Below are 243,401 nucleotides of genomic sequence, written 5' to 3'. Positions count from 1 at the left end.
CCAGCCTCTGGCTAGCACCCCAGCAAGCCGTCTGGCAGTTCTTGAAATCCTGGCCTGGTTTGGGACACCTGCCCAGATGCTGTCATCCCTCCTCACTCCCTGCACGTCCTCCCTCCCCTGTCAGGGCCCCGTGCTCCTTGGTTCTGGGAGAGCCCTAAGGGGCAGGGGCTGCACGCTGCCCACTGGGAGCCCCCCCGCCCTGGCTTCTGCCTGGCGCCTATCGGTCCTGTTTATGGTGATGGATACGAATGTGCTGGAACGAAGGGCTCAAGAACCAGTCAGGCAACAGCACCCAGAGGTTCCCAAGGTAGCCAGTCTCTGGTTTACTGACATCATGCATCCGTGCTGAACACACGAGTGGGTGTTCAAGCAGAGTGAAAAGGACGGTTGGGGGGCTGGAGGACCCCCTGCAGAGGCCCATGGCTCAGGTTCTAGTTTAAAATACCAAGAGCATGGGGCGCCTGGGTGGCTCAGTCGTTAAGCTCTGCCTTCAGCTCCGGTCATGATCCCAGGGTCCTGGGATCGAGTCCTGCATTGGGCTCCCTGCTCAGGGGGAAGCCTGCTTCCTCTCTCACACTCCCCCTGCTTGTGTTCCCTCTCTCGCTGTGTCTCTCTCTGTCACATAAATAAATAAAATCTTTTAAAAAAATTTAAAAATAAAAAATAAAATGCCAAGAGCAGTTCTGGACACAGACACATTTGCCCGTGAGCTCAGGGCATGGGAAACAGGGTCATGGCCGGTGGCACACGTAGACGCCCTTGTATAAAAGATGATTCATCATGATAAAGCTGCCTCCCTGCTGTTGCTCGTTAAAACCGATTTTCAGGGTACGGCTTGCTCATGGTGGGAGCCCAGGGAGGATCCCCCGCCAAGGAAGACGCCTCGGCCGGCTTGCTGTCTCCCACGGGGGCGGTGGTGCTGGTACCAAGTTTTCTTAAAGCGAGGCCTCCCCAGCCCCCCAGGATGGGGTGCAGCCCCAGGGGCACATTGCTCAAGCAGCCACGGTGAGGGACAGTGGACGCAAGTGTCCGCATCCTCACATCTGCCCTGGCAGACCCAGCCCCCGTGTGCCCCCCGCAGGTCTGTAACTTTTCTCAGTTATCCCGGGATCAAAGGTCTGGCCCCGTCAGCCGCCAGCTCTCCTGCCCCGCTCTGGTTCTCAGGGTGGGGAGGGTGCGGCCTGACTCTCCGCCGCCCCTGGCTCGTCTGGCAGGGGTCTCCCATGCCCCGGGTGGGCCCGGCCCCCCCAGCCTGGGGCAATAGCAGGACAGCCTGCCAGAGTGGGCGGCTCACGTTCACTCTCAGCCGTGAAATGCCCCCGGCCGTGGCCTCCCCCCACGTCCTGCCTGCCGTCACTCTGTGCGCACTCATGTGGGCTCTTGGGGGCCCCGGCCCCCAGCAGGCCAGTCCACCCAGATGTCCTCTGCGAGCCCCATGGGCAGCCGCACGGTCCAGGCCCCCCCCCGCCCCCGGAGCCCGTAAATGCCGCCGGAGAGAGCAGAAGGGACTTTGCAGGTGTCACGAAGTTAAGGACCTTGGGGTGGAGAGGCTGTCCAGGATTACGTGGCCGGGCCCTCTCTGTTGTCACAGGGGTCTTTACAAGAGGGGGGCAGAGGACGAAGGCCGTGTGATGCGGGGAGCAGAGAGAAGCTGCCAGACAGGGGCCCACTGACAGCTCAGTGGGAACTGGTGTGGGGATGAGGTGGGGGGCCAGGGTGCCAGGTCCTGAGCCCCGTGCATGCACACTCGTGTGTGTGTGTGCGCACACGCGTGTGTAAGGTACTCACGTACATATTAGCTAAGTTCAGATATGACAGGAGGTGGGATCACATGCAGGCTTTGGATGCACAGATACTCTGCCCACAAGGGGCTAGAACACGTCTACCAGAATCTGGGGGTTTTCCCACCTTTGGCAGGGCGCTGTGGCCTTTCATTCATTTATTCACCCAGTCAATCAGTCAACAAATATCTCTGGAACACTCCTTACTCTGATTTGCCGTCGGTCCCCTCCTCTGAGCTCTGTAACCCTCCCCCAGGCCACGATGTCCACCCACTGGCAGGGCTCCCCACTGCAGGGCAGCCCCGGCTGCTCAGGTGGGAACCACCCCATGGCAAGGGAAGGCTCCTCTCGAGGTGTTTCCCAGACGCGCCCCCAGCGCGGGGGAGAATCCCCTGGGGGTTGGGCAGGCCCCACCTCCGAGAGTCGGAACCACCTGGTCCAGGCAGGGGATTCCCTAGTGATTCTCAGAGTTTAGGAGACACCGCGTTTCCACCTGTGCACACAACTACCTGGGACGGATTAGACGCAGAGCAGAATGCGCAGCTCAGGGAGGGGGGGCGGACTCTGCATTCCCAGCCAGCTCCCGGGTGGGCCACGCCCGAGCATCGAGGCACCGCAGGACCCTCCTCCCTCACCATCTCCACCGCTCCCTGTGCCGACCAACTGCTTTCTGCTGAGCCCTTCCTGGGAGCAGGGAACATCCTAAGGGCTTTGCATACTATGTCTTGTTTGACGAGTACTAGCTCCGTTTACAAACGGGGAAACTGAGGCATAGGGCACTTAGGGACTTGCCAAGGGGTAGAGTGCGCTCAGAACGTGCAGAGCCGGAGTGTGCACCCGGGCAGTCTGACACTGGCGCCCACGCTCAGAACAGCAAAGCGGGAAAGGACTAACATTTTCTGCGCGACTGCTGGGTGTCAGAGGGGTGCCCTGTCCTGTCAGTGCCCTCAACTTACAGAAGAGGGAACCGAGGCACGGGAGCTTACAAACTGGCCCGAGTCGTCAGTGGGCTCTGAGAGGCAGGGCTGGGGTCAGCGTCGTCGTGGGATCTCTGTAGCCATCTACATGTGCGCAGCCTCTGAGCAGAGCCCGGGCCGGGGCCCCTTGGGGACCCGGTCCTCCACCTGCCCGCTCGCCCCTGCCCAGCCGTGAGCCAGCCCCGTGTTATCTGCCCGTGGCCGTCACAACAAATAGCACGAGCTGGCTCGCTTGGAACAACAGAAATGTCCTCCCTTGCAGTCCTGGAGGCTGCAGGCCTGAGACCAATGTACGCGGGGCTGCACCCTGTCTGTCGGCTCCAGGGGAGGATCCTTCCCGGCCTCTTCCAACTTCTGGTGGCTCTGGGTGTTCCTTGGCATGCGGCTGTCCCACTCCCATCCCTGCCTCCGTTGTCACGTGGCCTTCTGCTCTGCGTCTGTCTGTCTCTTCTCCTCTTCTTAAAAGGACCCCAGCCCTACTGGATCCTGCATGATCTCATTTTAACTAATGAGGTCTGCAAAGACCCTGTCTCCAAAGGGGGCTGCGCTCTGAGGGTCCAGGTGGATGGAAAGTTCAGGGGGATGCTATTCAGCCCAGGATAAGACAGCTTCCCTGTCTTCCCAGCCTCGTCCTTCCCCGCCAGCCATAGGCCATGCTCTTCCATTGTTCTGCACATTTGCTGATGCTCTTCCCTCTGTCCCAATTCCACTGCTTGTTTATTTACTCCCAGAAAACTCCTACGCATCCTTCAAAACCCAAATCAGTTCCCATCTTCTCTGTGAACCTTTCTCTGACTGTCCCCAAGGGAGTTGGAGTTTCCTCTGCTTCTGCAACCTTTTATGCCACCCCCGTCCCAGCTGTCACCTGCTTGCATAGTAAATGAGTCATTTGGCCCCCTTTCCCCTCCTCCAGGCTATGAATCCCTGAAGGGCAGGGACTCTCACTTCCTCACGGGGGCCCAGCACGGAGCTAGCCCATACTAAAGACCCGCTAAATGTTTGTCGAGCAGTAATTCCATGTGGTGACTGACCAAGAAGTTCCAGGTTAATGTACTCGTTGGAATGACCATCAGAAATAGGAATTAGGGCCCTCATGGGGAAACCAAGACTGACGGGGTTTAAGAATCCGACAAAGAGAGCAAGACGCAGAGCACATTGATGTTGTCTGAATCCAAATAGCTCACGTTCTTTGTCCAACACCTGAATCCGCTTCCCGGGGCTGCTGGAACAAAGCACCACAAACCGGGGGCTCAAACCAACAGAAATGTGTTCTCTCCCGGTCCCGGAGGCCACAGGCCTGAAATCCAGATGTCTTGCAGGGCCGAGCTTCTCTAAAGGCCCTAGGTGACAATCCTTCTTGGTCTCTTCCAGCTCCTGGTGGCTCCCACTGTTCCTGGCCTCGTGGCCGCGTCACTCCTGTCTCTGCCTCCACTTTGCACGGCCTCATCTGTCCTTCCTCTGAGTGTCTCATGCGGACGCTGACCCTGGACTTAGAACCTACCCAGGTAATTCCAGCTGCAAAGCCCCTTTTGCCAAATAAGGTTGCATTTCCAGGCTCTCTGAGGTTAGGATGTGGACAGCTCTTTTGGGGAGTCAGCTTTCAACTCGTGACATATACCTATAGCCCCTGAATTTATGATTGAATTTGTTTCGTTTCTATGCAGTAGATTTCATTTTAACCCAATTCAGTTCTGTCAGCGTCGATTACACACCTGCCATGGCCCAGGCCTGACAGACCTCCAGACATGAGCCATGTGGGCCCCTCCCCGTGAATGGTCCCCCCGCTAACGAGGGGGGCTTGCAGGAGGGGGCAGCTGACTCCCCTTGTCCTGTGACGGGGGGGGGGGGCGGCTTGCCAGAAAAGGTGACTCTTGAGACCAGTCATGTGGCTGAGGAGGAACAGCAAGGGACCAGACTGTCCAGGGCCCAGCGTCGCAAAGGACCCGGGTGGCGGGTCCTGGCAGAGCCCGGCCAGCCTCCAGGGGAGGCTGTTGAAGGAGGTGGTAGGTGCCCCGGTCATGGAGGGCCCCCTGGGGTGCTGGGAGCTGGGCTCTGTGAAGTGGACCGAGTACCCCCAGGGTCCGCCCGACTCACAGGCTTTGCCCAGCAATATTCAGTTATGTGTCACCTCCTACAGGGAGACGTCCTGGTTGTCCAGACTCACTTAAGTGCCCTCATGGCCTTTTAGTGAATCCCTGAGGGTCTGAGAGGAATAGAAAGGAGGAAAAGGGCCTCAGACCCTGAGGCTGGGACCCTGGGTGTTTTATCTGTCTCTTGACTCTGCCGGAAGCTCCCTGAGGATATGCTGCATCTGGTCCTTCTGTCCCAATGCCCCCCATCAGGCCGACTCATGGTGAGAGTTCAGTGAATGAATGAGTGGATGAACACCTCTGCAGCTATTGGCATGTGTTCCAGTCAAGGGTCCCCTCCTGTGCTGGGGGCTGGTGGTGGGGTGCTGAGCTGGGAGGCAGCGTGCTGGGGAGGCTTGGAGCATGAGGCTGCCTTGTGGCCTCAGGAAGCTGACCCGCATCCGCCAAGGCTCACCCAGCACCTGCTGAGATCCTGTGAGCATCAGAGGTCTCGGGTGTGACCTTCTGTCTGGACGGCCCCCCTTGGATGGCCTAGTGAGGGACACTCCTCCCCATCCCGGGACCGTTCCCCGCGGAGCTCGTGAAGGGGCACACAGCCCCTAGGGCCCTCTGTCTGTCGGCCCCAGGAGGGCAAGGCCAGGTGTCCTTTAGCAACACACCTACACACAGGTGCACACAGAGGGACAGCACCTCACTCACCCAGAGAACTGCACCTGTGTGGGATAGGCTACAAACCAGAGTTTGCCAAAAAGAAAGAACGCGAGAGATTCTGGGTCTGACAGACCCAGATACCGCAGGCTGGTGACCTTGCTTGTGGCCTCCCAGCTCCTCACAGAAAAACCTTGATACTCTTGAGGCCCGAGTGCCGTGAACATGGCCGTGGGGCTCCCAGTCTTCAACAGCTGCGGAGCGGTGATGGTGACCGTGTCTGGAGTTTTCTTTATCCACAGGCAGGACCCTGAGCTCTCCCGTGTTCATTCCCATTCATTCCTCCCACAGCCTCAGGAAGCACAGAATTTTGTTATCATCCCTATTCGAGAGAGAGACGAGGAAACAGAAGCACAGAGAGGTTAATTCATTTGCCTGAGGTCGCATCGCTAATAAATAGCAGCACTGAGATTTGAGCCCAGGCCCCTGGCCCCAGAGCCTACACTTTGACCTCCCGGAGCTGGTGCTGTCGATGCTCAGGAGGCTGGTCTGAGAGCAGCGAGACCCGCTAGGGAAGCTGGGGAACAGAAAAGCTATAAAGAGAAGACAAGAGCTCAAAAGGCTGGCGGTGTGGGGCTTTTTAGTGGAAGGACATCTACGCACGGGGATCGCCTTCCTTCTTCTCCCGCTCCCTCCCGGTGGTCCTGACTTCCCCCTCCCCCAGGTCCGTGCAGCAGAGAGCCTCTTCTTTCCTTTCCAGCCAGGCAGCCAGGAACAGTCTCTGGCCCTCCTGTGGTCCAGACGTGACGCAGCCTGGAGGGTGGGCTCCCCGCAGTGGCAGTTCAGCTGGCACCCCCGGCCCCATCCGCAAGCAAGGCTCGGGGGGCCTCCTGTCCTATTAGAGATGCCAAGGAGGGTGCACCTAGCAAAACAGCGGGTCGGCGCTTGTTGAGTGGGTACGCGCCAGTTAGCCGGACTCCTCGGTCCCAGGGAGGCCCACCGTGTACAGCTGACCACTCTCCGGCCGCGCAGCACCTGCAGCCCCACGGGGGGCCTGGAGGCTTTGCCAAATATGGTTGGGCTTGCTGGGATGGGGTGAGCTGGACCATTGGGCCTTTTTGCTTCTTCTGCCACCTGTTGGGTCGCTGTGAAATCCGTCAACTAAGCGTCTGCAAAGAGCTTTACCGACACCTAGGGCAACAATCATTTCAAGCCAGAATGCTACCTGTCTGTGTTCCAAAGCCACCCTGAGGTCGACAGACACGCCAAGACACTGCCAGGGTGCCTGTGGGGTTTGGAAGCTCCCTGGAACGTGGGCCAAGAGCAGAGCTGGGTGTTGGCCCCCCTTCCGTGCAGAGTTGGGGCATTTTGTAACGTAATGTAAAAAAGTTACCGAATGAAGAGGTTTAGCCAAGGTTAAGAGTCAGGACTGTGGAGCCAGGCTGCCCGGGGCCCCGTGATGCCCCTTATTCCCCGGCTGATGGCAGCTAGATAATTTCCGTGTGCTTCAGTTCTTCTCCGTAAGACAGAGTTGATGCTTCGTCCTTGTTGGTTGTCAGAGAATCCCATGAGCTCGTCTTAAATTAGGGGTTGAATGAAAGATTAAATCAGCTAGATGTTGTGATGCACACAGAACAAAGAGCACCACGTTGGAAGACATGCCACCCACGAGCTGCTGAACACATCCTGTGGTGGAGGGGGGACTGCTCGCTGGGGTGACCCCCACACCTTCTTCCCCAGGACTTGGTCATCCCCGGTTTGGACCCCTCTGCCGGCCCTGCTTGTCCCCCTGGGAGGGAAGATCCTGGCTCTCTGTAGGGAGGATTTTGCTTCGAAGCTCACAGAAGTGGGCTGAGCCCTTTGCACACGGCTAGAGCCCAAATGCCAAGTTTGTGGGTTACAGCCCCTGTTGATTGTCTGTGAGGAAATAACACAGGGGATGCCACCCAGGGCAGAGGCAGGTCTGGCTGGGGACCACAGGACTGGCAGACGCACGTGCAGGAACATGGATGCTGAGCAGTGTGGGGGTAAGCTTCCGACAGGGGCTGCCCCCCCACCCACATACCCTGAGCACCCCGAACCTTCCAGCTCTGTACGCCTGTCCCCTTCTCCATGACAGTTTTCCCAGATCCTGTCCACTCCCCTTGGCATGAAGAAAAGAGCCAAAGGGACATGGGTTCAAAACCCGCTTTCACTGCTTGCTGCTGTGTGACCTTGACCAAGTTACTTACCCTCTCTGGACAACTTCATCCTCAAAGCGGGGATCATGATGCTTCCCAAAAATGAGCTCTGAGGAGATTCCGTGAGGTCAGCGAGGACACGGACTGTTGGTTCCTCCTCAGAAATGCTCTGCCTCCTCAGACCTCCCATCCTCTTCGCCTGGGTGGGCCGCCTCCGCCTCAGACCACAGCTAACGGTGTGCGGGCTGCACACCCCCCCGCAGCTGAGGTCCCCGAGTCAGAATCCAGCTGGCCTCGTCCGCCTGTGCCCAAAGCACCCCACAGTGCCCAGCAAATGCTCGCCGATCAAGTCCTTGCCACCAGGGACTTGCACACCTGTCAGCGTGCCCCCCACCGCACGTGGCTTTTAGAATCCTTCGACCAGAAGCAGTGAATGTCTTTAGACTTGGCTCGTGGGCAGAGATGGAAAGAGTGAGAGAAACCTCCCGTGTGGAGGGTCAGGTGTGGGTGTGGGGGAGGCTGCGGATTACGGGGGGTCCGGGGCTGGGGGCTGGGCAGCTGCTGCGTGAACACCGCGTGGGTGGGGGCGGGGGCGGGGGGCGGGGGGGGAGAGCACGGGGTCACCAGTCCAGCACCCCACACGCCATGACACCACTTAGGAGCCGGTGGGCTGAACCCCCGCATCCTCGGAATGCTGCCTTATTTGGCAAAAGGGTCCTTGCAGATGGGATTAAGTTAAGGATCTCCAGGCGAGATAATCCTGGGTTATCCAGGTGGATCCTAAATCCAGGAACAAGTGTCGTCGTGGGAGGGAGACCTCGGGGAGAAGGAGGCAGAGCTTGAGTAGGAGGAGCAGGGAGGACCCCCTCCCCTGGAGCTTTTGGAGGGAGCACGGCCCCACTGACACCCCGACTCTGGGCCCTGGGCCCCCAGACTGTGAGAGAATCGATCCCTGTCCTTAAGCCCCCGCACCCTGTGGTGTTTGTTCCTGCAGCCACGGGAAGCCAGTCCCTGAGCTTTGTGCCACCGCATGGACCCCTAACTCTTACAGGTTTCGGCTTCCCTCCCTTGCAAATAGCACCGAATTTACACAATTATCTTAAGGATTAACCAAAGTATTTAGGCTGAATCATATTAAGTTGCTGTTTTTACAAGTCAGAAATAATTGGATGTTGGCGACATCATTTGAGTCAACCTGCTGATCTGTGCAAAGCGCTTGGAACGGCGTCCGGCACGCAGCAAGTGCTCAGCAAATGTGCGGACACACCCTCAGGGCAAGAAGAGATTACTAGTCAACTGGGGCTGGCAGCGCCCATGTCTTGGGGTGGAGTGGCATTCATGCTGGGCTCTGAGGGACGGCGAGGAGCTCATACAAAAATGGGGCTGCTGGGGGGACACGTGCAGGAGGTGGGGCGGGAGGGAGACTGTGGCTCTGGCAGGGGCTGGTAGAGGACAGAGGCAGCTCACCTGGGCAGAGGGGTGCAGGGGTGATGTGTGCGCCTGCGGAATACAAGCCCTCTGCACCTGCCCAGCCCCCAAAGGGAACCACTCCTCCATCTTGTCACCAGCATGATTTTCCTAGGACACCTGCTCACACCCCTCACTGGGGCACGGGACCCCTGGAGAAAGCTAAGACCTCTTTAGCCCAGTGTATGAGTTTCCTGGGGCTGCTATAACAAATGACCCCAAACTGGGGGGCTTAAAATCACAGAAATTAGTTTTCCTATAATTCTGGAGGTCAGAAATCCAAACCCAGTGTCAATGGGTCAAACTCGAGGTGTCAGCAGGACTGTGCTCCATCTGGAGGCTCCAGGGGAGTCATTCCTTGGCTGGGTGGCCCCTCCCTCCATCCGCAGAAGCAGAAGCTTCCTGCCTTCAGTGTCAAATCCCCTTCAGCCTCCCTCTTCAAAGGACACTTGAAATCACAGCTAGAGTCTGCTTGCATAACCTAGGATAATCGTCCCCCTCAGGAGCCTTGGTGTAATCCTATCTGCATGTCCCCTTGCCATAGACAGTGACAGGTACAGGTTCCAGCGATCTGGACCAGAACGCCAGGGGGCCTTTATTCAGCTGACCAGAGCTGCCATTCCAGGTCCCTCCTGCTTTGGCCCCTGCCCCCCTCTGCAGCTTCTGCTCCTCACCTTCCCACCTGCTCTACCTGCTCAGAAGGGCCAGTGACCTCCTTCTTCTGGAATGCTCTCCCTGCCCCCTGTGGAGCTTCCCTGGCTGCCCCTCCCTGGTGCCCCCAAAGCAGTGCATCTGCACCCCTCACTCACAGCATCCGAATCCCCCCAAGTCGGTTCGAGACCACTGTGGGAGGGACACATCATAAACAAGCACGTGACCTTGAAGGTAGGAGGTTGGAAAGAAAGGGACAGGTCAGGTGAGAGGAGCTGGAGGTGCTGAGAGTGCCCAGAACAAACACGGGTCAGGGGCAGGAGAAGTGCTTTCCGATGGTCGATCTGAAAACTTGGAGCTAGTGTCGACCGAGGTCTCACTATGTCCCAGCCACATGACGGTTCCAGTGTAGCCCTCATAATGTCCCTAAGAGGGAGAAACTGTGATCAGGTCCACTTTGTAGATGAGGACACAAAGGCCCAGAGAGTTTGAGTAATTTCCGCAAGGTCGCACAGCTAGCGACCTAGGGCAGTCTGGCTCCAGCGACAGGCATTGCCTGGTACGATGTTACAGAGAAGAGGGCATTTGGGTAGCCTGGAGCTCCAGGGCACAGACCCAGGCAGAAGCCAGAGCTCAGCAGAGGGGAGTGCCCAGGGAAGTGGCTGCTGGAGTGACAGTGTGGCTTCTCCACGCCCCCCACCCCAGCCGTGTGCTCACTGTTGGTGCGCAGTAACTATTATTGCCCATGACTAGCATAGTTGCCAACAGTAGGAGAAATGACATGACGAGTGAGCTCAATCCCCAGTGGGACCCATACTCAAGCAGCCAGGGTCATCCCCTAGGAAGGAGCACAACCAGAGGTCACTTAGGGAGCCCTTCCAACTCAAGGATCCCCAACTTTGTAGGATGTACGCAGAGACACCAGCAAGCACTGAGCTCAGGGGAGCATTACTGCGTTTTAGGAGGAGAAGGGAAGGTCTGGCGGCTGGAGCATTATTGGTTGGGGGAGAGAGAGAGAAGCTTCTAGACCAGACTGACCAAGAAAAAAGAAAGAAGACGTATTATCAGTATGCAGAATGAAAGATGGGATGACAGACAGTAATAGACGACATGGACCAACTGTTCAAGATCTACAAACTACCAACTCATGTACTAAGAACCTGAATAGTCTTATATTTATTACAGACTTTCAATGTTTAAAATGTGGAACAAAGAAAATTCCAGGCCCACATGGCTTCATTGGCTTGTTTTACTTAACACGTAAGGATGAAACAACTATTCTGCAAGAAAACTGAAGAAGGAAAACACTTTCCAACTCATTTTATAGGATCAGCATACCTAATACAAAAACCAGACATTACAAGTTAAAAACAGAAAACAAAAAGTTACAGACCAAGATCTCTCATGGACATAGTTGTAAACATCAGCAAAACATTAGCAAATCAACTCCAGTAATACATAAAATGAATAATACTGTATTATGACCAAGTGGGGTTATCTGGGGAATTCAAGGAAGGCTCAGCATTTGAAAACGGATCACTTATAACCCACCATGTTAAAGACTAAAGAAGAAAAGCTACAAGATCACATCAACAGTTGGAGAAAAAGCATTTGGTAAAGAGCAGTATCTATTCATGATAAAAAATAAAATAAAAAAGCCCCAAACCAAAGACTGTTAGCAAACTAGGATAGAATAGAACTTCCTTAATTGGGAAAAAAGATATGTTCAAAAATCCTACAGCTAACTCACACTTAATGGTAGAAAAATGAATGCTTTCCATGTTCAGAATGGGAAAAACGCAAAGATAAATACACTCACCACTTCTATTCAACATCATAATGGAAGTCCTAGACAGTACAATAAGGTGAGAGAAAGAAACAAAGGGTATATAGATTAGGAAGGAAGAAATAAAACTATCACTGTTTACATATGACATAGAAAAAGCTTCTAGTGGGGCACCTGGTTGGCTCAGTCGTTAGGTGTTGCCTTTGGCTCAGGTCATGGTCCCAGGGTCCTGGGATCGAGCCCCGCTCGGGCTCCCTGCTCAGCGGGAAGCCTGCTTCTCCCTCTCCCACTCCCCCTGCTGTGTTCCCTCTCTCGCTGTCTCTCTCTGTCAAATAAATAAATAAAATCTTTTTAAAAAATTTAAAAAAAGGAAAAAGCTTCTAGAAATAACAAACATAGCAAGGCCACAGGATATAGGGGCATATTCAAAATTCAATCATATTTTTCTATGTACTAAAAATAAACTCTTTGACACTAAAATTTTTTAAATGGTGCTATTTACAACTCCTCTCCCCCAAAATAAATAATTAGGTATTAACGTAACAAAATATGTGCATGACCTGTATGTTAAAATTGCAAAAACAGTAGTGAAAGAAACCAAAGAATATCTAAATAAGTGGAAAGATATACTGTATTCATGGATTGGAAGAATCAATACTGTTAAGATGCCAATTCCCTCCAAATTGATACATAATGCATCCCAATCAATCTGCGCAGGATTTTTTTGTAGTTATTAACAAGCCGATTTAAAATGTATATGGAAAAAGAAAAAAAATCCTATGGAAAAGCAAAGGAACAAAAATAGCCCAAACAACTTTGAAATAGAAGAACCAAGCTGAAGGCTGACACTACCTGATTTAAAGACTGAAAACAATCAAAATATTGTAATCAAAATATTGTGGTATTGGTGAAAGGATAGGCACATAGTTCAGTGGAACAGAATAAATTTCAGAAGTAAGTCCATAAATATATGGTCCCTTGATTTTTGTTTCTGGTAAATGCCTCATTGAGATATAATTCCCATACCATACAATTTACCCATTTAATTTTTTAAAAAGATTTATTATTTATTTTAGAGAGAGAGCAGGAGGGGCAGAGCGGGGAGGAGAGAGAATCTCAAGCAAACTCTGAGCTGAACATGGAGCAGGATGCGGGGCTCGATCTCATGACTTTGAGATCACGACCCAAGCCAAAACCAAGAGTCAGACGCCCAACCGACTGCGCCTTCCAGACACCCCCAATGTACCCACTGAAAGCATAGTACAATTCAGTGTTTTTTAGTACCTTCTCAGAGTTGTGCAGCCATCACCATAATCAGTTTTAGAACATTTTCATCACCCCCAAAAGAAACTCTGTACTCTGGCCATCATCCTGTCTCCCCCTTAACCCACGCCTTAGGCAACCACTAATCTACAAATCTCTATAGATTGTGCCTCCCACTCTCTAAACTCAGGAGGGACTGTTGCCTGGGACAGGGTGGGGGCAGCACTGGCTTTGGGGCAGGCCGTCCCTGGGGGGGCGACCCTCGGCCCCTCTTCTGTGCAATGGGCTGTCGTGAAGTTTCACGAGAAAAAGTGCCCCAGACACAGGATTTGTGATCTAGCAAACCCCAAACAGACAACAGATGGAGGAAGCACGTTTCCCCTGACCCGGAGGAGTCCTGACATTAGCACCGAGAACACTGTAACATGCTAAGGGTTTCTTTTTTTCAAAGATTTTGTTTATTTATTTGACAGAGAGACACAGCGAGAGAGGGAACACAAGCAGGGGGAGTGGGAGAGGGAGAAGCAGGCTTCCCGCCGAGCAGGGAGCCCGATGCGGGGCTCGATCCCAGGACCCCGGGATCATGACCCAAGCCGAAGGCAGATGCTCAACGGCTGAGCCACCCAGGCGCCCCCATGCTAAGGGTTTCTGTTCTGGCTGGAAGATTCCCTGGCCTGAGCCATCCAGGGTTCCTGGCTAAAAGGTGACCCAATTATTAATGAACGCTGCAGAGATGAAAGCGAAGACATAATCCACCCCTGAATGGATTCGGAAGGAGCAGATAATGGGACAATAAAATTAATCTTGTAGAAAAACACAATTAGCTGTATCGTTTATAAATCTCCTCTCCTTCTACGTGGGGTGAAGTGGGGAGCTACGAAACCTGAGCTGTTGGCAGCCCGGCCTCCATTCCACATGGACGGATATGTCTTTTGCTAGGAAAAGATTTCCATTTCACATTCAAGGGGCATTGTTAGAGGTTCAAAAACAATCTCCGGAAGCCAAGATGACCCAGAGAACAGAATGAACGCGGTGGCCTTCCATCCGCCCAGCCGGATTTCTTGTCTATTTCAAGTCACTCCCGTGCAACATGCAGTATGTCCCACAAAGGCTCCGTGCTGGGCCTCGAGGGCTTATGAGCAAGTCCCCGATCACGGGCACCCCCGAGACGCAGGCCCAGCCCCAGCTGTGCAACCTTGAGCAAGCACTCCACCCCGGCAAGCCTCAGTTTCCTCACGGGTAACATGCAGCACATAAGGGTGCCTCCCTCATTCCCAGGGCTGGGGGAGGGGATTAGATGAAAGTCTGCAGAGCCCCCCCCGCAACCAGCTCGGGGCAGGAGCCGGAAGCTGGGTGACCCCCATAGCGGGAGCATGTGCTGTATACCACGTGCTGTTAGCTGCAAAAGACAGGAAGGCTTCTCACTGGGGTCTCCTGGTGACCCTCACTTCTCAGAGGCAGGAACTGGGGCTCAGAGAAGGCAAATGACTCACTCGTCGCTGGAAAGTGACCAGATCCAGGTCGGAACCCTGCCTGGCCTGTCTGGCTTGGAGGCTACAGCTTTTTATGCTTCATTGCTCTATGGGACAGTTATGAGCTGAATTACGTGTCCCCAAATTTCATGGGCCCAAGCCCCAACCCCCAGGACCTCAGAATGTGACTGCTTGGAGACGGGGTTTTTAAAGAGGTGATTAGTTACAATGAGGTCATCTGGGTGGACCCTGAGCCAGTACGACAGGTGCCCTTACAACAAAAGGAGATCAGGACACCAACACGCACAGGGACGACCACGTGAGGACACGGGGAGAAGATGATCGTCTGCTGCCAAGGAGAGAAGCCTCACAAGGAACCAGCGCTGCCCACGCCTGGATCTCAGACTCCCAGCCTCCAGGCCCGGGAGGAGACCCATTTGTGGTGTTTAAGCCACCAGGTCTGGGGTGCTTTGTCACGGTGGCCGAGCAGAAGAGCTTGCGCGCCCTAGGGACGGGGGCTGAGTCGGCCTGGGGAGCTATGGTCGGTCCGCAGAAGCACGCCTCGGGCTGACCTGGCACTTTAGTCAGGAGGGAGGGCTGCTTCCGACCCGCTCCTCGTCTCTTTGTCTGTCCATCTTGCCCTCGGGTGCAGACTGACTTCCTTTGGAGCTTTTATTCTCTCGATCCAGTGCTATCCAACCCTGGAAACTGCCCAGCCCTGCCAGGAGACTCTAAGAGCCCCTCACCCTCTTCTTGTGGGTGTGCAAGACACACACACACACGCACAAATGCAATACACGTGTGTGCACAGTTCCCGTGTGTGTGCACACGGACACCCAGGCACACACAATGCCCACACATGCTCACACGCACACGCGCGGCCACAGCGTCACACCGCTGGCCCCACGGTGGCAGGGAGGGGGCTCCGTGGGGGTGTCAGCCCCGCTGCCGCTTGCACACTCCGGTTCCCCACCTGTGAAGGGCTCTGACCACCGCCCCTCCTGCATATGCTCGCGGCAGGGACGTGCTCAAAGCAGCGGACATCGGTCAGGTCTTAGCACAGAGCCTGCCCCGTGGGTGCTGGAAAATGTTAGCAGCCAGTCCTGTTGTGCCTCAGAGTCCTGCTGAACCCGCCCTCCCTGTCATTCTGCCCCGTCCCCAACTGCTCATGCTCTAGCCATTTTATGACCTGACCGGTTTTGGGTTTTGTTGTTGGTGGTTTTTTTTTTTTTTGATACCTAACTCATATACCATAAAACGTACCATTCACTGGTTTTTAATATCTTCATGGAGCAACGCAACCAGCACCCCTGTCTAATTCTAGAATATTACTGTCACTGATGAAAGAAACCCCACGTCTGCTGGTGGTCACCCCCATTCTCCCCCCACCCCCAACCCCTGGCAACCACGAATCTGCTTTTTGTCTGCATGCACGGACAGTTCATATCCGTGGAAGCATACGGCCTGTGGTCTTCTGTGGCCGACTTCCTCCACCCAGCAGAATGTCGTTGAGGTCCAGCCACAGTGCAGCCTGCGTCCACACATCCCTCCTTTCCATGGCCAGACCACACTTGGTGGCATGGACGGCCCACGTATTGTGTATCCCTCTGTCAGTTGGTGGGCATTTGGGTTGTTTCACACTTTGGCTTCTACGACCGATGTTTTTAGAACATCGTGTGCCCCTGTTTGGGTGAACATGCTCTGGGCGCATATCTAGGAGGGAACGGCCGGATCCAATGATAAATCTGTGTGTGACCTTCTGGGGAAAAGCACGCTGGTTTCCACGGTGGCCGCACCATAGGACACTCCCACTGGCCATGGGTGAGCGTTCCAAGTTCCTCACCTCCCTGCCAACACTCGTCATTGTCCTTTGGTGCTGGGGGTGGTCCCCACCACTCTCGCCGGTCTCCTGTGTCACCCCCTCTCTCCCCACTGCCTTGGCCCCTCCCCCCCTTCCGCGAGCCCTGGGGTGCCACTGCGGCTTTCTGATTTCAGGGCTCACTTCCTCGGGACCGCAGGCTTCCCAGGGGCCCCCGATGAGCTTCTTGTGTTTGCCTCAAGTACCAGCAAAGGCTTCTGAGCTGCTGGGTCACCCGGGGGGCAGGCCCAGACCATTGCGTGGCCCAGGGATGTGCTCATTCCTCTGTCTGTCCCTCAGTTTCCCCACCTGTAAAATGAGGTATCAGGTTAGATTAGGGTCTCAAACTCAAGTGCCTGCAGGTGCTGAGCAGGTTAGGTGGCCCAGGCGAATGAAGCGGAAGCTCCTCTAAGGCAGGGATGAGGCAGATAGGCGGCGCGGGGGTGGGTGGCCATTATCATTAGGTGGCTGGTTTTGCCATTTGGGAATATCTTTGTTGTTAGACCACTCAGGTTTTCAAAAGAAAGTAGGAAATCTGAATGTTTTGTGAAATCTCCCTGCTTTCCAATAAAAGTAATTTTTTAAAAAAGATTTTATTATTTATTCGAGAGACGGAGAGAGCATGAGCAGGGGCCAAGAATTTGCACATCCAGCAAGTCCCCAGGTGAGGCTGATGCCACTGGTCTGGGGAGCCCACTCTGGAAACCACAGCCCTGGGCTAACGCTCTCTAGAGTCCACTCCAGCTCGGAAATGCAGGTTCAGGATTCTAAAACCCAAAGTGCAGGTGCTCCCCTCGAGAGGAAGAGGCATCAGGTCCGGGACAGGGTGTGGACGAGAGTTAGCAAGTGCCAGGGACGACCACCCAGCAGAGACCGGCAGTACCAAGCACCTTCACTCTACTGAGCTTCAGTTATGGAAATTCATGCCTGGGAAATGCTTTGAAACTCTGAGGGGCTATTTTAAAACTGCATCTGATGTCAACATATTCAGTAGATTAAGACATAAAGCTTAAAAGTATTGGGTCAGCCCTTTGGGCTGTAGAGTTTCTGTCTGAGTTTCCTAGGGCTGTCATCATAAATGATGAGCCTTTCTCTCCTGACCTTCAAGGTCTTCTGGCTGGACGAAGAATGAAATTGACGGGGGTGCAGATTACCAGGAGGGAAAAGCAAAGTTTAACGACATGTGTGCGGAGGCCCGATAATAAAATTGAGACCTAAAGAAATGACCACGCAGGCAGTTTTTATACTTTCTAGGCAAAGAGACGATACTTCGGTAAGATGCTGACAGGACACAGAAAACTTCAGCTTGGGAGCTTCCTTTAGTGAGGAATTCTAAACAGAATTTGGGCCAGGGTGGTAAGGTAGTAAGAAGTGATCAGGTTTGTTTCTACAGCTTTCCCGGCTCGAAGTGTCCCATCTCTGGTGGTTAGGATGTTTCTATCCCTCCTGCTGCAGGGAGGGTAATTTTCATGGGGGAGATTTATTCCTGCTTTCAGGGGACACAGGGGGTCTGAGTGTCCTTACACTCGCTGTCTCTTACGTAACTTTTGTTTAAAATAATCAACGTTGGGGCGTCTGGGTGGCTCGGTCAGTTGAGCATCTGACTCTTGATCTCAGCTCGGGTCTTGATCTCACGGTCGTGGGCTCGAGCCCGCATTGGGCTCCATGCTGGGCATGGCGCCTACTTTAAAAAATAATAATAACCAATGCCAAAGCAGTACATTTTGGGGTGGCCTGCCCACAAATTGGGGGGCTTAAAACAATGGAAACCTATTCTCTCCGAGCTCTGGAGGTCAGAGGTCCAAAATCCAGCTGTGCCTGCCCTGCCCCCCACCCCAGCTGTAGGGCAGGATCTGTGGTGTGATTCTCTCCCAGTTTCCAGGGCTGGTGGCACTCCCGTGTTCCTTGGCTTGTAACCATCACCTGGCCTTCCCCTCTGTGTCTCCCTGTGTCCTCTGCTCTTCGTAGGACACCATAGAATTGCCCACCCTAAATCCAGGACAATTTCATCCCAAGATCCTCAACCAATTGTATCTGCAACGACCCTATTTCCAAATGAGGTCACATTCTGAGGGGCCAGGACATGAAGTTTTAGGGGACACATCAACCCACTACAGTCTCCTTATTCTTCTTTTCTGATGTCATTCTAATAAATGGGGCAATTTGGATTCTTTGCTCACAGCAAGTACTGGGGATGGGGTGAGCAGTGGGGATGGTCACGGGCAGTCCCCTGGCAGGGCTGGAGGACATAGATCTCCCCAAAGCAGAATCATCACTGACCAAGCCCAGTGCGAGGGCTCCCAGCTCTGTACAGAGAGCTGACCTGATTCTTCAAGAAGAGAGAAGATTCTTTACAACGTCCTCTGCTTCAGAAGGCAAGGGCAACGTGCCTTGCATTGTAGAATAAACGGGGGTCCAAAATGAGGACGATTGGACCTCGAGAGATAAAATTTCAATCTTTTAGAAAATCCACTCACAAGGAACCCACTCTCCTTCCCCAGCTGGATGGGAGAAACAGGGGAGCCTGCCCAACAGAGAAAGGTTATAAATTATAGATGTTTAAAAAAAGAAAAAAGGCGTGCCACGGCCAGAAGGTCTGGGTCAGTGCAGAGCATGTGGCCCTGCCGTGTGCTAATCCCACTCAGCCGCCACGACCCAAGCCCAGCCCAGCTGCGGAGTGGAGACGTCGCGGACGGAAAAGCCCCATGAGGTCATCGCCAAGCTGCCTGCAATGCAGCTCAGCCTTGCACTGTACTGTCTCCAACACACTCCGGGGAGCCTGTGAATTTTAGACACTCTCTCAGGGACCCTGGCTCTGCAGAGCGTGGAATGAATTGCACTCATCCATCTGTGGGCTTTTAAAAAATTCAATAATTAATTCAAGCGTACAGTGGTGTTATTAGAATTTGGCCTTTCTGTGGTTCTTTACTTTGGCCTAGTGCTTTTATAATCATTCACCAGCTAAATAATTCAGTCCAAGTTATGGCTACACGCTGGAAAGCTGGTGCATGAGCCGGTGCTGGCGATCATGGAATGCTCCGGAACAGAGCAGGAGAAGAGCCGGATGAAACGATGGGGGCCCCCGGACTTTATTCCCCAGGTCAAGTGCAGTGCCTTGACCTCCACATGTCCTTGATCATTTTGGCTCTGATTCGCCCCGGGCCATGCTTTCCATGTTGACTGTGACCAATGAGACGGGGACTTCTAAACTGGAGTGGGGGAGTAAGTTAGCATTCGAGCCCAATCCCCTCATTTTGTGGAAGGGGAAACTGAGGCCCCAGGAGGGCCCCTGGTCTGCCCAAGGCCACGCCACTAGCATGACCCACCTGCCAATGATTAAGGGAGTGACAGTGGCATGAATAGAGGCCCTGGGGGTAATATTCAGGTTTAGGGAATTCCACCCCCCACCCCCATTTTGGGGCCTAAGTGGACCGTGGATCTGAGAAGGGGAAACCAGAGGCGTAGCCAGGTCCTCGGGGCCCCTGGCGCCAGCGTGGGGCAGGGCTGGGCTTTGGGCAGAGGGAGAGGTTGCGTTTTTGTCTGAAGTCTGCACCCGACTAAGTTCTTGAAGCGTCTGGTTGTCTCCCCTCTTCTGCCAGTGAGTCTTCCAAGCATTTTCTTGACAACCATGTCACCTAAGCCTCTGGGGCCTGGCCTAAAAGAAGAGGAGCGCCCCCCCCGCCGCCCCGAGGTGGTTGGAGGGCACCGAGAGACAGAGCTCAGAAAGCACCTGTGAGCATTCACTGCACGTGGGCGATTGCTCATAGGGTCATTTCTACCTGTTGGGATGGTTCCTTAAGCTGTAAAATGGGTATAACCATACCTGCCCCTTCCCCTCAGAATCTGTGAAGCTCAGAAGGAAAAAAAGAACATGGCAGAGCGAGTCCTTCATGCTCATCACGTAATTCTTCATCCTGGAGGAGGCTCAGGGAGGGCTGTCTTCCCAGCGGCTCCAGGGAGGATCCAGGCGGGAGCAAGAATGTTCTCCCTTCGAGTTTCTATCTGTCAAGGCACAAGGGGGTCGCTGGTGGAGGCTAAAGGGATCATCTGAGGGGGATTTGAGTCAAGGGGATTGTTTGCTGAGGGGCGGCCAGGCGTGGGGAGTGGCCGAGTGGGTCGTGAAGACTATATACACAAAACAACAAACAAAACTCAAAAACTCCCCAAATCTAAAACACACACACACACACACACAGTTCTGTTTAAATATATAATGAGTCACCAGATGACGATGAGCCCCATAGGACTATTTACTCAGTTTCTCCAAGGACAAAGAAACAAAAATGTCATTCATTCATTTCTTAACCATTTCCTGAGTACTTGGTATGTGTTAAGTGCCGGGGATGGAGTACAAAGGTAAACAAAACACTAAAGCCACTAGGAACTGGATTTACGATTTTGTCTGTACCTTATGTATTTTTAAATAAGGTTTGGAGCTTTCCAGAAATGAGCATTTGCAGCAAGGTTAAATCTAGGAGGGAGAATGTCACGGTGATATCGTGGGCAACCCTGCCTTGGGCTTGAATTAGACCATGAATTTTCTTAGTACACACTCGAGCTCGGCTTTACAAACCTGACATTTAAACGTCTGAATCTACTGTGAATGTAAAATGAATGGATGCCTATTCAGTTTTACGTACAGTTTCCGAGTCGTTGCTGTACGCCAGGCTCTGTTGTAGTCTCGGGGGACGTAGAAATGAAGATTAAGTTGTTCCTCCAGCATTTGCTCACAATTCAGGAAAAGGTCTAAATACCCGAACCCAGCGGGAGAGAAGCCTAGACAAGGGCCAGGTGGGGCTCAAAGAGGAGCTGACATTGGGTCTGGGCTTTGAAGGGTGAGGATGAGTTTGTGAAATGGACAGGGGATGGGCAACACGTTCCCGGCCAAGGAGACAGCATTGGCCCAGGCCTGGAGGCAGGTGCTTTGGGAACGGGGAGGTGGGTGTGGCTGGAGTGTAGGGTTCAAGGACAGACAGGGAGGACTGCCCAGGTGGGCCGACTCTCGCCATCCCAGAAAGATCCAGAAGTCCCATTTCTCTCCCTAGTCCACGTCAGTGTACCGGCCTACTCAGAATTAAGGATGGGGCAGAGAAACGTGAAACCATCAGAAAGAAGGGTGTGTACCAAATAGGCAAGTCCAGAGAAAGTAATTAGGTAGTTCTCAAATTTCTCACCACCACCAAAAAAAAAAAGGTGATAGACATGTTAACTAACTTTATTGTAGAAATAACTTCACAATCTATATGTATATGGAATCATCATGTTGTACACCTTAACTGACACACTTTTGTGTCAGTAAAGCTGGGGAAAATTTTAAGAAAGAAAGGGTCTTGGCACTGACAGAAAAAGAAAGTAGATTTGTAGTTGCTGGGGGCTGGGGGGCGGGGAGTATTGGGGGGGGCTGATAATGGGGACAGGGTTTCTTTTTGGAGCAATAGAAATGTTCCGGAATTAACGGTGATGGTTGTGCAACCTTGTGAATATACTAAAAACCCCAACGACGTGTACGCTCTAAAATGGTGAAATTTGTGGTGTGTGTATTACTTCTCAACTAAAAAACAAAACAAAACATGTGCGTGAAGCATGTCTGGCATGGACATGGTCGGGCTGTGGAACAACAGACAGGACCCTCCTGCCTCCTCCCTGCAGCCGCCGCAGCGGGCGGCCCTCGCCTGTGCCAGGGGTCAGGCTGCTTGCGGGGAAGCTGCAGGGCGAGCCTCACCCCAGCCCGGGCTCCGCTCTGCCGGGCGCTCCACGGCCTGGGACCAGGCATTTCCTTCCCTGAACTGCCGAGAGGCTCACCAGAACGCTGGGGAGAGTCTCCTCTGTCCCTCTGAGCAGTAATCCTGTGCCCACAACGAGCACCTAGCACCTCATCCTGACTCCACGTCAGCCCCCAGGAATCGAGATCGAGGGGGACCGAGTAGCAAGTAGCGCTCAAAGCCGTGGCCACAGCCAAAGTAGGTGCTGTCGTTTAAAAACATGCAACAGCTCATTTGATTCTTCCAGCACCACTGTGATGGAGGTATTACTACGATCTTCATTTTATGGATGGGGAAACTGAGGCCCAGAGAAGTTAAGCAACTTGTCTAAAGTCACACAGCAAGGAAGTGGGAGAGGCAGGACTGGAAATCAGGCTATCACATTGCCCCCAGCCCCCACCCCACTGCCATGCAGTCTGGACTTGAACCCCTGGGCAAGGGCATCACTGAGAGGCTTGAACTTGGAAGTGGCACCCTGCCTACAGGAGGGAGGACGGGGTGGGGGTTGCGGCCACTGTCCAAGAGGTGGCGGGTGTGTTTCCCGGGTCCTTCAGAGAGTCGTTCAGAAAAACCAAATACTTGATAAAAATCCTGCGAGGGGGTCTCCAGGTCCGGGTGATCTGACTGTGCGTACGCTTTACAACACCTTCTATCTGTCCCAGAAACACCCTCAGGGTTCAGCCTGGCCCACTTCTGTGACTCTGGCCTCTCCAGGCTGATCTCTCGCCCAGACCCTGCCTGCCCCTCCCAGAGCCGCCTGGGGCTCCTGAGCTCCCCGAACCGCTGACCCCCTCCACCGCAGACTCAGTGCCCCGGGGAACCCAGCGGCAGCCCCCCAAGACGTCCGTGCACAACCCCCAGGACCTGTGAACGTGTCTCAGATCATGAGATTAAGGCTCTTGAGAGGAGAACCTAATCCTGGGCCATCGAGCGGGCCCCAAACCAGCGAGCAGCGCCCTCATGGGAGACGCACAGGGAAGAGGGGGAGGTGGTGTGACCATCGAGGTGGAGAGACTGGCCGGGCCACAAGCCCAGGGACCCCCGGGGCCGCCGAGGCTGGAGAAGGCAGGACCGTTGTCCCCTGCAGCCTCTGCAGGGAGCATGGCCCTGTTGACACCTGGGTTTCGGAACTCTGGCCTCCAGAACTGAGAAACTGCATGTTTTACACCCTCAGTTTGTGGTTGTGCGGGCGGCCAGGAAACTGACCAAGTGCCTTGCACATTGCTTTCCTACCTGTGCTCCCTCTGCCCTCCCTGGGGATGTCCCACTTTGTCCTCAGCCTCCTGGAAGTGGCCCCTCTGGTGGGTCCACTGCTCCACCTAAACACTCATCCCTAAGCTTCCGCCGGGTGCGCTGCGGGCTTGCGCACCCGCATTCCCCGCGTCCTTCCCTGGGCCAGGTGCCTTTCGGACACCCACACACACTGAAACCGCAAAGTCCCCGTGAAAAGCCAGGACAGCACAAAAAAGCAAGCAGGCAGCGCCGACTGTCCACTGCTGTTTCTCTCTGACCACGGGTCCTTCTCGGCCCTGTCCTCCTCGGTTCACAGAGCCTTTGAGGGCAGGAGGGGTACACATGGGGTCCAGGACGGCTTGCCCTGCAGCTCCGTGTGGGATTCCAGCCACAGTGTGTGTGTGTGTGTGTGTGTGTGTGTGTGTGTGTGTGTGTGTGTGTGGCCTGTGCTGGGGTGGGTAAAATGCTGGCCCCTGAGACGGGGACAAAGCCACTTCCTCCCAGAAGCACAGAGGGTTTCTCCTGACCCGTGAGCTTAGACCAGGGACTAACCCAGGCTGGCACTTGAGCAGATTCTAACGACCCTTCCTCACCTGCTGCAGGAAGTGTCCAAGGGCCGGCGGGGAGGCTCCTGGGCTTCCACAGAAGAAACCTGGCACACACACACATGCAGTATCACTGCCTCCCTGCTGTGGTTTAAAGGCCTTTGCTGGAAAGATGCGGGCGGCCAGGGCCAGGGCCTGTGGCAGGGGCCAGCTCCCGGGACACCTGCCTGGCCCGGGCTGGCCAGGGGTACTGTCTGCCAAGATCCTGGGTCCTGCCAGGCTGCCCTGCGGTCAGAGGCCCACCTGCACCCTGCTGGGAAGCTGGGGCAAGTGTAGGAATCCAGTGACCTCATGTGTCAAGGGCGTGGGGCCCTCCTGGGGATTTGGAATTGGGGCCACCCAGGGCCAGGTTCCTGGGCTGGGCTGCTGGCTCAAGGCCCAGGCGGGCACTGGCTACTCCCCTATCTCGGTGTCCCCCCTGCGGTTCTGGGGGAGAGGAGGCACGTTCTGGTGGTTCTCTGTTGGCAGCCTCAGCCTTCAGCCGTGCAACTGGGGTGTGGAAGTAGGACTTCGGGCACCCCTACTCTGTGTCCGAGCAGGGCCCGAAAAAGACAGGGGTCTGCAAGGTAGCAATTCCCCAGCAGCGGCCTGCCTCCAGCGCCTGGTCTTGCTCCCACGCCACGCGTGGTGTCTCATCTGGGCAGTCCTGCAGCCGGGCTGGCTCCAGGTCCGCAAAACGACGCCGTAATCTGGGCAGCTGCGACAGCGGCTGGAACCCCCCGCCCTTCATCCCCCCCCCCTCCCGCGACCTGGATGCTCCAGGCTGCGGCTGCAGTGAGGGGACCCCTGCTTCCTCTTCCGAACAGACCAGCGAAGCCCTGCCCTCTCCCTCCAACGCGGCGCAGCGCGCCAAGCGCTCCCTCCGCCCTGAATACCCAACCCTCCGGCTGCCCCGGGGCGTCCTCCCAGTCCGGGCGCCGTGCCCCGCTCAGGGGAGGGCTCCCCCCACGTCCCGAAACCTTCCCCCTCCATTCGCATCCGCGCCCCCTACCCGCGGGCACGCCTGCTTTCCGGGGCCCCCTCCCCAGCCCAGCCGCGCGCCACGGGCCCGCTCCGGGGGACCGCTCCATCCCTCGGCTCGCCCCCTTCCCGCCGCGAGTCGCCGCGCGCCCCCGCCCGCGTTCCCGGGGCGCCCCCCCAGCCCCCGCCCCCACTGGCCGCCGCCGCCGCGAGCCTCGGGTCCGGGCGCGCCCCCCGCAGCCGGGGCGGGCGCGGGTCCCCGGGGAGCGCTCCTTTGTGCGGCCCCGCGCGCTGCGTCAGGGCGGAGTTGCCGCCGCCGCCACACGCGCGCACTCTCCCGCGCACGGGCGGCCCCGGGGGCGGCGGGAAGGGAGGCGGCGAGCGGGAGGAGGGAGCGGCCGCGAGCCCATTCGCTCGGCTCCCCCGCCCGGCCCCGCGCGGCGCCGCCTCCGCCATTGCTGCGCGCGGGAGCGGCCGACGCGGAGGCTCGCTGCGCGCTCGGAGCCAGACCTGCGAGCCGGCGTGGGTGAGTGCGGCCCGCGGGCCCCAGCCGTCCGCCCCGGGGCGGGGACCACGGCCGCCCGGCGCCCCGGTGGGGGGGTGTGGGGGAGGGGGCGCTCCGCGCGGGTCCCGGCTCCGGGACGGGGCGCACCCCCTCCCCGGCCGCGGTGCGCCCCTGAGCCCGGCGCTCGGGTCCCGCGGCGGGGCGGGGTGGGGGGGGCCTGGGACATTCACCCCCCTCCCCCCCGCCCCAGTCCCGGGCGGCGACCGCCGCGTCCTCCCGACCCCTCCTCCCCGGAGGCCAAGCGGGGGCCGGCGAGCTCGCGGTGACTCCCGCCCGGCCCTCCCTCGCAGGCGGCAGCCTCGGGTCTCCCGGAACGATGGTGAAGTTGGGGAACAATTTCGCGGAGAAGGGCGCCAAGCAGCCGCTGCTGGAGGATGGCTTCGACACCATCCCCCTGATGACGCCCCTCGATGTCAATCAGCTGCAGTTCCCGCCCCCGGACAAGGTGAGAGCCCCCCCGGCACCCCCGCGCTGCCGGGTGCGCACCCCAAGTCTCGGGCGGCGGCCGCAACAAAAGAGACGCGCGGCGTGCGCTGGGGATGGGAAGTGGGGGCGAGCTCGGGCGGCGGGAGGAAGGCCCCCCCGGGAGGACAGCGTGCCCGCGCGGGATTCCGGATCGGGAGACAGCTCGGTCCTGACAAGGGAGCGCAGTCGGGGGAAGTCCCTTCTCGATTTTCCTGGGAGTCCTGTCCGAGAGAGGTCCCTGGCTCCACCGCGGCAGCCCCCCAGCCCTGCTCCTCCCCGCCCCTGCCCCGCGGTAGCAGGGGCTGTGGGTCGGGGGAGAGACTTGGGGCGCGGCTGCTCGGTGTGCCCGCCCAGGTGATGCGGTTTCAGCCCGGTTCGCCCCGCGGCGGTGGGGAGGCCCCTCTCCTCGGCCGGATGGACCCTCGTTGAGGGGCTGCTTCCCGTCCTCACCCTCCCCGCCTGCCCCTCCCAGGCTGGCTGTAAGATGCGGCAGGGTGTCGCTTCTGACTGGGAGCTTCCTTCCTCTCTTTGTTCCTTTTGTGAAATCTTGAAGTAAGTGCTCAGCTCGCTGGGTATTAGTGTAACTGGGGACAACCATTCATCATCCTTTCTCCAAAGCGGGTTTTTCTTTTCTGAATTTAGAGTCCCTTTTCTTTTTTCTTTTTTCTTTTTTCTTTTTTAAAGATTTTATTTATTTATTTGAGAGAGAGAGAATGAGATAGAGCATGAGAGGGAAGAGGGTCAGAGGGAGAAGCAGGCTCCCCGCCGAGCAGGGAGCCCGATGTGGGACTCGATCCCCGATCCCGGGACTCCAGGATCACGACCTGAGCCGAAGGCAGTCGCCCAACCAACTGAGCCACCCAGGCGCCCCTAGAGTCCCTTTTCTTGAGTACAGTATCCAATCAAGTAGTTTCTGTACGTGGAGGATAATCTTTTCAAGAGTTAACTTTTAAAAAGGTAAATGCGATGCTTTAAAGTCTCGACAATTGTATTGCAGAACTCAGACCTAAAATACTATACACAGCATCCCTCCTGACCATCTTGCTGCCGCCTTAAAAACCACCCCGGCCGCGAGTAAGCTCATTCTAGTCCCGAAGTGCGTTTACATTTATTGTCTCATTCAGCCCTGGCGAGGACGTTCTGACTCAGGTCTTTGTCTTTTATTCCGGCATGTTGGTGACTGCTGACCACCGGATGGGGATGGGGGCATATCTATGCAGCGATGGGTCCTTCCCTTCTGGAAGATTCCTTTATTCCCATGTGGATCCTTTGACCTACTCAGCCCTCTAGAGTGGTTTCCATCCCCCCAAGTCCGTTGTCTGTGTTGTGGGTGGGGGGCGGGGGGCAGGGGCAGGAGCGTCGGCCGGCAGCAGGTGTTTCGGTTCAGGAAGAGCATCGGCTTGGGCACACCAGTGCACCCAGGCCACGTGGGGCCACTTTGGGGGCACCGAGGGTCCGAGGAGGCTTGGGGGGAGGGGTGGGGCAGGGCTGCCTCCGCTGGCGCATCCCCTTCACCTTCACCGTCTGGGCCGGTGGACTTGCTGGGCTAGCTCGGTCGGGGGCGGGGGGCTGCCCCCACTTCCCCTCCCGCCTCAGCCCAAGAGTGGTGGCGGTCTGTGCCAGGAACGCTGTGTCCCAAGGCAGCACCTCCGTCAGGTGACTCCCTGCGCTCAGCCTGAGCCTCCTCCTTTGTCCTCAGTCTGTTCCGTTCCAGAATTGTCCGGCACACAGTTGGCTTATAGCAGGGAGGGGGATTTCAGGCAGGGGTGAAATTCTGGCCAACCAGTTGGGCATTTAGAAGTAGTCTAGGTAGGTCTGAAAGGTAATGAGTCTCCCATCCCTGGGAATATTCAAACAAAGGGAGGGAACTGGCAGGGATGGGCTGGACCAGTGGTTGGGTTGGAAGATTTCTGAGGTCACAGATGAGGAGACTGAGTCTCAGAGAGTTCACGGGATGGGTCCAAGGTCACACGGCCGAAGGCCACAACCCCCCCCCCCCCCCCCCCCAGTGCAGAAGCTTCTGGCATGGGCCACACGTTCCATCCTGCTTGGGACGCGACCTCTCATGTAACCGAACAAGAGCGCCGTGTGGGTCACAGGCAGGGTTCGGGGAGGTGATGTCGCCTGTCCCAGGTGCCGTGGCTGCTGGGGTCAGGTACCCCGTCGGGGTCGTACGTGGTGCTCAGAGTATGTACCGAGTGCCGCAGTTCGGCAGTGACAGTGGTCGTGGGGCTCGCAGCAAGGCCCGGGCTGCTCTCACCTGACATCTGTCCATTAACTTTACTGATAGTGGCCCCGTTTTACAGATGTGGAGATAGAGGGTCTAGTCCAAGGTCACCGAGCGTGTTAGTGGCAGAGGCAGGTGAATCCAGGCCCGGAGCATATTGACCGGGTTCCCACCGCGCCGAGCGTTGTACGGATTCCCCCCTCCTCCCTGCAGCCGGCTGAGATAGGCCCTGTTCCCATTTCACAGGCCAGGACGCTGAGGTTCCAAGTGGCCAGGCAGGTGCTCAAGGTCACACAGCGAGTCAGGGACAGTTGGGATTTGAGGACAGTAGGGTGATGCACACATGCTGCCTCCAGAGCCGGGGGAGGGCACCCACAGTCACAGTAGGCATATCCGCCCTCTCGGCGTCCGGGAGCTGCGTGCACGGAAGGGACCGAAGGAGGGAAGGCACGAGTCTGATCACAGTTCTGTGGCCCTTGGATCACTTGTCGGTGGCGGCTGGCATGGGCCGCTCTCTCTCCCGGGGCTGGCTCCAGGTCACAGCTCAGTCCGAGAGCCCCTCCGGAGGCCCACGCGGGGCCCACCGTCCTGACTCGCTGCGTTCTGTGAGGTCTGCCCTGGGGCCCACGGTCACGGAGAGCACCGGGTGCGAACCTCTCTCTCTCTCTCTCTCGGCGGGGAGGGGGGAGAGTGTGGGGGTGGCTGGTGCTCTGCAGTCCAGCTGCTGCTTCCTGGCTCCTGGAGGCAGCGGGGGGGAGCGGGGACTGGAGGTGGGCAACCCCGTGTGCGGCGCGGACAGTGCAGTACACGGTCCCTGGCTTCAGGCGAGAGGAGGAAAGGGCTGTGAGCCTCGGAGGGAGGAGGCTGGACGGGGCTCATCGGGAGCTGCTGGGGATGCAGGGAAGGGTGTTTCCGGGGCAGAGTGGGGCAGGTGCCTGGGTGGAGAAACTCTCCCACTCCGCAGTTGAGAGCAGAGGGGAAGAGGAGCAGGGAGACCCTCTGGGGGCCATTGCAGGGGCAGGAGAGGGAGAGGAGGGTGGGGTCGGGGCTGAGAGATGCGAGATGCATTTCCTTGAAGGCCTGCTCCTTCCTGATCCGCCTCGCCTCTCCCCTCGCTCTATCCACGGCGGAAACCGAGCGCACTCCCTGGCCACCGTGTCGGGGGTTAGCCCCGGCACCCATTGGCTGGGTGGCCTTTGGCCGACGAGCTTCACTTCTCTGGCCCGGAGTTACCGTCTTTCCCTCCGGGGGCTGCTCTCAGGATTATTCACGGGCCACTTCTCTGAAAGTCCTGGCACCAAGATGTCCCACAAATGGTGGCTGTTCGCATTCTTTTTGTGACACACTTGTGGGCGAAACGGTGACTCGTCCTCGCCAGGCAGGTGTGTCCGCGCACATCTGGCCGCTCTGCTGACGCTTTGCTTCCCTGTTTCCCGGACAAGGTGGTTGTGAAAACGAAGACCGAGTACGAGCCTGACCGCAAGAAAGGCAAAGCGCGCCCTCCCAAGATAGCGGAGTTCACCGTCAGCATCACCGAGGGGGTCACCGAGAGATTCAAGGTGAGCAGCCCTGGGCGGGGAAGATGCTGCTTTCGTGTCCAGGGCGTGGGGGCGGGGGGCACCAAGCTGGCCCCTGGAGTGACGGGAACAGGACCCACCCCAGCTGTGCAAAACCCACCCCGTGCCTTTGCACATTTCTTCTTTATTTCCTTCATCTTCCAAAACGACCACACATAACTTGGCGGGGGGGGGGGGTTGTGTTTAAAAAATGTTTAATTTTAATTTATTATTTTTTAAAATTCCGGCACGATGAGCATACAGTGTTATGTGAGTTTTGGGTGCACAGATATTTGAACGGTTCTGTCCATTTCCTGGTGCTCGCCCCGGTAAGTGCGCTCTTCATCCCCTTCGCCGACTTCACCCCTCCGCCCGTCCCCCCTCTCCTGGACAGCCACCCGGTTTGTTCTCTAGAGTTAAGAGTCTCACTTAGTTTTAATAACAGGGAAAACCCACCCCCAAAACTTTCTTTTAGACAACGGTTACAGCCAGGTGAACAGTCACTTACCAGACTTTAAGATCCTCACCTCACGGTTCCAGGAAGGAAGCAGGCTCACACAAAGCTAAGGCGGCCTACTTACTACCTGCAAGACCCGGTTCTGGGCCTCCTCCTTGTTCCAGCTGAGCTCAGGGAGCCTCCCCAGAGGTCAGGACTATCTGGACAACCCATCTTGCAGACGGGGATGTTGAGGTGTAGAGAAGTCACGGCCGTGCAGGCTCCAGAGGCCTGTGCTTGGCCTTCACCCTTCAGCAGCCCTGGCGTGATGTGGAGGTGCGGGGCTTGGAGGGCCAGTGTGCCCTGTGCCCGGGCCCCTGGGAGCGCTCCCTCGTGGTGGGGGGAGGTCTTGCTCTGGATGGCTCTCCAGGGAGGAAGAGCTGCTGAAAGGGGCAGGGTTCCAGCCAGGCCAGGGGTGGAGCTGTCCCCAACGTCGGGCGGCCTTGGAGGGTGGAGACAGCTGCATTGGTTGAGCAAGTCAGGATGCTGATCTTCTGGAAACTTGTTCTTTGAGAAACGCGAGAGACGAGAAAACGGGGGCCCTCACCCAGATTCAAAGGGGTGATTTGAGAGACCTTGCAGAGTGGCCGTGGGTGGCCTCCCTGGTGGCTCCGTGTGGCTGTGTGAGCAGCTTGCGGCTGTCTGGGTGCACAGATGCTTGGACCCCCAATCCCTGCAGTCCCCCAAAGCACCTGGGCATTCAGTGTCCCGTTCATGTCACGAAAACCCTGGGGACTGGTTACTAGCTGCAAGCGAAGCTCCCAGAGCTGAGGTGGCTTCGTGGGCCAAGTAGGGAAGCCCAGGATGTGCCGTGACTCTGAATCCCTCCTTGGCATCGCTCCAACCTGCCCCACGGGCTGGAGAAACACGGTGCAGGGCCTGCCGGGCCGGTGGACCCCTCCAAGCTGCGATCTTTCGTGTCTGCGGGGTGTTCACCCATGTGATTTATCTGCCCCAAGAGGCAGGTACGTCTGGTAGAACCCACTTTCTAGTGGCAGGATTGAGGTGCAGAGAGTCCTGCGTCTGGGGTTCCTGCTGATGGTATGAGGGTGGTGTATGGGCTGAGATGCTCCTCGGGTGGCTCCTGGCTGGGCAGTCTGTACGTGTCATTAAGTTCACGGCCAGGACCGGACCGGATTGACCCAAAATCAATCCTTCTTCCGCTCTGGCCAGCCGGCTTCGCGTGCGTCTTCTCTGCGGCTGCTTGGATGACCTGCACTCCCCGCGCCCTGGGGATGGCCTCCTGGCTGAGGCAGAAGTGACCTCAATTTCAAGGTCATCCTAGCCGTCATTCTGATGGCTGACACTGTCTGGGTTTCTTATGTCTGATTTGACCTTTGCCCTTCTCAGCCCTGGCATTTTAGGTCCCCCCAGAGTGGGGTGCTACCCTTCATCCTTTGGGGTCCGTCGTGTGCCAGGCTCTGTCCCCCAGCTCCGGTGTCCTTCGTTCGTGTTTTTCCCGCACGCTCACCTGTTACGGGTCCCCAGGGCCCCTGCTGAAGGCATGGGTGACGCACATTGGCCACCAAGGCTCTCGGCAGCGTCGGTGTGGTTACCTGGCTCCAGGTGCCCAGAAGCCGAGGGCTCAGAAGATCTGAGCCCGTCCCTGTGGACGGGGCTGTGGTGGCAGAACCCTGCCTCGTCTCTGCCCCCACCTTGTGGGGGATGTCCAAGAAGGTGCTGTATACAGTAGGTGCTCAGTAGGGCACTGCATCGCAGTGAGCCCATTCCCTAGTCTTATACCGAAACCGTTTGGGCACGTTCATATGCTTAGCCTCCGTGGCCTCCTTAGGGTTCACAACCACGCTGAAGGGGGCGGCACGGAGGCTTTGGAGTCCCAGGTGGTCTCGGGGGCCTGGGCGGCTTCTGACTGGTCCGAGCCTCCGAGGCCAGTGCCTTTCCACCCCCGCTCCCCTGGCCTGCCACACACACCTCCGCACAGGCCCGCCTTCCAGCTCCTTCCAGGGCCAGCTCAGCCACCAGCTCCTCCACGAAGCCTCCGGGGACTGACCTCACCCTCCTGGGGCCTCCGCTGTCCTTTGTTAGGAGCAGTAACAGGATGAAAACCGGGAGCGCTCCCACGAGCCAGACTCCAGGTCAAGCTCGTGAGACTTCTCGGCTCACTTAATCCTTGTAAAAACCTCGTGAAGTGTGCCCTGTCGTCCCCATTGCACAATGGGGGGGAAACTGAGGCAGAGAGCTTGGCCCTGGGCAGCCTGCACCTGGCTGTGACACCCGAGGTGATGTGGCTTCCCCCCCGGGGAACATGTTTACACGGGCAGCTCTGCACTCCAGGCAGCCCACGTTGCTGCTTTTTCCATTTTTTTTTAGAGATTTTATTTATTTATCTTAGAGAGGGGGTGGGACGGAAAGAGAGCATTCCAAGCAGATTCTGTACTGAGCATGGAGCCTGACCTGGGAGCTCGATCTCACAACCTGAGCCAAAATCAGGAGTCGCCCGCTCAACCGACTGAGCCCCCCAGTGGCCCCTGGACTATTGTGCGTCTAGGAATCCTTTGCCTTTGTTGATCTGAAGCCCCTCCTGGTAACCTCTGCCCGGGGCCCTCCATCTGTCCCCTGAGCCACACAGAACACAAGTCACCCTCCTTCCCAGCAGCCGTGTACTTGAGTCTTCTCCGGGGGAAGTAAGCCTCACTTTGGTCTCTTCCTTCATGTCACAGCATCCGGGCTCCCCTGTGAGGGGCTCAGGCTTCTCTTCAGGTGTGACCAGGCGTCCTGGCAAGGTCCAGTGGGGCGGCCTCTCTGCCAGCCAGGATAAGAGCCTGTCCTCTCTGGGGCCGTCCAGACACCCCCAGCTCGATGAGTCACTGGGTGACTAGCCGTGCTGCTGACCTGGAGTATGTGGTGACTTGGGGAGACTTCCAGGGTCTGCCTGGGGGACCCTCGCTTGTCGAAGAAGGCAGCTCCCAATAGAGCGCTCTCTCTAGGCCACGGGTGGGTGTAAGCCCTTTCCAGGTGTTAACTCAGCAGTTCCCACCGGACGGGCAGACGACCCCCAAGGTCACAGTCAGTGGCAGAGCGAGACCTGAACCAAGTGGCCTGGGCCACTTGACTGGGAGGCCAGTGGGCCAGACTCACACAGCTGAACGCCCCGCGTTCGGTGGGCACATCAGGCTTTTGTGCCGACACCCTTCTGGGCAGGGAAGGAGATGTACCCGGTTCCCCATGCACCTGTGTGAGAGGCGGCCCCAGAGCACCGTTCCTCTAAGTGTGGGACCGCTAGCACTGAAATCACCAGAAGTTTGATTTTTAACCGAGGGACCCAAGACCCTGGGAACACGCACTGTGATGAGCTCTCCAGGTGATATACTGAGTTTGGGGCCCTTTGTGGATGGAGGTGCATCCTAGCGCAGGGGCAGGGGCAGGGCAGGCTCAGGAGAGCTGAGGCCTTTGGAAACGCCAAGGGCGTTCACCCTTCTGGAATGTTCTCCCAGCCTTTTATTGCCCAATTCTGTGTCTGACATCTTTGAATGGAACACCCAATAGGGCATGTTTGTCCTGTGTGGCGGCAGCCGGCTGAGGGCTGGGGAGCAAACCTGTGACGGGAGGCGGGGGGTGGAGGGAAGATCTGCCTCCCCCGGGGCCGCACTGGGGGCTCCGTCACAGCTTTGGTCTGGCCAGAACCTCTTCCGGGCGGCTTCCGTGTGGTGCCCAGCCTGGCCGTTCCTCGGCCCTTCTCATGTCCGTGCGTGAACTGTAGGGATGAAACCGTGTCTTTCTGGCTGTTGAATCAACAAGTAAATAACGCGTCCCCCTTTGTCTCTAATTTGTGCACTTCAGGAGCAAGGAGCTGGCTGCTTTGCATCTCCTCTTTATATACCTTTGGATGGCATCCTTGAGACGAGATGTCTTTTTGGATGTTACTTTATGGTTATCGCTCAGGGATGAATCTCTTGGCTCCGAGGTTGCTAGGCTGGTTGCTAAGTAACCGCTGATGGGGAGAGGGTTTTGTAAGACTCCGCCACACTGGGATTGCTGGATGAATCACCCAGCAGCGGCCAGAAGCCGAGGCTTCCGAAGAGGTTAGTATCAACGAGGAAAAAGTGCTCGTTTAATTAATTGGAGGTGGATTTATGCTGAGAATCAACACAGGCTGAGATGTTTCTCAAACTAAGTAAACCTAAACACTCTTCCAGTGGCGCGGTCCCGCTCCCCTCCCCCAGGGCAGAGCGGAGGACCCCAGGGGTGCGGCTGGGGCTGCTGCTAAGGGTGCCCTCCCATCACAGAAGCTGGAGGGGCCGTAATTAGGCAGATTAAAGGAAGGTTCCATCAGGTTCTGCTTTGTGGCTGCCCTGATGGAGAGCTGTTGAAGTGTCCGAGATCCACCCACCTTCTCTCTGGGAGTTATAAGGGTTCGGGTGAGCAAACCACACGCCCTCCGCCTGGTGCCACGGTGCCCTCAGGGCTCTGGGAGGGTCTGAGCACCTTTCGTGGTCCGCACGGAGCTGGGAGGATGTCCTGGAAGGAGAGTTTGTCTGAATGGCCCCTGGTGTGGGCAGTCGGGGCTGCCGCGGGGGTGTCCCTTAGCATCCTGTCACAAACGATTCTGTGGGCGGTTTGTATCTTTTTCTCACATCCTTAATGACCTTGAGCTTCCTGTGCACCCGTCTGTTTTCCACCCTCTCCAGTAATCCCCCGGTGCGTTTCAAGATGCACTTGTTAAATATTTATGAACGGCAACACCATTTCCTTGGCATTCGGCAGCGGGGGCGGTCTTCGTGCATGGCACTAGGGACCCGAGGACGGCCTGCGGGCACCCCCATAGCCATCCACTCACCACCCTGCCGGCCTCGGTCGCCAGGTTCTGCGGTCGCAGAGCCCACGGATTTCTGGCCCAGCTGTAGAGTGGGGCCTCATCCAGAATCCAGTAATAAGTGGGTTGAGTCATCTTGGGAGAAGGGGTGTCTGTGTGTTCACTTTTTTGTGGGTTAGCTAAAATATTTAGTGTTGCACATGCTTGAAGATGTCAGGATTCATCCTGTTTCTCCAGGTTTTTTTTCCACTGCATTACTCAGCAGAAAACACATTTCCTTTCCCCTCCCCCTGCAGGGGGGGAGGGCAGAGGGAGCGGAGGAGGAATGAGGAGGACTAACCTAGCCATCGACCCAGTGCATGCTCAGGCTCCGAGCCGCACGAGTGTTGGTCCTTTCCGTGTTGGTAATAGTCCTGAAGGTTGATATTGCTGGCTCGACTTTGGAGGTGTGGAATTAAGGTTAGAGAGGTTAAGGAGCGGACTCCGGGTCGGCCAGCTAACCAGGGGTGGAAGCAGGATTCAGACCCACATCCTCCTGACACCCCAAAGCCCACCGAGCTCTGTCTTCCACACCAGCCGTTGCGCAGGCCCCGTGGGATAGCTCTTCCCTGCTTCAGACGTCCCGCCAAGCAGTGACCCCCCCCTGCCCAGAGGCCCCCGGCAGGAGGGGAAGCCCCAAGCCAGGAGGAGCAGAAGACCACAAGCAGACTCAAATGCTGCTCGAGCCTCTTGTCTGTAAAGTGGGGGTGTTGTCAGATCCCCCTCGGCACGGAGAGAATTAGCGTGTGGACCAGGGCCTTGTAAGCTGAGTGGCTGTGTACTTCGTGGCCCGGACTGGGACACTCTGGAGAGGGACAGTGGACACTGCGCATTTGGGATGCGAGGGCAGTCACCACCAGCCAGGACTGTCCTAATAAGCGTCTAGGAGAAATGGTCCCCTCCTTATAAACTCCTTATATAGTTCCCCCCCCCCGGCCCCGCACTGCCCCCCGCCCCCAGGTCCATATTCTATTTGCCATCCATTCCTGGCTGTTCTTTCCAGAAAACGTCCCTCTTGCCCCCGGGGCAGGACTGCTGGGGCTCGGACTCCCCGTCTCGCCAGGACCCCTGCCCGCCCCCCACCTGTGCCTCCCATTCCTCACCTGTCTTGTCTCTCTCCCTTGCCCAGTTTTCCTTAGTGTGATACAATATACATCATATACAGTTCAGCATTTTAAAGTGTTCAACTCAGTGACATTTAGTCCCTCTGCGGTGTCATCCAACCCTCACCACTGTCGAGTTCCAGACCATTTCATCCCCCCAAGAAGAGACCCCTTACCCATCAGCGGTCACCCCATTTCCTCCTCCCGCCAACCCCCCAGCGCTACCCACCCCTCCAACACCGGTCATTCTCGGCCTCTAACTATAGGCAGCCTAGTGGGGGCGCAGCGGTGTCTCATCGTGGTTTTGATTTGCGTTGCCCTGGTGCCTGATGACGTGGGTGATCTGTCCCTGTGCCCCATTGGCCATCTGTGTGTCTTTGGAGAGATGTCTCTTCCAGTCCTTTCCCATCTTTAATCGGGTTGTTTTTGTGTTGTTCAGTTGGACTCTGGATACGACGTCCTTGTCACATACATCGTTTGCAGATCCTAGCTGCCGGTCGGTGGGCTGCCTTTTCAGTTTTCTGCTCGTGTTCTTTGCACACAGTTTTTAAATTTTGAAGTACAATTTATTTTTCTCCTTCATTTCTTGGGTGTTTGATGGCAGATCTAAGACACTGCTGCCAAGTCCAAGATCACGAAGATTTGCCTCTTTTGTTTTGTTCTGAGAGTTTTATGGCTTGGCTTTTATATTTAGTGTTTATTCCATTTTGAGTTAATTTTCATATCTGGCGTGAGGTAAGTGTCGAGCTCCTTCTGCGTGTAGATAGCCGGTTGTCCCAGCACCATCTGTTGGAGAGACTTCTTGCCCCGTTGAATGGTCTAGGCAACTTGATGAAAAACAAAAAACAGTCGATCATGGACATTGGGGGTTTTATTTCTGGATTCTGTCCTATTCCACTTACATGGTGATTCTTAAGCCAGTACCACACCGTTTTAATTATCGTAGCTTTGCACTAAGTTTTGAAATTGGGAACGATGAATCCTTTGACCTATTCTTTGTTTCCAAGATGCCTTTGGCTCTTCGGGATCCCTTGCAATTCCATTTCTGCAAAAGAAGGCTGTTGGGATTCTGCTAGGGATTGCACTGAGTCTGCGGATCACTCTGGAAGTATTCTCATCTTCACAATATGAAGTCTTGCACTCTGTGAACACAGGATGTCTTTCCATTTATTTGGGTCTCTTCTCATCTCCCCTAGCAACGTTTTCTAGTTCGCAGCGTTCGAGGCCCTTCCCTCTTTGCTGGAGGCCGTGAGCTCCAGCCGTACCAGCTCTACCTGACACCGTGGCCCGTGCCACACGGGGTCTTGTGACCATCAGGCTGCAGCTAGTGCCAGGATCTCGGGACGTGCGTGTTCTCCTCCTTCCTTTGAAATCCCAGTGTTTCTGAGGTCTTGGTGTTTGATGTGTTAATAAATAAGCGTATATATGGAAACCCTGCCCTGAGCTCTCCCCTGAGCCTTGCTGCTCTCGCACCCTGTGCCTTCCAGGCCACCAGCCCCGGCAGCGGGGTCCGGGCCACCACACGCCACCGTGGAGCACAGTGGCCGGGGGACTTGCGGAGCGTACAGCCCCTGCGTGGTTCCCGGTGTCTCCTGCTTCAGAGCCCTGCTTTCTCTCCCGCGCCCGTCACACACACACGTCAGTCGGTGGCACACATGTCCTCCAGCCGACGGGCAGCGCCTCCGCGGGCCATGAGAAATGGGGACTTGTCACCAAGGGGCAGCTGCCTCCCGAGTCCTGCAGTGCCCAGGAGCTGCCTGGCTTCCTGCTTCTTGATGGGGCGCACAAGGACCCATGTCAGCTGGCTCGTGTCACCTCCCACAGGACACGTGATGCTCCAGCCGCACTAGCTGGACGCACCGTATTCCTTGACGCCTCCGGGCTTTGGCATAGCCTTCTTCCTCGGGAGACACCCCTCCCACCCTTCCTGCCCCGACGAGCGGCTCCTCCTTCAAGACCCAGACGCCCCCCCCAAACCCAAGCCCTGGCCAGCGCAGAAGAGGGTCCGCCAGCACCCCACCCAGCCCCATGGAGGAGCTGTGACGAGTCAACACCTTGCAGCAGAGACCAGGCCTGATGCTCTGCGGCCAAGACACGCCAAGGTGGCCACTGTCTTGTCTGGAGGATGTCCACCGGCCACTGGGGAGTCCACAGAGGGAAGAAGGCAGGGCCCCGGGCCCAGAGGCACTTTTGGCTTTTCTGTCTTTGTGGGCCCCTTCCCCCTTAAAAAAAAAAGAAGGCGGAAGAAGAAAGGACGTTATCTTTTGACATCCAGACTGGATTCATGATTATTATATAATTATTTCCAGTTTTTCAACAAAATTAAAAACCATTTTCATGGGTTGCTGAGAGCATCACAGGCCCCAGCACTGGGCCTCGTGTGCCCAGTAGAGGCAGGGGCCCTGCGTCCAAGGAAGTGCCCTTCTCCAGCCCAGGGCCCCCACCCCCACCCCCTGCCTCTGTCCCTGGCCTCTGGGCCCACCGCCGCCCCCGGAAGCACAGGTGGGGGCAGGCCCTGGCTGTGAACCCAGGCTCTCCAGGCCTCCAGGAGCCCGCGGAGGGCAGAGCAGGCCTGGGTCCCGCCTCCTTCCTGGGCGCGATCGTTGGCTTCCTAAAAGCCAGACAGACTGGCACCCCTGCAAACTGAATTTATGTTCCATTTGATGCGGGGACGCTCTGGGTTGGCTCCAGGTACCCGAGGGCGGCTCGGTGTAAGTGCTCACAGAGAGGATGGAGCTGGGCGGCCTGCCAACTGGATCCATTCCCTCTTCCCCTCCCTCTCTCCCTCCCTCCCTCCCTCCCTCAGGGGGCACTGGGGAGATGGGCTCCAGAGGAGACAAACTAGCTCCGTGGGGCATCTGTAACCAAGTACCACCAACTGGGTGGCTCAGAACGACACACATTCATGCTGTTACAGTTCTGGGGCTTCCGAAGCCTTGAATCAGTGTCACTGGGCGACGTCCAGGTTTTGGCAGGTGCTCCTCTGAGGGCTCCACTGGAGGATCCGTGTCCTGGCCCTTCTGAGCTTCCAGAGCCAGTGTCCCCACACTCCTTGGCTTGTGGCCCCTTCCTCCACCTGCAGCCCAGCGTCCTCCAGTCTCCACTCTGTCTCCTCTGCCTCTCCTGTGAGGACCCCTGGGATTTCACTTGGGCCCACCTGGATAATCCAGGAGACCTTCCCCATCTCTAGACCTGGATTTAATCCATCTGCAGAGTCGCTTTTTGCGTATGAGGCGACGTGCACGGGTTCCCGGGGTTAGGACCCGGATGTCTTTAGGGGACACCGCTCAGCCGACCCAGCTCGCTTGCCTTGCGCTGGTCACCCGCGTTGGCTGAGCCTCAGTGTCCCCGAGGGTAAAATGCAGTCAGGAGGATCGCCTTCGGGTGCTGTCACGAGGAGTACGTGAGCTGCCTGCCGCAGGACAGACCAGGCTGGAAGTCTCTGGAGCTACTCTTAGCAGGGTATTTTGGCATAAGTGGGCCAAGGCTGGGGCGGGAGCTCAGTAGCCCCCAGGCTCCAGGAATTCCGTGCCGAAGGGGATCCTCTGTTTACCCCGCGGTCCTCAGCTCCGGTTGTGTACAGAAAGCGTCTGCAAAGTTGTAAGTAATCCCGGGGCCAGCATTCTGCTGCCGGGGCTCTGGGTGGGGTCCCCTTGTTGGGGTCCTTGGGGGCTCCTGTGATTCTCACACACAGCCAGGCTGGACCCTGTGCGTTCAGGCTGGGTCACCGCTCGTGGCTCTTCTTGCGGGCACCCCTGGGCTCTTAGCGCCACCTGGGTGTCTTGTGGGCGCGACTTGAGGGTGCTGTCTTTTCAGGGACTGGGCCTCCATCACCTCTAAAGGAAGGTGCTGAACATGGGGGTCTCCGAGCATCCTCAGGCTCCAGGGCTGACACTGTGCGGGAATGGGCTTCCCCCCGTGTAGCGAGGGCTCACTCTGCGCCCCTGGGTGCCCAGCATGGGTCTCCTGGACTCCCCGCTGTAACCTCGGGTGCTGGGCTGGCATGCCCCTTTCCCGGCAGAGAGGGACCCCGAAGTCAGGGGCGGATGCTTGTTCCAGAGCTGCTGTGTGTGGGGGCCGAGCAGGCCTGGGAAACCAGGGCTCTTGACACGTGTTGGGCAGTGAGTGGCCAGTTTGTCCTTCCAGTCAGAGTATTTTGGAATTGGCTGAAAAATGGGGCCGCTGGTGGTGGGGGCTCTCCAGGATGCTTCTACTCAGGCCGTGTCGACGTTAGAGAAAGCCTGAAGAATGCTCCTGAGAAAGAGGTATGTTTGGTTAGGTAATTTCACACTTTTTTTTCTGGAATATTCTTAGTTGTCTCATGGGAGAGGGGGAGGTTTGTGAAACTCTCCAAGTTGGGACACACTTCGATTTCACTTGAAACACTGGGAAACAGTCCGTGCATGCACTGTTAGTGTTGGGAGAGGCGAGGGTGTTCCAGAGCCTTCCTGGAGGCAGCGGGCCTGGCCAGGGCGTTGAAGGGCGAGGAGGAGGGAAGGTGGTGCAGTCTGGCATGCTGGGGAACGACAGGGATGATAGCAGACAGAGAACACCCGTGGAGGAGGCAAACCAGCGTGAGCCCCCCTAAAAGGGCTCTGGCTGTTGGGGCTGCATGAGTTCGCTCGGGGTCGTCGTAACCCAGTGCACCACTGGGGCCTTCAGCAGAAACAGACAGTCTCGCGGTTCCGGAGGTCAGAAGCCCCATCCAGGTGTGGGTGGGCAGGGCTGGGCTCTCTCTAAACCTGCAGGGGAGTCCTTCCTTGCCTCTCCCTAGTTTCTGGTGGCAGCTGGTGACCCTGGCATTCCTTGGTTCAGCCCTCCATCTTCACGAGGTTCTCCCCGTGTGTGGGTCTCTGTGTCCAAATTTCCCCTTTTTATAAGGACCCAGTCGCATTGGATTAGGGCCCACCCTGATGACCTCAATTTAATCACATCTGCAAAGACCCTATTTCCAAATAAGGTCACATTCAAAGGGACCAAGGTGCAAGGCTTCCATATTTTGGGGGTGGGGAGAAACAATTTAACCCATAACGGGCCTGGCACGTGAGGCTGGCATCTCTTCAAACCCTTGATCCCTGGTCATTCTCCTGATGAACGTGTATGAGCACGAGGCTTTTCTCCTTCTCCAGAGATGACACAGGCAGGTGATCTGCTTAGGCACACAGTTGGCAGGTGGCAGAGCTGGGATCCAATCGGGGATCTTTCTGGAAAGGCCCATGGCGCTCTCCTCAGGCCATAACCACAGGGGTGCACTCTGCCACACGGTGAATAGGAAACCCACATTTCTCTTCCTACCACGGGGCACTTCCCGGGTCTGTGCAGACTCTGGGCCCAGGAGAGGCTCAGGGTTTGCAGAGGTGTGTGTGTGGTGGGAGGGGGGAAATGGGGACAGCCTGCAGGGGAAGATTTTGCCACACCAGGCACCTCCCCCTCCTGACTGTCTGTGGATGTCTTTCTTTGCCCCTCTCCCTTGATATTGCAGCAACTGTTACGGTCTTTTTTCTTGGTTCTGTGAGCTCTTCGGTCATCGGGCCCGGGGAATCCCGGAGGAAAGGCCCAGGCCAGGTTCCAGGAGGAGGGCCCCAGAGAAAGTGGTTCCTGGCAGCCCCGCCGAGAGATGGGGCTTATTTTTAAACCTAAACAGATGGGGCGCTGGGAACCAAACACAGGCGTGGCTTCCAAATTCAAGGGACAGGTTTAAGAATGCCCTAGGATGTGAGATTGTGTGTGCGTGCGTGTGTGTTTTAGTTGAGGATTGTTTGACATGCACCGTTATGGTAATTTCAACTGTGTAACACAAACACTCACTATAAAAATTGGATTGTTTTTTTGCTATTGAGTTGTAGCAGTTCCTTATGTATTTTGGACCTTAACCCTAGCAGATACATATGACTTGTAAATATTTTCTCCCACTCGGGAGGCCGGGTTTTCCATTTTGTTGATGGCTTCCTTTGCTGTCCCACTTTTAGTTTGATGTCCCACTTGTCTATTTGTGCATGTGTTGCCTTTGTTCTTGGTGTCAGATTTAAAAAGTCATCGCCAAGACCGATGTCAAGGACCTTAACTCTGTTTTCTTCTAGGCATTATTTTATAGTTTCAGGTCCTATGTTTAAGTTTTTAATTGCTTTTGAGTTAGATTTTGTATATAGTGTAAGAAGGTGGTCCAGTTTTCCCAGTACCAGTTACTGAAGAGACTGTCCTTTCCCCAATGCATATTCTTGGCTCCTCTGTCATAAATTAATGGACAGTGTATGTGTAGGTTCGTGTCTGGGGTCTGTATTCTAATTTTATGTCAGTACCATACTGTTTTGATTGCTTCTGTTTTGTAATATCGTTTGAAATCAGGGAACACGATACCTCCACATTTGTTCTTCTTTCTCAAGATTGCTTTGGCTATTTGGGGTGTTTTGTGGTTCCATACAAATTTGAGGATTGTTTTGTTTCTGTGGAAAATGCCATTGGAATTTCGATAGGGATTACATTCTATCTGTAGATTGCTTTGGGCAGAATGGACATTTAAACAATATTAATTCTTTCAAACCATGAACACGGAATATCTTTCCATTATTTGTGTCATCTTCAAGTTTTCTTATCAGTGTCTTAGAGTTTTCAGCGTACAGGTCTTTCACCTCCTTGGTTAAACCTGCTCATAGATATTCTTTTAGATGCAATTACAGATGGGATTGGTTTTTTTTTTTTATAGATTTAAGAGAGAGCATAGAGTGAGAGAGCATGAGCAGGGGGAGTGGGAGAGGGAGAAGCAGGCTTCCCGCGGAGCAGGGAGCCTGACACGGGGCTCGAGCCCAGGACCCTGGGATCATGACCTGAGCCGAAGGCAGACACTTAACCGACGGAGCCACCCAGGCATCCCATATGGGACTGTTTTCTTACTTTCTCTTTTTGATGGTTTGCTCTTATGTATAGAAACACTGCATATTTTTGTGTATTGATTTTGTGTCCTACAACTTTATCGAGTTTGTTGATTGGGTCTGAGTTATTTGGTGGAATCTTTAGGGTTTTCTATATGTAATATCATGTCATCCCGCAAATAGTGACAGTTTTACTTCTTCCTTTCCAATGTGGATGCCTTTTCTTTTTCTTAACGCTCTGGCTTGGACTTCAGTATATGCTGAATAGAAGTGGCGTGAGTGGGCATCCTGGTCTTGTTCCGATCTTAAGAGGGAAAGCTTTCAGCTTTTCACCATTACGATGTTAGCTGTGGGCTCGTCCTAGATGGCCTTTATTACGCTGAAGCATGTTCCCTCTATACCCACTGTGTTGAGAGTTATCATAAATGGATGTTGAATTTTATCAGATGCTTTTCTGGCATCTCTTGAAGGTGATCACGTGTTTTATCCTTCATTTTATTCATGTGACGAATCACATTGATTTGCGGCTGTTGAACCATCCTTGCATCCCTGGAATGAATCCCATTTGTTTATGGTGTATGATCCTTTTAATGTATTATTGAATTCAGCTTGCTAATATTTCACCGAGCAGATAATAGTCTAACAGGGCTTCTTAACCCACTGCGTGGCAGGGGCCTCTTTTTGGCATGTTTTCAAATGCCTAAAATAAAGTACAAAGGGTTATGAGGCACGTGGGCTGGCTCAGTCTGTTAAACGTCCTACTCTTGGTCTCAGCTCAGGTCTTGATCTCGGGATCGTGAGTTCAGGCCCGTTGTTGGTGGAGCGCACTTGAAAAAAAAATACAAACGGTTCTGAAGGAAACCAGTTACATTAGATACAGCTCTTCCCACAGACCACCCTGGGTGAGGCAGCCTTGCTGCTCTGGGCGGTGCAGAGCCCCTGAAGCTTGCTGCCCCAGGGGCCGCGAGCGGGTAGCTGGGTCCTCAGCAGGCAGATTTGGGGTGAGTCTGGGGAGGCGGCTGGGGTAGGACAGGGCGGCGGGCGTGAGGGAGGCTGCGTGGCCTGGGTGGGAGCCCCGCTCTGCATCTGCCAGCCGTGTGACCCGAGTGAGGGCGGGAGCGATGGGGGCTGACACCTGCGGCAACAAGGGCAAATGCTTCCTTCCTGGTGTGCACCGTGCCCGGGCGCGATCGTCAGTCGGGCTGCCAGTCGTCGGCCCTCCCCCAGCCCTGGGAGCTGGGTCCTCCTGTAGCCACTGGCAGGCAGGGGCCTGACCCAGAGGAGCTGAGCCGCTCGCGCAGAGCTGCCCATCCCAGGTGTCGGCCCCAGCGAGGCTGCCGCTCGCGTTGGGAAGCGCGAGGGTCCCAGCTGCTGCGTCTGTGGCCACGTGGCCATGTGGCACTGGGGCTGCCACCCCCTGGCCTGTCCTGCACACTTGACCTCCTTCAGCTCCGTGCTCAGCCGCCCCTGCCGTCCCCCCGGGATGTCTGGGGTCTGTGGTGCTGGTCTTGCCGTAGCCGCCACCGGAACCCCGTGGTGCCTTTCCTGTGGGCACTTTGGGCCCCAAAGTATCGGTGACTTTATCCAGTGTCCGTGTGTCGGGCATGGGCTCCATCTGCAGTATAGACCGTCCAGGCAGACTGCAGTTTCTCTGGCCCTAGAGCGGGTGACGCCTTGATGGTCCAGGTGAGGGTGTCCCCAGGTCACAGGAAGGGAAAAGGGGGGTGGAGGACAGAGATGGTGAGGGGCACGGGTGGGACTTAGGGACGGGGAGGAAGGGCCTCATGGGGGGTGACGCAGAGGCTTCTTGCGTGCCTGGGGCCTCAGGAACAGGTGTCGCCCCGACCCAGCGAGTGTGAGCTGGGGAGGGGTGGGCGTGCGAGAAGGGAGCGTGTGGGTGTGAGGGCCGCCCGGAGTGGGCCAGAAAGGGACAGTGCTCCAGGGGGGGCCGGCCCGAGCCCAGCAGGCCGCGTGCTTCGCTTCCCAGTGGCCCAGCGCTGGCCCCAGCCGGGGCTCCCCACCGTCCCCCACAGGCCTGGGGAGGACCCTGCAGACTGGTGATGAAGAGCCTGGGCAACGGAGTCCCTGGCATTCTCTGCGGGCGTCTGCCCAGTTCCTGCCGCCCTCGTACCCCCCACAGCACCTGCGAGGTGGGGAAGTGTCGCCTTGGCGGGTGCGGGGGCCGAGGGCCAGAGAGGCGTGCCTGAGGTGGGTGGAGGGGGACGCATGGGGTGGGCGTCTGTCCGTCTGTGCCCCTGGGGAGCATTCCTCACACGCATACTGTCATGGGGCCCAGCGCCGCTCTGGTCTTTCACAGGTGGAGAGCATGTCCAGTAACGGAGGCCGCGCGGGATCGGGGGACGCGCGCCCAGGGGTCCCAGGCCAGGGCTCGGGGCTCGCCCCCAGCCTCTTCTGCAGCCCCAGGAAGTGGCGGAGTTCCGCCCGGGCTTGGCAGAGGAAGGAGCTGGTGGGGCGCCCGGGAGGGCCGGGGCTGGGGGACTCGCTGACCTTGATGGAGCCCCTGCCCCGTGCCGGGACCCAGGGCCCCACGGCCTCTGAATCCGCCCCCCTTCAGGAGCCTGAAAGCTGTGTCTGCTCACGGGGTGGGGAGGTGGGGAAGACTCACACCCCCCGACCTGGGCTGCAGAGCCTTTGCACGGCCGTTTAGCCTCCGGCCATGCCCTGCCCCTGCCGGAGGGGGCGCCCCCAGCAGCCAAGCGAGCACCCTCGTTCTGTCCCCCGCGCTCCGCAGCCCCCGGCCGTGCCCGCTGTCCTGTCCCGCACCCGCCCGCACGTGTCTCCTGAGCACGCACTATGTGCCGCCGGCTCGGCGTACAGCAGTGACCGTGGGGACTGCCGTCTGGCAGGAGACTTGAGGGCAGAGGTGACAGGGGCCCCGGAGACTCTGGCCTTCCCGCTTCGCTGGTCCCGGCCCAGCGGCAGGGCAGGTGCCCCGGGAGCGGGAGACATCTGAACGGCTGACGAGCAGGTGGCTGGTGCGTCTCCGCGGTCACTGGCAGCAGGCGGAAAGGCAGCCCACAGGCCGGCTCCACTGTGTGTCCCAGTGTCCATGATGCTCGATCGTGCCTGTACCCCCAGCTCCCCACACAGGGCCATTTACAACAGAGAGAGCTTGTGGACGTGGTGAGAAGGTTGTCCCGCTGAGCGCTTGTCCCCGAAGCCTCCCGGGGCTCCGCTGGGGCTCCGACCACAGACGGGCTCTGCATCCGCCTGGCTGGCTGGCTGCCCCCCGCGCCCTCCACGCCGGCCTTCGCAGCCCCCCTGACGGGCCCAACTCTGCCCACAGGTGTCCGTGCTGGTCCTCTTCGCCCTGGCCTTCCTCACCTGCGTCGTCTTCCTGGTCGTCTACAAGGTGTACAAGTATGACCGTGCCTGCCCCGATGGGTTCGTCCTCAAGGTAAGGCGCCCCAGGAGGGGCCCAGGGCTCTGGCCAGGCCCCCCGCCCCCCAGGGGACCGTTGCGGGAGGGAGGGGGGAGAAGGCGAGGCGGCCCAGTAGCAAGGCGGCTCCTGGGAACTGACCTAACCCGGGGGAGCAGAGACCCAGAGGGAGGAAGGGCTTGCGCGAGGGGGGCTGGGGGCAGGGCTGGGCACATGCCCCCCACGGCTGCCCCTCGGCTGGGCTCTCCGCGCGCGTGCAGATGCGTGCTTTGCTCGGACGCCTCCACGTTCCAGAAGGCCTGCAAGTGGCACCCAAGCAGACCCGGGGAACAAGAGGACTAAGTGAAGACCAAAAAAGGACGAGGCGATGAGGGGGAAGAGGTGAAGCACGAGGAAGTAAAACGGACTCGCCGTGGACCTGCTCCCATTTCCCCCGCACTCGGGATCTGGGCCCCACATTCGGTTCCGAACTCCCCGCAGCCAGGGTGAAGAGGGGAAAGGATCATTGGCAGGATCTGGGGTTGCAGAAATTAAAGCAGGAGAAGCCCACACCGAGCGCACACGCGGACGGGCTTGGTTTGTCAGCTGCCACCCGGTGACTTTGCTTTGGGGTTTGGTGATGCGAGGGACACAGGACCCTCGCACGAGTTAGCAGGCAAAGCCAGAGTTCAGGGTGCCTTCCAGCCCTCCCGCTGCGCAGCGGGTACGTGTGTGGGCCTGCCGTGTGGCCGCGGCGGTCGCTGTTACTCCGGCCAGGACCCGTCGGCTGAAGAGCCCCGCCTTCGGGACGCTCCCTGCTATTCTCAAAAGAAACGTGAAGTCAGTCGTACGCTGAGTTAGGCTATAAGCCCTGGAAAGCAGGAGAGCAAGGCAGGTTCTAGAAGGACGGTCATGTTTGAGCAACGCTCATAGGAGCCCAGTGAGGGAGCTGTGCGGGGACCTGGGGGACACCCCTTGTCTTCACGAACCCGTCCACCCCCCCGACGGGCTGGGAGAGGTTATGGTCTGCTTGGAAGCTCAGGAGGCACCATGGTTTAAAGGAGGCCAACCCAGAGGGCCTGGGGGCTTCGAGGAGGGGAGGGCTGCCCTTGACCAAGCAAGCGCATTCGCTGACGCTGGAGGCCGGCAGGGCCAACCCAGGCTCGGGAAGCAGCAGCGCCGCGGGTGACCGCAGGGCGGGGCAGGTCTGGTCAGCCTGGAGGACTGGGGGCAGTTGGACGTGAGCCAGACTCTGCAGACGTCACGGGCCAGGCGACGGCCCCCGGGTGAGGGGAAGTGATGGGACGGCCACTCGGTGGCCCCGGGAGGCTGGAGGTTTGGTGCGATGGCCCAGGAGGCTGCTATAGGGAGCCTGGGGAGAGACAAGGGTCTGGCCTGCTCAGGGTGCTGGAGACGGAGAGAGGACACCCACGTGACTGGGGGGGGGGATGCAGGGGAGGAAGATGCAGGGGAGGACCTGGTCCAGAGCCCGGTGACGCAGAGGGGCTGATGTCATGGAGAGGAAGCAAAGCAGACGCAGGAGCGGTGCCCTGATGGGAACTGGGTGTGCAGAGGACAGCTTCCTGGGGACTGGACAGACTGCTCACAAACCACTGGGGCCAGCAGCTCCATCAGGAGGACCCAGGGTTTGCTTCCGGGCTCATTCTCTGGGCCGGGGCAAGCTGCCTGCGTGGAGGAGGGGGCCAGGCTAAAACTACCCGGCCTGCAAGGCCAATTCTGCTAGAAAACCTGGTCCGGGCAGGTGGAGTCCGAGGGAGGAAGCCCTTGCAGGGCAGAGGGCAGCTCTCTGTGTTCAGAAGGCTCACGGCTGAGCCTGGGGCCCAGCCAGCCTTGGGAATTTGGAGTCCAGTGATCTTCTGGGGAATTTGGAGTCCAGTGATCTTCTGTAGCTACGTCTCTTGGGACGTCGGCATTTTCCGCTGGCCTTTCCGTCTAATTGGGGGCAGGTGGCCTCCCTGGGAACCATGGCTGGGAGGACTGGGGAGCTCCCAGTCTGTGCCTAAAAGCCCTTGGCTAAAGCTGGAGGTGGGGAAGGTGTGGTGCATGCCCAAGCCCCCTCCCTCCCTCCTTTGTGCACTGTGCTTGTGCAGGTCACACGCAGACCCCGACAGCTTAGAGGCTTTTACACTAGGATTTGTGAATGCTCCTAAAAGCCTTCTGGGTAGATACTGTCAGATCCCCATTTTACCCGTGGGAAGAGGCAGTACAGACGCGACCGTCATTGTGTCCAAGGTCACGCCTGCGCTTTGACCGAGCATTTAGCACGTACGTATGAAGTGCCGCTGTGCTGTCCCCGGCTGGGTGCTGGGCTCCCAGCGCCGGACAGGAGTCAAGGCCCTACCCTTGGGGCCTGTGTTCTAGTGGAGGAGACAAGTGGCAGGCACACAGGCAGATGCCCAGATGGTGTGGACACTGCCGAGTGCCAGGCAGAGAAGAAACCAGGGTGACTGTGAGAGCCTGGGGTCACCTCCTCCGGGTCATTTGGGGGTGCAAACTGAATGAGGAGTCAGTTTAGCCAGCGGGTGGTCTGGGCATGCATGGACTGAGGACCCAGACTGGGCTGGGGTCCTGCTGACCCCCAGAGCCAGAGAGGGGCCCCGTGGGAAGGGCGGATGGGCCCAGGTGCCACAGAGGTCCTGGCGTGAGCCCGAGGGCAGGCGTGCGCCTGTGCCTGCGCCGTGGGTGGGGGGGGCGCGGGCCGCCCCGACCGGGAGTGTCACCGGGGGATTTAGGAGGGCAGGTATGGGCTGGGGAGGATGCGACGTTTCTGCCTTTGTCCTGAAACCATGCAGTAGTTACAGGAGTCTTATGGAAAGGTTTTAAATGTGATGGGAAATTGCCCAAAGCCCATGTCTTTTGACATTTGGGTACTCCTCGCAGACTGTCAGCAGGCACACGCCTTCTCCCCGGGGATCTCGTGTGCCAGGCGCACTCAGTAGCGCTGGCCGCGGGCCAGGGGCTGCCGGGAACCCGCCTGCCTGGGCTACCCCCCCGGGCCCCGAGGGAGCGAGGGGCGGAGAGGTCTGGTGACCTCCGCACACTGGCCCGCAGAGGGGCGCGGGGCTGTGATTTCTGGCCTGAGAGCGGCGGGGTCAGACCTCCCTGGGAGCCCCGGCCCCACGCTCCCCCCGGAACTGGGGTTCCCGCCCACCACCAGCCCACCGCGGCGCCGCCCCGGCACGTTCCTCCCCAGCCCGTGTGTGGGCAGCGGAAGAACTGTCTGTCGTCCCCGGCCCGGCTCGCAGAGGGCAGGGGAGGGACCCCGTCGGGTCTGGAGGCTCCCACTGCCCAGCGCCTTGCAGGACCCTGTGCGCGAGCCGAGGAGGGCAGGACGGAGCGGAGGGCAGGTGGCCGCGCCGGCGGGGTGGGGGGTGGCTGGCTTGCTGGACGGGGGCTGTGGCTTCCTGCCGCCCAGACGTGGCAGGGTGTCAGCTGCTGATGAGACGCGCGCGTCCCCTGGGTGGTGCCCCTGCGGCTTCCGATCTTTCCTGCGCGCTGTGTGAGCGTGGACACGCCGTGGCTTCTTACCTGACTGTTGTGCTTGGCAGCCCTGGGGCCTGGCACGGGGCTGGCACGAACGGCTTCTGAACGTGCCGGGCAGCCCACCCGTGGGAGAGCCGCTCCCTGGCCACGCCTGGTCACTTCACGCTGACACTCCCGCGGCCGGTATCCTGGGAGGACCCTCCGGGGTGGGGGGACCTCCATCGTGAGGCCTCCACGTCGGAGCGCACGGGAGCTTTTCCGTGACTGGGGTGTCATGCCTGTGTCTCGCCACACGTCACGTGCTCAGCCCTGTGGCCCTGCTTTTGACCCCAGGCAGGCGCCAGGCTACGTGGACCTGCGCGCTGGGGAGGCCTCCGGTTCAGAGGAGGACAACAGTCTGTGGCCCGAGAGGATGTTGCGTAGGCCGTGGCGCTCACCTGGTCTGGGTCACAGCAGCCCTGCCCGGCAGGCCTCGCAACCCCCCCCCCCCCCGCCGGACAGCCCCCCGCCCCGGGCACTGCCGGAGGAGCACCGCGGCCCCAGCCTGCGAGGGCACTGGAGGCTGGGCTGGTCGCGCGTGCCGGGAACCAAGAGCTGCGCCGGGCCCACTCGCTGGCTGGATGCGAGCCTGTCAGTGCCCTGGGAAAACACTGGTTCGGCCCCAGGGGCCCCGGGGCGGGGCCTACTGCCTCTGCTTCTCACTGTCCTGTGTTTGAGTGGGTCATCTGTTGGTGGCTTTGCACGGTGACACTGGGGGGGGGGGTTCTGGGCGCTCCCACCGGGAGGCCCAGACTGGAGAGTTACCTCCCCTCCCTGGGTCTCCCTGGCCCCATCTATAAAAGCAGACTGCTGGAAGCTTCCTTACAGCGAGAGAATGTGCGTGGAAAGCACTTGGCAAACTGTCAGGGACGAAGAGAAGGTCAGGAGGAGAACGGCAGTGTGGGAGGCAAAACCCCAGTCCCTTTTTCTTCTGCCAGGAAGTGGCAGGTGGGCTTAGAATCTACAGGAAGACCTCAAGGAGCAGCCCCCCTGACCCGCCTTTAGCTTTCAGAGATTGAGCAAAAAAAGCTGGGCCCGGGCGGGGCGAGGCTCCCGGAGGCGGTTCCCGGCCGCATCCCGGGCTGGCCCTGAGGTCTCCCAGCGCCCACGTCCACGGCGCAGCAGCCGTGGCCAGCCATCCTAGCGGTGGCCCGAGGTGCCCAGAGATGCGGTCCTCAGAGGTCCCGTCACATTGTCCACATGGTGCCTGCCCCAGGCAGGTAAGTGGACACCCTGAGCGGCTGGGTTTCTTGCTAAGCCCCGGGAGTTGGTCAGAGTGCCCTGGGCGGCGCTCGGGCTACAGGTCCCGGCTTTGCGTGTACCAGCAGGGTGACCACAGCCGAGACAGACGGCACTCGGTGTGCCGAGCCTCAGGATCACCTGGGCTGTTGAAGCATACAGATCGCTCCCACACGGATGTGCCGAGTCAGACCCCTCGGGTGGGCGGAGAATCTGGGCTGTGACCCTCTTCCTGGTGGCCGTGGAGGTGGCCGAGGCCAGGCACCGGTCTTAGCTGCGGTCTCCCTTTGCTGTCTGATGGTGAGCCCGGCTTTGGTTGCTCAGACACAGGAAGCGGGGCTTCCACGAGATGGAAGGGCGACCTCTGTCCCGTTAAGGCTCCCGCGGGAAGGCGGCGGGGCTCTGTGAGGTCACCCTGGAGCCCCGATTCTGTCTTCTGCTGCCCTGCCAGCCCCCAGGGTATATCACCCTTCCCTGCGCAGTCAGCCAGCCGGGGAAGGGCTGCGGGAGAGAGTGGACAGACCTCCACTCCTGTCCCACCGGCCAGAAGTTAGCCCCACGGCCTCTCCCGGCTGCTGGGAGCGCTGGGCGCCAGGTGCCCGCCTAGCCCTGGGGGCTGGCTGGGGGAGCCGATCGCGGCCGCGCCCACCTCCCCTGTGGGCTTGCTGAGCCCCGCAGCTATTGTGTGCGCTGGCCACGTCAGCTGTGGGGGGGCAGTGGCTTAGGTTGGCTCCTGAATAAGGAAAGGCAGCCTGGGGTGTAGGGTCTCAACTGTTTGCGGTCCTAGACCTTTTGCGAGCTGATGAGAGCTATGGGCTGGTCTCCCCCGGCCCTCATCTCCCCAGGGTTCTGTGGCCTGTAGGGACAGAGCCTCTTCCTTCGTGGACAGCTGCCTGGGAGAGCGCCCCCCCCCAAACATGCTGTCTGGGGTCCTTGGGGACGTCCTGCTGCTCTCTGGGTCACAAGGTCACACTGCTCCCTAATAGGACCTGTAGGCCTTGTGTGACTGCCTCTCTGACCCAGGCCACCCTTCCCAGCGTGTTCCCCATGCTGCTGCCTGCGAGGCCGGCCTGCCCTGCCTCTGGGCCCCCCATGACCCCCCCCCCGGATAAGGCCTACTACAAACCTAGCTCCCAGGAGGCCTTTCTGACTTGGTTTCTGGTAGATGTAAAATGACAACTAGCGTAAGCTCTTCAGTGAAGCAGGAAGGCCACCGTCCTGTTACACACACGCCCCCCGAGCACCGCTGTTGGAGAGGTCGGCCCTGTCATGACATAAATCGCTGTCGGGTGGTCCCTGGGCTGTGCCGAGGCCAGGACCCATGCCCGCTTTTGCTCATTTGTGTATTTCTCCTCTCGGCCCCGGGAAGGTGCTCAGTAAACATCTGGAAGGGGGTTACCTGGAAACCCTGGAGACCCACACTGGCATCCCTCCAGCCTCGGTGCACGCACCTCAGGGGCCTTTTCTATCTTTCAGAACACCCAGTGCATTCCAGAAGGCTTGGAGAGCTACTACGCGGAGCAAGACTCCAGCGCCCGGGAGAAATTCTACACCGTCATCAACCACTACAACCTGGCCAAGCAGAGCATCACACGCTCGGTCTCACCCTGGATGTCCGTTCTGTCGGAAGAGAAGCTGTCCGAGCAGGAGACCGAAGCCGCCGAGAAGTCGGCCCAGTGAGGTGGGCAGGTTCCTTACGATGTGTCACTTGAAGGTAACAAAGGGACTCGGAGGGACGTTTCATTAAATATAATTCCCGATAATTTAGAGGTCGCTCATTTATGGTGCAACTGCTTGTTTGCTGATGCCGCTTTGCAAATAAACCTTGCTGCCAGCCGCCTGCGGGCCCAAGTGCATCTCAGCACTGCTTAAAGAGCTCTGACACCACTTTCCGTGATAAGGAGTCTTAATTTAGCTACTTTACTGGGACTTACTGGATGGTATCAAAAAATAAATTTACACCAGATACGCAAGGGGTTTGGATTCAGATAATGCATTTTGTGGACTTTGTTTACCACGCCCCCACCCTCGCTGTCTGCAGTCCTTACTCCACAGCCATATTTAGAGGGAGCCCCACTTTGCTAAGAGCAAGCTGTACTTCAGAATTTCTTCCAACCTCCAATCAGGCGGCAACAGTGCCGTCTCCAGGACGCATGGTAGTGAGCGGTGTAGAGAAGGAAGGAAATAGGGCAAGCGCGCTTTCCCCGTGCTCATCCCTAAGTTGCAAGTGTCCCGCAGCCAGGCACACTTGGGGGGCTCTGTTCCACGCCCCCACACACCGGAGTTGGCATCTTGGTGCAGAGAGCACCCTTGTTTCGCTCCAGTGCATGCAGACCGTGTCCCAGCATGTGAGGTGAGGGGCTATGGAAAGCGAGGTCCCTGGGCCACGGGCTCCAGGACTGTGTCAGAAGCCCTGTAGGTAGTCCGTCTGCTCTGTGATGTGTTGAATAGGAACGAAACCCCTTTGGTCTTTATGTGCTCTTCTGTTATGAATAAATTCGCACCAACAGCCCTGTTAGCCCTGTTAGCCCCTAAGTTAGTTTTCAAAAACTTATTTGTGTTGGAAAAGTGAAAATGTAATTGCTGGGGAACCAAGACTAATTTTTATTTTGTGAACCAGAACTCCTTTGATGTAAGAAGCAGGCAGGAAAGGCTGGGCGGGGCTGGTGTGGCAACTTGCAAACCCACTGATGACATTTCAATTCACAATCTTTGTAAGAAAATGCTATTTCAACCTGAATCTTGACATTAAAGTATATGTTTACAAAATTGCCAGTTAGATAAGTGTATAAGACGATTAAATAGAAAAAAGACATATGCAGACCTTTTCTTCCATGTTATTTGAATGTGTTGTTTCTGGTGGACATGTCAAAAGTTTCACTGTTTTTTAGTAGATCAAAAATAAATGACAACTAGTGCAAGATCTGTTGCAAACAAGCCTGGTGGCCACGGCCGACTCCGTTACTGCTTCCTAAACCCGATTTTATTATCAAGGGTGTTCTGAAACCATGACCGTGGGCTCAGGGAAGGGGAGCGTGCCTGAGCTGCATGCAGCGAAGGCCGCGAGGACGCACGGCGAGCAGGGACCGTACATCTGTGAGCGCGGCCAGGCCCGTGGACATGCCCCACTGAGGTGACACACCCCTCTGTGCGTCTAGTAGACATTTTATTGATGTAAATTCACTCGCAGGTAACTTCTGACACTTTGACTGGGCACGCAAGGAACACAGACTCGTACCGCACACGGGGGAGCCATCCGCACGCACATGGGGGTGCGGCCCCGCGAACACCTGCGTGCTTTCTGCACAGACGTGGCTCCAGAAGTCTTGGGCTCCCCACTGCAAACAGGCGCTCCTGTTTCCTCGACGGTCAGGCGCACAGTCCAGGAGCCGCAGGCCAGGTTCCTGCTCTGGACAAAAGCTCCTTGGGCCCCAGGGGCCCCTTGCCAAGTGGCCAGAGTCTGTCCCCACACTTCTGCCCCACCCGGCAGGCAGGCGTCCGCTGCACATCTCTGCTCAGACCCGCTGACAGGACACGAAGGAGCTCTAGTTGCATTTATTACATTAACAGGGCAAAGGGGCGTTCTCTAGAATACGGTGACTATCACAGGGCTCAGGCAGATAAGACGCCACAGGAAACAAAGAAATGATCATTGTTGTGAAGTTACTAGCCAGCGCTCTTCCCGAAGCCACCAGAAGGCCAAGGCAGGAGCCTCCCTGAGCCCGGCCTCCAGGCAGCCCCTCCACATGGTCTCCGGTGCAGCCGGAACCGGAACCGCCCCCACCCCCACCCCCCACCTTGCGTCAGTTTCGCTACACAGGCCCCTTTCCCTTTGTGTTCCTTATTTTCTTTCTCAGCTACCAAATGGGCTTAAACCACAGGTGTGGGTGTCCCTTCGTGAGAGTGTCCATCTGTCCCAGCCCCCTTCCCCCCAACGGCTCATGATACAATCTGCTCGCAGCCCCGCTCCGCTGCTGGAGACCCTCAAGGGCGCGCCGTCTGCCAGGAGCAGCGGGGACAGGCTAGCCGTCGTACCAGTCCAGGAAGAGCAGGGAGAAGGAGCACATCACCAGGAAGAAGAGGACCCACACGCGGAAGCCGGCGTTGTTTTTAATGGCCTGGGGCGGGGGGGGGGGGGGGCAGTAGCTCAGGGATTTGCGTCACCAGGGATTTTTGCTTTCAGAAGCACTCTCCCTCCACTGGGCTGTAGGTGCACTGCTGGGCCTTTGCTTACCGTAGTCACTCGGCAGGACCACAGAGTGGGTTTAGAATCCATCAGCAAAAAGGTATTTCCCTTACCCGCTGGCCCTCACTCAGAGATCCTGCGCCTTTCTCCCAAGAAACACCCAGAAATGGCCCACGCGTGTCCCAGGGTTAAAGCCACACACCCGACCGGCCACGGTCCCCCAACAGTACAGTGGCAGTGGTGGCCCATCAACCCAGCCCAAGCCCCACGCTCAGAGGACAGAGTCCGCTCGACAGAGCCCACTGTGGTGGCCCCCAAAAAACAGGGACCAGGGCCCTGGCCCTCGGGGTGGGGCAGGGGCGCTCAGCAAGCTTCTCCAGCAGCGCCCACCCCTGGACTGAGGGAGCTGGTCCGGCCCTTGCCAACAGTGACCTCATGCGCCTCAAGTGGCTCCTCTGGAGGCCGGTGAGTCACAGCTCTTGGTAACGGCGGGGGCCCAGGGTTTGGTGGGGGTGGAAATGGGACCGTCCGGCGCCATCAGGTGGGGAGCCCTGGGGGCTGGGCTCCAGCAAGGCGGTCAGGCCGCCCCGACTCGGTGCCACACTGGGGAGGCCTGGGGGGCCCAAAAGTTCTCACCTCTCTGATGTCTTCATTACCCTCCTTGATATTCTCGGTTGCCCCGACAACTAACTGGTGAATGCTGTCGATCTCGGCTTCCTGGGGAAGGAGAGTGACAGGTAGACCCAATCTCTGTCTCCTTCCCCAAGCGTACAGACATCAGAAGCCACCAGCTGCCACTTAACGAAGGGCCGGGACTTTACAAATATGAGCCCGTGAGTCCTCATGGTGCCCCGAGGGGTAGGCAGCAGCCCCGTTTTGCAAAAGGGAAACTTAGGGTTCAGAGAAGTTCGGTAACTTGCCCGAAGTCACAGAGCAACCAGGCAGCAGGACCAGGACTAGAACCCAGGGCCTGTGCCCCCTTCCACCCCCAGCTGCGACCTGCGGTGCCACGCGCCGGGCAGGAAGGGACGAACACGAGAGCTGCCGACTACACGGTAGCCACCACAGGCCAGGGCCTCCCCCTCTGGTCTCTACTCTTTCTGACGTCCAGAGACGTAAGCTTCCACACACGTGTGCTTTAAAACACATGCTAGAGAAGAAAGGGCTAAAATGTACACACATTGGCTCCCACGTACTGAGAGGCTGCCCTGAGCCAGGCGGGGGCCTGGTACCTCTAGGCCAGCTCTGAGCGCGAGGCAGGGGACACCCGACCCGTGCCGTGGAGGGCACCCCGGGTCGGAGGCAGCCCGTCTGACCCTGCTGGCCTCTGAGCGCTCCTCCCAGGCGCAGCTGCCTCTAGAAACAAGGCGTGTGCCCTGACACGGACCGCTGGCCTTGCTGGTTTAGGTTTAGGTGCTAAGTGAAGAGTTCCTTCAGTGTGCTATTAAAAAGGACAGCCCTACGAGCCTGAACTCGCAAACTGTTCGGCCTCGTGGCTGTGAGGTTTAGGGCAGGTTTTGTGAGTGGGGTATCTTAAGCCAACTAGCCCAGTTTCACACAACGGAGCCAAATGATTCTGTCTTTGAAACCCTTCCACGGTCTGCGGATGCGCCAAACAATCAGGTCTGTAACAGTTTTGCCAGTTACTGGCTAGAGGAATTTTAGCGGGGGAGGCAGGTACAAGTAACATGAAAATCCTCTCACGGGAACAATCCTGTCTGCTGTGTGGACGTGACAGCTGAGGGCACGGACCTGGCGTTCGGAGAGGGCCGAGTCTGGGCTCGTAAAGGTCGGCTGAGAAGCTACCACCAGCAGGCGTTGTGCCGGATGCTTCCTGTGGGTTATCTCTGAGCCTTACAACGGCCCTGCAAGGGTCACTCCACTTTACAGACGGGCAAACCGTAGCTGGGAGGCCACCCTGGTTACCCGAGGGCATCCAGAACGAAGATCTACCTGACTCCTCTCACCACGTGTCCCACTGCACGCTCGCGGTGAGCACTCGGTCTGGCCTGGGCCGGCCAGTGGGTCCAGAGCAGAGAGCTCCCCGCCACGCACAGCGGCGGCACCAGGGGGACGAGAGGCCCTCCCCCGAGGAGCCCTCTGAGTGCCCACTGGCCAAGGCACACGGCTCTGGGTGCTCGGCTGCAGAGATCAGGCAACCTCTCGGGAAATACCCGGACTTCACAGTATATTCTTTTAAGCCAGAACTTTAAACGATAATTTTTTTTCTTTCTTACCTGTTGTAAAACCTTCTCTGTGAATATCTCTTGGAGTCTGGAAATTTCAACCACTCTCCCTTCGATTTGCCTTCATTAAAAAAGAAAAAAAAGTCACAGACAACCATTAGTACTTGGTAGTCCTAACAAGAATGCTACACATTTCTAAAGGGACCGTCTAAGTGAGAAATGGAGGGGACACCACCACAGCCTCCAGAGAGGGAGGGGGCGCCATGTCGGGCTCAGGAAAGGAGATAGACATTTTACTTCCTGACTCTCCGTTGAAGTCTCTCAGCTTGGGGGCGTGTACCACAATTTAGAAACCTGCCCTCCCCTCTCAGCTGACCCACTGTGCCCCTGCCTTGGAGTCCGCACCCCTGGTTACAAAAGACAGTCTTCTAGAAGGCCTGTACCCAATCTAGTAACCACAGTAACATGGTGGGGATTCAAAAGAAACCACCAGAATGTGCTGACAACTCAACTTTGTTACTGCTCAGTAGGTTGAAGGAGAGCATATTTGTCACTCAAACCGACTTCCTGTTGAAAGGAAAAACTATGATTCCATCTGAAAAATATGTCTGGGTTCAGCAACCAAGTGTCTGAGCTTCTCCCTGTTTCAGGGCCAGCAAGGGCGCCCCCGGGGGTGGGCTGGGGGCTGGAGTAGGTCTAGAAATGGGGACGGCTGAGCTCCCAGCCCAGGAGGCCGCTCTTAAGGGCAGGAGGCGGCCACTCCTCCCAGAGCTTCTAGGCGCGGGAAGGGAGAGCGAAGCGGATGGGGCCAGGGACGATGAGGGCGGAGTCTCAGGGCAAGGACCAGGAGGCCCACAGAAGAAGGGCGAAGGCCACAGAAGAGCACGGGAGCTGTCAGAGGGAAACTCCTGCAGGCGGAATCCCCAGGGCTCTGTGGGTACAGCGCCAGGATGCGTTTTCTTTTGGGATGAGCCCACAATGCAGCGGCAGGGTTTCTGTGCCCTGCAAAATCCCAGGCCTCCCGTTCGGATGGTTCAAACGTTCTCCGGGAAACAGGCCCCAAGCGCTTCCCCTAGAGGGCCGGCCAGCGATGGTTCACATGGGCGAACACAGCCACTTGCCTTTGGTGCTGCCGACCCCTTTGCTGCGGGAGCAGAGAGACCCTGGCAGAGCCAAGTGCAGGAGGCTGCCCCGGCCAGCGGTTCTTCACGAGGCCCCCATCTCACTGGGGAGTCATGAGGTGCAAACAGCCCCCACATGGGGCACTCAGTATCTGGTGCAATTTGCAGTCACTGGGAGCAGCACGTGGGGGGGGGGACCTCCCACGGGCCCACAAGCTGAGGGGAGTCAATAAAGTTGGGCAGCTGCCTCGACCCCCGAATGGCTCAAGGTGTGGGGGGGTGCTTGTGGCCAGGGCCACAAGTGGATGCCGGGGCCCCAAAGTTAGTCAAGTTCCCAGTTTCTGGGAAAGCTATCACATAGGCCATCAGCCCAGAGAAACCACATACACACCTCACTTCATCAAACAGGCTGTTCATTTCACCAATTAGGCGCTGGTTTTCTTGTTCAAACTGCAAGGAAAGAAACACATTAAGGATGATGTCATACTCAAAACAACACAGCCAAAGGCAAGCATCTAGCAAGGCGTCTGCACAGAGATCTTTGATCTGCCCGCTAAGGATCGCCACTGAGTCCCTCTTTCCGGCATCAGCATGACAACATCCCTGTGGCTAGACCTGTCCCCGCCTGCAAGCCGCCCTGATGCTCGCGAAGGTGAGCCACGGAGGCGCGGGCGCCCTGTCATCCTGCCCCTGCTCCCTTCCGGCTCCCACGGGCCTGAGCTGCTGGCCTCTGGGCCCGTCCGTTTTAAGTGGAGCAGTGAGGCCCAGCAGCTTAGCTGGGAGCCACGCTTGGCCAGCCCACCACCACAGGAGCAGGGGTCTGGGGTCCAGAGGAGCTGTCCTGCCAGGGCTCAGGCTGGAGACCAGGCTTCAGGACTCGGTCTGGGTGAGATGCCACCCTGACACGGGGGAGCTCGCCAGAGCCCAGGTGACTGTGGAGCAGACAGCTGCTCTCCCGGCCCTTCTTGCCGACTTGACCCTGGCCCAACAAAAGGATGGCGTGTCTGAAGCTTCGCCATGGTGTGGGGCCAGATGATATCCTCCCCCCAACCTACAGGACCAAGGACCCTTCCTTCGCATGCCCACTCAACCCACAACTCCTCGCCCATGTCCCACAGACCCAGCTCCAAGGCCACCTCCTCCGTGACCTATGTTGGGCCCCTGAGCTTGAAGCTGTTTCTAATTTTTCTAACCTTGGCCTAGCACCTTCCGAACATCTCTTAGGAGATCTTAGGCCCTGTCATAAGCATGTCCCAAATGCCCCGTGTGACTAGGAGCTGGCTGAGGGTGGGAACCATGTCAAACCCGACTTGGAAAGGACCGCACGCCCATTCTTCCTTTCACATCTGTTAAAGCTGCAGCTATGTCCACAGCTACTTTTGGAGACACTGTCCGTGCCAGGCGCTGCATGGGGAGCAAATGGAAGCAAGCTCTCGCCATCCGGAGGATTTGCCATCCGACTGAAGATCCGGCTACCCCTTGCCCAGTAAAACAGCAGAGGGAAGAGAAAATGCTTATGGAAGTCACAACGGTCACCAAGGCCGTGCTGAGCATGTCACATGCAGGGACCCACGGTCTCCCTGCCGCCCCATCTGGCTCCCACTTCACGGGGAGGGAAGGAGCTGTGCTCGCTCACCTCTGCACCTGCCCACCCTGCTCCCTTTGCTACACCTCCTCACCCCTCCCTGCGTTTCCCCGTCCTCCCCTTGTGCTTCGCTCACTCTCACTCACTGGACACGGTGGGGGGGGGGGGTCATTTCCTCCTCTCATGTCCCTCCAGCCCTCCATGTGGGTGCCTTCCGTCCTGTCGCCACACCCTTGCTGCACCCATTCCTTCCCTGGCACCTAAGCTCTGCCCTCATCGTCTTTCAGTCTCTTCCAGTCTGTCCCCCAGTCCTCGGTCAGAGCAATCTAAGATGCTGGTCACATCACACCGCACCACACCGGCCCCGTCCCGTGGCCCTGCAGATCAGCGCAGAGATGCGGCCTTCTCCTGGAGCTTGCTGCCCACCCTCAGCACAGGCTAGCTGAGAGCTGATGGGAGTTCCCCAGCTGGTCCCTCGAAAGCCAGCCCAGCACCTTCCTAGTGACCAGACACATCAGGCAGAATTCATCACCTTCCTCCATCTCCTCTTGTAAAAAGCTCCTCTGCACTTGGCCCATCGCTACATTTCTTGCCCCTACTGGGGCATCTTCCCTCCTGGGGTGGGCCCTTCCCCTCTGGCGCCCCCATCGCAGGGCAGGGCCTGACACGCTCCAGGGCACCAGTCCCCAGCCCTGCTGCTTGTCCAAACACAAAGACACCTCCACTCCGAGACCCCAGACCCACTGGGTCAGAAGACTGGGGTTGGGGGGGCGAGCACAGCTTGCAGAGGGGCAGATATGCTGGGGAAGCGTCTGAAGGGCCGCCCCAGCCCCCGGCGGTGGGCTGCCTTGCTGGCTGCCCCCACGGTACCCAGACGGCCCTTCTCATTATACATGGAGCAGGCTGTTTAAGGGAATAAAAACTTCACTTTTGAGTTTGAAGGTATCGGCTCTGTTAACAGTTACTTAAGAGACCAGTATTTGGGGCGCCTGGGTGGCTCAGTCATTGAGCGTCTGCCTTCGGCTCGGGTCGTGACCCCAGGGTCCTGGGATCAAGCCCCACATCGGGCTCCCTGCTCTTCGGGAAGCCTGCTTCTCCCTCTCCCACTCCCCCTGCTTGTGTTCCCTCTCTCGCTCTGTCAAATAAATAAAATCTTAAAAAAAAAAAAAAAAAAGAGTCCAGTATTTAAGGAAAATTACAATTACTTAGCATGTAGGTACTAATTTACTTTCAAGAATTCTCCCAGGTACTACTCAGGGTTTCATGTACTTATTTTTGCAGGGGGCATTTTCTCATTTTTCTAACGACAAAATATGGCCCTGTCCTTTTAAGTCCTCAGCCCTTTATGCTTTTTAAACTGTTCCTAAGCAAGATTAAGTAGGGGTGTGAGGTGGTTTATTATTACTGGAATGTCCCCTGGGAACAAAGCTCTCTGTTTCCTCCCCAAGTCCAGGGCACGTGGCCCCCGCCGCACCTCCTTTAAGGCCTCCAGGTAACTGTTACTTCTGCAGGACTCCTGTCAGCAGCGATCAGGAGTGGGACCGGATTCTGGCCCTGACTTCCTTTCAACCCCTGGGTTCTTAAAGCCACCGAGAAGTACCCAGTCCCTGGAGGAAGTGAGAGAAACAAATGCCTCAAGGGATCAAGCAGCCATAGGGCTGAGGAGAGAGCTTTGCCGAGGCCAAGACCTTCAGGGAAAGAGGCCTCCATTTGGGGGTGGGAGTTACAATGACACCGTGTTTCCAGAAACAACAAAACCTATTTCCCACAGCCAAGTGCAAGGTAGTCACTTCATAGACCTGGCAGGGCTCAGGTAGATCGGGTACTGGCCAGGCTGCTGACAACATTCACTTGCACCAGATCTCAGGGTGGTTTCCGATGCTGTCGCGGTGGCAAACCCGAATACCTCACGTCTCATCTGCTGATAAGACAGGGAGCGACAAATGCTGGCTGGCAGGGGCAGGCGGTGGACTGCTTGGGACTTCAGTGAGCCAGCCCCTGTGGCCTCGCAGCAACTCCCTGGATAACCCTGGACCAGTCACTGGCTTCTGTCTGGACAGTCATGTGACAGGGCTTCCTTGTAAACAGGGGTGGTGAGGATGCAGGGGTGGTGAGGATGCGAGGGTGGGGAGGAATGGCTCCTCTACTTTCTAAGCTGTATGCCCTTGGGCAAATAACTTTCCTGTGCCTCTGTCTTTGTCACTGGGATGATAATAGTACTTAATTAGCAGCTGTTAAGAGGAAGATGTGCTAATACATGTAAGTTGCTTACAAAATGCATGGCACACAGGAAGCCCTCACTAAGTGCTCATTGTTATTATTAATCTCTCTGGGAGTGAGATTCCAGATACGCAAAATGAGTCATGAAATGCTCTGAAGGCCCCTTCCACCTCTCTGGTTTCAAACTTTAGAGGGCCGCTGTGTCTCCAGGTCATCTCACTCTCCCCAGCATGAGAAACGCTCACACAACATCTGTCCCCCACAGGGACGGGGACGTCACAAGGTGCAGGGCCTGGGCTCCACGGTCAGCACCAAGGACAGGGGTACCCACAAGGCCCCAGGAAGGCAAACCCGCCTGGTCTAAGATACACGTCACCCATCTCTGTGAGGCACTGGAAAGGGGGACGTGCGGCCTGCATGATGGGTAAGGTGGACAAGAAGGGCCCGAGAGGCATGAGAGTAGCCAGACTGTCTTTGTGGGCCTCCTGCCATGGCTCCTTCCACTCCATACTGTTTGCTCTCAGCACAGACACGATGCCCCCAGCAGCCTCCCCCTGACCCCTCAACCACAGTGGTAGGCACCACATTTAAAGGTCTAGGCCTTGGGAGCTCTCCATAAAATGGGGCCTGCAACAGTCCCCACCACATGGGGCGGCACACATAATAAACGTGGAAGTGCTCAGAGCAGTACTTGGCATGTGGTGTGTGTTACATGCGTGTTAGGCAGTATTATTTAACTGCTTTATTCCATTTAGAAGTCAGTTAGACTTCCAAATAGGGGGCCCCAAAAGGGTTTATAATCTGGTTTAAAGGATGCAAATCCACATTGTGAATACATTGTTACAGAAATCCTTTTCTAATCTAATCCTTTTTACTATAGTTTTAAAAAGAAAATCACTCGTACAAAGGCCTTTGAGTATAAAATGAGGCCAGAAGAGGTTATTTGCGTTGCAAAGACGCAAGAGCAGCTAACTGAACCGAAGACTATGAACCCACAGGGGCTCAGCCTAGAAAGCAGTCTGCCCCCCTGGCCCAGGACCTCTCAGGAGTCTTCAGATGTGATTTATCTGTGCCCAACAGCTTCATCCTCATGGCTCTGTGACCCTCCCCTCCCTCCTCACACCTCTGCCCCCGTGAACCTGAAACCTCCCCAGGGTGTGGACCTCAGCTCTCAGCTGTGTGGTGCCCTGATTCTACCAACAACTCTTGCCATGAGCGTGGCCACAGATCGAAAGCCTTGCCAGCCAGGCACCTGGGGCTTCCAGGGGCTACCACAGGGGACAGGGGCTAGGGACAGCTTCCATGTAGGTTTAAGAACAGAAGTCATAGGGCGCCTGGGTGGCTCAGTCGTTAAGCGTCTGCCTTCGGCTCAGGTCATGATCCCAGGGTCCTGGGATCGAGTCCCACATCGGGTTCCCTCCTCGGCGGGAAGCCTGCTCTCCCTCTCCCACTCCTGCTGCTTGTGTTCCTGCTCTCGCTATCTCTGTCTCTGTCAAATAAATAAATAAAATCTTTTAAAAAAAAAAAAAGAACAGAAGTCATAAGCACATCTTTAAAAATTATGCTAAGGAATACATCAATACATGCAGGTGGTTTCACTTGAGGCAAGTGAAATGAATGCAGGCTTAGAAAAGGAGGTATTTTCTCTATGTAACATCAGAAAACAATTTGGTTTCACTCAGCCTGACCACAAAACATCTGCTTATATTAACGCAAACGTTAATATACCTGCATCATGGGTTATAAATGGAAATTTACTGTGCAAATCATGTAACACTCTGCAACCATTTTGGAACATGTAACAACTGCTCCTATGGGTGAAATAATGAATTAAATTGATATTAGAGAGCTTAACTCATTATTTCACCCTGAGGAAAAATTCCAAAACAATGATTATGAATTATGACCAAAATCTGCTGCAACCCTTTCCAATTTAAAACCAATAGTGCCCTGCTTCTTTCTCTTCATGTTTAGGGTTGAGCCTGTTAAGTAAGATTTGGGTTGGCCAGACTGTTAGATATGGAACTTAGCTATCATTTCCAATTAAGAGAGAGGTTAACTGAACATTAAATAGGCGGCCATCAAAGTTCTGAACATCATATCCCTCTGCCCAATCCACTTGCAGGAACACAATACAAATTAGGGAGGTCTTGCCGGTTCCGATGGCCTCAGTCACCAGTACTGGGAACCCGAAATAACTAGCATTATTGGGAATGGTCAGTAGCATGTTTACAGTGACTCAGGACGGGACCAGGAAGTGGAAGCACGGGGCATCAGCAGTCATCATGCACAGAAAAGCTTAATGACGGGAATCTTTATTCCTCCTCTGCATTGGCTAAATCCCGTTCCGGAGATGTGCCGTGAGTGCGGATGTGCACGGGGGCTGACACCGGCCGAGCAGCTCCCATGGGCCCTGCGCGCTGCTGGGTACTCTTCCACAAGCTACTGCATTCCCAGCAGTTCTGTGGGGTGGTGATTCTTGCCACACGCAAGTTCACTGAAGCTAATTTTCCTGCCCCAAATTACACAGACAGTAAGTGATACAAAGAGGATTTGTAACCGACTCTGTCGAGTCCCTGAGCCCACGCACTTTCATCATCTCTCACTGGGATGGGGCATCAGTAGATTACAGACATCCTGGCTGCCAGCCTTCCTCTGGTCCACCCCAGCATGCGTCTAGAGGCTTCTAAAGGTCATGCATTGGCAAAGGTTAACAAACTTCTGCTGCTCACCACTACCCACAGGAGAAAGGCAAACTTCTCTGGCAAACAACTGACTCTTATTCTAGCTACCTCACTTATGAAGTGTATAAAAGGAAAGAAAAAAGCCTTAAACAGAAGGTAAATTCTGCTTATGTACAAATCATTCAAGAGACAGAGCTATGCATATTTTTTCTCCAGCAAAGAAATGCGGTCCTGTTACATTATTTGGGGGAACATGAAATCATTATTTTCATTAATAAAATTCTGTACAAACTGAAGAGAAACTGAGATTTTAAGAAACTTCCGCCATCATCTGGCTATAAAAGAAGGGAGTATGATCTAACTGTCCTTCACTTTCATTGGCTGGCTCCCCTGCCTCAGCCTGCCTCTCTGCGGAGCATCCCCAGGGTGATGTCCTTTGCCTCGCTCCTCTCTCCCCGGGATGAACTGTTTCAAACATCAGCAGTAGGATGCCTCCCATATTCACGTCTCTAGCCTGAGCCTCGAATCCCACTGCCCACCAGACACTTCCGATGGATGTCCCAGAGGCGCCCCAAACACACACCTGTCTAAAATGAAATTCGGCATCCCCTGCCCCACCCAGCCTGCTCTCCCTTCTGACTGCCAGCACTTTTTCCCAAGTCAGAAAACTCCAGGCTCCTCCTCCCAGTCCAGTCCAGTCCACTACCCTGCACCTCTCTCATCTCTGCCTCCACAGCTGTGCCCTGACCGACCCCTCGTCACCTCCCGACTACCTGGAATCCACACTGCAGTCTTTCCTTAGCCACCCTCCACATTCGAGGCTTCTGGCTCCCACGTCTGCTGGGCCTGGGGGGCACGGAGCACCTACTCAAAGTCAGAGGGTGCATCCTGGAACCTGGGAGAATCTGGAGGAAGGCAGGGGCCTGGCAAGCCACTTAAAGTTGACTTATTAGTTACTTAACTAAGAATTACTTTTGCCCGTAAAAAACAAAGACAGCTCTGCTGGTTTTTCCAAAACATATACCACAGGCTCTGAGGGTGTCCCCAAAGCAAGTCCTAGGCAAGTCACAGCTAATAGGACTATCACCGCAACCAGTTTTGTGCTTCTAAGGGGCTGATTTTAAAGAGGAACCACTCGTCTGGGGCGGGGAGTAAATGTTTGTGAAACCATATTGTATATAAAATACATACAAAACGCCCCTGAGCTGCAGTCCCCACCCACGTGACCCCTTGATGCCGCTGGGAGTGTGGCAGGCACCCCTCAGTCCCCTCCGCACACGTGTAGCTGTGACCCGAGCGTCGCGCCCTGGCCGGTCTCTTCCAGCCCGTGCAGCACAGCTGTGTTGCCACTCCGAAGGGGGAAGGCTGGGGGACCTTGTGAGCACTTGCTGTGTGCCTGGCCCCGTGACGCATGACCCTCCTGGTCGGCTCACTCAGGCATGAGCCCCACCGTGGGTCTGGCTCGGAGAAGAAAGAGCAAGTCTGGAGAGCAGGAAGATTCTGAGTCAGCGCTCCACCCCTGGCCGCCGATGTTCAAGAGAGCGGCCCGGCGCACCTGCCACCCTCGCGGGGCCCCGCCTGCAGACCCTCGCGTGTGCCATGCTCAGTGGAGCCCGGGAGGATGGCCATGTCAGTTTGCCACACGGCTCCAATACCGGCTACGCTCCCTTAGACCACCGGATCCCCCCAGGGGCTCCCGTGGACTGTGATACACGGAAGAGTGCAGGGTTTGCAGCCAGGGCTCAGGCCACAGGACGTGGCTTGGCTGTACTCGCCCTCTGGCCTTGGAGGGCTTTAGAGGTTTGGTGCCTTATTTTTTCCAAAGGTACAGAGGGATATTCCTGCTTCACTGGACTGTTACAAAGATTAAATAAGACAACATATGTAAAAGGCCTGGCATATAGGGGACATTCATGAGTATACATAATAGCAGTAATAACTTGAAGTGAGATTGTTCTAGTAATGCTTACTGATGATCCTGCCCATAGTTCTTATATGACACTCACCAAAGGCGCTCATCGTTCGAACACCATTCTAGGCTCTGGGAATATGGCCACAAAAACAGACAAGTTCCTGTTCTCGTGGAGGGATGAGGGAATAAAGTGGGGGGTACAGGGACAGAGTGGCTGGGGGCCTCTGCAGGCTGGGTGGTCGGGAGGGCGTCTCTGAGAACACAACAGTTGAGACCTGCAAGGTATGAAGACAACAGTGGAGAGAAAGAGTCTGGCAACACAGACGCCACAGACTCCAAGAGGCTCAAGGCCAGGATGAGACTGGATCCCTTTCTTACTTGACAGAGCTTTTGGCTCAGAGCTCTACTGCCTCTCTTCTGGAACAGGAGCTTTAGGTTAGGAATTGGGGAACTGAGGATTAGTAAGCTCTACCACTTGTTAACTAGAGCACTTTGGGCCAGACACTTTACCGCTTTTTGCCCAAGTTAAAAGGAGATGGTGATGCACCACCACCTCTGAGCCTGACTGTTAAGAGAATCACGGAGAAGATGATCCCAGCAAAGTTCCGTCCCCCGTCAACTGCTGCACCAGCTAAGGTGTTGTCACTTGTCAGGGATAGCCAATGAAATGCGCCAAGTGGGAGCCGGGTTGCCAGGTCCGTAGGCAGAGGACAGTGTCTCGCCAGGGCCGCGCTAGGAAACACCTGCTCCCCGCCCCAGGAAGACGGATTCCATTTGGCTCGATCACACCAACGTCTGAAGTATACATAGACACTGCTGTAAATGAGCTGGCAGGCGCTCTTGCCAGAACTATCGGTTTCCTTTTGAAACTCACCCAGAGAGGACAGCCTACGACTGGCAACTAGACCTTAGCAGTTAAGGTGTTACTCTTCATTTTTCGGTCATTACTTATGCGTTCTCCACATTAGCATGACACCAGCAATTCAAACAATTAAAAAGCACCACAGCAGTAATTATAAAAGAGCCATTTAGTCTGGAGGACTATTTTACTGCAGCTGAAAAGAAATCTAACATTAGTAAAATTATTCCAAGGCAATTTCTTCTTCAATTACACTACTGCAAATTTAAAACTTATGAAAAGCATATTAAGAATTAGGAAATCAAGTGGAAAAGCTGTATCTAAAATATTTATTTATAACTTTTAAAACCTGGTATAACAGTCAGAGCAAGGGCATTTAGGATGACCTCCTAACTAACACCAGTTAGCAACACCTGACTGGGCAGAGAATAGCCTTACCATTTGTATTTCTTCTGGGGATAATTCATCGTCACCTTTGCCATCTCCCCAGGTGCCCAGTTCAGGTTGCGATTCAGCCGGAACTTTCTCTGTTAAAAAAAAAAAGAAGAAGAAGAAGAAGAAAAGCAGAAGGCAAAAAACTCAGTTTAGGAGGCTGGCTTGGGATGCAGGCACGTTGTGAACATGGGATGGAACGGGATCGTACAGCTTTGTCCACCTCCGGTTACTGAGGCGCCGCACCATGGTTCTCCTATCATGCTTAGACGTGTGCGTGTGTGCACATGTGCGTGCACATGAGTGTGCACTCGTGTGGGGGGAGAAGGCGCCTCACGCACAGGGTCAGTGCCACGGTGATCTCAGCAATGGTTGCAGACCAAAGGGACAGTCTTCAGAACCAGTCGTCAAGAGTATTTTACCTCGGGCGCCTGGGTGGCTCAGTTGGTTAGGCGACTGCCTTCGGCTCAGGTCATGATCCTGGAGTCCCGGTATCGAGTCCCACATCAGGCTCCCTGCTCAGCAGGGAGTCTGCTTCTCCCTCTGACCCTGCCCCCTCTCCTGCTCTCTCTCTCTCATTCTCTCTCAAAAAAATAAATAAAATCTTTAAAAAAAAGAGTATTTTACCTCAAACCACAAACTGACGCACTCACGCCCTCCCTCTGCTTTCCAAATACTGCTGAAGATATGGGTGTTTTCATTAAAAAAAAAAAAAAAAAAAAAAAATACAGGAAATGACAGACTGCTCCCTAATCCTATTTCTCTCCCAGAAGTAACTATACTGTCGGCACTTTGACTTGACCTAGTGCGTTCACATACACGCAGAGATGTAACTCCCTGCCTTCCCCCCATACTTCAGTCTAGAAACAGTATGGAGTTTTGTGGGTTAGCATACTGTTCTGAAACTTGCTGTTTATGACTTCACCATATCTCGGAGATTATCCTACGTCAGTCACATAGATCTGCTTCACTCTTTTAAGCTGCTGCGTAACATTCCATTGTAAGGACGCACTGTCCCTTACGTAGCTGTACCTCCACTGATAAACCTTGGGTTATCTGGGTTTCTCCCTAGTGTAATGGTACCGTGTGCCAGTCCATCCTTCGAGCGCTCTTTGGTGTACTCCAGGATAGGGACCTGAGCACGAACTGTGGACTGGAGGTGGAGGAACGCTTTACAGAACTTTTTGACTGCAACCACACAAACAGGTGATGGATACTTGATGAAGTGAACCAACCGCTCAGGTTCCCAGGAAGGGCTGTGCCACCCAGGACCATGCTAGAGAGGCCTGCCTGGCTCGAAGGGGGTGCGGAGGGAATAGGGGAGTGGATGGAAGGGATCTGCCCCTGGTGCACACTGTGACGGGGTCTCTCTTTCTAAAGGTGACTTTGCGTCTGATGTCTCGCCGTGCTTCTAGGCTTGTCAGGGGGCTGCCAAGTACTGCTTCTTTTTCTTTTCTTCCTCAACCTCAGGAAATTTCCCAGAGTGAGCTCAGCCCCACGAGATGGGCAAAAGTCCAGAGGTTTTTTTTTAAGACTAAGGGAAAAGAACGTATGATAGCACCAATTTAGAGAAAGCAATTTAGGCAAACCCTGTGTATAAGGTATTACCATTCCAAATGCATCATCACAAAAAAAGTCTATGTCATCCAGAACACTGTGCAAGTTTAAAATAAATGGCTATTTTTGCTAGAATTATATTTATAAAAAACATTTATATATAATTTATATATAATATACATGTAAATATAATACAACTCATATATAAAAGAGAGGCTGAAGGCACCCATAGAAACTGGTGAGCTGTTTTTCTGACAGGACATCTTTAGGTAGGAGCCTCTGCACTGTTAACTCACCCTACCTCCACCCCTAGAGCCCTCTGTTTCCTATGTGACCTCATTATGGCATCCACATCAAGCTTTCACTCTGATGTCAAGGATAAGAACACCAAAATTAGGAACACAGAAACGTCATTCACATCAGCTCCAAGGATAACTGAGCTCTGAGCCGGAACGTCCAATTTGCTAAGAGGATGCGTGCTCGGCAAGCTGCTGACCTCAGTAGCTGTCGGGGGCCACCCTGGCCTGCTGCCGCGAGGACCAGCTTGACATGCAGCACTCGTCACACCGTCCTCTGTGCAGCCCTCCCGTGGCCCAGCGCCAGGACCCGTGCAGGCCCTCTGCCTGGCTGGGCCCCACCCGCCTTGCCCGCTGGAGGCCCCGCACTCCAGCCCTTTCCATGCGCTGCCTACATGCCACCCCACTCCACGCTTTCTGGCCTCTGCATATTTACACATGCCATTCCCTCTGCCTAGAATAGTTTCCATTTTAGGTCCAGACTCACTTCTCAGGGCCTCTCCTCCTCAAGTCCCTTCTGACTGAACTCTGTTCTTCCCACCTGTGCCCTCTCTTAGGGCACTGCTCACTTTCTCAGGGGCTGGAATCTTGTCCTTCCCATCAACTGTGAGCTCCCTGAGGGCAGGAACCATGGCTCATTCAAGAAGCGTAGGAAGTATTCACAAATAACCAGACCCATCTTAACGCTAGGAGAAACCAGTGTAAGGAAACAAACTATAGATGGGTACATGAAGGGGGCGCCTGGGTGGCTCAGTTGGTTGAGCGTCTGACTCTCGATTGCAGCTCCAGTCATGATCTCATCGTCATGAGATCAAGCCCCCGTTGGGCTCCGTGCTCAGTGGGGAGTCTGCTTCAGATTCTCTCTCTGCTCCTCCCCTACTCCCAGGTCGTTCCCTCTCTCTAATATAAATAAAATCTTAAAAAACAAAAAACAAACAACGGGTCCATGCAGACCCTGTGCTGGCATAGTAAGAATATGGAAGAAGGCGGCCTAAACATCTGACGAGGACAAAAGGGCTGTATGACCACAGAGCTGCTGGATACTGCTGACTAAATGAAAAGTAACCCAACCAGTGGCTTTTTTAAAAAACAGGAACATGGCAAGCTCTGCCTAGAACTATACCACCTAGTCCTATCCTGAAGTTCACGAGTTCCCTTACAGACCCACGAACAGGTAATAGATAAAGGTGGGATACAGCAATGGTAATAGCTTTCTTTTGGGAAAAAACAACAAAATTGAGGTATTTAAAAAAGATCTGTTATATATGCAGGAATTTGTCCAGACAGGAAATTGTGTACACTTTTAATATTCTGATTTTACAAGTCTTTGGGATTCCATGTAGCTAAGGAAAAGAGGACATAACAAGCATCACCAAATGATTTGAAGGAAAGGGTGGTCTGTGGAGTTGGGGGGCGGACAGTGAGGCTGAGCCGGCAGAAGCAGGCAGGTGCTAGGGTGCAGGGGAAAAGGCAGGAGAGCACTGGCCACAGGGCATCTCAGAGAGCATTCCAGGACCAAGATGGGGGTGGGGGAGTGTCTCAAGATGCAAGGAGAGCAGTAAGCAAAGGCAAACCAGTGACAACCTCACACCCTCCTCCCCACACCCCTAAAAGGTAGGTATCATCACCCCCATTTTAAAAATGGGGGAACTGGTGCTCAGAAGTGCCAGGAGGTGCTAGAGCTGGGACCATGACGGCCTCAGAAGAGACACTCTTCATACAATCCTGTCTCCTACGCGGGGGTCAGGAGCTAAACTGGAGAGCTCGCCCTTAATATCTGGTGGGCTGGCTGAGTCAGGAGACAACCTCGTGATCACAAAACAACAAATACTGACTTTAAGATAAAAATATAAATCGTGAAGAAGAGGGTTCTTTCATTTTGACGGTGTATTTCCTATTGCCCAGAGGCATGAGTTTCCTTCTACTTTAGGAAACACTTCCACAGCAACTAAAAGCAATCAGTGTTCCCGATCACCCTCCTCCCTCCTTTCGCTGTTTTCAGTGATGTACTGTTTCAGAGATTTATTGAGCATGTTCCATGTGTCAGGTGTTGTTGTGGGTGCTGGTGTTAGAGCAGTAAACAACACAGAAGCCCTGTCCCCACGGAACCTACGTTTTAGGAGGAGGGACAGATCGTCAAGAACATTCACAAGTAAAACAAACAGAAGGATGGTGGCACGTGCCAGGGAGAAGGATAAAGCAGGAAGACGGAAGTGCTGGGAGGCCTCAGGCCTTCATCCTCTCTTCACTCACCCTCATTCCGGGGGGGGTCCCAGCCTGTCTCAGGGGATTGATGCTGCCTACAGACCTGCCCCCTGACCTCCAGACTCGTAAGCCCAACTCCTTACTCTACATCTCTGCCAGGCATCTCAAAACTAACATGCCCGACCCTGCGTTCCTGATCAAACCAATCTCCCACAGCGCAGTGAAGCACAGCAAACTTCTCCCTTGTCAAAACCTCCACGACCTTCCTTGACCCCTCCTCGTTGCCTGTCCCATGTTCAGGAAGCCAGTGCTGTGGTTTTACTTGAAAATGTATCCAGAATGCCAGCACTTTCCCCCCACTCCCTGCTCCACCATTACCCTGTTTCTGGGGGACTTCAGCAACCTCTTCACTGTCCTTATTTCTCTCTTCAATAGAGCAACCGCAGGGGCCCTGCTCAAACACAGCTCATTGGGACTGTGCTCCGTGCAGACCTCCCCATGGCTTCCCACCTCCTGCGGAGGAAAAGCCACAGTCCTCGAGCAGCCTGGAGCCCTGGCATTTCCTCGCTTGCTGTCCCTCTGCCCTCTGCCTTGCTCTCCAGCCTCCGGGCTGCTCATCCACCATGCCAGGCATGCTCCCTTCCCGGGGCCTCCGCACGTCTGCTTTCCCCGGCCTGTGACACTCTTGCCCGAGAGAGACACAGGCTTCACCCCTCACGGCCCTTGGGTCTCTACTGAAATATCAAGCTCTCCGACCTCTCTGACAGGCCTAATCTCTCCTCTGACCAGGACCCTCTACTGGACAGCATGTACGATGACTGTATACTACACGGGTGTGATTATTCCACTAACATCTGTTTCCTGTAAGCAGAGGGGTCTTGTTTTCTACTCACTACTGTCCCCGGCAGCCAGCACAGTGCCTGGCACGGCAGCACTCCGTGTGGGCTCAGGGCTCAGCAAGGGCAGACAGCTCTTCGCCGGAGATCTGCCCTCAGCTGGGCCCCAAGAATCTGTAATGGCTTCTCCCCACTCTCCTCAGCCCTACCGCTATTACTGGAATGAATGAGTGATGGAACGAGTATGCAGTGTCTGGCATGAGTAAATGTAGACATGATATCCCTAGGTGTTGTCTTATGAGAAGCTGGGCCCCGTTAGTTCATGAGTGATGCTGGGGTTTTCCTTTATTAGGGACCAGTGGAGATGGGAGGTGTGCAAGGCCTCTGGCCTATGGATCAGGGCAGCCACCAGAGAGGACAGGCTCAGGCTCTATAAAGAGTGACCCAGGTGCTGCCCCTTTCTCGGTTTTGACTTTGGACAGGTTATACAATCTCTTCAAAGCTCCATTTCTGCACACGTAAAATGACAGCACCACCTCAAAAGACCCAAGGAGACTCAATCTGTTGATGGCCCAGCATGAGCCCAGCACAGTGGAGGGCTCATTAGATGCTGGTCTCCCCACCTCTCCCCACTGACACTGTTTCCAACCACAGAAAGAGCCCCTGGCATCGTTCAGGTGCTCAATCCCACACTGCATTCTGAATTCCCTCTCTTGTACAATGCAGGGTATAAATCAGATGGAGGGGCAGTACAGATCTGCATATAAATCCTGAATCTACCATTTATGAGTTTTTAAGTTTCCCAGCCTCTCACAGCCTTTCAGAAGGCTCATCTTAAAAACAGGGCCACCAAATCCATCCCAGGGGGCTGCTCTAAGGATGGTGGTGGTGTCTGTAAGGATTCAGGGCAGTGCCTGGCATCTGGGAGACCTGCAGGCAATGACAGTCACTGTGATAACACGGACGAGGGAACTGAGGAAGACGTCCGGCCCCCGGGCCCTCAGTATGCCATCATCCTGGCATTCGTGCAAAGCAAAATCCCACCCCTGCTACACTTGAGATCTGGCAAACTAGGCACGCGCTGCCTACACAGGGTGGCCACGCAGGGTCGGTGCTAAGAGGATGCTGAGATCACGGGACAGGGCACCACGTGGGGGCAGGGGAGGCAGTGCCCCACCTTCCCTGAGACCCCAGCCCCCACCCTGGTGGTGCACTGCAACTCAGGCCCTTTCCCTGGACTCTGCCAGCTCCTGGGCGGCTGGAGGAATCCTCCCGCCATGCCCCAACAGGCATCAGCTCCAACTGGGACAGAAAAAAGGCTGCCCCTTCTGTGTTTCCTTTGCTTTATGCAAGTACAAACACCGCAAGATGTCTAGGACTGGGTTCCTTTTTCTGCTTTGTATTTCTGCCAACACGTCATAAGGAAGAGATGCAAGGCAAGACTTTGGTTTCAATGCATACCTGGATATTCTTCAGTGACAGGTTTTTCTTCAGAGTCTTGTGAAGGATTCTGTGAAACTTTCTCAGAGGACATGGATTCTCTTGTCTTTGTATGTGGTTCTGGTTCCAGCTTAGATCTAAATAGATAATTAGCAATCATATAATTTGCTGACACAATAAGTTTCTATTCTGACAACAGAGGGAGTCACGTGTGACCCCTGCACACGTGTTCCGTGCCCTCTGCCAGAGAGCAGAGTTGCTAAGCAGTGTCCATCCCAACACCCGTCCAGCAGGGCACTTACTACAAGGGACCAGGGTCACCGCCTGCAGGGGGAGGACTGGGCACCCCCACCAAAGCTCACGAGGGGAGGAATGCAGTCAGTAGGTGCTGAAGGAAAGAACGCACAAGCCTGCCCTACATACTGACACCGCACTCAACACGCGTGTGGTGGAGGCTGACTGTTCAACAAATCCAGGACGCTGGTTGTTTCACACCAGTGCAAAAGTGTTGCTAAATACACACACGCACACGCCCCCACATTATGTAGTATATATAAGTAGTATCTTAAATAAGTTAACTATAAATATACAAACGACTTGTCTCAGGAACCAAGGCCTCTGCACTTGGCATCGGCCTCAGGGCCCCTCTTAGGGCTGTACTATTTTCCACCTTCAGGGCTAGGCTCGAGCTCACCTCACTCAGAGAGGCCTACCCTGGCTCTCCGATCTCAAGCAGGCTCCCCCATGTCACACTGTGCCATAGCCCTTGTCCTCTAGATAGGCAGTTACCAGCGTCTGGGATGACCTTGCTAGTTCACTTGTTTACTGCATGCCTCGCTCTGCTGGAGGGCACACTCTCAGAGCAGGGTCCTGGACTGTCGGCCATGGTCGCTGCACAGCCCTGGGTCCCACATGAGTGCCTGGCATTTGGTGTTTAATAAATAAGGTTGAATGAATGGATACCTTATAATGGTCAGTAATTAGCTAGTAGAAGAAAAAACTTGTTGATCATGAAACGACAAGCCTCGTAATAGCTTTCCTGGAGTCGACACAGCACTACAAAAATTATGGGTAGACTGCTAAAAAGATCGATGATGAATTCCATATTACAAGCCAGGAAGACTATACATAAAAGGAACAATGTAAATACATACAAGGATGATCTTGTTAATGCCAGCTAACATTTACTGAGGGCTTATTATGTATTGGGCATTTTTCTAAGCACGTTATATGGATAAATTTATTTAATGCCATACATCCCTATAAGGTAGGTAATGATACTAATGACCTTCTTACAGAGGAGGAAACCGAGGTATATGGAAGTGAGGAAACTTGCCCAGGTCACACACTTAGTCAATGGCTGGGCTGGGATGTGACTTAAGGAACCTGCCTCAGAAGCATGCTCTTAACAGCTGCTCCATGAAGAGTAGAGTCTACCCACCATGTTCCATGAAAAGGGGCTTCTGGTCAAATGAATCTGAGAAAACTGAGTCAAAGCTAGATGGGTATTTTACTCTACAGCTTTTTAGAGCCTTTATTATTATTATTTTTTAAAGATTTTGTTTATTTATTTGACAGAGAGAGACACAGCGAGAGGGAACACAAGCAGGGGGAGTGGGAGAGGGAGAAGCAGGCTTCCCGCTGAGCAGGGAGCCCGATGTGGGGCTCGATCCCAGGACCCTGGGATCATGACCTGAGCCGAAGGCAGACGCTTAACGACTGAGCCACCCAAGCGCCACCGATTTTTAGAGCCTTTAATAATGCTAAAATATATTCTGAACTTCCAAAAAGGATGTCTTTTCCAAATAACCTGTGACTGCAGAGACCATTTTCATGGGGCTTTTGGAAAAGACCAGGGTGCTAAGAAAGGCTGTTTAGGAAATGCTCTTCTCGAACATTCCTAAAAGAATTTTCAAAAGTAACTATAACATCAACCTTCCTAAGCATCCAGCGACAATGGCGGGGAAACAAATCAGTCTAAAGCTTAGTGCCTCGAAACAACAATAATCATCTACCATCCATCAGTGTTTCTGGGGCCAGACAATTTGGGAGTGGCTTGGCCGGGCAGTTCTGACTCCGGGTCCTTCCTGAGAGGGCAGCCGGATGCCAGATGGGGCTGCATCTCCCGAAGGCTTGCCACAGGCGGGAGGATCCCCTCCCAAGGAGGCTCGTCCCATGGCTGCCGAGCGGGTGACGGCCGGGAGCCTTGTTCCCTCGTCAGGGGTCCATGCGAGTGTCACTGTCCCCCCAGAGCAGGCAGTCCCTTGGGACTGGCAGAAGCATCAGTGCTTTTTATAACAGCCAGGAAGTCCCACGCTGTCATTTCTGCCCTACACCGCAGCCCAGGCAGTTACAACGGTCCCCTCAGGCTCAAGGGGAGGGGACACAGACCTCACATCTCCCTCCCAGGGGAGCAGTGACAAACTGATTTTAATAAGACCATGTGGGATGGGATATGTTTGGATGCAGCCATCTTTGGAAAATACATCTGCTACTCTAAGTTTCACAAATACACACAGAGATATAGTTATAAGGATATTGATCACAGCACTACTTGTAATAACAAAACAATGACTTAAATGTTCGTCAGAAAGTGCCAGGTTGACAGTGACAAGATTCAGGGAAAGAGAAAAGCCCATTTGCAATAGCCAAAACAAACGATAAAAAACTAACAACAACTAATATCACAGCATAAATTTAACAAGAAAAGCCAAAACCCATGTGTGGAAAAACTAAAAGATGTTCTTGAAAGATACAAAAATACCCTGTAACAAATGGAAAGAGATATCATATTCCTAGATGGGAAAAAGAAAAATAAAGAGATCAGTTCTCGTGGAATTTAAGAAACAAAACAGATGAACATGGGGGGAGAAGAGAGAGAGGTAAACCATACAACAGACTCTTAACAATAGAGAACAAACTGAGGTTGCTGGAGGGGAGGTGGGTGGGGGGTGGGCTAAATGGGTGATGGGACTGAGGAGGGCACTTGTGATGAGCACTGTGAGTTGTATGGATGTGATGAATTACTCAATTCTACTCCTGAAAGTCCAGGAGAAACCTAGATGCAAGCTTCCAGTTGTCTTCTCCCAGTGAAATACGACAGGCAGCACCTAATTCTCCCAGCAATGAGAACATGTGCACATACAGAGTGTCGTCAACCTGGAAAGCTCCCTGGAGCCTTGGCATCCAGCGTTTCACTGGGAGTCAGTCACGCGGCATGGAGCACCAAGTAGCTGACCTTAATTCCTCAGTCTCCAGTTCCTCCAGGGGTCAAATTCAAATAGTTTGGTCCAAGGCCCCACTCATAAATCACAATGTTAGCATAAACTCTCCGGTGTGACGGTCCAAGGCTCCAGGTATACAAAACAAAATACCCTCTTAGCAGGCAGGATATGCCAAGAGCTTGGAGATTATCTTCCAAGCACTGGCCCAGAGCCAGTTTCTTCATAATGTGCAGAGTTGGGACACCCTAATCCTACTGAGTGAACCTTCTCATGCACACCTTCTAGTCCCAAGTTTGCTGAAAGTTTTTATCATGAAGGCTTTATGATAACTTTTGGGTGTACTCTAGAGAAAGAAGTAACATTTTGCCAGGCACAGAAGGGCAGAAAAGGTATGGTAGGCCCAGGGAAGCTAGGAGTGGGGCCATCGGGGCACAGGATGGTCCCTGCACTCAGGAGAATTATTTGGCTATTTTAATAAAGACTTATTTTATACTTCCACAAGCCACGGATGAGAGTTCCAGTTGCGGCACACCTGTCCCCCGACATCTGTCATTTTTATTTTAGCCATTCTAATAAATGTGAGATGGTATCTTGTGGTTTTTTATTTGCTTTGTTGTGAAACAATCACATCCAGAAAGATCTTAAGTACAGTCCAAAGAACCCTTTCTCCTGAACCATCAGAAAGTAAGTTGTCAACCTGATCTCCCTTCACTCTATTTTAGGATTTCCTGAAAACAAGAGCATTTTTTGATACAACCAGAATACGACCATCAAAATCAGGAAATTTCACGTTACTACACTACTTCCAGTCTTTCCCTGGGCCCCATTCTATTTTGCCTAGTTGTCCCAATGATACCCTTTGTAACAGAAAGATCCAGTTCAGAATCACACATGGCATCTGGTTGTCATTTGTCTTCAGGCTCCTTTGGTTTAAGCAGTTCTATGGTCTTTCCCCGAGTTTCGTGACCTTGATGCACGATGATGTGCCAGTTATCCTGTAAGACATTCCCCAATTTGAGGGTGTCTGACCGTCCTGACGGCTGGATTCAGGTTATACATCTTTGGCATAAAAAAGTGATATTCTATTTACATTCTTCTCAGTGCATTCCATCAGGTTGTCCGTGATTTCACTTTGATCACCTGACTGAGGTGGTGGCTGCCAGGCTTCCCCACCGCAAAGTTACTCTTTCCCCCTTTGTAGTTAAGAAGTTACGGGGGAGGGAGTGCTTCGATACTATGTAATTATCAATTTCAAACCTTCAGTGTACTCACTTAAGTATTCCTATGGAGATGGACTCATGATGTCCTATTTTATTCAGTGGGTTATCATCTGCTACTATCTTTTATTTGATGCTCAAACTGTCTCTAATTTGGCCAGGAGAAACCCCTTCAAACTGGCTTGGTCCTCCTCGCAGGTTCCCATCATCCTCAGAGCCCTTCCTTGCTGTCTGGTGTGACAAAATGTTCCAGGTTCACGTCCTACTTTCCCTGCCCCAGCCCCAGACTGAGTCATTTCCACAAAGAGCCCTGGTTCCTGGAAGCTGAACCAGCTACGTAGAAGCCAAGGTCTGAGTGCTAAGCAGGCTTATGGCTACTGGGGTGTCCCTGCTTCCAGGCCCATTTGCATACCCACACATACATACTCATTTACAACCATATTTATTTCTATTTCTCCCTATGCAAACTGCAAGCCAGGAGTTCACACCGGTACCTTTCCTTCCAACCCAACACCACAGGGTTCATTCTGGCTTCTTCCCTTTCGCTTCCCCGACGGTGTGAAACCTGGCTTCCATCATCCTTGTGTATTTACTTATTTGACCAATCCCCCTACATAACCAACCTGTCATCTCCACTGCCTCTCTTCCCCCCTACAAGGGTGCGCCCCTCACCTTACTCTGGTTGCGACCTGCCCTGGGAGCCCGTGGCCCCCCTCCACCCCTGCACTCACCCACCCTGCTCTGCCCCACTCCATGGCAGCAGGACTCAATTGTTTAGGAAGAAGGGCTTAATTGACTTTTAAATAAAGGGCTCCTGTAAAGTCTGTAATCCTTTGTGTCCAGAGTATGCTAATGTGCCAGTTTTCAATTTAAAATGAATAAAAGACTGCAATGCAGCAGACAAAGCCGAGAGCTTTTTTTTTTTAAGTGATAAAAACAGATCTCATTACACATAGAATGTCTATTGCAATCCTCAGGGAAATTACAAATTAACTAGTTGAAGGCACTGTGAAAAAAGCAATTTTTAAAAACTCATCAGAAAGATCAGTTTATGCCCCATGATTTATTTAAATTGATTTCTCTAACTGAAGGCTGAGCATTTCATAGCTGCAATCAACACAGTTTCCACCTGACCAACATCTGTCTCCAGGTCCCTTATTTGACAACCTTGGGATTCTATTTAAAATTTAAGAAGAGGGCGCCTGGGTGGCTCAGATGGTTAAGCGTCTGCCTTCGGCTCAGGTCATGATCCCAGGGTCCTGGGATCGAGCCCCGCATCGGGCTCCCTGCTAGGCGGGGAGCCTGCTTCTCTCTCTGCCTCTGCCTCTCTGTCTCTCTGACTCTCATGAATAAATAAATAAAAAACATTAAAAAAAATAATAAAATAAAATTTAAGAAGAATAGAAAGAGACAGAAAGAGGGAGGGAATCAGACTTTTCAGTTTTGAAATAAGAAAATATGTGGAGGAAATTCTTGGACTTATACAAAAGTTCAGAGAAAAGTGGTTAATATTCCAGAGTTAAGTATGGCTCTTACACTTCTTTTCTGCTCCCAATCAAGGCTCTCGGTAGAAAGAAGATATTTTTGGTACAGAATATTACAGTACCATCATTGCAGAAGTGGCTTTCGGACTCAGGAATCCACTCCAGCACAGGTACTGTGCGCTCCCACAGAGCAGGACATGCCTCACACCACCGTGAGTCAGCTATCCTCACACCCACACACACATCTACTGGGCACCAAGCCCCTGCTGCACAAAGTGTGGTCCACAGACTGCTACCGGACCGCGAACTGTTACTGGTCCTGCTACGAGAGAAGTACAAAAACCAAGAGCAAGCTGTAGAAACGTTTATAGCACTTTGACATTGCCATGTAATCAGAAACACATCTGCCGAGCCGCGTACACAGTTCAGATGGAACTCCGGGGGCGGGATCGCCCACAGCACGGCTGCGAGCCTGACCTGACCTGTGCGGTGGAGTACGTACCCGCCCACGACGGACTGCAAACCACAAACAACAAAAAAGCGGTCCCTCACCTCAGAGAGCCTGTTGTGAGCCAGGGGTCAGCACGCTTTTTCTGGAAAGGGCCAGATGGTAAATATTTTAGGCTTTGTAGAACATATATGATCTCCATCTTGTATTCTTTCTTTCCTTTTTTGTTTTACAAACCTTTAAAATGTTAACAACCATGTTCAGCTCTCGAGGGCTGTACGATAACAAGCAAAGGCTAGACTTGGCCCACAGGCCACGGTGTGCTGATCCCCTGTTCTAGATAGTGAGCAGGACCAAATCATGGTGGGGAAACAGGGAGGGGCTGGTAAAAGGGCACAAGCTTTCAGCTCTCGGATAAATAAGACCTGAGGATCTAATGTATAACACGGTGACTACAGTTTCTAACACTGTATTGTACAACTGAAACTTGCTAAGAGAGTAGGACTTGAACAATCTCACCCAAAAGAAGAAGAGAAAAAGACAAATACGTGAGGTGACGCGTGTGCTCCTGAACGAGACGAGCGGAGCTGTTGTACCACGTGCCCGCGTAGCCAATCACCATAGTGCACACAGTCAGTATCTTACAGGGTCACGTCACTTACACCTCGGTAACTCTGAAATTTTTAAAAGGGACAAAATCATACTGCTGTGGACCTCCTATCACATCGCATCGCTTCGTGTCTTCCTTCACCTTTGTCGTCATCATCCCTAGCCTCCCCCCCACCCCGCCGCACTGGCAAAATTTATTGAGCTCTCACTGTGTGCAGGGACCTGGGTTAGGGGCTGAATTTTAAGATGCACAAGGCACAACGGTGCCCTCACCAAGCTTCCAATCTAGGATGAGGGAACTGAATCATAAACAATAACATGAGTACACTCTGCAAGGACCAACTAAGTATGCGGAGAGTATGTGTTGCAAGAGCACCCATGCCTTTTCTCAAAAAGGAGGAGGAAAAACGGAATGTAGGAAATTGAGATCTTTTGTACCAATTTAAGGGAGTAAATAATAAACTTAAGGTCATGCACCCAGCCAAGGGATCAGGCAGTATTTCCTGAAGTGCGTTTGCCCAGGATTCAAGGGTGAAAGGCTCCACAGCGAGCAGGGCTTGGGAAAACATAATCAGGGCACACGGCAACGTACAGACCTGGAGAACTCTGTACACTCAGTGTTCCTCAGACTTGTTTGACCACAGAAACTGTTTTTAGAGTAACACTTACTTAGGTCACCAGGATCCCCTCAGATACCTTAGGAAACTCTCACGTTATCCTTCATTAGAATTAACAGTAGGATCTGCTAATATTCTGGAAATTAACTTCGAGCCACACGGATAAATGCAGAAGGTGCCTCATCCTTCCTCCATAATGTTTCGTATCACCCAATGTGAGAAGAAACCACCATTTTTCAGGCAGTAGGTTTGATCCGTCTCAAATCTCCCTTTAGACAGGAGAAAATAGACAAAAGTTCCCACTCTAAGAACATCTTTGTACTAGTGGAAGTAATGTGTTCAAATCTGGGCCCAAACCAGCAAACTTTAAAGCCCGGTCACCATGGGTGGACACAGAATCAGATAACCCACCCCTGAATAAGAAAGAAATTGCACTTTAAAGAGACAGGCCTCATATTTTATGTTCAGATCTGTTCCGGGACCCCTGTATAGTCTATCATGCCTCCACAGACAATCCTCTGAACTCGCAGAAGAGAATAACAGAGGTCTGTTCTGGTTTCTAGACAGCCACCTTAAACCTCGTCCCCAAGGAAAAGCTAATAATACAGAACCGGATTCCTTTCTAGAAAAGGTGAAACGTTTCTGATTAATTCAGATGGCTTTTAGAGCATATTCCCAGGAGGGCATGTGATAGTTCAGTTATAACCAAAATATTAGTGCTTTAAGGTGGTTAGGAGGGTAACGGGCATATTCCAAACCCTTTTGGGACAAGGCCGCTCATGCCAATGTTGTGCCCAATGGTGGCCCACAACCTTTCCACCTCATACGCTCTTATTGTGTAGACCTGAGCCAGGAATGAGTGACCATGCTTCATTCTTTCCTTCATTCAAGAACCATTAACTGAAGAACCTACTTTGTGGCAGGCTCTGATCAAGGCGCTGGGACCACAGAGGTAGAAGACACAGTGTCCTTGCCTTCAAAGGACTCACGGTCTTAGAGCAGGAGAAAAGAAGAGGCATGAGACCCCAGTAAAAGTTCTCCCCAGCCCTGATGTCCAGCTGAAGGCAACTGGCAGCAGGCGCCACTGTCAACTCAGATAGGACAGTTGCTAGGGGGATGGGAGAAAAAGTCACACTTAACAATGGCACTACCTTTCTAAGAAAACAGAGAGAGAGAGAATGGCAGAAAGATCAGCTGAGACTGCTTCTGGCCTAATGAGCACAACATTTCACCCGTTTTAGAATAAGCGCCCTTTGCTATGAGAGATCAGCGTGTCACCACCACTGCATGAAAATGAGTACCAGCAGAGAGTACCGTTTTTCCTATACTACGAAAGATTTAAAATAAACAATCAGACAATTCCTTCACTAACAAATGTGCTTTACTTCTGTCAAAAACTGAAGAAACATGACAGTAGCAACCCAGCCATAAAGCAGGAGCACTGGGGTTTCTCGGATCTGGTTTATGAGAATGACTTTTATCAATACCTAGTACCAATCAAAACAAAATAGTAAAAAAAAACAAAGAACCCACAAATCCAATTTGACAATAGAAACTCTTATAGTCAACTTATCTTCAGGCACCCATTCATTCACTCACCCAGCAGCCCTCGGTGAGCGGCTTCCCCAGACCAGGATGGGCAACGTGCTGCGTGATGGGCTCAGGGGGTCCACCTGCAGCGCTCTAGGAGTATATGGGTTACACCGACCATGACAGTGTGCAGGGAACCCACATAGAAAGGAGTCACCAGCAAGGCCCACGGAAGCCAGGAAGTCTTTACAGAGCAAGCAACATCTTAACTGGGGCTGGAAGGATAAACAGGAGTTTGCTTGCCAGAGGAATGGGGAAAAGAGGGGCAGAAAGTACAGGGATACATGAAGGGCATTCTGGGCAGAGAAATCAGCAAGGATTAAGGCATGAGGACTTCAAAGAACAAGGCCTCTTCAGAACACAAAGTTACGTACGGTCAGAGCAGAGACCCACAGGGGCCGAGTAACAAACAAAGGCTGCCGCCATCTGCTCGCTGCGGGCCTTGAATGCCATGCCATCAAGCTGAGCTTTTGTAAGACATGGGAAGCGAGGGAGTGGTGAAATTGTATGTATGTTTTAGGCAGTCGTCTTCTGGGACAAGGTGAGGAAAGAACTAGAAGGAGGCTGGACTACATTGTGTGGGTCACATAGTTACTTCCCTCAAGGTCTTTTGCTCAAAGTAATTGGCACAGGCCAGCTAGGTGGCAGGAGACGAGCCTGTACTCGACTGTCGAAATGAGAACAACTCCCAACTGACCGATCTTAATTTGTCGAAGCCTCTGCTGAGAACCAGAAGTGAGGAGGCAGCAGCAAAAACCTCTTCCCACTTTTACCTGGGGTACCTGCTAAGTCTCAGGTGTCAGGGTCCGCTTGGGTGAGGGAGCAGAAATGAGCACCTCTCCCGCTGGTGGGTGGGGGGCCAAGTGACCACCACGCCGTGTAGATGGTAAGTCACCGATGACCAGGCCTGCCCTTCTCCTCCAGGACGGCTCTGGGTGCCCCTCCACCCGCACTCCTCCCCAAGCCGGGACTGCTTTCTCCCTCTGTCATCGCTTTCCCAAACCCTCCTCTTCCCGCATCCAACACAAAGCCCATTGCTTAAGAAAGTCTGCCCCGTTACCCTGGCGTTCAAACCTTGGTTCAGCTGTGTGATGTCGGGCAAGTAGCCCACATTCTCTGGGCTTCGATGTCCTCAATAAAACCAGATACTAGTATTTATTATTAGCAGAGTTGTTGTGAGGATCAAACGAAATTAACACACTGGCAAACAGGGTGAATGCTCAATCGTAGAGAACAGTCCAAATTAACATACGTTAACACTTAGAGCAAGCGCTTTACCTATCCCAGTGCATTTTGTTCTCACGACCCAATAAGGTAGGTATTTGGAATTTTTCCATCTTACAAGGGAGGAAACTAAGGCGAGGAGAAGTCAAGCGACGCTCCCCGAGTCACACAGCTTGTAAGCGGCAGGGGCGGGCCGTCTGGCTGGAGAGTGTGAGCTCTGTGGCGTGATGCTCTGCCGCCCCACAGCTCTACTTGACCCTCCTGAACTTGCTAATGGCTGTGACATATCCCGACTCAGTTGGCGAATTTCTCATGTTTCTATAGCAACCCAGCCTGACTCTAAGCTCCTTGAGGGCAGAGACTTTATCTCTTGCTCTCTGCCTATCCTCATCGCCTTGTTGTAATAAATAGTAATTATTTGCTGACAGATGACATGACCCATCTACTTACCATCCCCCCCAGACACAGACATTTGTTGGCACGACAGTTTCAAATGTCTCACCAGTGCACAGAGCAGTTAACACAGCAGGGCTCAGACCGCCCTCCTGGGCAAGGCCTATGGGCCGGCTCGGCCCTGGGCAGGTGCCTGGGAACTGGGATTTCGGGAGAGTTCCCATAGCCCTAACTGCTGAGTGGTTCCCTATGCCTGAACTGTCGTACGCACAGTGTGGTGTATGCAGAAACACCAGCCTTCCTGCCGAGAGTCTGGAATTTGGGCGTGTGCCAACGAGGAGGTGCCTCTGTGACCAGCCCCCCGTGAAATCCCTGGCCGGTGAGTTTCCAGTGAGCTTCCCCAGTGGGCATTTCACGCAAGTTGTCACAAGTCAGATCCTGTGTGGCTCCACTGGAGGGGACTCTTGGAAGCCCGCTCACGATTTCCTCTGCACATCACCCATTTCCCTCCGCCGTTTGTCCTGCACCTTTTCGCTGTAACAAATCCAAGCCTCAAGCTCCGCAAGTCCTCCTAGCGCACCACCTAACCCGGGGCTGGTGCTGGGGGTCTCGACACAATCAGAATTAAGAAAATTTGTCCCCAGGTAGTATGTACTGTTACCTTCTGAAAGAACACTCTAAAATCTTTCCAAGGCCAGTTGAGAAGTGGTCCAGAGGTGAAGCCTGTACCTAGCACTCCCTGCTCATTTTAAGAATCCTATCTCAGGCTGGCTGAGTAGCTGCAAGGGAAGCAGCTTTGAGTCCCTGTGCTCTAGAAGCTGGCGTGCACCCCGACGGGGAGGACAGGCTGGGGAGCAGACACGTGCCACGGGAGATAACCGAAGTCTGGCTCTGCTGCTTCCTAGCTGTGGGGACTTGTGCAAGTCCTTTAACCTCCTGGGGCTTTAACGGCCTCACCCGCAAACCAGCACGTGGCATCGAGTGCTCTGTTAGAAGGGAGGCGCACGCTGCAGATGACCCGAGGGACGCCTCACAGGGGAGCACAGGTTGCTATGCTCCAGCTCCTGCCTCAGGAAAATCCTTTGGGAGACAGCAAGGAGAGGTGCGGGGGGCAAAGAGAAAGATGTAAGATGGCTAAAACTGCCAGCCACACAGGGTCGCTAACACAAGACAGGCCTGAGCATGGATTCTGAACCAACAAATAGCCTGGGCTCAAAGCAGAGCTCTGCCACCTGCTGGCTGTGGGACCTTGGGGGCGTTACCCAGCTTTGCAAGCGGCAGCCTCCCCATCTGGAAAATGAGGATAAGAACGGTACCTGCCCCTCAGGGTAGGTGGTGGTGAGCTACCAACGAATCTAGCACAGTGCCTAGCACAACAGTCAGGGCTCTGTAAGTACTAGCTATAGCATTTTGTGAAGAAATCCAAGCACTCTATGTTGCAAAGCGTAAGGACTCTACAAACGTTAGCTGCTATCATTGCTATTATTAATTAAGGAACCCCAGCAGAGACAATACTTACAGTCTTTTCTTATCCACCACTCGTTTAACGCGGATGGCTCTCTGTTCTGAGTAAAGTTTACATACTCCTGTTGTAGGGAAAACACCAGAACAGAGACCATTTAAAACCGCTTCGCAGGCAAAGGATGTCATTAAGTATAAGGAGACACTACAGTCTTCAGCTAGCAAAGCTAAATTTGGCATCATGTCTATGGTGAAATGCCACATTTGACCTTTAAGATAAAGTGAAATACTTTTTAAGTAATCTTCGATGAAATCCAGAACCACGCTCCTGTGCTCCTTCACTTGCTGGGAGGGCATCTCCTTGTGCGCTGGAACACAAACGGACAGCAGTCAGGTCTCTGTGCTCGGCTTCACAGGGCAACAACTCATCAGCTTCCTCAGAACAGTTTCTTTATGGAAAGTATTTGTAAAACTGCAGCGATAAAACAAGTCTGTGTCAAGTGACATTACATTTTTAAAAGAGGAAGATTTATTGGGCTTCGCAAGAGTAAAAGATTAAACCTGTAGAAAAACTACAGTCAAAGAATTTATGGTTTATTACAGCGTGCAGGGATCGTACTGGATGCGCCCCACTTCTTGAGAGCTGATCCCGTTTGTATTAACAGCATCCAATGCTCAAGCTGACCTTCAAGTAACATGTTTAAATCAAACTCAAGCCCCACACTACCCCCCGCCTGTCTGGGCTGTTTTTCAGCTTGGAATGCTCTGTCTTTGCCCCTCAGCTACTCCCATTCCAAGGGCCCCTTAGACACAGAGTCAAACCTTCCTTCTCAAGGAAACCTTCCCTGACTCTCCTAGCCCTAAGGATGCCTGGCTTCTGCAAGCTATCACATCTGCTTCAGGTCTGTGCCATTTATTTTGGTAGGACAGCTCCCATTTACAGAGACACTGAGTGCCTACCACCTGCAGGCACTCCGATGGTACTTTACATATATGACTGCTAATGCAAAAGGCAATCTGGAGGTCTAGTTTACACACAGAGAAACTAATAAGGTTCAGAGTCAATAAGAAGCCCAAGGTCACATGGCTTGGTACTTAGTTGCTGGTTTTATTCATAATCATGTACTTCTAGGTTATTTCAATGAATGTTTAGGCCCTTAAGGGTAGGGGACATGAATCATGTTTTTCCTATTGGGCTGCTTAACCTGAGATTCACATGAGGGACTGTACACAAAATTCTGTGAGTATGTGTATTTCTCTGGCAAGAACGTCTATAGCTTTCATCAGACTCCGAGTAGCCCATCAGGGCTGTGATGATGGAAGCTTCCTAAGACAAGTCGGTGTCAAGAACTCAGCAGCATCTGGCCACTTGGAGGTCTGTGCTATTTAATGGAACCTGGATCTGCCTAAGCACATTATGAAAGGGTCAAGGAAGATACAGGACTGGGGAAGCTGTCTCACTGCCCTGGTGAGAATGGGACATGAGTGAAGACGATATGATGCGAACGACCCTCGTGCCACAGGCCAGGGCGCTAATCACGTGCTGAACTCACCTGAATTCTCCTAACAGCCCTAAGAGATGCACCCTGTGACTGTCGCCACTTTATAGACAAACTGAGGCGCACGGCAACTGAGTGCCTTGCCCAAAGCCGTATGGGTAGAACACGCTGGAGCTGGGGTGGACACCAAAGCACCCACGACTCCAGAGCCCTCCTCTGCAGCGTGATGGTCTGCTCCCGAAGTTTCCTATCCAAGCAGACGGCTGAGAGCACCCTCTCCCGTCCCTGTCCACACGCCGTTGACCACCGACCCTCTAAATGCCACACAGAGCACAGGGGCGCGCACAATCTGTCTGCTCTGGCCCTTAGGAAATGTCTGGTTGTGCGTGGAGGGGTCCTCCTCACCTCCCTCCTCCCACTGTTTAACTTGAATCACGGCCTTTTCATGACTTTTCACAGCTGATCAAGAAAAGAGGAATTTTAAGGTTTTGAAACCAAAATCTAAATAGCAACACAGGAGAGAACTTGAGCTGGGCGCGTGCTATGGATCCTGTCTGAGGCTTCACAGTCATGGCGGGCTGGCCGCGCCTCTCAGAGCACCTCACCTTGAGTTCTCAGCTGCTGAATTGCTTCAGAGCAGGTCCTCATGAATGTCTGCGCATCCTGGTCAATCTGGTCTCGCTCTGTGTCTGTCATCCTTCCATATTCAGACATGACATGGCTAAAAAAAAAAAAAGTGGGGTGTGGGACAAAATTTTACAGCAGCAGCAAATGACCACAAATGTCTGGATGGGGCGTGAAGGGAAGGGAAAGCTTTCCTACTGACATGACATTTAGAGGAGCTGGCCGGGCTAGGAGGTGGGAGAACTCTGCATAGCAGACCCCAGACCCAACAGATATGAAGGCCATGAGCAGGGAGTGGGGTCAGGCCTGAGCAGGGATGTGGGCTTCGACTGTGAGAACGACAGGGCAGCCCCTGAAGGCTCTCAGGGCACACGATGACAGAACTAGCAAAACATGAGGAGAACACCCTGGGTGTCGCACAGAGACCGTGGGGGGGCTACTATCGGGAGGCGCTTGAGATGTATGTGGAAAGCTGTTTCAGGCTGCCGTTTTTTCCAATGTTGACAAGCAGTCTTCAAGACTCACAATAATAGAGCTCTTAGAGACATTTCATTTTCCCTGATGTTAAGTTAGAAAACTCCAAAGTTACTGAGCTAGTGAGGGTGCTCACCTACGCTAATGCAGCACCCCGAAGCTCAAGCTATTCCGGTCAGAGTGCCCTGCTCATCTTCCTAAGAGCTGGGCAGGTGTGGCAGCACTATTATTAACAGTGACGCTAACGAGCCTAATTAAACACTCCGGACATTGTAACTGAAATTTAGAAACACAAAATATCAAGTTAAAAGGGACCTCAGATAATGTACAGACTCAACTCATTCCGCTCCCATCTACTAGCCCTGCCAGCCCCTCATCCTCACCGAGAATAAAATACAAGGTCCCGATCACCCCGACCCGACACGTGTGACCTACTTCCTGACACTCACCCTCCCACCCCGCACTCCCAACGACACTGGCTGCTTTGTCAGGGTCGGCCCCACGTGCTCCTGACCCTGCTGCAGCCTGGAAGGTCTTGCAGCAGGTGCTCTTCCAACAGATGTGCACATGCTTCCTCCCCATCCGGATCTCCTATCACAGCCAGCTTCCCTGACCAGCCCCTGCGCTCGCCCCCACACGGGCCACCATCGCTGATTCTTAAGTGCCTGTGCTGGATAAGGACATAACGGTCTCTGAGACCCAAAGTCCCCTTCTACTCTGCCTTGTGACACGGGGGCTGGGGCTCTCCAGACCGCACTGCTACCCCACTGCCATCTCTTCTCATCCAGCCTCATTTTCCTTACAGGCCTTACCGCTCCCTGAAATACAGGTGTCCAGCTCCTCCCAGGAGCATGTAAGCTTCAGGAAAGCAGGGGTTCTGTCCTTTTTCCTTTGTTTCCCCCAAACCTAAACTGGTGCCCAGCACGCAGCAGGGGAGCCGACAGTAGCTGAGCACTTAGCCTGCACCAGACACTTACTCTCAATGCCTTACATGTATTTCATTGACTTACTTAATCCTTGCGATTCATCCACTCATTCACTTCTATACTAAACCCCCATATGTCAGGCACTGTGGCGGGGTTGGGGGTCCGCAGTTGGAACAAGGCTTATTTCTGATCCCTGCAGAGGGCAGGCGCCAAATCACGGGGGCACCGACACAGAAAAAGGGGCACAAGGAACTGTCTGGATGGTGTTGGTCTGCAAGTGGACAGGGGGACCCACGGGGAGAGAGGTCAGTGCGTGCAGGGGAGGTGCCAGGCAGGCAGAGAGGGAGATGCTCCCCACAGAGGACAGTGGGAAAAGACCTACTACAAATGCCCCCCTGCAGGTCACCGTTGGAATGACCGTTCGCCATCTGGTCTGCACAAGGATCATCCTGAGTGTGAAAGGGCAAACAGGAGTGCACCAGGGGCTCCCTGCACACTGGGCGTCCGGGCCATGGAGTTCTCGGGGCTTCGCACCACTGCGAGGGGCAGCATGCCGCCCACACATGGTCAGCGTCTCCACAGTGAACGTCTAGCATATGTTACTCTGGTTTTCAAGGGAATGTAGATGCTATTATGATAAGTAGACATTTATTTAAAATTGTACTGCATCTGCAACAGCTATTTCTCCAGTACCAATAGGCTTCCCCAAAACACAACGATCATACAAATACTGCACTATCAATTGGAGAGGAGCCCTCGAGGTACAGAAGTCGGGGACGGCTGACATAGCCACTGGAGGACGTTAAACAGAGTCTGCATTTTGCATGGGGGCAGATGGGTGGAAGCAAAACCTGGGTGCTCTCAGTCACAGTTAAGGGAAGAGGCGAAGAGACTCTGGGCCAAGGCCAGGTCAGTGGGGAGGAGGCACAGCGGATCCAAGGAAGATTTACTAGGCGACGAGGACTGGCTGAGGAGGGAAAGAGGAGAGCCTAGGGTCCCGAACATGGCAGGCACAGGTGTGGAAGGACAGATGCTTGGGTGTCGGCCAAAGATGGCACATGAAGTTTAGGACACGACAGATGAGGAGATGGAGCAACCTGAAAGAGAGTTCAAGCTCTTATTTTTCTGTGAGAATTTAAAAACAGCAGCACCTATATAATGGGCATTTGAAACATACTCATCAAAATGAAGGCTTGCTGGTGACATAGCCCCAAATTAAGTATCACGATAACAAAATTATTACTGTTTTGAAAAGGTTAACTATCTGGCAAATAAATTCCAAAAAAATATATTCTCATAGGACATGCATATAGAAATCCATCAAGCTTTAATTTTATTTCCTTTATGAGTTACAGAGGGATAATTTTATTACAGACCTCAATTTACCAAAATATTAGATTCATTTAAAGGAGACCAAGTTAGGTATAGGTCTGGATTAGTCAATTTACTTCAAGAAAAAAGGAGGAAAAAAATGGGTAGTAAGTTTATTTACTGGTTCAGAAATTCAAAGGAAGATTTTTTTTTTTAATTATTTGGTTGATCAGCATAAAGGGGCAAGTTCAAAATTACAAAATACCATTGACACCGTGCCTCTTACTTTAATATGCAGTTAGATGCTTCCTGAGGATAGAGAAGAGAGAAAACAGTGTAAATGACTTTTTAAAAAGATTTTTTTAGAGAGAGTGCACGCGCACGTGTGCAGGGGGAGGAGGGTGGGCAGAGGGAGAGAGAGAATCTCAAGCAGGCTCGTCACTGAGCTTGGAGCCTGACACAGGGCTCAATCTCATGACCCTGAGATCATGGCCTGAGCAGAAATCAAGAGTCAGACACTTAACCGACTGAGCCACCCAGGCACCCACTGTAAATGATTTTGTATTCTGTTTCAAAGGTTACTGAAAAGGTATGGACAAAAGTTAAAGGCTAAAATCTTATTTTTGCTATAAATATTACATAGGGGCAAGTACAGGACCCTGTCCACAGTATATGCCCAACAGACAGCACAGATTACCCTGTAAATGTCTGGGCTACAGATATGAACAAATATAGACCCTGCTCTCAATAAACACATCACAACAGGTAACACCCACAGGCTTATGTACATGCTTTTACATCACAATGGCTAATGGTTACATAAAGCCTTCTGTGCATTAACACTCCTCACTGTGCTAAGCGCTTCACATATATTTACCCATTTAATTCCCAAAACTCCATGAGGTGGGTACTATTGCAAGTCTCATTTTATATAGGAAGCAACTGAGGCACAGAGAGGTTAAGTAACTTGCCAAGGTCACACAGCTAGTAATCAGCCGAGTTGTAATTCAAACTAAAACATCCTGGCTCTGGAGTCTATGCTCTTAACCACCACCCAGGGGACCTCTTATGTCACAAAAGGGAACAGAGTTCAGGAGAGAGGATGCTTTTTTCCCCACTAGTTGATGGAGAGGAAGGGGATCTATGAACCAAATCTTGAAAGGCAGGATGTGGCCCTGGGGAGACAAGAGTGGACACTCTCAGGAAGTAACAGAATGGAGTCAGTAAGGAGCGAGCTTATCGGGAGAACAGCCAGTGGTTCAATCTGGCCAGAGCACAGGACAGGTGGAGCAATGAGATCTCAGTGGGCCTCCAATGCTAGCAGAAGGAGTTTCATTCTGTAGCCAGTGGAAGGGCTGGGCCTGATGAAATGAGTACGGCAGTATCTCGTTAGATGGAGGAGAGGGGGAAAGATCAGGTAATGGGTTACCGAAACGAGGCAGAGAAGCCTGCCTTAGTCATCTCTGTCTCCCTAGCGCCGTATAAGACGGAGGTGCCAGTGCATTTCTGTTGGACTGAAATTTAAGAAAGGAGCAATGGCAGAGTGTGGGTGGTGGCAAGGACTGGAAAGAGGAGACGGATCTGAGAGGTAAAACTGTCAGGAACAGCACAGCATCATCAGATCCTGGGACCTGGGGCCTAGATGAGCAGCAGACATTAGTAGAAAAAAGGAACACAGAAGGAAGAGAAAATGAACTGGAAATATGAAAGAGAGAAACCACGATTAATGCTTGTCCTTACAATGCAAGATAAAAGGACAGAAGTAATGCTCTGGAGACCAAATGTTCCATGACTGACACTTCGTTTTGAAAAAAGAAACCAGGGCAAATGGACTTTTAGAACCATTTGGTGATAAAATCTGGAGAAAGCAAAGGAGATTTTAAGTAACAAAGGATGGCTTTCTGAAGTTCTAGGATCTATGAAGGAGAAAGGGGAGTCACTGTGACATTCAGTGCCGCGGCCACAGACTGAGGCAGGCCGGAGACTACAAACCACGGCCTAACAAACTGAAAGAGAGGAAGACAGCGGTGCCATCTAAAACCCCAGGAATAGACTGCTTTCACGTGAAGGGCACTCAAAAAATGCTTGCTTGCGTGGATCTTGTTGAACTGATCTGACCATTTTAATCCTAATCTCCAGAGGGCCACTCGGCCAAGTCTGGCTCCGGGGAGGAGGGGAGGAGGGGAGGAGGGGAAGAGGGGAAGAGGGGAGGAGGGGAGGAGGGGAGGAGGGGAGGAGGCAGGGAGTGGGAAGCCACAGGAGCGGAACTGTTGAGGCAGAGCCACAGACGAAGGGGAGCAGTGGCGGACGGAGGACCAACAGCTAACCATTCACTGTTTAGCTGAGTTTAGGAACAAGTGGGAATCGGAGAGACAGAGATCAAAATATTGGCTTTATCATGATGACTCGACTCAGGTGGTCCCCGAACGGTGCTCGGCAAGTGTGCTGCATGTCCCCGCTGCACGTGCCTTCCCACGCTCCTGGCTGGCTGTTCCTTCTCTTCTCCGTGCTCCTCCAACTGCCCACTCCTTGTGCCCGTCCTCAGGGTGAGGAGTAACCGCTTCCTGCCTTCTGCGCATGCCCCCCGGCTCTCTCCCATCTTCCTCTGGGCCCGCAAGACCTGCCTTCTCTCTGCCTCCCATGGGTGAAGGCCCACCTCCCAGCTCTGCCCCTCCACCTGGCACCAGGTCGGCCCCCACATGCTCCTTCTCTCCCCTGCACCATCGACCCTTAAAGAAGCACGGTGTGTTCGAGGTGCCCAGAGAGGCTGGTGCACAGTGAACAGTACATGTGTTAGTCACTCAGAGCATTTTTTCCCTGTCTACTGGACCTTTCCCAGCAAACACTGGGTTATTTCTCCTAACTCGAACAAAACAAAACGAAACAAAACCTCTCAACTCCGTGTCTCCTACCAGCTACTGCTAACCTCTCCCTTTATTTGGGTAAAACTTCTCTAATAAGTTTGCACCCCGGTCTCCATTTTCCTGACCACTGTTTCCTGACCCCAATCCAAACAAGCTTCACTCTCCTCACTCCACCGCTGTCCTTGCTCCCAGGGGCACCAGTGGCCCCCACGCTGGCTCAGCCCTTACCCAGTCACCTGGCACACAGTGGATGGAGCCGATGGTGTCCCCTCCATGACCTGTGCCCTTCCTCTGCCCTCCACGACTCCACTCTCCTGATTTCCTCCTACCGCACCCGCTGCTCATTTTCAGGCTTTTTGTGGACACCTCCTAGCTCCCCCGAGAACTTAAATGGCTCGGTCCCTGAATCTCTTCGCTGTCAACACTGCTCGCTGGGTGAGTCAGTCTGGTCTTGTGGCTTTAGCAGCACAAATACCAGTTTTATGCTTACAAGTCTCAAACTTCTATCTCAGCCTGAACCTCTCCTGGGACTTGAGACCCAAATATCTAACTGCCTGCTCAACACCTCCATCCGGATGTCGAATTCGCCTTGTGAATACGCCCCACGCTGAGCGCCGGCCTGCTCTCCTCAAACTTCCGTTCTTTCCAGCCACTCAGGTCCCACACCTCAAGTCCTCCCAACCCTTTTTTCTCTCCCAGCTCCCGTCTAATCCATCAACAAATCTCTTTGGCCCTACCTTCAGAATATTTCCAGAATATTTCCAGACCTCTTGTTATCACACTCGCGGCTACGTCTCTGGTCCACGGCACTGACATCCCTCACCTGGACTTAACTGTAGTCTCCTAGCATGTCTGCTGCCCAGCCTATCCTAACATACCAGCCATACTGATCAGACATACAAAGTAAGTCATGTCTTATCGCTCCTCCATACAAGACCTTCCAGTGGCTTCCTACTGAGCAATAAAAACCATGGTTCTTGCAAAACCTACAAGATCTGGCTCCTGCTGTCTCTCTGAGCTCATCTTCACCTATCCCCCATCCATCCCGCCCGTCACACCAGCCCCCTTGTTGCTCCTGCGATGTTCCAAACACGCTCCTACATCAGGATCTTTATGCTTGCCGGCTGCCTTCTTCTAGAACGTTCTTTCCCCAGATATCTATATAAACTGATCCTTTACTTCTTTTAGGTGTTTACTGAATATCCCCCTCTTAATGAGGCCTTCCCTAACCTACCTTTGTAAGACTGTTTCCTGACATGTGGTAGCCACTTTCCCCTCCCCCTCCTCCTAACATTCTACAGTTTTACTTTTTTTTTTTTTTTTTAAGATTTTATTTATTTATTTTTGACAGAGAGAGAGAGACAGCGAGAGAGAGAACACAAGCAGGGGGAGAGGGAGAGGGAGAAGCAGGCTTCCCGCCGAGCAGGGAGCCCGATGCGGGGCTTGATCCCAGGACCCTGAGATCATGACCTGAGCTGAAGGCAGATGATGCTTAACGATTGAGTCACCCAGGCGCCCCACATAGTTTTACTTTTTAATTTTGTTTCTTGTCTGTCTTCCCCCACAAAAATGTAAGTACCACAAAGGCAAGGATTTTTGTCTGTTCACTGTTCACATATCCCCATCATGAACAGCAATGCTTAGGATTTGGCAGGCTGATAAATCAGTACATTGTAATCAAACACTTTTTGAACGGCCTGACTCCGTGCATGCAGAACAGGCCTGATATACAGCTGCAACTGTGCTCCTTAGGAGGCCTCTCCCCAGTTGACTTTATCCCACCCCCAAGACCTACAGGCACCCCGGCAGAGCTCTTCCAGAGCCTTCCCTGGATAAGCCACTGCCTCCATCCTGATGACAGGCCCCTCGCAAGAGAAAAGGGAGGAGTGAGCTCAGGGTTCTCAGTCCCAGCCACTAGGTAAGTCTCCCCTCCTCTCTGGGTATGGTACCTTCCTATTCCCCAACTCCAGCTCCTCATTTTCTGGGGGAGAGTTAGAAGGACAGAAGGAAGCTCCTGGGTTCTTGGAAAATAGATGGCCCTACCCTCAGTGGAACTTGGAAGAATGACAGATGACTGTTTCCCTATCCCAATACTCCCTAGCATCTCGTTTGCTTACCTAGTTTGGCTTCACATGGCAATGCTAGGTAATGCTAACAGAATATGCCCTACATAAGGTGCCTGCTCCGTCTCTCCTCCCCACCCCCCACCCCCCACCCCCAGTCAGAGCAGGGGAGAGAGAGCAGGGAGAAGGGGGGGCCTCCAGCCTTGTGCTCTTCCCTAATAGAAACGGTCTCATCAGAAATGGAGGCAAGAGGCGTTAGGGAAAAGTAAACAAGAAAGGTACTCACTTCCAAGTGAACATGCACCCCGTGGGCGGAACGGACCTATAAATGACTAATTCCAAGAACATTAGATTAACATCCTCCTACTCTATATTTTGATTTAATGGAAACTCAGCTCAGTGAAACTGAAAAGGTCTAAAGGTTAATTTGATAAAACTGATCACTCAATTAAAAGGTGATGTTCCTTTAGGAACATTATACATTAACCTTTTAAGCTGGAAATCGACAGTATGGTTATTCTATTAGTAAAAACAGAAACCAAAGAAGTTTTCCCCCAACTGGTACTGTTTTGTTGCCAAGACATTGCAGAAAAGGTACATCCACCAGAAGGGGAGACATTATTTTTAATTAAAATCATTCAAGAGATCCAGCCAGAGGCTACCTCCGTTGCATGCTGTTCTGCTCTAGTAAAATGTCATTACTAAAAAAAATTAAATGGGTCAATAAAGTCTGAGCTCTACATTATGGAAAAAATTACAGCTTCCTAATTATGTCAAACTAACATAGCTTTATGGGTCTGAAGGCAATTTTTCTTTCAATTCCATGCTCATACTCCATCCAGAATGTTCCCGGCCAAGGCCAGCACACTGCACTGGGAAGCAGGAGCCGTAAACAGGCAGGCTGCAGACCATCCACCACCGGCTGGAGGGGAACTTGATGGGAACCAAGAAGGGCAGCCCTTCTCTATCCGGAGAGAACACAGGTCACTGAGGAGATGCCTGCTCCCTAGTCTTCATGTTTCTGCATGAATCAGCTACCCTGGTGTGACCCCAAGTGCCTTCCTCAGCCTCCTGGCAGGGGAGAAGGGGGACTTCTCTGATCAGTAAGCTGGCCGAAGGAACCAGGCACAGACAGGGACATGCACATGCACCTAGCCATGGCTCCTTGCTCTCTCCTCTTTGGGATCTGCTTGCTTATAGACAGCAGAAGCCCTGCTGTCCTCTCTCTCATATGCCAGAAAGGGGGCTGCTCCCGATCTCTGTGCTCCATAGATTGTGACTGTTCAGTAGCAGGAACGGCTGAGTGAGTCTGTCTAATTCCAGAGCCTTCAATAAGGCCACCCACTCTCAGACCTAAGCTCTGCCTGCCACCCTAGATTTCACCAGTGATCAAGCTGATCACTCGTCCATCTCCATCATGTTGACCTGACCCCTGCATCCCAACTCTCTCCCTTCTTCCCTCCCTCCCTCCCACCTCTCTCTGGCAGGAAGAAGAGGTGTGTTCTTTTCTAACTGCCTACCCCTATAACTTCAACATAGGTCACATGGGGTTCCAGTCCAGTTACCCTTCACCAAGGGACTTCTCTATGTCAGGAACTTGCACACATCTCTTCTAATCCTCAGAAGAGCATCATCCACATTGAAAAAAGAAAACAAGGACGAGATGGGAAGTGAGCTCTAGACACTCACACGACTAATACCTGGCAGAAGTGGGGCTGAACTTAAGTGTCACTGACCGCCCCCACCCAAGCCCCTGCTCTGTCAAAAGGACCATAACAGGGGCAGGAGTGGAACACAGAATGCATGAGTTAGCAATGAACAGCTGCCACTGGGAAAAGGAGTAAAAGACTGAGCTTCCATAATAAGGTGATGGATTCGTCAAGACTAAGAAAGCCTCAGGAACTAGAGTTCAATCTGATGCTCAAGCCACAAGACCAGTAAGAGGCAGAGCAGGACCGGCCCCCAGAGATCCCAGACGTCAGTCTGAGCATCCGCTGCCGGTAGCTGGGAAAGAGGAAGCCCTGGCCAGCGGCCAGCTATCCCGGGTGACATCAGGGAGTGGATTCGGAGTGGTCTGCAAACACGGACACATAGTGTGTGGGAGCTGAGGAGAAATAAATGCCTTAATATCACTATTCTAATCATAAGTTTAAAACTACTGCAAAGTTCCAGAACAGCACCCTTATACAATAATCTTATAAATGCAAAGAAATGCGTTGCATTTCAATGATACCGTCTTATGTGAATCTCTCAACTAGCCGGGGAGGGATTATCAGCCCCTCTGTTTAGAGCAGGACTCCACAAGCTTTTTTTGAAAAGGGCCAGATAGTAAATACATCCGACTTTGCAGGCGATGTCGTCTGTCACAGTCATTTAATTCTGCTGCCGTAGTGCAAAAGCAGCCAAAGATAACACGTAAATGAACGGGCTTGGTGGTGTTCCCATAAACTTGATTCAGGGACACTCAAATGTGAATTTCATTTAATTTTCATATGTAGTGAAATCTTGTTCTTTTCCCCCAGCTGTTTAAAAACTATTCTTAGTTCACAGGCTGTACAAAAACAGGCAGCAGGGTGGACTTGGCCTCCAGGTGGTCATTTGTTGACCCCTGGGTTCAGAGACGACATTGGGTTTTACAGCTTGACTTTCTCAGGTTCACAAGGCCAATAAGGGAGTGGGGTGGCCTGTACTAAACCAACATTTAAAACATTCGCCTTGTTAGATGCCTTTTCAAGGCAAAGGGAAGTGAATAATGGATTTCCATGAAAGGCCTCTACAAAAACTTATGTAACCTAAGTTGTCAGGTACTCCAGAAAAAGGAGCTGGACAGCGAGGTTTACGCAAGTTTTGTTAAGCTTCCCAAAATGACTACAGCTTCCATTTTTATGGACTATGAAATTAGTACTTGATATCCATGTACAACTCTGGAAATGAAATTCACACTGCCATCTAGTGTTGAGCTATCACTTTAACTGAGAACTTAAAAATAAGGTCTTCTTTACTATGCACTAAGAGTAATTCACTACATTCCAAAATTATACAATGAAATACACTTAGAAGTATAAAGTTGCCGATGATGACATTTCATATGTCCCACCCAACCTTCTCGTTAATTCACACAGGACACTGGAAGTGCAGTCCTATGGTAGACGGGCCACACCATTCATTACCAGGTGCAAAAGCACAGGGAAGCACAGGGGACAAGTATCTGCTCTGTAATACTCCTGCATCTGCTGAGAGCTGGAGTCTATTCCAGAACCCATTTTGGAAGTCTCAATCAAAATGCTTTTCTCTTTTGAAAAAGCAACCTAACCAAACCCTCTCTAGATGCAAGAGTTCTTGTCATGCGTGTTTACATGACTTGCACCGTTCCATCCTTTGTTCAATAAGCACGTACTGAGACACCGGTGTCTCATTCGTGTCTATGTGTTTCATAACGTCTATGGTACATACAGAGATACAAACACGTGGGAGCATCAGCAGAGAAGATCACACTGTGGGGATATCATGACCCCAAGGGCATGCGGGCTAGCAGAGCCTACCGTGGATACAGGAGCTCCTCCTGCCTGCTCTGCATATACCACCACCAAACTGATCCTCCCCAAGACAACTCTGAGTTAGTAAGTAAAAAGTAAGGATAAGAGGCTCAATAGAAATACAGATGTGGGGAAGAATTCAGTCACCAAAGCCACGGTAAAAAATATGCACTTACCTATAAGCATTAATATAATCTTTCCTGTGTTCCAGAAGAAAATCTCTCAGTTTGCCAATGTGTGAAATCTAGAATCAAAAGAAAGCAAAGAGTTATATGGACAGATACATTACACTCACCTGCAATAAATTTTAAATTAATAGAGGACGGAATGCAGGTTGTAGACAAACTTTGAAGCTACAAACTGGACAACTTTGGTTTTGGATTCTCATGTATAGTTGAGCCTTGAACAATGAGGGGCTGAGGGGCGCCCACACCCCCACAGTTGAAAATCCTTATATAACTTTTGACCCCCCCAAAACTTAACTATTAGTAGCCTGTTGACCAGAAGTCGGTTAGCACATATTTTGTATATATATCATATACTGTATTCTCATAATAAAGCAAGCTAGAGGAAAAAAAAAATGTTACTAAGAAAATCATAAGGAAGAGAAAATCCATTTATAGGACTGTACTGCATTTATCAAAATAAAATCCACATATAAGTGGGCCCACACAATCCAAACCCATGTTGTTCAGGGATCATCTGTCATCACTAACTTGTTGGTTAACTTCCCCAAAGTCACCCACATTCCTGGGCCTTGGTCTCTCATTGACAGTTCCCTCTTCCTATAAGAGTTGTGATATGATCCAAGATGTTAGGAAGGGATGATCTCTAAGGAACTTCAAGATTAAATGAGATAATGCATGTCTAGTAACTATCCGCATGTACTCAATAAAGGCCAATTCCTTTCCCTACGTGTCTTATACCTAAAATTTTATAGACAAATACTCCTTTTTCCGAGTGTCCTGGGGATGGATGCTAAGGCTGGAGAAATCAAGTTTATAGAAAGGGCTCCACAGAGCAGCAGAGTTAAAAGCTTCAGGGGCAACGTTGGATCCCACCCAACACAGCAAACCTCCATCTTCCCAATGGCCTACTTCCCCAGATGAACAAAAATGACACAAAGGTATAAAGGACTCTATTTGTGATGGCTGGTATCTAGTATAACAAAATCCTACCCTAAAGCACCTGCCACGTGTCAGCATGTGGAGCTAGGGATTAAAAAATAAGTAAAATAAAATAAAAAGAGGTAGGAAGAAACCTACAACCATGGTTGACAAAGACAAAAGTGCTTCCAGAAGGAAAGAATGATTAACTAAGCTGGTGGCCTGCTCTGTCCTTTGACCACTGCTCACACTAGCTTCCTCCTAATGCCCTTTGTACTTATTCCAAACATACATAACACCAGCCTTGAAGGGTCTGCTGAACTTTCATCTTTTCCATGAAAGTTTTTCTGTCAAGGCCAACTCAGGCTAATTTTCGCTTTGCTCTCAACTTAAAAGCACTTCTGCATACCACCCACGTGGCACGAAGTTACACATGGCCCCATCCTCTGGCTTCTCCATCAGTGGGATTATGAACCATGTAAGCAGGGGCTGGGCTGCTTCCCCGCGGTTCTAAGCACAACACGGAGCACAGAGGGTAGTCACTGAGTATCTGTGGAACGAGTATATGTCTAAATACAAAGATAGTATTTATCACAAAGGAAACATTCAGCGTTTGCCTGCAGACAGGTCAATAGGGGTTCAGCTAAATTTCCCACAAAGTCTAGATAAATAATAAATATGGTTCAGAAAAGTACCTTCAGGCATTTGAAGAGCAGAACTCAAACTAAAAATGAAGAACGGCCATAACATTCACTAATTTACCAGGTAACAAACAAGGGTTGAGAGTCTGCCTGACACCCCTGGCCCTGTGAGGTACGTTCACTAGCACGACCTCGTTCTCCCCCCACAGCCCTGTTGTGGGCACAGACAAAAGTGCTCTCTAATATTAACCAGTCTGGGAAAGTGAGCCTCACAGAAGCTAAGTGATTCATCCAAGGTGACACATGTACCACGTGGCAGAGCTTAAAGGTAATCTCAGGACGGTCTGAGTTCAAGTTCAGCATGTTTTCCTGTACAACATAGCTGCCTTCCTTATACCCTTATTCCTATTTTCTACTTAAATGCATTATAAAATCTGACTTTTAAGACTGTGGGGAGAACATTTAAGAGAAGTACAAACAAGGTGTTTACCGCACCACATATACGATTTGATCGTTACTCTCCTGTTCTAAACTTTCAATGGTTTCTATCCCCTTCCCCAACCCCTACCTACAAGGGGCCAGGTAAACAGCACACACGAGTAAAGCAAGGGAAGTGGATGGCGGTAGTACATTTGGCAGTGGTGAACTCTGGATTTAAAATATGCTGCAGCCAAAGGAAGCAGCTCTGCGGCTGATTTGCCAAAGGGCAGCCAACCATAACCTCTGGGCCTAAACAATGGGGTCAAGCCCAAACTCCCATAAAGCACTCAGGGCCCTTCCCAGTCCAGCTCCAAGAGTCCCGTGTGGCCTCAGTCCCTTCCACACTCCCCACCAGGTTCCAGGCTCCAAGTCCCAGGACTTCCCAACACGCACATCCAGATGGTTCTCCCTTTTCCTGGAATACCCTACCAACCTCCCTCCCTCGCAAACTTCTCCTCTCGTTTCTTCCCTACTCTGTGTTCCCAGGCACAGCCAGACCCCACTCGCCCACAGAATGTGGCATATATACGCATTTCAGCACCCTTCCCTCAAGAAGGCCACAATGACTCGTTTTAGACTGACTTCCCTTCACCAGATGGCCAGCTCCTAGAAGGCGAAGGGTCGTTTCTCTTTCCTGTTCTTGGAGAAAAGCAGAGCCTCACAAACTTTCACTACGTGTTGAATAAACAGTGGGTATTGAATAATCCCCAAAGGATTATATTGACTGTTGTAGGCAGAGTAATGCCACCCTCGCAACGCATAATCCCTGGGACCTGTGACTATATTACGTGACAGGGCAAAGGAGAATGAACGTAGCAGATGGAATTAAGGTTGCTCATCAGTCCACCTTAAAATAGGGAGATTATCTAGGTAGGTAGGCCCTGCATAATCACAAGGGCCCTTAAATGTGGAAGAGGGAGGCAGAAGACAGAGGCAGCGTGATGCCATGGGAGAAGGACTCAATCCAACACTGCCTGCTTTGAAGATGGAGGGGAGGAGCCAAGGAACAGAGTCCGCCTCTACAAGTTGGGAAAGGCAGGGAAATGGATTCTCCCCTACCGTCTCCCCAGAAAAGAACACAGCCCTGCCAACGCTTTGATTTCAGCCTAGGAAGTCCCATTTTGGACTTCTGCCTACAAGACCATAAGATAATAAATTTTGTTGTTTTAAGCCACTGGATTTATGGTCACTTGTTACAGCAGCAAGAAGAAACTAATACACCTTGTCTTAGTGTAAGCTGCTGTGACACAATCCCACAGGCTGGGTGGCTTACAGGACAACACAGTCTCACAGTTCTGGAGGCTGGGAAGTCCCAGATCAAGGTGCCAGGAGACCGGGGGTGTGGCGAGAACCCTTCTCCCAGTCTGCATAGAGCTGCCTTCTTGCGGCACCCCCACGTGGTGGAGAGGTGTCACCTCTCCTGTGTCTCTTCTTATAAGGTCATTAATCTCATTCATGACCTGATCACCTCCCACCGGCCCCACCTCCTCCCACTATCACACTGGGAATTAGGGCTTCAACATATGCATGGCGGGGAGGGGGGAGGTGCGGCACACAAACATTCAAAGTAGGTTAACAGGGTTTTTTTTGTAGGAGTCATAAAGTTTTCCGTAAAAAGTTTTAACAAGTCCAAAGGAATCTAGCACATAGGCTAGATCCACCGCCCACCCCCCACGGCCCCCCACCCGCACCTCTAGCTGGCTGTAGTCTACCAGGTTACAATGGTGCAACAGGGTGAGTGTCAGCGGCAAGAAGACCCCACAGGCATCTCAAAAAACATAATTAGAAGAGGTTTCACTTCAAGTATAACAAATGCGATCCCAATTTCTCATGTTCTGTAATGGCAAACTTCTATAAAATAAATTTATTAAAACAAACTGAAGCTTGTTCAGTATTAAATGGAATTCTTGGTAAATTAAGAGGTATTAATTACTGACTTAACAATATCAGTATAACTCAATACTTAACGTGAGGATAATGAACAAAATAATATTTCAAATGCATAAATGAGCAGTAAGATTTCTGTAGGTATTTGACAGCCTTGAAATTCTATCAGATTCCTAAAATAAATACATACATACAAAAATCACAACAAATCAATAAGAAAAAAAATTTCAATAGGTCTTTGATTTATCTAAATAGACACCCTTAAGTCCCAAATAGCATTATATGATAGGGCTATCTTCATCATGAACGATTTGACAGTTTAATCACCCGACCACCACCATCTTTGTAAAGATTCTTGGCCAAGCTCTGATCTGTTCACTGTTGTGCTTAGTCCTATTTTTGAGAATAAACTGCCAAAGATAGTGTATTTCATATGATTCTGATATGGCCCTTACGTTTTCAAAATTTTAGAGGTTGAGTACTTGTATGCTTTCCATTTTGAATGCTTCTACACATAGTGCTCGTTTTAAAAGAACCACTCGTATGTGTGTATCCAAAGAGAATGCCTCTTACTTTTAAAAGGAGAAAGGCCATTCCAGTGTTAAGTCTGACATGGAAATCAGAGTAAAATGAAAGTCTTATTGCCCCGTAAAGATCTGAAAGTAGGGTCGATTGCTTAGTCTTGGTATCACTGAATGACATGGGGAGGAGGGCAGGGAGAGGGTCCTGGGAGGAAACAAGAGGTCACTGGAAAAGTCTGTGGGACCGGTGGGTGACAAAATGCAGGGGCTAAAACCAGGGAGTGTTCTGGGGGCTGAGCCATGCTGTGGGGCGCATCACAGCCTCGGGCAGATGAAGGACACACCATCTTCATAGCTCTGTGCCTCTGTGACTGCTCTTCTTCTGCCTGCTTTCTTTATTCCAACTCCATGCCACCAGAAGAATCCCTGTTCATCCTTCCAGGTTCCACCTAACGTCACCTCCTCCACGAAGCCTTCCCTAACACCTTCCTTAGTATTTTAGAGATACCCATTAGCACTTCCCATAGAACATTAGAAGTATTTACCTGTGACCCCCCACTAGACTTCAGCTGAGTTCCTTGAGGTCAGGATCTATGCCCTCTATTCATCTCCAGTAGTGAATAAATGTTGGATGAAGAAAGGAGGGGGGAAAAAAGAATCTGTGGGGGTTGAAAAACCAACAGAAAGGGCTTCAAGATCTGGTAACTCCTGACGTACGAGCTGGATCAAAAAGGTACCAGAGGTATCACAAGATTGCCCCGAAACAACTGTGAACAAACAAAGGAAGATGAACATGCGGGGTATCTGTGCAAATAATTCCCCTAGACAGTCAGCGGGGTGTGTTTTCAGAAGGTAAAATCTACTGAAGACGTGCAACCTAACACACTTGACAAGAGATTATCTGCTCTCAAAAGGCTGATCATCTTCCATCTGACTGACAGTCGGCCCACCATGGGAGAGTTTCTATGGCCATGAGCCGTGGACTGATTACACTGCCATATTATGTGAGAAGTGTCCTTCATTTCTAACATAAACTGTACTTTAAGAATTGAACTGTAGCTAAAAGAGAAAAGGAAGAAAGGAGTGCATGATGTATTTACTATCTGCACTGTACCAGTCACTTGAAGCAGGTTATTTTGTTTAACTCTCACATCAACCCTGTTGAAATAGGTTATTTTTCGTGGTGGAGAGAAACCAAAGCCCAGAGAGGTGGTATTACTGGCAGAGCTGGTAACCCCTAAATATGCTGAGCCAGCATGGGCTCCCTCAAAACCATTAAATTAAAGGACATGCTGGTATTTTCTAGTTTCATTCAAGTTACTTTAATGTCTGCTGTGTATGGTTATTTCACCAGTTAAAGAAAAACTCCCACTTAATGCTGCTATTAAGAAATTATAATGATTTTTTGCTTAGGTATGATAACAGCAAGCATTAGGATTACTTTTACTTTTTTGTTTTTAAAATTCTTATCTTTTAGAGATGTATACTGAAAAATTCACAAGTCAAATATGATACCCTGGATTTGCTTCAAAACAATATGGGGGAGAGGGAGTATCAGATGAAGCAGGATGGGTCATGAGTTGGTACATGTTGAAGATGGGGCACATGTGTAGATGGGGGTTCCTTATGCCATTCTGTCTACTTCAGTATATATCTGGAATCTCTCTTAATAGAAACATTATTTTTTAAAAATCTCCCATTTAACATTTGCTTGCCCCCAACACTTTTAGTCATTCGAAGTACAGATTTTCTGCTGCCAAACTAGTAATAATCCATACTTGAACCAAAAACTAAATTCCATGCAAAATCTCTACCTACTTTATTTCTCAGTACTTGCAATCTTTGCTTAAAGTTCCATTTACCAGGTTCAATGCCCCTTCAAAAAAGCAAAAAACAACAAAGCCTTCACTGAGCGGAGACCGTGAGCCAGGCGGTACTCCTGGAGCGTGTGTGCGCTCACTCACCTGATTCTCCCAGGCACGATCATGGGTAACACCATCACGCCTATTCTACAGGTGAGAAAACGGAGTCAGAGACAGGATAAATAATGTGCTTAGGGACACATGGAGTGAAGTCTGGGTGGAGTCCAGGCATTCTACGTATCAGGCTTGAGTTCCTAACCTCCAAACTGAAGCACAGATGGCGGGCAGGTCACGACTGTAGTCCATCCAGTACAATATTCACAGAGGGGACGACGGACAAAGGTATCCGAGTGAGCAACGTCAAGCTGATCCTGTCTTCCTCTCTCCTATTCAGCAGTGCACTACATACTTGCTTACACCGAACAGTGACTGCCTCTGCTGAGCACCCGCCATGGGTGTGTCAGGCCGTGCGGAAACTGCTCAGTCAACATGTGCCGTCATTTATCCTCCCAGAACAACTGGATGAATCAGACATGACCTCAGTCCCATTTAAGAAATGTGGAAACTGAGGCCCATGCAAGGTTACAAGGCTAGCAAGAGGCAGAACTGGGACTGATCACAGATCTGTGTGACTAAAGGGTGAAGTTACTCATCCTGTATTATACTGTCAAAGACTAGTCGGACTACTAATATTTAGCTTACAGAAGTTTGAGGTTTTTCCTTCACAGTAATATAAGCTGGGTTTCATGTGAGAGTATGTGTGTACAATGTTGAATTTAAAAATGTTTTTAACTACAGTGGATACAGAAAGATCTGCAAGAAAGGCTTCCACACACAGTGCTCATTTTAAGTCACCTAGATGCTAAAGCAGGAATATTCATGTATCTAAAGGGAATGTTTCCACTGGCTCACATCCTCTCCTCCCAGGTCAGCTGCCGTGCCTTGGGTTTTGCAACATGGCAGGCGTGGCATTGGCAAAGCTACCCAGGTGTGGAGCGGAAGGCCCACAAACATGAGCAATGAAACAGGACGGTCAGGAAGACCAGCAGTACAATGCTGACCGGTTCGTTCTGAGTATCAATCATCAAACTACCACAAAACATGGCTTAAAGGAACAATGAAGACAACCTCCCAGACTGCTTTTCTTCCCCATGTTTGAGTGCCCCTACAGCCTCCTACAGGTCGGGCAGGGTGCGGGCAGAGGAGCTGACTCAGGGCAAAAGGCTGCGTGGATCTGGGCGGAGCAGGGTGGGCAAGAGAGAAATGGGTAAGAAATCCAGGGAGGGCAGAGATTCTTGGGTTCTGACCTCGGCTTCACCACCCACTGCTGAGGGAGACCCTGATCCCCACTCCTTAGGCTTTACATGCAGGGGCTTCAGCAGGACCAATATTCCTGGCCTCAGGGGGGAGGAGCAACTTGACTAACTGGTTTATGATCTGGACAAAGGAATGAGCATGCTCAGCTCCGTCCCACCCTCCCCTCTGTTCACATCAGCCAGCCAGCAGAGTGGGTATATTCTGACCCAAGCTCCCCCCGTATTTGGCTACAAATCTAAAGCCAGGTTCCCCATGTGGCTTTGTCATGTTCTGACTCCTGTATTTCTCTTTCCGGTGGTTCCAAAATTGGGCTGAGAAGAAAGGGGTGCTTTTACAAGCTCCCCTGAACTCTTAACCTTTGCCAACTGAAATGTTGAGCAAGTTGCTTAATCTCCCCGGGCTTCACTACAAAGAGAGGAGGTAAACATTATTTTGAAATCCAATAGTAGCAGGAGCTAACTGCCAGCTTTTATTGAGTGCATACTACGTGGCCGGCACCAGTGTAAATGCTCTGCACCCACTACCTCATTTACTCCTCACGACCCCATGGGGTAGGTTCCATTACGATCCCAGTCCACAGATGAGAAGACACGGAGGTATACATCCCGCGTAAATGGTTCCAAAGAAATGGGAGATTGTGACTCCCAAACCAAGAGCCTGTGTGCTTCTAGTCTCTGCGTGTCCACAAAGATGGCCCTGCTGTCCCAGCCGAGCACAGCACGTCTGTGAGACTTGCTTTTACCGCGAGTGTAGATGGAATGTTTTGAGATCGAAAATACCCAATGCTGAGCAGAGTTGTTCTAGTTAAAGGCACGGGCTACAGCTATGGGACAGTAAAAGCTAAGAGCCACACTCCAGGATCAGCCAGGATCTGGCTTCGTCAGGAAGTTGACACTTCACCCAACAAGTGATTCGAACTGCATTCTAAAACGACAGGTATTCATCTGACTCCTTCATTCCTTTCTTTCTCTGAACATAAATTGAGTTCACTGTTAAGTAGCTATATTTAAATAAGACTCATTCCCCAAATCAAGACACTGAAATTCTCCACAATCCATCTATCATAAAAGCAGTGTGGTTTCTAAATCAGATGCATTTGACAGGGGGGGAAAAAAAAAGATTCTCACATCACCTGTCCTTACACATAAAGGTTTTACTAGGAGGGAGCAAACAAAACCAAAAACATCCCAGCCTGTGCACCCGTGAGATCGTGCAAGGTACCCCGGGTGAATCTGAGCTGCTAACATGGCGGGTTTGGCCACAAGCGTATTATTGGGGGGATGGAGGTGGGAACCAAGCTTGCCCAAAACACACACTGCATGACCCATTTACAGAAAAGACGGGAAATGGCACCTAAAGTTGTACACACACAGACAGGAACCTAAAAGATTGCCTATCCAAATATTGATGGTTGTCTGCCTGGTGAGATTTGGAGATTTTGCTTTCTTCTTAATACATTTTTGTACCTTTTTCCCTACAATTAGTATGCATAGTCTTTGTAATCAGACAAAAAGTGAAAAAAGGCAAATCTTCCCACATACTTCCTGACTAAAAGTATGCACTGACTCCCCAGTACCGACAAATCAGACCCAATTTAAGCCTGGGGCCTGGGGGTCCCTCTCCCTGTGCACAACTCCGGAGTTGAAGCCGCCCCCCCCCCCAACCTCCAACCAATCCGTCTTCTGCCTCAACTCCTCTGCTCAAGGGAGACACCTCCTAAAAGTCTTCTCTGCCTCTTCTAGGCCAGGTTGAGGCCCCCTCCTTCAGGAAGATCTCTTTCAGAGACATTAGCATCTTGTTGTAAAACATTTTCGTGTCTATCTGACGTAAGCTGCTCAGGCATACGCCTGGTCCAAAGCCTTTCCTCAATAATGATTCAGTGTTACGAGCCAGATTGATTCTCTACCCCTTTCAAAAACGAAGAGTGGGGTAAAACTGCACAGTCCGGCGGCTCATACTTCACGTTATCCACTAGATGGCAACACGAGGACTGCAGCTGGAGTAATAACAGGAACTCTAAAACACATCACCCTTTCTTCCCAAGGGCTTTTAAGATTTCCCTGGTTCTTTGTTTTTTGATCTAGAATCAAAGGATTATTAAAGGTTAATTATTCTGCGCAGGCCGAAGCTGGAACGACATTGTTTGAAAATACACACGTGCACTTGGAGGAGTCCAAGACGACTTGAAAACCCTGCACTCGAGGCAGGGCAGACACAAAGGGAGCTCCAGGCGCATGGCTGCCATCTGCCATCCCAGGCGGCAGGCCCAGCTCTGTTTACGTGTGTCCCCCACAGACCAGCCTGGCGCGCTGCTCCTTCCCGGGTGCTTTGTAAATTACCCAAAGCAAGATAAACTGTAAAACAAAAACCCCGGTACAAAACGGTGGGATTCTTCTCAAAGGATGACTGCCTTTTAACTGTGGGGCGAGTTCAAAGCGGTCACAAGTGTCCTTTGCTGGTCACAGCAGTGGTTTGACTTGCAAGCCACGCCCCCACAGCCCCCACTCCCATGCTAGGAATTCTGTTCTGCTGGCACTCACAACACTTCCAACAAAGACCTGATTGATTATGAAACACTAAGTACCGATTTGCATAATTTGCCTCTGCAAGAAACAACCATTGTTCAAGATTAAAGAGACTCCAGTAGGTCCCTCTGGCATATTGTAAAAGGTTCCCTGTAACACAAAATCATTACTTTTTTCATTCAATCAGTGGACACAGCTTGCTGTTCAGTTTAGTATGCAGCCAAAGGCGCAGCCAGAACCACCACTGCTGTATAAATGTTTGCCAACTACTGATAAGCTAAAATGATTTTTCACAAGGATTGTGTTCCCGAGTTTCATTTGGAGACCCACTAACTAAATCCTGAATCCACTCCCTTCAGTCATAATTGAAAATACATCAATACCAATTACAGCTGAAAGTTCAGAACCAAGGCGCCTCTGGAGCAGGGCGACCCTGCAGCCCTCATAGCGGGGGCTGTCTGCGCTGGGTCCCCAAGCAAGAGAAGCTCCCCACCGACTAGTCACCCACAAAAGAGCCTGGCAAGGCCACAGACATTCCACTGGCGCTCTGGGCCACAGCCGCCGGTCTGCTAAGGGACCGCCTACGTGAACCCATTCCTTTCCTGCTTCCTTTCTTTCAGCAACTGTTTAGGAAGCGAGCGTCGGGGGCTGAGCCCCTCCCAGCACTCCCCCTCCCCCGCCGCCACTGTTCAATGACCATGGGGCACTGGAGGGGTGACAGTCGTGGCGGGGGCTCTGGCCACCCCCTGCCTGTAATCTCAAACTCCTGATGCTCTCTCCCTCCCTTTCCCCCTCCTGAAGCTCCATCCTCTCTCTGCTTCCTGGACCCCACTCTCGCCAGGTTCTCCTCTTAAACCTCTGGCAAACTTTCTTTACCTTCATTCACTGCCTCCTCTGCCTTTGCTAACCCGTGAAGCATACTAGGTTCAGCATGCACACACTCCCATCCGCAGCTTCATTTACCCTCTACAGAACCCGTCCACCCAGCCTCTGCCCCGCTCCTGTGTTCCAGGTGAGCGCATCCAACCTCCACTGCGAGTCCCACTGGTGCCTCCAGAGCAATGCGGCCCCCAGTGTCAATGATCCAACCACTGACACTCAACCCTCCCGGCTTACTTAGTGCTGCCTGTTCCTGTTCCCCCAAAGAGAAAGAGCTTCTCTCTCTCCAGTTCTCCAGTTAGAAAGTCTCAGGTCATTTCAGACTCTTCCCTCTTTTCTACCCCACAAATTAAACTGGACAGCCAGGCCTGTCCATTCAGCTTGTTCAACATCTGCCAAAGGAACTGAAACACCGTCCACCCTCCGGCCCTTCCCGCACCCACCCCACATTCTAGACCCACAGAGCCTTTCCCTCATGCGGCCTCCTCTTCGCTGCCTCTGCACGTTGGCACCTACTGTTCTCTCTGCCTGCAGTGTCTTCTTTCTCAGCGGCCAGTCTTCTACTCACATGCTGGGCCCAAGAAGGTATTAACACACAGCACTGTGGGTTCACTCCCACTTTCTCTGCGTGAAGCCTTCCTTGAGGCACGCTGTGCCTGTTAGTTGAATGTTATAAATCTTATTTGGATATATATATGTATACATGTATACATATATATGTGTATACGTATGTATATACATATGTACCTATGTAAATATAAACATATATGTAAACATATGTTATCATTAGTTCAATATATAAAGTGCTCTATTCATCAGTTTGGAAACCTCATTAGAAAGAAGACACAGGTGACCATAACCTACAGAAAACTGTAATCAGTACCTAAATAACCTGTTCTGGATTTTTGTTGAGAACCAATACCAAACTTACTGGACTGCAGTTTTCAGAATTCAGACTGTGTTGAGAAAGACAGACAGACACATGGAGAGAGGGAGAATGAGAACTGTATGCACAAAAAAGGAGAGAGACTGATGTTTCTATTTCCACCCTTCTATTGTGGCTTCAGTCTTGAGTAGCAAACAGTTGGGATGGTTAAACTAGGAGACAAGGATGACTAACATTTGTTGGGATGAATTTGGGGGCCTACTGGCTCATATTAGCAACCTGAAAAAGTATTTCTTCTAATATTAAGCATCTATCCCTTTTAGAAATTTAGAAATTAAAAAAATAAAATCTTGGATTCTTCGTGTTAATGAGATAATCAAAGAGCTCAGGATCTCAAAACCCTAATCTCAAAACCTGAAAGAGCACTAGACAGCACTTTGTGACGCAGGGAGCTCAGGGCAGCTTTCATTTTAAAACAGGTCTAGGTTCCTTCAACTTCAAGAAACAGCAGAAGCCTATCACCTTCCCAGCCTTTTCCTCCTCATTCTTCTGACCTCAACTTTTCTCTCTACATCTCCTTGTCTTCGTGATCACACTAATTAAACATTTTAATGCCTGTTCTTCAGCTCCCCAAACTGCATTCATTTATTTGGCATTGCTAGCATGTTCCCATTTCCAAACTCTGTCCATTCCTGGTCTCTCTGGCCTTTCTCCGTGCCTTGCACATGCCACGTGATACATAGGGAATAAAGCAAGTAAATCTCTCCCTTCCTGGATTCTCAAAGACCAGAAAGGGCCTAGATGACGCTTACCTGCTTTGTCTGATGGTGGGGAGTCCACTGTCTGGACACTGGCTCTTCCGGGTCACCCACCCCACTTGGAACCATGCAAAGTTCTTTTCCATTCTGCATTGGGTTCAGCTATTGTGTCCCCCACCCCAACCCCTCTGTGAGTCTTTTCTCTTCTCTAAACTAAACATTCTCAATCCCTTCAAGCCTTCTTTAATCTCCTCTGAATGTTGCAATTTAGGGGCCTCAAAAATCAAATGTGGTTCCCAGAACGGACTCAATATTCTGTGTGTCAGCAGGAAATGCAGAGAAAAGCAGAAACATCACCCTCGTGTTCTAGCTTCTGGGCTTCTATTAATGCTACCCAAGAGCATGCTCACTTTCATGTCACCGAGTGAGACTTACTTCTTATCAACTATAATTATTTCTTCCATGACTGCTGCTGATAATCTATGCCTTCACTATATTCCTATTTCCCCCCACTTCCTGTTATTTGCGACTCTGATCATCTGCCACTAAAGACATCTGTAACTAAAAATAATCAATTAAAAAAATGGGGCTGAAAGAGAAGCAAGGAGTTCTAGTCTCCTCCCTGTGGACAAGCAGCTCAACCAGCCACACATGCCCCAACAGTCCAAATCTTCAGTCCATTTAAAACAATGTTTCGTCCACAAAAATATTGTGGAGACTTTGCTAACTGCCTTCTGAAAGCAGATCTTCCCCGCACCTATCTGCCTAGCAACCCGACACAAATGAGGCTGGGGGGTGCGTATGGCCCCTGCTTCGTGAGCCCAGGCTGCTTAATCATCACTACTTTCTTTTCTGTGTGCCTGGAAACCTTTCTTTTATTTGTTCCCTTGACAAATATGTCAGACTCAGAACGGGCCAGGCACAGTAAGATGGGAGGTAATAAAGAAGGAGAGAGGGACAGAGGAGGGCCAGGAGAACAGGAAGTTCCAACCCAAGTCTTACATGGCTTCACACCGCTTTTTAGATCCCATCCAAAACCCGTCTGGGCCGGAGACTGTGCAGAGGGGGTGCACAGACTGTGCGCAGATTGTGTGCAGTGTGTGCAGAGAGGCTGCGGGTGTAGAGCGTGTGCAGAGACTGCGTGTGCAGAGACTGAGTGTGCAGAGACTGCGTGTGCAGACTGTGCAGTGTGTGCAGAGAGGCTGCGGCTGTAGAGACCGCGTGCACGGTGTGTGCAGAGGCCTGTGTACAGACTGTGTGCAGCGACCATGCGTGTGGAGCGTGTGTGTGCAGAGTGTGCACAGAGGCTGCACTCCTCCCAGTCCCGGTCGGCCGGGCGGATGTGAGTCCAGATGGGAATCCAGACCCAGCTCTGCCACGGCTCGGTCACTGACCCGTGACACGGTCTTGCGCCAGTTACTGAACCTCTTCGAGCCGTAACCTCTGAGCGTATGAGTGAGACGATGGCTGTGAAGACGACCACAAGCCACCGATGCGAGGAGCATCTGTACAGGGCTGCGCCGCGTACGGCCCGTGGTACCTGCGGCGAGGGGAAGGGCTGCTGGAGGGATCTGCGCCGCATCCCGTTCTGCTGCTTTCCACTCCCCGCCGCAGCTTTGCGAGAGGCCCCAGCCTGTGGTCGCCTGACGTCAGGCTTGACTTCCGTGCAGAAGGTGAAAAGCATACACCATGCACACGACAGAAGAGACCACACTGGGCTCCAGCACACATTTTCGAAATCCGTTCCAAACAGCTCGTTTCCCCGCCAGAGTTGGAATCGATGGCTGTTTCTTCAGCCGTGCATCAGAGGAAGCGGCTGGCTTGAGTTTGGGGGCCACGAAGAGCACGCCAATGCTCCTTCTTGGATGCTAGACTCCCAGGCAGTGAGCAAGGTACTCTTATAGAAGAGGCCCCAGGGAAACAAACCAGCTTGGGGCCGGCGAGTCCCAAGCCCAGCCCACCCTCAGGCCCCAGCACCCACTTGGGGAGCAGACAGCACACACCGCTGGCACACCGTTCACCTCCTGCCAGTCCCGTCTGTGTGGGATGCACCTCCAGTGCCCAGCTTGCCCCTCTCCTGCACCCCAACACTCTCCTCCACATCTTCTCTCCCTTCCCCCCTGCAGGTACTCTCCTTCAGGAGCCGTTTCTGGGACCCCCGTGCACACCTGCGCTCCACAGGCAGCCCCATATCTGTTCTGCTCCTTTGGAAAACCCAGTGTGCTCGTGAGCAGGTGTGCTGGACTCCTCCTCTTAGGCTCTCCCAGGTTCTCAGCACAAGTCTAAGGATTTACGTCCTTGCGATCCTCATGTACTCAGGTTTTCGGACTCAGGGCAATTCAGTTATAGATAGAACCTTGGAGAGTCTGGTCATAAGAAATTAGAAATATTTATAATTGTTCAATAAGGCGTAGGTAAAATAGAGAACAGAAGAGGCAACTAATGTGTATATATTATAAATGTTGTTGGGTAAATGTTCAACAAAATGGTAACAGCAAATATGCAGTACTTACTATGATGCCAAAAAGAGCTACAAGGGCTTTGTCCAGATGACCCCACTTAATCCTCACTAGAACCCTCTGAGGTGGGGACCATTATTATTTCCTCTTTCTAGATGGGAGAGGCTAAATAATGGGCTCAAAGAGCTGTACTCCTAATTTCTGGCTCTTCCTGTTCTCCTCAGAACTTTGACAAGAGGGCTAAGAGGAAAGCACACTCCATTTATATTTGAGTTCCTCAAATTAAAACCTTAACTCTATCTTTAAAATTGTTTATGTATGTTACAAAACAAATAGTGTAAAATTCAAATTTGTGTTTCACTGGAGCGGGGGGAAGGTTATATTCTTAACTTCTTGAGTTGCCCTTCCAGGAAGAATCATGAATATTTACAGTTCTTTACCTTTTTACAGAACACAGATGCCTGTGAGCCTCTGACAAAAGCTATGTATCTGATCTCTTCCCTACAGAAAATAAATATTCCCACAGATACAAACAGATTTTCTGCTTACCATTTTGAGCTTCAGAGGCTCTTGGCTCACAGGAACTCAGGTTAAGAGCCTCTGATGATAAAACATGGTACAACAGGCTCAAACACAGGAGGGCACAAACTTCCTGCAGACGCCATGTGCGTAAGGAGCCGCTCAGCACCAGGAGACAGGGGCTGGCCATCCGTCTGCAGAGTCTGTCAGGACAGTTAACACTGACCAGTCACACCAAGGGACGGGTGGAGGCGGCACGGGCCCTGGGGCCTGCAGGTGGGGGACGGGGAACCGAGCACAGGACAGCCACCCACACGTCTGCCTTACAACGTGCAGAAAAGGGGCGACGGAACTGATCGTTGTCACCAGCATCATAAACATTTAGCGTCTACTACGTGTCAGGCGCTGTGTTAAGCCCTTGCATTTAACAGATGAAAAACAGCTGAGGAAACTGAGGCACAGAGCTGTGAAGAAACCTGCCCCAGGTCATACTTCTAGCAAGTTGAAAAGCCCAGGTCCATACTCCAAAAGTCACTCCAAAGCCTATGCTCTTAAATTCGTCAGTCTGCACCTCCAAACTTGGGCTCTTGGACATTAAGGCTCGAGCTGAAGAACCGCTCAGACCAAAGAGCGGCTGGGCAGGCCTCTACCACTGGCCGCAGGCCAAACTCGCTGCAACCAAGCTGCCAATTGGTCAGTTTTGTTTATCAGCTCCTCCAAAGGCCTGTGCTAAATGTCTTCTAAATCCTTCCAGTCCCTGGCAGAAAATACTAAGCACATAAAACACATTTATACTCCGCGGCAGTGCATTCCACATCCCAAGAATATGGTCACTCCTTTTTGTGGTGAAAATTACAAGACTTTTAAAAAGTGTGTGTCCAGAAAGAACTGTGTCCTGTTCATTTTGGATTCCCAAAGCCTGGCAAGTTTCCTAGCTCCACAAATGTCTGCTGAATGGGTGATACATTTTATCAAGGATGTGTCATTCTCAAATAAACATTAAGGAACAGCTATACCTAAAACTAGTCGTTATGATATATTAGAAGTTTTTTTTTTCTTTTAAATACAGAATTTTCGGGCGCCTGGGTGGCTCAGTCGTTAAGCGTCTGCCTTCGACTCAGGTCATGAATCCCAGGGTGCTGGGATCGAGTCCCACATCAGGCTCCCTGCTCGGCGGGAAGCCTGCTTCTCCCTCTCCCACTCCCCCTGCTTGTGTTCCCTCTCTCGCTGTCTCTCTCTCTGTCAAAAAATAAAATCTTTAAAAAAAAATTTTTTTTAAATACAGAATTTTCTCAAAGTTTTTGCAAACGTTTTAGTAGACACCAAAGGCACACCCCCTGTGTAACAAGCAGCCAACAACGGCACACAGTTGGTAACCAAAAGCAACCCTCCCCACAAAAGGTGAACATAAAGGTTGTGGCCACAAACAGGTTCTACCCAAAGGCAGATTTTTATTACTCAGGTTAAACTTATGCACTCAAAAACATGAAATGCTGCCCTATTGACATTTAAAAAAAACGATCTTTTTATTCGAATTATAGTATCAACTACAAGGAAAAAATATTTGTGAAGATGACAAGGACCAGCATGTACACCTACAGAAGTGGGAAAACCACAAATAAAGCTGACATATCACAGCCTGCTCCCAATCTCATTCTTCTGGAATCCTAGCCCTGGGTAGAAATTATGAGCTGGGAACAACATGAAACCCCTTATTTGCAAGCCCAGGGCAAGAGTTAGATCAACATAGTCTAGTTCTCCAAATCTTCCACCCATCGCGGCAAGTACCGTTCCAGTCCACCAGATGGTGCCCTGCACCACACTGTTCCTCCACAAACAGTACAGTACATCAAAATGACAACAGCCTGGTTTTAAGATGATTTGTCTCTTGAGGATATACATTTGGTTTAAGTTTCCACTGCAAAGTTAAAGTTCTTAAGATAGGTCATGCAGATCAATTGCTCCTGTAATCTGAAACTCAAAAGAGCAAGTAATATCTAAACAAGGGGAAGGGGTGGCCCTGAGCTTATAAGGTTCTCTAAAAGCCAGGAGACAGCCTGGCTACCTCTAATCTCATCATCAAAACTGTTACCTTGTCCAGTTTCTGCTTCACATCAGCAAAGAGAAGAGTGAAATCAACGACAGGCAGTACAAAGGGAGAACATACACTCAACCTCCATACCACTTGATAGATGCCAATAATTTACATTCAACAGAAAACACTGCTTGATAATACTCAAACCCCACAAGTATAAGTGCTTTGCTTTAATATTTTCTTTTCCTCTCTTGGTAAAAACAAAAGCAAAGGACATAATGTGCATTTTATCATGAAGCTCTGAGAAAGAGGGTTTGGTAACAAGATACCCAGCCTTTCCTCCAAAGTCATCTTTCAACCGAGTGAATGGGAATAAAATGCAGAGCGAGCCAGCCTCAACCAGGAATACAAACGTTCAAATTCTATGCAAAACCCAGGGCCTGCTTCATCATTCCCTGTCTTCCAAAAAATATAGATTCCTTTCCTTCATTATGGTCTTCTTTGGAGTAAATAAGGCATGAAACTTAAAGCACTTCTGTACACGTGCAAAGAAAAACAACAACAAAAAAAGGGCAGAAAATATTATTTCAAGTAATAAGTTACAAAACATTTCAACATCCTCTGCTTGAAAAAAATGAAAATAAGACTGACTGGTTTCTGGGATTTAGAAAAAAACCAGCAAATTGCTAACTGCTAAGTTTTATAAAATGGGGACTAGCCTGATAAAATTCATTAAGTGTTCAAAATAGCATGAAATAATTTAGTTCCTAAGAAATCATTTGCTAGAGAAAAATCTGTGTATAAAAATACCTAGAAAAGTAATGGTTAGATCCTGAGCTATATATTACAGACTTCGATTTTGAGAATCACATTGTATCTCTTCATCCTACTTTTAAGATTTACTGTTTTACTTGGACACAAAAATGTTTAAGTCTTATATTTGAAAGTTCTATTCAGAACTCAGTTTGAAAGCTTCAAAAGTAAAACCAGTATACACAATTTAAATCCCTTTTAACAGCTTTTGAGATCATTAGGTAAAGCATCTGAAACACCACATATATAAAAATTTCCTTTCTTATCACAGACACAAATTTCAGTTAAAATCACATCATCAATTTGTAAGCAATAAAATTGTCATCAAAATGCACTAACTGTCCCCCCAAATACATACACACTTGCAAGGGACACATGTAGCATCCTACTGAAGAAAGGACAAACTACAATGTTCAAATCCTTCAAAAACTCTATACTACGTATTGGTATCTGATGACTATTTCAAAAGTGCCAAACCTAATGACTGGTAAAGTGTTCTCTTTCTCCATGTAGTCTCATTACAGTAAAAAAAAAAAAAAAAAAAAAAAAAAAAAAGGACAAATTTCCCTGAGAATTGGGGAATAAACAACTAAAAATAAAATGCCAATTTGCAGTTGTGAGGTCAATGTCCTAATGGTGAGATTTAAAACAAATTTTAGATTAAGGTTTCTAAATTTTATTTTTATTTATACTCTTGATTGTGGTCTATTTCAAAATTAAACCAACTAAAAAATTTTTCCTCCTTGCAAAATTAATCTCCATATATGCTAAAATTTAATGCTTACTTTGTAAAAAAAACAAAAAACAAACACACAAAAAAAACTGTTTAAATTTTCCTGGCAACTAAGTATGTATTTTTTTAGTTGGAGTCTATAAATACATATGTAATTTCTGTGCCTATCGTTGAAAAGGGGCACTTTGGGGATTCCTAGAACAATCACTAAGGCTCTTAAAAACAATGCAAAACTTCATCCATATTGAAGAATTCCTATTTAACCCTTATTTCAATTACAGCCAAAGTGTGTGTTTCAGAGTCACAGAAACTGACATCCCTCTCTAGGCAACTGCCTCTGGGGAGAAAACATTATTAAATGTAACATCTGACTGTCAGAGTTTCCCCAATTCACTTTCTGTGTGTTTATTATCAGACTCTAATCGTGACTTTCGCAAACTTATTTATACTTTCACACAAACTTCCAAAGTTTTCCCAACTTAAATAAAAACCCACAAAAACTGTGGGAAATGTTTCGCTTGAAAGATAAAAGTAGGGGCGCCTGGGTGGCTCAGTCGTTAAGCGTCTGCCTTCGGCTCCGGTCATGATCCCAGGGTCCTGGGATCGAGGCCCGCATCGGGCTCCCTGCTCCGTGGGGAGCCTGCTTCTCCCTCTCCCACTCCCCCTGTTGTGTTCCCTCTCTCGCTGTGTCTCTCTCTGTCAAATAAATAAATAAAATCTTTAAAAAAAAAAAAAGAAAGATAAAAGTAAACTGGTCCAAATGTACATGTGCAATAATCAGTGTTTACTTTTGTTGCTCACTCAGCTTACAGCGCTTTCAATATCTGCACTCAACTTAATTTTCTCGTCGCTTAAAAAAAAAAAAAAAAGGAGGGAACGTTTTCTTTCTCTCCCGTTTTGCTCTCAAAATATAAACTCATTTAATGCAAAGCATTCCTGAATCAGGCATGTTTTAAACTCAGGCATATCTAGTCTCAACAGCTTTCGTATTACATATGAAATGCCATTTATTTCAAAACTTCAGTGAATATTTTGTAAATCTAATTTTACTTTTCCTAATAAACAGAAGACGTTTTACTACGCAAGACCCAATTACAATTTTAGTAAATGAAAATAGCAAAAAATCTGATACTATAATACTAAAGGAGGAAAGAGGATAAGTATTGATTCATTTACTTACAAAGTTGGGGTTTTCTCCCTGTAGGCACCTCTACTACAGATTTTACACTACATTTGTTAAAATATGACATACCTTTAGCCTGGGAACAATGTATCAGTTAACAGTATCTACTGAGAGAGGAAATATACTTTAGGTAAGTAAAACACTAGAAACTATTTATGCTGCCCTTGTTCAAAGCTGCTTAGAAAACTGGGCTATGTGCTTTTTAAATAATCATTAAAAACGGTCTAAAAGCTAACTGTGATATAGTTAATCCACAAGCCAAGTGATGCCATTTAATCCCAGAGACAGAAATTTGTCTCTCAAAGGGGATCTAAGACATCCATATATGTAATACAGTAACACACGTTAAAGGTAATAAAACTATAAAGAAATATTTCCTAATAGAACGAGCACATTTTAAAGTTTGTATGCCTGGCAACAGAAAAGACTTTTTTTTACTATTAAAAAAAAAAAGTCTCCTGACAAGAGATTCTGGGTTTGAAGTATGTCACACCCCAGTTCCCCAACCCACGAATCCCAGTTCATTTTTTAAAATGAGGTCTATTTCCTGTAATTTTAGATATTTTAGAGTACAATTATTTTACATTTTTATGATGCCTTTGGGGTATCATTACAAATATTTTTATGTGTTTAAACTCAGAAAAGTAAAATTAAGTAATAGCTTCTCTTAAAGGGAGCTGTCAACTCTCTCCTGAACAAAAATCTTTGTTTTAAAGCAATCTAGAGATTTATATCCCTAGTAACCATAGAAATTAATCTTAAGCTTTAGAAAAAAAATTGCATAAAATGCTCCTTATTTAATTAAAATCAGAGCTCAGCTCTTTAGAAATAAGGACCCTCTTTTGAACAGAAAGAACTCTCTCCACAGAGTAGAATTGTTTTAACTCAAGGTAGCATTCTTTGTGATAAATTAATCAAAGACATGTTTAATTGGCTCTTGAATTTGTGTGCATACAAAGCTAAATACTTTGTTGGAAAGGATTTGCTCAGGGAATACATCCACTGAAAACGTCTGGTAAGAAAAGAAAGTGAAACACACAGGATCCAAACGCTGTTTGTAGATTATCTAAGTGTGGGTATAAAAAGAGCAAGCAAAGAATTTACAGTAACAATCAGGAGAACCACGCCCAGCAGAACTCACTTTGTTTTCATCAGGAAACTAGAAATACTATTCACTGTGTCTTAATATGAAGACTGATCAACACCTCATAACTCAAACTTCACCCCATGATGACTCTCTCTAGTTCACACGCACTGAGGCAGAGACAGGTTCTGAATTCTTTCACCATCTGACTACGAAGTTTAGCTCAGATTTAGAAGCCAGCCGGGTACATGTGGGGAGGCAGCCGTGTCTCCCGGCAGACCGCTCTCTTCCCCAGCAGCCTGAGAGAATGTGTGCCCTTGAGGGACGGTCAAGACAAGCTCCTCAAACCTTGGTCAAATGGCAAAGCTTTCAAGGCTTATGCAACGCAGGTTTTGAAGAAATCTGGTGAACTTTCACGAGATTTAAATTTTATAGCTTTAGGTTTTTTGCTGCATAATGAGTATTTTTAAAAGTTAAGCCACATTCTGTTTCCACTATATTTTCTAAAACCCCCTCATTTGGACTTTTCATTTTGGAAAAGTGAGATAAATACAAAAAAGGTTAAGAGCTTAGTGTAGAATCAGGAAACAAAGATATCGATGATCATGTCAAAAACCAAATATTAAATATTCATAAAGTGTTTCATACAGTATATTGTAAACACCAAGTAAAGTGCAAATTATAAATGTTTCTGCTTTCAGACAATGAGTCTGAAGAGATCTGGAATAGGTGTCTCTCCCCTTGAGTTTCGGCACTGCTAAGAACATGAAACATCTATCATTTTCTCTAAGCAACCCAACTTTTTGGAAAAGACACTGGCATTTTCTACCCATGCCGTCCATAGCTAATTTCACAGTTCTTCAAAGGAAAAACTCCCCAAGCATTTAAGAGAATCAAGATGTCCTGTATAGGTAATAAGCTGCAAAATGGGATAGAAAATGATGAGGAATTATAAATGATATGAATAGGTAGTTTCCACTGCATTGGACACCAGAGTGTGATTACCTTGGTGATTCTAAACACACTTTTGGCGGGGGGAGGGGATGACAACAGGGGAGGGGAGATGGGCACAGGGATGGGCACAGGGGTCAGGACTTCCTATTGTGATATCAGAAAACGGCACATCTTACCATCTTCATTGCAGGCAGCACTCCCCCTTAGCAACTAGGCCCCAAATCAGACAATACGTAGTATGTGTCAATGAACTGGTTTCACTTTTAATTCAAATTATAGTCATCAACAAGGACAGAAATCCAAATATCTATTCTGAAGTATTAGTAGAAAAAGCTGTTTAGTTTTAAAATAATCTCAAAGCATAATGCCATTTTGAAGCTTTTAACAGTATGATGTTTGATAAAAACAAAGTATCAGTGTCTCCTTGAAGTAAAGTTGTAATACCCTCTTTTCCCCTCTGCTTTTAACCTCACACATGCGAGAACTTATGAAAGAAACAAGAACCCCATTTTCACAGAAAGCACAAGAACTGGAAAGAGGTTCATGGACTGAACTACTGTTTTGTTGGTATGTTCTTGGCTCTTCTCCCTCTCATGTAAGAAAAATCAACAAGCTAAATATATGCTCTTTCTCCCACCTTCTTAACCCGTGTCCCATAACGGCTTCCTTTAGGACTTTACCTAACAGCCAAAACCCTGCCTCGGGGTCAGATATTCTAGGCCTGCAACGCTGTTTTGAAAGGTTACAGAACACACACAAGAGTCGATGGAGGTGATAATGCAGATGTTACGAAGTAAAAAGAAGCAATAATCCCGGCAGTAAGAAAGTCTTTGTTAACCACCTGTTTGTACACGGGATACAGGAGTATTCCAGGCAAAGAAGGCATCTCCATGCCCCTGGTCAAGTCACCTCTTCATGCTTCAGTTTTCTTGCTTGGAAAAGGATGAGACTGCATTCCCTGATCCCTAAGGCCCATTTGAGCTCCAGAAATTCTATGACTTTTTGTATTTGACTAAAAACTGAATAGTGTATTTTCTTTTTTTTTTTTTTAAGATTTTATTTATTTATTTGAGAGAGAGAGAATGAGAGAGAGAGAGAGCACATGAGAAGGGGGAGGGTCAGAGGGAGAAGCAGACTCCCCGCCGAGCAGGGAGCCCGATGCGGGACTCGATCCCGAGACTCCAGGATCATGACCTGAGCCGAAGGCAGTCGCTCAACCAACTGAGCCACCCAGGCGCCCTGAATAGTGTATTTTCAAGCAAGTTTCCACATCCCAGTTTTATGGGTAACTAGAATTTAATTTACAAGGCAAAGAATTTAGCATTTATTTCTTTAATATCTTGGAGGGTAGGGGCAAAGGGAGAGGTAGAGAAAGAAGCTCAGGCAAGCTCCACACTGAGCACAGAGCCGGACACTGGGCTTGATCCCAAAACCTCGAGATCATGACCTGAGCCGAAATCAACAGTGAGCTGTTTAACCCACTGAGCTACCCAGTCACCCGAGGCATTTCTTTCTGGTAACCTACTGCACGGCAGAACACATTCCATATTTTCACATATTTAATCTTCACAACAATCCTCTAATATTATCACCTTTCCCATTTTATCAGTAAGAAAGCTGAGGCTCAGATAAGCTAGAGATGTAAAATTAGATCTGTCCAATTAACTATTGGAGGTACTCTTTCTGTACATCACGGGCTCTCCGCTGCCGCAAAATAACAATATACCGAATCTCCCACTGAGACACTGCAATCCAGTGCTTTGTATGTGTAAGACACTTTGCCGGGCAGGACGCACGCAGGTGGGAAACCCGTCCCTCTCCCCACGGGCCCACCTTATGGGGCTAATAAAGGGGTGGGGCCTTGACTGCAACAGGCCACTGAAAACCCTACATCTGCCATGAAATAAGGGGGAAGTAGGGGTATGGTGGACTGGAAAAACAGGGAGGGGGTGACCTTGGACCTTGGAAGTGGAGAGAAGAGGGAAGATTGCACTGGCCTCAGATAGGGCCGGGTAAAATTTCCATCTCTCTCCCATGGCCCTCTCCACAAGCTGCCCAGATGATTCTAAAGTACAAGCAGGGCCGAGAACCACTGATGGTGGGGGCACAGGAAAGAGGACTCCGGAATCAGCCACTAGCTCTATCTCTGCCTCTGTTAAGCTATCTCTGCCTCCGTTTCTCCACTTGTAAAATGGGAAAAAACAATAGTACATACCTCATAGGGTGCGTGAGGATGAAATGGGTTATTTTCTGCAAAGGACTCAGAAAAATGTCTGGCATATAACTTTGCAAACATCAGAAGGCCTTCAATGCCCAGTAAAGAACTTTCTGTAAGCCAACAGTGTTAAAGGTTCTCTTACACAGAGTGACAGAAGATGACAGCTTTTCTTCTTTCTTCTGTTCTTCCTTTCATATTTAAATTGTATACTTAGGGGCGCCTGGGTGGTTCAGTCATTAAGCGTCTGCCTTTGGCTCGGGTCATGATCCCGGGGTCCTGGGATCGAGCCCCGCATCGGGATCCCTGCTCAGCGGGGAGCCCGCTTCTCCCTCTCCCACTCTCCCTGCTTGTGTTCCTGCTCTCACTATGTCTCTCTGTCAAATAAATAAAATCTTTAAAATAAAATAAAATAAATTGTATACTTAAATACAAAATGCAAAAAGTAAATGGTAACCTTATTCCAATCCAGCTTCAGCACCAGCTCCCTCACCCCTGTGTATGAATTTACAAACAGGAAAAAAATAATAATAAAATTCATTTTTAGGGAGAATAATTTGTTGAGTAAACTGTAACAAGATTTTTTTTAAAAAGGAGGTTCTCACAGTACCCTAGTGGAAAGAACTAGAATAAGTTAAAATGGATACAAGAGTTCAAAATAAAATGACAGAGCACAGGGCCAACACTTGATTTTGGCCCAGGTCATGGTCTTGGGGTCGTGAGATCGAGCCCTGTGTCGGGTTCCTTGCTCGATGGGGAGTCTGCTTGAGGTTCTCTCTCCTTCTGCCCCTCCCCCTGTTCATGCGTGTGTGTGCTAATAAATAAATTTAAAAAAAAAAATGACAGAGCACAGTGGTGCTGTCAACAGACACACTATGGGCTCTAAAACTGTCCACATCTGAAACATTGGGATGGTGAAGGAGAACATCAGTGATAATCAGAATACGTGATTTTTAAAAATCCTACAGTTGAATTACAGTTCTTTAAATAAGCGCACCCTCATCAAGATCTCTGTCATTTGTGCTTTCAAAAACAAGATTTCTCCCTTTTTTCCCCATTTATTCTTTACATTCCCAAAATAAAGAAATGGAGAGTCCTGCCCAAGGCCACCGCTGACAGGAATGAAGGCTGATTTCTTAAATAGCAGCCCCGGCGGTGAGGTCAGGGGGAAAGCAGAGGCCTGGGCAGCAAGGGGAAGCAGCATCCACCACCCGCTGGGGCGTCTCACATCCCAGTCATCCCCCCGTCTCAGAACACAGCCCGGGGAGATGCTGTGGCCATCGTTCCTGCGTCAGCGACGGGAGCTGGGCGAGCAGGGGGTTGGTGAGGAGAGCCCATCGCAGATGGCTGCCTCCTCCTGAACTACTCCAGCCAATCCAGCGGCAAGTCCTGCAGATTCTTCAGCTTGAGTGGCTCCTAAACGCAGCCTTGCTGGTCGTCCCATCAGCCTCACCCGTGGCAACTCCTCACTGCTGTCCCTTTGCAGGCTCGCCCGGCTCCAATCCAATGTCCACGCTCCCGCACCTCCCACGGTGCTAGCCCAAGCCTCATGCTGGGGAGGAGGAGCTGGGCCTGGGATAAGTGTGCTATTTTAAAATCAGTAGCGTGAGTGTCATTCTAAGCCTCCCATGAATGCCACCCTACACGACAGTGGGCAGAAATGCTGACGTTTTATCTCTAACCCTTTCCATGCTAAGTAACTGTTGTACCATGGGTTTGGAATTTAAAAAACCCGAACACCAGCCACATTAAACCGTGGTGTTGTGTGGAGACTCCAATTCTATAAGCCTTAAGCACTCAGGATGTGCAAAGAACAGATGCTCGAAGAGCTGGATGAAGGGAGTGCGAAGCGGTGACTTATGAGCCCTTTGCAGGAGGTAGAGAGAAGGCTCCCTCATGTGCCAAGACAAGTTACCCTGTCTCCGAGTGCCTGGCCAATGTGAGAACGGGCTTCTTCATGTTTTACACTGAAGTGAGTTCCATAAAACCAGCGTGTCAGCAGTGCAGTTTCTGAGGACTGTGGCTGGGCCTACCACCCCAGATCCACCACGACCCAGACCGGCTGTAGGAATGCATGATCACAGACACGCAAGACGACAGTGGACCAGACCCCCCTCTCAGGCTCCACAGAGCCAGGGGAGCCATGAAGACATGACACTCCCCACCCCACCCCCCAGTATCCACACAAGAAGGCCTCTTTGGTGCAGGTTTAGGATAGTGTGACCTCTGATTTAGCTCTGAGGCTCAGGCTGAAATGCCAGGATTATCAGACAAAATGCCAATAGATAGCATAGACTTCCAATTTCTAAGATGTTTATAATGCACCATCAACGGAGCAAAACAGGGGTGAGGGGGCGAATGGGAGGTACTAAGGAAACTAGAAAAAACTAAGTCACCATTCAACTTACTCAGCATTGACTGATGAGGCCCAAGAGCCAGAAATGTTTCTTTATTATTCTGTGATTAATACCAAAAGCATCAACAGACAACTGAACATCTATTCACTCATTCACTGGCACTCAGAGAACACTCTGCAGGCGGTGACAAACAGTATACTGTTATACTGTCCTACAAATATAAACTCACTGAATTCTCATTAACAACCTTATGACGTAAATAGTATTATTATTCCTATTTTACACATGAGGAAACTGAGGCACAGAGAGTTAAATGCTGTGCCTAATGTCACTCAGCTAACACGCAGCACAACTGGATTAAAACCCAGTTAATCTGACTCCAGAATTTTTGTTCTTAAGTACTGCCTATCATGCTAGAACTTATAAAATCTGCCAACAAAAGATGTGTCCACTGGTCATCAGAATCACCTTGTCATACCATCCTGAGATAAATCTACTGTGCCTAGAATGAAATTTGTACTGTCCCTGTTGAGTTAAACTAAGGTTAACTTTATCTTCTAGACACAAGAATATAGGGAGACAATATAACATCACAGCCAGGCAGCATATTTCTAGGTGTTTACATGTGAAGGTACAGGATAGGTGTCAGAAAGAGGTATGATTACTAATTACTGGAAATGGACAGATGCTGTGGGATTTTTCTACTTACTAAAAAAAGTCACCTAAGACTTCAATAACAATATTAACAAGGAAAATCAAACTTAACTCTTGTTCCACAGAACTTCATTACACACTGTTTGTCACCGTAAAGTTACAATTCATGTATATACATCTTCTCTAAGCTTGGAAGTTTTTGTTTTGTTTTGTTTTGTTTTTTTGAAGAACAAAAAGTGGAGGGAACCACTTGCAGAAAATTTAAAAAAAGCAAATAGATTCGAAGTGACTCTTCTACTTCCTTGCAAAATAGGAGTGGATCACAAGCCCAATAATGACCATAAACCCCACACAATGATGACACTGCTTCCAATTTATCAGCAAGGTTTCCCTCCTCGACTCGCTGTACTCTGAAACCCTTCATCTCACCCGTGTGTTTGGCATCTTCGATCCTCAACACAATGACTGGCACACAGTCCCAGTCGTCCATCAATATTTACAGAATTGCTAAACAGAAGTAAGTATGTGTGTTTGGGCCACTTGTGTCATTGGTCCAATCCAAGATCAAAGACTTCATAATCTCTCCAAGGAATATAGTTCTGTGATGTTAATTCCTGGTACATAACACCATTGTTAGGACAAAACAATCAGCTATAAAACATAGGCAGTCAGGACATTTAGGGAGGATAATAAGAACAATTAGCTTATATCCAAAGAGGTATAAATTAGCATTCCAAAATACTAGGTGAGTAGCAAAGCAGTTTAAATTTTAAGAAAAAGATCTTGGTTTCATAGTAGATGAAAAGAAAAAAGGGAGAAAAAGATGTGGATGATGAGAGACTCTAAAAGCTGGGGAGATGGGAACCTCCCTCTCTGAGGGCCTCTGGGAAGGAGTAAGACATCATCTGTTTCCTAAGGCTTAGGGCTATTTTGGCAAGAAGACAGAAAGCTCACCTAGACAGCATATCCCAGCTCTAGAATTCCTGGGTTATAGCATATGAAACAAAATACACAACTAGGCCAAACAGGCAAATGAAGAAAAAAGGTGCCACTTCTTAGCCAGGGGACAATTTGAGGCTATCCTGAATTTACATAAAACAAACATTTCAAAAATTTACCCCAGTGCCTAACAAACTTTCCTTAAAAGATCCTTTCTTTTAAATTAAAAACAGTAGCTTTATTAATGCACAACCCATTTCAAATGTGAAACACAACTCTAAGCCATACCTTGTGGAATGGAAAGCCGTAACTGTAATGTGGAACGAGACCAACCGAAATCAATGTAAGATATCTGAAGTAAGTAAATACTTTTTTTTCCTAGGGGGTAGTATAAAACGTATGAAATTACAGTAGTAAGAAGTAATTAATTTGAAATTATAAAGTGGAATTGAGGACTTCAAAATAGTCATAGATTTTTTTTTCAAAGAATTTGAACGCAAAGAAAACCATATCATGCTCTGGAAAAGCTTACCTTTTAGAAAAACAACATTCAGTGTGCACAGCTGCTTGACCATGTCCTGCAAAGCAACAGCAACACGGATCCCACCAAGCCCGGCACTGATTAAAGTTGGGTTTTCAGGTTCACAGGTATTACACTGATTGGCTTCTACACAAACATCCATTATTTAATAGCTAATCCAATTTAATTATTAAACCTGAACCAGGTGAGAACAGGAACTGTGACAAGCTACCTGTAAAACAGAATACTGTGGCAAGCAGACTTATGAAAATTCCAACAAACAATCAGTAGGCAAAGAATCACCAGCAGCAGAACGTTACCTCCAAGTCAGAATAACTAACTACTAGGGGCGCCTGGGTGGCTCAGTCGTTAAGCGTCTGCCTTCGGCTCAGGTCATGATCCCGGGGTCCTGGGATCAAGTCCTGCATCAAGCCCTACATCGGGCTCCCTGCTCAGCGGGAAGCCTGCTTCTCTCTCTCCCACCCTCTCTGCTTGTGTTCCCTCTCTTGCTGTGTCTCTCTCTGTCAAATAAATAAATAAAATCTTAAAAAAAAAAAAAATAACTACTAGGCACTCAGAAATGTTTGCAAGATAAAAGACTAAAGGAATGTTTGTTCAATGGGGGAAATGGCTTGTCAAATTTATTTTTTCCTGGGCGCCTGGGTGGCTCAGTTGGTTAAGCGACTGCCTTCGGCTCAGGTCATGATCCTGGAGTCCTGGGATCGAGTCCCGCATCGGGCTCCCTGCTCAGTGGGGGGTCTGCTTCTGCCTCTGACCCTCCCCCCTCTCATGTGTTCTCTCTCTCTCATTCTCTCTCTCAAATAAATAAATAAAATCTTTAAAAAAAAAAAATTTATTTTTTCCCAATAAAATGACTTGATTAAAACAGGAGTTACTCGTGGATTTCACCCCACTGCCCACGGTCCAGATGGGTCACTGTCCCCACCATTAGGACCTGTGCCGGAGCAGAAGGAGGGTGGGGGGGAGGGGGGACAGCTGTGTGTGACTTATCTGAGCATAAGCATCAGCGACTGTGTATCTATGATCCTATCCTCAAAGGGATTTTAAAGTGGGTTCTTCATCACTTGGTATTACAAAAAAATTTGCCTCTTCAACTATATTTTAAATTTCCTTTTGAATAACTTTATTTTCTGCTTTTTGTGAAAAATACAAAATATAAAGAAGAAAAAGAATCAACCCATCATAACATCATCACCCAGAAATAAGCTTTTACCGTTTTGATATATTAGGACCCATTTTATGCACATATCCTTTATAGAACTGAAACCATCTTACATACACAATTCTATACTCTTAACTGACACCATAATGAGCACTTCCCCATGTAATTAAAAATTCTTCTAAAAATTACTTTCATGGCTATATAATATTTCATTGTTTAAATTCGCCGTCATTTGACAGTTTCTCCACTGCTGAACGACTAAATTGTTTCCTCTAATTGTTCACAAGGATAAATTATGCTGTAATGAACATCTTTTTGCTAAACCATACCAGAATATTTTTGTATACTGAATCTTTATCTGACTCTGTAATTCTTTAGGAATCACAAGACCATAAGTTACCAACAGCTTTAAATCTCGACGTGCACGGCCACACTGTATCCCAGACAGAAGAGGGCCTCTGCCTCCTGGGGCACCCCAGTCCCAGGCACGCAGTGGTGCAACGGGGCTGCCAAGCAAGACTCCCCTCCCTTTGTGTGCTTGTGCAGAATGACCGCAATTTAAAGCAGTACACAACACCATTATCCCAATATACTAAACCCAATTTCTTTTGCCTCAGGTTAATGATACTTTTTTTTTTTTAAAGCATAGAGTAGCATTTGTTTCCTAATGATAACTTTCTATACCACAGGGCGGAGTGAGACTTCAGTCTCCTCATCTGGAAAACGAGGAGTCAGGCTGCACAGCCTCCAAGGCTGTGCTGATTCTAACATTTTAAGATCTTATGTGTCATCGTGCAGACACCATGTGTGCTGGGGTTCACAGGACACTGACACAGGAATAAAATGTAACTTAGTCACTCAAAGCTGTTCAGCTGCTATTCATCTTGTTTTTCCTGGAGCAAATCACGAACAATAACTCTGCAAATTGGAAATACTTAAATACAACTGCCATCCTGTTTTATAAAAAGAAAGATAACATTTACTTCTGGTATTTAAATTCGTAACCTAGTTTTTGATTCTCAATTCAGGCTCTATAAAACTAGATGCAACAGCTGGAAATTCTGATTCAGAATTAAGACTTCACAGAAAACCAGATGCTGTATCGAAGATAAGGTTTCTTGGAGAAGTACAGCATTTTAAGAGGCAATCGAAAATCTGTATTCGATTTTCTGTAGAAAAACAGAAATCTCCAGGATACTCCTAAGCATTTAGAACCTGCACATTAACAGAAAGACAAAGCTGCCAATCTGCAGTTCACATTTCTTAACGGCAACAGAGCATATTTATCTGATGCACGCACAGAGAACTCTGTTACCCTGTAGGTGTAATACGCCTACAAGGATCTGCCACATAGCTCAAAATCACTGTTGGCAAAAAGAAAACAAATGACAACACCAATTTTTTCAATCCTATGAAAATTACATTAGGATAAAAAGGACCGAAAATACCCTAAACATTATTTTAGCAGCAAATTCAAGCAGACCCCTGTTACTTGAAAAATAGCAAAAGTTACCTAAAACAACGTAATTGGGAAAACAGAGAAAAACGAATTAGGGAAAGTGACATTATTATTAAGTCAGCAAGACAGCTACTAAGGCAAAAACTTTACTTGTAAAAAAAACATTTTTATTCTTGATATTTAAAAATTAATTTCATGGCATATAATACTGTTGAGGAACAAAAACATTTTCCCTTTTATATCTTTTCAAAGGAAACTGAAAAGGTTAATAGATTTGGAGTCAAGTTTTACATAAGAATTTTACATAAGTTTGCCCCTGGATCTTAGTAAAAAAAAATACTGAGTTCTTACTAGACTCCTTGAGTTGAGGAAAAGGACACAGCTCTTTGCACTCCCGTGGGCTGCAGTGCTCAGTGCGCACAGCAGGGCGGGCACCCCTGGGGGTGCAGGGTGACTTGCGAAGGCGCACCTGGTTCACACACTTTCGAGAGGATTGATGTCCTCGTCCTCCACCTCCATATACGCCCCCTCCGGAAGCGGCTCTGCCTGGGAGTCCGCTGAAACCCGCATCCCACTGGCTCTACTTTCCCACAGGCCCTTCGCAAGCACCTCTCTCACTTCATAAAAGGAGGAGACACAGCCCTCACCACCCCTGAATCCTACCACGGAGCACGGTCCTGGACGTACAAACCTCTAGCAAAGGAACGCTTGGAAATCCCAGGTGAGATGACAGAGGGAACGGCTCTTGAGTGCACAGCAAACCCCCTCCCAAGTCTACAGGGGATCCAGTTTTTTTCACTCAACAAAATGAATGAAGGATCTAACTGAGCTGTCAACAGACAGATTCTTTTTAGAGTTTTGGTGGCAGTTTCGGCATGTAACTCAGAGGAAGTTCAAAGAACTGAGAGGAGTGGCTGCGCTCTAACAAACTCCTTCCATTCTTGTCCACTTGTTGATGCAAACAAGGTTTCTTACCTCTTATGTTACAGGAAATGAAAACTAAGAACGTAGTTGATATTGAACACGGTCATATTCTAGAAAAAAGCAATATTCACCCACTTGCACATGATCTGGTTAGGATAAAAAAAAAAATCCTATTGCCTTAAGAGGTTTTCTGAATGAAATGACATTTTTTGTTTTAATTTGTACACACTAATAACAATTGCAAAAGTAACTCAACAGAGAACAATTACAGCATCTTGGTCACTGCCGGAAATTTTTTAAAAATTAAGTTTCAATTTGCATGCCCATTTTTATTGCACAGAGGTATGAGAGAATGAGCAATAAAAGATTTTCAAGCATAAACAGATAGGATAATATTATGTGGGGGAAGTGAAATGAAAATACGAATTCGAGAAAAAGATTATAAAATTTATGGCTGTAAAAAAGTTTTTTCAGGAATTCTTTTCAACAAATGATGGGTAAGTATCAAATACAATATTTAGATTCTGTAGGATACATTTAAATGAGTGATCAAAAGTTTCACTTTAGGGTTGCCTGGGTGGCTCAGTCGTTAAGCGTCTGCCTTCGGCTCAGGTCATGATCTCAGGGTCCTGGGATCGAGCCCAGCATCGAGCCCCGCATCGGGCTCCCCGCTCGGTGGGAAGCCTGCTTCTCCCTCTCCCCCTGCTTGTGTTCCCTCTCTCGCTGTGTCTCTCTGTCAAATAAATAAATAAATCTTAAAAAAAAAAAAAAAGTTTCACTTTAAAATGTCAAGTTTTATAGTATACTGGAAATTATATCCTTTGCAACTATTTAAACTTACAATGAAAAATTATAGATGTCACAATATAAACATATGTGTATATACATAAATATATTTATCTGTGAAAGGTTACTAGTTTTTTCAAAATTCTTTTAAAGGATAAATGAACAAAAACGTTTAAAGGTCCCTGGTTTATGGTCTGGTGGGGTGAAAAAGACTGAACATATATAATTATAGATAATTAAAGTTCTGTGGAGCAAAAACAGAGGGAGACTATGGCCGTAAAATAGAGGTGCCCAACCCAGTCTCGGGGGAGGGCCATGAAAAGTAAGCCTCAAGAGGATAAGTATTGCGCCAGTCTTACTCTTATATTCCGAGGATCTAGAATAAATGACTGAAGGTGATGTTTGAGCTAAGAAATAAATAAAAATAAGGAGTTGACCTGGCAAAGACAGTGGAGGCAAAGACAGCTGGCCTGGCAAACACAGTTTCAAACAGAGGAAATAGCACAGCTAAAGGCTATGAGGCCGAGAACATGAAATGTTCGAGGGACCAAACTGGATCATGCCATGCTTTACAATCTCTATTAGAGATTTTCTTTTTCCTAAAGAGGTAACTGGAAGGAAATATTTTAATCAGGGAAGTGACCTAATCAGGTTTACTTTTTATATATTTATTATCTCTCAGGGAAAAAAAAAAAAACTGTTGCTGATCAGGAAGAAGAAGGAACTCATTCATTCATCCATCGAGTATTAACTGAGCATCTATTTTGTGCCAGATACTATACTGAAGATACAGGAGTAAACAGACAATGAAGCTCTGGTAGAACCTGCAACCCATCAAAAAGGATTTATGTTAAGAGAGAGAAAAGAGAAGCTACTTGGGAGACTAAGAGAAAACACATACTTGCTAATCGCGTATCTGACAAAGGATTTGTCTCCACAATATATAAAGAACTCTCAAACCTAACATTAAGAAAACAACACTCAATTTTAGGATGGGCAAAAGACTTGTACAGACACCTCACTAAAGATGGCAAATAGGCACATGAAAGATGTTCTGTGTCATTAGCCATTAGGGAAATGCAGATTAACATGAAATATCACTACATACCTACGAAAATTCCTAAATTAAAAAATGCTCACAATACCAAGTGCTGGTGAGGATATGGAGTACCTATAACTCCCACATTTGCTGGTGATAATACAAAATGGTACAGCCACTGTGGAAAACAAGTTAGCAGTTAATTTTTTTAAAATAATAGCCTATTCAGATAGAATTCATACAGCATATAATTCACCCATTTAAAGTATGCTATTCAGTGGTTTCTAGTATATTTACAAGTTGTACAACCATCACCCCAATAAATTTTAGAACATTTTCATCACCCTAAAACCTCATACCCAGTAATAGTCATTCCCCATACCTTCCCAAACCCTTTCAGCCCTAGGCAACCAATCTACCTTCGCTATGTCTACCAGTCTACGTTGGTATGGATTTGCCTATTCTGGACATTTCATATAAATGGAATCATACAGTACGTGGCCCTTTGTGACCAGCTTCTTTCACCTACTGTGTTTTCAAGGTTCATCCATGTTGTAGTATCAATATTTCATTTCTTTTCCTTGCCAAATAATATCAATTGTATGGATATATCATATTTTATTTATCCATTCATCAGTTGATGGACATTTAGATTTTTGATCACTTTTTGATCATTTTTGATATACTTTTTGATCACTACGAATAATGTGGCTAAGAACATTTGTGCACAGGTAATTTTTTATAACATTAAGTATGTACTTACCATATGACCTAGCAATCCCACTCTTGGGTATTTGCCCTAGAAAAATGAAAAGTTATGCTCATCCAAAAACCTGTACACAAATATTTGTAGCAGCTCTATTCATAACTGCCCAAAACAAGAAACAACCCAAATGTCCTTGAACAGGTGATGGATGGCCATAGTACCTCCATATCATATACCACTCAGTAATAAAAGGAAATACTGATAGATACACACACATCCAGAATGAATCTCAAAAGCACTCTGCTAGCTAGAAGAAGTCCATTTCAAAAGATTACTATATGGGTGGCTCAGTTGTTAAGCGTCTGCCTTCGGCTCAGGTCATGGTCCCAGGGTCCTGGGATCGAGGCCCGCATCGGGCTCCCTGCTCGGCGGGAAGCCTGCTTCTCCCTCTCCCACTCCCCCTGCTTGTGTTCCCTCTCTCGCTGTGTCTCTCTCTGTCAAATAAAATCGTTAAAAAAAAAAAAAGATTACTATATGATTCCATTTATACAACGTTCTTGCAAACACAAAACTATAGCAAGGAAGGCCAGGTAGGGGAGGATGTGATGTGGGTAGGGGAGACAGATGTGGCTACAAAGGGTAACATGAGACAGATTCTGGGAGTGATGATACCATTCTGGATCCTGATTATGAAATGGTTACACCAAGTGTGTGTGTGTGTATGCGTATGTGTGCTGAGTGTGCAATGTTAAAATCCATAGAACTATACAGCAGAAAGATCAATTTTACTGCATGTTAATTTTAAAATAAAACTATGGTTAAGAAAAAAAAAGAAGCTACCTGGAAAGACAGACACAGACTCTCCCTGCACCTTATGCTCCAGCCTTGGAAAGGAAGCATTCCTTACTGACTGCATGTTTATCATCCACCAGTCACGGCACCAGAGAGCTGATCTCAGAACAAATGACTCTGGCCATGCTAATCCAGATGTACAAAGTATTCTGAGTCCAAATGCAGGGTGTCTGTTCATGTAAATACTAGCATGCCCCCCATGGCTGCTTGGGAGAATTATGAATCATCATTAAATAAATCAGTCATGACTAACACCCCTCCTAGAGCACAGGACATAGAAATACCTAGGTGAAAAGCACCTGCTTTAGGGCTTTCAACTTGGGGCTCAAATCCCAAACCACTGCTGTTTTTGTTTTTGTTTTCTGTGTGTTCACGATGTCTTAGTAGTCTATCAGGTGGGCCTCACCACACTTCCATTTTTAAGCTGCTCTGGAAGAAAACAACCTCTCTTTAGACTGCCCCTTCTTGCCTCTGGTTTATGCTATGTAGCCTATATTTAACTTTAGATGATACCAAACATAACTTCCAAATTTGAAAATCCAGGGTTTTATTTGGGTTGCAGTCAGAAACACAAAGAAACGTCACTTTAATTATGTAGATTTTGTACATGAAGTTTATTACTTTGAAGCAAAGACTGAGTCCAAAACTTCAGGAGGCCCAGGAGTAGTACATCCCAAAATGTCAGGATCATTATTCTGAAGTCAACAAGAAGGAGCTGGTTTGTAACAAAAACTGAATTGAACTTGGGAGTCAAAAGACCCCAATTTGAATGATCACGGCTTTGCTTACAATAGAGCCAGATTCTAAACAGATGATAAACAATAACCATAATATGTTAAAAATAACATATAATAAACAGTAAGTGTTAATAAGGTGTGTTAAATGGTGATGAGTGTTATAGGGGGGAAAAAAAAGAAAAAGTAGAGGGAGTGAAGGGAAATCCACGTAGAGCGTGGGGAAAATCTAGGTAGAGTGTGGGCAAAGAGGTGACTTATAATTTTAAATGGGGTGGTCAGGATGTCCTCATTGAGAAGATGATATGTGAGGACATATTTGAAGGAGGCAAGATAAGAGCCAGACAGAGATCTGGGGGAAAGCATTCCAAGTCCCCTCAAGTCCCGTAAAGGCCCAAAGACAGGAGAAATCCTAGCATGTGTCCACTGGACACCTCCAAGCAGAGATGCCAGGCAGGGAGCCAAACAGAGAGTTGGAAAGAGAAGTCTAAGCTAGGAGTAAAAATTGGGGAGTTACTGGGATTCGGATAATAGAGTTGCAAGGCTGGATCAGATCACCATTCACTCACTCTTTGAACAAATATTTAATGAGTGCCTGTGTGTCAACTCCATGCCAAGGAGAGGGAAGACAGACAGACAGAAAGAGAAACTCAGCCTCACAAAACACTCTACGGTTCAATTCTAGTTTAACCAGAGCAATGGGGGAGCCCAGGGGAAAGAAACTGAGATAATAAAGAAAGTTAAATAAAAGATTTAGTGTAAAATGTAGGTAATATGAAATCAGATTCTTAATCTAGGTGATAAGCTGCAGGGCTATGCTCAATGTCTCAGATCATCACTGACACTCTGTTCGTCAACCTGCTCACTGAGAAATTCATGAACACGAGTCAGAAGATGAATCAGAGGTACGTTCTTTCCAATCTGTTTCAAAGAGGAGTTTTGCTTGCCCAGCCCATGTTCATGCAGATACTGGCTGTTCCTCGTACCATCAACACCAGGCCAAGGCTGTTATAGGACAGTGCTAGGTTTTTGGTCCACGTAGCTGAACATTTGATTTTTATCATAGCTATTCATAAACATGGGTACTTCAACCCCCTTATGTGACCTGAATGTAGACCTCAAAAGATAACTGAGGGAGGGCAGCATAATTTTGATGCGATGCTAACAGTGACTCAGGAATAGGTTTTGCTTCAAAAGTTCTAGAGTTTGGAATATATGTTGTTTAGACACCCAAGAGAGCCAACAAATGTCCATTTGAACCTGTGTGGCAGGTGAATTAACAGTCCGTCTAAACCTGGGGGATGGCATGTCTGTATATTAGGTCAGCTATGTGCTGGAAAATCTTAACTATGGGACTGAAATGTGTGCCAATAACCAAACACCATTCACAATTAGTTTACGTCTACTGCCAAGGTAGTTGAGGTTCTCTTGAACAGAAATTAATTCTAGCTAGGTTTCAAAGGAGAAGTACTGAATGGATACTAAGGTGATTCAACATATTTGAGAGATGGACTAAAATTCAGGGTTTGTCAGCTGAAGCTCCACTGATATTTTGAGCCAAACAATTCTGTGTTCCAGGGGAGCTGTCTCAGACATCGCATCACTGCCCTCTACCCACTAGATGCCAGCCACAGCCCCCGAGCTGTGACAACCAAACATGTCTCCAGACAAAGGGAAATAACCCCTGGAGGAGGTGGAGCTGCCCCCAGTTGAGAAGCCTTGGTTTAATGAATAAAACACCCGGAGAGCAACAAAAGAGCTGGGGCTCTCAAACCACTGGAAGCTGAGAGTAGAAACTCCTCCAGAACACCCTTGATTTCAAGTTCCTTTTTCTCTGCATTTTAGCTATTAAGTCTCAGCAATGGAAATACAGCCACCAGCAGCTCCTAAGTTTTGTTCGTTAAAGTCTAGGCCTCTGAACAAAAAAGGAGTCTTTTTCCTAATTCCAATTTTTAAAGACTCCTAGGGAAGGGTTCGAATTGTTCTGATTTGAATGTGGCACCTGCCCCTGGTCTGGGACCCGGAAGGAGGAGATGTTATCTGGGAACACAGCAGCTTCTGCTGAAACCACCAGCTTGAAGTCAGATGTGGGGTCAGTTCACAAGAGCAAGAAGGTGCTATTGTTGATAAAAGGTTGGTTTAGGAGGCAAAGAAAAAATAATAGGTATGTACCACAATCATTCAATATTGGATAATAAGCATAACCACTGCAAATAGCCAGGACATTAATGGTCCTTCACAATGCTGAAGAGGATTTGTTCTTTATTTGGGGCATGTTTGCAAATAAGGTACTCTGGGAAGAATTTGAGTCTACTGGGAGACTATTATTAATTTTTGGATAAGTGGGCAAGCAGAGTACATTAGTACCTATTCCACACTTGGCTGTTTTGTCACTGATGTATTTTATTTTATTTATTTATTTATTTTTTAAAAGATTTTTATTTATTTATTTAACAGAGATAGAGAGAGAGCACAAGTAGGCAGAGCGGCAGACAGAGGGAGAAGGAGAAGCAGGCTCTCCGCAGAGCAGGGAGCCCGATGCGGGGCTCGATCCCAGGACCCTGGGATCATGACCCGAGCTGAAGGCAGCCGCTTAACCGACTGAGCCACTCAGGCGCCCCTGTCACTGATGTATTTTAAAGTGAATTTCTGGATGGCACATATAAGTAATCCACAGATAAAATTTGGGAATATTACTCTAATATTACTGCCCACAGTCAGACATGACAAAGGACTGACAGTTGGTATGGTTTGTGGGCTACTAACAAAATATACTTTTAACATATGACTCTGCCTAAGTCAACGGAAGACCATAATTGAACAACCATTGCCCAATTTGTGGGCTAACAGAAAACCAAATGTTTGCCTTAAAACTTTCCAATTGGGTTCAAGAAAAAAATCCAGGAATATGAAAATATACACATCAAAAGGACACGAATGCATTCAATTCAGAATTTAATGAAGAAAACAGTCTTAAGTTATTTAAGATCTTCCCAAAGATGAAGAGGAGACAGGACAGAGGAAATCCTTCCTGCTTCTCTCATTAGCAATTCCCAGAAATTATGTTCTGTGTTAATTCAAGAAGCACCTGTCCCTTGAGAGGGGAGATCAGAAAGAGGGTGGACTCTGGCCTGTATCGCAAATTTCAGCTTTGCCTGAAGCAAGCCAGAACTCTTGAGGGGTTTCCCATGCATCTGTGATCTCTACAGAAGTAGGCTCAAACACCTGATTATAACCTTCTCTCAGAAGAAGCACCCTGTTATTGGGCCAGGAGCCCATCATAATCAACAGAAGGACACAGAAAACAGTCTAAAGTGGTAGAGGAGTCCCCTCGGTCAGCTTTGTGGGACTTGGGCCTAATGGTCACAGCCCTCTCTGTTCTTGGATCTGTGTTATAGTTGGTTTTAGGGGCTACACACCCCAGTGAGCAACACAAAGAAACAGTAATATTTCCAAAGTCCATCACTCGATTACTTAAATATGGCACCTTGGAAATCTCTAAAACCCCAATGTTATGAGAAATCACATTCCTCCGTTTTAAACAGATGCCCAACAAAAAGGAATAACCAAGATTCTTCATCCTCTGATGGGGAAAAAGTACCCCCTATTGCCAGCTTCACTGCAAAGCCAGAGGTTGGGACATCTTCTTACTAATGCAGTAATAACGTGCTAGTTGGCTGTGATTACACAGCCACAAACTTCTATCTTTCCTTATAAAAGACTGATGTTCACTTATTGCTCTTACAAATGACATGATTTCTTTCCACCTAGGAGAAAACCATGCAAATATGTAGGAGTCAATACTGGAGGAAGAACTGCAAGATTCCACCTCCCACTGAGGGGGAGAATCCAAACTAAAGGAGACATGACGGTCAACCCTCAGACTTCAAAATCCATGAGGCCAGGACCTGTACACTAGGACTTCATGCATCAAGCAGCACCCTGGAAGTGTTCAGTAACTGCATACCAAGTGATTATTTTTGCAAGGCTTCTCTATGAGTCAGAAAGCCTTGGAGATATACAAATCAGAGAAATGTTTCTCAAACTTCTCATTGCAGATGGGGAAAACAGTTGCATAAATCGTATCATAAGTTAAGCAATCAATTTGTCAAGCACAGTGATAGTACGACTTCAATGGAAAACAAGACCTCATGAGTAAAATTCATTTATCATTGTTCTCATTTTTAAAAATTACAGTAAGAAATAAAAATGTCCTTTCAGTTATTTGGTTATGGGAAAAAGTGGGGGGGGGGGGGACTTAAATGTTATTTAGATGTGATTTCTATTAACTTTTAAGGATCCTTCACTCCCAACCTTTCAATGCTAAGAAGACTGAATGGATGATCCATTTTGTCTCCATTTTCAACACATCCATTTATTTAATCTCAATCCCTCAGGCTTCTCAACTCTTCACTGAAACTATTCCCTACATGATAACCAATTAACCTGGTCAAACCTCCTGGTCTTTCCCCTGTTGCATGATTCTTAGCCCATTATTTAATCAAAATCCTCTCTTCCTTGGGATCCACGATGTTCCAGTCTGTACCCTTTACTTGCTGAAGGCACACCCCAGGAAGAGTCCTGGCTCCTGGCTAAAGGAGCTCTTCTTAGCACCTTTCTCCCTAAACTTGAGTTGTGGAATTCACATACATCCACAAAGCAGCGTATGTTTAGGACATGTTGCATAAGTTTTGTTGAGTGAATGCACCGTTGCCTTAGGAATGTTCTCCCATACGCAACGTTCAGTATTTACTAAGCATTATCACACTGACCTCACTCAGCTTTAGCCACCCAAATCACTCCATCAACTCCTTAGTGCTTTCTACTACTTTTATTGTTACTGCTATATACAATCAGTTACATTGACATTTGTTTATGTGTGGATACCTATCCTTATGGCCCAGCGGCCTTCTGTGGTCAATGTTAATAAAAGCTAGTATTTCTTGAACGTTTACTATGAGCAGACACTATTCCTAAGTATATCTATTAACAATCCTATGAGGCAGGTACTATTATAATCCCCATTTCACTGATGAGAAAACTGATGCACACACAAAGGTAAAATAACTTGCCTGAGTTGCACTGCTAGAAAGTGCCAAAGGTGGGGCTTGAAACCTAGGCAGGCTGGGTCCCAGGACCTCCATTCTTCACCACCACACTCACTGCAGGCCTTTATGCTGGCCCAGGGTCTTCTTTTTAGATTATGTACTTGTTAAAGGCAAGCACTGTTTTCCTCCCAACTATTCTTCCGGCGCAGAGTAGAGTGCTCTGACAAAAATAAGGTATGTTAACTATACTAGTTAAAGATTTATACTTTGCAGTTCTTTCACTTGAGTCACTATATGCATTCAATGAAAATTTTCTGCATTTCTATTGTGACCATGCGCTGTAGACTGAAAACCAAACAGGTTATGGCCAGTGCCCTGAAGTAGGGAAAACTAACAGTGAACAGTTGCAGTTTTTTTGTGTTTTGTTTTTTTATTTATTCATGAGAGACAGAGAGAGAGAGAGAGAGAGAGAGGCAGAGGGAGAAGCAGGCTCCCAAGGAGCAGAGAGCCCAATGCGGGACTCGATCCCAGGACCCCAGGACCATGACCCGAGCCGAAGGCAGACGCCCAACCATCTGAGCCACCCAGGCGCCCGAACGGTTGCAGTTTTAACAGACATAATTACAGACTGTGTCATTTCAACCAACGAACAAACCAGTACAATTTTCTATGTGTCAAGAATGTATATAGGGGCGCCTGGGTGGCTCAGTTGGTTAAGCGACTGCCTTTGGCTCAGGTCGTGATCCTGGAGTCCTGGGATCGAGTCCCGTATCGGGCTCCCTGCTCAGCGGGGGGTCTGCTTCTCCCTCTGACCCTCTTCCCTCTCGTGCTCTCTGTCTCTCATTCTCTCTCTCTCAAATAAATAAAATCTTGAAAAAAAAAAAAAGAATGTATATAAAAATAAAACTAAGAAACTATGTACAAAGAATCTTGATACACCAGAAAGAACATAGGGGTTAGAGTGACAAAACCCTGATCTGAATTCTTGTCCTGGCACTTTGGGGTTAATGGCTCCAGTCAAGTCAACTTGGGTTCTCTGAAGCTCAGGTCCCTTGCCCATCTATAAAACATGGAGGCCTTCCTAAAAGGACTGTTAGAATAAAGTGAAAATGGTGAACTGGAATATTTTGAAGAAATACTGGCTACTATTCCCATACTTGACCTCACATGAGCCCCACAACAGCACAACCCAAACGACTACACTGGTCTCTATCAACAGAGCAGAAGGTAATGTCCTCAACTATAAAAAACATAATCTCCAAGGCAATGTTCAATTAAGTATAAATAACCGAGCAAATACAAGTATATTTAAAAAAGAGGTGTAGTTTGGAGCAGTAAGGTCTCAAAGGGCTGGATCATTTTTTAAAAGGAAGAGTAACTGGCTGGCTGAAAGGGAAAGGAGGGTGTTCAGGGAAGGGCATTACCATGCCTAGAATCCTCTGGTGAGGGAAATAAGACCTATATGGTGAAACGGCATAAAAGGAAGGGCGGAAAGGACTAACATTGGGTTAAGAGGGGCTTGGATGATCTTGAAAGAAAAAAAAAAAAAAAAATGGATATAGTGCCCAAGCCAGGGAGAGAGGACAAAAGGCAGACAGTGCGTCTATCATGCAGCCAACAAGGCGCAAGTGCTTTGATGCTGGAATACAATGGGAGAACATAACACACACCCAGCCTTTGATCTGAAGAAGCTTATAGTCCAGTGGGAATGGTATAAACAGGTTAAAAAAAAATACAAAAATCCAAACCACACTAAGCACCATAAAGAAAGTAGCATCAGTGGCCCACGTGTATATAATGAAAGGAGGACCTAGGAGGAGTGCTGGTCTAGGAACTGGGTGGAGAAAGAAGCAAGAATGTTTTTAATGAATTAGATAAGGGAGTAAATGAGAGGATCCAAAGGGCCTCTCAAGTTCATACTTCGGAAGACTAGTCTTTCACCTTCTCTGTGAAGAGTCTAAGAAGTATGGGGATAAGGAGGAGGTAGTTATCATATTGTCCCTACTGTTCTTGAGCAAAAAGTCTCGTAAATATTAAGCATAAGGTATCTGTAATCTTCTTTGAGTTTCATTTTCCCAATGTAATTCTCATAAAGTACATTCATGCAACAAGGTAGAACTACTTCTCTCCTCCATGACAGAATCCTTAAAACCTCCCAAGGACAGCGAAACCCCAATGAACACAACTTTTAAAAAATAATATGGCATACTGGGAATGGCCATAAAGTTTCTAGAAAAATTCATGGTCTAATATGCAATGATTACAATCCAATAAATACCTCAAAACATTTGCTGCCAATGCTAATTGGAATGTGGATGACTTGAATACTAACTAATGGGGAGGGGGGAGAGCTCCTACTGTTGCACAAGCATTCTCAAAACTGTGCTCATCTTTTGTGTTTTAAGAAAAAACTTGAATTGCCAAGGTTCCTAGATAAAACTTAAATATTTTGAACTGGCCATGGCAGTTTATGGTAATTCCCACCCAAAGACTCATCAAATCATAAGCAGACTTATGAAGAGAAATGGTTTGGAGGGGATTTTTGAACATTACACACTGAATCTCACAATGGATACCAGCCTGATGAGCAATACAACAAAGATGTGTGAAAAGAACTATAAGACATATTTGATAGAAGAGAGATGTTAGAGCAGTCTACCTGCATTTTTTAAAAAATATCTTATTAAGCATATAAAGCAACTGAAAATGACCTTAACTATAGTTTTCTCAGTGTAAGAGGAAAATAAATTATTTTTCCTAGCACATAAAAAAAAGTTCTAGTCAGCAGCAATATTTTAAGGGTTACTTTAAAAAAAATACTCCTCAGGGTATGATCCCCTCCCCCACCCCATGCAGTCTTTTCTCCAGTGCAAATTATTGATTTGCCGACAAAAGTATTCAGAAAACAAGCATCTGACTATAGCATAAGCTACTGCTAATACAAAAGCTTTTGTGACGAGAAAAATTAGTACCTCAAATCTAAGAAGGTAAAACACTAAGTAGCAAAAATGAATCCTTTAAGAACTATCAAACCAAACAAAAAATAAAATTAGATATAAATTCAAGTTTTAGACTGTGGTCAATTGAGGTCTAGACAAAACCCTATGTTTGTTCACTGCCTAGTCTCCAGTCTGCTCCAAGTTTGAAAAGGTAATTGAACACAGTCTATAATTACTGGATTAGACACAGATGGGCTCTGTATATTTCAGGGGGAAAAAAAGCACTGTTTTGATTCATTTTATGATTGCCTGTAAGGTCAGACTTTTCAAAATGTACTTTCATCTGTTAAATGGTTTCTCAAATTCCCTGGGGTATATCTTCAATAACTGTGATGTTTTAAGCAATTTGGGCCTATCAGATCCTGTCTTTGAATGTAACTAGCTGCCCATTTTCTAGTATTATAAATGTGCATGTAGGTTAATTGCTACATCTCTTACATATTTTCTGAAGTTGCAGTTTTGGGGGAAAAACTGAAAAAATGTGCCCCTTTTCCGACAGGAATTGGTCATACTGATGGAGATTTCCAAGACAGGAAAAAAAACTTAGCTATTTGATAACAAATGATTTAGTGTCATCTAAAGACCATGAAAAGTATTTTCTACCTGACTAAAGTGAAAAACAGAAACAACGAAACATCAACATTTTAGACAAAAGTTGTAAGCAAACTTCAGAGTTCTTGCAACTGAATAATGTGTAAAACATGATTAACACATACTTGACTCAAATCCTATGCATTTTTTTGTAATAATTATAAATGACTGGGATGTATGTCATCTGTGCTAACACAAAAAAGAAAAACACTTTCTAACCTACAAGGAGAAAACCCCTACACATAACATTCTATATCACAATTAATGACATCATTATATAGCAATGTATTATAAATTCACAGTGGAAAATAATATCTAACTTGGAGAACTGGGAATTTGGGTCCCTTTAGGGTACTGTCTACCCTATTTCCAAACATCTCATATTAAAACAATTTATTCAATAGAGCTGGACATAAAATTTTTAATTATGAAAATCTGTGGCATACCCAACAGCTTGGGTTAAGATGCCATAAAAAGTCTTCTTTGCTTAGTATACTTAGCCACAGAAAGCAGGTTCTCAAGCTAAAGGCTGGGTCAAAAGAGCCCCCGACCCAACCTCACAACCCCCAGGCAGAGCTGCAGAATTCCAAGAGCGGCTCTGTGCCCGCAGGAGTGAGGCTGCCAGAACATTCTTCATTTCATTCCCACCTTTCTTAACGTCCTAGGATGATTTTAGATTCTCCATCTTTGTTTAAATCTCCTTTCTGATCATAGCTTCATTTTCTATTCCCAAAATTCACTTCAGTTAGCTACTCTGTGATCCCGCTGGAATAGAAACATCCCAATAACCAAAAAAATTAAGAAGACCGTGTAGAATAAGGAATCATTCCCAACAGTTTTTTATAGGTCTTAGGAAGTTAGTTTTGCGTGTTTCAACAAATAAGGAGAAACTTAATAAATAAAATTTTTTTAAAACCCTATGATGAAATTCATGAAATTACACATGCAAGCAGGAATCAGTTAGACAAAGAGTTACAGCCATGTAGTCAACCCACTGATCCTCTGTGAGATGCACAAATGTGATCTACTTATAACCTCCTCTTATCACAAAGCCAAGGGGTTTCTAAACCACACAGATAACCTTGTGTTTTTAAAACCACACTAATTTGAAAAGAGAAAGTTGTAGAGACGAATGCTTATATTACTATTCACATGAACACAGCTGTCATCGTTTCATTTATGCGTTCATATAAAGTTGTTGCAAATATAATGATCTCACATGTGCTAAGGAAGTGGTTTCATAAAAATTAAATCTATTACATATTTGTTATATCTGTATGTAAAATGAACAGCTGCCTCTATTTTAGATCTCACGAATATTTGGATTTTCTTACAACAATTTGCTAAATGTAAGATACATTTGTATCTGAATGACCAGAAGCTCAGAGTACCACATAAATGCTGTAGAAAATTATTAACCATCTCCGTCCATGCTCTCCATAGAGCTCATACACAAAACAAAGATAATATCAGAATAAGGCATTTGTACAAAAAACCATGACAGAACATTAGCGTTGTTACTGTATGTTTCATACTTTCTTCCTAAGGGTGTATATAAAACTGAGAGAACAAGCCAACTGAAATGGTAAAACTGCCAAGCAGGGAAGTCTCTTTAGGTAAATCCATTTGTGAATTTAAACGGGAGTTTCACAAGACCGGTTACCAAAAACTGTGCTTTAATGTCGATTATAAACATGCAAAAAGTTCTTAAGAGGGTTTTTGAAAAAAGATATACACGCTATAAATTAATTCCGATCTTCCTTCCTTCCTCCCTCCCTCTCTTCCTTTCTTCCGTAATTTCATTTCCAAAGCCACAGAAAACATATTTTGAAAGATTATAGCATGTTGAATTTGATGTGTATTATTCTGCACTGAGGCCCGAGTTTAGCCTGGCTCTTGCTCACAATCATTTTGCTCACATCCACAGGCACTTTACTTTTTGACATTAATGTTTCAAATAAATTGCAAGCTTAAAATCATGAAACTGACTATAACAACAAAAGCCTGGAAAGATTTCTTCCTAGCCCTTCTCAAAAAAGGCCTTTCCCTTTTTAAACAATTTACATGATGTTTTATGGTCCTTTTAGAAGAGAATTATAGTAAATGGCACTCCAAGTGGGTTGTGTGAACCCACAAACCACTCCTCATAAAAACTGCTATAATTTTCCAGGACAGGGACAATAAAATATCATACATAAGCCAAAGCTAAATCACGGTGTGACCACAGCAACAAACACATTATTTTCATGAAAATTAAGCATGATAAAGCTAACAAAGAGATGACAAAGAGACAACTTCTGACAGATTTTTCTCAATCTACTTAGCATTTACACAAGCCTTTACAGAATTTTTCTCCATTTCCTCAATAGCTTGAAACACAGGTGCTAATCTAATGTTCAAGTTTTTATGTGTAATTCATCTGTTTTCAGTGAGATTAAGAAAATAAGTAACTTCAACTGTAGCGCAAAGAACACTTTAAATAATCCAACCAACCTACCGAAAATTATTAACATTCTTGTTTCTAATCAAATGTTAAACTTTATGGAAAGTTCTAATGAAATTTTTAGGAGATGCATTTCCAATTTCAGACCACTAGGGACCCATAAGTGTCTTCCATTCCCAAATCAGTAACTTCACAGTTAATGGAACTAACAGGCTGCAAAGAGGAGCCGCAGGACCCTCCTCCCTCACAGAACCACACTCGTTATCTGTAGAACAGATGAGAACGCTGCCCAGAGAAAAGTGGGTGAGCACGAGATTTTTAGAAGATGAAAGTTGTTCAAATGGTGTCATTCTTCAATCACCATCTACTCGGAAAAACTTCCCACTTTCCCTTTTCTCACAGTAGAATTATTAAACGTTAAAACTGAAAAAGAATATAAATGCTTTTCCGACCTGGGGGTGGGAGAAATGGTAGTACCACACTGATACAGAAAATAAAGCCTGCCTAATACAATTCACTGTAGCTGATCACAGCAGCTTATTGCTAAATCAGGCATAATACTAAAATTAGGATCGGTAAGCCAAGCCAAAAGATCTATAAAAGAATATCATTTACAGAGAGTTATCTTACGATGCAATAATCATGGTAAAATCAAACAACATTTTCTACTGAAATCTGTTATTATTAATTCTGGTTAGAGAGAACTATTTAAAATATTTACAACACTCCTTTAGAACAAAACACTGGGAGAGAACTGGAATGAAATAGTATAAAGCCCTGAGACAAGCTGGTACAAATCTTAACAGATATATTTTACTGCTTGTTAGATTCCTAGCTAAAACGGATGGCTCTTTCTAGAGCAACAAATTATGCTAAACTTATACAGTACTTTTGCAAACAGCTCAAAGTTCCCGACACTTTCTAAAAGGTTACCGTTAATTCGCATTCCAAATTTCTAGAAGAATATGGCGGCAGTGATTCCATGAACCGCTAAGACACTGTACGCAGAAATCTGTTCTTCCTTCCACAGCCACACAAAATGTAAAATAGTAAGAATAAAACAATGAGCTAGAGACCAAACAATACAGCTGAAATGTGTACTGGTCAAATCCTTTCATACAAAAATGGACATTTTTACATGAACAAATATTTTTGCTCCTAAATCAAACTTTAGTAGGACACTTAAAAACTATTTATACTATTAGATATAAAGAACAAACAGTCACATTTAAATGACATGCTATTAAAAACGAACTCATTATTCTTGAGCTTAAATAAAATTGTTTATGATAAACTATGTCGTCGTATTTGTTCAGACAGTCCAGTGGGCCTTTGTTTGTGTTTATTGGAAATGCCTTCCATACACTGAGGCGCCAAATCAGAGCTTCCCAAATGGAATCTGCAGAGAAAAAAACACTGATTCCAAAAAGAAGACTGTGCAAACAATACCTAGTTCCAAGATAAATAAATCTACCCAAACCAACTAAACCGTTCTTCCAGGTTAATCAAAGACTCCTGCCTAGCAAAATCTATCTTTCAGAGAACATGAGACATCCACATGTCAGTCTTACACTTAAAATGATCTTCAGAATTTAAAATTTTTCATCAGCCCAAAGACAACCATGAACAATTTATCTAGTCTTACAAACTGATTTGAAAAATCTTGGAAGATGGGAAATATATTTCAACTCATCCTACAAAATCCAACCTGACTCCTCCTCTGTTTACCAAAGTCTACCCACCCCACCCCACTGCCTTTACCGGACTCTATGTTATTTGCCTAATATGGCAAAATCCTTATAAGCAAAAAGAATTTACTGAATCTCTTTTTGCTCCATGGCCTGGTTTCCTTTAGGTCCCCTCACTGACATTTCTTTGGCCCCACAGCATGGGGGTACAGGCTGATCTGCATGGCTGGCTATACAGACGCTTCATGAAGCCTTTACAATTGACCACACAAACACAATACCACAATGTAGGTCAACTTGTGCACTCAAATACCAACGTGAAATTTATATGGAAGTAAAGTAGAGACATAAATCTGAAAGGGTAGAATTCCACCCAATGATCCTAAAATTATTTCAAGGAATCAATCTCCAAGAATGCATCATGAAATCAGAAGAGCCCAGTTAAGCTTGCGGGGGGGGGGGGGGGGGGGGCGGGGGCGGGAAGAAGAAGAAAGAAAATGAAAGACTTTAGAAGAGGCAGCAAAGGTTTCACCAATCATTATATCATTGAGAGGACTCAAACTACAGATGAAGTTAGAATACAGAAGATTGTAGAAAGGGCATTTAAAATTATTAACTGATCAAAAATTTGTAGTTGTCATTAAAAAAAAATACAACTTAGCAATTCAGTTCAGAAAGAAGAATATCCCCAGGAACATACACATCTGTTTAATATTACAAGCCAACTGTCAACATCCTAAGTGAAGTTTTAATTTAATATTTTTTCTTTCTTGATGTTTTACCTTTAATCAATGCCTCATGAGAGTATCAGCTTTCTATAAGAAACTGTTAAATATAAAGAAATGTTATTGTAGCATGTTTATAAAATCATAGTTCGAGAACTTTTTATTTTTCCAAAGCCTGACCACAACTTAATTATCTGCAGGACATTCCAGGCTCACAATTGCAAGCTCCAGTTCCCAAGCAATTTTAAACAATATCTACTGTACAGGACAGAGGGTACACAACAGACCGCAACATGGTTATATTTCCAAAAGTCAGCATTAGGCCCTTTAGACATGGTTTTTATTTTCATTAAACAATATTTGTTTCCTCACTAATCATTAAATGGTTTTCATCACTATTGCCTGTTTTCCTTTCACATGCTGGTTATTAGCATCAGTGTTTGTGTTCGTAATAAATACAAAGGTGACCCACCCAGTTATTTAAAAATGAACATACACGACGTCTGGTTCAACGAGTGTTAGAGATTCCGCAACATACTCACACCCTGAATACCGTTCTATTTTCATCTAGACTCTAAAAAAACTTTCAGAGAGTAATAAGACTCTGTACATACTCCTTTAAATCAGATTTAAGCTTCATGCCTGCTTATGTTATTGTGGGCACACAGATCTAATCAGTGGTTCAAGACATTTACGTGGGAAAATGGAAGAGGAAGAAGAAAAGACAGCAAGTTCATATTCCTGACCATAATGGAGAGGAGCTGAAAATATTGCCAATTCCTACAGATGGATGAGAAAAGCAGCCTGATTAAAAGTAACATGCCAGTAACTGACCAAAATGCGGGGGAGCAACTAACAGAGCATTCCAGAACTTTAGGAATGACTCTGAGGAAGGAAAGCTTAAAAAAAAAAAAAAAAAAAGCAAAAGAGAGAGAAAGTTGTATGCTACAGGGTTATTAGGAACAATTTAGAAATATGTCGTGTGGAACAAACAAACCTGCATCAAAATCAGAGATAAAATTCATAGCCAATAGAAAAAAATAATCCAATAAATAATCTGGAAAGCCGTCAAGAAGTCTGATACTTGCATTACTGCATTGGAACCACCAGAGTTTTCAGGCAAATAAATTATTTAAGTCCAAATGGACTAGTTTTGGGTTTTGGATTAACTGGCCAGTGATATATGAACTCAGAGAGACAGAGATACACAATGCAGGGCATGCACACGTGTTTATTAGTTTGTGTTTATTTATCAAATACTTTATCACATTTCCTATGTGCCAGGCACTTTGAAAGTACTTCACTCTTTCAATCTTCCTAAACTAGGCACCACTTAATTCCCATTACATAGATCAGGAAATGAAGCTAAATAATTTATCTACAAGTCACCCACCAGTAGGTACTAGAGCGCAGAGTCCCTGCTCAAAACCACCATGCCACAAGCCATCCCAGGTGACATTAACTTTATCAAGATAAGAAGAGCTCCATTATTGGAGGGACCACATGCCTAACTTCTCTGACTCCTTCCTCTGCTGGTCTCTCAAATGTTGCCAACTGAGGCCCTCTTCTCATCTAAAATTCCCCTCTGGCAATCTTGCTCCTTCCTTAAGGCCTCAAACTCCACCTATACTCTGATGTCTTCCTGTCTACAGCCCTGGCTAGGGCTCGGAAACCTTTCCTGAGGTCCACTTCTGTATTTACAACTGACGAATACGTGTCCCTTGGCTGTTCAGCAGGCACCTCAAATAACTATAAAACTGAACACATTTGACCACCCACCTGGTCACCCACAATTAAAACCCTGAAGTAACCTAGAACCACTGATTTTCATCTCCTACATCTAATAAGTCCCAAATCCTGTCAAACAGATCTTGCATCTGTCCTCTGTCCTGCTTGGCTCAGGCCTTCACCACATCTTGATTAGACATGAAGGCTGCTCAACAGATCTTCCTCCTTGCTGCCGGTCCTTCTCACCTCTACTGGGTCTGCCAACAGCCAGCAGTAGGATCTTTCTAAAATCCATCCCTGATCACGTCAGTCCCCTGCTGAAACTTGTTATATGGTTCACCATGGCCTTTAGGATGATGCCCTTTCTTTCCCATTCTAAGGAATACCTTTTATCCTTCAAGACTCAGCTCAAGACTCACCTCTCCTATGAAGCCCTTCCTCCCAAGTGAAGAGGTCTTCACTTCAACTTCTGTAGCCATACATACTTTGATAACACCATTTTTTACAACACGCTTTAATTATTTGCCTCTAGGTCAGTCTTCTCACTAGACTATGAGTTTCTCCAATTCAGGGATTGTCTCACGTTTGTTTGCCCTATACCTACTTGTACGCGTGACACACGCTGGATGCTCAATAAATAGTAAGTGAATAAAGAATTCATTCTCAGAGACACCCTCCGTTCAAGGTGATATTAATAGGGGCGCCTGGGTGGCTCAGCCGTTACGCGTCTGCCTTCGACTCAGGTCATGATCCCAGGGTCCTGGGTTCGAGCCCCGCATCGGGCTCCCTGCTCGGCGGGAAGCCTGCTTCTCCCTCTCCCACTCCCCCTGCTTGTGTTCCCTCTCTCGCTGTATCTCTCTCTGTCAAATAAATAAAATCTTAAAAAAAAAAATAAATAAATAAAGTGATATTAATAATCTAAGGCAGAATGAAAGGGCACAATTTTGAATGCAAAGTACATTTATTGTTGGCCGCCCACATCCACAGCTCTTGTCCTCCTGGAAATAGCTCCCCAAATTTCCTTTGGAAATCTTTCTTCCTCTCCTCTCAGCTATGTGTACTGGGTGGAAGTGACACTGGTCCGGCTGCTGGGCTGGGTCCTAAGTAGACCAACTAAGCATATGTCCTTTTCCTTTGGAGACAGGGATGGATTTAAGGATAGGCATACGTGTCAATTCCAAGATTCTGATGGATACTACAAGGAAAGAGCCTCTCTCTTCCTCCAGATGGAGTATTATGGGAAAGTCAAGTCTGCAAGTACTACAGCTTTTTGGCTACCATGAAGGAAGAGCTTGGAGGGGCCCTAAAGGAGATGCTAACACCATGAATGGCAGAACAGAGAGAGTGAGAAAAATCAGGCCTTTGGTGACACTGCTATGTCCCCTGGGTCCAGCCATGCCAGAGGTTAAGTCACACCACTAGACTTGTCAGTGATATAAATCAATACATTCCCGTGATCATTTCAGCTAATTTGCATTGGGTTCTAACTTGTAGCCATAAGGCTGCTGATGCAGTAAGTTAGTGTTTATGGGAAGAAATCAAGCTACACATATGAAGAAATGCACAGAAAAAGGAGGCAGAACAAAGGGTGAGAATGAGCAGCAAGTTAAACCTGACAGGTGATAAAAACAGTGAACAGGGTGCTCCGGACACAAGGAAGAGAGAGGTTCAAGGTGCCCGCCATTCCAGGCGGCACTAACCAGGCCCTTGTATGGGTAGCCTGTGGGCCACTTATGAAAAGAATAAAGTTTTATAAAGAGCTAGAAAAAGAAATAAAAAAATAACAAATGCTTCTTTTTAAAAAGGCCTTTATGAGAAAAAGAAAAGGCTGTGGGATAATTTAATCTGGAGAAAGCAAGTCCTCGAGGCAACTGAACTTGGTGAAGGGTTATTTATAAGGAGGTGACTGAACAGCTGTTCTCCAATTTCACAGGGAAAAGAATTAGAGGAAATTGATTTACATTTCAGCACGAAGCTGAGGCAGGCAAAAGGAAGAAGTGCTGGAGGGAGAACTGTTAATGATGAAAAAAGGCTAAATGAAAAACTGGATTTTTATGGCTTTTAAAAGATGGAAAATCACCTATGCTGATTAATTTAGTTTTGAGTCAAACTAGTAAACACACATTTGAGAATGCCTTCTATTCATTTACTCACATACCAAGTACTGAAACCCTACTGTGGGCCAGGCGTGGTGCTAGGCCTGGGAACACAGAAATGATTCAGAAGTGACTGCCCTGTCCAAAGGCTCGTAGCTAGCTCCGAGAGCCACGGCGGGAAATACAAAGAAGCATCAAATCAGAGTCCCACCTCTCCTTTTCCACCCCCACACCCAAAGGTAAGCAATATAGTTTGAGACAGCACAACAGCAGCTAGAAAGTTAAGCAACGATGCAATCATTAAACGAGAACACAAAAACAGTCACGCGAAGGCTGTCACAGCCAGAATTCCTTGCTTAATGAGTAATATGGCAGCAAACACTTTGAATTCAGGAGAAAGAGACTAGTGCAGGAGAGAACGTGGCTTTCAAGATGGGGAGAATTTGAGTAAGTGAAGGGAAGCGAGCCATCCACGCAAGAGAAACAGCGGGAGCCAAACAAGGAGACAAGAAAGCAGAGAAGGCTGTACATGGAGTAGGCGGGTTAAAGCTGGTGGGATGATCGAGGAAGCATCGGGTGTAAAAATGGAAAAGTGGGTAGTTCTAGCTTTATAAGGGCCTTTGAACGCAGGCCAAATAACAGGCATTTGTTGTGTGGGGAGTGAGCAGTACTGAATGCTTCTGTGCAAAGTAACATGATGAAAGCAGCATTTTCAGCCCAGTGGCTTGGCTCCAAAGGAGACGGAGGGCTCAGTACAGTTGCATCACAACTCCGGCTCAAGATGGTGAGGGTCTGAACCCACACGGTTGCGGTGGGATGGATGAGAAAGAGGAAGCCGAGGCATCAACTTACTTAATTCGCTTCACAAATGTGTGTGGACCTCTGCACGGTGCTCTGTGCTGTGACGGGGAGTGCAACACAGTCCCCGTCCCCTCGGGCCTGAGAATAAACTGGCTGGGGTAGGCCAGGGAAAGGGAGACCGACGGACACCCCTGCAAAGACGGTGCTCAGTGTGGATGAGCGTCTGGTGGGCTTGCATTCCGAGAATTTTCTTTACACAAGCTGGAACAACGACAAAATGCCAAAATATAAACAGAAAAACCAATCCTCCCAAAATATCACTCCATGTGTATCATGGGAGATACTGATTTTTATTACCAGTTTGAGTCATGGAAAAGTATAGAAGCAAATATGCCCATAGTGACTGAGCTGTACCAAGTAATGAATATAAAAAAGGCTTTTAAAAAAGAGAGAAGGTCTTTTTTAGGACTGAAATGTTTCCAGATTTCATCTTTTGACATAACTGAGATATATTCAGACTTCCCACTTACCCACAGATAAGTATTCAGAAGCTTTCAGAAAATTCATCACCTCTCCTTGATATCTTTTTTTTTTTCCCTTCCTTCCCTTAATTTAATTTTGATTTAACTTCCTCTTGTCACTGCTTGCTTACAAATCACAGCCTCTATGTCTGGAGTCAATTAGGGATATAAAGTACCCCACCACGGCTTCATCTGGGGACCCATTTATATATATTTTCTTATTTCAAGAGTAGAGCTAAGAGCCCATAACACCAAAAGTTTCCAATCAACCATCACATTCTATTCTTTGGAAAAGTATGCTTCTCTCCACAGTTAAGAAGGCGACATCAAACTACAAATTTTGCAAGAATATTTCTTTTCCACCTGTATAAAGATGAATTGTGCTTTGGGAATTCATTTGCAAAAAATGGGTTGAGTGTGTGTAATACATGCTTAATAGCAGTAACATTTAAAAATCTTTCTACCATTTAAAATTAAATGTAATTTCCTTATTACTTTAATGGAATCCCTTGGAGTTAAAGTATTTAACTAGTCGCTTGCACATCAAGTATTCATTATATAATTCCCTTTAAATATTAGGTATATTAAGTACGTAAACTGTCCATTGACAGAGTAAAAACACACATTTCCACTGAAACAGAAACAGGAGAAGAACAAGGCAGCTTGATTCAGAATCTGATAATGGGTTACAGATTCTCTTCCAGTGCAGATTTATAGTCAAAATGCTGTAAGAACCATTTACCACCTCTAACCTTTCAGGTCATATTTGGAAGAGAAGTATGAACTGCCACATCACTAAGAGAAAATCTGTCTGAGGCTAAAATTCTTGACTTTTCCCTACTGCAGTGTTGAGCTACAAAGGGGGAGAGAGAGAAATAGACCTCCTACGAAAACCACCTTAAATAAAAAGGTAGAGATGAATTGTATAAGGTCTATCCATGGGAAGGAATTCCTTTGTCACTGCCTTTCAGTGGGGCTACAATGCAATTCTGTGTATTCCTGGCTGGTACCAGCCTGACGAACCCCATCCTACCCCACAGGACACCTGACAGACACAAGGAAAAAATCCTAGGGTGGGCAGACATCCCGAGTCATGGATTATGGATGCAAAGCCTCTACCACACTCCAAAACCAACCCCTCTCCCTTCCAGCCCTCCAATCTCCTGCTGGACCTCCCACTGGCTGAACCCAATCAGGAGCCAGGGAACAAGGAAACCCAGGCAAGCACTCCATAAAAATCAGCCTCCTGGGGCAAGACCAGAGTGGAAACAGTAGAGAATGGATCTGGAGGGGCCAAAGGAAAATACAAGGCACACTCCATTACCTATTTCTCACACTCCTTCCATTACACTGAGCTTTTCTCTTTACCGTCCTGTGCTTTCCCACCTTGGAGGCTTTGTCACACGTTCCTGTCCTACTTCTCCTTTCTCCATTCTCACACGTGGAAAATCTATGAGTCCCAGCTTCTTCCACGAAGTCTCCCCTCAACCTTACCCAGAAGTAGTAATCTCTTTATCCTCACAATTCTTGAAGTTCCTCTACTAAAGAGGTCTATAGTTATGAATATGTCTTATATTTATTAGTTTACTTATCACCCAAGTATTTTATGTATCCGTTTACTCATTTACTATAAGTTTCCCATTACAATACTGGGGCGCCTGGGTGGCTCAAGCAGTTAAGCATCCAACCCTTGATTTCAGCCCAGGTCATGATCTCAGGGTCGTGTGATGAAGTCCCATGTCGGGCTCCGCACTCAGTGTGGAGTCTGCTTGGGATTCTCTTTCTCCCTCTGCCCCTCACCCCATGAAGGCTCTCACTCTCTCATAAATAAATAAATCTTAAAAAAAAAAAAAAAGAATATAACCTCCACAAAGGCAGAGATTCTGTCTTAACTTGGCTCCACCCCACGGCCAAAAACAGTGCATAGCCTATCCTAGATGCTCAATAAATATTTATTGATTGAATGAATGAATGAATGAATGCCCCCTTCTAGAGTGTAAGCATTTAATGGCCAAATCAAAGTCTCTCTCACCTATCCTACATAGCAATCTAAATGCCTTCCTTACTCATAGGCAGATACTCAAGCAACAGGAGCTGGTAATAAAGCAGTTGCCATTGAATGAGAATCTATACCATACCAGCTACAGTGCCAACAGCTTTACATACAGTATCTCCTTCAATCCTCACAACAACCCTAAAAGGTAGTGTGGCAGAACTATGCCTTCAGGATCGAGGCCCTCATTCCCGCAACTTCCAGAACTGCCTGCCGATGGCTCCCAGCTAAGTCTGTCTATGGAACTGCCCTCAGTGGAGGGAAGCTGCTTCACCCAACATTATGGTTCGAAACCCTGGGGGAAGCCCGCATCCAATGGCTGGCCACCGCAGCAGCTTCAAAGGCCTGACCCCTTGCCTCACCTGGGTAATTCTGAAAAGGCATCTTGGCTCTGCAGTTCTCCACGGGACCAACTATTGAGTGAATCCACAAAATAACAAACTGGTACCCCAGATGAAAAAACAGAATCAACACTTTGTCAAATATCTATAATGTAAAAATCAGGTCTCCTTCCTTCTCAGCGATTTTACTAACTGAAACCATAAATCTTTTCACTTTTTCCTCAAAAACAGACCACAACACTACCTATACAAAACGTGTGGTCACTGGGTAATTCTCAATTAAGAAAAAAAAAAAAAAGTTTGGTTTGTATTTCCCCTCCCACAAGCGAGTCAGGAACTTTCAAATATATAGGATTTATGGACCAAAATATGCTCCTGAGGATAGAAGATGATAGGACAACACGCCAAGGAGAAAATCACCAGTGATCTGACCTGCGGAATGCCAAGACCTGGGACAGCGCTCACCATGTGCACGGCCGTGCATTCAAAGTCCTAGGAACCCAGGGCACGCTCATCGTCCTCGTCCTCACGTCATCCTGGGCAGCTCACTTAACCTTCTGAACCTCGGTTTCTTCATGAGGAAAGGAACCTCATCTGTAAGGATAGTCGACTAAATGAGAATGCTCTTTGCACAGTGCCAGGTAGAATAGGTGTTCAACAAGTGGTGGCTATTACTATTGCTGATGAGTTTTCAGAATGACAATCAGAAAGGTAAAACATCCACACAACATTTGTGGATGATTTTCTCGTAGAGCTTCAGAAAGTCGGAATTGAAAATCCAGCTGACTTACAGGAAAATTACTCCCTTCACAAAAGGTTTTACTGCAGACTTCCTTTAAATAGGGGCCCCCTCTGTTGTGTATTTAATATACAATCAGATACTGCTTACTCATGACACTTTTCTCATCAAAAGATATTAATTCTTCTCTATTTCCTACCACAGCAAAGAAAAACTCATCTGCTGGGAGTTTTATTTTTTCTGTTTTGCTTTTCATTTCAAAAGTAATATGTGCTCATTAAAGAAATTCAGGATGATGGAAGCAGAAAAAGAAATCACCCTGAGTCCTCTCTCCCAGAAACAGCCACAGTGAACTTGTGGTGTATTCCCTTCTGATCTCTATTTCCATGCCTAGAGTTGTTGTTTTGTTTTTTTTTCTAATTTCATATACATAATTTTGTCTTGTTTAAAGATTTATTTATTTATTTTAGGAGGGGCAGAGGGAGAGGGAGACTCCCTGCTGGTGGGGAGCCTGATGCGGAGCTTCATCTCAGGACCCTGAGATCATCACCTGAGCCAAAATCCAGAGTCGGACGCTTAACCAAGGGAGTCATCGAGGCACCCCTCGTATACATAGTTTTAATTATATCTGGTTTTGGTAGTAACTTTATAAACCTAACGTGATAATATAAGCAATTTTTCTCATGCCATGACCTCCTCTTCAGTGTGCCATGTTTCCCTAATAATTTCCCTGTACTTGGGAATATTGCTACCTGTCTCTTCGTAAAGTAACTGTGACAGTTGCCACCACAATGATCATCAAAATCACCACCGTCATTATTATTAAAACTACTGCTGTTTTTTTTTTTAATGTTTTATTTATTTATTCATGCGAGTCAGAGAGAGAGAGAGGCAGAGGGAGAGGTAGAGGGAGAAGCAGGCTCCCCGCCTAGCAGGGAGCCCAATGCAGGACTCGATCCCAGGACCCCGGGATCATGACCTGAGCCGAAGGCAGTCGCTTAACCATCTGAGCCACCCAGGCGCCCCTACTGCTGTTAGTTTTTAAACTCAAAGACCTCCTACTTCTGTAAGACAGAACATTCATATTCATTTTTATTTTCTTCAGTTTTGCTTTGGCAATGAAATCTTTAGTTCATCTAGAAATATATTTTAATGTGTATACAGTAAGATATGAACAAAACAACAAAAAAGCCAGAGCATTTTTTCAGAGTGCTAACCAATTATCCCCAAATCATCTTGAGTAAGCCTTCTTTTTCTTACTGATTTACAATGCTTCTTTTATCAAGAAAAGGTTACACATACACACCTGGCCTTATATGCTTCACTGATTCAACCCATATACACATGTACTTTTTGTCTTTAAAATGTTTTAGTATCTGGCAAAACTAGTATCCCCGCCCCAACACACACACCCTTCCACTCTTCAACAATTATTCTCACACATCCTTTTTTCTAGGTGAATTTCAGGACCACCTGCAGGTTTCTCTCAAAAGAGTTCTGTTGCAATTTTGATGAAAGCTGCACTAAACCTACATATTAATTTAGGAATAACTGATGTCTTTACAACATTTTTTCTTCCCTTCCAGTACACAATATGTGTTTCTATTTATTCAAGTCTTCCGTATCCCTCCACAAAATTCTGAAGTTTTCTTCAAACGGGACATGTCCATTTCTCATTAAGGTTATTTCTAGAAATGCTTTTTGTTACTACTGTAAATGTTTTCATTGAATTTTAAGTGGTCATTAATTAGATATAGGATGGCCACTGATTTATGTGCATTTATGCTGCACAAGAGCTCTGGAGGCCTCTGGGGTAAGGCCATAAAGCACCTCCCCCAATTTAACTCACACTGCCCACAAAGAAGCACCATTGGCTCAATCAGCCAGTTTCCTGTCACTGAAAAAGTCCATGCTCACACCCACCATCTACTCAATTTCACTTGCTCAAGGCTCTGCTCCAACTTAAAAGCTTTTCTGACTACCTCCCCCTAACTATTATCCACCCCTCTTCTATACTCTTCCAGCACTGATAAGAAGTTCTAATATATTTAACCCTTAAAAAAAATAGGAATAATTTTCCTTTCATCAATATTAGAACATCAATTTTTTTTATAATTGAGAAAAGATTAAACAGAAAACAAGTGAAATTATAGATTTTTTACCTTTTTAGGGGATTATAAACTTGAAACAAATTTGGTGAAATGTATTATTGTTTAAAATAGTGATAAAGTGAAAGCAGCCCAAAGATCTTCCCGTAGGGGTTCAGGTAAATAAGTTATGTGAAACTATTTATCTATTTATTTAGAGAGAGGGAACCCTAAGCAGGCTCCACACCCAGCACAGCCCGAGGTGGGACTCCATCTCACGACCCTGAGATCAGGACCTGAGCCAAAACCAAGAGTCAGATGCTTAACCAACTGAGCCAGGCAGGCGCCGCTATGTGACACTATTTTTAATGACTACACAGCCAAATAAATTGGTGACACAGAACAATACATACGGACGTAGAAGAATGTTCACAATATACTGTTAAGAAAAAAAAAAGAGGGCTACCTAACAGCAGTATAGAAAAATTCTTTTTGTTTAATAGGAAAAATGTCTGGAAGCTATGTACCAAGATTGTAGTAGGGGCTATCTCCGGCCAGGGGTACTATCTGTGAACTTTATTTTCCTTTTTATTCTGTTTAATGAGCACTTACTACTTTTATAGTCAGATTTAAAATAATTAGAGAACTTCAAAAACCTATCCTGCAGTCTCTCTAATAGTCCAGTCTCTCTAATAGTAGAGAATCACTATTAAATCAAATGCATTTGTAGAAAGAAACATACCAAATGTCAGCTTTGAAAAACAAACTCATTGTCTCATCTAGGTGAAAAATTATGAGTACATAGGAACTCGAGGAGAAAGTGACACAAGACACTGAGCAGTTGTCACTGCAAAAAGCATTTTAAGATACATCCTGGGACTTTCAAAAAGAAGAGTACTGAATCCTGGAACCATCCTGTTGAAAAGGTCCTCAAGGATTATCTAGCCAAAGCCCCTCATTGAAGAAACAAGAAAAAATGAGAAAAGAACCAAAAAAAAAAAAAGAGGTTAGGTGAGTTTTCTAAGATCACATAGTGAATGACAAAGTCCAAAAGTATTCATAATTCAAAACCTATGCTTTCTAATTCTTTTCTCGATTCTGGAGTCAAGATGTGCTGCAGTCTGTCACTTCTACTTAGGCTGTAAAAATGCAAATGTTCATTCACCAGGGTTTTCTTATCGTCCATCTAAAAAGTGAACAGGAATGTGTACAATGGTTTGAAATGGGAAGATTCACTCTCTTGGTCAATTTTACCTTATGTGCTGCAACACTTGTGACAAACAGCCACACACTGAATTGTGACAGGGAGGAGCTAGCAGACTCTAGTGCTTACACACTCTGAGAACCCGAAAGTCAGGAAGAAAACAGTACTACTGAATCTAAAATTACAACTGTGCTGCAGGCTTCTCATGTCGAAGTTACAGGAGATCATCCAGCACATCATCCTTTCACTCCTCTGGTTTACTCGCTCTCTTTTAGGCGGGCTCTGAAGGGGCCCTTTTCAAGTCAATTTTAAACCCAGTGTGTCATAAACACGGTAAGCTGTCTATACACAAGCCGTAATGAACCACTGTAGACCTCACTGATACTTTGCCCACCAGAGGGAGCCCATATGGGTTTCCAGTAACAAGAAACCTCAAAACATCAAGTTTGTATGAATTCTGTTCTTAGAATATTATTCATAGTATCCATATTGTAAAATCACTGAATAATATTGTATTTCTATCCTCCCCAAAAGATAAAAGTTAAATGAGATCAGGTACATGAAGTCCTTATCAGAGCTCCTAATCTATAACAGAAGCCCCAAAATGACTGATTTTCCAAAATTTGTATCCTCTTGAGTACTAATTACACTGCTCAAAATAAATGAACTAACTTTTATACAAGTTGATGTGAGTTTGGTTGATAGCTGTTCCGATAGATGGTTCTACCCTCAATATGTTGACAAATCTGGTTCTCAAGCCTGAGGGACAGCCAGACCCTGAACAGGAATAATTCATTAAAAATGTCATCCTCGGGGTGCCTGGGTGGCTCAGTCGTTAAGCACCTGCCTTCAGCTCAGGTCATGATCCCAGGATCCTGGGATCGAGCCCCGCATCAGGCTCCTTGCTTCACGCTAACCCTCTCATACTCTCCCTGCTTGTGTTCCCTCTCTCGCTGTGTCTCTGTCAAATAAATAAAATCTTAAAAAAAAAAAAAAAAAGTCATCCTCAGGGGACCCATTTCAGCAGCCCTGTCCTACCTAGTAGGTGATACACGGAACTGCTGGTGACCTGCCAGCTAGAAACTGAGAAGAGAGAGAACTGTTTGGCCCATTCTAGATGTTTCTTGGCATGAAGGAGAAAACCAACGGACTACCCCTGCGCACCATGCCTCTGTAGTATGTGATACAATCATCACCACCAAGATGAGTCTCTTTCAAGAATGAAGAAAGCAGAACTGAGGGGAACAGAACTTTGCATAAGAACCTGGCATCGAAAGGAGCCCCAGTGAGTCTCTATTCCCATCTGCAATCTGGTGAGCCTGACTCATTCACAAGGCCCAGGCCAGAGTTTTGCTGGATGTGAGGCCCACTGCACATCTCCATGCAATTGGCTGGGCATATGTCCCAGGTGCCTATTTTGTAGACTCAATGGTCTCCAATATAGAAATATGACAAAGTGGGAGGACCCCACTGGGTTCCAGCTATGCTCTCCAATTCAGGTTTACCCAAAAGCACTGCCAATGGAGACTTATCCACCACCTGCTGTCTTTTTTTTTCTTTAAGATTTATTTATTTGAGAGAGAGAGCAAACTCGAGTGGTAGGAGGAGCAGAGGGAGAGGGACAAGCAAACTCCAAGCCAAGTGTGGACCCCAACAGGGGGCTCGATCCCACGACCCATGAGATCATGACCTGAGCCAAAATCAAGAGTCCGATGTTTAACTGACTGAGCCACCCAGGCGCCCCCACCACTTGCTGTCTTCATAAAACTCCAATGTCCATCAGGCTCCTTGGATGTATTCTCTATGTTTAGAACTGAAAGAAGGCCTAAGTAACTGGCATTCCACTCTAACTTTGAAAAAAAAACTTATTGTGAAGTCTATTACCGTAACTTTCCAGCCAGAAAGATGGGAATTATTCTACTTCTTCCTCTTTCTAACCCCACTCGTTATTGCCTCCTGCATATCTGCTTCATCCATCTACGCCTGTCCAACCTTACCGTCAACCAGTTCACCGCTTTCTCCTGACTGCCTGCAACAGCCTCTTAGTTAGCTCTTCTAGGTCCGCCTTGTTACACTCCAAACCCACCCTCAATATTGCTGATTATTTTAAATCACAAATATGATCCTTTCATGCCTCTGCTTGCTTAGCTCAGAGCACAAATCCCAAACTCTGTAGCACTGCTGATGGGGCTCTTACCCAAGGGGTGGCCCACTTCCCCTCTATAGGACCAGAGAGAAAATGTTTTGGCTTCGCAGGCCCCTACAGACTACAGCTCTGCCGCTCCAGCACAAAAGCATCCCTAGCTTATATGTACACAAACAAAAGTGGTCACATTTCAAGAAGACCTCGTTTTCAGAAAGTAGGCAGCAGGTCAGCCCAACTGGCCCACCTGCTCCATCCAATCCCACAAAGCCTTATCTCCTGCCACTCTGACCCTCCCCCAGGCCTCGTCCAGAAAAGGGCTCCCCCGCCGCAGTCTGGCCTCCGCTCTCCCCCCATCACCCTGTGTTGTGCATCGGGGCCTCTGCTTATACTCTTCCTTCTGGCAGGAACGTGATTTATCACCTTTCCTTCGTCTGGTGCAAGAGTTCTTGTCCTTCAAAGTCCAGGCTGATCTCCCACTGACTTCCCCTCAAGGAGATTTATTTACCCTTTATTTGTATTTCCAAAGCATAGGTCTCATAGCTTTTTGTGTGCTCACAATGCCTGAAACATACTGGCTGTTCAATACTTACAGAATGATGAAGTAAATGAATTACTGAATAAATAGAATTTTAAAAGTTGCAGTCTTCATAAGTTCTGGAAAAAACTCAGAAGGGCAACCCACACAGAGGGCTATTAATACCATGAAAGTCTCTAGCACTGAGTTCTGCTTACAGTACACAGTTAATATGATCCATAAAAACACAGTATCATGAAACTAAAAGAGGCCTTGGAGAACATTAACACAGTGGTTTTTAACCTGGGTGTCTCTGAGTCCTATGTTTGATGCCCAAGGGACTCCTCAAGGAGAAGGGGGAAGGGTGGCAGAGGGACAGGTTGGCTAATGAATCTCTTTCTTCCTAGCCCCCTCCCTCCAGCCTTAGCCAAAGCTGCTCTTTATCTCATTTGCAATAAGGTTTCTGTTTTAAAAAAGAAAAAATCTATATGATTCAACAAACTCATGCTCTGTTTGCAGCCTGCATCCTAAACCTGCATTATTTCCTGATCTATTCCTGTGGCCCTGTGTCCAGCTTCTCACTGACCCCTGGCACCTGCTGCCTGATACTGCTTCTTAGAAGCATGCTCCCTGGACTGAAATCCCCAGTTTAGTCAGTTTTATACTCAATCCTTGGAAAAAAGTCTATTGCCAGCTACTCTGGATAATAATCCAGGTGGTCCCTCCCAGCTCAACTTCTGGGTCCCTACACTGGCACACAAGGTCAACCATGTGATTTCAAAGGAATCAAGGAGGACCTGGGGAATCAATGCTGAGAGGGTTATAGCTGTCACTCAGATAGTTGTCAACTCAAAAGTTGTGCTATTTATATGTCTGCTTCTCCACTAGACTGTGAACTTCTTGAGGTAGGAACTGAACTTTATAATAAAAGATACTATTTAATGTTTACTCCAGATACTGGATTAAGTGTAAATGGATATTGATTGTGTAATATTCAGGAATCCTATTAGGACCACACATTTCTAGAATTGGAAGGAGCCTTGCACAGAGATCAACTAGCTCCAAAACTGAAAGCAAAGTGACAAGCAATATTGACTACCTAGGTCCCTGCCCTGTCTAGAACCTATGGATTCAGTGGTGGACCACACAAAGTCTTTGTCTTCACAAAGCACAAATTCCAGTGGATTCACATAAGTGCAAGGTCTGTATCAAATGGATACATGATATGTTAGATAATGAAAAGAATAAAGCAGGGTGAGGGACAGGAAGAGGATGCTACTTTACACAGGGCAGTCAGGGAAGGTCTCACTGAGGCAACATTCGAGCAGATACCTGAAGATCAAACCACATAGAATCTGGGCGAGAAGTGTCCCACGTAGAGGCAACAACAAACACAAAGGTCCTAAGGTGGGAACCTATCTGTTCATGGGAGAAAAGCAAAGGGGTTAGGGCAGCTGGAACAGAGTGAGCAAGGGGAAGGTGGCAGGAGACGAGATCAGACAGGGAGCCGGACCAAAGCATCTGGCTTTGGGCCACTATAAGAACTTTGAATTTTAGCCAGAAACTCAAGATAATCAGTTCCTTGAAAACTCAAAATAAATAGAAGACAGTCAGCTTTCACAAAAGCAATGTGTAATACAGAAAACTTCATCTGCGAGCCTTATCTGAAAATAGACTTTCCAGAGCCCAGGGTCACTATTACATGACAGGGAATCAGAACACCTTTGTTTTACAAGAAATCACTGCAGTTACATAGTCTAAGCGCTCCATGTAACCAGAGTGGAAACTGAGGCCCAGAGAGACTCTGTGGCCTGCCTGCCTCGTGACAGACCTTGGACCACAGCACAGGTCTCCTGATGGTCTGTTCTGAGCTGCTCGTTGGCTCCTGCTGTCCTGCGCCCAGCCTGGCTGCTCAGAGCGTCCCGGTTTCCCACCTGGTGCTCTCCCTGGCCTCGGCAGTGGTCTGGCTCCCAGACCAAAGCAGTAAGGTAACAAAGAGCTGACACTGGAACGCACCTCCACACAGACCCCCACACCGAAAGCCTGTCACTACAAACTTGCATGATTCTAGTTTTCCCTTCCCCACAGAGCTGAAGACAACCAGGCAGCTGAGGGGAAGGCAGGTCCGGCATTATGCCAGGCACTAGGAACATTTCAGTTGGTATTGCCTGCCCACCCTTACTGCCTACTCCTCCCCAGAGCACTCCCTTCTCCAAGGTTCTAGAGAGGTGATAATCATAGCATCCAACCCACCTTTGGCCACATGTTGGGGTGGACATATGACTTGGCCACAGGAAGAACCTTATCCCCGCTAAGGCCATAATGAGGGCTCAGGATCCAAGCAGAACCAACCGGAGTCCTTCCTGGGTTTTATGGATAAGAGCTGGAGAAGGAAGTTCTATCCCCTGTGTTTCCCAGTTACATGAGCCCAGACAGTCCCATTTTGCTCAGGTTAGTTTAGATTAGGTTACTGTTACTTGCAACCCAAAGAATTCACACTCCTGCAGGCACATGTATACATTTTCTCATTTCATCTGTATAACAATCTTTTAAGGCTGCTCTTACTCTGTTTTAGAAGGGAGGAAACTGAGGTTAAGTAATTTGCCCAAGTCCATTCGGTAAGTACAGGGCATTCAAATTCATACAGTAAAAGGCATTCAAACTCAGGTCCTTCTCCTCTAAGCCCATTCAGTATCCAGCTATGAATTCCATATTCACTCAAGAAGGAACTCACTGCCATTCAAAAGCCAAAGATTCTCTGGTTTAAAAGGTACAAGGATGAGGTTTGGGAAATAAACAACATTAAACTAGGGTCATAGGACCTGGCTTCTACCTCTGGCTCAGTCCTATGACTCAGCTATTAAGACTCTGAGCAAGTCTTTCCACTTATCTGGGTGTTTGTTTTCCCACCTACAAAATGAGAAGCCTGAAAACATGAACTCGAGATCCTTTTAAGTACTTAACAAAAAAAGTCCATGGTTCTGCTTTAAGCATACAGATTCTGTCTTTACTCTACGTCAGGCAGGATGTGAAGCAGATTTCAACTTGACCGCCAGGCCCAATAAATGGCTGCCTAGGCCACAATGCTGCAAAGGATTCTGAGCCATAAGATCTACTAGGAAACTGGCACTGGCTTCCAGGGTCACAGGGAGGAAGAGAGAGGAACAGCTGCATTTGTCATTGCTGATAGAGTGTCACCTTCACAGAGGAATGCTGCAGACTGCACTACCGATGCGCACCTGCACAGGATTTTCACGGATTCCTTTGTGTACTTCCTTGGTTCCTCTTTGCAAGCAAGGAAGGAAAGTACGGGAAAGCTAACTGGTTTGGGGAATATAGCTGCGAGCCACTGATGAATATGTCTGAATGGCCTACATGGGGTGAAGGTAGGGGGCAAAGGGGAACAGTAACAATGAGTGTGGTTCTCTATGATACAGAGTCTCAGAAGATGCTGATAATTAGCTTAGGAGTTCAGTAAAGTATGATCACGCCCATGCGACAGAAGTGGAAAATGAGCCTCAAGTAAGAGGACTTGCCCAAGTCACCCACTTCTAAGTAGCAGAGCCCAGATCTGAATCCACATCTTCTATATCCAAGTCGCCGTGCTTTGTCCACTCCCAAGGTCCCCATTTACCTCACAACCTAAATGAGTTAATTAATCCAGTTCCCACTGCAAAGTGGCATACTCATCATTGTTTGGAGTTTTTCAGATACAGTAAGTTCCTCACCCCAAGATAGGAAACGTTGTTACTGTGTGTAATTTAATGGGTACACACCCCATTGAGTATACATGAATTCAGCAAAATTGAGCATAAGAGTTAAATATTTAAAGGAATGATGCTGAAGAAACCAGCCTATGGGGAAAAATTTAAATAATCAACACAGTTTTATTAATCTTAATAAAACCTCTACAACAATATAGTGAGATGGAAAACGGACTTTGTCCAAACTGAGGAATGAGAAGAACTAGAATTGAATCAGGTAATGTGCATCTTAGAAATGACAGTGAGTGCCTCGAGGAAGACACTCAACCAAAGGCATTACTACAACCTGCTACATTTCCTTAGGTCTGACGACCAGAGCTAACCCCAAACCAGACTATGTGCTCCTAGTACTGGGCAGACTTCTATGTATAAGGAATCCAGGCCAAACAAAGTAACAGCCAGCCTTCCGACACATTTGGCTGTGGCAAGAGCAGAGGACACCCCTCACCGGCTCTATACTAGCTTCTGAGGGGGAGAGGGTGTGGCGGGAATGGCTGCAAGAACAGGAGGTAATACACAAAGCAACTACCACATAAAAATCAAGATTTGTCAAAAGAATGCATGTCTTCCCTATGTCAGGAGGGGCAGTAGTCCTGAACAACGCAGCCTATGTCCCTAACTTCACAGACTCTCCAAGCCTTAGCACCTACCCACATCATCAAATACCACAAGTGACTTTTCAATGGCATGCAATCTAACCCTCTGACTAAGGCGCAAAGTTCTTCTCAAACATCTCTGACAAGCAGTCATCCCTCTGATTAAGTGCCTCCAGTGACAGGAAATTCAGCACCCCAGGGTCCTGTTACTGCCCCTGAGGCTCATTAATTCAAAAGCCTAAAGCATATTCTTATCACTCAGGGAAAGGCCTAAGGCCTAAACTTCCATAAGTCTTGCCATCCCAGCTATGCTTCTTGTCTCTACCACTTGCATATCCCCTACTCCGGAATAGGATCCAAAATTAGCACAGTGCTCATAAATCAGTGATTTCAGAGTTAGAAAGGGACCTCCCAAAACCAAAAAACCGTGACCTTCACATACCAAATTCCACAGGAGGAACCTCAGGAAGAGCTTGGGCAGACCTGGGGGGAGGTGAAGGGAGAATGTCCTAGTTTCCTTTCCTCTCATTTTAACCTGGGAAGCTCCTCCTTTGATCTGCTATAAACAGGAGATCAATGCAGTTTAAAAGTCTTCTGCTGTTTGAAGGGGAAAAAGGGAACATTTACAGGTAAATAAACTAAGGCCATAAAACTTGCTTGATAACCTCATACCGCTAATAGTTGCAGGGTTAAGACAACAACCTGGTCTCTTGGCTCCTTCTCTAGTGCTCTCTACGTAACATTCGTCCACCAGCAGAGCAAAGTTCCCACATTCCAGCCACACTCATATGCTTATCAAAACAATTCAATAACACTGCAAAGTGGCATATTCATCATTATTTGGGAGTAGTTCAGACAATATAATGTTCCTCCAAAAAAAACCATGAAATATTACTAATTTGTTTGCAATTTAATGGGTAGACATGCATTGAGTACATATAAATTGAGCATAAGCTACCTATCTCCACACCTTTGTGCATACTTTTCTCTTAGCCTGAGAGGCCTTTCTCCAGCCTCTCTGAAGATTTGTTCCAGGCATCACTGCCTCTAAAAGGCCTTTCCCGGCCCTCAAGTAGAACGGGCCACATTCACCTTTGTACCCTACACACTAGGAGGCTGGATGGCACTTGTGTTGTTACTGTCTCCCCCACCATTCCTTTTAAATTGTGTTATTCTAACAAGGTGCTGGACAGAAGGGAGGTGCTTAATAGATATTTATTGATGGACTGAGTGTCTTCACCTGGTCCAATCCCCTTCTGGTCCTCGCATACCCTCTGCAAACCCCTCTGCAAACTGCCACATGTTAATTCGTGCATACAGATACTCACTGAAAACCATATGAATGCCCACAAAGTACCAGGCATTGGACTGCATGCCAAAGAGAAGGAGATTTACCATGAAATTAATGAAGTTTAAGTTTCAGGGCCCCTCACTTGCCCCTTCCAAAGCTCTGAACCTCTTCCTGTGATTCCGTATCTTCATTTCTTAAAGAGGAGACACAGAACTGTATAAGCTTACTTCAAGCTCCACAAATACTAGATCCACCCTTGGGGCCAAGGATACAAAAGTGAACAAGGTAAACATTCTCTCCCCACTTAGAGAGTCTCCTGTTCAGTGGAGAAAACAGACAGCCATCTGTTCATTCATCCATTCAAAAAACATTCACTGGCCAGTGCTATGAGTCGGGCTTCGGGGTTCTGAGGTGACACCAGCACTGTTCCTGTCCTCAAACAGAAGCTCCCCGCTCTCCTGAACGAAAGCCTACTGTGTTCAGGGAACCGAAAGCAGTTTAGAAGACAGTAACGCAGTGTTTGTGAAAGATTACCCTAAACCCGTCTCAAGACCTACTGATCCCCAGCCAGAGCCCTGAACCTGCGGCAGGAGGCAAGCGGAAGGGAGAGGTCAGGGGAATATGATCTTTGATCTCATCGAGCCGGGGACCGCGGGAGGGGGAGGGACACAAAACAAGTAAACAGAAGAGGCAAATGCACTGTGGTCGGTGCTGAGACAGACAAGCAAAGGCCTGTGGGGAAGTGTCCCCGACGTTCAAGCCTGCAGTGACGGCGACCTCAACACCTCGCCAAGCAGCCCAAGAACTCCGCGGACAAGAAATCCTTGAGTTCCCCCAAACGGGTTCCCAACCCCCGAAGTAAAGCTGTTCCTTTCCCAAGACAGCTGGAGGCTCCCTGGTACCAACTCCCCTGTTCCCACTTGGGACCACTTTCTCCTCCAAGTTATTCCTTCCCACAGTGAATACGGGGCAGGGGCCGGGTCTGGGTCTGGGGTCCACGTCGCGCGTCCGCCCCCCTCGCCCGTCCGCCGCTTCCATAGCAACCAGCTCACCACTTCCCGCGCCCGGCCGGAGAAGTCGCCCTTGGGCCGGGGGCTCCGGCGGAACAGCTCGTCGCGGCTGCCATCGACCCCGCCGCCCACTGCCACTCCCAGCGCCTTGTTGCGCGTCTTCACGGTCTTGACGCTGGCCCGGAACAGCAGCGTGATATCCACCGCCATAGCGACCCACACCCCCGCTCCCCGTCCCGGCGGCCCACGTCAGCAGCTTGCGACCGCGGCGCGCGCCCGGCCGCTGGAGGACCGTTCCGGCTCCGCACGCTTCCCCCGCCAACGCGACGCGAGAAGAAAGGTTCCGGCCTCCGCGGGATGACCGCGGCGAGAGGAGAAAGATTCCGGCCTCGGCCCCGTGCTCCTCCCGGCAAGCCTCCGACGCTTGACCTCGGGCGGAGGTCCCGCGTGGGGCGCATGGGCCTGGGGAGCAAGGAAGTGGGGACGCCAGCAGGCTGGCTCCCCTCTTTTGGCTCTCCCACTTCCTAGGCACGGGGAGTGGGGTGCGCTGGAGGCGACCCTTGACCTCCAGGACTCACCTTGTGAGGGACAGACAGAAGCACGTGGACGTTGACCACCTGGGTGCAAGAAGGGCTAGGGTAGAGCAGGTGTGCGAGGCGCAGAGCTGGAGGCCAAAGGCCTTTATTTCTCAGCCTGCAGCCAGCTGATCTGTAAAATTAAGGCAGCACCTTCTCGGTGTTACTGTGACAATCGAAGGCGGTAATGCGAGTAAAGTGTTTTGGCGTTGCTTGGCTCGCAGTGGCCAATAAAAGTTACCGTTGTTCATAAGGACACTGTTGCCATTCTTGTTATTGTTTATGATGGGGAGAGTACAATAGAGGAGGTATCACGCAGAGAAGGCAGATTTGAACGATGAGGCGGAACTGATGCGATGAAGACAAGGGCAGAAGAGTGCCCCCAGTTTCTGTTCTTCCGTGATACACAGTTTTTAAATACCCTCTTAAGTTGTAGTAATTTAAATTAACCGCAAGTTAGCCAATGAGTTCTTTCTACATTTTGACTCAAGGCTCAGATTTAATTCACCTTCTCGTTGCTTTGTTTTTCTTTTTAAAGAGGCTGCACAACTAGAATGCGGTAAAACAGCAGTTGGCAAAGCGTGGTCAGCAAGATAAAAATTATCTTCGTGACACCAAGATGCTCCCTGCCTTTCGTTATCATTCTCTCACAAGTCGTACACAGTTGAGTTTTCCAGAAGCCGTGTGACTTGTGACATTGCAAATACGCTGAATGCAGAACAGCTGTCGTCTACTAAGCCAGACTTTAAAGAGGTCTGCAAAAAATGTAAAACCGTGCCATTCGCACTGTTTGTTTCTGAAATGTATTTTTTTCACAAAAGGATCTCATTTATGTTAATAAGTAATGGAATTATTTTTGTTTTTAAATGAATATTTTAGGTTTGGGTTTTAATTTCTAATGTGGTAAATATCAATAGATAAACATATAAACAGAGTTTGTTTAGGGTTCTCAATTTTTAAGAGTGTAAAGGAGTTCTGAGACCAAAAGTTTGTTTCCAATAAGTTTATGAGAAATAGATGTCATATGTACCTGAAAGGAGGAGGGAAAATGTTATTTAAAACCTAAACTGTAGCTACTTCAGCCTTCCTGTATGAGGAAAATAAATGTCCATACAGCTTTCTCACACCCACGTAGTAAGAGAAAATCAGAAAGAAATTACTAAACCTCTGCCAGTGATTCTGTATTGCATAAATGGCCCCTTGTTTTATGGAGACATTAATGAATCTTTGGCTATGCAAAGGCAAGCCTGGGGCAGAGTAGGAGGAAAGAGAATCAAATCGCTCTGCATAATAAAGTGAACGGGATTGAATTAGGGGAAAACTGGGGAAACCAGAATCCTAGGGGGAGCCCAGGAAAGGAAAAAGTAGTTCCTTGGGAAAGGTTTTCAAGTGGGAGGGGGCTGAGCTACACCAGACCTTCAGTGAGTACTTACTGCCTTGTATGAGTCCTGTGTTGGGGGCAGTTGGTTTTGGGGGTAAAAAGGTGGGGACAAAGGTCTAAGTTTTCTGTCTGCATCTGCAAGAGCAAAGAAGATTTTGGAGATGACACCCAAGTGAGCTCAAAACATCAGGCACTAAAACCACAAGTGACTACAAGTGCATAAAATTACTAGAAAAGTCGCAGAGATCTTGAGGAGGCTATTGGGCCGCCCACAGACCACAGGCTATGATATTTCATTGGGGTTTCTGTTTCTGGTGTTTTTGCTCTTTCAACTACAAAGAGCAAAGTGACTTCAGGTTGACAATACCTATTTGAAACTCCATAAAGCTGAGGGGCACAAGAACAGAATGTCATGGGAATGAACTACAAACTGTCCAGTTTGATGTAGTACATACACTATGTTTCATAAGTAATAATGTTTCATTCATTAGGCCATGAACTTTTCTCTTTAAAAAAACAAAAACAAAAAACCCAAAAAACCCAGTAAGACATATTGGAGTCCCTGAATGTAGCTCCCTATAACAGCACGCTCCATACAATCAGGATAGATGTACACATCATAGAATCTTTTGGGGACTCATAGAAGTCATTAAATGCAGCCTCCATCAAAAAGAGTGTATATTGCACGTCCAAATGCCCAACCCATGACAGACGTGCTATGTGACGTAGGAAAGACGTTATTAGGGTTTGAAGCCAACAGCCAAGAAAGAATTCTTGAGACGTCTTTGGTGCAAAAAGGTGATTGCATGGGGACAGGACCCGTGCGTGGGCAGAGAGAGTTGCTATGGGGTCATGAGGAGTGGCCCATTATATACTTTCAAGTTGGGAGGGGGTTAGGAATAGCGTAAGTCTCTCAGGAATTTTGGAAACAAGGTTTCCAGGACCTTGAGGGCGCTAGCTATTGTTGGGAAAAGGTCATTTATTACCATCTAATAAAACCTTAGTCATGAGACCCTTCAGATGTATATTGGTGGGCCATATGCTTGGGGGATGATTACTAACGTGTATCTTGGGGGGGAGGTTAGAGATAAAGGAATTTTCCAAAGGAATTTTATATGTTAAAGTAGACTTACAGGATCCTGGGGGGCGCAGGGGGGTGCGGTCAAGCTAGGATTGCCTTTTGCCCTTAGCAAAGTATTAACATTGAGGCAGTTGAGTCCCTAGAGGAATGTCACTCTGCCTGTTTCAAAGACTTGTCAATGGGCTGTAGGTAGTAAGGAAATTTAATAATTTTTCTTCTGCCTTTGTTTCCCACATCAAGACATACTGGAGTCCCTGAATGTAGCTTCCTATAACAGCACCCTCCATACAATCAGGATAGATGTACACATCATAGAATCTTTTGGGGACTCAAAGAAGTCATTAAATGCAGCCTCTATCAAAAAGAGGGTATATTGCAAGTCCAAATGCCCAACCCATGACAGATATGCTATGTATGAGAAATAGAACTCTGTTGTTAGCCACTGAGGTTTTTGTCATTGTTACATCCTCTAGAGAGGTTGGTTTTATAGCCCCACTAAGTGAGGGAAGATGGTAAGCAGGCATTTGCTGTATGGAGTGTGAATTCTTGCAGGGTAATATGGGCAGACCAGAGTTTTTGGGTCCGCAGGATCATGGACTTGCCACAATATATAGTAACTGGAGACCCTCTGTAGAAGTTTATTTTATTGTTCATCTCATATTCATGACCCCTCCCTAGGAGAGGATTATAGTTCCTGGACATATTGATGACTATCTTGGCCGGGTGATTCCTCTTCCCCATGAACAGTGACATGTGTTACAAATTTAGGAGATAACGTGTGGTTCACTGTGCTCTCTTTTCCCTCTGCCACGACAAGCCATAGTGTTCCAGTGTTTCATGAGCCTAGGTCCCTGAGTAAAGATGACATGGAGCACAGCCAACCAAGGATGTGTGCTGGCAATGAGAAGTCAACCTCTGTTCTTATTGTCTATGGAGATTTGTGGTTTGTTGTTACTGCAGCATAAAGAGCCTATCCTGATTGATACACGCATTCTTCACCTACCTTCCTGACAATGTTATCTCCCAGTGGGTAAAATGTGGAGAGGAAAGACTACTAGATCACACCTAGATCTAATCAACAGTGTTAGACTAACAGAAACCCTGGAGGATTGGCCATGCCATGGTAGAATTCACACTGAAAGAGGAGAGGACTGAAGAACATATATTTTCAAATTAGGAAGTGGACTTAAAAAAGAAATTCACTGAAAAAATATTTTTTCTCATGGGCTCTAGAAGACCATGACTCTAGGGATGGGAATCTCAAAGAATAAACTTTTGTTCTTAAGAATGAACATAGCCATAGTAGTTAGGAAATTTAATAATTTTATTATTCTCCTTCTCCAGGGTGCTGGAGAAAGTGGAACCTTTGTATGGTGTTGATGGGAATATAAATTGGTGACACCACTTTGGAAAACAAAAAATTAAAAATAGAACTACCATGGGGGTGCCTGGGCAGCTCAGTCAGTTGAGTATCCAACTCTTGGTTTCAGTTCAGGTCATGATCTCAGGGTCCTGGGATTGAGCCCCCGGTTAGACTCAGCATGGAGTCTGCTAGAGATTATTTCCCTCTCTCTCTCCCTCTGCTCCTCCCCCTGCTCAAGGCTCTCTCTCTCTCTTTCTAAAATAAATAAATAAAATCTTTTTTAAAAGGGGGGAGGCACCTGGGTGGCTCAGTTGGTTAAGCAGCTGCCTTCGGCTCAGGTCATGATCCGGGGTGCTGGGGTCAAGCCCCGCATCAGGCACCCTGCTCAGCAGGGAGTCTGCTTCTCCCTCTGCCTCTGCCCCTCCCCACCCCCCACTCATGCTTTCTCTGTCTCTTTCTCCCTCTCTAATAAATAAAAAATCGATCCTTAAAATCTTAAGAAAAAAAAAAAGAACTACCATATAATCCAGCAATCCCATTTCTGGGTATATATCCAAAAGAATTGAAATCAGGAGGTCAAAGAGATAGCTGTACTTCCACCTTCACTGCAGCATTATTTACAATAACCCAGCTTTGGAAGCAACCTAAATGTCCATTAACAGATGAATGGATCAAAAATTGTGGTATATATGTACAATGGAATAGTATTAATCCTTAAACAAGAAGGAAAACCTGCAATATGCAAGAACATGGGTGAACCTGGAGGACATTATGTTATGTGAAATAAGCCATTTGCGGAAGGACAAATACTGCATGATTTCACTTATATGAGGTATCTAAAATAGTCAGAGAGAAGGAGAGAGTAGAATAATGGTTGCCAGGGGCGGGGGGGCGGGTGGTCGGGGGAGGAATGAGGAGTTGCTGACTGATGGATATAAAGTTTCAGTTAAGCAAGATGAATGTACAACATTGTGCCTAAGGTTAGCAATACTGTGTTTACACTTAAGAATCTATTAAGAAGATAGATCTCATGTTAAGTGTTCTTACTACAATAAAATGAAAATTTAAAAAAAGGGGGGGGATTTCTCCCAGAAGCTCCTTGACATGAGCATGCTATGAAGACACACACACCAGTTGTGTCTTTCTACAAGGCCAGCTTTACTCAATCATAAAGAAAAGTTAACATGATCATAAGGCAGGTTCAGGATTCCAAATTCAATGGTGTTTCACCATATGTTTAGCTTGGCTTCTTACACGTCACGCAAAGCAAAACACAAGACAAGTCACACAACGAGCAAGATAGAACAGAGGGTAGGAAGCTAATGAACCAGACTCCAGGTCAGTCTGTGAGCAGGCAGTTGAATGAGGCCTCCGTCTGGTCCGGGTCAGCTCTCAGCACTTACTGTATTATGTTCCAGCAGTGAAGGATCTCTGTTCTTTTTGGAGATCAATCAGGCAGAGCCTTCTGGGGCAGTTGCCTTTTTGAAGTGGTCAGACATAGAGGGTTCAATATCTGAGGAGTCTGACTATTTGCTGCAAAAATCCTCTCTTTTTAAAGGGATTTAATCAGTCTTGGGCCTTTGCAGACCTCCTCTGTTTCTGCTGGTCGTCAGTTCTGAGTGTGTCTGGTACTAGCAATGCCCTTGGCTGCTTGCATCCTGCTTGACATGAGTGACTCCATCTTGCTCGCTACACTCTCACAGGAGGGAAATAAAGAGGAAGGGGGGAAAGCAGGAGGCAAACACAGAAGGCTGTTGTAGCCCAGCCTTTCCAGGGGCTACCTCTGTCCCTCCACCTCCCGCCAGGGTATATAAGAGGAGTGGCCACATTCTTCATTCTTACCCAATTATTGGCTTGGGTTCTGAGCCCCTTGTCCTGACCTACTGGCCTATTTCTTCCTACTTTCTATCATCCCCCACCCTGTGATGAGCTAAATGTTGGCCCCCAAAAGATAGGTCCACATCCTAATTTCTAGAACCCCTGAATTTTACATTATCTGGAAAAAGGATCTTTGCAGATGTCATTAAGGATCTTGAGATGAGAATATCATCCTAAATTATCCAGGCCAGCCCTAAATCTAATGACAAGTGTCCTTATAAGAGACACACAGAGAAAAGAGGAAGCTATGTGAAGAGGCAGAGATCTGACTGAGGCAGCCACAAGCCCCAGAATGCTGGCAACCATCAGAAACTGGAAGGTGCAAGGAAGGACTCTCCCCCTAGAGCTTCTTGGAGAGCCTGACACCTTGATTTTGGACTTCTACCCTCCAGAACTGTAAAAATAAATTTCTAGGGCGCCTGGGTGGCTCAGCCATTAAGCGTCTGCCTTCGGCTCAGGTCATGATCCAGGGGTCCTGGGATCAAGCCCCGCATTGGGCTCCCTGCTCGGCGGGAAGCCTGCTTCTCCCTCTCCCACTCCCCCTGCTTGTGTTCCCTCTCTCTCTCTGTGTCTCTCTCTGTCAAATAAATAAATAAAATCTTAAAAAAAGAAATAAAGAAATTTCTACTATTTTAAGCCACGAAGTTTATGTAATTTGTGAGTGCAGCCACAGGAAACTGATATATACCCTGACCGCTTCTTCCTCCTGCCCTTCCTTCATTACTCATTCTCTGGGCCTCGCCCCTCCAATTTGATCCTCTTGGTTCTCAGTCGCTGTTTGGACAGTCCCTCTGAGGACTTTCAGCTGCCGTGCATCCGTATCTTTCCTGATTTTAATTGTCTTGCAACTTACCTACTTTTGTGCTATTGTCCCTTCTTTCAACTTTCAATCCTCTGCCCTTGGAGAGTAACTTCTGCACGCATACACGCCCACACCCACACCCACACCCACACACCCATGGAGGGCTGGAGGCCAGAATGAGCTGAATTTGGCCAAAACGGCAGCCACAAGTTTCCTTTTGCTAAATATGCAGTGAAATGGCTGTCCAGTGGGTCACTGGTTTGGGGCAGATGCTTCACTCTCAACATATGGCACAGAGAAGGTAAATACACTCAACTCGTACTCCCAACTTTCTTATCAAGGAGCTGTTTGAACGCGGAATGTGAGAGAGAGCTTGTTTGGAGGGTCTAGCAGCACCTCAGAGCATCTGGAATTTTCATGCCCAGAGCAGCCATTCTCAGTCTGGAAAAGCATTCAACTTTGAGCAGTTCAAATTAGTGCAGAAAGAGAAAGGGGATGCTCGCCTACACAGCCATATCAGCCTGGGGGCGGCGGGGGACGTCAATGAATGACAAGATGCCACCAGAACCCGGCGGTTCAGTAGCAAGTCAATCCTAAGGAAGGAGCATATGGCAAGAGAACAGGAACCACTTAACAAGGGTCTTGGCATAGACACGAGGCGGCTCTTGGGCTCTCCAAGTCCTTCCCACCATGTCCGTGTGACTACATTTTGAGAGACAAGGTTGCAAAGAGTAAAAAGATGGTAGGGCATTTTCTATGGTTTGAACTTCTGCCAGTCACTTCTCAGATGGTCACCAAGAGGAGCTCGCCTTATCTGGAAAACTATCTCAAACTAAGTCCTTTTGTTGATTTTCATATAGGAAGCCAAGCAGGGTTTGTGTGTGTGTGTGTGTGTGTGTGTGCATGCATGCACATGAGTGTGTAGGGGGTAGTGAAATACAAGGGTTAACGAACTGGTTCTCAGTTTGTGGTCTCTCCCACCATCAGCGATGGTCTTGGGAAAGACCCCTAACCTTCTGAACTCCCAGGAGACTCTCATGGTTTCCTGGTACAAATCAGTCTTCAGGAGTCCAGCTGGCCCGGAGGGCTGAGCATGACATGCACGGGGTTCAGCACAGCCTGAGGGTCCGACTTTGAAGGCAGTGAACTCCCTGAGTTCAGACTACTCTATCAGTACCCCCTTTACTCCGGTCCTTGGCTCTCTAAAGGTTGTTGAAGCCGAGAGTCACAGTGTGGTTGGGGATTGCAAGCCCGGACATCAGGCAGAGACAGAGGCCCATGGCCAGCCAAGACTCCAGTGGCTGCTGGTGTGCACTTCCCAGGAACCACACAGATGTGGACACGAGGGAGCAAAAGTCTTCAGAAGAGAGTGGGAAGTTATTGCTCTGTTAAACCTCCTTGGGATCCAATCTGTAGACCCTGGACCCTGTAAGGCCTGGACCACTATATCGCTATATCACATGCTCAGTGTTCTCCTCCCTGGACAGTGGTTTAATGTCCAAGGAATTTTTGTAGGGTACATAGGGACATTTATCAGATCTCTGAATTATTTCTAGTTTAAAAAAAAAAAAGTCCAGGAAGCAGTTAGCAGAGGACAAGTAATGTGAAAAGCAAATGAACAAACGAAAAGTACATGAGATTTGGAAACTGAAAGACTAGAGTTGTTTGAATTCCAACTGTCCTACTTACTAGCTGTGTGATTTGGGGCAAGTTACTTCACTTCTCTGAGCCTTGTCTGAAAAATGGAGGAACACCACAGCTATTCACACTGCTGATTCTGGAGCAGGGATTTCCCCCTAAGTCCCCTTGACACCTCCCCCCGGAGCCAATATTAGTCATCTGGTTGTTGGGCAACAGTCACCAGTCTACACTTTTTTCATTTGGTTGGAGCTGGTCTATCAATGTTTCTGAACTGAGGACATTGGCTCTTTCGCAAGTGTCCATGGGGTGCAGTGACTGGGTGAGGGGTCTGTTCTACAAACTTGTACCTCACCTCAGAGGGGAGCTAGAAATTAGAATGCTACCAGACCTCTCTCCACCTCTCTCTGCCTCTCTCTCCCTTGATATAATTATCTCTGCAAACCAGCTTTCTCTGTTTCTTCACTCATGTGGCTGAACATGGGTCTCCCCCGCCCTCAGCTGAATTTGTATGTCATGCTGCTAGTCATCGCTGAATCAATCCCAAGGCCAAATTCCGAACATGCAGACAAAAATCAGTCCAGCTTGGGACACACATCTACCTGTGATCCAACCATCGGTGGCTCAGCATCCGAAGTCACATGGTTCACACATGGCTATCAGGACACCCTCTGTTGGTTGGAGGCTATGGGGGGTATAACAGGTTCCTGTGGCTACTGTAACAAATTACCAAACTTACTTGCTTAAAACAATGCAAATTTTGCTGGGTTACAGTTCTAGAGGTCACAATTCCAAAACGGGTCTCACTGGGCTAAAATTGGACATCTTTGGGGGACCATTATCCTGCCCACCGCAGGGTGTAGCTCTGACAGAAAGGAAGGATGATGATGAACTGGGCAGATGCCCCTTACTGTCTTCCTAGCTGAACAGAGAGACCCACCTGCTCTTTTCCATTTCTCAAACAACATTTCTAGGTCTGTTCCTTATAACCCTCCCAGGCTCTACAGCAATAAGGAAAACAGAACTGCCGCCCTTAAAGGATAGACTCTTGTAGGAGGCTTTCAGATATCCTAAGGACAAGGTAAAGTTCCTCTTTACCTTGCCCAGGGAAATCTTTTAGCCCTTTCTAGCTCTTTCTGCCAAACCCATTGCAGGACTCGACTTGCAACAAGGTAACCAACAGTTGTCAGTGTTCAAGTCTGCTCTGTCCTCACCCCACAGGTTTGGAAGTTGGTGCCACTTCTTCCCTACCCTCACTTCATCCACCCCAGGAGTTTCATAAATCACCTCATAAAAACCCATTTACTGGCTTCCCCAACATAATGGCAAAAATAAACTGCTCGATGCACACTTGAAAATCCCTCCAGAACATGTACATGTCGTTTTGTTGGCATGGCGTCTTGGTTTCCAACCTGAATTTCTACCATCTTTGCTTTTCTGACAGTATCTTCTGTAATTAAGAAGGCCAAATCCTCTACTTTTTATTGAGTTGGACAGCAAATCGCAGAATAAATGCTTTCGCTTGCACTTTAAAAGGATTTAATAGGAAAATATTTTTCCTACATCCTGTTTCAAGGGGAGAATGTGATTTTAGGGGGACATTTTATAGTTCACAACAGGATATTGAAGGGCATTTGGTTTTGCTTAGTTTATTATGACTGTGTTTCTCCAGCATGAAGTGGTGTTTTTGTGATTATTTAGATAAGTCTGATTAAGGTAGATTGATAGCCATAGAATTATGGAAATTTAGGACTGGAAAGGGCCTCAAATATTATCCAGGCCAACTCTCCTCATATTTCAGATGAGAAAACAAGTGACTTGTCCAAGATCACACATTGAGTTGGTGGGGGAAATGAGATTAGATTCTTTATCTTCCAACTATCCCATGACCCCAAACCAATTTTGTTGTGAGAATAGGGGTAGAGGAAGGGGAATGGCATTTATACAAAGGGATACGTATGAATCTGTAAGTACTTTTGAATTTGAGAATTGGGATAATTAGTAGTGTGGATTTGTGTATGTTTTATCCATCTATCCACCCATCCATCCATCCATCCATCCATCCATCCATCCATCCATTCATTCATTCAGCCATATTCCAAACAAATTTTGATTGTCTACTCAATAAATGGCACTGTGTTTAGTGCTGAAAATATACAAACAAAGCCGAGGTCCCCACCCAGGAACAGGTCAAAGTCCAATGGGGCAGACACATCTTCACACTCATAATTATGATCAAACATAGTAAGTGCAATGATGCAGTTTGTTGTTTTTAAATGACATCGCTGAAGAATGAAATATTTAAAACTTTATGTATTACTAGCCTACTCTCTGGGGACAAGAAAAGATCAGCATGAATTAGGCTCTGAGTCACACAGCCCCAGGTTCAAATCCCAGTCACTTATTAGTAGTGAGATTTTTAGAAGGTATTTCTACATCTATGAATCAAAGATAAAAATAGCCACCCAACAGAGTTGTTGTAAATGAGATGATCTATATTAAATGTGTTAACAGAGCATCTGGTGCAGAGCTAGTAATGAAAATAGAGCCATTGTAGCAATGAGGATACTGAGGTTGATGATAGATTAAACTTCACAGCTGGTGGTGCTGGGATAGCCGTAGGTGGTAGAACGTCTTCAAATATTGGCAGGAGCCTTGCTTTACTTTTGGGTCTCTGCATCACCCACTGAATGTGTGCTGTTCAAGAATGAAAGCTGAGACAGTACCTTCGATCAATGTTGGAATTAAAGGAAACACTTAGAAAATAATTGGCTACCATGGTCTCAGAGAATGTTTCTGGGAGCTGGAGTATTTACTCTGGAGAAGAGAAGAAGATTTAGGGGGAGGGTTGAAATAAAGTCCTCAAGTGTATGAACCAGTGGATGGAGAGCAGCTGTTCCCTATTTCTGTTTTGGACAGAAGGAGAGGAAATGAGCTTACATTGAAGCATGAGGGATTTAAGCTAAACCTTAAGAAGAATTTCCTGGATGTGGGTGTTACCGGACTTTGGAATGAGTTACTAAGGTGTTTAAAATCAAGACACTGTCTCTTCTGGCCACAGATCTTTGAGTGTGGGAGCATTGGCTGCATGGAGGGGTGGCTACATGCTCAAGCTCCTTCCAAACTGGAGAGTCCATGACACCAACACAATCCGCCAACACAAGAACATGAGTCTCAGCCAACCCCGAACCACAATCCTAGACTTTGGTCTATCATAAGAAACGATGGTGATACTAGCTGGATGATTACCTCCAGCAATCTGCAGTTTGACATTCCACAAATACCACAATTGCTTATGTAGGCTACTCCGGTGACCAAGCACCTCCCCTCTCTGAAAATTTATTAAGAAATTCTCTGTAGGGCTTCTTTCACCAAAAGTGCATTTAATAAAGCTTGGAATTTCCTCACAACACATTTATTCTTGTTGATATATTTTTAGGTCTCCATTATTACTTGTCTTCACCTTTCTTTGCTGTGTAGACACAAGGCAGGCCAGCGTAGCAGGATTCCAAAAGTTATCAATAACCAGGAATTGGCCGCACTGCTGGAGTTCTACCCAACTCTCCCGAGAAAGCCAAGCTTCTCGCGGTTAATTTAGGAATCCTTTAAGCCAGTCACTGGTTTTAATAATTGTTCATTACAAGGGCAGGCAAATTATAGCTGTAAGTTCAAACTTGAACATGCAAGTCTCATTGTGAGCATCAGTGGGAATAGTTTTGAGTTTTTCCCCCCAAAAGTAGCCTGTGGTGGGTTAGGTTTGTTTTTTTAAAAAATAGATTTAAAGTTGAGCGGCTGTAACTTACACAAGGTTTTTAACAAAGAACCTGCATATCAATCATTTAGCGGCTACCAAATATGCCCCCAAAGACCCCAAAGTGTTTCACTGGAAATGTCAAATATATTATCACAATCCATTAATTTAACTTATGAGAACCCTAATTGTAACCAAAGGACTTTCATATGTCGGATGCCTCCTGTGGACCCAGAGGACACTGTTGGGGATTGTGAATGAGCCCAGTCCAGCACTCCATCCCCTGTTATAGAAGAAGGAGTCATGATTTCCATAACTGAACATACTTTTATCCAGTTAATCCCCCACAGAGTCCAGAAAAATGTGCAAGTAGTCCTTTACTTCAGGTTCTTCCCCACACAGGAAGGGAGGAGAAGCAGGGACAGCAGCTTCACCTAACAGCATCCCAGAGCGCAGGTCCTTAGCCCTCCCTTCCCTGGGCTCCCACTGTGGTTGCCCCCTTGGTCTGCAGAGAGACCTCCTCCCCTCAGACCTTCCTTCAGTCCTTCCCTCCCCACTCCTTGGTCTGGCAAATCCCTAGAGGTCCCTTGGAGCCTTACCCTTTCTTGGGTTGTCATTCATATTGGCTCCTGTTGCTGATGCCAGATCTAAGGGCGGGGGGGGGGGGTACTGTTGATTATGTAAATGAGTCAGACCTTGCGTTCCTGCTTCAGGTGTAAGCTCCGCTCCTTTTTTTTCTTTTTTAAGATTTCTTTATTTATTTTTTAGAGAGAGAGAGCACAGGGGAGTGGGGGGCGGGGGGCGGGCAGGGGCAGAGGAAGAGGGCAAAAGAGTCTTCTGGAGCTCGATGCGGGGCTCAATCCCAGGACCCTGAGATCAGGACCTGAGCTGAAACCAAGAGTCGGACGCCCAACCAACTGCACCACCCAGGCGCCCCTCTGATGCCTCTTCGGCGTCATTTCTTTCTCCTCCTCTGCATTGAGTTGTAGTCCCTTTACTTGTCTTAGCCTTGGGGAGTATAGGTTCCGGGAAATGGAGGATAGGGAGCGGAGGGAACATTCATTCTCCACAAGTCAATAAGCTGAATTTTCTGGCTTGAGTGACTAATTGACATGACTAGAGACAGAGGGTGACAATGATAACAATAGCAAGTCCTTACGTAGCACTTACTGGCTTCCTTACTTACAAATGCTATTTTAAGTGCTCTATGAACAGTAAATCACACCATCCTATGAGGTATGTAATCTTATCATTCCCATGTTATGGGTATGAGAAATCAAGGTAGAGAATGGTTAAGACACTTGCCTAAGGTCACACAGCTAGCAAGTAGTTGAGCAAGAGTGGAACCCAGTCAGCCCAACTCCACTGTCTGAAATGCCTCCCACGGAAAGAGCCGACATGCCAAGAGCATCTATGGGCCAGCCAGCTGGAAATGTAGAGCAGCTGTAGGAAGTCTGGTTTTGATGCCAGAGGTGGACCCAGAGGCAGATTTGGGGGGCCATCTCCCCCCTTGGGCTCCTGGCCTGGCTAGGCCCCCCTACCGGGCCGCTCCTCTAGGTCTACCTTAGTGGCTAGATCAACATCCTCTCCTTTTCTCCATTTCAGTCACTCTCGCCCATGCACCCTTCTTTTTAGCCACCAAATGCCACCCTGGCATCTCCAGGCTCAGTTTGCACTTTCTGCCATTGGAGTTACTCTGGCGCCCAAAGTCCTGCCTCACCATTGTTCTGTTGCCTGCCCATCAGACTTCTGGCTGGCCATCAGCATCCTAGAGCTCACACTTATATACAGCATCCTGAAGAGGGATTTGGTGTAGAGTAAAAAAGCAGATGTGGTTACAGTGGAAGGAGCATCTTCACCAGGTTCATCCCTGCTCCTGCTCCTGAAGCAGGAAAATGCGATAGCCCCATATAAATTATGTATAATTTACATAAAATAGTTTCCAAATTTATTAAGGGAGCAGACGCAAAAGGAAACCCACAATTAAGGAGTTTTTGCACGCATTCGGTATCTTTCCACTGGCTGAAGTATCATCTTCCCGCATTAATGAGGTCTGAGCAAAAACTGTAGTGCAAGTATACTCCACTCTCAAGACTTCGGGGCATGTATCATCCTGGGCGGGGGTTGGGGGCGGCGGGGGTGGAATTGGCAGTTAGAGCCCAATCTGTTTTTTGGTTTTTTTTAAGACATATTTTCTTTTTTTTTTTTTTTAAGATTTTATTATTTATTTGAGAGAGAGAATGAGAGACAGAGAGCATGAGAGGGAAGAGGATCAGAGGGAGAAGCAGATCCCCTGCTGAGCAGGGAGCCTGATGCGGGACTCGATCCCGGGACTCCAGGATCATGACCTGAGCCGAAGGCAGTCGCTTAACCAAGTAAGCCACCCAGGCGCCCCGAGCCCAATCTGTTTTGTTAGGAAGTGTTGCCAGACTGAAACTGTCAGGCTGATACTGTAGGTATGGATAAGAGGAGGACACGACGTTTGTACACTATGAGCTCTCCACCCACTGATTTTACTGCCCGTCATTCATCTATCACTTAGCTAATTCTCTATCCACCCGTCTATTTTAATACTTATATCCTACCCTGTTTGCAAAAGTATTTGCAAAAGGTAGCCAGAGATCTGGAGGCAAGAACAACTAAGAGAAGAACTGGTTGGGCCGGCAGCAGGAAATGCCCAAGATGAGCTTCACTAGGACCAGAGGCCACTGTCCCCTGTAGCTGGTGACGAAGACTGAGCACTGGCTTTGGTTTGGCATCCTGACTCAAACAGTGACCCCCACCAACTTGTTCCTTCATCTTATTTCTTTGTCTTTAAGATCAGAATCACACTTATATCCCTGGGGTGTTAGTAGATGAAGAAGTACTGTGAATAATGTGCTCATTACGTGACGTCTGTCATCGAGGCAGACAGCAACCGTCTTATTCATTCTCTGTTTACTGAGTATTTACTACATGCCAGGCACTGCTCCAGGAACTATGATGGAGAGTAGGATAGCCCTGCCCTCACTGAAGTTTCTTCAAGTACTTATGAGCCTTTTCCTTGATAAAAATGCTTACACCAAGTACAATATCAATATACAGTTTTTCTAAGCCTTGGAAACGAAAGCAAGTAAAAGAAAAGGCGTCAAGACCCAGATGCTCATGTGGAACTTCATCACACACACACACACAAATAACAAGAGGTTTTGCTGTTTGTTGTTTGTTTTTTAGGAAATCTATAGCTGTTTACAGAAAAGAAAAAGTAAATAGGACCTGATGTTTCAGCTTCAGGCATAATATCCCAGACATTTCTGAAACCCACAAGGATAGTTTTTACTTCTCCAGAATGTCCCTCCTCCCACTCCCGTCTGTCTTCCTTTTTCCTCCAGTGGAATAATATACACAAATCCTACCTAAGAATATTGTATGAAATACATGCCAGCATAGAAAACACAGCCCCAACCAAGCCTAAAGAGCACAGGATTCATTCATTCATTCATTCATTCATTCATTCATTCATTCATTCACTCGACAAATGTGTATTGAGAAGTACTATTCAACAAGTACCCTGTAAGTGTTAGGGACAAAATGGTACAGAAGGAATGGACACAGGCGTCAGGAAGAGAGACAGTAAACATGTTTGGGGTAGAACCATGACCGCTCTGAAGAAGTGATGAGCAGAGGCAGGTGGTGGGGCTTCTCCTTAGGTGGAGGGAGAGGGAAACATGGCTTCAGGAGATAATTAGCCTTGCACAAGCTACTCTTTTTCTTTTCCTTCTCTCCTTCCTTCTTCTTTCTGCCCATTCTCCCTCCCTTCTCTTTGGAAATCAGTAATAAAAGAGAAATAAATGTCTAAGAGGCAGATATGGTGAGAATAAAATAGAATAAAATTCTCGGGACTTAGAATTTAGCATCTGTTCCCAAGCCCTCATTGGGTGCTTGGGTCTCTCCTAGAAAATCTCCAGCAAGGGACTGTCAGTGTTAGATGCAAATACTCCCGTGGATGAGGAGCTCTCTTCTTTCTGGAAAAGCCCTGTACATTGGGGGTTGCTCCAATGTGTTCATTCAGCAAATATTTACAGAACCTCCAATGTGTCCCTGGTTCTGTACCAGGCACTAGGAATACGCAGATGAATCAGACCTGCTCACTGCTCTCTGGCTGCTGCCAGCCTTCTTCCTTCCTTTTTTTTTTTTTAAGATTTTAATTTATTTGGGAGAGAGAGAGAGAGAGCACGAGCTGGGGAAGGGGCAGAGGGAGAAGCAGACTCCCTGCTGAGCAGGGAGCCCCATGTGGGGCTCGATCCCAGGCCCCTGGGATCATGACCTGAGCTAAAGGCAGACGCTTTACCGACTGAGCCACCCAGGCGCCCCACCTCCTTGCTTTGTTAAGGCCACCCCCTCTGCCCTGCTTTTCCCCTGTTCCCTCTCCTGTTGTGTAGCTTTTTGTTTGGTCCCTGTGTGTCCATGTTTCTTCACAGAACTGAGCCCCGACTTCAGGTGTGGTCTGGCTCATGCGCCTCTCGGGTCTCCCATGCTAAAGACCGTTCTTGTATTAAAGTGGCTCAGAAGCTCGTTAATGTTTTTGGCAGCTAAGCCCTACTCCTGACGCACAGGAGCTGGTGGCCACAGGTGCCAGGTCTTCATGCCATGTGCTGCAGCTAAGCCTCGACTCCCCCATCACCTCCCTGTGTGGGGCAGTTTTGGACAAATGTTCAGCAACTGACACCTGCCCTTATTAAACTTGGTCTTATTACATTAGTCCCCTTGTTCTAGCTCCTTGAACTTTTGAATCTTGTTTCTGTTACCCAAGAAGACCTCAAAAGCTCTGCATCTCCTATTAAAGTGTGTGTGTGTGTGTGTGTGTGTGTGTGTGTATGCACACACCTGGGTACGGCTCTGAGCAGCCCACCCATAGGATTCGGAACACTCCTCCATGAATACAGTTCATTCAGACCCAAATTTATTCACTCTGCAACTTTATTCAACATCCCCTAATAAAACTTTCATTCTTTGAGAATTTTTTGCCTAGGTGTTAGAAAGAAAGTGGAAGCAAATTAATCCACACTAGGGAGTGAATGATTGATAGTATTCACCCTTTTAACTATCCCTGGGGTGTCTCCTTGTTAACACAGGTGAAAACCTTATTGGTGAAATAGCACACGGTAATATCAGGAGTAAGTGGAGATTTACTTTAAAATATATGATTCAGCTAACTGTGACAAAGAGACCTTTCAATGCAACACCTAACCCTCTCTGTTGAAGCTGCTAGAGAAGGAGGCTGGCTACCCTCAGGATCTAGAAATGTTCAGAGAATCCTCAATGTGCATTCTTCTCATCCCAGTTATCCACCTGTAAACTGCATTGAGCTCAGAAATGCAGTGGTGAAATTGGGTGATGGGCATTAAGCAGGGCACTTGATGTAATGAGCACTGGGTATTATATGCAGCTGATGAATCACTAAATTCTACCCATGAAACTAATACTACACTGCATGTGAACTAACTTGAATTTAAATAAAGTCTTGAAAGAAAAAAAAGAGAAGAAATGAAGTGGTGACTTCAGAACCCCAAGACCCTCAGATCTTTCTCCAGCTTCAACTCACACCTATCTCCCTTGTTATTGGAGGGAGATGGTGGACTTGGGTTCAAAACTGTTTCTCAAGGCACTTTCTTGTCCAGACCATACACAGGTAGAGTAAAACTTCATGTTTTCCCGTGTTGGGGTGAGAGCAAATGGACTAGGCTTTGTGCCTCAGGAGTCTCGGTAGAATTGGGTAGTAGAGCTTTAGCAGACCAGGCCTTTGGGAAAATTCTAATGTGGTAACAGTACCACTTTCTCATGGGATTGTTACAAAGATTAAGCTGCCTAATGGCTGTAAAATGCCTAGCACAGTTCCAGGCTTTTGGTAAGTATCTATACCCATTTATTAGCTAACAAAGCTAATACAGAACACAATGCTTAACACAAAAACCTCCTATGGTAGCTTAAACAGAGAGGGGGGTTATTTTCCTCATATGGTAAGATGTCTGAGTAGTTGCAGGCATTGGTTCAGTGGCTGAAAGATGATGGGGCCAATGTCTCTGAAATGTTTTAGCCGTTCCCTCGTGGTTGCAAGGCAGCTGCTGTAACTCCAGCAGTTGCATCCTCGTTCAAGCCAGGAAACCACATCTAATCTCTTTCGTTGGGAAAGAGAAAGCTTCCCCCAGAAACTCATGAGAAAGATTTCTTTTTAGGTCTCCAGTGCCAGACTGGATCACATGGCTACTCCCTAGCTGCAAATCTAGGAGACAGGATAATCATGACGGACATACCAGCAATGAGCCATAGCCAGGAGGAAGCAGAGGGTTTAGATGCTAAGAGTGATTACCACAGTGATCATTACCAGCTTGAGTTGGCTTCTCCATCCATGTACCCTTCATTTGTAGTGAGTTATTTGGTGGCCTTGTGCCAATTACGAATAGTATTCAATGTGCTCACAGTCCTCTGCTCTAAACCAGGTTTTCTCTTAACCCCCTCACTCATTCCTTCCCCTTCAGTTGGATATTGCTTCCTGACATCCTCATTCCCTAGGAAGTTTTCTGTACTAGTCACAGTGGTTGATTATGCGTGTAATGAAGAGCTCTGGGATGGTTAATTTCACGTGACAATTTGGCTGGGCTCAGGGAGGCCAGATAGCTGGTAAAACATTATTTCTGGGTACGTCTGTGAGGGTGTCTCTGGAAGAAATTACCATTTGATTAAGATCTACCCTCACCAATGTGGGCAGGCACCACACAATCCACTGAAGGCCTGAATAGAACAAAAAAGCAAAGGAAGAATGAATTCTCACCCTCTCTTCTTGAGTTGGGATGTCCATCTTTCCTGCCCTTGGAAATGGGAGCTCCTGATTCTCAGATGTTTGAACTCTGGGACTTACACCAGCAGCTCCCAAGTTCTCAGGCCTTCAGACTTGAACTGAATGACACCACCAGCTTTTCTGGTTCTCCAGCCTGCCGATAGCAAATTGTGGGGCTTCTCGGCCTCCATATTCACATTAGCCAATCCCTATAATAAAATAAGGATCTCCTCTTATCTATATCTCTATATATCCTACTAATTCTGGTCTCTGGAGAACCCTGAGTAATACAAACCCCCAAATAGCAATAACACTTCCTGCTCACAAGCCTGCGGATCAGCTGGAGTGGCTCTGGTCCAGGATGCGGGTTCAGCTCTGCTTATGTTTCTCATTCCAGGGCCCTGCCTGGAGGGAGCAGCAGCTACCTGAGAGACGTTCTCATGGCAGAGCAGGAGAGCGCAGGACCAAGCTGTATGAGTACATTTAAAGCTCTGCTTTCATTGCATCTGCTCATGCCCATTGCCAGTCGGAAGGCCAAGTCTGACAGGGAAGATGATCCCCCTGCACAGGGAGTGAAAGAAAAGCTAGTATTTGCTGAGTAAGGATCTAATCTATCATGCCTTGCCCCTTCAAAGGTGGGTTAGAGGACTTCCTTGGACACCTGTGGGCCTCAGTACATCTTTTGGGTTCCAGCTTATTAGTCTTTGTTAGCCTTATCTGTTCAGTTCAGTTGTCTATCTTCCCCACTAGACTAGACAGAACTCCCAGAGGACTGGGGGCTTTGTCTTGCTCATCTCTGTGTCCCCACATGCCTGGGGGTGGGGGTGGGAGGGAGCAACACGGGCCAAGTTTCTGGGGGAGGATGGAGATGCGTGTCACCTTCAGAGACTTGAAAGAAGTCAGACTGTGGTAGGGTCTTGTGTGACACTGGTTTGGGCTTGATTTGGGAGGCAGCAGGGAGACCCTGAAGGGATTCATTCTGGCCTGGGGGTATAACGGGAGCAGATTTGGGTTGCAAAAGGATTCCTTGTGCTGTAATGTGTTAGAAAACTGTTGTGGTCTCATCCAGGTGAGGTGGTAAGTGTGATTGCTATGGTCATGGTGGTGAATTATTTAATAGCTTATCAGCAAAATAATAATGACCTAAAGTTACAAAAAAAAAAAAAAGAACACGAAGGACAAGTTACTTGAACACTATGATCAGACTCTAGTTCTCAACATTACTTCAACTTAATTTTAGCATGCTGTAGACAATAATGTATCAACAGAATATAGGACAGAGATTGGGTCTTCCATGGGCTAAAACATCATATGTCTTTAAGTCCCCTCTCTGCTGCCAAAGTAGCATCTAGAGGTATATGCTCTTATTTTGAGGAATTTCTCTGTAATTAAAAAATTTTAAGCTTAACAGATAATTCGTTTAATGAACGTTCCAGTGCCAAGCACTGGAGGACATGGACAAAGACATGCTCACTGGGCTCAGGTAGCTCCTAGTCTTGGGGGTGAACCATGGTGGGGAAAGAAGAGTTAACAGATGAAATAAAAGGAGGAAAATGAAATTCTAGTTTATCACTGGTGGGGATGCAAAATGGTACAGCCATTTAAGAACTCCTTTTGGCAGTTTCTCACAAAACTACACATACTCTTACCATATGACCCAGCAATCAGGCTTCTTGGTATTTATCCAAAGGTACTGAAAACTCATGTCCACACAAAAGCCTGCAGATGTTCATAGCAGCTTTATTCATAATTGCTAAAATGTGGAAACAACCAAGAGGTCCTTTAGTAGGTGAGTAGAAAAAAGAAATGGTCCATTCCAGACAATGGAATATTATTCAGCACTAAAAAGAAACGAACTAGCAAGGCATGAAAAGACATAGAGGAACCCTAAGTGCACATTACTAAATGAAAGAAACCAATCTGAAAAGGATACACTGTTATGATTCCAGCTACATGACATTCTGGGAAAGACAAAACTATGGAGACAATAAAATGCTCATGGTGGACAGGGGTGTGTGGGGAGGGAGGGGTGAATAGGTGGAGCACAGTGGGTGTTTAGGACAGTGAAACTACTCTGGGTGATACTATAGGGATGGATACATGTCATTATACATTTGTCCAAACCCATAGAAATGTATTAACTATAGACCTTAGTTAAGCATTTGACAAAATACAGCATCCATTCTTGATAAAAACCCTCAACAAATTAGGGATAGATGGAACATACCTCAACATCATAAAGGCCATATATGGAAGACCCACAACTAATATTATCCTCAATGGGGAAAAACAGAGAGCTTTTCCCCTATGGTCAGGAACAAGACAGGGATGTCCTCTCTCTCTATTACTATTTAACATAGTCCTGGAACTCTTAGCCTCAGCAATCAGATAACAAAAAGAAGTAAAAGACGTCCAAATTGGCAAGGAAGAAGTCAAACTTTCACTATTTGCAGGTGACATGATACTCTAAGTAGAAAACCTGAAAGCCTCCACCAAAAATTGCTAGAACTGATACAGGAATTCAGCAAAGTCACAGGATATAAAATCTATGTACAGAAATCTGTTGCATTTCTATACACCAATAATGTAGCAGCAGAAGAAGAAATCAAGGAATTGATCCCATTTGCAATTGTACCAAAAACCATATGATACCTAGGAATAAACCTAACCAAAGAGGTAAAAGATCTGTAAAACAATAGAACACTTATGAAAGAAATTGAAGAGGACACAAAGAAATGGAAAATCATTCCATGCTCATGGATAGGAAGAATGAACATTGTTAAAATGTCTATATTACCCAAAACAATCTACACATTTAATGTAATCCATATCAAAATACCACCAGCATTTTTCACAGAGCTAGAACAAATAATCCTAAAGTTTGTATGGAACCACAATAGACCCCGAGTAGCCAAAGCAATCCTGGAAAAGAAAAACAAAGCTGGAGGCATCACAATTCCAGATTTCAAGCTCTATTACAAAGCTGTTGTCATCAAGACAGTATGGTCCTGGCACAAAAACAGACACATAGATCAATGGAACAGAATAGAGAGCCCAGAAATGGTCAACTATATGGTCGATTAATCTTCAACAAAGCAGGAAAGAATATCCAATGGGAAAAAAAGTCTCTTCAACAAATGGTATTGAGAAAACTGGACAGCAACATGGAGAAGAATGAAACTGGACCACTTTCTTACACCATACACAAAAATAAATTCAAAATGGATGAAAGACCTAAATCTGAGACAGGATCAAAATCCTAGAGGAGAACACAGGCAGAATCCTTTTTCACCTAGGCCACAGCAACATCTTACTAGACATGTCGCCTGAGGCAAGAGAAACAAAAGCAAAAACGAACTACTGGGACTTCATCAAGATAAAAAGCTTCTGCACAGCGAAGGAAACAACAAAACTAAAAGGCAGCCTACGGAATGGGAGAAGATATTTGTGAGCCACATATCTGATAAAGGGTTAATATCTAAAGTCTATAAAGAACTTATCAAACTCAACACCCAAAAACCAAATAATCCAGTTAAGAAATGGGCAGAAGACATGAACAGACACGTTTTCCAAGTGACATGTAGATGGCTAACGGACACATGAAAAGATGCTCAACATCACTCATCATCAGGGAAATACAAATCAAAACCATGATGAGGTACCACCTCACACTTGTCAGAATGGCTAAAATTAACAACACAGGAAACAACAGGTATTGGCGAGGATATGGAGAAAGGGGAACCCTCTTACACTATTGGTGGGAATGCAAGCTGGTGCAGCCACTCTGGAAAACAGTATGGAGATTCCTCAAAAGGTTAAAAATAGAGCTACCCGATGATCCAGCAGTTGCACTATGAAGTATTTACCCAAAGGATACAAAAATACAGATTTGAAGTGATACATGCACCCCAATGTTTATAGCAGCATTATCAACAATAGCCAAACTATGGAAAGAGCCCAAATGTCCATCGACTGATGAATGGATAAAGAAGATGTGGTATATATATATATATATATATCTCAGCTATCAAAAAGAATAAAATCTTGCCATTTGCCATGAGGTAGATAGAACTAGAGTGTATTACGCTAAGCAAAATAAGTGAGTCGGAGAAAGACAAATATGATATGGTTTCACTCATATGTGGAATTTAAGGAACAAAACAGATGAACATATTGGAGGAGGGAAAAAGAGAGAGGGAAACAAACCATAAGAGACTCTTAATGATAGAAAACAAACTGAGGGGTGATGAAAGGAGGTGGGTGGGGGAGGGGCTAGTTGGGTGATGGGCATTAAGGAGGGCATTTGTTATGACGAGCACTGGGTGTTGTATGTAAGTGATGACATACACTTCAGGAGTAGAATTCAGCTACTCCTGAAACCTACTCCTGAAACCAATATTCTACTACTCCTGAAACCAATATTATACTGTATGTTCTACTTACAGTGACTTCTACTCCTGAAACCAATATTGCACTGTATGTTAACTAACTAGAACTTAAAAATTAAAAAAAATAATGTATCTATATTGATTCATCAGTGGTAACACACTAATGCAAGGCATTAATAATAGAAGAAAGGGGAGGGGATTGAGGGGGAATAGAGAACTCTGTACTTTCTGCTCACTTTTTCAAAATGTAAACCTAAAACTGCCCCCAAATGAAATCTATTTAGAAAAAAAAGGTAATAAAGTGCTTTAAGAGAGATATGAACAAAGTGTAATGACAGCACAGAGAAAGCAATAAGTAACTTTCTCTGGCACATCGGGAAACCTTCCCAGAGGAGGTGGGTTTGAACTGAATCTTGGAGGATAAATAGAAATTCGCAGGTAGGGCAAGAAGTAAGGTACACCAGGCCCACCACCTGGGCAAAGAGGTCAATACCAGGATCATTGTCTGTTGTGTTCACTGATATATGTCCCAAGTTCCTAGAGTTCTTCCTGCCATAGGGAAAGTGCTCAATCAATATTTGTTGAACAAATGAATGGTAACACGGTGAAATGGAACTCTTATTCCTAGCAAGGCACTAAGATTATTTAAAAAGCATGATATGTACTTATTTTATAAGCACCTGCATCCTATCCATTCTCAATGGCTAAAAGGATATCAAATGTTTCCGATAGTTTTGGGGGAAAAGCATCTTCTTAATGTTGGTATTAGATGCTGAAGAGGGGATTAGATTGGAGGAGATGGAATCTTGTTTACAGTATACATTTATACATGAGTAAAATCACAACCGAAAAGTCACATTTCAATATTATTTTGTGTCCTCAGCATGGAGCCAACAGTCTCGGGACTGGAGCATGCTCAAGTGGAATTGGCCGCCTTGGCCAAATGAGAAAGCCCGTCTCTAGGAAGGCATCTGAAGCCATGGCTGAGCCTGAGCAGGAGGGAGATGCACCAATCCTGACTGAGCTCAGTCCCCAGGGGCTGGAGGAAATCCTACATGCAGAACACCACAGGGACCGGCACCAGAGGCAAAGAGGAAGCACTTGGGAATTCAGCCTCTGTCACCAGGGGCTTCTCTCTCTGGGGTTTAGGCAGAGACTGTCTTCTTTCTTCCAGATCTTTTACCACTTGGAATCTCTAGCTCCTAGATGTGGGTGAACAGTTGCATAACCTGGTCAATGATGTAGTATGTATGTATGTATGTATGTATGTATGTATTTTTGTATGTATTTTAGAGAAAGAGAGAGCAGCCAGGGGGAGGGGCAGAGGGGGAAGGAGAGGATCCCATGCAGACTCCGAGCTGAGGGTGGAGCCCAACAGGGGGCTCAATCTCAGGACCCTGAGATCATGACCTGAGCTGAAATCAAGAGTCAGACCATTAGCAGACTGAGCCACCCAGGCGCCCTTCAATGATGTATTTTTTTTTTAAGATTTTATTTATTTATTTGAGAGAGAAAGAATGAGAGACAGAGAGCATGAGAGGGAGGAGGGTCAGAGGGAGAAGCAGACTCCCTGCCGAGCAGGGAGCCCGATGCGGGACTCGATCCCGGGACTCCAGGATCATGACCTGAGCCGAAGGCAGTCACTCAACCAACTGAGCCACCCAGTCGCCCATCAATGATGTATTTTTAAAAAATCTTTCCCCTTACTGAGTACTATGCACGTATGACCACACACCATGCTCGGGAGTTTACAAAGCTCTCCACACTGACCAGCCACTAGAACTCTTCCAGGCCCTAGGGTGGAAGGAAAAACAAAACAGAATCCCTGTCCACAGAGAGTTTATATTCTAGTGAGGAAATGGACAATAAACAGGGAAACCCATATTAAAATTTCGCGTAGCAGAAAGTACTATGAGAAAAGATAATCAGGTAAAGGACACAAGTGACTGACCTGGATGAGGAGCTATTTTCTGCACATGTGAGCAGAGACTCTGGATACAGTGAAGGGAGCACCATGTGGAAATTTGGGAGAAACACTCCAAGCAAAAGGAACAGCATACAAAGTCTCAGAGATCAGAGTTCTTGGCACAGTCTAGAAACACCCAGGAGGCCAGTGTGGCTGGAACATGATGAAGCATGAGGACGTGGGTGGGCCAGGTCGTGTATGCCTCACTTATCGGGGTCAGGACTCTATTTTTATTCCAAAGATAATAGGGAAGCCATAAAAGTTCTGAGCAGTGGTATGATATGATCTGACTTATATATGTGCATATACATATTTTAAATATTCCCAAATTTACAAAAAAGTTGCAAATACAGTGCAAGTAATTTTTTCCTGAACCATCTAAAAGTAAATTGCCAGCAGGATGCCCGGGCATTCCTGAACACTTCAGTGTATATTTCTGACAAGCAGAGAGAACAACCACCAGAATTAGGAAGTTCATACCATGCATCTCCACATCCAGTCCTCAGACCACACTCAAGTGTTTTACCCTTTGTCCCAATAATGTCTTTTGCAGCAAAAGGATCCAGTTTAAACATGACATGTTGTCTTTAGATATTGAGTCTTTTTGTCTCCTCCAGTGTGGGATGGTTCTTCAGTCTTCGTTTTTATGACCTTGACCCTTTTGAAAATTACAAACCAATCATTTTGTAGAACGTCTGGATTTGTCTGATATTTTATCCTGAATAGATTGAGGACATCCATCTTTGGTAGAAATATCCCAGAAATGATGCTTTTTTCTTGTTGTTGCTTCCCATGAGGTAGCACAAGAACTCACTGTGTCCCGCAATGGACGACGTTCACTTGGATCACCTGGTTAAGATGGTGTCCACGGGGCCTCTCCGCTGTATTATTGTCACCTTTTCCCTCTGTAATTGATCAATGTTTTATGTAAATGTCCTGTTGCTCACCAAACTTTCAATTTATTCAGTTATTTATAGCATTAGGACGTCCCAGTTTCCTATTTTATTCTATGGGCTATAATTCATTACTATCATTTTTTTAATGTTTGAATTACTCTAGATAGGGCCAAATATGGCTTCTGTGTTCTGATGTGTCCCCATCATTGTTTGAACTCTTAATTTCTGAGTACCAAGATAGTCCAGACTTATCCCTTCCGCAACCCTGGAACCAGACATTTTTCCCATGGGTCCCTGCTTCCTTTTTGTTGAACATGGTATTTAGAAGCCAAAATTTGGGTGCTTTGTGTGCTTACTGCTTTTGAAGTATCATTACTCTCATGTTCTCTTAGTGATGTGGAATATACATGTGTAACAAACACACATGGATACACCCATATTTTACTATGTTTAAAGTCAACCCTTGAAAAACTGAGTTTGAACTGTGAGGGTCCACTTATGGCAGATTTTTAAAATAAATATAGTATAGTACTTATAAATGTATTTTCCTTATGATTTTCTCAACATTTTCTTTTCTCTAGCTTACTTTATTGTAAGAATAGAGCATATAGTACATAGAACATACAGCATATGTGTTAATTGGCTGTTTATGTTGTTGGTAAGGCTTTCAGTCAACGGTAGGCTATTAATAGCTAAGTTTCAGGGGAATCGAAAGTTACACACAGATTTTCAACCAGGCGGGGTGGGGGAAGGTTAGTGCCCCTAACCCCTGTGTTGCTCAAGGGTCAACTATAATTACTTCTTTATCTGTGTAGCTATTGAAAACCTTAAGTTCACATTAACACCTCGAATTGCAATCTAACCCACAGGAATCTTCCTATATTTATAATTGATTCTCCAACAGTGAGAAGTTTTTCTCCCTTTAATATGTTTGCTTATCTGATCGGTTCCCTTGTGTGTATATAATCCTCCTCTCCATCACCACCCCCTCCTTACAAGGATGCTTCTTACTCCACTGAGGCTCTGCTACCTTCTTCTCCCTGCATGGATGGCCTCCTTACCTACCCTGCTTGGGTTCTGACATCTCTGCAGGGTTTCCCTCCACACCCTGGACCCAACACCTGGCACTGAGCTGCCCCTTTTGGTGGAGGCTTTTCTCATCCAGCCAAAACTCCAACATTCACACTGGGCAGCCTTCTTACATGGCACTCCCCTCGGGTCCCCATACCCTGCACTGGGCCACCCTTTACTGCATTTTAAGGAATGTGTGGCAACCTTGAGAATGGGCCTCCCAGACCTTCAAGTACACCGGTGTAAGAGACAACAACCCAGCAGCTGTGCTCTGAAATCCATCACTGCGGTAGCTTTAAGGACATTCAACCATCACCGCCATCCATCGCTTCATCTCAAGAAACCTATTAAATGCTAACTTTCCATCCTCCTCTCCCCCAGCCCCTGGCAGTCACCGTTCTACTTTCTCTGTGTGTCTGATTCCTCTAGGTATCTCATCAACAAGGTTCACCGTGTTGTAGCAAGTGTCAGAATGCTCCTCCTTTTTAAGCCTGAATAATATTCCATTGTATGGATGGACCACATTTTGTTTATCCATTCATATGTTTATGGACATTTGGTTTGCCTCCATCTTTTGGGTATTATGAGTAATGCTGCTATGAACATGGTTATGCACGTATGTTTGAATCCCCTCTTTCGATTATTTTAGGTATTTACCCCAAAATGAAATTGCTGGACCAGATGGTAAGCCTATGTTGAACTTTGTGAGGAACCACCAGACTGTTTTCCATAGCACCACTTTGCATTCCTAACAATGCACAACGGTTCCAATTACCCTACATCCTCTCCAACACTTCTCATTTTCAGCTTCTTTCTTTTTTTTCTTTTTTGTAATAGCCATACTAAATGGATTTCCTCTTTGTATGTTATATGCTTTACCTATTTATAATGCTTATTTTTTTCTTTCACTGGAACTCAGGTTTTTGAGGACAAGGATCTTTGTTTCATTCACTACTGTATCCCAAGTGCCTAGAAATAAAATGTCAGCATGCAGGCAATGCTCAGTAAATATTACTAGGATGCTAAGGGTCAGAGTCAGGTGCCTGTCCAAGGGCACGTAACCAGTAAGAGCTGGAGCCTGGACTCCAGCGCATGTTCCTTCTGCTGAGGTCTGTAGCGTGCAGAGGGTGTCCCACCATTTAGACTCACGTCCAGCCCCTGCAGCATCACATTGCCTTGAGGATTGAGTGGTCTGCTACCCCCACATGGCTGCAAAGCCTGGGGAATGGGGTAGACCAACCTTCTTTGTACCTGTGCCCCCTAGAAATGTGTGTGCCATACTGAGCAACTGAAAACCAGAAACGTGGCTCAGACTTGTCCAGGGGCAGCTCAGGTCCCTCCTTTTGGAAGGTTGTACCTATTTTCATAGTCTGTAGCTCTGCCTTGTTCAAGGGCTACAATGAAATCTGAGCAGAAAACAAAAAGCACCCATTTCTTTGGTCCTCCCTGAAATCATTACATCATTACTAATTTTCCACAAGTTACTATTTGATGTTGGAGCCCAAAGGACCCCATTCCCAGAACCTGCCTGGTTTTTTTGCACCTCTCTGTTCTTGCACATGCTGATCCTTCTGCTTGGAATGCTTTCCTAAGACTGATAAATCCCTCCATTTCAAAGGGGTTTGACTCTGTGAAACTTTCTTTGATCCCTAAACTTGACCCTAGATTTAGTTATTCAGTTTTCTCTCTGCTACTATTTTCATACTTAGCTGGTTTTAAAAATTTATTTGATATATTCTTCACTTCTCCTACTAGGTTGTGAACTCCAACTCTCCTTCACCCACTCATCAAGTATTTATTGAGGCTCTGTACTAGGTACTAGGAAAGAAACTGGAGAACGATATATAGCTCACTCCAGAACTTACCACAACCCACGCATCTCACACCCCCACACATACCCCACACACATCATCGCACCGTACTATACACACACGCCCCACAAAAATAATATACACCCCCCACCCCCCACCCCCACTCCCCCACACCCCCACTCCGCACACGCACAACATACATATCACACCCCCCACCCCACCCCACCCCCACACAACACACACACATCGGCTGTCTGACACTGTGAGGTCCCTGCCAATCCAGCCAGGCCCCGGCAAGCGTTTGTGCGGTGGTTTACTCCCATTCTGTCCCTCGTCCTGCTCGGCCTCACGATTGCTCTGCTCTCAGAACAGCAAGGGCGGCGGGAGGGGGCGTCTGTTCGATTTCCGAAAAGAGGAGATGGAAGATACTTGCGCACCCAGCTTGACCGAAATGGACAGGCAGCGTTTCGGTGCTGACGGCTCTGGGGAAGGCGTCCCCCCATCTCCCGCCACCGCAGCCCTGTCATCCGTGGCCCCTCGGGGTCCCGCGCGGCGGCGCAGGGACCAACCCCGCCAGCCCCCTTCGGGGCCGGACTGCCGCGCACACTTTGAAGGGCGGCGGGGCCCGGGTGAAGGGCGTGCTGAGCGGCGGGATCAAGAGGCAGCGCCGCCCCGAGCGCCCGCAGGGCAGACAAAGGGCGCTCGGCCTCCTCCCGGAGGGGGCGCGACAAAGGCGGAGACGGGCGCGCGGCGGGGTCCCGGGCGGCCGCGCCAACCCCGCGCCCCGCCTGGACCCCGCGCCCCGCCTGGCCCCCCCGCGCCCTGCCTGGCCCCAGCGCCCTGGCCCCCGCGAACAACCTGGTCTCCCGCGCCCCTCCTGGACCCCGCATCCCACCTGGTCCCCGCGCCCTGGCCCCCGGAGCTCCGCCCGGACCCCGCGCCCCGCCTGGCCCCCCCGCGCCCTGCCTGGACCCAGCGCCCTGGCCCTCGGAGCCCTGGCCCCCGCGAACAACCTGGTCTCCCGCGCCCCTCCTGGACCCCGCATCCCACCTGGTCCCCGCGCCCTGGCCCCCGGAGCTCCGCCCGGACCCCGCGCCCCGCCTGGCCCCCCCGCGCCCTGCCTGGACCCAGCGCCCTGGCCCTCGGAGCCCTGGCCCCCGCGAACAACCTGGTCTCCCGCGCCCCTCCTGGACCCCGCATCCCACCTGGTCCCCGCGCCCTGGCCCCCGGAGCTCCGCCTGGACCCCGCGCCCCGCTTGGATCCCCGCGCCCCGCCTGGACCCCGCGCCCCGCCTGGCCCCCCACGCCCCACCTGATCCCGGGTGCCCCGACTCCCCGCGCCCCGCCCGGCCCCCCAACTCCCCGGCGCCGGGTCGGCTGCCCAGCAAACTGCAGCGCAGGCCACTCCCGAAAGCGCCTTTGCCCAGCCCTGGCCCCAACGAAATTTTGTTTGTGACAGTGCGACCTTGGGTTTCTCCTACAGTGTGAGAAGTTCCCAGTTTCTTTGCACCGTAATGATGACTTAAAGCGCCTTGTGGCTAGGCGCTCTTCTAAATCCTTTAGCTCCTATTAACCCATTTCCTCCGGCTCCTGTAACCCTGCAAGGGTGGGGGCGGGGAACGGTTAGCCCCGTGGCACAGGTACAGGAACCCAGGCACGGACTGAGGGTCCAGATTACACAGGTAGATGTGGTGCCGCTAGGCTGGCTGGCTCCAGAGTCCCTGACAGATCATCCTTTTAGATTTGGTGTTTTGCTCATCTGTTTTTTTTTTTTTTTTTAACTTGTTAAACATATTGCATTAAAATATTATTTATCTCGGATACTGAGGGTTGTTTTTTTTTTTTGCGCCCTCTTAAATTTTGTGTACCAACCTAGTAAGATAATGCCCAGCCAGTACCCACTCCTCTCTGCCTGGTATTGGAAGTGTTTGCATTCTCCCTAGCTCCCAGCAAGTGGGATTACGGACTCCCCCGGATATTTCAGAAGGGGAAAAGCTCAAGCTCAAAGTTGCTAAGTGACTTGTCCAAGGATTTGTGGCAGGCAAGTCTGACACCAGCCCTGAGCTGGTTAAGGTACCAAGTTAGGGGAACTTGTAGGCAGTTGGGTTAGGTACTTCTTTTTTGGTGGGCTCAGCCCTCCTCATAGCAAACTCTTAAGAAGAGCAACATCACAAATATGTAATATAGCCTTTTTATTACATTATTTTGGAAGGATTTTTATAATTTTAATTTTGCTTTTACTTGGCTGCAAGGCCCTCATTTACAATGGTTGCTATTTCTTAGGACCGATTGGGCACACCGGGAAATTCTTGCAAAGTGAGAAAATCTAAATCATTTTCACATGTACTGAAACATTTAGGAATAATTAACTTAGCAATTTAATGATGTTGACATGGTGCTACCTTCTGTAGACATTTAATTATACATTTATTAGCTTTGACTTTGCAGTTTGCGTTTCTCACGGTGGAGCCAAAATTTACTTTTCCAGGTCTCCAACATTTTTGTTGGAAGGCCTTCCTAGCACCTTGTGAGTCCTTGTACCTCCCCGAGGGTAGCTAGCTCCTGGAATGGCCCCGCCCACTCCAGCCCCTGCTCCATTGGGGGGTTTACTATCGTCCTATCGTCCTAGTGTTGTGGCTTTTAAGTAAACAGAACCTCCTTTGGTCAAGCCCCTGCTAAGCTGTGAGCTTCTCCAGAGCAGATTCTAACTGTAGCCATGTCTCAATTATCCTCCTACCTGATGGTGGGAGGACACTTGTCAATATTGGTTGAATTGTGATTTTATTATATAAATTGGGGCAGGATGTGCAGTAGAAAGTATACCAGGAAAGGGCTGGAGAGTCCTGGTGCCACTAGTAATGCTGTGTGTCCTCGAGGAGGTGTCTGTCCCTCTCTGGTTCTCAGTTTCCTGTTCTGGGAGATGAAGATGGACTAAGAGATTTCTATTCTGTTGTCCCTTTCAGCGTTACCATATCTCCAAGCAGAAATGGGTTCATGGAAGAAGCAATTTGGTTTCATCTGAATGAGCATTATGAGAAGGTAAAGCTCTAAAGGTTGGCTTTGGCAAATGGGGTCCATCGATGTTGCAACAGCTGTGGCTTGTGAATTTCTGCATTTTTTTCTGGGTGCAATCCCTCTATTACCCCCTACTGTCCTCAGATCCTTAGCAGATCTGCACAGCCTCCCTGTGTCTCGTGGCATGCGTGACCACCAGGCTGTAAGCACATGTGAATTTGTACTGAGAACCTGGTGCCAAGCCTGATGTGTGGCAGGCACTCAGTGCATGGTTGTCAGGGAAGAGTATCTTCTCCGGATGAGGAAACTGAGGCACAAAGAGGTGGAGAGGAAGCAGCCATCTTGAAAACAAGCCCACTGCTGCGATGTTTCTGTTTTTTTTGTTTTGTTTTTTTTAAGACTTATTTATTCATTTTAGAGAGAGAGAGCAAGGGGCGAGGGGCAGACGGAATGAGAGCATCTCAAGCAGACTCCATGCTAAGCTCGCAGCCAGACACAAGGCTCCATCCCACAATCCCGAGATCATGACCTGAGTGGAAACCAAGAGTAGTTGCTCAACTGACTACATCACCTGCCATGATATGTCTACACAACTTTCCCTGCAAGAGAAGGGATTTTATATGTCTGCAAATTGGATGGACTTTCTTCTTACCTGTACCCAAACCACAAGCTGAACGAGGTCAGCGAGGGGCACTGCTTTCCCACTAGGACAGCTTTCAGGAGAGAAGACAGAGAACTTTCCTCCTTACTTAGGAAGCTCATCCCCCATTTCACCCCAACCCATCTTAAACCAAGGTTTCGGGCCAAAGACAGCTGTCTGGGAGCTCTCAAGCCTAGGTTCCGGTTCCAGCTCTGGTGCAAACATGATCTGTGACTCTGAGAAGTCCCGCTCTTCTCTGCACCTCTGTGTCCCTGGTAGTAAACCAGAAGGCTGGATTAAAGCAGGGCTTCTCGAGCACATCCTCTGAGGATCCTGTTAAAATGCCATCTGATTCAGGATATCTGGGGCAGGGCCAGAGAGTCTGCATTTCTAACAAGCTTTCCCAGGTGACGTGGTTGCTCCTGCCAGACTCTGGACTCACATTGAGTATCAAGGACCCAGAGGACTTCTGGGGTCACTGCTTGCTCTGAAGGGCCAGACCTTGAGCTGGGCCAGCAGGCACAAGAAGAATGACAAAGAGTTGCCCAGATCCGGTCCAGCAAGGACAGTACAGAATATGAAATGATTCCAAGGGGCCCTTTCAACCAATGGTTACAAAAATCATCGTCGTCGTCATCATCATCATCAACAAACATTTGTGCAGCACTTTTTTGCTGTCCATAGTAGCTGTCACCTCCTTGAACCCAGTTGACCCCTGCGTCCCACCCTGATGGGAAAGGAGGACATGGCTGGGGAATCTATTCAGTCCTAGCCAGAGGATTTGGGCAAGAGAACAATAGCCCCTAAGCTATTGTTTCCCAGCGGCCCTTTGATTTTCTTAGCAATTTTTTGGTGCCTGCTCTCTGACCCCTTCCTCTTTTGTCTCCTGCTGCACCTCCTCCCCGGTCCTAATTCTCCCCTCCCCCAACACACATACACACGGTGTCAGGGGGAGAAAACTAGTGTGTCCACCCCCAGATTTCCCACTTTTGATCCTCTCCCCTCTGACCAAATAGAACCCAGCTTCAGGGATGGAATCCTGGCCCCTTTTGGGGGACCCCGGGGCAAATCACTTCATCTGTCAGTCCCACACTTCTCATTTATAACAATGATAAGTTTCCTGAAGGTCGCATTTGTTGATGATTCACATTGTTTGGGACACTATGCTCATGACTCTGTCCTTACTACAAGGCTAGGGAGGAGGAGCTATGACTATCTCCACTTGGTGGATGGGGAAACTGAGGCTCTAGGAAGTTTACCTGCCCAAAGTCACCCAACTGGTCTGTGATGGAGTCAGGACATCAAAGCTTGGCTGGCTGACATCAGAGATCATTGTAGATTCCTACACAGTTGTAAAAAAAAATACAGAGAGATCTCCTGACCGTTTATCCAATCTTCCCCAGTGGTAACATCTTGCAAAGCCATTGTATAGTGTTGCATCCAGGATATTGATGTTGATACCATCCGCTGATTTTATTTAGATTTCCTCAGTTTTACCTGTACTTTGTGTGTGTGTGTGTGCGTGTGTGTATAGTTCTATGCAGTTTTAACATATGTGCAGGTATGTGCATTTACCACGTCAAGATAAGAAAGAGCTCCATCACCAGAATGACCCCTCCTGTTGTCCAAATATAGCCACACCTTCTCTACCCCACCCACATCCCTAACCCCGGCAACGACTAATCCTGTTCTCCGTCTCTCTACTTTTGTCACTTCAAGAATGTTCTATAAATGGAAGCATGCATACAAATGCTTTAGGCGTTGGCTTTTTTCATTCAGCTCGAATTCCTTGAGATTCACTTGAGCTTCCTTGAGATTCATGTGAGTAACCATAGTTTGTTTCCTATTCACTGTGGAGTGGTATTCCGTGGTATAGATGTACCACAGTTCCACATTTGTCCACTGAAGGGGATGTGCTTTCATCTGGTTTGCAGATTCTGTCTATCAGGAATAAAGCTGCTGTGAACATTTGTGTACAGGGGATTGTGTAAACATAAGTTTTCATTTTTCTGGAACAAATGCCCAAGAGTATAAAGCCTTTGGTTTTAACCCCGACTTTGTGTGTGACCCTCCAGATGAGATGCAAAGATAAAAACACCACCACCACCAAAAAAGCAACATTTATGGAGATCTTACTGTCTATTTGGCACGATCATAAATATTTTGCCTGGATCAACTCATGAGTCCGCAGCACAACCCTAGGCTTAGATACTAGTATTGTCCCCATTTTACAGATAAGGAAACTGAGGTGCAGAGAGGCCACATAGTTTAAGGACACATAGGTTGTAAATGGCCAAGCCAGAATTTGAACTCGGGCTGTCTCACTCCAGATTTGTCTCTTCAAGCACTACCCTACCTTTCTAGGAATTAAGTTTCTTTTTCTTTTTTAGCAAACTTTTATGGAAGAAAAACATATATCCAGCAACTTTCACATACCTTAAGTGCATGGCTCTATGAATTTTTACAAAATGATGACTACCCTCTGGAACCCCCACTCATACTGAGATACAGAGCATGACTGATGCCCGGAAGTCTCCCTCATGCCTGCTCCCAATCATTATCTCCCGCAAAAGGGAACCACTCTTCGGCCTTCTGTCACCATAGATTTGGTTTTGCTAGCTTTTGAATTTTATGTAAATGAAAGCATACACTGTGTTCTCTTTTTGCATCTGGCTTCCTTTCCTACTGTGCATAGTAGTACTTCGTTCTTCCTTCCTACTACGCTGTATTCTATTGCTTGGATAAACCACCATTGTATATCTCTTCTCCAGTTGAAAGATGTGTGGTTTGTCTCCATCTGAGGCTATTACGGTTAATGCTGCCATAAATATTCCTGACAGTGTCTATTGGTATACGTTCCTATTGGGTAGATACTCAGGAGTGGGATAGCTGGATCTTAGGGTGTGCTTTCATAGATTCTATTAAACAGTTTCCCAAACTTTAAAAAAAAGATTTTATTTACTTATTTGAGAGAAAGAGAAAGAGAGAGGGAGCATGTGCAAGCGGGGGGAGGGAGAGAGGGAGGAGAGAGAGAATCCCAAGCAGACTCCATGCTCAGCGCGGAGCCCAATGTGGGGCTCGATCGCACAACCTTGAGATCAAAACCCGAGCTGAAATCAAGGGTTGGATGCTCAACCGACTGAGCCACCCAGGCACCTCAACAGTTGCCCAAACTTTTTATACCAATTTACACTCCCACAGGCTGTTTAAGAGAATTTCAATTGCTCCACATCCTCGTTAACACTTTATATGATCAGTTTTTGCATCTTAGCCATTCTGGAGGATACATCATGGTAACTCATGGTTTCAATTGCATTTCTTTAATGGTTTATGGTATTGAGAAGTTATACATATGCATACTAGCCATTTGGATGTCTTCCTAAATGTCTACTTAAGTTTTTCTCCATTTAAAATAAATGGAACTATCTTTTTCTTAATAATTTATGTTATTATATTTTTTGAAGATGAATATTTTATAGGCTATATGTATTAAAATATATGTATTTCTTACCATTCTGCAGCTTGCCTTATACTCTCATAGTGGTGAATTGTTACCTTTCTGATATTGGAAACGTGTGTCTTCTTTTTTCACATCAGTATTTATCAGTATTATTAATCTTAAAAAAAATAAACTTTAGGATTTATTGATTTCTCCTGTAAGTTTGCTTTCCATTTAATTGATTTCTGCTTCTGTCTTTTTTGTTTTCTTTCTCTTAATTTCCTTAGGTTTATTTTTCTGTTCATTTTCCAGGTTTGGATCTGAAAACTCAGATTAAGGGTCAGCAAAATTTTTTGGTAAAATGCCAGAGAGTAGATATTTTAGACTTTGAAGGCTCTATAGTCTCCATTACAATTATTCCATTATAGCATTACAGTAAAAAGCAGACATGGATAATACAGAAACAAGTGGTGTTTCTCTGTTCCAATAAAACTTTCTTTATAAAAACAGACTGGGGGGAGATTGGCTGATGACAGTAGTTTGCTAATTATTTTCTAGTTCAGATCATTGATTTTTAGTGCTTTTTTCCTTTTTAAAAAATATTATTTATTTATTTGTGAGACAAAGAGAGAGAGAAGAAGCAGGGGGAGCGGCAGGCAGAAGGAGAGGGAGAAGCAGACTCCCCATTGCCCATGGGACAGAGCAAACAATAATCTATAGCTAACTTTAAGTCAACTTTTTGTAGATTGGTCATTAGAGTGCTGTCTAAGAGTACCAAATTCTAGCCTGGGGTTGCGACAGGGATTAGATGCTGTGACCCAGGTGGGCTAGTAGGCTAGTCATGCAGGATAGTAAATGTCACTAATTTATTTTAATCCTGCTCTGCCATACCCTGTTTAAATTTACATTGCTTTTATATATCTGCTCTGCCCTACATTAAACCTTTCATCTAGTACTTTCCAGAGAAAACTAAGTATTATTCCATGAGGCACTAAAGGCTCCTTATGGGAATATCCAAACAATTCAAAGAAAAGGTAACAATAACTTGACCCTAAACACCCAGGGTGGGGGCACCATGATCGTATTGAAGAAGTAACCATACTGACTTTGAATTAGCAGAACGCTCTGAAACTGAACTTCCAAGAGAAAAGAAACCTTAAAACGGTCAATGAAAAGAAAAAATTTTTTGTTATTTTGTTTAATTGGTTCTTCAATATTGTGAAATAGCTCTAGTAATAAAGCTTGCCTTAAAAAATATATTGTCTTGGGGCACCTGGGTGGCTCAGTCGGTTAAGCGTCCAACTCTTGGTTTCGGCTCAGGTCTTGATCTCAGGGTCATGAGATGGAGCACCAGGTTGGGCTCTGGGTGTGGAACCTGCTTAAGAGTCTATCTCTCCCTCTGCCCCTCCCCTCCAACTCTCGTGCCCATGTGCGTGCACTCTCTCTCTCAAAAATTTATTTTCAAAAGAATATATTGTCTTTTTAACTATATGTTGTTAAATACATATAGCTATTTATATGTCTGTACATGAGTATAAATAATAGCAATAATTATATTCTCATTAACTGTATGTTAGTAGAGTTACCTCAGCTTTTCCTATCCTTCTAGGTTTAGTTCTTCAGGCTCCTTCTGTGCAAGGTACTTGCTTCTTATAATCACAATATAACTGAGTCTTGCTTTTTTAGAAGTCTGACAAATTTTGAATCAAGACAAATTTGTTGAAATGTATTCCATCTCCTCGCTCTGCTACCTTGTTAGTCATATGTTCTGTTATTCTTCCTATACTGGTTACCCTAGAGGATAGAACACTCTGCTCTGACTAACTGCATCTACTTTTGGATGTTAGCAGTCCCTGGATAAGGCAAGGAGCTAACAACACTTTAAGGCCATTTATCCCCTCTGCCTTTTGTTCTGTGTTGTCATGTATTTCATTCCACATACATGGTTGACCCCTCAACCACCTGGGGGTTATGGACTCTGACCTTCTGCGCAGCTGAAAATCCCTATGTAACTTTTGACTCCCCCGAAACGTAACTACTGACAGCTTACTGTTGATCAGAAGCCTTACCGATAACAGAAACACTTGATCAATACATATTTTGTGTGTTCTATGTACTATATACTGCATTCTTCCAATAAAGTAAGCTAGAGAGTAGAAAATATTAAGAAAATCATAAGGTAGAGAAAATACATTTACAGTCCTGTACTGTACTTAAAAAAAAAAAAAAGTCATGTATAAGTGGAACCACGCAGTTCAAACCTGCATTGTTCAAGGGTCAACTGTCGTCCATGTATTACTCTTCCCAGTGCCCCTCATTTCCTCCCACCATCTTTGTGCTTTGATTTCAGGTCATTTTCCTTGAATATTTCTTGTAGGGCTGGTCTTCTGGCCACAAATTTTCTAAGTTTTTGTTTGTCTAAAATGACTTTTTTCTACCTTCATTTTATTATTATTATTATTATTATTTAGAGAAAGAGTGTGTGAGCGAGGGACAGAGGGAGAGAGAATCTTGAGCAGGCTCCACACTTAGCATGGAGCCCAATGCAGGGCTCAATCTCATGAACCTGAGACCATGACTAGAGCTGAAATCACGTCTGACCTGACCAACTGAGCCACCCAGGTGCCTCTCTTCCACCTTCATTTTTTTTTTTTTTTAAGATTTTATTTATTTGACAGAGAGAGACACAGCGAGAGAGGGAACACAAGCAGGGGGAGTGGGAGAGGGAGAAGCAGACTCCCCACCGAGCAGGGAGCCCAATGCGGGGCTCAATCCCAGGACCCTGGGATCATGAGCTGAGCCAAAGGCAGACACTTAATGACTGAGCCACCCAGGTGGTCCTTCTACCTTCATTTTTAAAATGGTGTTTTGGGGGTGCCTGGGTGGCTCAGATAGTTGGGTGGCTGGCTCCTGATTTTGGCTTCAGTCATGATCTCTGGGTTGTGGGACTGAGCCCCGCAATGGGCTCCACACTCAGTACAGAGTCTGCTTGTCTCCCTCCCTGCCCCTCCCTTTGCTCGTGCTCCCTGTTTCTAAAATAAATAGATAAATGAAAGTTTAAAAAAAAAAAAAAAAGAAAGAAAGAGAAAAAAAGTGGTATTTTCACTGGGTGTGGAATTCTATTGGCTACTTAAATGTCATTCCATTATCTGGCTTCCATCATTTCTGTTGAGAAATCTGATGTTGGTCTTACTGTTGCTCCTTTGAAGATAAAGTTTCTTGTCCTTTAGTTTTTAGAAGTTTATTTTATTTATTTGGTTTATGCTCCCTGCCTTTAGTTTTCAGTTTGAGTGTGATTTGCTGTACTAGAGTCTGGCCTCCTTATTTTTATGTTTGATGGTGACAGACTTCGAGCCCCCCCACCCCTGCCCCTGCTGCCCTACTTCTGGGCAAGCTAAGAAAGTCCAGCTGCTCCCTCCATTTCTGCCAGTGGGAAATTCAAACCACACAAGCCTGAGTCCTGTGTGAGAGTCCTCATCTCAGCTCTGTTCCCGAATCACCATTAAAACCCAAGCCAGTCTTTTTTCCTGGCTCTCTCAATCTCTTTTTTGGACCTGCTAGGGGGAGCTGTTCCTTCTGTCCCAAGAAAGCCTCATTATGTGAGTAATAAACCTTTTCCTATCCTATTGACACATGTGTAAATCATTAGTCTCAACAACCAAACCAAATTTTAAGTAGATGGGTAGTGGTGGTGGGGTGTCCATTCACATCTGCAGGGTGAACACAACATGCCTAGTTATGTATAGGTTTCCCCAACTATCCAAAAGTAGAGCATTTCCATGAAACCTTTCATAAGCTGAAATGGCGTAAAGTGAAGAGTATACCCTGCCTTTTGAAAGTTCATATTACGTGACTTCACTTTTACAAAAGACCTACATTAGTATGGTAACAGCTTTTTCATAAAAATGAAAATCCCCTTTGGATTTTTTTTTTTTTTTGATTAGTGAAAACATGTAGGTCTTTCATATATATGTGTTCATTATCTCTCTAGATAGATAGATGATAGGTAGATAGATACATAGATAATTTTATTTGGAGGGATTTATTTTAAGGAATTAACTTACATGATTATGAGGGCTGATGACTCCAAAATTTGTAGGGCAAACCAGCAGGCTGGAGATTCAGGTAAAAGTTGATGTTGCAGTCTTGAGTCCAAAGGCTGAAAACTCAGGCAGAATTTCTTTGTTGCAGCCTTGAGGCAGAATTCCTTATTCTTCAGGATACCTCAGTCTTTGTTCTTAAAGCCTTCAACTGATTGGATGAGGCCCACCCACATTATGTAGAGCAATCAGCTTTACTCAAAGTCAACTGACTATAAATGTTAAAATACCCGGACAGTGTTTGGCCAAATAGTGGGTCACTGTACTCTAGTCAAGTTGACACATAAAGTTAACCATCAAATGCCCTTTTCTTTCCCTCCTCCATTCTTGGGACTCCAGTTACAAGTTTTTTAATATTTTCTGCATGGTCTCCTACACAGCTAATTTTCTATATTTTTTTATTCTTTTTTTTCTCACCTTTAGTTTGAATATTTTTATATTCCTATTTTCCATTTCACCAGTTCTGTCTTTTGATAGATTTATTCACTTGACTATTGGAATTTTATTTTCTATTATATATCTATTTTTCAATTTTAGGATATCCAATTGATTCTTTTTAAAATATATGCCACCTTCTGGTGATTTTTCTCCATCATTTCCTCTATTTTATTGGGCATATTAATTATAGTTACTTTAGAGTCTATGTCCGAAAACTCCAGTATCTGGTTCCTCTGTGGTCTGGTTTTACTCTTTATTCTTCTCTTGATTTTCTGTATTTTTTCTGGTTGTCTGACCTTCCTAGTAATTTTTAATGCATGCCGAAAATTACATATGAAAAATTGTTGGGCTTCTGGATGACATCTTAGTCTTTCAGAAAGAGTTTGATTTTCTTCTAATTGGCAGATAAAGCACGACCGCTCATCTTTAATGGAGCCCGTTTCCCATTTATACATATTCTTAGTGTCTAGTCCTTTTATGATCTCAGCTAAAAGCCTGGGGTGTTTATTAGGAAACTTCATCCTTGATTTTCCCTGAACTCCAGTTTTTGCTTCCCAAGCTCTGAATTATGTGCTTAGCCTCCTAGCAGTTGCGTTCTAGTTGGGTTCTCTGTGTCTCTCCATGTGATTGTGTATTCTCTGTGGATCCCTATTCTCTGGTATCTTGTCCCCCTCCGTCATAGGTGCTTGTTACCCCCGATCTCTAGTTTTTTTCTTTATCCTTCTAATCCCAGGAATACACTGCCTTATGCTCTAGATCACTGCTTTCCATTTGGGCTCTGTGACCCACACTGAAAAATATGCCAAGAGCTAAAACCAGCAGAGGATACAACACAAACTTCAGTGTATTTCTCTGGGGTCTTGATCCCTCAAGTCTGGACTGCATGGGATACTTTTTTTTCATACCTTCAAACAGCATTTAAAAAAATTTTTTTTCAGCTTTCGTAGTTGTTCTCAGTGAGAAGTTTAGTCTGATACTAGCTATTTTGTAGGGCCAGCAGCAGCATAAGTCTGAGTTAAGTTTTGTATGGGACTTGCATATAGAAAATTTCTAACTCAGTGTGGGCTCTGTTCCCAGATGAAAAAGGGTTAATGGTCTGTCTGGACAGTAAGGAGGAGACTCCAATATTCTTTGATTTTTTTTTTTTCCAAGACATGCAATCGTTCTAATTGCCCTGAAAGGATGCTGACATTTGAGAACGAAGAGGGGAGAGTGTCCCACGTCAGTGCAGAAACCCAGGCTGTGCAAGATTAAGACGGGAAGGAAATAGAGCAGCTGGGGTTCCGGACCCGCTCATGGATATTCCTTAGTGGGTAGGGGAAATAGCAAGCAACGATCGTGTCTACCACCATATGCGCTTTCATTCAGTTCCTCAAGGGTCCTGGAGACAAAAGGAAAAAGATCCAGTGATCTAATCTGAGGAACCGAGGCAGCCTGAGAGGGGAGGGTGTATTAGTCTGCTTGCTGTCATAACAAAGTACCATATACTGTGCAACTTAAACACCAGAAATCTATTTTCTCACAGCTCTGGAGGCTGGAAGTCTGGGATCCAGGTGCCATCAAGGTTGGTTTCCGGTGAGACCTCTCTTCCAGCTTCTCAGCAGTTGCATTATTGCTACCTACTCACGTGGCCTTTTCTCTCTTCTCTGTGGCTGGAGAGAGTGAGTTCTCTGGTGTCTCTTCCTCTTCTTAAAAGGACGCCAGTGCTACTGGGTTAGGGTCCCATGTTTATGACTTCATTTAGCTTTGATTACATCCTTAAAGGCCCTATCTCCAAATACAATCCCATTCTGAGGTGCTGGGAACTAGGACTTCAACATACAAATTTTGGGGGTCACACACTTCAGCCCTAACAGGGCTCCCCAAGATTATGGTCTGTGATAAAACTGAGACTGAAGTTGAGACATGCCCTGGTATGTCTCTGACCCTCAGTGATGAGTCGTCATTGGAAGAATGTGTCTAAGGCCTCTGGGCCTCCCGTGGTGGGTACTCAGCGAATATCACATGGAGCAAACCTAGCGGTTCAAAGGGGAATGTCTTATCAGCACAATAGTTTTTCCTTCCTTAATGTAAAAACTGAGGCCCAGAGAGGGCAAAAGGTTTGCCCATGATCACACAGCAAGTTGGTGGCTACAACCCAGGTCTCCCGCCTCTGAGCTCAGCATTTTTTCCCCATCCCCAGGCAGGCCTCTTCCCCTCCCTCAGTCCTTGCTAGAATCAGAGAAAAGGGAGCAAATCTGTGAGTTGGGGAGTAGGCACCGACTCGTTTCCTCTCACAGGATATTTGTGTTTAAATCTCTGCGCCAGGCAGAGGAAGAGAAATCTAAGCCGTGTGTGTGTAGTGGGCTCATGGTGCTCTGAAAGGGCCCGTAGGTAGTGGGGTGGAGGCCGGGAGACAGGGTCATCCTGGGGAGGCCCGATCTGCTTGTCCTCCTGATTTACTACCCCCAACCCCAGCCTCATCTTGTGACCCTGGTGTGTGTGTGCAAGCACGCATGTGTGTAAATTTGGAAAACTGGACTGCATCCCAAATGAAAGGAAAGCCAAATTAGTTCATGTCTTCATATCCAAATTATACTTTAAATTTAAAAAAGAGTGCAATGTTCCTTAAAATGTTTTTTAAAAAAAGTATTTTGGTTTCCAGGATAGAGGAACAATTTTGCCACAAAGCTAACAACTTTCCATGGGAAAAAAAAAAAAAAAAGGAGATTTCTGATTGGTGGTTAAAGTTGCCAGGAAAGATTCCTGAACCTTCTGGGGAGGGGGGTTGCTGAGCGTTCGGCCTCTGACCTTGCAGCGCACGCTGGCTGGTGTTGGGCACCTCCCCTCTCCCCCCTGGGCTGTGGTTTCTTCTCTGCATTGGTTTGTCCGTGCGTCTGGAGGGATCACCGTTCGTTGGCGGCTCCCTCCTCACACCACGGCGCTTCATCTCCACGCACCGCTGCTGTGGTTCTTCACACCTGCCCTTTGGAAGGGAAGGGGCACGGCCCTCGGGTTCCAAGGCCCCAGCACCGACTCCGGCCCACTTGCGCAGAAAGGCGACCGCTGGGACGCCCGTCGTAGCTTCCCAAGTCCACAGGAAGGCTGAGAGCAGGTCTGGGAGGGCTGGAATCAGGGCCCCTGTGGGACGCAGGGCAAAGGAGCAACGGAAAGCAAGTCAAGGCCGTGAGGGGGTGAGTGGGTCCCGGCGCCATGCCCTGTCGCGTTGCTCCGTTCCAGTCTGCAGTCCAGTTCTGCGTGGGGTTCCTATGGCTGTTGCAACACATCACCACGGCGGAACTCCTCTGTGTGACACGGTAACGGCAGCTACTTGTCATTATGCGTTTGGTGGCCAGCTTTGGGTCACGTGCCCGCCTCGTGCAACGGCGTGTGCTCCTGGTCCCGGAATCACACTTCGAGAGCCGCTGGGCTCAGGGAAGGCAGAACTCCTTGACTGCCTTCCGCACACCGTCTCTAGCTGATGGGAAGAGCGGATTCCTCAAAGCTCATGGGGATTCAGGAGCTGGGGGAGATGGCTGCCCGGTGGCAGGGGCACACGTGGCCAGGTCGTCAGTTAGGGGCCCTGCTCTGGAGAGAGTGTGCCATGCAGCCCGTGAGGATGGCGTGTTCAGAGATACGTGAGGATAAAGACGAGCTGGCAGAGATCGCGCTGGTCACCGAGACCCACGGGTGGTGGGTCCCAAGTCCTGGCTGGGTGTCCGGTGGCTTGGCCACAAGCACTCCCACGGGGAATGCAGGCTCAGTGGGGCCCCTGTAAGTGAGGTCCTCGCGACGCCCTTGTTGAGACGCGTTTACCTGGATCTTGGAGCGAGAGAGCAAGCTGGAGGGAGAATCTGCTTTTAATTCTCAGAAACAAGGAGACTGGATCAAATGACCTGTGGGACCAGCAGACCAGCCCAGCCTCCGATCCCGAGTGCTCACGTCCCAAGGCTAATGATGTCATCGCCCTGGGCTGTGTCCGATCTGTGTAGTTAGGTTGATGGGATTAATCAGCTCATGTTAACATGCTGATGATCATGAAATAAAGACCGGCCATTTCAATAGGAGAGTCGGGGCTGAGGGACTAAGGTGGAATCATCTGGACTTTTATAGGGGTCATGGTTGAATTATCACAAAACTTCCTTTACTCAAAGCAGATGCTTATTGAGATTAATTTAGTGTGAAAAGTGAACCAGACTGAGTATAAAAGACATTGTCTCCTCAATTATGTAACAGGACACCTCCTCATTGTCCTCTACTCACTGAAGATGATTGTGCATTCCCTCCGGGACATTCAGCACACTGTGCTGAGTCGCTGTGCAATCCCTCTTTTGGGGATGTTCAATGAGATCCCAGTGTTCACACAAAGACGGAGTGGGCACAAACAAAAGGGAACATCAATTGGGAAAATGGGGGCTGCAGACAGAACCCATCTTTCTGCTGAAACCACGTACGTAGCAATTTCTAGAGATGCGCCTCATCTGAAGATGAGAAACACATGGGGAAATTATTGCCTTGTCTTGGGTGCTTGTGTGATGCGTGGTGGTGCCCGTCTGGGTCCCTTGGGTCCGGAGGAGGAGCTCTGCAGAGGGTCACATCTGGACCCCGGCTGTATTTGTCATCTTCTACACACTTTCCTTATCGTCTTTTTAAAAGAAAATAGCATCTCTTCCCCGTTTGTCTGTTGGTTGCACAGTGTTCCTTCTTAAAAATTTTCTCTTTGTTTCTGAGACCCTCTGGAGCCCTGGCTCTGCTCCTACCTCTTGACCTGTCCTATCTCCTTCCCCGGATCCTCTTCCAAAGTCATTTCCTTGATCACTGCCGTTCCCCAGGGCTCAACTTTCTGTTTCTGCTCACTGGAAACAGTCTTCCTGGAGTTGCTTTATCTAGTCCTGCAGTTTCTACAGTTACTTTAAGCCCAGAGATATGGGGAAGTCAATGCTATGCCCCCTGTAATCGAATAAAACCAAGAGTTTCCCAGGTGAGCAGTGACAGGAGAACTTCCTGTTGGGAAGGGGCAGCTGGCCACAGGGTCCCTGTCTGGGTTTTCTTTTCTGTGGAATTCTTGCTCCCCCTCCTTTGGGGCACATCAGAGGGGCCTGGTTTCCTTGTGCATCTCTGTCCTAATGGCAAACGAATCCTTTTTCCTTGGTTTTCCTAAGCTGAGATGAGAAGCTTTCTTAGTATGTGGCTACATGCAAGGCAAAGCACAAGGGATAGAAGCACAATGAGACCAGAGAAGGTAAACAACTTGGCTTTGCAAGGGCTGAGCTGGGAGCACTGTATGAGTTATCAGTGTAACAAATTACCTCCAGACATGGTTGCATATCTCAATCATACCCAGGGCTTCTTAGGTCAGGAATTCAGGAAGACCTCTGATGGAAAGCTCTCACCTGAGATCTCATGAGGTTGCACTTACGCATCTGCTGGGGCTGCATCATTTGAAGGCTTGACTGGGGCTGAAGGATACCTTTCCAAGCGTCCACTCGCGTGCGGGACAAGTTCTTTCTGGCTATTGGCTGGGGACGTCAGCTCCTCTGCCAGGGGTCCTCTCCACAGGACTGCTTGAGCGTCCTCATGGTATGGCGACTGGCTTTCCCCAGAGCAAGGGATCGTGGCAGGAGCTGTGGTGCTTTCTATCTAACATCGGGAGCCACACATTTCCATGTCCTTGAAATTCTATTGGTCACGAAGTGTCATCTGTGATTCAATATGGGGGATGATGACCCAGGGACATGGATATGGGGAGGCATGGATTAGCAGGGGCCATTTTGGAAGTGAGCTGCAACAAGAGCCAACTTGTTCTCCAGGATCTGTGGGACTGTCCCTTTCCATGAGGATCTCCACAAGAAGAGGCTTTTAGGGATCTTGACTTTTTGGCTTCACCCATAGGCAGAGGTCAAGCACCACCTTGTCAAGAGCATGCAGGGACACCCCCTTCCAGTTTGATCTTTAGACTTCAGAAGCAGAGAATTTCATTAATCCCATCCCTCAATCCATGGTTTACTTTCATCACTGTTCCATGCGAGGCTCCTTTCTTGCTTTATTTACTTATTCTTTTTATCTTCCTTCCACGCATATGCCCTTTCCTCTATTCACCCTTCCCCATGACTACCATTGGCAATCACATTAAAATGTAAAATCATGTTAAAATGGTCTGCTCAGGTTGCTTTTAAAAAATGCCATAGACTGGGTGGCTTAAACAACAGACATTTATTTCTCACAGTTCTGGAAGCTGGAGAGTTCAGGATCAAGGTGCCTGCAGATTGCATTCTTGGTGAGGACCCTCTTCCTGGCTTGCAGATGGCTGCCATCTCACTGTGACCTCACATAGCCGACTGAGAGAGCACACAAAAGCAGGGGAAGGGGCAGGGAGAGAAGCAGACTCCTTGCTGAGCAGGGAGCCCAACCCGGGGCTTGATCCCAGGACCCTGAGATCATGACCTGAGCCGAAGGCAGACACTTCACCGGCTGAGCCACCCAGATGCTTTTAAACCACAGACTCAAACACTTTGCCTTTGCCAGGATGGACCGAAAGTTACCTTACAGCAGTAGTGGGCTTCCTGCCCATGTTGCAGTGAGGAGCTGGTGGAGACCTGGGCTGGATCAGGACGCGGTGCCACCCCTGAGTAGCAGGGGGCTGGAAAGGCTGAGGGGCAGGTGTAGAAGGTAAGCAGGGAGGTGAGCCGAGGGGCCGTGCCAAGGAGAGCGAGGCCATTTGTCAGATCCAAAGGGCCAGTGGGAAGTTGGGCTGGCAGTCGAGGCAAGGAACAGCGGGTTGGATAAATGAAGAGTGGGAGGTGGAAGAGGACAAAGGGCTCAGAACACAGGCTATTCACTTTGGAGGTTGCCTGGGCTCTTTCTGTGGGGCTGGTGGGAGGAGGCAGGGAAGGTTTAGCCAGCTTCAAGAAGGGCTGCCACAGGTGGGAGGGTAGTTCTGTGAGAATTAGGAAACAGAGACTGCTCTGGGCCGATGCAGCTTTACCCCCAGGGCACATGGCTTGGGGAAGGAGAGTAGGCTACATTGCAGTCTCCTGAGTAGTCTCTGTTGTGCAGTGCACAGCCTGGACAACCGTGATGGGCCCTGGCTAAGAGACTTTGGGTTAGCCAGATCCCTTTCTCTTTGCAGTTTAACTCCTGACTTCCCAATGGTCCCCCATGCAAGGCACCTCCAGTTCGCCTCTCACCCCATGGGGTGGGGGCGGGGGCACCAGGAGTCAGAGCTGGGGTTGGCATCTGCTGCCCGACTTTTATTTTTTCATTAAGGTCAAATTCCCTTACCATAAATGTATAGTTCAGTGGCATTCAGTACTTCTGGTGCTGTGCAACCTTGACCTCCAGCTAGTTCCAACACATTTCATCACGCCCCCAGGAAACCTTGTACCCATCAAGCAGCCTTTCCCCATTCCTTGTCCTCTAGCACCTGGAAACTGCTAATCTGATTACCTATCCTGGAGATTTTATATAAGTAGAATCAAACAATACATGCCCTTCTGTGTGTGAGTACGACATTCCTTTTTGTGCCTTATACTCCCACGTATGGGCAGAGAGCATTTTGTTTATCCATTCACCTGTTGAAAGAAACATGGATTTTTCCATCTTTTGACTATTGTGAATAGCTCTGCTGTAAATATGCACGTGTAAGGTTTTGGTGGAACAATTCTTGTTTGTTTTCAGTTCTTTGGGGTGTATGTATACCTGGGACTGGAATTGCCGAGTACGATAGTGATTCAGTGCTTAAATTTCAAGGAACTGCTAAACTCTTCTGCGTAGCAAAATTTTGCATTCTCATCAGCACTATATGAGGGTTCTGATTGCCCCACATCCTGGCCAGTGCTTGCTGTTTCTTATTTTTTAAAACTTCAAGCCATCCTCGGTGGGTGTGAAGTAGTATCTCATCATGGTTTTGATGCATGTCCTGGATAACTGATGACCCTGTGCATATTTTCATGTTTTTGTTGGCCTTTCGTAGATCTTCTTTGGAGAAATGTCTACTGTGCTCATTTTTATTTTATTTTTTAAAGATTGATTTATTTATTTTAGAGAGAGAGAGTACACATGCGTGGGGGGAGGGGCAGAGGGAGAGGGAGAGAGAATCTCAAGCAGACTCCCTGCTGATCGTAGAGCCCAATGCAGGGCTTGAGATCATGACCTGAGCTGAAATCAGGAGTCAGACACTTAACCAACTGAGCCACCCAGGCGCCCCCCTCATTGCTCATTTTTAAATTAGGTTGTTAGTCTTTTTGTTATTGAGTTGTAAGGGCTCTTTATATATTCTGGCTGTTGTCTGACTTTTATTCATCTAAGTCAGAGGTGCTTTAGCCTAGGTTCTGTCACTTGAAAGAAAAACCTCCAAAGTAAATTTCCTCTTGCAAAATGTCAGCAAGTTACTGAGAGCCTGTGAGCTTCAGTTTCCTTATCTGTGAAATGGGGATAATAATAGACCTGCTTCCCACGGTTGTTTTGAGGATCAAATGTGCTAATATGTGTAAAGTGCTTAGAACAGCACCAGGTATGAATGTGAGGGCCCCATAAAGATTAGCTCTTTATGGTGGCTCAGTCGTTAAGCGTCTGCCTTCGGCTCCAGTCGTGATCTCAGGGTCCTGGGATTGAGCCCCTCATCGGCTCCCCGCTCCACGGAAGACCTGCTTCTCCCTCTCCCACTCCCCCTGCTTGTGTTCCCTCTCTCGCTGTCTCTCTCTCTGTCAAATAAATAAATAAAATGTTAAAAGAAAGATTAGCTCTTGCTCTTTTTAACATTATTTTGAGAAACTAGCACAACCATGCTCATCAGCACCTTCATTTTAGGTCACCACACACCTCACAGGATGTGCAGGAGGAGAGGAGGATGCCAGGGGGTAGCAGAAGGAGAAGGAGAGAGAGAATCTTAAGCAGGCTCCAGGCCCGGCGTGGAGTCCAACACAGAGCTCGATCTCACAGCCCTGAGACCATGACCTGAGCCAAAACCACGCTGGACGCTTAAGGGACTGAGCTACCAAGGTGCTCCAGGACTGGTTTCTTTGTTAGAAGCCAGCCAATCAGTTTACCCCAAAAATGTGCAAACAAGACTCACTGTGCCCAAATTTTCTATAGGTTTTATCTCTCTCCTTCTCTCTCTTTTAAATCGTATTTTTTGCCTTTTGACAATCTCTGACAGAGATTGTCAGGGTCTTTGGCTGTCTCCCTCACATTGGAGTGTATTAGGGTTCTCCAGAGAAACAGAACTAATATGATCTATCTATCTATCTATCTAGACATCTATCTAGACATCTCTCTAAAGATAGATATATAGATACGGATTAGCTCATCCAATTATGGATGCCGAGAAGTCCAGACGCAGGAGAGCTCATGGTGTAGTTCCACTCCCCATCTGAAGCCTGAGACCGAGGCGAGCTGATGGTGTAAGTTTCCATCTGAGTCCAAGTCCAAAGGCAGAAGACCCATGGCCCAGCTTGAAGACCATCAGGCAGAGCAAAAGAATTCTTTCTTACTCAGCCTTTTATATTCTTCAGACCCTCATTAGATTTGCTGTGTCCCACACACATTGGGAAGGACCACCGGCTGTCCTCAGTGTACCGATTCAGGTGTTAATCGCATAGACACACACAAATATTTGGGCACCCTGTGGCCCAGTCAAGTTGACACATGACCTCAGCCATCACAGTGAGTACATATGAATACACGTGTCTAACCTGAATGCCTTCAGGTTGTTCTTTGGCCACACTCCGTAGATGGTTGTCGACTACTGAATGGGTGACCAGTTGCTCAAAGGGACGGTTGTGTGAAATGACAGATCCTGGGGCGCCTGGGTGGCTCAGTCGGTTAAGCGTCTGCCTTAGGCTCAGGTCATGATCCCAGGGTCCTGGGATCGAGCCCCACATCAGGCTCCCTGCTCCGCGGGAAGCCTGCTTCTCCCTCTCCCACTCTGCCTGTTTGTGTTCCCTCTCTCGCTGTGTCTCTGTCAAATAAATAAAATCTTAAAAAAAAAAAAAAAAAGCCAGATCCTGTGCGGTTGTGGGACTAGGGATGGGCCATCTCAGTGTGTGCTGAGAGAAGCCAGGGTCCCAGAAACTTGGGGATGCCTCTGTACTGATTTGAATAGTGTACCCTACACATTCACGTTCTCCCAGAACCTAAGAATGTGACCTTATTTGGAAATAGAATCCTGGCAGAGGTAATTAAGTTAAGGCCATATTGGATTAACGTAAGTAATGACACTGTCCTTATAAGAAGAGGACACCCAGATGTACAGAGAGGAGGTCGTGTGATGGGAGGATGGTGGACAGATGGAGTGATGTGGCCATAACCCAAGGAATGCCAGGGGCCACCAGAAGCTGGAAGAGGCCAGGCCAGGAAGGACCCTCTCCTAGAGTTTTGGGAGGGAGTATGGCTCCGAGGACACCTTGATTTTGTACATCTGGCCTCCTGACCTGTGAGAGCATAAATGCCTACTGTTTTCAGGCACCTGGCTTGTGGTCATTTGCGGCGGCCGCGCCCGGAAATGAACACAGTCTTGAATAAGCACCCGCTGGGCCTTTCTACCTCTGGAAGGCCATTGCCCAGCACTGTTTGTTTCTCTTTGTGGAGCGCTCAGGCAGTTTGGCCAGAACCCCCTTCACTGTAAATGCTCAGTCCCCGCTGGATTTTAGTAGGCCATTTTTAATTTTTTTATTTCCCTGTTGCTTATCCGGGGCAGGCGGTTCGGATTAACTTCGAGAAACATATTTGCATTTTAGATAGCAAAGGCCTACTGACGTGTGATGGCTGCATGAGCCAGGCAGGGAGCGGGTATTGGATCCCGTCGGGGGCCTGGGACAGGGGCCTTTCTTCCACTGGGCGAGAGCCCCTGACCCGGGAGCTTCTGGGGCCCGGCCTGCAGGGGAGAAGTCGCACACGATACCCTGGAGTTCGCGGGCTCCCGGCCCTCCCTGGATGTGAGAAGGTTTTTTCCTAACTATAAAATAAATAGATATTCATTGAAAACAACTTAAACAGTGAGTAAAAGCATACAGTGGCAAAAGGACCCTTAATAGCGTCATCCCTAATCATTATTAGCCTTGTGTAGACTCTCTTCACTCCTACCCGCCCTTCTCATGCATGCTTTGCTTTGTATGTGGGTTTATATTTTTATGAGAAGATGTGCACAAACCACAGCATCTTGTAAGCTGCCTTTTCATTTTATGACATATTGTGCATCTCCTTCCACACCCACAATTATGGACCAATAGCAACATTTGAAATGGCCGCACTGTGGCCGGTACCCCTTCCGTGAACACGCCCCTGCCCGAGGGTGAGGTCAGAGGGTGGAGGCTCACCTGGCTGAGGTCAAGCAGGCTCCAAACGTTGTTTATGTCTGATCCATTGATGAGCGGGCAGGCCGGTGGGCAGGCCTCTGGCCCCTGGAGCCCACTGCCGGTCCTTAAACCTCAGCTCTGCCTGCTCAGTGAATGTACTAGGCAAGGTTCCTGGCCTCTGTCCACCTTAGGTTCTCAGGGCTGCTGTGACAAATTCCCAAAACCTGGCTGTCTTGAAACAAGAGACATTTCTTACCTTGCAGTTCTGGAAGATAGAAGTCCCAAATCAAGGTGTCCACAGGGCCGTGCTCCCTCCGAGGTTTCCGAGGAAGAACCCTTCCCTGCTTCTCCCAGCTTCTGGGGATCCTCGGCGTCCCTCTAGCCTCTGCCTCCACCATCATGTGGCCTTCTCCCCTCCGTGTGTCTCCATGTCCAACCCATCCTAATCTAATATGGCCTCATCTGACCTTGATTACATTACCAAGACCCTAGTTCCAAATAAGGTCACATTCAGAGGTTCTGGGAGGACATAGTTTTTAGGGGCCACTTATTCAACCCAATACACTCATCCTTCAGGAGATGTAATTTGGGGAATGAGTTAATATAAGTAAAACACTTAGAAAAGCAGCTGGCCCAGTGAAGCCCTCCTAAAAGTGGTCATTATAATGCAAGGAGCATTTGAAAAGACTCAGAGGAAAGAGCGTATGTAAATGCCCAGAAAAGGACACATCCTAGCCAAGCAAACCCGCCCCCCCGCCTGGCTAGTCTTTTTGAGTCTTTGTCTTATATATGCCAGAATATCAAGTTTTCCTCTTGCAATCCTTCCCTTAAAGAATGGTTTATCTGGCCATTTGTTTATGTGTGGAAAATGCATAAAAATTTATAAAATAAACCCATTTACTTCCAGACAAAAGTTAGCATTTTGCCCGGAGTGAATTTTTGTGGCTGAGTTATAAAATTCTGAAAGTAAGAGTTTCTTCTTCTTCTTCTTTTTTTTTTTTTTTGAAAGTAAGGGTTTCTAATGAAACTGCGCTACCCTTTAATGAACATCACCACCCTCGCTATAATAAAGAAAGTACAATATTTGGCATGATGCACTCTGGAAAAATCTCCTAATATGTAATATGAGTGATTACCTCCTTTGTGAGCCAAGCTCTGTTTCCATTTTGTGGGGGTAATTCTGCTCAAGTATTTATTGAGTGCTTACTAGGTCTCAATCATTGTGCTGGGCAGTGGGGATCTAAGGATAACATTAGTGGGGGTACAGTGTCATAAATAATAGCTTTCAACCAGGTGCATGTGGGGCACTGTTCTCAGTGCTCTGCGTACCCACGTAATCCTAATAGGCTCCCCATTTACAGATGGGACACCAGAGGTACGGAGAGGTCCAAGTCATTTGCCCACCATGCTGCACCCAGCAGGGAGAAAGTCAGGGGGCACATCCACTGTCCTGGGAGGTAGGTGGAGTGCAGTGGCTGAGTTCAGCACGATGGCGTCAGCACAGGGACTGTGGAAGCCCATGGGGGGCCACCTCTATGCACAGTCTGGGAAGACCAGCAAGGGCTTCTTGGAAGGGCGTGTTTAGGAGGAACTGGATTGAGGGCTGGTGAAGGAGAGGGGGCACCAGGGAGCACCATCCCTGAGCTTAGAAACGATGCAGTGTGTGCATCCATGTGTGCACGCCTGTGTTGGGCGTTGCTGGACCCGCATCATGGGCAAGAGCATCGAGATATTCATCCAGAGAGGTGGGCAGGGTTCAGCAGGAGGAATGGTGTAGACGCTTCCTTAAGGAACTTGGAGACTATCCTGCACGTGAAGGAAAGCCTGAATCAGGGTTTTAAGGAGAATGACACGCAAGTCTGACTATTCAGGTTTCTTCCCTGTAACTGGAGTATTTTAGGACATGTCACTTGGATGCTCATTTTGGGACTGGGGAGGAAAAAAGGACTCTAGAGAGGGGCAAAAAATAGGATACTATCTTAAAATTCCATCCAGGCTGCTGTTTTTGTTTCTCTCATTAGATGTATTTGTATCCATTTCACATGTCAGCCCCAAAGGTTTGAATCTTACCAGTTTTCGCCTGCAAGTAGGACATTTGTGAGGCCATACCTGTAACAGCCAGCACCCTGAATGCTTCTTACGCGCCACATATCACTGCCAAGATCTTACAGGTTTCAGTTCGTCTAGTCTTCACCAGGACTCTACGAGGTAGATGCTACTGGTGTCCCATTTTCTGATGGGACAGCCTGAGGCACGGGGAGTTTCCTCAGCACCTTGGCCCTGGAAGAGGTCAAGCCAGGATTTGAACCAGGCAAATCGCTCTGTAATCCAGGTCTACCATTCTTCAAAGAATGGGATTTTTCCCATGGTCAAGCCACGCCATCACTGGCCTCAGGTGGGCTATGGACTGAACTATGTGCCCCCCCAAATTCATGGACTGAAGCCCTTACCCCCAAAGTGATGGGATTTGGAGATGGGGCCTCTGGAAGTAATTAGGGTTAGATGAGTATCTTTATTTTTATTTTTAAAAGATTTTGTTTATTTATTTGACAGAGAGAGACACAGTAAGAGGGAATACAAAGCAGAGGGAGTGGGAGAGGGAGAAGCAGGCTTCCCGCTGAGCAGGGAGCCCGATGCAGGGCTCGAACCCAGGACCCTGTGATCACAACCCGAGCTGAAGGCAGACACTTAACGACTGAGCCACCCAGGCGCCCCCAGAAGAGTATCTTTATTAAAGGGGCACCAGACAGCTCGCTTCCCCTCTTTCTCTGCCATGGGAGGAATGAGAGAGGAGTCTGTCTGCAAGGCAAGAGAAGAATCCTTAGCAAAAATCCAAACATGATGGCGCCTTAATCTCAAGACTTCTAGCTTCCAGAACTGTGAGAAATAAGTCTGTTGTTTAAGTGCCCCAGACTATGGTGTTCTCGTACGGCCGCCCGAGCAGCCTAAGACAAGGTCAGCCAAGAGAGGCTTCTGCTAGCCCTCGGGGTGGGTGGAGATTCACACAGAAGCTGGCTGCTTCTGGCTTCATGGTGGACCCCAGGGAGCCCTCTGATGTGACCTGTGTACATGGGAGCCACGGCAGGACGAAGGCAGTGCCGCACCGTGTCCCACTTCGGAATGAAGGGTGCTGTTAATAGCCCATGAAACACAGCACTGTCAGAAGTGTGCACCTTGTCACAGACCCTCAGGGACCAGGACCCAGCTCCGCCGCTCACAGGCTCTATATAACCTCGGGCATATTGGAAGTCCCTGGACCTTGGTCTTCTCACTGTACAGTGGGAGTAAGAATACTTACCTCTCATCGCTGATGTGACATTTACAAGGATACTATAGGCCCCGTACCTGTGAATGCTTAATGTAGGGGGGGTATAATGTTAATATAAAATTCCCTTTTTTCCAATACTTTCAGGATTCCCTCATCTTGGAGGCTCTCCCCCGCTCTCCCCCGCAGTCCCCTCTGTATGTCACACATGTTGATGGTGGCTCCTTCTTGTGTTAGGTTCAAACTACCTGCTGACATGTCCACCTGCCACCCCAGAGGCACAGGCAGATCCTTCAGGCATACACTGCTTCAGGTTGTAGCCGAGGGACGGGGGAAGGGCTGTAGGCATGTGGGAGGTGACAGAAGGAAGGTCATTTCAGAAATAGGCTACAGGTGGGACAAGGCTGCCCAGTGTGTCTGGGAGGAGAGGAAGAGAGAGAGCAGGGGTGCTGGTTATGCCAGAAGGCGCAGGGGGAGCTTTTAAGGGAAACAGGGATGCAGAGAGCTCAGCACTGTCCCGGGCACACACATGTACCCTGCAAGGTTTTGAGCAGGGAGGCGGGTTCAGATTTGCTAAAGTCTAGGCAGGAGCCCGGAATGCAGCAGGGATATTTCCCTGCATGGGCAAGGCTGCAGAGAAGCCAGGAGCCTGGCTGGCGAAAGCTGGCTGAGACCTTCAGACCTTGGGTCCGAGCACGACCGTCTGGATGACTGCAAGGTTTCAGCTAGAGGATCGGGGTCGTGAATGACCTCACAGGCAGGCAACATGGTTCCCAGGCCCTCTTCAGGGACCTGACCCTCCGCCCCTTCCCAGAGGTGCCGTGGGGAAGCCAGGCTGGAGTTGGGAGGCTTTCTTCCATTTTTTGTCCTGTGATCATTAGGTTTGCTGATAAGTGGGGATTATTAATTAAAGGGATAAAGCGTGCGCTTCCAAGGGTGATTACCGTTACTGTAAATCAGACTTAATGGCGGCAGAAATTCATTAGGGATTCATTTCCTAATGATAATGAATTGGCTTGAGCAGATGTCAGACGAAGCCGTGACCATAATTCTAATTCCAGGCTCCAGGAGTGGGAAGTGTCCAGGACTGAGGAATCAGAGCAACCTTCTCAGAACTTTGGGGCTTTTTAGTGTGTCCTGGGCAGCTATGTGGACACGAGTCTCTCCTGAGGACCTCTGGGCCTTTGCTCTTGCCATGCCCCTTCCAGGAACAATGTTCCTGCTACCTTGTCTCTTGAGCCTCACTTTCCTTGGAAGTTTTCCCTGACTGTTCCTGAGGGAGGCCAGAGCCGCTGTGAGCTCCTGAAGCTCTGATCTCCCCCTTCTCTGGACACCCTTGGGGGCAGGCACTGGCTTAACTCTACCTCTGCTTCCCCAACACCCAGCGCATAGTTGGCATTTTTGGTGATGGCTGAATCAATGCACAGATGAGCGGGCACAGTGATGTTTTGCTGGTGGCATCTGATGTGGCTGAAACTGCAGCGATTGATTCTGTTTGGAACTTAGGGGCCAGAGAGGAACCGCCTGGGACAGGAGGAGTGAGCCCCCTGGTCACCAGGAACATCAGGCCTCCCCATGCGGACCAAGGTGAGTCCCCAGGCACATGGATGCCTGGACTTAGCAGGTCTGGGGACTAGTGAAATTCACAGGACATTAACCAAAGCAGCAGGAGGTAAAGGACCCCAAGCCTGTTGCTAAGCCTGTGAAATACCTTATCAATGGTTATTGCAGGGAGCACATAAGAAATTCACGCCAAGCTCAAGAGCTTAGCATAGAGCTTGGCACCTGGTAAGCATGCAACAAATATGAGCCATTATTATTATTCTGCTGAACTAATGAGGCAGAACCTCTAACTTTGTAACCAGGACAAGAGCAGTTTTGCTTGTAAATATTACCCATGTCCAGCATGGCAGCCCACGCTTCAAGAGGATTCCAGGAGGGGTGGGTGGGTGGGGAGGGAGCAGGAGAAGGGAAGGACCAGGAGAACTCAGAAGGGCCTCGGTCTTGCAGGAAGGGCAGGGTGTGCCCTGTGAGTGGGGAGGGAGTAAGGGCAGATGGGGCCCGGCCCCAACCATGCCAGTCCCTCAGGGGGTCCAAGGTATGGCCTCTGCAGGCCTCCAGAGCCGTCTGGCCAGGCAGACCAACTCACTGGGCGGGTGATTGTTTCTAACACAGGACATGGCCCTTCCGTATCTGCCCTATCCAGCCAAGTGCTCGCAGAGTGAGTTGGGCAAGGATTGGGTCCTTTATGGACGAGGAACCAGGCTCAGCAAGGTTGAGGGACCTGCCAAGTGGCACTCAGCTGAGAATCAGGCCCCGTCAGCCTGCTTCCACACTGTCGGGAAACCTGACCAGCTGGCCTCAGAAGAGGAGAGCTCATCTCCAGACAGGGGGCTAACTCCCTAACTACCGAAGGGGAGGAAAGTCTTTTCTGATACCGTATTTTGTTTGCTGGACCAGGAGTTAACATTTGGGTCCCTGTGAATTGCCAAAGCCTCTTGGGAATGTAATCTGTAAGGATCTATTAACATGTGGAAACACACATTCCCTTTGATCCTGCAATCCCACTTCTGGGAATCTATCCCACAGAAATGAAAACCCTAGAATGTAAGGCCATAGGAACAGGATGTTTATTGTCACATGTTTGTGGTGGTGAAAACCTGGAAGCAATCTGAAAGTCCATCAGGCCTGGAATAAGGTTGAATAAGTTATGATACACGCCTTTTGGGAACATCAACCTTTTAAAAATTAGATTTCTATGTAATTATCTGGAGTGCTGTCCTTGATACATTGCTAAGTAAAAAACAAAAAAACAAACATACAAAAACCCCCCTCCAAGGTGGCTAGTAATGTGAATTATGCAATGCCATAAAAAATAATGAAAAAGTTCTATATGCGGATCTATATTAATTTGCTGGGACTGCCATAACAAAGCACCACGGTCTGGGGGGCTTAAAGAGCAAAAACGTACTTTCTCACAGTTTTGGAGGCTCGAAGTCTGAGATCAAGGTGTTGGCAGGTTTGGAGCCTGGGACTAGCTTGGTGTCACTAGACTGGAGGTAACTGTACATGGTGGGGAAATATTAGGAAATGAGATGGGGGCCAGGTTGTGTAGACCGCCCCCCCACCCCCCACAACGAAAGAATAAGAACCAGAGAAAGGCCACATAGAAACCTGTTCAAAGAGCCTTCCATATTTTACCGCAATGAGTTCTTACCATTGGATGAACCAATGTTCTCCTTGCTGTGCAGGTGAGGAGGGAAATTGAGGGATGGAAAGGTTAAGTGAAGTGATTCACTAAAGGTCACTTAGCTGGTTAGGTGTGCTAACTAGAGGAGTCAGCACTTTTTCACGGATGCCCTCGACTAGTTTCGAAGCCCCGTGACGGGAGCTGCGGCGTCTGTTGTGTTTCCGTGGCTCTCTAGTTGAACCTGAACCTGATACCCGGCAGAGACCCGCTCCGTTCTTTAGACTTGGAAGGAATGAATAGATTTTGTGAGGCAGGGACTACTATGCCCATTTAGCAGATGAGACAACAGAGGCTTTGGATGATTATCCGCCAAGGTCACCCGGGCGACTCCACACCGGGATCGCTCCCCTTCCTCGGACCGCCCGATAGGCTTCGTGGCAAACCTGTCACATCAGGGATATTTATATCCCTTCCAGGTGAAGAGCCTGCCTGACTTCTCACGGTAAGTGGAAGGAGACAGTGGTGCTGCTGGGTCTCGCCTCATCCCCCCAGAGCACGTTCTCACGACACATCTGGATGTGGTTGGCCGCCCCTCGTGTGGAGTGCCTTTTTATAGACTTGTAATGAAATTGTCTTGGGCTTTGTAAATCCCAGCTTGCCCTTTCAAAGATGATCCCGCCTCTAGCTGGAGGTCGGAAGCATTTTCTTTGTTTTCCTGGCAGCAGTAGACAGGTGTTTGAAAGTGGGTCCTCACATCATGGGGGAAAAGCAGTCGTGGCAGGGGATACATCATGCCAGGTGTGTTAGCTGTGATCTCATTCAGTGCTCCTGACAGCTCTGGGTAGGACTACCACGCCCACTGGACAGAAGAAGAGAACGAGGTTCAGAGAGGGTGTGGTTCCTTCCCCAGGGCATGTGAGTAAGTGACAGAGGCAGGACCTGTGTTTGACTACACCTTTCCCTCCTTCACCGCTCCCTGCAGGGCCACTGCCTGAGGCTGCATCCTGGCTGTCATTCTTCTGGACCATTTTACATCCTGGGCTCTGGGCCTCAATTCTTGTCCCCTCCCCTGGCTGCCTCCAGATTTTCCTAAATCACAAATCCCTACAGCCGTTCCCCTGCTTAAAACACCAATGAGTCTCCACTGGTCTTGGGAGAAAATTAAGCTTGTCAGCTATAATTCATTCCTCCATTTAAAAATGAGTTTTCCGGGGGGAGAGGGGCGAGGCGGGGGGGCACCTGGCTGGCTCAGTCGGTAAAACATGCGACTCTTGATCTTGGGGTTGTAAGTTCGAGCCCCATGTTGGGTGTAGAGGTTACTTAAAAACAAAATCTTTTAAAAAACGAAATAAAAAATAAAAATGCGTCTTCTGGTGCCTGGGTGGCTCAGTCGGTTAAGTGTCCAACTCTGAATCTCTGCTCAGATCATGTTCTCAGGGTTGTGAGTTCAAGCCCCACACTAGGCTCTGTGCTAGGCATGAAGCCTACTTAAAAATAAATAAATAAATAAATAAATAAATAAATAAATAAATAAATAAATAAAAATTAGTTTTCTTAAGTGTCGTCCTTTTCGAGAGAGGACTTTTTAACAGAACAGAGACAATAAGATGGAACAGTAACAAGCAGAGTAGGATTGCATATTTATGCCCCACCCCTCAAACAGGTAAGAGAATGGAGCTTCTGCATTTTCTGTGAATGACCCAACCTGTGTGGTTGGGCACCCCAGAAAGGAAAGAGGAACCTACAGTTTGATAGTCATGATATCTCAATCTCTCCCACAATTAAAAGTCTCCTTCGGCAGGGCACCAGGGTGGCTCAGTCAGTTAAGCATCTGACTCTTGGTTTCGTCTCAGGTCATGATCTCAGGGTTGTGGGATCGAGCCCCACGTCCAGCTCTGTGCTCTGGATCATCGTCTGGGCACTTATGGCAAATGGCCTTGACTATTTCCTTCTGTTCTCAAAGATATTGCACTGTGTGGCTCCTTCCTTCTGACTTGAGCTTCTACTCATTCCCTAGGTCTCTTCCCCCTTGCCGGGGCATTTGGGAACCTTTGAATGCTCTGTTGATCATGGAGAATGAGAAGTGCCTAGACACTAGTGTATCTAGACATTTCTTCTGTCCATGCTTCACTGTTGTCCTTGGCCGCCATGTTGGATGCTGCACCACATGCAATGTGTAGCTTCTCCTAGAAGCTTGCAGCGTCCTCTGGCTCTGCCTGGGCAAGCAACTCAGGAGCCTGATGGAGCTATACAAGCTAAGCTGACCTGACTTTTCTTCGTAAGCTCCCTGCCCCATTATGCGCTACCTTCATGGCTTGACTTTCCCTCATGCCTGCAGGGCTAGCCTTTTATTTGTATGGAACATTCCAGCAGGGCAAGCTAGTGGCAAGTCAAACCTTTTCTGAGGGAAAATCTGCCATTGTTCCATCATGCCTGTCTATTTCCTTGTAGCTGTTTTCGGGTGTTAGAAAATTGGATTAAGCTTCAATCGCATTTTCCCCTAAACACAAAAGTCCAAAATTAGTAGCACATTTCTAACAGACCTCGCTTAAAGCCACATCAAATTAAATAGAGTCATTTTAAAATGGTCCTGTATATATTGTGTAGCATGGATTGGAAAGGTTTGTGAAGTGAGGTATGTTTGTAAATACTGGAAAGCTCAAAATTGTTTTGACCTTGTGATATTTGAACCATATTCTTGTAAATTGTATTCAACTTGGAATACATCCTGTGGATTTACAGCCCTTGCCCCCGACATATTGCTTTGCAATTTTATTACAAGCTCATTTGATGATGTTTTGTTTTTATAAACCTTGATGTTATCCAAAGCTGCATAAGATCAAAGGATATTGAAGATAGAAATCTCCTTTGAGAGCTCCTCTTCATCCCTCAGAACCCTCTCATCTTAAGGATGCGTTAACTGAGGCTCGGGGAAGTGAAATAAATTATTTAAGCCACCTAGAGTGTGGGCGTCTGGGCTGGGAGTTGAGTTAGTTGAGTTCAAGTACCCTGGATGCAGATTGGGTGACTGGACTGACCACACACTTTGAGGGGACACAGGCGGGCCTGAACTCCATGCCGAGCTACCTCCTTGACAAGCTGTGTGACCTTGGTTATGTTGCTCACCTCTCTGAGCCTCAGTTTCCCACCCTCCCCTCCGCCCCCACCCTGTGAAGTGGGGAGATGTGTTCTTATCTCAGGGTGGTTTTAAGAGTTAACAAGCATGAAGCACAGAGCCCAAGCCCTGGTCCTAGAAGATGCCTAGTTCCTATTCTTTCCCTTTCCCTAGTGGCTCCTTGTCCAGTACGTATTCTGCTAGAATAGGCCGGGTGTGAGGAGAAGTGGGGGAGGGGGCCAAGTGAGCGAAGGCGGTGATGCTTCATTTTGTCGGTGGACATGCAGGCTCTCAGTCTCCAGGGGCCTAGAAGTGACGGGTCTTAGTGGGTGGCTGTCACAGGGCTGCCCACTCAGGTATGGAATCTCCGGCTATGGAGATTTCTGCTCTGGAAATCGCTGCCTCTCCTGCCACCTCTCCAGACTCACACATCTCTTTGCATCTGTGCCACCTGGGCTCTGACTTAGGAACAGCGTGCGGCTGTCTGTAACAGAATGTCACTAGAGGGGCCTAGCCAAGGAGTGGTTTATGTTTCTTCATAGCACAAGGAGTCTAGAAACGGTGGTCTCTGCCGGTACAGTGGCTCAGTGATGCTCCCAGGTTCTCTGGTTCCTTCTGTCTTCCTGCTCCACATCTCTAGAGTGTGGCCATCATTCACACGGTCACTTCCTGGTTACGGGCTGGGCGGTCCAGCCCCGGTCTCCCACCTGAGGTGCAGGAAAAGGAAGAAGAAGGAAGCATCAGCAGAGAAGGACGTAGAAGCTTTCCCAGGAATCCTTAGCCAGCTCTCTTCACACATAATGGCAGATTAGAGCTGGCCAGGAATTCCTTGCCACTCCCCTCATTGAGGGGCAGGGTCTGTGTCCTCTCACTTGACTCTGAGTGGGCTCAGGGCCACCTGAGCAACACCGGCAGCAGAGGTGGTGCTGAGCTTGTTTCCAGATTGAGGCTTTAAGGAAGTGACTGCTCTATTCCCTTTCTCTTGGAATGCCTGCTCTTGGAACCTAGCCACCATGCTGGGAGGAGGCAAGTCACCTTGCAGAGAAGGCTCCAGCCTACAGGTGCCAGCCACAGCCAGCACCAACTTGCCAGCACGGGAGGAAGCTATCTTGGAAATGGATCCAGCCCCACTGAGCCGCCCCAGTGACACATTGTAGAATAAGATGAGCCCTGCCTGCATTCCCATTACAGAGGACATAGATAATGGTTGCTGTATGAAATCACTAGGTTTGGGGGTGGTTTTTTGCTCTGTAGTAGATGACCAGAACACATGCCATTGGCCAGCAGGGTGTCACATGGTCACCTCGAACTGCAAAATAGGCTGCATGTGTCTTTAGCAGGCACGGTGTTACCTGGAAGGAGAAAATGCATTCTCTTAGTAACGAAGAAAAGAACAGGTAGAGAGGAGGCAGCTGTAATGTTCTATCAACTTGTCTCTCTCTCTTTTTCTTTTTTACTGTTTACCCCCTAAAGAATGTACTCTACAGGCATAAAAAATTATTTATAAATTTCATATGTATAATAACCATAAATATATTGCGAATGCTATAAACCTTGTACAAAATAGAAATCTCAAAGTGGGTTTTTAAAAATATTAAGATTGTTGGGGCGCCTGGGTGGCTCAGTCATTAAGCGTCTGCCTTCGGCTCAGGTCATGGTCCCAGGGTCCTGGGATCGAGCCCCGCATCGGGCTCCCTGCTCCGCGGGAAGCCTGCTTCTCCCTTTCCCACTCCCCCTGCTTGTGTTCCCTCTCGCTGTGTCTCTCTCTGTCAAATAAATAAAATCTTTAAAAACAAATATTAAGATTGTTTTACTCATTCACAGTACCAAGACAAAAATTATTAATAATCTTTTGAGTGCTTTTTTTAAAAAAAGATATCTTACTTCATATAATCTGTAGCTAATATCTCCAGGCACAATATAGGGAATCAGGGAAGTTTGTTGTTAATGACAGTGGGTGTGAATCCGTATTTAGTTCATTTTTTCGTGATGAATTCTCTCTCTCTGTCTCTCTCATTGCCATTGCTTCTGATGAGATGTCAGAGTTTTAACCTAAGAGATGACAAAGAGCTCTCACTTGGAGGAGGAGAAGTGTCAGATCTGCTGGGTTTTTTGCTCCTTTGGGTTTATACCTTTAGTTTTAATTATCTTCAGTCCATAGCTTCTTTGTAGGAATTTTGTTCAGCTGTGTGTCCATGAGAGTTTGCAAAAGTACTGAGGTAACATAAAGTTGCAAACCCGCTTTACAGAGGAGAGATAAATACTTTACGGGGGAGAGATAAGTACACGACAATGACACTGAACAGGCTAGGGGAGGCGTGGACACCCCTTTCCCTCCCATCGTGTGAGGACTCTCCCTTCTCCAGCTGGATGCCCACGTGGACTTGCCAGACTCAGTGACCTCCTGGGCACCGCTATTAACCCACACATCAGACACAGGCTAGCCTGATTTCCCAACTCCTGCTAACTGTTAGATAAGAATAAATTGAAGTAGAAATTCTTGTGCATTTACTCACACCCAGTGCATCATCTTGCATATCCCCTGGCGTGCATTTTTGCCGCTTTGGAGAACAGCTGCCTCTTACACTGTAAGCTTCTTGTGGACAAAGCTTATGTCCTGTTCATCTCTGAATCCCCAGTGTCTGGGGCTGTTCGGACACCGAGAAGTTGCTCGCTTGGTGTTCGCTCAATGAGTGAATGAATGAATGAATGAATGAACCAACAAGATAGGTTCTTGAGTAGCAGGGTCCCAAGGTCTAGGGTTGGGCTCAGGGGTGGAATTCAGGAGCTGGGCCCGGGCCAGCTGAGCAAAGTGAAGTTGGCAGGCTGTCCAATTCAGCTACATGCGGCTCTGAAACTCACTTCCATGGTTCCTGCCTCATTTCTCTATCCGTAAATGGAGATTCGTGATAGTCAGATGTACCCTACCTGTTGTCCAGAGAAGCTTATGAGCCGGTGTATGAGAGAAGAGTAAGGGCTCTCCCAGAGCCTGGCACTGTTCATGCTCAGCAAACGTTTGTCCCTTGTCCTGGAAACAGAAAATAAAATACGGTGGCCAGTGCCTGAGGCAGCGGGATGACTGTTAGCTCCCTATTACTGCAGAAACGGATGACCATAGATTTGTTCTCTTATAGTTCTGGATGTCAGAATCCAACGTGGGTCTCACTGGGTTAAAGTCGAGCTGATGGCAGGCCTGGTTCCTTTCTGGAGGCTCTAGGGGAGAATCCATTCTTTGCCTTTTCCAGCTTCTAGAGTCCACCCCCATTCCTCAGGTTGGGGGCCTCCCTCCATCAAAGCCAGCGATGACATCGCCCCATACTTCTGTTAGTCAGCAGTTTTCTGACTAACACTCTTGCCTCCCAATGATAAGGACCCTTGTGATTCCATTGGGTCTACCCTGGAAATCTGGGAGAATCTCCCCACCTCAAGATCCTTAACTTAATCGCATCTGCAAAATCCCTTTGGTCATTCACAGGTTCCGGGGATTAGGACGCTGACATCTTTGGGTGGATGGAGTTCACCTGCCACAGTGAACTGCCATCCAGTTTGCCTGGGACAACCAGTTTCAGCACTGAAGGTCCTGTGTCCTGGAAATGCCCCTGGGCCCAGGCAGACTGGGCTTGTTGGCCATGCAAGCAGGTGGCATCACGTTAATGGCTAGTAGACGGGCTGTGGGATTAGACAGACCCAGGCTGGAATCTCCTTGCAGCACTTACTGGGTACTTTGGAGGGTTGGTATGAGGATTAAATAAGAAATGTGTGGAATGGTGGTACTGTTGATGTGGGAAACAAAGGCAAAAGAAAAATTAAGTTTCCTTACTCCCTATAGCCCCCTGACAAGTCCTTGAAACAGGCAGAGCGATCTTCCTCTACATACTCAACTTCCTCGATGTTAATGCTTTGCTAGGGCAAAAGGCAATCTTAGCCTGATCCCCAGGATCCTGTGAGTCTACTGTAACGTATAAAAATTCCTTTGGAAACTTCCTTTATCTCTACCCCCCAACATTCATGTTGGCAATCATCCCCCAAGAATATGGCCCACCGATATGCATCTGAAGGTCTCATGACTAAGGTTTTATTAGACAGTAATAAATGACTTTTTCCTTTTTTTTAAAAAAAGGTATTTTTTATTTATTTGACAGAGAGATAGAGAGCACAAGTAGGCAGAGTGGCAGGCAGAGGGAAAGGGAGAAGCAGGCTCTCCGCCGAGCAGGGAGCCCAATGCAGGGCTCGATCCCAGGACCCTGGGATCATGACCTGAGCTGAAGGCAGCTGCTTAACCAACTGAGCCACTCAGGCGCCCCATAAATGACTCTCTCCTAACAGCACCTAGTCCCCTCAAGGTCCTGGAAACCTTGCTTCCAAATTCCTTAGAGACTTACGCTATCCCTAACCCCCTCCCAACTTGGAAAGCATATAATGGGCCTCTCCTCACTACCCTAGTGCAGCTCTCTGCCCGCGGGTCCTGTCCCTGTGCTTTAATAAAACCACCTTTTTGTACCAAAGAGGTCTCAAGAATTCTTTCTTGGCCATTGGCTTCGAACCCTGATATCTTTCCTATATCACCGTTACTGTTATTATGTGAAGTCTCTGTGGGGTGCCAGGGGACACTGAGGAGACAACCCCCCCCCCCCCCGTTCCTTACACCTCTTTCCTGACCCTGCCTGTCCTCAAACTCCACTGCAGCCCAGCATGGCCCTGGGTCCCCCGTGGGCACTCTCCCCTGGCCCACACTCGGGACCTGCCCCCAGCAAAGGCTGAGTGTTACTGGAGCAAGACCAGATTCTGGCGATCTTGGACATCTGGTCGCACTGGGCAGCCCTGAAGACACCAGAGCAGGACGAGAAGGGCCAAAGCAGGTGAACGTGCTCTGTTTTCCTGAGCCAAACCCAGTGCCTGGGCTGCTCCCCAGGGCGGAGGTGGGGCCTTCCTGAGCTGTCAGCCCACCAGATCCCTCAGCCAGAGTTCAGGGTATGGATGGTGGCCTTGGCAAAGCATCCAGCAAGGCGGGACCTTCCGGGGCCTTCTCTTCTTCCTCCGGAAAGAAACAGCGTGGGGAGCGCCCCCCACCCACACGCCCAAACACAACAACTTATTTAAGTTTATTGTGAGGTCAGTCTACTTGACTTTGGGCTATTCTGCTGATTGGTATTTGTTTAGGAGACAGATCTGTTCTGCATGAACAAGTCCGGGGTATTTGACACCCCTCCCCCAACTGGCTCAACAGGAGGTGGCTGTAGAATCTAGGGACAGTGGACTCCTGACCTTGGAGAGGCAGTGGGCTTGAATTAGAGAATTCTGCAAATGTACTGTGATTGCATCTCATTTGAATTTCACTTCCTGCCTCTACATTTGGAAGCCCTGGGCGTCTGTGGCTGGATTCCTGCATTTGAATGAGCGTCCCCCTTGATGGAGCTTTAATGATGCTCCGTCTGGCATATCCAGACCTGCTGTGCATGGTGCCCTGGGCTGCAGGGCAACTGGCAGAGCCTAAATGACGTTTACGCAGACAATGAACGTAAGTTCCAGAGGCGGCCTCCCAGCGTGTGCTGGACGGGCTCCTGGGCCATGGGTGGTGAGCAAGGCGGACCCGTCTGCCACCGCCCCCCTGGAGCAGACGGTCAAGCAGGAAGCCCCCTGATTGCAGAGTTACCCACATAATTAAATACAAGTCACAAGTAAGAGGCTAGGCCAGTGGCTGCCTGATACATTTCCAGTCTCAGCAGTGGGACAGTCCCCTTGCTGGCCTCATTCTGGCTCCCCTGGTGTACCCTCCCATTCCGGCCACGCTAAGCAGCTGGCCACGTCCTGGCTTGGGCTGTTCCCACCGCAGGACGACCCGCCCGCGCATCCTTCAGCATTCACCCAGGTATCTCCCGCTCAAGACGTGCTCCCTGCCCTCTTGCTGGCCCTACACTTCGCTGTCCCTTCCCCTGTGTGACCTGCCATTGCCCCGATTACACTGTATTGTCACTGACCTGTTTATTCTCTGTCTCTCTCATTGGTTTCTCATATCTGTTTTTAGAGTAAGTCTTATTGAGATAGAATTCATAAAACATGAACTTCACCATTTTAAAGTGTGTGGCTGTTACCAGACCACAGAGGGTCTGCTCCCTGGTGAGTTACAGACAGAGACTTCCCTGGGGCAGTTGCCTCGCAAGCAGAAAGAAGATCAGGAGGAATAATCTCCAGAGCGCTGACTCCCTCTTAGGGCTTGGGATGAATATCCAGACAGGGATTTTAACATTATAACAAGGGGCACCTGAGTGGCTCAGTCGTTAAGCGTCCTGGGATCGAGCCCCGCATCAGGCTCCCTGCTCCACGGGAAGCCTGCTTCTCCCTCTCCCACTCCCCCTGCTTGTGTTCCCTCTCTGCTGTGTCTCTCGCCGTCAAATAAATAAATAAAATCTTTAAAAAAACAAAACAAAACATTATAACGAAACCAAGGTAACTGTAGGGCACTTCCGGCACTTTCCATTCCCCTGAGCAGATGTCTTCCTCGAATGTGTCTTTTCTTGTCCCAGCAGTCTGTTAGTTTGTTTCTAGAAGGTAAGACTGACAGCTAGGCAGAAGCTTCTACTAGAAGTTTCTTGAGTTGAGGGGTCAGGCCGGCCAGTGACGCAATCCATACTCATTAGTTTACTTACCATTAGCACTGTCTAATTCAGAACATTTCCATCACCCCGAAAAGAACCTCTGTACCTGTTAGTCCCTCCCAATTTCTCCCACCGCCAACCCCTAACAACCACTTTCTGTCGCTGATTTGAACAGCGCTATTCTGAACATTTCCTATCATGGAATCACACAATATGTGACTTCTTGTGGCTGGTTTCTTTCGCTGAGTATGGCTTCCCTGCCGTAGAATCAGACTTTCATTCCTTTTTATGGCTGAATAATATTCCATTGTATGGAGATATATATCTACATATGATGAGATGTATTTTGTTTAGCCATTGATGGACACTTGGGGTGTTTCCTCTTTGGGGCTATTAGGAGCAATGCTGCCATGAACATCCATATACAAGTGTCTGCCCAGACGTATGTTTTCAGTTCTCTCGGGTATAGACGTAGGAGTGGAATTCCTGAATCACGTGGTTACCCTGTGTTTTCCCCTCCAGGTTACCCTGCAGGAAGAGGGTGCCTTCCACGCTCCCAGCAGCAGTTGAGAAGGGTGCTGATTTACCGCGTCCTCACCGACACCAGTTACCGTCTGTCTTCCTCAGTGTAGCCATCGTGGTGGGTGTGAAGTTGTAGCTCATTGAGGTTTGATTGGCATTTTCTAGTCATTAGTGACGTTGAGCGTCTTTTCTTGTGCTTATTGGCCACTTGTATACCTTCTTTGGAACACGGTCTACTCAGATCGTTGGCCCATTTTTAGATTGAGTGGTTTTTCATTGTTGGTTTGAAAGAGTTCTTTATGTGTTCTGGACACGGGACTCTATTTATTTATTTATTTATTTATTTTATTTATTTATGGAGAGAGAGAGAGAGCATCTGCAAGCTGGGGTGGGGAGAGCGGACTGAGCCACCCAGGTACCCCTGGAGAGGGACTCTTATTGTATATATGATTTGCAAATATTTTCTCCCATTCTCTCTTTTCCCTTTCTTGTTAGTGCCCTTTGAGACAAAAATTTCCATTTTGGGAATGCCTACTTGTTTTTTCTTTGGTTGCTTGTGCTTTTGGTGTCCTCTCTAAGAAACTGTTGCCTAATCCAAGGTCATGACGTAATTAGCCCAAGGTCACATAACGAAGGAGGAGGTGAAGGAGGTAAACTGAGACGTGGACCCGGGCCAACAGACCCAGGCGTAGCTCTCACCCCACCATCCCCCCCGCCTCTGAGATGCGGGGTTTACAGGGGAAGGGTGACAGTGATGCTGTGATCGTTGCTTTCTTTCTTTTAAGATTTTATTTATCTATTTAGAGAGAAAGAGCCAAAGCGGGGGAGGGGCAGAGGGAGAGCAAGCATCTCAAACAGATTCCCCACTGAGTGCGGAGCCTGATGTGAGGCTCGATCTCAGGACCCTGAGATCATGACCTGAGCCGAAACCGAGAGTTGAATGCTCAACCGACTGAGCCCCCCAGGTGCCCTGTGATGGTTACTTTCAAATGTCAAGTTGAGAGGACCATCGGGTGCCTGGATTAAACCTTGTTTCTGGGTGTGTCTATGAGGGTGTTTCCGGATGAGGTTAGCATGCGACTCGGTGGGCTCTGAGTAAAGCGGATTGCCCTCCCCAGTGTCAGTCGGCATCATCTAATCCCTTGAGGGCTTGAATAAACCAAAAGGCAGAGGAAAAAGGAACTCACTCCCTTCTTTTTCTCCTGGCTCATTGAGTTAGGACATCTCATCTCATCTTCTCCTGCTCTCGGACTAGGATTTACGCCATTGGCTTGCCTACTTCTCATGCCTTTGGACAAGAACTGGGTCCCCAGCTCGCAGATGAGAGGTAGTAGGACTTATCGGCTTCCTAAGCCAGTTCCTCAAAATAAATCTTCTTTGTCTCCCTCTGTGTTGTGTGTGTGTCTCCCATTGATTCTGCCAAGTAGCTTTCCTCCCTGTCATTGTATAGCCTGCTCCCTCAACCCGAGATCCCTTTTTTCTCTTGGCTAACTCCTACTCCATTCACATCATTCTGCTCAAGACTCCCACCTCCAGGAAGCCTTCCTTCATGTCCCCTCCCCACTCCGGTTGGGATAGCTGCCTTCTCAGAGGCCACACCACCCCGTGCTTCCTGCGTCAGAGGCACTTAAGTTAGAGTAGTAAAGAGTGTGGGCTCCAGATCTGACTTCTCGAACTTGAATAGTGACTTCAAGTGACTTCACGGATTCTCTTTCCTCAGCTACCAGATGGAGACGGTACTAATAGAACCCAGGTTGCAAATTTGTCATGAGGAATTAAATGAGATACCACATGTACGGCGCTTGGAACGGTGCCTTCGCAGACAAGTGCTCAGCAAATGCTAGCTCTTCTCTATTGCACCACGTCGCCTTTGTTTGTTCTAAGCCATGAGTGAACTGCTAATGTAGTAGGTGCACAATAAATATGAATCGGCTTGCGTTAATAATTGCAAAATGGGCAGAGCTGTCTCCTGCCTGGCTTCCCTTGTAGCGTGTGGGGATTACATGCAGTACCGCAGGGGAGACTGTGTCGCTGGTTCCGTGAGAATGTTGGTGATTGGGACTGTCACAAACGCTTTGTATGCATGTGCTGTTGCTAAGGGAGCCTGTCCCTTGGGCTCGTTTAAGGATTAACTTTGTACACTGCAGCACGTGACAATGATCTTCTCAAAGGCATAAACTGAAATTAGGAACACTTCGATTCAGCTCTGGTTAAAGTGAAATGAAACTGTGTCATCACTGAATTGAACAAATCTGGGACAGCAGAATTTGATGTTGATGAGCACTTTACAATTTCACAGTGTCTTGCTTTGAACGGTGAGGGTGTTTACATTCCAACAGCCAAAGGAAGCCAGAAAATAGAGTTTTCCCAGACAGGAAGGGAAAAGGCCAGTTAAACTCTAATTCTATAGGAGCCCTCCTGTCCCTGTTTTTTGAGAAGCAGCAAAAACTTCCTGGAAAGACAATGAACTACAAGTTCTTTCTGGATCTTCATCATCGTTAAATATAGAATTCCTACTCAATCTTTCCACAACGTCACTTTCAGTCTGGAAGCATATCCATCACTGCACATTAACTTATTAAATATTTTATTTGCACATGAAGCTACTCTTTTATTATCGGAGATGCAGCTTGTTAACTTACATATTGTAAAGAGACTCACCACCCGCCTCGAAGCAACGGCACGTTCTCAGAAAATGTTGGATTCTTGTACCTCGTTCTTCTCCTTTTGGGTTGCAGGTAGCGTAAAATAATGCTTCTAAGCATATTTGTGTCCAAATACACGTGGTGGAAGGGGGCTCTCTACCCCTCACCTACCTCGTATACAATACATTGTGGTGGTTTTGGTCTGCTTTCCTTTCCTGCCATTTCAATACAAGCACCTCAGAGTAGAGATTTCTGGTGTGTTATAGTCATCATTTCCCT

The 243,401-nt window shown here is 48.3% G+C and overlaps 2 protein-coding genes and 1 long non-coding RNA gene across 5 annotated transcripts; 1 reads left to right on the top strand and 2 right to left on the bottom strand.

The window, feature by feature from the left end:
• The first annotated feature begins 25,040 nt into the window (after positions 1 to 25,040).
• On the top strand, positions 25,041 to 53,925 carry NSG1 (neuronal vesicle trafficking associated 1). The gene is made up of 5 exons (XM_045881503.3): positions 25,041 to 25,259; positions 25,589 to 25,743; positions 29,433 to 29,549; positions 46,135 to 46,245; positions 52,465 to 53,925. Exons 2-5 carry the CDS (start codon positions 25,615 to 25,617, stop codon positions 52,666 to 52,668), a joined length of 561 nt encoding a protein of 186 aa, XP_045737459.1. The 5' UTR covers positions 25,041 to 25,259; positions 25,589 to 25,614; the 3' UTR covers positions 52,669 to 53,925.
• Positions 53,926 to 54,135: 210 nt separating this feature from the next.
• Positions 54,136 to 171,753, bottom strand: STX18 (syntaxin 18). Of its 3 annotated transcripts, none has more exons than XM_064584259.1 (12): positions 171,509 to 171,753; positions 100,248 to 100,315; positions 88,879 to 88,994; positions 87,065 to 87,142; positions 86,833 to 86,899; positions 83,706 to 83,789; positions 74,529 to 74,644; positions 68,180 to 68,268; positions 58,873 to 58,931; positions 57,412 to 57,481; positions 55,811 to 55,891; positions 54,136 to 55,106 (listed from the first exon to the last, which is right to left on the bottom strand). In XM_064584259.1, exons 1-12 carry the CDS (start codon positions 171,674 to 171,676, stop codon positions 55,011 to 55,013), a joined length of 1,092 nt encoding a protein of 363 aa, XP_064440329.1. In that variant the 5' UTR covers positions 171,677 to 171,753; the 3' UTR covers positions 54,136 to 55,010. The 3 variants fall into 3 exon arrangements, with proteins under 3 accessions (XP_064440329.1, XP_064440330.1, XP_045737457.1); XM_064584260.1 differs by lacking the exon at positions 171,509 to 171,753 and adding an exon at positions 158,581 to 158,601; XM_045881501.3 differs by lacking the exon at positions 83,706 to 83,789 and having other exon boundaries at positions 171,509 to 171,748.
• On the bottom strand, positions 75,747 to 83,699 carry LOC135363569 (uncharacterized). The gene is made up of 2 exons (XR_010409281.1): positions 80,434 to 83,699; positions 75,747 to 80,150 (listed from the first exon to the last, which is right to left on the bottom strand). It is a non-coding gene; the product is annotated as an uncharacterized LOC135363569 (long non-coding RNA).
• Positions 171,754 to 243,401: the final 71,648 nt, after the last annotated feature.

This window comes from Mirounga angustirostris, unplaced genomic scaffold (genome assembly GCF_029215605.1).
Source record: "Mirounga angustirostris isolate CCGP_5_RB_7025 unplaced genomic scaffold, mMirAng1.0.hap1 SCAF_2, whole genome shotgun sequence".
NCBI lineage: Eukaryota > Metazoa > Chordata > Mammalia > Carnivora > Phocidae > Mirounga > Mirounga angustirostris.
The sequence above is the reverse complement of the archived record's forward strand: the minus strand, read 5'-3'. Positions and strand labels throughout refer to the sequence as shown.

Coding starts and splice junctions, on each gene's coding strand:
- NSG1 (XM_045881503.3), top strand. CDS start 25,615: ATGGTGAAGTTGGGGAACAATTTCGCGGAGAAGGGCGCCAAGCAGCCG. Junction 25,744..29,432: donor AGTTCCCGCCCCCGGACAAG/GTGAGAGCCCCC, acceptor TTCCCGGACAAG/GTGGTTGTGAAAACGAAGAC. Junction 46,246..52,464: donor CCGATGGGTTCGTCCTCAAG/GTAAGGCGCCCC, acceptor TCTATCTTTCAG/AACACCCAGTGCATTCCAGA.
- STX18 (XM_064584259.1), bottom strand. CDS start 171,676: ATGGCGGTGGATATCACGCTGCTGTTCCGGGCCAGCGTCAAGACCGTG. Junction 88,995..100,247: donor GATTATATTAATGCTTATAG/GTAAGTGCATAT, acceptor TTTTTTTTTTAG/CCATGTCATGTCTGAATATG. Junction 57,482..58,872: donor AGCCTGTTTGATGAAGTGAG/GTGTGTATGTGG, acceptor TTTTTAATGAAG/GCAAATCGAAGGGAGAGTGG.